General features: G+C 38.7%; 7 protein-coding genes across 9 annotated transcripts; 3 read left to right on the forward strand and 4 right to left on the reverse strand.

Annotated features, from left to right (window-relative positions):
* Positions 1–232: 232 nt before the first annotated feature.
* On the reverse strand, positions 233–50676 carry FNIP2 (folliculin interacting protein 2). Of its 3 annotated transcripts, none has more exons than XM_082282220.1 (18): positions 50411–50676; positions 28223–28349; positions 26097–26228; positions 24923–25023; positions 24769–24840; positions 24066–24166; positions 23787–23876; positions 22607–22678; positions 21872–21998; positions 18275–18476; positions 17614–17702; positions 16616–16762; positions 16307–16476; positions 11730–13047; positions 10800–10956; positions 8875–9075; positions 5099–5214; positions 233–3842 (listed from the first exon to the last, which is right to left on the reverse strand). In XM_082282220.1, the coding sequence occupies exons 1-18, from the start codon at positions 50503–50505 to the stop codon at positions 3764–3766; spliced, it is 3396 nt and encodes a 1131-aa protein (XP_082138346.1). In that variant the 5' UTR covers positions 50506–50676; the 3' UTR covers positions 233–3763. The 3 variants fall into 3 exon arrangements, with proteins under 3 accessions (XP_082138346.1, XP_082138345.1, XP_082138347.1); XM_082282219.1 differs by having other exon boundaries at positions 21869–21998; XM_082282221.1 differs by lacking the exon at positions 24769–24840 and having other exon boundaries at positions 21869–21998.
* Positions 50677–59615: 8939 nt separating this feature from the next.
* On the forward strand, positions 59616–75360 carry PPID (peptidylprolyl isomerase D). Its single transcript, XM_082281861.1, has 10 exons — positions 59616–59752; positions 61480–61620; positions 62063–62169; positions 65830–66018; positions 66774–66896; positions 69155–69261; positions 72062–72203; positions 74395–74481; positions 74558–74600; positions 75130–75360. The coding sequence occupies exons 1-10, from the start codon at positions 59668–59670 to the stop codon at positions 75216–75218; spliced, it is 1113 nt and encodes a 370-aa protein (XP_082137987.1). The 5' UTR covers positions 59616–59667; the 3' UTR covers positions 75219–75360.
* Positions 75361–75686: 326 nt separating this feature from the next.
* Positions 75687–95482, reverse strand: ETFDH (electron transfer flavoprotein dehydrogenase). Its single transcript, XM_082281860.1, has 13 exons — positions 95344–95482; positions 93253–93399; positions 92632–92861; positions 91667–91748; positions 91275–91393; positions 90900–90977; positions 88160–88306; positions 86250–86390; positions 84146–84289; positions 79099–79267; positions 77170–77352; positions 76601–76822; positions 75687–76293 (listed from the first exon to the last, which is right to left on the reverse strand). Exons 1-13 carry the CDS (start codon positions 95375–95377, stop codon positions 76130–76132), a joined length of 1860 nt encoding a protein of 619 aa, XP_082137986.1. The 5' UTR covers positions 95378–95482; the 3' UTR covers positions 75687–76129.
* A 159-nt stretch (positions 95483–95641) lies between these two features.
* On the forward strand, positions 95642–96941 carry LOC309572961 (uncharacterized protein C4orf46 homolog; the record flags this gene model as incomplete). Its single annotated transcript, XM_082281527.1, has 2 exons — positions 95642–95803; positions 95899–96941. 2 exons carry the CDS (start codon positions 95642–95644, stop codon positions 96052–96054), a joined length of 318 nt encoding a protein of 105 aa, XP_082137653.1. The 3' UTR covers positions 96055–96941.
* Positions 96942–99001: 2060 nt separating this feature from the next.
* Positions 99002–146287, reverse strand: RXFP1 (relaxin family peptide receptor 1; the record flags this gene model as incomplete). The annotated part of the gene is made up of 18 exons (XM_082281417.1): positions 99002–99303; positions 101355–101573; positions 102082–102492; positions 103801–104030; positions 104261–104332; positions 106316–106387; positions 107568–107639; positions 108387–108458; positions 109408–109479; positions 109794–109868; positions 110621–110692; positions 111511–111582; positions 112615–112686; positions 114230–114301; positions 115569–115674; positions 116470–116574; positions 128777–128932; positions 146239–146287. 18 exons carry the CDS (start codon positions 146285–146287, stop codon positions 99002–99004), a joined length of 2301 nt encoding a protein of 766 aa, XP_082137543.1.
* Positions 146288–206986: 60699 nt separating this feature from the next.
* Positions 206987–219010, reverse strand: TMEM144 (transmembrane protein 144; the record flags this gene model as incomplete). The annotated part of the gene is made up of 11 exons (XM_082281906.1): positions 206987–207070; positions 207968–208021; positions 209938–210035; positions 210514–210633; positions 211923–212041; positions 212942–213015; positions 213734–213815; positions 215808–215888; positions 216490–216589; positions 217588–217710; positions 218872–219010. The coding sequence occupies 11 exons, from the start codon at positions 219008–219010 to the stop codon at positions 206987–206989; spliced, it is 1074 nt and encodes a 357-aa protein (XP_082138032.1).
* Positions 219011–227746: 8736 nt separating this feature from the next.
* Positions 227747–240417, forward strand: GASK1B (golgi associated kinase 1B; the record flags this gene model as incomplete). Its single annotated transcript, XM_082281731.1, has 4 exons — positions 227747–228743; positions 235709–235923; positions 239672–239898; positions 240210–240417. 4 exons carry the CDS (start codon positions 227747–227749, stop codon positions 240415–240417), a joined length of 1647 nt encoding a protein of 548 aa, XP_082137857.1.
* Positions 240418–288358: the final 47941 nt, after the last annotated feature.

The raw sequence follows: 288358 nt of genomic DNA on the forward strand, positions 1-288358 counted from the left end.
CAAAGAAATCGACCAAAATGATAGCGTACATAAACAACTATAAGAAAAAAACCATGTAGTTTGACATTGGTATTCAGTCATTCCTAAAAAAGCCTATGTTCTCCAAACATGCAATAGCAACACACATTTTTCTACTATGGAAAACTTGCCATGTATGTCAAATTACCTCATTTGACCTCAAACCCCACCCCCCGCCCTCCCCAAAACCACCCACAAAATAAAAAATTTAAAAAAGGAAACAAAAGGAAAATGTCTAGCCTATATTCAGTAGTTCAGACTTAATTTTTATTTGGGTCCTTTTAATTGAAGTAGAAGTTACACTTGAAGGGTAAGCGATCATTTTGCATAAACCTTATATACAAGAGTTTGATGCATCTGAAAAAAGTTTTTGACTTTAAGAGTAAAGATGCTTATAATAGGGAGTGGGGAAAACCAATCTGTAATTCCGGAGGATGCCATCAGAAATGTGAATTACAGGATCAGTGTCTATTAGTTTTTTGAGGACAAAAGTTGTATAGATTAGTTCAGAGAGTACCTACTCAAATTAAAATGTTTAAATCTTGGTATTTTTTGGGGTTAAAGAATTAATTTTGATTAAATTCTACAATTTAGCGGTTCATTCCTCCCCTAGGTTTAGTCTTGCCTGAAAACAGCATACATTCTTTAAATTTCAGTGTGTAAACTGCATTTATGTGGGATTTTGGAAAGACTGTGCACTCCCACCTAACCAAGAAAGTATGTCTAAGTTTACAAAAAACCTACATAATACTGATAAAAATAACTTTGGAATATTTGAAAATTAAGCTACATTATCAATTTTCAACACAGCTGTACATTCATATCATTTTTCATCCTATTAAAATAAAACAGAAACATGCCCTAAAGATGTCTAAAAAACACATCTGTAAATACTTACTGCCCTGTCATGCCACACCAATTTACATAAACATCACGATGCTACCGAAAACAAGTTAAAGACTTCGAGTCAAAAAAAAGCCCTAGAAAGTGGAATCCTGTCAACTGAGGTAGTACATTTGGTGGAGGGGGAAATATGTAACTAGCTTTCATTAGTCTAAAGCCTTTGAAAGGTAATAAAGAGCTTTCATTTTGAATTTTCTTTCCCCCAAAACTAAAACTGTGAGATTAAAATAGTTCAATGTGTAATTTCCAAAGAGCAGCAAAATGTTAGAGAAAGCAGCAAGAACTATAAAGTTTTAGCCTGGGCTGAAGAAAAGACAAGTGCTTTTGACCATCGGCTCCCATGCCACCACAAAATTAACTGATGTCTTGCCCAAAGGCAGGTTTTTGGGTTTTTTTAAACAGTTGATGTGGTAAAATCAGGTATTATTATTGATTATGGTATTAATCTTGAAATTACTGAATGTTTGCTGACCTCTGTCCTCTTTAGTAAACTCTGTGATAACAAAAGCATCTTTATGTTACCATATATTTCTTTGCAGAACTGTCAGAGTCTGTTCAGATAAAAACCCCACTTATACTTTAAAAGAACTGGACTGACTTTTAATGATCTCAGCTACTATTTAAGAGTGACATGAAATAGAGAAAGTACATGAGGATTTCTATATACACTCAGAGAAGCAGTTTCATAGTCTTACACATGCACACACATTCTCCATCAAGAGGGTACTTCAGGAATACGTGACTTGCTCTAAGGTTCTTTGTCTTAACCTTGTGAAATAGAAAGTAGTATCTGCTAAAAGCCATATGCAGAGATAAATTTACTTTCCAGCAGATAGGATTCACAGACCAAAGGTATGAAAAGTTTGCTTAACTATAAAGCAGGAGGAGAAAACCTGAACCATAGAAAGATTTTAGCCTTTTTAGGCAGAATACTAGGGAGAAATATGAAAATGCAATAAAAGAAACATTTTGAATGTCAGGTCAGAAAACCAACATAGAAGGAATAGCTTTAGAAGTGTTGAATCAGAGTATCAAGTATCCCTCCACGTGGAAACAACCTCTTTTCACAGTAGGCCAGTCTACCTATTTCCCTCAAAAAGCAACACAAGGTTAATCAAGACCCCCATCACATTTAAACAATTCACAACAAGCACATTTCATTATTTCAAATCATTGGAAGTTTACTGTAGAAAAGTCCAAACATCAAGGTAGTAGGAAATAAAAACACTTTTAATAAAAGTGTGTCCCTTCAGTGTTAAAAATCTGTAACTACCAACAAGGAGAACTCACAACTGGTGACCAGGAGTTTCTTATTAGAATTCACTATTTTCAAGCAATTGTGTTGCCAGAAATTTGCTTGCAAGATGACAATTTCAGACACCGCATCCACAGCAGCTCACAACAGAACAGTCCAACACTGAGTTTTCCATTTAAGAATGTTTTGATCCTTTGTTCTCTCCTCAGTCTGGTCCATAGTTTCATATCCAGCTTAACAGTGCTTTATGCAAAAGAAGTATTTTTTACATTCATTTTAATCAACCACGTGAAAACAGTGAAGTACAAAATTTTATTTTGCTTTCTAGAAACACCAAAGGCCAATATCAACTAGTGGAGAAGTAGTTTCTGGTGTCAGAGTAGTTAACCTAGTAAGGAAAGGCACCTGGATGATAGTTCAAGACTTCTGTAGAATCAAAAAGGGTAATTGCAAACATTCAGAGTAATATCAAACATTGGGGGTTTTGGCCCCTACATTTCATTTTACTTCAAACAATGTTCCTCTTTTATTTCTACTCAGAGCAACAACTTGTAGCTGGAAAAAACGAATACTTTTGACTAAAGGTTTGGTGTGGGTTCTTTGTTGTCTTGTATTTCCCCAATACGATTGTCGTCAGTTTGTGCCAATTGTTTGGTGTATGTGCACACGGACACATGCTCACAGCACTGGCATCGTTCAGAAGTTTTCCAAATTCATACTCCTTGGAGATAGCAATATTTGATGACACCAAGACAAGTTTAGTTCCCAGGACCACAGTCATACAGCAAATCAACAGTTACTGAAGTTGCTTCAGCAACAAATGTAAACTTGTAGCAGAAGTTCTGTAAGGCTTTCCCACAAAATCCCTCTCTTGGAAGTCCATTCCATTCCACTTGTAGCCATGGGCCCACTTGAATGCCTCCACATTAAAACAGAAGCAGCCACAGCTCTCAACCTCTTGTCCTTAAAGGGAAAAGTCACATCACCCTCACGCACACATCCATTCCCACATGGCATTTGGCTGCTGAATCCAGGTTCCTTGTTCTGAGCCCATCACTTCTACTATACAAAATCACGCGTATGCTCTGCAAGAAAATCATGTCCCACCTAATACACTTGTGAATAGGAATGCTATATACAGAGTTTACAGCTCCTCCTCCTCCTCCCCAGCAAAGAAACATGCACCACACCACACTCACAAGCATAGTATTACGAAATCCATTCTAACCCACTTGTTCTTTTAACTGGTTCTTCACGGTTTTGAGCAGCGTTTTGGATGGCAGCACCTGGTCTGCCACATAGTGTTAACTTTTGTCCTTTGAATAAAAATAAAATGCAAGGATGCAGTCTCTTGCTTTAAGTCAGAAGTGAGATTGTAAGAAAAACCTGAATGCCTTTTGTGTTATGTAAACTGAAGTCCTCCGATAAAACATCCGGTTGAAATCAGAATTGGGAGGTGGTAGAGTACAGTCATCACCTGCTTTCATCAGTGCTCCCCTTTACCAGTGTTTGGCACCTCTGTTCTTCATTCAACATTCCCATTTTCATAATTGTACTTTAAGGGAATGACTATCCTGAGAATTTAATTTATAAGAGTATTTGAGCAACATATGGGGAATGAGTACTTGCTATAGCAGCCAACAAAGGCAAGTCATTAGATTCAATCCTAGAAATTAAAAAAAAGAGAGACAGACTTTAAAATAATATACAGTCACTTTTGCAAAAGAAACACAAGATGATACTTTTCATCCACTTTAAAGAAACTGAAAGTGTCTTGCTATTACTAAGTTCATTGTTTAATTATTATTTATTGTCAGTACTCATATAATACCAGTAAAGGTAGGTAAATAATGCTTTTAAATAATAAACCAAGAAGTATGCTAGCACTTAAGTCAAAAGAGAGCAGTATTACATTCTGTACTTTATAATCTTTTGTGGTTTAAAGAAAAGACCTTTTACTTATTTGCTAAAACATAAGTCTTAGCATGTTATGTAGTCTTACCAGTGAGCAGGCACCAATAAGCCCAGTTTAACAAAGTACTAGATATCAGCTTATGGAACATTATGCATTGCAGGTTTTGAATATAACTCAGTTCACTACATAGTAGCACTTTCTTACCAAAAATGACAAAAAGATAGCATTATTAATTATTATGCAATAACAGTTCAAGGAACATCTCTCAAGTGCAGTGATCAATTTCCAACCATTTCCAAATGTGAAGCTGCTCAGAGGCCAGAATGTATGTACATGTTTATATATATTTAACACATACACACACAGAGAAAAGTGCTTATTTCAGGGTTTCACTATTTACAGCTACATTTCTGAGTATGAAATCTTTAACAGCCTGGAAAAAGATAAATTAGATTTAATCTATAGTGCTAAAAAACATCTTGAGAAAATATATTTATTTCTTCCCCCTTTTCTGCTGTCAGTAGGCAGATCCCTAAAGGTTGTATGCCAATCAAGTACTATTATTAGAAGACAGCTGCTGATCAGGACACCTGTTTATTTTTCTACACCTGTTTTTTGAGACCCTCTATTCCCGTAAGATACAAATGCACCACCTGACCTTCCAAAAATTCTGAATTATTTGTTGGGATGAAGTTTTCATTAAGGAGGTCACAACAGAAGAGAGTGTGTATGAATGCACGGATAACTTTCTAATGCCCAAACCCCAAACTCTCTTAATTCTGAAGACTTAAGAATGGTAAGTATTTTGTTGTTGCAGTATAAATGTCTCCTCCTGATTTCTACGTAGCTCTGTAGAACCCATTTTTGCACCTAATATGGCACATGAAAGAGGAGTGTTAAATATGAAGCAAATCCTTGTGAGAACAAGCTGTCAACACTCAGATGAAAAGGAAAAATAACTGCCCCAGCTTTTGCCATTGCTTAAGACTGATACCTGCAATACTCACCCCAATACAATTCCTAGTTCTTTTACATGCACTCTTGTATGTCCTCGCAGATATTCTGACAGCATTTTGCTTTTGAGATACATCTCTTGCAGTCTATCCTCAAGATGCATTATGCACTGTAAACACAGATCAAAAACCTCAGAACAGCTTTTGCAATTGCATGCAAATAGTAGAGAAATGTAAGCTTATCGCTTTACCTTGGATCTTGGAAGATAAACTAAACCTCCACTCCAAAATCTAAAAGAGGCAATTGGATTTATTACAATTGTGCCATAAACATTAAAAAGTTTTACTACCCCACAAACAGGAAACCCCTCATAGAACTGGGGCATTCCAGCTCTCTTGGGCAGCAAGTTTGTAGCATAAACTGCACCTCTATTTCCACTCAAGTAAGTCACTGTGTTTCTGCCAACTTACACAGTTTTAATGAGGTTCAAAATTACTCAAGACTTCTTACTAAGAATCAAGCCAGAATTCTTGGATCAAGATGTCCTTGTTGTAAGTCAGTACCATTTTTCTGAAAGACTCAGTTTAGACAATAGTTTCTAAAATTACCATTCTAGCTCTAAGGCTCTAGTGCCATTCAAGAAACTAAGACTCAAGACGTGGAAGACACCAGTACCTTCTTCATCATAAAATTATAACTCTTTTGCTGACTGCTTTTCTGTAGCAACTAAGCTACAAATCCATTTTAGGCATTTGTTTTCATAATTCCTAGGTACTTCTAGTTTAAAATTGCTTAATCATTTGATGCTGGCTGCCAAAAGGTAATAGTTCAAGTTGAAACATCAATTTAATCATTCCTCTTTTCTTCCAGCAGTGGAATGCTAGAAATGCATATTATTTTTAAATACAGTCATGTGCTTCATGGCAATTTCTCATATACCAACTACCAAAGAGCAGATGAACCTTGGCTTCAAGGAGAGAGAAGGGATATTCTGGCAAGACAAGGTCAGTAGGCAACATGTCTTTGGAAGCTGGGTAGGTGGGAAGTCTTATCAGGTATTTTGTTCTAGGACAAAGGTACATTCAATTTGATATATTCCTTCTTTTCACAAGGATGACCGCTTCAAAAAAGCTAAATTAGTTCAGCTCTCTGAAATCAGGAGATGAAAGCAGGAAGCACATGCAGAACCTCACATTATCAAACATATAATCATCCAGCAGGCACAGACAGCAATTAGAAACAGTAGCAGCAAATAGCTTCAGGCCATCATCCCATGTACTGAGAGTTGAATGAAAACCCTAAGTATTAGAAGCAAGACCTGGTGAAACCAGTTTTGTTAATTAAAAAACCAATGAGTAAAAAAAACCAGACTCAGGCTTGTAGGTAGCCTAATATGTATTTTTCTGATCATCTGGAGCAAGATGAAGATGTTTAATTATTCTTTCAATGAACTAATATCAAGTCTTAATCATGGAAAATAAAGAGGCATTTTAAAAAATGTGCTACATGGTAGTAGAGTAAAATCACTGCCACCGGTGGAGGAAAGGCAGAAGCTTTTTGACAATTGTTTGACCAATTTGTTTCAAGTAAATTTTCACTCAAGTCATTATAATCATTACTCTTCTGATTCCAGCCAAAAGGGAAGCAAGTGCTCTTATCTTTTCCATTACAGGTAACCCTCGTGCAACAAGCCTATGAGCACTTTCTCAGTTGTTCAGGGGGGCATGCAGCTGAGTCTCAAAGTAGCAGTTCAATGTGTTTCAAGTCCATTATTTGTGTTAAGGATTATGGATTTTTTTTTTAACTTATGAGGGAGCAAGTAAGGAAGAATCACACATTATTTTAAAAGAGGGGTTGTTTACATCATATGATCTATTCCCTTCTGAATACCAGCAAAGAATCAAAAGACATTTCTCCCCACAAGCTTGGTACATGAATCCATTTTGTTCAGCATCCACAAGTCTTTTCTTTTTTTTTTTTTTTATATTAGCTTCCTCTGCAGTTTTTCTCACTGACCAAATGGAAAAAAAGTCAAGTAACTTCTAAAAATAGAAGAGTAGCTTAAACTGAGCTTAAAGGTGCACGTAAAACTTTTGACATATTGCTGAAATGCAGCAGTTGCAATCAGCACTTTCCTCTCACCAGGGCATACTGCAAAGCTCTCTGCAGCACAATTATCAGTCTGAAGCGGCACAAGATATCACCACTTACCTTGCATCTAGTCTCAAGTTGGGTTGTTTTTTGTAGGTGCCACTAAACCCCAAAAATACTTATTCATCTGAATAGTAACTGCATGTAAACAGATATGCACTCCTAAAGGAAACTTCGAACATACTGCATTGTGGTCATCTCTGAGTGATATTAGTACATCAGTACATATGTTTACATACATAAATACAAATTTAAAGCAATAGAAATACTACTAAAAGTCACATGTCTCCTAGAGTTTAGGAACACTTAGCTTCCATGCAGTGACATTTTAGCAGAGTTGCAAAATCCACTGACAGAAGGATCCAAGTGTCTCTAACATGGATTATGAAAAATTTTCAAACTACTAGCACTGTCACTTCACAGTTCCTTCTTGAAGGAAAAAGGAAATAAAAAGCCCTGAAAATCACTCTGCCTCCAGACCCCTCCCAAACCACACAAATCATATAGAAACTGCATACACAAATCCTAAGGTAACACTAGACAGAACACTTCAGTTACAAAATCAACTATTCCGTTTAAAAATGCCAGAATTTAAGGTGTGACTGTGCTAGTGTTAGGATACAATTTCAACCAGTTGACACCCAGAAGAATTCAGAGAAAACACTCAAAAATGTACCCACATATTTTGCCTAGCATTTGACTTGAAGACTTAGTGTAATCAATACCACCAGTTTAACCCAAAACAGTGCCAACCAATACTATTTACAGCTGTTAGAGTTTAGCTCGATCTTCCTCTTCCATCTGCTGGCACAGTCATTACAAAGTATTCCTACAAAGTTTCTCAAGGCTATCACTGAAGGACAAATCAATTCTGTTAATTAGAAAAGGGGTGACTGCTGAAAAAACCACTCCAGCTCCCCTCACCTACAATCACGTGATAAAAGCTGTATTACAGTTACTGCAGTGAGACTTGTGGGCAATTTTGTTATAATCAGCAAAACCAGCATTACTGATTTGCTCTGATGAGCTCCACTACAAATGAGGACAGGAAAGGATGCTGTGGGATAGGGAGTGTGCAACATGACAAAATAACATTCCCTGCTGCAACCCACCCATTCCCAGGCATCTCATCCCACCAATCCTATGGAGCCATCGGCAAAGCTACCCAACACAGCACTTGCTAAAATATGTACAAAACAGAAGGGTCAAATAAACAGAGGCACAGTTAGTTGGAGGGGAGACAGAAGAGGCATCCATTGCATGGGGTTGAATAGAAACCCCAAGAATAGAAAGTTGTATGCCAGAACCAGGATTGGGTAGATAGAGACTTCAACAACTTACAGCGTAGAGAAGAGTGGAACTTGCACAAAAAATATAAAAAACAAATATAAGACTCCTAAACATAAACACATGACACTAAAATTGCCTAAACAAATTAGGTTTTACCACATGTATTTTGGAGTTGTTAACTTTAATCTGACCTATTTAATGTAAATTACAGCCAAACCAGTATCCATTACTGGACTGTAGCATGGATTCTTTTCAATATGTTGTAACAGCTATGCATTATTTCAGGCATTAGTTCATTGATATTGCAACACAGTGTACAGGACTCTGTGTTTGCTATCTGAGCTAAACAATTTTCATTAGCTTCAGCCTTCAATAAAGAAATACTTACGAAGTCAGCTGGGACGTTGAGTTTGTAAAGCTGTAAAATAGACTGCAACAGACTGGATACTTGACTCGAAACCAGAACATCCTTGCCTAACTTCATACTGTCCATCATCTTTCTCTGGCTTGTAGCTACTTGTACGTTCCATTTATCTGTGTCTGCAATAATGCAGACAGCTTCTGCTATGGGCTCATCTAGCACTGGATGCTGCAACAGAAACAAAATACAATTATGTGATACTTTCACATACATTTCCACAGCTTAGTCTGAGGTTCTACTTTTATTAACACTGAGGTAGCGAATAAGAAAGTGATTCAGTGAATGTTTTTGTCCAATAGGGAACCAAAGGCATCTCAAAAAATGACAAGGAATACCAACTTCAGCGACAAGATTTACATTCAGCTACACTGGATCAGGTAAGTCTTAACTGCCAATTTGATCTAGACATTTAATTTTAATTAGTGCCTCAAAATCACTACTCCATTTTATTTTTCTTCATGTATTCAACCTACCCTGAAGAGATTAGTTACTTTCAAAATGAAGAGCATAATAATTACACTGATCCAGAGACGGTGGAAGCACATTAAATGTTTCAGAGATATGTGAGGGATTTTACTATGCACAATCAAGCAGGATGTAACAGAATAGTTAGGGTGGGAAGGGACCTCTGGAGATCCCCTAATTCAACCCCTTGCCAAGGCAGGGTCTCCTAGAGTAGGCGACACAGGAACAAGTCCAGGCAGGTTTTGAATGTCTCTAGAGAGGGAGACTCCATGGCCTCCCTGGGCAGCCTGTTCCAGTGCTCTGCCACCCTCAACATAAAGAAGTTCTTCCTCAGCAGCTGAGGTAGAATTTCTTGTGTCTTAGTTTATGGCCATTGCTCCTTGTCCTGTTGCTGAGCACCACTCTCTTAACACCTGCCTTTAGGATATTTATATGCATTAATGAGATCCCCTGAGTCTAGTCTCCTCTGAGAAATGTTCCAGTTCCCTAATTATCTTTGGGCCACTCCACTGGACTGTCTCCAGTAGCTCCTCATCCTTCTTGGCCTGTGGAGCCCAGGACTGGACACAGCACTCCAGATGTGGCCTCACTAGAGCTGAGTAGAGGGACAGGTTCACCTCTCTTGAGCTGCTGGAATGCTCTCCCTAATGCACCCCAGGATAGCATTGGCTATCCTGGCAGCAAGAGCTCTGTGGGCCCATGGTCCACTTATCCTCCACCAAAGAAGAGACAGCATCATACTAGACCAATCTGATGCTGCTTAAAGAAGTTACATACACACACATCACTGCTCTGGATAGCACATGCAGTCATGCCAGCAGGATGATTCTTAACTGCTTACTAGATAAGCATTTTAAATTGCATACTGAGGTCACACAGTTATTCCAGTGAAAGGTTAGTTATAAATTTTATAATTTAGGAGTACTTACAGTAGATAAAGAACACAACAAAGTTCTTATCTATAGACAATTACCTTCTGTAGTCAGTCATTTCTGCTACAGACTAGTATCATACAGGCCTCAACAAGACTTTACCTCCCTTGCAACACATGCCACTAAGTGGCAAAATAAGATGTTTCAACTTGCATATAATTTTTCTGAAATACAGGTAATTTTGTCTGCTATTGTGATGGAAACGAGAAGCAGCTCAAGGGTTTTCTTCCTTGTTTGTAACTTGAAGTTGCAAACAATCTTCCTTGTGTCTATCTTTGAAGAGAAGCCTTAAATGTAATAAAGGAAAGCACATGATTCTTGCATGAACAGGCTTTGTATATAATGAATTAAGGGCTTACATCTTCCAAGAAGGAAGACATGGCAGGTGTGGCTATTCAGAACCGGTAAGTAAAAAAAGTAACCTACTGAAATAACCTGCTTCTGTAGATTTCAGCAATATCACAACTCCTACTCTGACTCAGTACTTTAACTCACATGCATTGCATGAAGTAGATCTGCTAGTAGACACTGCTTGAGTTTTTCATCATTATTTATTCCATGCAGCACTAGATCAGGTATATATGTATGACAGTAACCGCCCAGAAGTGATCTTCCAAAGTTTTTGACACATTGACTGCTGATGGTATTTGACCTGAAATACAGAAATACAAACCAGATAAGATTCTTGCTTGACAAACTGCATTCAGATTTCACATGAATGCAAAGTCACGCCTGCTCCTACTGCAAATATTAATCACCAGTTGTAATCCAAGATTACATAAATGTTCACACCAGTAATCATCTACTGGTGGTCTCTGAAAAAAAATTTTAAAAGCTGACATGAACAATGCATTGATTTCTTCAAATTTGTAAATAAGCAAACTTTTATGCACTAGAGTTTGTGGGATGTATGAGCGCCCTGTTCTGCAGCTTACAATTTTGCTAAATTTGAGTTTTTTTCAATTCTCATGCTTCAGGTGAGTCTAGAAACTGACCTTAAGCATCAAACTCCATGTGCACCTGTAATGCTTAAAAATTTTCAAATAGCATGCCCATGTTTATTCCAAATCTGTATTTGACTTAATTATGCCAAATCTGAACAGTTATCTTTTTAATCAAAGTTTTGCTTGTCCTCAGCTGTTCTATCTACATTAAATGTTTCAGTCAGTTCACATAAAAAGTTTGATCCCCTTTTGTTAGCATTTGAAATATACCTTTGTCATAAAACTTCACTACCCTGAACCTGCTCTGTCTCTGTTTTCTTTTTGCCAAATCTGTTTACAAGAATTCTAACCACATCACTGTCTGTTACTGATTTGTTTTGCAAGGAACTTAGTCAAGATCCCAGATGATTTCAGACTTGAAACTCTAAACAACTCCAAAGTAGCTACAGCTTTTAACTCCATTTAGTTCAGACTACTTTACCTTGGCAAAGGAAGTTCCACTTCTGCAAATTCTTCAAGTCGTTTGCTGATGTTATCATGATGAACTTCATCAGGGATACAACAATCACCTTCTTCATCACTAGCTCCAAGAGCACTGTCTGAACTCTCATTCCTTGGAATGTCCCCTTCAACTCTGAAGGAGGTTTTCCTTCCAGAATCCCCATAGGGGACATCTTTAGCACCTACTTTAGGGGAATCCTGTTTGACAGCAGAATCTGCTTCTACGCAGTCAGAAGAATAGTTCTCCAGATTGCCAGAGCACAAAGTTCTATTTTCTTTCATGTTTGGCAATTTTACAGTTTCTATGTTATCCATGGGCAAAAGCAGTTCACTAGATACTGCGTCCATTAAATTCACTTCAGTTCCTTTACTTTCCATATGTTGGTTAGGTATACTTTCCTCCTCCTCACATGGTGGGATTTGTGCATAACAAACATCATGTTTACTGATGGATGTAAAGGCAGCTTCACAACTGTCTGCTTGATTCTGAGAAGCATCCACAGTCAGATTTGTGGAACTTGAGGCACAACGTATCACCTCTGGATTTTTAATTAATGCCTTCAGATTCTCTTCCATTTCTCTTCTATGAGTTTCTAAGTCTGACTCTGGTGATGCTGAACTTCCAATCTGAAAAGTGACCTTTTCTAAGTGTGAATTCCTGTGGCCAGACCTTTCAGGACAAGGTAGGGCAGACGACCTACTAGAAAACTGCTTTTCCACTTGTCTCTCATTCTGGTTCTTGTTCTTCTTTACATCCATTACATCCTCTAATTTAGATGACTCTTCAGAGTGGTAGGATACCATTCCTGTATCAGTGACAGTTCTTTTCCTACAATCAGCTCCTCCTTTACAGAAACTGCTAGTTAGACAGTCAACAGATGTTTCAGAGCTCTGACTGGCCTTCCCTATTGCTTCCCTCTTTTCTTTTGAAGGGACTGGGACAGCCTGAGTGCTTTCTGGTTCATGCACCTGCTCTGCAGTACTGTTGTTCTTACTTCCATCATTCTTTGGAGGTAGGATTGGAGGCACAAGAGCAGGTTCATTTTTAACAGTGACAACCACATAATCAGACTCCTCTACCTCTCCCTTTTCTAGTGCAGTTGTGATCTTGCTTCCATTTAGCACTTGCTCTCCTTCCCCAGCCTTCTCACTCCACGTCAGCTGATTTTCCTGCAGCTCAGAGCACCGGATGAAGTAAGTGAGAACATAGAGCAAGCGCTGCACCAGCTCCTTGCGTTTTCCAACAATAACAGTTCGAGTCAATCTAACCGGAGAGCCTATGGCACCGTAGAGATCACCTACACAGGAAAGGAAAAATTACACAGGTTTATGTTGTGCTGTAATATAACCTATACTGCCTAAATTCAATGCATTTTGAAACACCATTTACTATGGACACAAATTAGACAGTTAATTTCTTTCACAGTAAATTCATAAAAGTTTTAAACAAAGACTAACAAAGGAAGTCCCCTAATGCTTCTTACACCTGGCTTTTGTCCAGAAGTGTTTTGGTGTTCTTGTGAGGAATTAGCTGCTATTACTCATTTTCTTTCTGTTCAGAACCACTAAGTTTTTTATTTACACAATGTTTACAAGATACTATCATTTGGAAACTGACACAAGAGGAGGCGAAGAAGAATGTGGATCCAGCAAAACTCTGAAGCCAGCTATACTATTTTCTATTTTTCTACTAATTTTCTTTCACATCAAAATTATTCTGTTTTAGTGCAGTGACCTTTCTGTTAAACACAGGCATTTTTACCCAGATAAAATCTTAATTACATTTTTCAGGACTAAGATATCAAAAAAGAAAAACAGGAAAAAATATTAGCTTAAAAGAGGTTTAGCAAAAAGAGGCATGTAACTACTTTATTGAATAAGGCACGTGCTGTGTATGTCGGAGCCAACCTCACTCACATGGAGCATTTAACTCTGACAGGGGCAGTGGAGAAATAGAAAACCAAAACACAACTGCAATAGGAAAGGTAGGCACTACTACAACATCATCTGAGTCCCCCTAAGAACTACTTATTTGCTACTTATCCTGAAGAACTGCTCTTTTAACAGAACTAAGGTCATATGTATCCTACTCTCAACATATTTCTTTGGGAGAGTGGCAATTATCTTCCAGCTGCTTATAATCATCTATCAGCTAAAGGGTTTCCACTCCAGAGTTCTGGGAGAAGTAAACATAGATAGCTGTAAGGGAATGTTCACATGGCCTATTGGACAAAGATCAGCTAACTCAAAAAGTGTCTATTCCTGGGTTGAGTTAACCCAGTTGTGTTCACCTGACACCCATTAGAGAACACTAAATTGCCTTTGCTTAACCAAACTATGGCTGATCTCACCAGCACAGGGGAGACAGCCAGCAAAAGCTCAATTTTCTTCAGCCACTTTAAGGATGGAAAGCAGGCTTCTCTGCCTTGAGGCTTGATCAGATAGCTGTTAACCTACCAGACTGCTTTTAGGTACTAAATCCCTCCTCTGGGCTGCTCAAATTCTCTTCTGGACAGAGCTTGCCATCAGGATTTTTTACTAGACCTCAAGAAGCAACACTACATTAAGAGTTATAAACAGAGCTTCAGAAAGGTTTCTTTCAAGGGCAAGGGGGCCCCTGGTTTCAACACTAACACAGCAAAAAAACCCCAAAGAGCACATCTATGTCCAGCCTCCTCCTCACTATATAGAGCATGAAAGGAATAAGGCTCCCAGCTCCGTTCCTACAAAACAAGATCAATGAGACAGTAATTCCATGGCTCTCTTACTGTCTCCCCTGCTAAGATCTGCCATTTCCCATGATGCCAGTGATGCACTGGAGAGGCTCCTGGGTGGTGGCATCAGTGGTGTCATCTTCCCTCAGTTAGGAACACCCTTCCAACCAACCCCAGAGCCTAACAAGCCAGCCAATTCATTCCTCAAGAACCAAAAGTGGGCTTCAGACTACTCAATTAATCTCAAAGGCTGGTAGGCCACAAGGACAAGCAATTTGGAAATGAAATTGGAATATGCTGCTTTACTTTTGAGTTGAGCACAGTTGCTATGGAAATCAGATTCAGGCTTCAGGTTCATCTGCACAATTGGCTTTTGTATAAATGCTAATAAGACAATACAAAAAGTCAAAATTGTGATCTTCAAAACATACTAATACTTGTTGTTAATACCATTAGGTTGAAGCTGATGTTTAAGAGACAGTACATCTTCCTGACAGAGGGACTTACAATTGCATCAGTATGTAATTGCAATTGATATGTAATATTTAATGAAAGCACAGGTCTGAAGGTGAAAAGACAGGCACATCAAAATCCTTTGTCATTTCCTTTTTTAAGCACCAAGACTAGATTTTTTTGGTTTTCCTCCCTCTGCCTAAAGAAGACGACCAGCAGAGGGCAACATCTCACTTTCAACGACCAGTTTTTGCAACCACCCAGTAACAGCTTATCCAGCTTTGTAAGAATGAAACAAAATCAGAGCATTTTGAGTTCAGGCACCGAGAACTTGGCAAGACAAGAAGAGGAACAGACTCTTGACTAGTCACCAGTGGTGACTCCTGGGAGCCACCACAAGAGCTACTACCGAGCTTACGCCTCCAGTCCAGCTGGTTTTCATAACTCCAGGCCTGGCTCTGTCCTCAACACCACGAGAACACTTCTAATTTCCCCTTCAGTCTAACCTCTGCACAGCGTTTAAAAGACAGCTTAAACCAGGAAACAATTCACTACAACTACATGGCCAAAGTAGCAATCCTTACTTTCACAGAGGTTATTGAGAATAACAAGCCTAACTGAGACAATTAGCAAGAAACAGCACCAGCATCATGGAGTAAGTCACATCATTGCCATAGTGTGCACGTGTGTTATTTCACATGGCAATATAGTATATATCAGCTGAAGTGAAGGGCAGTCTGATGTCAGATTTGCATCTGCTGCCAAGAAGAGGAGGAATTGTCAAATACTTACCACTGACAGAATTATTTTCTCAGCTTTCATTCACCTACTCATTTGACATTAGTTATCTAGTTCCTTGTATCAAGATAATTTGCAACTATAAAATATTTGGCAGAGACCAGCCTGAGGCACAGAGCATAGAAAAAACTCTTGGTCCAAGCCCATTCATGTAACAGTAAGTGAATGGAGGTACTGCCAGTTGCCAGATTTCTAATCTATTGCCCTGCTGTCTATCCTAGCTATGTGAGAGCTAAACAAAAGGAGGTAGCCAATTTCAACTACAAAGGGCCTCCAAGGCCCAGAAAACTCCTCTCAATCCAGTCTACTTCATCTTGCTCTTTCCCAAACTGCTCAGACCATTCACAGCACTTGCACTGTCTTAATACTTCTGTAAGTTAACCAGACAGTGGAACAGAGGATGTCAACAAGTAACAAGGAGAATAAAAAACAGGATATGCAAAGAGGCTTCCAAATGCTGATTAACCAGGCAAAAGACACCTATTGGTAGCTGCCAATGTGACCTGGATCACAAGTAGCTCTTATCTAAAAGGAGTGGATGCACAAAGCTGCTTGTCATAGAAAAATCTGAAGCTTTCCAAATCATACTGACCCAGCTGTGCCCACAGAGGGTTATATGGGTGAGATTTTGCCAGCATGTTCACAGACTGGGATGTGCGCTTCTCAGAGAAGGCCTTGATGGGAGGATGGTCAACTGGCATCACTGTTGGGACCCAAGCCAGGTGATATGTCAGCACTGCAGTCAACAAAGCAGCAAAGAACCTAGGGCAAAAAAAAGTAAAAAAAGTATGTTCAAAGTAACACCAGCAAAAGAACATCCCTTTAAATGTTTTAACATATGCACATGCACAGGGAAGCACACAAGCTTTTTCTTAAGAAAAAGGGAGTGGGGGAAGCTTACTGATTTTTGTTGATCTGTTCTATCAGAAATGTAAATTCTTTAAGAAAACGCTGGCATAGCTGATTCTTTTCCAGGGTGCTGGACATCATGTTAAGCCACACAGGCTCTGCAATCCTTGGAACAGAATATAGGTTCCAGATGGTAACTCTGCTCAAAGAAAATTCCCAAAATGTAAGTGTTAACGTGCATATTTCAATTCGGCAAATAAATACAAGTAGCCCCTTTCCTCTTCTGTTGTCCACATTTTAATTTGTTTCTCATAAGATCTAGGAGACTAAACAAACTGGAAGAGTTTTTACTCTTCCATTAATTACTAGTGGCCAGAACACTAGTCTGTTTAATTCATACTATCAGAAACCTAGTGTCTTCATATGAATTACTTATTTGGCTTCCCTTTCTTGTATTCCCATGTGAATTTTATTCAGAGAAACCGTTCATAAAGAAATCTGAGGGGAAAAAGAACCCATTCTATTCATTGCACGGATTCAATTCCACATTCCAGATACCACAGAAACTCCATTCTACTAAAGCCTTCTCTCTCTCCTGGGCTGACTTTCTCAGCCTTTCACCATTCCTTCCTCTCTTAAAGTACGGAAAAGAGAGCTTTTTACTGCAACTTTCTTGCCAGTTACATTGTTCAGCATCTACGGCTAGGAGTAGACAACTCATCTGCCTGAGTACATCAATCCACCCAACCATATAGGCATCAGCAGGAGCCAGCTCTTGATGAGATGTTTAGACTTTAAGTGACAATCCCAGGAACACGTGAGTGCAACAGAACTACTTTCATTCTCATTTGGAAAACGGCTGAGCTGGTTTTGATGAAGTTTTCTGAAAACATTTACCCAATACCCAATGCAGAAAATTCATACACACCAACTTCAAGACTGTCTAAAATACAAGTCCTTACATTCAGTTGCTTATAACTGAAAGTGACAAATATCTTTCAAGGGGCATGAAAAGCGCTCTCCTTGTAATTCAGAATTCCATCAACTCACCTGAATTCTCCCAGGGCATCCATGACACGGCTGATATAAACCTGCACTCTCTGGCTGGATTCTGCTATTTTTCTACATGAGATCATGGCCTTGATTAAGAGTTAAAGACACAAAACAGCTGCTTAAAGGATTCACATTCTTCATCTTTTTAAGCTTCATTAACATGTCAAAAAGCTAACATTTAGCCCCAGTCCTATACAGCCACTCAGGACAGCAGTAAATGCCAGCCTCCCTCCACCTCATAGGAGACCAATCCCTAATACTGGACAACAGGGGAGATGAGAACACTTCTGAGAGTAAAAAGACAGCAAGAAATATTTTGTCTCTCTCTTTTAGACACTGCATGAAAGGATAGAGTACCATCATTTCCACAGCCTCTAGGGAAGTCAAGAAAAACCTCATAGTGAAATATGGCAAGAAGGAAAGAAAAACCACACATAGCATAAAACTCTCCATTCTAATTCTGTCTAGAAATGAAACTGCACCTCTTTCAGCAAATGCTGAGTTTCTACACTGGGCTCAAGCTCAAGACTGGATGTGTAAGGAGGGAGGCAAGCTTGAAACCACGCACCTTCTCCCACTCTTCATCTATCAGATTCTAGAATACCTCATTCTGATTGACATTTATTTTTCCACATTATGCCAAATTAGTATTCTGTACCTTTTCTATTGCATATTTCAGCTTGTTCATGTGAGACTCAAAAAGAGGAAAGTGAGAGAAAAAGAAATCCTGGAAGTTTCTCTGTGCTTCTTCTTTTTCAGGCAGAGAAAAGATTATGCTGATTGCAATTTTTTTCCTCCGAACCATTGCAGGATTGGAGCTGCAGCTTTCATCAGCCATACTAAACATTTCTTCAGTGGACCTGTAAGACAGATTTGTTAGGACAGTTACTTATATATTGAGAGATAATTCAGCTTCTGTCCATAGCTCTCTGTATAGTGGAAGGTAATTAATTTGTAGGGCTCCTTTGACAGCCTACATAAGGCTTTGCTGTCACATGTTTCTAAACAGAGGATACCTGACATTTTGATGGATAAGTCCTATCCTTGTTCAAATAGGAAAAAGACAATCCCCAGACAGGCCTGGTGTGAACACTTTCCTCTGAAACAGAACTATTAGATTCCCTCCTGGATTTATCTTTGAGGGAGATGAAGAAAAGGGAACAGATATATATCACACAACATCATAACCAAAAAAGGTTAAAGGTAACTTTGGGGCTGCGCATCCAGCACTCAAGCTCCTCTCTAGGTGCTCAGCAGCATATCTATGATGCTCTTGAATCTGGACTGTTGCTCATGAGGGAAGTTGGGAAATGTATACTCTATACTACCTATATAGCTCCACCATACAAAATAAACACTTTCTATTTTAACTGAAGACAAAATGTCACCACTTAGTAATTCCTGTGAAAACACAAACTTAATGCCTACAAATACATGTTTGCCCAGCTCAAAGTTGTGAAGACTTCTGCTCAGAAAGGTTTATTTCCTGCTTAAAACCATAAAAAAAAATACCAGAAAGGAAAAACCCACCCACCCAGTGGCTATTTTACAACCATTATTATTTCCCCAAGTTCTGTTTATTTCCTTGATAGCTATGCCACATTTCCTTCAACTATTATGTTCCTTCTCAATATTACACATGGGTTGCTACTAGGATCAATAATGCTCAATGTTTTGATTATCAGCCTGGCCTGTGGATCAAAACACACCTTCACGAAGTTTGCAGATAATGTCAGATGGGGAAAAAAATGGTCAGTCAAGGGGAAGGCACTGTCCAGAGAGGCTGTGGAATCTCCATCCTTGGAGATTTTTCAAGATTTAATCAGAGAAGTTCCATAGCCACCTGCTGTAAATTCCAAGCTAGTGCTTTGCACAGGCAACTGATTAGGATGATATCCACAAGTCTCAGCCCAGCGTAAGTTTTACTGTGATTATACAAAAAGCTGGCAATTCCCTCACCCTGTTCTTCTATAAATATTAGCCTAGTGGTGCTAGATATTGATACTGCTGGGTTTACAAAATTACTATTTTTTCCCTTGCTTAAAGCATCTTGATCAATTTCATGAAAAAACATATTATATATATCATTTATATACATAAGTAAAACAGTATGGACAAAATGTCTGTTGTAAGGAACTTCAACTGAATAATGGGTTTTAATCTACTGAGAAATTTAGGGGAAAAGGGTAAAAAAGACAAGAAAGCCATGGAGACATTCTGAGCAGCAGCTCATCTGGAAATAGCTTGGTTTTGGAGTTTCTTTGTAAGGTAAGACTGCAATACCAGTGAGTGGTAATTAAAAGTTTGAAGTCTTTTCATATCAGATTTATGTTGAAATGGAGTCTGTAGTATTTATAGAACACTATGAAGCAATTAACAAAAGGAAAGACTCAGGGCTAAGCATTCATTCTAAGTCCATTCTAAAAATAAGTGGTTTACAGTTTAATTGGTTTGGCAAAGTTAAATATACAAAAATTTCTCATCACAGAGGTATGAGTCCATGAACACAGGATAAAACACACAATAAAACCAGCTTGTGGGAAAACAGAGTTCAAGACAAAAACATAACCTCATTTGAACTTCAGAAGCTTGCATGCAGAGACAGAAATTCCCAAGGAAATCAGGAAAGGATGGTCAGTCAGCATCTAAGAAACATCACAAGCTTTTGTACTGCTTCCCAGGAACAGGAATTGAAGAATCTAGGTCTGAGAGAGAAGCCTTTTCAACAAAACTGCTAATCTAGCTTGCTTGCCAATCGACTATGTGGAGTTCCAACTAGACATCTTAATTTCTTTGAGCTATTGGCCTTTTAAAACATCAGTCACAGAGACTGTAGAATCTTGGCTGTACAAACTGGGGTGCAAACTCTGTGGCACTGAAGTGTTCAACCAGAAGCCTAGTGTTCCTCTAGCAAGTAACCAGAAAACAAGTATCTGAAGAGGCTTTTTGGCTTAGAAAGAATCCCAGCTCAAGAATAGTTCTAGACAGTGAAAATAATGATGTTCTGTTTCCAGTATCTTTCCCCAGCACAGGTTCTCCAGTGTGGAAAAAAAAACCAAAACAAACCTACTCCCTACAGTGAATAAGCAGCCCAAAGAGGCTACTTTTCTCTAAACAATTTGTAACTTTCAGAAAACTTCGCAGAAATTTGTATTTGGAAATTTTGGCTACTTCTTAAACTGGGGTGAAATGGTCTTATTTACCCAAGATGTTTTAATCTTTTTTTACAAGGGCTGCTCTCAGCCTTATTTCTTTAGGAAACTAGACTAAAAATTACTTCAGTTTACTCAAAGCAACTAGTTTATTCTAAACTGCAAGTGTGATTTAGAAGGCATGACTGCTACATTAGTACTGTGGCACAATTCTTCATGTTAAAAATGATTCACTAAGAATATCTAGAAAAAAGATGCAAGTATTGGTTGATACTAGGGGAAGAAGTCTTTTCAAAAGAGGCTTAATTTTTATTTTTTACTGAATATATATTTTAACTGGCAGCTTTTATGCTTCTCTTAACTGAAAAAGGAGAGGCCAAATAGCATGAATTTCTTTTAGGTCTCCACTAATTCTATGCTGTCTCTAGGTACAGGTGGATGAGCGCAGAGAGAGGATAATCAAGAACCATTTGCTATTTTGCAAATGACAAGGGAAGAATTTGCTTATTAGCTATGAAAAGTCTTCTGCATTCCATGCTTTGTTATGCCACCGAGCTACAAAAGCTAATAAAATTCCAAAACAGAAGCCAAGCTTTTTGATCACAGCTTTTTTTTCTTCCTGTTTTGGCAGAAGTCACATCAGGAACATCCTGTACCAGCCAAGAGAGTCGTCATGGACTATCACTCCAAAATTTCACTAACTGCTCACTAGTCAGACTTCATAGTAGTATAAAGTAATTATGGGAGCAGTGCTGTTACAGTCACTTTCATCTCAACAGGATGCTCTGCTCCTTCAGAAACAGTTTAGTTTGTTTTTCAGAACATGGCTTCATACACAGCCTATACATTCACACCATATTAATATACAGCCTAAGTATTCAATAAAAATAATTATATTTCAAATTGGGCTTTGAAGTTCACGTTCAACCAAAACTTAATCTTTCTTTATATTGGCAATCTTATGCAACACGCACAGAAGATAGACTGAGTCGAGAACATTTAACAGCAGGATTTGTACTTTTAAAGAAAACAGGCTTAAGCTCTGTTTAGCTTAAATGACTGCCAAACAGTGGTTGTAAGAAGAAAGGCGCTGCACTCACCACCTTGGAATAATTCCATTCTCTAAACTGGTTGTCTGACTTCGGAGCCAGCGACGTTGGTAGCTGCTAGAAGATGAGGATGAAGAGCTTGGAGATGGAAAAGGAGTAACCAGAAGACTGCTCAGAGATGCTATGACAAAAGCAAGAAACCCCACATACAATGAATCACAAAGAGTGCTGGTTACATATTTTTCTTCATATCCTAACAACAATTTCTCACAAATATTGCTCTTGCTTGCTGATATTTTTCCCACTTGCAACAGGAGAGAAAATTATTTTAAAAAAAGCTTGCTGCTTGAGGACATTCATTTGTTATAAAGTAAGAGATTGTCCCTAATAGAACATATTAAAATTTATCTTATTCTCATTAAAAGTGTTCTCTCCCAAGAGTTGTTGCCCTCCCATTACAATAGACAGGACTACTTCTGGTCTTCTGACATCATTTTCCTATTCAGTGTAAAAAAAATTTCTCTTCATTTGCTCTAGTAAAGGCTCCAACCAGTTCTTCCTCCAAATTATAAATTGGTTAAGAACCCAGAACATGGTGGCTGTAAATAAAGAACATAATGACAAATATTCTTGCATTAAGGCTTGGGGCAAATGCAGAGGGCAAACCACCTAGCAGATAAAAACAATTATGGATTTACAGGTCATGAGGTGTCTATATTTCAGGTGAATCACTGCACCAAGGACTTGTAACAATTATAAAAGCAGGCAAACAAGATAGACAGCAGATACCTGACCGAGCAATGCCGCTGTCTCTGTCCTCATTTTGTCCTCTGCTAGGCATATCAACAGGTGTGCTGTGTGCTAAAACAAACAGACCAGATCAATAGAAAATATAACATAATTCATCATACTATGTGTCAGCATTTAAAAAAATGTTTACGTTTCAAGGTCATACACCAAAAAAATTACATCCCATCCTGTTGCCCAAAATCAGCAGGATAGTGTGAAGAGAGGTGGCAGCAAACAGTAGCCTATGCTGAGTATCACGTTACTAGAGGAGGGTTATTCACCCCAATGGCAATGTAAAAACATCTCTAAGGAGCTTAAGAATATGAACACAGTCTGCATTATCAGAAATCAGATATGCTTTGAAAGTGAGGGCTTCTGGTACCCTCATCTGTCAACTCTTGATACACTTGGAGCGTGCAAGATTGTCATTTAACACAGGTAAAGATCATAATGAAATAGTCAAACACAAGGTCCATTAAAAGCTTCTGTTTCACTTGCCAAGCAGAGATTTACTGTCCCCAAAGCCTCACAGTAAGAAACATTCAGCCTATGTCACATTACATCGACGTGTTAGTAGTGCAGAGTCACTCAAATTGTAGAGCATGCAAGATTTGCAAAGGTTGTGAAGAAACTGCATCGTATTTGAGTTCACATTTTTGCAATTAACAGAAGTAATCAGGCCTAAGATCTACCCACCTGCATGGATCATCACTCTGCCTGTAAAAGGAGACTTTATGCAGCTTAAAGTTTTGAGAATTAAAGAAATTGATATTGCTAAAGAAAAAAACCCCTTAAAGCCCCCCCAGACTTAGATCAAGAATTTTGAATGTCTGCCCTCAAATTAAAATGTAGCAAGAGAAGAAAAAGCTGTACACCAGCAAGACACCTGCAATGTTAGCAAGAAACCAGCAATAAGCCAGGAAACATAAGTCCTCTAAGAAACATAAGGGCTAATTCACCTTTAAAAGCACTGCATAAAAATATCTTTAAAATTAAACACAGTAACTTAGCCATTTTGTCAGACAACATATTTTTAAGTATATGCCAGATACACCAGTTGTCACTATTTTAGCCCTCTGTTTCTAGAGACTAATTATGCATGTCCTGCAAAGATTCAGAAGGAGCTGGATTTGTGTGTGCATATGGATGGGTCACACTGTGGCTGGCATTCCACACAAACCTGCAAAGAAAGAAGCACTGCGGATGAGCCGGAGGGGACCTCCTTCAGACACACCCTGCAGCAGTTTGCTGCTACACAGCTGTAACACACCTAGGAAACAAAAGCAACGTAGAGAAAATGGAAAAAAATAAATAAAAAAAAAGGTTAAAAAAAAAACAAAACAAAACAAAACAAAAAAGCAAAAAACCCAAGGAGGCGGTGTACTGGGAAAAAAAGCCAAAACTGAATGAACAGATGGCCTTGTGCTGTCAGAAAGACACAGAACCTGGAAATATTTACCTAAATTACTTCCACTGCGACAGGTTCCCAAACCATTCTGATTCGAGCTCAGCTTTCCCAGGCTGGGATCTTGGTTGATGTATTCAAAGCTATCTTGCAAGCTAAAACAGGAGGAAAAGCCATTGTTCCTTAAGAATGTGATCAATAGGCACTAATATTAGCTTAAGAATTAGGTTCATTTTATAAAAAAAGAAGGCTGAACATTAACTTTACAACCAAATTCAAGAACAAGTACGTTTCTGAAACTGGAAGGAAACAGGCATTTGTTTTTTATATTTGAATTATTGGAAGCTTCTATGTGTCACATTTGGGATTCAGTTTATTCATATTTGCCCATTTTGTGGAGGAGGTAAAACAGAACAGCGTATTTGTTGAAGGAAACAGAAGTGGGATACAGGGACAAAGTATTCTCAGCATATCCCTTTCTCACCTTTCTGACAGCAGGAAGAGATGGAGGCTTTGATTGTCCAAAGCACCTAACCTCTGAACTTTATTGCTTGTCCTGGACAAATTAAAAAGTAGAAATTTGGAATTTTTTTTTTCCTTTTAATTAAAAACATGGCTGGTATAACAGCATCTCTTAAGAGAATTCTTCTCCACAGCTGCCTTCCCAATTTTCTACTAGAACTACAAAAGGAGAAAGAACAACAACTGCACTGGATGGGAAAGGAAAAAAATTATATATAAAAAACCATGTTCTTACTTATTGTTGCTTCCACTGAAGCTTCCTACCCTGGCTGAGAAGACTTTACTTATCATCAGCTGTGGGGGAGAGCTGAAAGGATAAACAGTCATTTCAGTGAGTCATCAATTCCAAGTGCCTGACAAGACAGTGCATCACAGAAAAGGACACTCACCGTATGTAGTGAATTTTCAAGGTGGAGCCTTTGTAACTCATTGCCACTGAGCCAAACATCATTTCTCCCAGCATATTGACATCAGAGGCTGGTCTGGTGTACTACACAGACAAGAACATGGGAACAGCAAAGTCAAAAATAACTTGGCATACTATTTCAACTTAACATAGTACCACAGTGATGCATTTGGAACAGAGAGTACAAAGAAGTTCATCTTTTCCGTGCAGAGTAAGATCAGTGCGCACTCAGTGGGGGTTTAACACTGTGGGTGTAGCAAGTACAGCAGGAAGAAATCCTGCATTTTGCTCACTAGATGAGCAGTGCTACCCTTGTTCCAGGGGGACTTCCAAGGGCAAGAAAGAGAAAAATAGATCTACTGCATTTCCAAAGAAATAGTCATGTCCAGCAACATTTTCATGTAACAGTGTTTGATAAAAGCTGCAAACGTTAACAGGACCTGGATTCTGTGGTCTGGATCCCCAAAAAATAAACTGCCTTCCTTATTCAAATACGTAAATTCAACTTTCCTGCCCTTGTAGAAAGCTTCTTGGAAACAGTTTTTTATTGGAAAATAATTTGTGATTATACTTAGACATGCAGTCTTCAGACCAGTTGCTTATTTTGTTTCAAAGACTGAACATCAATAGTAAATACAAAGAGAAGTTTGTTAATTCTGAAGAAAATCACCTTCCAGTTAAGTATAATTATTTTCTTTTTCCACCTTAATCTATCCATGCTTCAAATTTCATTTTTCTAGGTGAAATGCTAATGCTTTTACTGAGAAAGAGCCAGAGTACCTAAAAATGTAATGTTATAGTGAGACAGACAGAAGGGACTCTTAATATACCATGTTCAACAGCTTCTTCAGAACTGACCTGAACCATAAGTAGACAAGAACAGAGAACAGGATAGTGCTTCTTACAACCCTCTTATGACAAAATGCTATTAGATATATTTCACAACTCCTTGAAAGATAGGACCAAGATAGACCAAAAGGTTAAGATGCACCCACAAATGCTCTTATTCGACAACCCTTTGATAGTTATCTCAAGGTTCAGATTAAGCTATAATGTAACAGAAGCCTAAGTCATTCAATGCATCTAGGTGAAAGCTTTTATAAACTAACTTCTTCAGTAAAATAGATAAATAAAAGCAACAAAGTAACAGATATTACCTGATACTTCGGTATCTGTTCTTTGATATTTTGCATACAGCTGATGGAGGGACTGGGGGAAGAAACGTTGCTCCCATTGGTTGCTTGGCAGTTCTTGGCAGAAGTCTTTACAGAAGCCTCGTCTGCCATTTTCTATGTCAAAACAGAACAATGTGGTAAAAACTATTAAACTAAATATAAGAACTCCCATCTCTAAACATATAATGGCAAGAATTTTCTTAAACTACAGGAAAGCAACAGAAATAAAGAATACTCTTATTTGGTTAAAAAGTATGTATCAGTTTAAAAATATTTTTTTGAATGCCAGCATTAGAGCAGGTAGAAAACTACTCTCATATTTACACTGTCAGATAGGTTTTCATAGTACCACATAGAAACAGAGTGATTAGTCAGTTTCGTGGGAAGATCATTCCCAACTGTTATGAATTACTCTTTGTAATATTTGCCAAAATTTATGTAAACAAAATCTCAGGTTATGGGTTTCTTACAAACCAACTCCTGTAATAATTTGCAAAATTAATCACTCAAATTGCATGTAACTCTTGCTCCCCAAATGATTAACAGATATCTGAAACAGAAGAACAGCCAGCACAAACAAGGGATGAATAATCCATCATTTGGTATTAACAGGTTAAAGACATACAGTGTATTTCAATATTCAATGTGAATAAGCTTTACTGTATTTCAGAGAAATGCACAGTATATACACATGCTTTCTTGACTTTAATTTAAACAGGACTGAGTTTGAAAGTAATTCTGCCCTAATTTAAAATTAATCAAGTTTTAGTTTTGCTGTTTGATAACAGCCAAACACTCAAAATCATTTTTAACATCTCTGTGTTTGCATGGCATTCAAAGTGCTTTGGCTGTTTTAAAAGGGTATTTAGATTAGTGTCTGGCTAGAAAACAGATTACAGCCTGTATCATGTGTTATGAGGGAGGTTATAATCTGTTTTATGTCAGTATTGCATAAAGAGTTTCTGATAGGACATTTTGTAGTTAACTTTTAGCTAAAGTATTAAAGCAAGTGGAGTAATTTGAGTATTTAAATGAAGCCAGAAATGTAGTTTTTGCTAAGATGCTGTTTGTTTTAAAACAACTTTAAGATACAAAGTAATGACCTTGATTTTGGGAGGGAGGTGGGGGGGAGAGGGGAAGCAAGATTAACAACCAATCTGACCCATTTACGCTCTTAAGTAGATGATCAGACATCAGCTGATGATGCTCATCAGTCTTACTGATTCAGCACAACGGCATATTTACAGTGTGACTGAAATAGAGATTGTTGCTTTTGAAGCAACTTTGTAAGTAATTTCTACAAGTTGACTTCTTATATGGCTTATACAGGTATATATACAGATCTGCAATAAACCATGCTAGTCTAATAAGATGAAGCTGCTGGTTCTAAAAAAACTTCAGAACAAACAAAAATTTGAAATAATTCAATGTAGAAGAGAAACAGAGAGGCAGTAGAAAAAACCAAGCAAAACTACCAGAAGCCAGAAAACACTACTGGTTTACTATTCTTAAAGTGACCTAAGCAAGCTGAAAGCTTTACTCCCCAATTTGTGTGCTTGGAGAGAAGCAAAAAGAATTTGCATCTTGACAGCATCTGCTCTTGCTTCTATGTGTCATCAAACTTACATGGCCATATATATTGCCATGTGTCATGCTTACACAATACAACATGGTTAGCCAGTCAAGTTGTTTTAATTCACATAAAGACAACAACTTTACTAATCCAAATACCAACAGGAAAAAAAGCACCTTTAGACACATGGTAGACGTCACTGGAACAAAGGGATTGCACAGCTAGTGCTAACAACAAAAAGCAAACCCAGTCAAACATCAGAAAGGGTCAAGAAATACTCAGTCTAAAGGGAAATAGATTTCTTTGCCTGAAAGTACATCTCATCTAAGCTATTAAGTTTGAATACCATACTTATATTATAAATACCAAATAGCAGATATGTTCATAGGCTTTTTGTAATCTAACACATACTTGTTGCAGCTATCACAGTGAAAGATCACAAAATTAAGAAGTTGACACCGTCCTATTAAAATAACTACTTTTGGAAAGGAAAACAAAAGAGCAGTAGGACAACAGCAAAATTAACATTTCATACCTGAACCACAGCTTCATCGATTTTGCGGACTGCTTTGGAATCAAATAAGACCTGTCTGCCTCTCCTCTCACAGTCTTGGTAAACTATCAGGCGGATTTCATTCAAGTCAAACTCTGAAGAGGACCAGCTACGGAGTAGAAACACGAGATGTTAAAATAGTGTGTTTACTTTGCAGGTTCATTTAAGTGAAGAAACAGGTATTAGGCAAATACATCTTTTACTTAGCATTTACAGAATCCAGAGTGCAAATCACATAGCTCCGAGCAAAAAAGGAACTCCAAAGGCGTGTCTAAGCTCACTGTCACTGACAAAGGCAGGCACAGCCATACCAATTTTCATCCAATATTTTTCCAAAATTTTCCAGAAAGAGAACACAAAACTTTGTCTCAGCAATCTGCTCCAGGCCTTAACAACTCTTATTCTCTTCTCTGTACACAGCCCGGATCATCATTATTGTAAGGTAAGCATGCTATTTGATGCAATACTCCCAGTGGCAATAAAACAATGGATTATCATCCTCTCTACTACAGCTTTTCAAAGGCACAAGGCTTACACCCTCTCTCATCCCTCTCTAAACAACACAAACCTAATTCCTGGCAATGTAAGTTAAGATATTCCCAATGTTTAAGTCTTGCAACTGATAGATAAAGTTTATATTGTTCCATTCTTTTTCCCCCATTTCTGAGACATTTCAGGGTTTACAGAGCAGCCATCAATTACCGAGACTTGATCTCCAACTACAATGAAAATAATTTAGTACATTTAGCAAGATACCATTGAAATTCAACCTGAAGCAAAACAATTCTCTCAAGCCAGAATCTGCCCATTCTCCAGAGATACAATACAGCACACGACCTGCCTCATTGCACTACCACATGGGCTGAGGAGCCAAACTGAGCACCACAGCAATGACAAGAAACCTCACTTCCTAATTCCGAAGGGAGTCAGTCAGTCTGCACATCAGAGCATGGAGATTTGCTAGGTCTCAGCTTCAGCTACAGAAAATGCGTTTCAGGTTATGTAGCTGACAAACTGAAATCAATGGAAAAAAACCTACTACTGCATAAAGCAGTGCCACAGAACACTGATGCTCAGTCACATTGCCCCAGCCCTGACCTAGATGGTCTGCACCTGGGGGTGAGAGTACAACTGTTATTAATACTTGTTGGTTTAACAAATTGCATAACAGACTTCAGTCAAGGCCATACTGGTCTTCCACCCAAAAGGAGGTTTCATTTAGGAATTTCCCCAAACTGTGCCTTACAGAAATGAAAGGTAGAGCACAGAGAAGAGCATAAAACCCCTACACAGAAAAAAGACTAGAATTTATCAAGCTATTTCTTTCATTCCATGCTCTGTCAACATCCATAAATCAATAGTGAGGTAAACACTATCAAATCCTGCTAGAATCAGGATAACTGCTTTAGGAGTATACTTGCAGACTTGTGAATTTCAAATAATTTTAAGTAAAGCCAGCTTAATTTCTTCTTTGTGCTCTATGTAGCTAAAAAAAAAAAAAATAAGCCTAAATAGGCATCTTTTTCAAATCCAAAAGACCTCAATCTGGAAGGTTTTATTCTATTTTTAAACATCTTAGGACAGAATGAGCCAGAAACCTATCTTCACTGTAAGGTATTCTGATACAAGTATGCTGTATGTACATAATATGCAAGGTTCCCCATCATGGAACAATGCTAAAGGCTGTTTTGCCATCCACAGTGAGGAAACTTCTTGATGTGTATGTAACATGTTGCCTCCAGAACTGCCAGGAGTGCCAGGCAGATTTCTTTTCAACTCTTCCCTTTCAAAGGCAGTCACAGCATTACGTTAAACCTGCATGAGACCAGACCTGATATCATTGTTGATAGTTGCCCAACAAAGATCCTACACACCTCGCATGCACAGAGAGCTGCAACTACACCATCTGTTTAAGAAGTCTGTTACGAGTTTCTCAGCCCACTGCCTGTGCAATGCTATTACAAAATCCAGTTATACATAATGCAAGAGAAGTCAGAGCCATCAATACACTTCATCCTAGTCTGCCACATGAATCTGATACTCTTCAGTATCAGATATCCCAGTACCTCTTCAGTTACACAGCTACCTATTTACTCTTACACTTTCTTCAACAGACAACCTCAAGTAACGATGCTGTTTTCTTTAAAAGGCTGCGGGTCTTTCCTTCCTTTAACAACAAAGAAAAGGTACATCTCTATGGCTTTAGCTTAAATTCTATGCCAGAGCAAAGCCTTAGTTACCTCCATGACTGGCACAGCAGCATCCCTACTTCAGACCACAGGCCTGCAAGTCTAAACTGAGAAAGATTCATTTCAGACACAGAGTGAGCCAATCTAGCCCTGCACCTGCCCACTGATGCAAGGCTGCACGCAGGCTGGGTTGTGTGAATTCAGGTTTCCTTATGAACAAATGAACTCCCTCATTATGCACTAAAGCAAACACCATGTTGTTCATGCAGTGCTGGCTTCTGTATAAGCCATGAACTGGATTTTATGTTAAAGTAGAAGCCAATTTAACAGCGTTTTCCACACAACATGCTAGAACTAAAGATTGCTGCAATCTGTCAGAACTACAAACAGATTCTCTAGTACCAGACAGCAACAAGCTAAGAAATAACATAAAATCTATCATACAGAGCTTTATGTGACTAGCAAACCAAATCCAGATAAGTTATTTCAGATAATGCTTCTTATAGTTCTAACCAAATATCAAACTTACATTTTAATCATGCCACTGCTTACAGATGCAGTTCCTGTAGCAGTCCTACCCATTGCAGAAGAGATCCTCATTTGATAACATCAAGCATATCTATAGGCAATTTACACAGGCATACAAGTCCATGTAGTCCCACTACTTTCACATGGAATCCAGCAGCAGGCCCAAGACTAGTCAGATGACTGAGATGTTTATGCCTGTCACAAAAGCTGATGAGTACTGCTTACAGTACTTCCATCCTTTACTGTTTAACCAAGGTTATATAACATAGATCCCCTAAAACAGGGACAGTGGGAGCATTCAATCATCTCCTAAAAAGAATGTTGAAGAATACAGACAGTACACAGACTCATTGGTCAGCTCTGTTTTCACATGTGTAAAAACCAAAACCCTAAAATGTTTCTTCCTTATCTCTGTATCAGCTTCTTGCTTATTTAGCAATGCCAGGTCCGGCATATTCTTAAAAATTAGCTGAATTAATTAAATTAATATGAGCTTGTGTATATGTTCACATTTCAGGTTAAATGTGGCTATTCTGACTGAACATGTTTTCTTATTTAACCACAAAAGTAAGAGCTCCACATATCCTTTCACCCCTTTCTGTAACTACGTGACCCTTCCTGTTACTTGTGTCTGCTTTGGTAATTGTTGGACCCTTCTGTAAACTGAATTCTCTGCAGCAAGAGAAATCTGTCCAAGCACATGAAAGTGGATCAGAAACGTATCTGGAAAAGGAAGAAGGAGAAGGCAGTGGAACCTCCACCTCTTGGTGGCAGCATGAGTTACACTAACTCAGTTTGTCCATGAAACTACATAACTTTAGGAAAGGGCACAAAGAAAACGTTCCCGATACATTCCAAATAAGTATTGAGGCTAGTTAGAATGTTAATTGAGTTTTCTTGTTCCCCAGTCAGTTGTCTGTCTGCTTAGTGAGCTAACTGACTCCCTATGGGAAGCCAGTTCCAAAAGGACTTGAAAGGCCAAGGCCAGAACAAGGGGAAAAAGGACAAGAGCATGATGCCAGAAATCAAAGGAAGAAGTGGCTCCTTCAACATCATCAATCTGTTTGAGCAGGTCAGCTTACCTAGCCTCACCTTCAGATTGTATCTTTATTGTATGTGGAAGATGCTAGAACTAATAAACACTATCTTCAAGTCAAAATAAACCAAACCAAACCAAGCTGTCTGTGTTCATAGGACAGTAGAACCAGGTCTACTGGAGAAACTAAAATGTTAAGGAATTTTTTTATTTTTTGAAAGAAACCCACAAGTTTGGAACGGCTTACAGATACCCTGAAATGTTTTCTCCCCAGAGAAGCTTAAGCTTGCTTTATTTTCTCCTACACTTGCATATAAGCTACTTTCCTTTGGCTTGTTCAACATTTCTTCAATTGCAGTTATGAGACATGGAGGCAAGGAGATCTCTCTTACTTAGAGGAAAGAAGACGTACTTGTTTCTGGAAATAAGTCACAAAAATTTAGCCTCATTCTGCCCTGAATGAATACTTTCAGTTAATATAGATCTCCAAATGCTGATCTTTACAAAGAAAGCTTTTGCCTCACCTTTATAATTATCAGCATGCACGCAGTAACTGCAGAGTGACCTATTCAGTTATATTCAAAAACTACTTCAGTTGACCTTAAACTGTTTTTGAAAGTGACTAACCACTCACTACTTCAGTGCAACATCTACAGACTAGAGAAACAAACAGGCTGAAGCATCTCTATATATATCTATATTTTCCTGCTTCTTAGACGAGCAATCCTGAATGTAGAATACTAATTCTAACACCCTTCGGTGCTAGAACTTGGGAAAAGCCACCCTGAAACGTATTTTCAACACAGTTACATAGCTGTAAAGAGTCAGACATCGGAGACACGCTGGCACATGTCTGAAAAGGACAACACAAAAGTCAAATAAACACTACTCTCACTTCAGATTACTTTGATGTAATGTTCCAACTAGAGATAATTTACAAGTAAAGCAGAGGGTTCCCCTCTCCATTCTTCCCCCACTTCACAGCATTCTCTCCTGTCTGCTCCTTGACCCACTAACACAGGAGGTGGCAAAAAAAGTAAAAGAGGGGAAACTAATTAGGAAACTAGAAAGAGAAGGTAAGATTATTTAACCTTAATTGAAAAGAAAGGCAATTACCCTTTATGCCTCAGTTTGCATATACATAAATCTTACACATCAGAGTCAAGAATGTAGGTTCAGTTTCAAACAGGAAAGACTTTCTGGAGTTTCAGTCAGCACCATCATCAAGAATAAGCTTCTAACAGAACTTTTTCAACCATTTACAAAATAGCCTTTCAGGCACATGATTATAAATCTAGTGTCAAATAAAAATGTCCCTTCTTTGTCAAAAATCACGTACATCAAAAAAGTTACATGCATACCTGTTTTGCAGCAGTCTAGTCACTTTGTTCACACAGCTGACACTTTGGTCTCTCAAAGACTTTCTAATTCTTTCATCCAATTTGGTACAAGAGAGATTATTTCCAAGTGGTACATCGTTGTTTCTTGCTCTTTCTACTTGTCCCCCAGTGCCATTTGTAGTTTTTGGTGTACCCCCACACATTTTCTTAGCTACAAATCCTCTTGGTAAAGCTCCCTCAAAGAAACTAAATACCCGCTGAAGAGAAACAGCCTCAAGCAGGTTTCTTCGCTATCGATCAACCATTAACAATGGTAATTTACCATCAGCTTTCTTTGCTATAAAGGCAGACAGTCTGCTGAATTTCCAGTTGGGGGAAAAAAAGGCAAAGCAATCTTCATATATTCTATAAGCCATTAATACAAAAAGACAGCTGTAGCTAATGTACTCCTGCAATTATTCCAGACAGAACAGACATGACTTTCAGGTTTCAGAAGCCATTGTAGACTTGCTCTTGCTGCTGTCAGAGGTTTTCCTACCAAGCCTGGCACAAAGCTGTAGCAGATACAACAGCTAATATTGACTTTAGCTATGTTTGTTTCCTGGTATGTGATTTAGGTAGCTGGCAATTATGTAGTCACAAGACTGAACCATATGGCCTCTTTAAAAAAAAAAAAAAAAAAGAAAGCATAGTTGCTTTTGCAGTGACTCGCCCTTAGTTGCAAGGTTGTTCTAACACTGGCTACAACACCCTGTTAATGGCTCTCATGTGAGCAGGTGTCATCTGACAACCCCTAGCAACCTCATACAGCTTAGAAGCAAGTAAGAATCTGTCATCATTGCCATATGGTTATCGATTTAAAAAACCCAACCACCAACACCAAGAAACACACTAGATATTCTGCACTGTAATGCTTTTACTTCTAAGGACAAATACTGCTTATACTCGGACAAGAACTTGACACTACTACTTTGAAAAGCTTTTCTTAAAAAGTATGAAGGAAAACAGTGAGAAAAGGTTTGCTGCAGACTTCAAGTTGCTTGATGAGAATTTATAGTCATGTGCCTGTTAAAATAATCCAATGGCAATACTGATGACAAAAATATCTAATAAAATACTCCTGTTACCAAGTTAAGTTTTCGAACAGAACAAAGGAATCAGATCACAGAATACAGAATATCATCGAGCCCAACTCCTGGAGCATCCCCAAGAGTCACACATGTGCCCCAGAGTGTTGTCCAAACACTTCTTGAACTCTGTCAGGCTGGTGCTGTGACCACTTTTCTGGGGAGCTGTTCCAGTGCCCAAACACCCTCTGGGTGAAGAACTTTTTTCTAATACACAACCTACACCTCCCCTGGCACAACTTCAGACCATTCCCTTGGGTCCTGTGACTGATCACCACAGAGCAGAGATCAGTGCCTGCCCCTCCTCTTCTCCTCATGAGGAAGCTGTAGACTGCAATGAGGTCTCCTCTCAGTCTCCTCTTCTCCAGGCTCAACAAACCAAGTGGCCTCAGACATTACTCATACAGCTTCTCCCCAAGGCCCTTCCCCATCTTTGTTGTCCTCCTTCTTGTATTGCAGTGACCAAAGCTGCACACGGGATGTTCCATTAGGCTCTGGTAATTCTACTGCAGAACAAAGTTCTCTTCCCCATCTTTGCTTTAAAAAAAGTTATCCACACATATCTGCTCATAATTCACATCTCACATGAGCTTCGAATAGGCTTTCTCCCCATCAGTAAAATTTTAGACATTTTATAAGATGACAGCCCTACTGCAATTTCCCTTCCAGGTTAAAAAGGGAAAATAACTTCGTTAATGGTCAACCAGAAATACAGCAGTAGAGTTAGAAAACACAGCAAGATTTCAAAACCTAGTCCTACGTGCTACCTGCTAAATAGCACAGCACCCTTAAAATGGTTTTGTAATCTCAGTTAACCCCAACCTCTAAACACTGGACAGAAGTGAAGCAAAAAAATAGAGCAAGGTTAGGTTGAACAACTTGCTCTGTTGCTGAGGGAAACACATAGTAGTAAAAAAACCAGCTCTGCTTCAATCACCAGAGAAGTGACAAGCACTGGATCACAGTCACTCCTCCTCCCAAGTGTGGCAAACAAGTGAAATCTTCAGCCTGTTCTCAAGTGGTTCAAATGATTTAGGAGAGGACAACTACAGCCCTCACCTCATTGAGAAAGACTACTTTAAACACCAGTGTTCCCAGTTATCTTTTAAGTGTGAATGAAATAAGTGAAATAATACACTTTGACTAAGATCAGGAATTCACAGCCTTTGCTTCTGTCCTACCTTTTCCCCAAACAAACCAAAATTCTGGAACATTTATCAAACTATCAAATTCACATCAGACATCAGAACAAGGAACTCCTGTAAGCTCACTAAAGAGATGTGCTTCACAACATTACCTCATCTGTAAATGTAATCATTCATAGAATAATAAAAATCCTGAAGTACCTGGAGAATTAACACTGAAAATCCACAGAACAGTTTCTAAACAACAAAATAATACATAAATCCACACATGCAAAACAGCCAGAGTCCATAAAGTAGATAATACAGAAAATGGAAGAAAGTGTCCTGCTCTGCAGATGTAATCCTCTGTGAAGCAGGGTTTAATCACTCTTTTTCTAGGCTATGTGACAGCATGTCACCTGCTCTGTTTGTAGGTCATTTCCTGTCCTTCATCTTCACTGTGAGACAATTGCCTAAATTATTTCAACTCAAGGTAACACTTTACCCAGAAAGTTTGGGGTGGGGGAAAAAGGAAAGAAATATATGTAAGGTAGTTGAGAATAATTTTCTGTGTAAGTTACAGCTGTCCACTAAAACTTAAGTGCTGTTTTCAAATCTAAGAGAATATTTGCAGAGACCCCTGTATTTTCCAAACAGCTTTTAGAAGCAGCTACAGAAGCTTAGGAAAACAAAGTTTGAATTATACCTGCTGTTTCAGTGAGCATTTGTTTTTGCAAAACATACATTTAGCAAAATTGATACACAAAAAAATGCCTAGACCCAGCCATTCAGGATCAGTGCCAAAACACACGTTTAAAGATGAAGTGGAATCTCTTTTGGATTGCTTAATGATGATTTTCCCTCTTTTAGTCCACTGAATAGCTTTTGTGGAAGACATAGGTTCCCTTCTTCCCTCCTAATTTGAATCATTTACCCTGCATTGTTTCTTCTCTTTCTAAAACCTCAGATATGGAAGAGTTGTGCTGATGCCACACCACATTCCTTTTCCACAATGACTTAAAGTTGTCCTAATATGGTAAAGCTCTATTCACCTCAGATGAACTACCTTGTTCAAGCATGATACATAGTTACTAGTTTCACACAAGTTAGGCGGGATACATTGCAGATTAGTCACGCAACAAGTGAAGGAAGGTATTATTTGGAGCACTGCTCTCTCTCCGGATAGATTTTCCTGAAGAAAGAGTTCAGGTGGAGAAAAATAAAGTTCTCAGTATCAAATCACTGTACAGAAAGGTCACTTTTCTTTTTTTTAGCATAATTCTATATGTTCATCTATGAAATGAAAAACAATATTGGATATATTTGTTCACTGAAAAGTTAGAATGCCACACATTCCCTGCTCAGGAAAGGACAATATACTGGATTTTTGTAAGGCTGGAAGCATTTTTTCACCATCTATGTTGCTACAAAGCAAAATCATCACAGGTACGCACAAAAAACGACAAGACGCACACACACTGCTGATAGAGGCTAACAAAGAGATCTGCGCAAGTTAGAGTCACCATAAATTGCACACATCATCCTTCCACAAACAGAAAGAGCAGCCCATTAAACCAGTGCGTCACAACCCAACCTCTGCAACTTATCAGGAATCACTGCTCACTGGCTTATCGACAAATCTGAAGTTTGGGAGCTAGCTTTCATACAGTATCTCAGTAATAATGTAGAAATAAAAAAATAAAACCCACAACAAACCAAAACCCTAATCAAAGAAAACACCCAGCAAGTACAATGTGTTTGAAGTAAGACCACAAATAGCACAGAGACAGCGCTCTCAGTTGCTAGCTCCAGAAGTGGAATTCCTCATTAGCAAAGAAAAGAGCTAAATAATTGCATGAAAAAATGCATGCATTTGTGTTTTACCATTAAGAAAAGTGTGGTTTTGTAAACAAAGAAAGGCAAAGTCTGCAATAAGGTTAGCACCCTAGGTCCACCACCTAGTTCCTTCCTCCGCACAGAAAGCCATGATCAGTCTTAACCAACTTTCTCCCTTCCATCCCACTTTCTGCCCTCATCTCCGTAGCTTCTATTAGCCAGGAGAGCTCAGCTGACCCAAAGGAAGTCAAGAATTTTGCAGAAGTTGTTGCATAATGATGATCTTTATCATTTCAAAGAACCGAAGATTTGCTTGTAATTCAACACTCTTTAGGATTTGACTCCGCTTCTTTCCCTGTTTATTTTTTCAAGGCACCTGCAATAGCTGACTTCCAGCTTTCACTGGAGCCAAGCAGCTCAGGCCAAATGGCAGCAGCCATCCGGAAGCACGCCGTGCTGGGTCCGGCATCTCTGCAGAGCAGGCGGGCACAGGCGGCCGGGCCGGCCAGGCCACCCCACCTCCTCCGGCACGCAGCGCTGGGTCTCAGCTAATGCATCATTCCCATGTCACTTGTTCCAGCGGCGCCATGTGACTGGGCCAGCGGCCAGGAACACAGCTACTAAATACAGACACTGCCAAGGCACGTCTGGGAACTGCCTCTGCCAGAAAATGAGATTAAGAGAAAACTTTTATCCTGCCTCTGTCTTTCCCCACCTTCTCCTGAACACAAGGAAGAACTACACATTGTACCTCTGAAGGTGAATTTTGAGAAACAATGCAAACAAGGCAGAATCTGGTATTTATAACACTGTACAGGCTCTTACTGTGTTGCAGTGCTGTACTAAAGTACTGACAGATCTCAGACCTTTGTATATCCTACATAAGTGAGCAGGCCAAGACAGACATCACCACACCTTAGGGCTGGTATCCTGAGGCATGGGTTTGGTTGCCTACTCTTTCCTGTTCCTTCCGCCTCTTCTATGAAGCCCTATATTCTGTATTTTATTCTTTTTATTTAAGAAAGAATCTGTATACAGCTTTCAACCCCCTGTTCAAAGGAGTAATTTTAGAATATGAAAAAAAAAATTACTAAGAAAAAATGTTATTTATTAGACATGAGTAAATACATAGATACAGAGATATGAAAAATGCCTGGTGTTTAACATTCCCCTCCCAATATTTCCTAGCTAAATGAAAAATATTCTTTCGGCTATAACACACACAAACACCTTCACTCAAAGTAGCTAAAAACACCCGCAGGTTAACAGCATTTCTTTACAAATTTCCTCCACTTCTACTATGAAAAGGCTACATTCACAAGAGGACTTTGTGAACTCCAGAGGATGTGGCACTTTTTCAAGCTTTACAGACAGAAGTTTAGGGTACTCTCACCAGGGGCGCAGAAAGATTGCAAATCCCCATTTCTTGTCGTAGTTCTGAACATGCACTCCCACTGTACAAAAGAACACTCTCAAGGAGGGCTAGAGGCAAGTGCTATCCATGTTCCTCTTTCAAAGGAAACTGCTTCAGAAGGGGTCAGTTTCATCTAACCCAAAAGCACACACTCAGAAGTTATCACTTCACTTAAAAAAAAAAAATTACCTCCTAAATTCCTAATATATGAAAAGATATCAGATGCGGCTCTCTAACAGTGCTGAGAGCTGAAGCAGCCCAGCTTTTTTTGACCAGATAACATAATATTGGTGAGGCCTCTGTAAATGGTTATGTTAAACTGTTGTGAGAACAAGATGTGTTTTGATCCTTGTAAAACAGAGACTGCAACTGAAAAGTCAGTCTGCAATAATCAGGAAGGGAAGGGAAAAAACTAAGTTGAATATTTATGAGAGTGTAGTGATTTACCCAACTGGCAAGAATGTGGGAAAGAACACATCCACAAGAAGCCATGCTTGATCACCCAAAAGTTGCTATAGCATGAACAGCAAAGTCCATTGCCTAGGTCTAGATGAATGCCAGGAAATCCTGACTTAGATTGAATGAAATGATAACACGGACGGATATAACGTCAGCTCCGGCATTTTTCACCAGTTATAGCCAAAAATATGTTTTGCTCCTCTTGTTGTTATGACAATTTGTCTATTCCATCCAAAACACTTTCCTTAACCCTCTCTTGTAGACAGCACAGAAAGTAGCTTTCTAGTAACTAGAACTGAATCTTCAAGGCTTAGACATATTTGCTTTCAAGTTTCACTGGAAATGGAAGGAGGAATCATGTCTTGGGACCATGTGCAGAAGATCATGGTAATTAAATCACTCATACCATACACCTTCTCAATGAAAAAGACTACACACAAAACCAACCAACCAAACCACAGTCCTGCAGCTGACTGGCATGGGCAAACCTAACCTTGCTGCAAGCCACTATGCTAAAGACTTACGTTCTGTTTACCACCAATTGCGCAGGACTTTGAATGTATAAATAGTCATTAAGTTATGAAACAGTCTCCCCTCCTTAAAGCAGGCCAACCACTCTAAACTACTCACATAGGATCCCAAACATTTTCTCAAAAACACTGGTATTATAGTAGACTTAGAAGTTTATCCAGTCAGGTTTGTACCTAATTATGGCTGACCGCACTCAGTAATGTGCTAACATTGGGCTGCCAAGTATCAGTCCATCAATCCTAAAGTATTTGGGCAAAAAACTAAAAATCACACAGAAAATCCAGTTGCATCCTTGTCCTGCCATAAGAAAATGATCTGCACATTGATAGATGCAAACAAATTTCAGTCAGCAAGCTTATGCAGTAATTATTTAGACAAATTAGAAACCTTTCTCCTCATAAGAAGGTAAAAATTGGTCAAGCTCCTTTAGCGTTCCCCAGAAGAACAGTGTTCAAGAAAATCCTTTATAACAGACCTGATTTACTCTTGAGATGAAGCCTACCAGAGCAGACTCACTAGGAGCCATCCTAACAGCTACAGATTCAGGATAACTTCATTTAAATACAATTTAAATACAAACTCTCACTTTCTTTTCACTTTCTGTCAAAACAGGGCCCAAGGATACAACTCTAACGAAGACTATAGTCAACTTTTACTACTTCAGTAATGCAAACAAAAAGCCAAACTTAAATTGAATTTCAATCAAATTTCTAGTTCACATGCCAACACATTTCAATACAAATACAGAATTATTTCTTTAAGCAGTAAACAACGTTTAATTCAGAGGTTCAAGTCATCTTTGGTACTCCACACAGATGTGTTTTGCTTAAAAAGAAAGAAATTGGACAGATGCATTATCAGTGTGCACATAGGTTCATTGAGTTGATTGTTTCAAAAAACCAACATTCACTAAAAATACATTGTTCTGTTTGCATTTTTGTCTTCTTTGCATACCTACCCCTGCACCCATTATCCAGTCCAGCTACACATAAGCATTTTACAGCATTTTCACCAAGCGCTACCATAAAGTGACAAACAAACAGCTGTTTTCAAATATATGTTATTTCCCTCCTTCCATTTAAAAGCATTCCCAAATATATCCCTCTGTAAGACTGCTTATAGGAACTTTTGAACAGAAAAAATTTAGTACCTGAATTTTTTGAACTCACCTGTAACGTGATCTAGTCCACAGGGTGTGACTGACATATATCCCCACATCTCACAAGTACCAAACTCATCAGGTGTTACCCACTCCCAAACTTGGAATTGTATCTGAAATAATTTTAGTGCTTTGTAAGCATAATTTATATCCACGGCCAAATCTCACAAATACCTTTATAAGGAGAGAGGGTTAATTTTCCCAACTCTTTAACTCGATGTGATCTAGAAATGCTTTTAACAGTTAGAAGGGCAGAAGTTGCACTCGTGAAGCTGTTTTAAGTGGCTAACACTTGAGAGCAACCTTCCTCCAGGCTAAAAGCCAAGACCAAGTAGACCTCAGATGCATGTCGCTATGGTTGTCTGCTAAGTGAACTGAAGTGGCTACAGAATCCCTACTCTTTACTCCAGCCTTCTCAACACAGCTGAGGATTAGCCCTCCATAACCATTCCTGCACGGTGTGACAGCTTAACACAGACTACTGTAAGAAGAGCTGGTTCTATCACTGACCTTTACACAGACATGACTGAGAGGGCTTCAGCCCTATCCTATCAACACTACCGTGGAAGTGACAAATGTCCAGCCAATACCCGACCCCAGCACGGCACAAGAGAATGCAGTAGCATCTTGTAACATTGGAGCCATTCACCAAGACCAGAATCTTCACATGCATGGACTAACCCTGCTGCTGCACAGCTGAGAAAGCAGTTTCTGCACCAAATTTCTTATTCCTTGTGCCTGCACCTTCCTTCCCTGCAGCCTCATAGGTCTCTGCCCACCTCTAGGTTGTTTAACCCAGGCCTGTTAAACAAGCCGGGACACTTCAGAAACAAAAGGCCCATGAGCTTTCCCACAGTAGGATTAGTCCTAAAAAGTACAACCCATTTTAGAGTGCAAGTTAGAGAGCAGACTGTTAAATGGGAAGATTTGAAAAGGTCATTTTCAGGGAATGTGAAAGGAAAGACAAGGAAATATGACAGACACGAGCACTCAACTGCTCAGCAATAGTTGGACAAGCTCGTGTGCTCCCATAGAAAAGCAAAAGATACAACATTGTCTGAACATAAACTAATTTCTGTGAATTGCAGATTTAGAAAAGTTCTAATAACTGTCTTTTACAGCCCAGCGAGGGCTTTAACATTACAACATCATATTACATTCCGTAAAATTATCCACATTCAGTGAAATAATAATAATTTAAGAATAACTTGCTCAGAACTATGATTTCAACAGTTTGTAGAGCCTTCTCTCTGGGGTTTGAAAAACTTTACTGTACTCTGCTCAGATTTTCTGTACTCCTGGAGCTGTGCATTAACAAACCTAACCCTGAGAGCTGAGCAATTTCAGGTGTTGGATAACATCCAGATTCAGAATTCAGTGCAAATACTCTGCACAGAAATTCAGAGCACTGAGTTCATTCAAGCCTCTGTTTTCTTTCATAAAAATCAGTAAACACAATGAAAGCAAAAGCTAAGAGTTGTTATTGCAAAAAACTTCCCGATTCCATTACAAAAAATTAAGTACTACTGTGTTCAGATTTCTAGTTTGAGAGTGCTAATACCAAATGCAGACTGCTAGCACCTCTATTAGAAAAATAAATATTGTCAGATTGTTTACTTAATACGGTTGATTTCATTAGCACACCTAAAACTTCTCTGAGCACCTTGGAGGAGAAAAGTTGAGCTGTATTGCACTGAAGTGAGAGCATCCTGCAGAGAAAGCTCCATACTGATTCAGTAATTACATCACACACAGCTCAAGCTTCACTTCAGCACAGTCCATGGAAGCAAAATCATGACTCAGTTTTAACTCAGCAACAAGAGTGATGTAAAGCCCTCATGCCCATTTATCAGTACTATTCGAAGAACCCCAGCAATACCCAGAAGTGTGCTGACTGACCACAGACATTTCAGCTGCAGGTCAGGTAAACGCACCTGCCCTTGCCCTACTCGACATGGGGAAGACACGGGCACTGTTGACAGAGCTCCTAAGCTCGTCCTCTCAGTGCCTCAGAACACTTTGCCTTGTAGCCTGCACAGTAGCTTGTCTTGTGATCCCAGCCTTGCATACTAAAGCATGACATTACTAAGGTATTCGAGTGGCAAACCCAGACAAACAGGGCAAATGGAGAGACTTGAGAAAGGCACTGTTAAGGCGGGGAGAGAGCAGAACAGGGAAGAACCTGAGCATGAAGATTAAAAAGCAGCATAGGGGGAGCACACACAGAGGAGCTAATTCATAGCAGGCAAAGGTGACCTGCCGTGTCCACGCCTGTTAGTCAGATCAGCAGTAATCTGACACTATCACAGGAAGCACACTGAAAGAGTGCAGACAGATATTTACTGTCTTCACACAAGTACCCATTCAAAGTCCTCCTTTTCTTGCTTATTCTCTCTAGCAAGCCTGTTCACCACCACCCTACAGAACTGCATTCCTCATCTTTTGCCTAAGAAGTGTACCCATGGAAACCTTCACATAGCAAATACTGGTAATTAGGACAGCCTAAGAACATTCTTCTTACAACATTTCATCTAAGCTGCATACAAGACAACAGTGGGCTCTTAATCAAGGGTGCACTTAGAAGTAACTCTTAACAAATCATAAAGCACAACACATGGCTCCAGAACTGAATCTACTCTTCAGAAGCTTCTCCATGAACATCACTAAGGTGCAAAGTACAGGATGAAAGTACATGATTGTTAGTGTCAGAAGGAATTCTTAAAGGAACAGGTACATCACCAAGGTTTGTAGCACATGTAGTGAGCATTAGTATTTAAAGAATTTTCTTTGCAAAACAAGTCCTCAGCAATTTCAATAATACTGAAATGTCAGAACAAGGAATTACTTATATGAGAAAAATTACTCCATTTTCTGTCCCCCCTAACCCCAGCTACTTTGTCGCATCTACTCCCTCAGGGCATTTGCTCTGCTGTTACTCACTGCTCAGACCAAAGCAACAGCTAAAGGACATGCATTGGAAACACCTACATCCCACAACATGGAAGTGGGATGACATGATGACTAATGACTAAAACATTTTTGTCAAAACTCTTCCACCTTCCTTTCCCTTAAATTTTAATAAAGCTATTTTGCAACTTTGTTTACATAAGAAAAGCTACAAAGTTTATCTAAGTTTACGTGAAGCCAGCATCTGCTTGCAACAAAGCTCTGCATCAGTTTTAAAAATGTCTCTCTACAAATTCAGCTTTTATGAATGCTTGTCCACATTTTTCAGCCCCAAGCAGCTTTATTTGCTCATTCACATCAAGCCATTTATGTCAACAGGTATTCCCTTACAGCATTAGCATCACCATGTTAAATTGCAGTGTTTCCTGCTTTCAACAAGGAGAGACACCTCCAAGGCTTTCTGCTGCTACTATTCCCCAAAACACTTCCCACTGAGCATAGTATGTGGCACAGTACTCACTCACCCAGTTTTGGGCATGTCAACAGCAAAAGTGCCCTAAGTGTAAGGAATCAAGCACCTACTATCAAACTGCAGACCAGTTTAAGAATCAATGCATGGAACTCCATGGAAAAGTTACCTGTAAATCAGAAATAAGGTAACCTACAGGCAAAACTGATTTGACTGTCAGGCAATAATGCATCTTTTCATGGCATTAAATTAAATAACCAGGGTACATCCACCCCTCTCAGAATGCCAATAGGTTATGCATTTCCACACAATTTTTTAGTCATTTGTGGCAAAGAAAAAAAAAAAAAAACAACCAAGAAACAGGGTGCCTTCTTGCAACTTTAAGAGAGATTGAGCTAGTCTCAGAGCAAAGCTAGAGGAAACCAAGAGGTTGTTCAGTGACAGCAGCGTTTAGGGGAAGGGAAACCCAAACAACTAAAGAAGAATGGCCTTAGTTCCTGCAAAGCTCAAAACTAGAGGACTTGGGGCTTGTTTGTTTTCCTTCAAAAAAGCCCCAGGCTGGAAGTGTGGTTTCCATGTCAAAAGACCATACTTTCAATCACTTCTTCTCTAAGCTGCTTTCTTGAGTGAGACTGTAATAAACCTCTTTCTGCAGAACTTATTCTTTAGGTCATTTTACTGATGAAAGACTAATGCCAGCACAGAGGTGAAATACTGCATCTTAAGGCTCACCTTCAGCTGTCAGTGAAATGGTGTATGGTTTAGACTTGCTCTTTCACCTTTCTTGCCCCCATGCTCAGATACAGCCGTGGGCTGGATTGCCCTTTTACAGCATATAAAACAGTGATTTTCTTTCAAATGCTTTTTGAAGGGTTTACAGACAGATGTTTAAGGATATTTCCATGTACGAAGATGCACATGTGTGCTCAGTAGCGTTATTGATGTGTGGATCTCCACAAAACTGCAAGAAGCTCAAGAAAAAACCCAGTCAGGTCACAAGAACATTCCGAGGAGTGTTTCATTTAAACAAACTGACATGCAAGCAGACTCCAAGCTCACTGCTGCTTTCTTTCCTTTTTCAGAAGGTGGAACATTGCCAGGCTGGTAACAAATGCTGTGAAATAATGCTTAGCAAGTAGGATCTCACCAAGCATTTCAGCACTATGACCAAAGGAATCACTAGTACCAGCTGCCAAACAAATGATCTCATATACCAAAGCTAACAAACTGTTACCAGATAGATATCCTGCAGCTACAACATGACATCCGTTCCATTACAGACACCAGAAGGAGCAGCTGATACTTAAAGCTGAAGAAATAGACTGTATGCAGGTTTCAGACACAGCTGAAATAATACAACCTTTCTTTTTAAAAAAACACATAAAATGAGGTTATTCCCTACTTTACAATAGTCCTTCACTAAACACACCAATATCAAAGAAATTTCATATCAGGTTGCAATGCAGAAATTACACATTCAGCAGTGAAAGCAGCCTTCCAAAAACTCCAAGACATTTATTTTCATTTAAAAAAACCCCAAAACCAAATCAAAGACCAAAATTAAGGTGAAGTCTGAACCTGCAGCTTAAGGAAAACCTCAGATTTAATGCTGAAAAGTATAGAAAAGCACTGATGGGAAATTTCTTCTAAAATCAGGTAAATACAATTACAGAAAAACTGCTATCAGTTTAAGTAAAATCAAACTATCTGGAACGCACATCAATTTCCTTAAGAACACCCCCAATACCTTACTCAAATATATGCTTAGCACTTGAGACATTCTAGTCTTGAGATACTGTGTGCTTACATCCTATGTAATCCCTAAAACTTAATGGAGTGTTCAGTGGGTAAGGAATTGGTTGGACCATCACATCCAGAGGGCAGTGGTCAATGGCTAAGAGTCCTGATGGCCATCAGTGACAAGTGGTGTCCCTTGGGGAATACCAACAATGGAATTGAGTACGCCCTCAGCAAATTTGCAGACAACGCCAAGCTGTGCTTGTCTGCACACCTGAAGGATGGGATGCCAGTCCAAGGGACCTGGACAAGTTCAAGAAGTGGGCCCATGGGAATCTCATGAGGTTTAACAAGAAAAAGTGCCAGGTGCTGCACCTGGGTCAGGGCAAACCCTGGTATCAACCCAGGCTGGGGGATGAACAGATTCAGAGCAGCCCTGCCCAGAAGGACTCAGGGGTGCTGCTGGGTGAGAGGCTGGACACAACCCAGCAATGTGCACTTTCAGCCCAGAAAGCCAAATGTATCCTGGACTACATTAAAAGCAGCGTGGCCAGCAGGGCAAGGGAGACTATTTTGCCCTTCTTCTCTACACCTGTGAGATCCCACCTGCAGTGCTGCATCCCATTCTGAGGGTCCCCAGCACAGGAAGGACATGAACCTGATGGAGCAAGTCCAGAGGAGGGACACATGCTTAGCGGGATGGAGCATCTCTCCTATGAGGAAAGGCTAAGACAACTGAGGCTGCTCAGTCTGAAAAAGACAAGACTTCAGGATGACCTAGTTGCTGCCTTTCAGTACCTGAAAGGAGCCTGTAAGAAATATGCAGAGAGAATATTTTAAAAAGCATGTAGTAACAGGACAAGGAGGAACGACTTCAAACAAGGAAAATAGGTTTAGACTAGATATTAGGAAAAATTCTTTATTGTGAGGGCGGTGAGACACTGGAAGAGTTTGCCCAGAAAAGTGGTGGATGCCCCATCCCTGGAAATGTTGAAGGGCAGGCTGGATGGGGGTCTGATCAATCTGGTCTAGTGGAAGATATCCTTGTCCAAGGCAGCAGGGGTTGGAATTAGATGATCTCTAAGGTCTGTTCCAGCATGAGCTGTTCTATGATTCTGCTGGGCAGATGACCCTGGTAGCACTCCAAAAAATTGTACAAACTACACTAAACCAATCTTGTAAGGGAAGTAACATTTGATAAGGAAATAAGCAGTTTCAGGGGAATTTATCCACATAAATACACATTGCTCGCACACAAAGTAATTAGGGTTTCCCCAGAGCCTCAGAGTCTAAGGAGAAATATATTGAATTACAGCCACTTAAGTGTCTCTGTTGAAAGGGGTACGTGCATATGCACACATACATCTTTACATATGTATTACACATACACACACATATGTATATATTCAGTTAAGCGAGGCAAGAGGCAGCAGTAAAAAAACAGAAGCTCAAGTCTGTGTACAAAACTGCTTAGAACAAAATGTAATATCTCACTAATACACACCTTTTCTCCAGCTGGTTTATAATTTCTCTTTTTGTAAAAAAAGAGCTAAGCTACTCTTTAATTCTAACTACTACCCTTCCACCACTTCATACTTCCATTATCTTGAAGGGAGGCCTGGGCCAGTGGAAAGTCCTACTATCCTAATAGTTCTGTATTAGCATCTACACGTCATGTTTACATTCTCCTCACCCAGCAGGTAAGGGTTGTGCTCATGTGAACATGTAGTGCAGCCCAACCAGACTAGCTCCACAGAGTGCATTAATTGGTGCTAAGGATCTGACTGTCCGTGTTCTGGAGTTTTTTATTTTTGATCAGCTGTAGTACGGTCCCAGGGCCTGAATACCCATTAGTGGTTGGAATACACTTCCTAATTTCATTCATTCCAACAGGAATCCAGTTTACGTACCGAAGCCACTTGGCTTTGTGAGCCAAAGTGCAGTTAGTGGAGACAATTTAGAGGTTTTCTTTAAAAGAGCACTCCTGAGCCAAATTAATATGCTTATGTTCATGCACCCAGGAAATAATTTCCTGTGGCTCCACATTCATCTATAGGCACCATGTCTCTTCCTCTTTGACGCTGTGCCAGCTCATCATGGTAAGCAGCATGGACCTTGAAGCTCGATGTTTCCTTCAGAGCCAAAGAGACAAAACAGCGGGGACCTCTGGCCAAGATTTATCTGCCATCAAATGAGAGTGCAACAGAACCAGCACATACAGTACTTGTTACAGGTAAACCTCAAGCCTGGTTGATGGACCTCTTCAACAGAACTTTTCCTGGTGTTCCTGGGAAGACCAGGAAACACAAAGCGTCCCAACAATGCAGCTGAAAAACGTTGTCAAATTACATTAATTTGAGGAGGCATTATCTACTAAAGAGATTTCTGGTAATTCCTCTGTTGTTCAGGGTAAGGAGGGTGTGTGAATACACTTAAGCTTTCAAGGCTTTCATAACACTTGAAAGTCCAAGGATAGAGATTGTTACTGGTTTTACAGGGCTCCTTAACAAAGCTAAACACTGCAAGACATATTGAATGTGGACAGACCTCACTTAACAAAACCTGGAAAGAATAAAACTAACTAAAAATCCTTAGAAAGACAGTCTTGTCATTAGAAAATGATTCTGCCACTTTACATCTAACATTGACTGGCAGTATATGCTTAATACAGAAGCTACCAAAGGATTAAGTCTCCTGCTTTACTTAGGTCAAATCACATCTCTCCACTCAAACAGAGATTACTGTTCAACAGAAAGTCTATTAAAAGCATTGCAGCAGAGCTTCTAAGACCCTGTAAGTATGCTCCTGCAGATCATGAACAGATCACCAGGAAGAAAGAAAAAGCATTACAGCATATTTAAAAGTCGTAAGGAAGAATTTAATATTAACAAATAAAAAAAAAACCCATTCACACGTAAAATATTTCAAACAATTTTATTAACCATAGGTTTGTCAAAAGAAGTCAGATACAAAGGGAATGAGGGAAAATAGGGGATAAAAAGAGTGAAGGGTACTTACAGTAGTATTTTTATTATAACAGTTTTTATTTGAAGTGTCACATCATTTATATGTTACTCAAACTGAAAACCAAGTGTTGAATATCTTAGGGGAAAAAAATAACAGAAAACTGGTTTCTTCCATATTAGAGGAGATATTTAACCCATAAGGTAAGTGCTACAAGAAGTAAGTAGCAGTTACACAGAAGTAACCTGCAGTTACACGTACAACATATAGACTCAACAGCAACACAACATTCACCAGATTTGTTCTCTAATATGAACGCAGCTCCAATACTGTGACAAATCACTTTCAAAGGAATCACCTTGTAACCCAAATATATTGACATTTTCATCTTACACCATTTGTCTCCACGATCATGCAACTTTAGCCACACAAATGGTCCTGCATAGACCACCTTTGAAATTATAATGGCTCCACGACTGTGATCTTTCATACTTGGCACTATGGCATTTTGTGGGTCGAAATATTGTCCATCGCTCTCCCTCACCATCCTTAGTAGTTTCAGCAGTGAAAGCCCAGATTCCAATTCAACCCTGTGTACCATCTGATCACAAGACCAGTCAACTCATGCCGCACAGAAAAACAGGCACAGAGGTTACCGGGCATGCATGTGATTGTCACTGTGCTCACCGGGCCGCTCGGTCTTGTGAGCAGCACAGATGTCACACGAACAAAGCTCCAAAGCACCAGCCCGAGCAAAACACTGTCCCCGAAGGTTCAGAAAACACTAACAATTCAATGTTACACAGAAATTCAATATTACATAAAGGTTATACACATGAACCCTGAAGCAACGACAGCTACTGAACCTCACCTTTCAGCATGTGCGCTATCAAAAGCGGGGAGCAGTGAAAGGTGCCTAATGCTTAGCGGGTCACCAGACTGCGCACGTGTATTTAGGTCACAACAATTAAGCCGTTTCTTAATTTTCCTGTGCTGATGAGACCCGGGCACGAGTTATCACAGCAACTGCCCACAAACGCCAGACAGGGGGCCCGGCGGCTCTCCCCGACCGCTGCCGAGGGGCGAGCGCCCCAGGCTCCCGGGCGTGCCACGGCCAACTCGCGCAGAAAATGGCTGAGAGCTCCAACGACAGGGAAAGGCGGGAGAAGAGCCACCCCGGCGCGGCCGTGCTCCCGCCGCACCCCCTTCCCCCCGGCCGCTCCCCCGGAAACTCCGCGGCGGGGGACCCTGCGGGGGCTGCGGCACACCTGCGCCCCACGCCGGCCTCTCTGCCGCCCCGCGGGGGCAGCCCCCGGGGCCCACCGCCGCCCGCCCCGCCGCCGCACTCACCTGAAGGCGGGCCCCTCCCCCGGAGCCCGGCCGTGGGGGGCCGCCGCGCCGCCGCCCCTTTTGTTGAAGAGCTTCTGGAGCAAGGTGGGGGCCATGCCGCCGCCCCGCCCGGCGGCGGCCCCGCCGCGCCCCTTGCAGCGGCTCAGCGGGCGGCGAGCGGCGGCGGCCGCGGCAGCATCCCCGGAGCCGCTGCGGAGCCGCCCAGCATTCCGCGGAGGCGAGGCGAGGCGAGGCGAGGCGAAAGGAGCGCCGGCCCGCTCAGCCGCGCCGGTCCCGGCGGCCGCCCGTCACCTGACCGAGAGGCCGAGCGCTCCCGGCCGGCGGCACTGACCCCGGCCGCGCACCGGGCAGGACGCACCGGGCAGGGCAGCGCTCCCCACGCCGCCGGCAGACGGGAGACGGGGCCGGAGCCCGGTAGCGCCGCGCCCCTCGGGCGGCCCCCATTGGCTGCGCGGCGCCCCCGCCCCGCCCCCAGCACGTGGTAAGGCGCGGGGGCGGCCCTTAAAGGGACAGGGCCCGGCCGGGCCGCGTGTGCGGGATGTGCCGCGGTGTGCGCCGCCCCCGCGGTGAGCGCGGATACATGGAACCGGAGAGCACGTGGGAAGGGGCTGGAAAGGGCCTTAAAGGTAATCTAGTCACAAACTGCAGTGCCATGGGCAGGGACACCTCCCACTGGACCACGTTTACCAAGGTCTTATCCAACCTGGCTTTGAACATCTCCAGGGTTGGGGCATCCATAACCTCCCTGAACAACCTGTTCCAGCTCCCCACCACCCTCACAGTAAAGAATTTCTTTCTAATATCTAACCTAAATTGCCCTTGTTTCAGTTTGAACCCACTACTCCTAGTCCTATCACTACAGTTCCTGTTGAAGACGCTCTCCAGCTTCCATGTAGACCTCTTCAGATACTGGAAGGTTGCTATGAGGTCTCCACACAACCTTCTCATCTCCAGGATGAACAGCCCCAACTCTCTCAACCTGTCTCTGTAGGGGAGGTGCTCCAGTCCTCTTAACCTTGTGGCACTCCTCTGGACTTGTTCCAACAGTTCCAACTCCTTATGTTGGGGACACCAGAACTGCATGAAGTTCTCCAGGTGTGATCTCATGAGAGCAGAGCAGAGGGGGAAATTCACCTCCCTTGACCTGCTGGGGCCACACTGCTTTTGATGTAGCCCAGGATTTGCTTGGCTTTCTGGGCTGCAAGCACACAGCCGGCTTATGTTGAGTTTTTTGTCCACATCCACACACAGATAATGTGTCTTTTACAACACATTGCTCTGTATATAGAACTGTGTTTGCATACATATGTGTGCCCTGTGTGTGCACACATGTAAATCATGTGTTTGTGACTTACAACGATGTATTTGTGCAGTGAAGCAAGAACAAAGCATTGCCTGCATCAGAAGGGGCTGTTTCCTTGTTTGGGCTGACAGCAGAATGTGGCGTCCAAGTGGCCTCCCATCTTCCTCATACCAGCGAAACCCCCAGATTGACAAAAATCCATTGGGTTTCAGGAAGCTTACATCCCTCATTTTGCTCCATGCACCAATCATGGTGTCTGGTCCAGGAAGGTTTTCACCTGATTTTTTTCTGAGTCAGGGCTAGAATATCTGTAATGGAGAAATCCCTGGCATATAATTGTAGAAATACTGTGATTCCCTCAGGGAATCTGAACTTTTACTTTAGTCTTTGACCAGGCAAGCAGCAATATATTTGCAGGAAGGTAGGTCTGCTGGGATGATGGTGCCTATTTTCACTCAATTCTATTTAACAGATCGATTCCATTCACAAATAATTAGTTGAGGCTACAGTATTTAGGTATCACTTGAGACTTTATGTTTGTTTGTTTAATTTAAGGGAAAATTGTGTAGTTTTGCCCAGCAGCAGGATGACACCTTGATGTACCTACCAAGAGAACATGACTTCAAATGCTCCTTTTCAACCAGCTAAGTCACTGCATAGTGACAAAAACCAACCAAACAAACAAAACCCCCAAAACCCCAGGAAAAGCAGAATCACAGTAACTTCCTGCACTTTTTAGGAAACTGGAAGATGAGACACGGAGAATGGTGGTTATTATAATAGTTGTAATGAATCACTACAATAGTTGTCTGCAAACTCAACATCCAGTAGTGGTAGAAGAGGTGGTGGATGTATTTTGGAGTCAGCCTTTCACCATCTGGAGAAGCTGATTTCTCTTTAAAATAAGAGGTGACTGTCTAGTGGCCTGATAATCTGATCAGCTGAACCCTCGATAACACCAGATTGAATCTTGTAATGCTCAATTGATCCTGTACAGAGGTCCATTCTCAGAAGGGCTTTGACCACTTCATCTGTGAGACTGAATACCCAATGTAAATCTTTCAGCTGGGATGTTGTTACCGCTTTTGATTCTTTATTTCCACCATAATCACCAAATGCCCCCAGTCATTAGAGTCAATCCACTCAACCAAAGCTGAAGGACAGAAGAGAGAGGGTACAATGATGGCAGCACATGGAAAGGGAAGTGAATAGCAGGGTGTGGATGGACAAGATGAAAGACATCATAGTTGACACAGTAATCAACATAAATGAGAATTTAGGTGTCCAGCTCCAGAAATAATCACTGGACTGCATTTCTCTAAGAACAGTCCTGAGAAACTTAAATGTTGCAAACACCATGGCTGCCACTCTGTGGTCCATCAGTGTTAGCAAGGAGTGCTGACCAGTGGGGGCAGAGTCACAGAGTGACAACCAGTTGTCTCCCAATGTCCACACCACAAACATTTTACAGTGTTTTATTTCGGACCGGTTGCAGTCTGGTCCTGTCAGCAGAATGCATGTCAGTGGTTGGAGAATGCTGAATGTGTTTCTGAAAAATATCTGGTTTAGTTTCATCTGAAAATGATCCACCTTGTATGCCCGCATGCCACTCCAAAATGTGAAGCAAGACAAAGTCAGTAAAGACAATTGGGATACTGGCTTCACAAATAGCAGTGTAAATGCACCGTACATGTTGGCTGATGCTCAGTGCAAAATTACTTTCCAGTGTTTTCTCTTAATGTGTGTGACCATCACTACTGAAATTGATAACAACACATTAAGACACCTTTGTTCTGAAGGCTATTTCTGGAAAAAAAAAATAAAGAAGGGAAAACAGCAGAATCAGCAAAGGAGTACAAAATAATTTTCACAATAAGTACACACTGTCACACCCCAAAGAGAGTTTGGCTACAAAGAACACCTGGCAAAGCAAATGCAGTGATTTTTCACTAACCCCAGAGTGCAAAATATGAGCAGATGTAAAGAAAAAAGCCATACCAGCTGTCAAGAAACGATAATTTACAGCAAGATAGGGTGTCTACAGCCCTCACTCTTCTAGGAAATATAGGAAATAAAAATGGCATTTAAAAATCAAAAACTGATATTCTGCCTGAGGGTCAGACTCTTTCTGTGCAGAGAAAGACAAGTTAATTGTTTAAGGTTCAGTCAGAAAAGGAGCCAGATTCTCAATGCAGAAATAGATGTGACTTTGATAGGAAACTGTCAATACATAAAAAGGATCATTCATATCCTGGGATAGCTGAATGCTTAGAAAAGCAGATCAGTGTTTCATAGGGCATAAATTTCTCTATAGATTCTCTCCTGAAAAAGTATCCAGGTTTGATAGCCAGGACAGGCAGGATTAAAAGCCAAGTCTCCTAAGTCACACTTCACCTCCCCATCACTTATACCTGGACAAAATGTTGAGTTCCTTTATGGATGCTTTCCTTCCACTCTGCTCAGTCCTAAATGCACAAATCCAAAATTTCTGTTGTCAGAACTAGGCTTTGGAGGTACTGCAAAGAGAAGCCAGAGGCCAGAACAAGTAAACTCTGAAGATTTAACAAAAAGTTTGTTAATCCAAGATGGTTGTTAATGATTTACTGCTTGGTGTGGTAATTCATGCTGTTTAGGTTACGTGAACACAGATAAGTCTTGCTACCCTTTGCAATGCATCAGCAATATTTTTGATTCTGTAAAATAAATAAAATCAAGTTTTTAATGCCAATTCAAACATGCCAAGTAAAATGTGGTATTAGGAAATACCTAGAATTATTCTCCTTCCATATTGTTGTTATTACTATTTAGCACATTAAATCTAAATTGCTCTCCACAGAGGATTTAAAAACCTATTGTAAAATGTATCTCACTTCACAAGCAGAGACAGAAACTGAAAAAAGAAAGCTTGGGATTGCAGCCCCCTGCAAACCAGCTTACTCATCCTTCATTGAAGCATTACATAACTTGAGCTGTTGCTGCAGCAACTTTCCCCAGTCCCTGAACAGAGCCACAAAGGTGCTGCCATAATACAGATAAGCAGTTTCCCTGTCTTTTTACATGGAACACACAGTCAGTTAAAAACCAAAGACAGTTTGAAGGGAAATATTAATTTAATTGTTTTAACATTACTGGGAAATATTGATGTATGTAATGAAACGTTTAGTTTTCAATAGTCTTTGGTGTTAGAGGCAAAGGGAATGGCCAGATGAGGAATGTCTTCTTTTAATCACCACAATATAAATATCAAGTAATATGGAGAGAATTGGATTGTGTGAAGGTAATAAGTATTTACAATACTCTGAAATCATTACTGTACATATGTATCTTGCCAAATTTCCTAAAGCAAGGGTACACTACTTTTTCCTCCAGAAGAGCCTGAAAATGTACATACCTGTGAATGTTCAAACACGTGTTTGGAACCTGGTTTGGTTCCTCTTCTCAACAAAGTTCTTAACATTGGTAGATTGTATTTGTGACTCTCCTGCCTAGGACTCCATCCAAAGTCTAGCTGGAAATCCTCATGTCCCAGATTTTCAAAGGTGAAATCTGCCATGGGCCTTCCTATTTGCTGGTTGCACTCTTGTCTTTAAGTCCATGCAGGTGCAGTTCACCTTGGACTCCATCCTACCCACATTAGGTGCAGACCAAAAACATTTTCTACATAAGAAAGACTGCAGTCATCATAATTGGTATTTCAATACCTTTTGGTAGTAACTGTGATAAACATGCATTTACATGAAATTGCATTAATATCAGGACATACATTTGTATCAAAACTGAGGGCAGGATTTTAGCAACAAAACTGATATCCTGCAATGCTGCAGCAGTGACCAGCTGCTAGCTGACACTTTGGGCCTCTCCTTGCAAGCCATGGCTTCTACTGTTGTCAGAAGTCACAGGCACTCTCTTCCATGCCTCCTCACATCCTGAGGTCCTAAATACTACTCTGAATAGTTGCCTCTAAAACGTGTTTTAAGCAGACATAAGATACACAACCAAAAAGTCTGCTTATTCTCGCTTGGTTCTTAAGCATTTTTCAGGGATCAGCATATCTGAAAGGTAGTGACAAGTAAATGCATGACTTTATTTTCAGGTTTTGTCATGTCAGCTCTGTATGGAAAAATTTTCTTTTTAAAACATCCTCAGACAAGAACATGTGGTTCTTTCATTGTTTAATATTACATTTTAATTCAATTTAGAGGAATCTGCACGGGGTTAATAACTGCTCAGTATGAGTTTAATCTGGGATCTCTTTATTCAATTTTATGCAGAAAAAGACTTGATGCAGATGGGTAACAATAAACCTGATGGCAAAAAACCAGATTACTTTTTCTGTCTCGTGTGCTTCTCATGGAAGTGACATGCTTGATGTGCCAGGTCACATGGGAACAGCACATGATGCACCCTGTGTGTCACACGGCACAGGGAAGGCTGAGTGGCTGCTCTATTTCACAGCAAGCAGTGAAAGCATCCTTTCCAAGAATGTTTGCATGTTGGGAGCTTCTTGATAGCTGTTCTGAAAAGCTGATGAGATATGTGTTTCAATTGCCTGTCAGATGGATCCCATCAGTACTGCACCATATTCTGAAGCTGCAGTTCAGTCCAATGAAAACCCCACATATAATTACTTCTGTACAAAGCAAAATGGCTTTTAATATCCTTAGACAATGCAGTCATGCACTGAGCCAAAGCACTCACTTTCCAGTGAAATTAGCATATTTGAGCCTCTATTTTCTTCACAGTGTCAAACACAGATTTAAAGATGAAAACAAAGACAAGAAAAACAAAAAGAAAAAATCCTAGTCTGTATGTGTATATATTTGCCCATCTTAACACAATCTGCAACAACTACAAATAATCTTCATTTTGCAGTTTATTCTTTCGTGGATGCAATTTTACAGGCTAGAACAATTATGAAATAAATTTGCTTATTGTGTATTCCATCAGAGTACCAGTTTTAGAATGCGATATACATTTCTATGCATTTATCAATGATTGCTTATTTAGTCAGGGAGGGGAGAAGAGGTAAAACCAAATATTTTGTAACAGGCTGATCTTTGAGTTTAGTTAGGGTGGAGGGTCATAATCCAGCAAGTATGATGTACTTGGTGAAGGGGAGACCTGTACTTGAAGCCATTTGCTTCAGTATTTCAGCACTCACACTACATTTATCTATTAATAATACTCAAACTACTTTACTGGATAGCCAAAGCTGTATGTGTGGATAAATAAATAGCTGAATTAAAAAATTAACAGACAATTATTACATTATAGTGAGTATTTTCAACGTACTGCTTTACAGATATTTACTACATAAACTATTGGAAGTGTCAAAAGATAAGAGGTATTTTGGTGATAGGAAAGATTTCGAAATTACAATATCACAAAGCATTAGAGGATCAAAGGGGTGATTTTACTGCTTAAAAACAGATTTTAGAGGACTTTATAAAGTAAGTCTGACTTTGTAAGAAGTTACTTGTATATAAATTCAGTGTATAATTTAATATATGAATTTGAACATGAGATCACTCAGTAAATTCTTGACAGAAGTCACACTATGCTTGTTTTTTACAATCTGCCAATGACTATAAATTAATATGAAACTAATTATGCTACTGCAGTGCTTGGGAGATATTAATTCAACTCACATATTTTCCAGAATCTCCTACTGACACTGAGAAAATCACTTGATTTCTCTCTTGTTCAGCTCATGTCTCCAAATTATCACAGAGATGCCTCTTTCTTTGTACCTCTGAAGTACTTTGCACATAAGGACTTCCAAGCAACTAGTGTAAAAAAAATTACTCATCTAGAATCTAGACTATTCCAACTTCACCAGTAAAAAAACTGCAGGGACTGAATAAGTCTACTCCTGGAAGAATGAATCACTGCTTCTTCCTGAGAGGAAGCTGCCAACAGCTCTTGCGGGGGACACACACCAACAACACACACTTTACTCTGATGTCTGCTAAAGAAATCTCCTCTAGACTGTACTCACTTGGCTAGCAACTGACTCACTGAGATCATAGAATATTTTGGGTTGGGAGGGACTTTTAAAGGTCTTGCAGTCCAACCCCCCTGCAATGAGCAGGGACGTCTTCAACTAGATCAGGTAGTGCACACCCCTGTCCAACCTGGCCTTGAATGTTTCCAGGGATTATGCATCTCCCACCTCTCGGGGCAACCTGTTCCAGTGTTTCACCACCCTCATTGTAACAACCTTCTTTCTTTTATCTAATCCAAATTGACCCTTCCTCTGTTTAAAACCATTACCCCTTGTCATATCACAACAGGCCTTACTAAAAGGTTTGTCCCTGCCTTTCTTATAGGCCCCCTGAAGTACTGAAAGGCTGCATTAAGTTCTCCCTCAGAGCCCTCTCCTCTCCAGGCTGAACAATCTCAGCTCTCTCACCCTTTCCTCATAGAAGAGGTCCCGTAATCATCCCTCCATCCCTAACATGATCTTGGTGTCCCTCCTCTGCACTCGCTCTAACAGGTTCATGTCCTTCCTGTGCTGGGGACTCTCAGAGCTGGATGCAGCATTGCAGGTGGGGTCTCACAAGGGCAGAGTAGAAGGGTGGAATAGTCTCGCTTGTCCTGCTGGCCACGCTGCTTTTAACGTAGTCCAGGATACATTTGGCTTTCTGGGTGGCAAGTGCCCATTGCTGGTGAGACAACTTCTACACCACGGCACCTCATCTATGCTAAGTGTAATGATCAAAATATCCCAGCCAGTGACCGTGGCCAAATGCCTCGTGAATTACAGATGACTCAAAGCTTTGGTGGCCTCTGACATCGTGGAGCATGTGAAATCCCTGACACAGCTGCATGACCTGGCTCAGAAAGAGAAATGCCTTAGTGTGGTTCCACTGATTTCTCACTAAGTGTTCCCAGATGGTAGCAGATGGCTTTTCCTTCAGTTAAGGGTTCCCAGATGCAATGTGTAACAGCACTCCATGCCAACCACCTCTCCTACCCAACATCTGTGCAGATGTGTGGGAATGATTACAATGCAGTATATGGACTGCAGTTATTAATATCAATGCTACTTTATCTTTTCCTTCAGTCTAGGAACTACAACTGCCCTCTGACACATCTATTATTGAGAACATATTGAGATAGATGAAAACCAGCTTGAGGAAGTTCAAGTCCAAACATACAGACATGACTTAGAGGAGAAAGCCTTTGGAGGACACAGTGAATCAAAGAATGAATGTATGGGTTTCTGGGATAGATTGGAGGAGTCAATGAAATAAAGAAGCTCATTTTGATCAGCAGCATTCCCAGAACGACTATAAGTTTGCAGGAGTCAAACCCCAGCACTCTTCTGCCCCTTCTATTTTTGCCACATGTGCCTTGCCCCCATGATGCCATTGAGTATAGGATGTGGCCATGTTGAATCATTCCCCTGCTTGGGAATCCTACACCTTGAGAAGCCCCAACCGAGTGTATTGGTAGTACTCACATCCCTTGGTCAACACAAATGTCTGAAAGAGATTTGTCTTGGAGCAATTATTGTGATATTCTACCTTTGGGATGAAACATATTTTGTTGTCAGGCCTTAGGAAGACTGGAATTATTCAGCCTTTATGGGGTAACAGTCACTTTTGACAATTTGCCCATTTTACCATGGATCACCACTTTTCACAGAGCCTGCCATTTCTCTCATGAAACATAAACCCAGGCAAAACTTGAACCCTCGCTCCTTCCCCATCTTTCCAGGCCTTGTGTGTGTGTATAACCTCGAGAAAGAAATGCTCCTTCTCTACGGATTATCTCCGAGCCACTTAAGGCCGCTCGGAGGCAGGACGCAGCCATCAGCGGGTTCGGCTCCAGGGGCACCGGCCGCCCGCCCCCGCCGGTGGGAGGAGCGCCGAGCGGCCCCGACCCGCGGGCGGCCGGGATCGCGGGCGGCCGGGCGGGCGGAGCCACCGCGCCAGCGGCCAGCTGCGGGATGTCGCACGCGTCCCCTGTCGCCCGGCCCAGCAAGGCCAGCAACCCCCGCGCCTTCTTCGATGTGGACATCGGGGGCGAGCGAGGTGGGGAGGGGGCGCGACGGGACCCGGGCGAACTCCCCGGGCCGGGGCGCGCTGTGCGGACCGCGCGGGGCCCGGGCCGGGCTGCAGGAGCGGCGGGAGCGGCTCCGGGCCGGGCCGCAGCGTTCAGGACATGGGGGGACCCCGGGCCGGACCGGGCCGGGCGCTGCCCCCGCGGGCTGCGAGCGCACAGCCCCGGCACCGGGAGGAGGAGGAGGGCGGCCCCGCCGCGAACGGGCCTCCCCGCCCGAGCGAGCAGGCCCGAGGAGCACGGAGAGAAAGGCAACATGGCAGCACAGGCGCCCGGCCGGGGGTGCCGGGGGCGATGCCGGGGGCGATGCCGGGGGTCGGGGCGCACCCGCCGCCGCTGAGCCGGTGCCGCGCGTTCCCATGGCAGCCGCCCCCGCCCGTCCTCGCCTCCCGGAGCTGCCCGCGCGTGCGGCCGCTCCCGCGCCGCCTTCCACGTGCCGCGCTGTGCCGAGCGCGGCCTCGCTCGGAGCCAGCCCCCGAGCGCCGGCCCTGGGCCCCCGCCGTGGCCGGGACACCTGCCGCAGCACCGCGAGCCTTGCGTGGCTGCCCGCCCGGCCGCGGGGGGCTGCGGGGTGAGAGCTCGGGGAAGCTGGCAGCCCTGGTTCTCCTGGCAGCGCCAGTGCTGCCAGAGGTCATTCCAAAATCTGGGCAAACGGTCAAAATGGAAATAAGGAAACAACAGCAAGTTAGCTGGGGTACTGCTTGAAAGCGTAGGTTTAAAAAATTTGCGTGGATAGAGACTGCTTAAATCTTGTCAGGATATTGCCTTTCATTTATTCATTCTGTTACTCAGAAGAATAAAAGAAGAAAGTCTGTGAGATGATTTGCCTACTATTGACTTCAGTTGTCTAATTTGTTTTCATTCCTGTATTAATTAGAATCAATATATTTACATTTAGCTTCCGGTAGAGTGAAGTTATGTTAATTAATTGACTGTGAGGCTGATGAGAAAACAGGAGCATCAACTGATGGCGGCTGCTAGGAGTGAGAAATAACTCTGTGAGAAGCCAGTTTATGAAGGAGTGACAATTCGACACAGAATGCATTTATTGGCTATTACAGGATCTGCTAGCTACTCAGGTTTAATTTCCTTCACTTAAAACATGGACAGCTTTGGATTTAACAATTGCTTGTGCTGTCTCTAACTGTAAATAGCCATTATTCACGTGCATATTAAGTACCACTGTGTCTTAGTAAAATTCAGGTTTAAGAGAGTGAAGAGTCAGGTGTGTGTTTGGCATAAGCTTTTTTTTTGGATTAAAAGTCTCCACAAAGCAGTGGTTTTATATTGTATCTACTTTTGATTGAACAAACTACATCTATATTAAAATTGACATAAAATAAGTGTGCACATTAAAATACATAATTTGGGTTTAATATATGTGTGCGTGATTTTCCACACAGGTTTTTTTGGCAGAAAATGCGTTTGGCATTTTCATTAGGTTTTGGCGGAATCTGTCTTTATTCCCCCTACATTATTCTTGAGAGGGGAATTTGTTGTTGGAAATAACCTTGCTAAAAACCCAATGGAACTCTGCCAGCAATTGCCATGGAGCAACCCCAAAATGGAAATTGAGTAGTAATCTAAATAATAATAACCATAAAGCTTGAAACATTAATTTCTTTGGATATAAAATGCTCAGTACATCGCCATGCCAAGGACAAGACTTAAAAATGTCTCATTCTCTTTGTCATTTCAGTTGGACGTATTGTCTTTGAATTATTTGCTGACGTTGTACCTAAAACTGCTGAGAATTTCCGTGCGTTATGTACAGGAGAAAAAGGAATAGGGCCTACCACTGGAAAACCTCTGCATTACAAAGGATGTCCTTTCCACAGAAGTAAGTTCTATGAATTTCTCTGTTTTCCTATTGGTAACTAAAGTCGTCTGCCATGAGTATTTGAAATAATATTAAATAATATTTCAAGTACTTGTTAAATAACTTTACTGAAGGTGAGTTTTTGACTTTTTGATCCTCCTAATGACTTTGGTTCTTACCATGCATTGATAGTAGTAAATCATAAATTTACTAGTAATTTTGCAAAACTAGTTTACTCTGAGTTGTAAACAGGTTGAAATGAATTTCAGGTAAAGGTTTAAGTATCAAGTGATATCCACATAACTGAAAAGGAGTACTTAAGGGACACTTGGTAAATAAAAGATGGATTTTGGTCCCATTTAGGTGCTGGTGACAAGTATTACTCTTCATCTTGGAATTGTTTTTTTTTTTCTTGTGCCTTCTGTGCCTTGCTGATACATTTTATAACTATTTTATTTTACAGTTATTAAGCAATTTATGGTCCAGGGTGGAGACTTCTCAAACCAAAATGGCACAGGTGGAGAAAGTATATACGGTGAAAAATTTGAAGATGAAAACTTTCATTATAAGGTACTCTATTGTAAACACTAATTCTATTCAGTTTGTGAAGTTTCAGTGATGTTACTCCTGCTGCAGTAATAACAATTCTCAGCATTGGCACTAGCCATTTTCATATGTTACGTGTGATAGCATATGAGGGGACTCCTTAACAACACTGACTAAAAAACTTACAGACATCAACTATCCCATGGTTAAAGCAAAGCCCTGGTTGCAGTTGTACCTGCCCCCAAGAGTATTGTAGGAAAAAAAAAATACAGCAATCTCCACTAATCAGACATCAAAATCCTTTACCAAGTTCACAGAATCACAGAGTCAATTAGGGTGGAAAACACATTCAGCATCAATGAGTCCAACCCTTGACCAAGCACCACCTTGTCAACTGGAGTATACCACTAAGTGCCACATACAGTCATGTCTTGAACACCTCCAGGGATGATAACTCCACCGCTTCCCTGGGCAGCCCATTACAATGTTTAACAACCCTTTCTGTCAAGAAATTCCTCCCAACGTCCAACCTTAACCTTCCGTGGTGCAACTTGAGGCCATTTCCTCTTATTCTATTGCTGATTGCCTGGGAGAACAGGCCCGCCCCAGCCGTGCTTTCAGATAGTTGTAGAGAGTGATTAAGGTCACCCCCAAACCTCTTTTTTCCAGGCTAAACAACCCCAGCTCCCTCAGCCACTCCTCATAGGACTTAAGTTTGGAGCAATAGTTGGAAATACGACTCCAGTATTCATAATAAAGATAATTCCAGTTGTGTTCTCTGAAGTCTGACACTCTGGTGGTGCCCACAGCAGTGCCGCTAACAGTATCTCTTCATTGGTACTTGTCACAGGATCTCTACCTCCCTGAAGATGACTTAGTGTCACTAGTTTTTTTTGTTCTTTGAGATCTGGAGGTAATTATGAATATGATGCAAGTGATTCCCATTTCTGTACTTCTTTGACTTCTCAGCTATAACAAATGTTGCCAAAGTGCCAGAGATGAGTTGAAGAACCCATTTGGATCCCATACAGAGTCTGAGAGCTTGATTCCTGTTTGTTGCAGTGGGGATACTGCAACATGCATATATCAAACCAGGAGTCCTGTGGAAAGGAAATATATATAGACAGACAGATTCTTGGTAGATGTTTCAGAGATGTTTATTTCTCCAGCCGCATGGCCGGGGCTCTGCCCAGGAACTGTTCCAGTCTTGGACCAAGGGTCCTTCTGCCCGCGCAGGGAACACAAACCAACCAAAGGGAACGAGGCTGAGCAGGGGCAGGCAAACCCCGTGCCTGTGCCCTCAGGGCCCCTCTGCCAGGGCTACACGGCAGGGGAGGGACCCCAACACCTGTTACCTATTTGCCAAGTATGTTAGGATTTGACTGGGAGTTAAAATGCCTCTATTATGTAGAAATTCACTGGCTCTTGCACTTACTCCAGCAGCCCTGCAAAGCGTTCTCTGTCTTGTAAAACAAAGAGTTGTTTTTGTTGATGTTTGAGGACACTGGAACTGTTTGTTCTTCTATTGGTTGCATGGACTGTTGCAAATTGCAGTAAACTGCAAAACTTGTGTCAGTAGTCAGCTTATCTCAGATCAATCCCACTAGGCTTTTCTTGATGTCACTTCTCCAGCTCATGGCTCTGCTGTTGTGGAACACCCAACTTACACAATCCCCAAGCGCTGTTACTATGGCACAGTTTTGCAAGCCTTGGATCTATCAGAGAATCTGATTTTGTCCAGATTTGTTTGCTTGCTTTATAACCTTACAGAATGACAGCAGAAACCATCATGGGAAAGACACTCCATCTATCTGCAGTGTTTTCCAAAACACTCACAGCAAGAAAATGCATGAGTGACAACAGTTTTCTTTATAAAGAGAGACTTCCATAATTTGGGACTAATGTTGAGACTTGGTCCCAGACGAAAGGAGGTTGTGTATAAATGTGAAGACTGAAGGCACCAGACTGCTCTCTATAACTTTCCAACTTCTGTCCCCTCACATCTTTACAGACAAAAGTAAACCTGCAGGCAGGTTTATAAGGCAACACCAGAACTCACTGTTACTTATTTTTTTGTTTACAATCCATTGCTGCCTAGCATTTGCTGTAACTGGGGAGAGAGGGGGGCAAAAACGTAAGATTTACAGCCCTTGGGCAGTGAAGCAGTGACCAGCCTCAAATGGTATTTGCAAAAATCTGCTATGGGACAACCCTTCTGCTTAACTTGTTTGCCAGCAACTACAGTGCAAAATGTCAGTTACTTGTTTTGGAGGCTGCAATCCTACCAGCTGCCTTCTCTTGCTCTGGAACACAGGCTCCTCCATTATGTGCCATCTCTGACTCCCAGGGTGAGTTTCAAGGTTAGAACAGACAAAGCCAAGATTCCAGTAGCTTTCTGTTGGCTGGGTGTGATTCTGGGTCTCAGGTGTAGAACCTTTTCCCAGAGTTCCTAAACCAAATCCTGACTCAAAGATTCAGACTTACTGTGCCTTATGACCAGATGAACAGTTCAGGCATGGAGTTCTCCCTACCACCATGGAAATCCAAACACTGTGTGGGAAAACAATTTTCAAAACAGGTTCCTTGAACTGGTAGAGAACGTAGGGAAAAACCAGATGCTTAAAGATTGTCTCAGATTGTTATCTCAAACTAATCAACCTCCCATTGAGCTCTGAGATCTGTTTCTATGTCCTCTGTGCTATCATAATTTATTTCCCCCCTCCTCCCCACAGCATCAAGTTTCTTAGCAATACCACAGCATGAATGCTTTAGATATGTACCAGTGTCTTGGTATAACATCCTGACTTACATTAAATGGAGTTCCTTGCACTTAATAACCAGATCAGCTTGGGGAGAATAATACCTTCATGGCTGGGTCACACCAGTTAAACAAGACATTCACAATACATACAAAGACCAGATTTTTGCAGTACAGGTGAAAACAAAATAATCTATGTGATGGGACAAGAAAAGTCTTCATTCAAAAAAGGAAAAAGTACTTGCAAGAAACAAGATAAACAGTATCTTCTTACACTGAGCTGTTTTTTTTTTTTAGTCTGTGGCATAGTGGCTTAAGTGGCAAAATAATTAGGTGGTTAAAAATCCAAACAGATTGAAAACTGTGTCTCTAAGAAAGTGAAGAAGATAAAAAAAATGCCCAACCAAAACCACCAACCCATAGATAATAAAGGACCACAGTCCTCTAAACTCCACAGTTCTACACCATACTTTGTGTGAGTAGCCCTTATAAAATTAACGTAACATACCCATCTTAGCTGTATAACACTGAAGTTGGTTTCAGGGGTGGTTAGCCTCATTTCTTAAGGCTAGTGGTCTTAAATAATTCAGTGAGGAGTTTCACATGTTTCTCAGGTGATCTGCCTAAACTCAGCAGCTGTGCAGGGGATGGAGTGTAGAAGCAGCAGACAGGTGTTACAGCATTAAGTCACACATGTGGCTGTGTTTGCTGGATCGGTAGGGAGCAAGTAAAGACCCAGTGCTGAGCATTTGCCCTCTTCAGTCACAGGAGGTAATATTACTTGCCAGCTGTATGTACCTGTCTGGTTTACCAAGTTGTTATGGCTGTCCTGGCTATGTTTATGAACAGCCTTACAGAATCTTCCATATGATTTTATAACAGACGTTTTAAATGTTGATGGTGCTTTTCTTTTTCCCCCAATGCAGCATGATAAACCAGGTCTGCTGAGCATGGCAAATGCAGGACCTGGTACTAATGGCTCTCAGTTCTTTATTACAACGGTGCCTACTTCTCACCTGGATGGGAAACATGTGGTGTTTGGCCAAGTGATCAAAGGAATGGGTGTAGTTAAAATACTAGAAAACGTTGAAGTAAAAGGAGAAAATCCTGCTAAGGTAAGCAAAATGCAAAGCACTGAGACATGTTTATTATTTCATTATATGATGCATAATAATTTCTTTTAAATGCTTGGTGTAATATTTAGAACAATTAAGTGTTAGCCAGTTATTTTACTAACTGGTAATTTCCATTTTACTGTCCTTGTTAAGAGGCTTTTGTTCTTGCACTGTACATTTCTCTTGTACAAACCATTTATTGTTCAACACAGCTGCGAGGGTGGAAGCCTTTGCTAGAAGTGTAGGATGGGTGATGAAATTAAAAGGTGGAATTCACAATCCCACCTAAATGATACGTAATTCTTGTAATTTTTATGTCAGAAGTCATGTTTCTGAAAAAGCAGTTGGTGTGTAGGTCATACCAGTTTGTGGGTGTTTGACAAATTAATACCTCTGTAACTTTAAAAGACTTGGCAGTTGAAGAAAAACCATATTCTCTAATATAGTAGAACTTCCATGTCTTGTGTTTTGCTGCACTTCAGCTTGCTGCCAGTTCCTCTTCCAGCCTCTCTGGGAAGCGTGGGTATGGTGTTTTTGGAATGCTGCTCCTCTGAACGCGACACTTTGTGTGATAAAAACCTTTTGATGAGGACAGGCTAATGATGTGATGGGTTTCTGAAATAAATGCACCCAAACAACAGATGAAAAAGCCTTTTTATGGAATTTCAAAAATTTCAAAGAGCACTTGGAAGTTACGGGTTTTTTAAAAAATTGTCTTAATAAGCAATACTGCTATTTACACTTGATTTTTTCAGTTATGTGTCATCGCCGAATGTGGAGAGCTAAAGGAAGGAGATGATTGGGGAATTATTCCCCAGGATGGATCTGGAGATGCTCATCCAGATTTTCCTGAAGATTCAGATATAGACTTGAAAGATGTAAGTATTTTTCTTCTTAGGTTTTTTACAGATTGCAAAACCTGTAGGTAGTCTGAGTTAGATGGTGGCTGTGATGATGTTCATTAAACTTTTTTCTTAAGAATGGATCAAGGTCCTGATTAAATGGTGACATTCTATTTTAAGAAAGAGAAGGCTGTGGGAAGGGATTGTTATGTCTTTTTTTTCAGTGCTAATTGCAGTCAGTGTTTTTTCCCCAGTAACTAAAACCTCAATTACTTACAATTGTCACACTTATTTTCTGTTCTTGGCTTCTTTTTACTTTTGTTTGTGCTTTAGTGTCAAATTGCAATTACTAGAACTCCAACCTGCAGATGACTAACTTAATGTTGTTACCTACACACTTTTTCTGTGCCATTTTTTAAATATCCACTCTTTAACAAACTCTGCCCCACTGATTAGAAATAAAGGATCAGCCTTTTAAAAAGATTTTTACTACATCAGAGCTGCCTGTTCTCAATTCCCAGCAGCGTTTACTTTTTAGATTGTTCAAGCTGAAGGAAGATCTGTTGTTGGGAGTTAGGGAGAGGACTGGTGAAAGCAGCTCATCTGCAGGTTTTTACTTTCTCATGAAGGTGAACTAGAGAAACTCTGTAAATCAAACAGTGATTTGTGAGAGGGGGAAGAAAAGGGGGATGCATGTGTAGATTCCAAATAGAGAATTAGAATAGTAAAAATCCATTTGAGCTAGAAAATAAACTCCTTGGCTATTGAGAAGCACTTTGACTTACAAAATGTTTTTGGATAGCATTTCATGTGGTGCAGAATTGAAGTTGGCAGGTGCCTGTGTCCTTTAACTTAAAACTTGTTCATATAAACCAGCTGCAGAAACCATGGTGAGATTGGTCTCACGCTGATCAGTTTTTTTCAAGGTTACTAATTCTAGTAGGGTAGAAGGGTAAACGGATAGTATTACAAATGGCAACATATATATATTTGACAGAGCTTAACACAGCTGTGGTATAGACAGCAGTAATTATAAACTATTGCCACTGGAAAAGTAACTTGAAATGTATACGATTCTGGAAATGGAAATGATGGATTTGGTAAAGACAGGCACTTGTTCCTTTTCTCCTTCCATTTGTATTTTAAATGTTCAGAGAGAAGGACAATGGTGTTGATATGACTTCCAGTTTGAGAGTGTGCAGAGTTCACATGAGTGGTACTGTTTAGAGAAGCAGAAGACAACATTTAATCAGGAATAAGACAGTCTTGGTTTGTAGGAACCCAGAGTGCTGAGAATATTTCTCTGCCTGTTCTGAAGGGTTTTTACCCCCCTGAGCAACACTGTTTTAATCTCCAACCTTGGAAAAAACTGCCTATGATCAGACAAGGACTAGAAAATACAGTGGTGTGAATTAGGTGATAGACTACTATGTAAAATTGTCACAGGGTAAAAATTTAGAGGTTTTGGGCTTCTCTTTGTAGTAAATAGATAAGAGCAAAAAATATCAAAATGGAGGATTGCTGTTGTTCTCCAAACCTTCTTCTTCTACTACTCCATATTCTGCAGTAAAAGTAATTTGGGATGATTGGACAAAGAATTCCGCAGTTCCTAGTCGTGTTACTGAATAATTGGTAGGAAAGTGAAAATAATACGTTTTTAGTAACCATTGGTTAAATTATCTTTAAAAGGCTGTGTCAATCTTGATAATGGGACTTCTCTCCTGCTTTCTATGCTCTATGTTATGCCTGGGTCATGCTAGTGGCTCTGTTCCTCTGCTAAGACTTAATGAACAACTATCTGGCAGCACTGCAACTCCAGGAAAAGTCTAGGTTTATTCTTTGAAACTCCTTGCAAGGACTTTTGAAATATTCTCTCCCATCAGGAGGGATTTGATTTACAGCACGGTTCAGTGTCATTGGATGAATACTTTGATTGTTAACATATCTCCTTTTCTTTGAATAATGGTCAACACCTTTATATATAGCCCTGTGTGGGTAACAGCATTTAAGGGAAAGAGCTGGACTGCTATGTCTTCTCTAGTACTTTCTCACCTTTTATACTGTAGAAAACTCACTAGGAATTTCATCTTTCAGACATTTGTGTTACATAAAGTAGAGAATATCACAGAAGTGGTTTGAAGGTAGTATTTTGTCTAAAATTGGAGTATTTCTATTCTGAGATTTTATAAACCTTGAAGGAGTATGGACCTGGGATTGTACTGTTAAACATTAGTTAATTCAAGACTTCTTTCGAAAATACATTCATACTTTATATTTCCCATCTATTTTATTAGGTTGACAAGATTGTGGCCATAGCAGAAGACACAAAGAATATAGGAAATACTTTCTTCAAATCGCAAAATTGGGCAATGGCAGCTAAAAAATATAGTAAAAGTTTACGGTAAGGCTCTCATCACTCAATCAGGTAGTTCCTGTAACCCAAATTAATACTGCTATTAAGCAATGATTTCTGCATTTAAAAGGTGCCTGGTGCAGTGCTCTTTCCTTTTTTAAACAAAGAGCCTTCTGAATCTGGAAAACATCTGGTTGATTTTTAGCTACTTAATCAAGTAGGTCTTCTACTCATTGCTAGGTAAGAGCTATAGGCAGGAAGTACTGCTTAGAGCTGACTAAATGGTCTTTTTATAATACTCTTGCTGTGCTGCTGCATACCTGGGAAGAAAAGCACAGTAGTATCCAGGGTAGTTAATGAACAGCAAGGGAGGGAACTACTTTTTTTATAAAAAAGTTTTATAATTTACAAAAAGCAACTCAGCTGAGTTTTTTAGCAGACTGGGTTTCAAATAAATGACATCTTTCTGAGGCATAAAATGAATCCTTTAATTGTAGATCTTAACCCAAGATGCAATGTGTCAACCTGCCCTCAAAAAGCCCATCATAGAAACAGAAACCCCAAAGTAAAAAGGATTCCTATGCAAACCTGCTAAAAATCATACATAAAAAAGGCTGGATTGGATCTTTAAGAATCGTTGTGTTGTAGCTGTCCATTTTCTCTCCCTATTCTTAGGTAAATGCCAGGAAGAGTTACACTATCCCTTAAAATTAGGTGTCTTGCTCACTTCTAAGCACACCCAGTGAAGGGTCTTCCTGTCTGAGCTTCTTTGGTGTTTATTTGCCCTTGTAGGTGGAAAGCATAGTAATTCTTCTAGACTAAACAAATCTGATCTTTCCAGCTCTTCCCAGTAGGCCATACTTGTATGGATGTGCCGTGTTACTGTATCTCAGAATCTAACACTTCATGTAGGATGGTGACCTTTAGCTGCACTTCACCAGAACTGATAGGAACTGATTAGCTCTTACCAGGGTATCCCATGGCTTACATACAGTTCCACCTGGCACACCATCTGACAATGCTTTTTCTTTTCACCTACAGTAACTATTACAATTTCTGTTCTTTTTCTTGTTCTGTTGCTTCTTAGCCTTTTTTTTTAAAAATATTTTATATATTAGAATTGACCCCTTTTTTATGTAAGAAAAATATGTTACTTCTTGCTATCTCCTGTGATACTCACTTCACTGATTTCTTTGACTTGAAAGCTCTAATTTTATTTCCAAAATGGTTGCAGTCTTTCATGTTTTGGTGTGATTTATAAATATTATACATGTGTTCCATTTGTTTTGAACATAATATAGATTTGGGTTATAACTCCCCTTACCTTTTTACTCTTTTTTCTTTTTCTTCTGGTTCTCATCTTTTGCATGATGCCCAGCAACTGGAACAAGCACTGGGACTGCATCTAATTTACTTTTTAAGTGTTGCTTATTACTGTGATCCAAAGGTTGTATACAAACAACAAAAAAGGGCATGCAAAAATTGAACTTAAATAAGCATGGATCTGCAAAGACTGCATTAATTCATGGCATGCTTAAATTGTGCAAGCACAATTTTTGTTTTTTAAATAAAACCCACAAAGGTTCTGTCAAACAGGCCCTTAAGGAGTTAAAACTTTTGTATCCACAGCAGACCTTTACCACTTGAAATAAAAACCAGACAGCATTAGCACATTGAAAATGAAGAAATTTGCTTTTGAAACAGATGCAGTAACTGTTGTGGCTCAGTCCTGAACTAGTGTCAGTTTTGAAGTTCAGGAAAAGTCATGAAGGAAGACAGTGGGAAGAAGGTGGTGTTACTAATGCTCATAAACCACACTCCTTTACAAAGGAAAGTTAGCTTCAGATTTTAGCCACAAATGCCTAAGCTAATTAAAAAGTCATTGAGGGAACTGAAGAAGAGATGAAGCTTCCTGTGAACGTGGAAGGTGCAGTGGTGGTGTTGATTTTTTGGCACTGATGAGCAACGTGTCTTTTGAGAATAAACTAAAATAAACTCTGTGGGATATGCCCAGCCACTGCCCTGGAGGGATGTCTGCTGAGATAAGAGATTTTGCAATCGCCCAGCAGGACTCCCTGGAAAGGACTTTTGAGTCATGGTGAAGGAAAGTAGACCCACAATCCTTTGGGAGACCCTATGCAGATCTTTCTGTAACCCATTGGTCTGTCCCAGACCCTCTGTAACCCATTGGTCCCCTTGCTGATCCCCTGTATCCCTATAAAAGAAGACCAGTTCGCCTCTGTAGGAGGAGAGCTCGTCCCTGGCCTTCCCTTCGCCGGAGGGAACCACCAATAAAGCTCCCTTCGTGCAGAACCAGCCACACGGGTCTGCTCGTCTCTCTCTCTGGTCTGGTTTGCCCTAGAGGCAGCCCTGCAGAGCTGAGCTGAAATCACGAGCTGATAATCACTAAAGAGCTGACAGCTTCTGCAAGGGCTCCTCTGCCAACAGCTGAGAAGAAGACACCAGACCCCAGGCAGGCGATTCCTTTCGGGACCATCTCCCCGGACCGGTCATCTCTTCCTGGGTCGCAGCCACGGACCCCATCACCAGCTGTAAAACTCTACTATTTTCCTGCAGTAGAATAGTAGTTTTGTCTAAGAAAAAGAATGTGCTAGTACAGTGGAGGACTGAGAGTTACAGGAAAATATTTCTTGGTGAGTTGATTGGTTTTTGTTAGGGTGGGTTTTATGTATTTAGTTTAATAAAGATTTGTAATAGTTGAATTGAAGCTACTTTAGAAGTAGTGTGGATAGGCCAGTTCACACGTATCTGTGGAGAGATAGCTAAGGGCAGGACAAAATGGAAGTTGCATCACTAATACATTGTGTGTGAATCTGTTTTTCTGCAGGTATGTAGAAGCTTCTGAAGCAGTGGCAGAGGAGGCAGACAAACCAAAGTTAAAGACTGTTGCTTTGACCTGTGTTCTAAACATCGGTGCTTGCAAACTAAAACTGTCAGATTGGCAGGGAGCCATTGAGAGCTGTTCAGAGGTAAATGTAATGTTGAGTATTTTGATCAAGAATTGGCCTGTATAGGACTACAAAGCTTTTTTAAAAGAGTCTTCTGACAGGCTTATGAAAGTAAACAAGTATAAAGTAAACAAGTAGAAGCTCATGGTGAAGTTAGTACTAACTTTCCAATATGTGGCTTTTAAAAAAGATTTTGAAATTGGAATGAATCATTACAAAACAAACAAACAAAAGAGGCCTATTGCTTACTGCCAGAAAAATGCACATCGTTGTCAGTTTGGTTTGCAGAGCTGCTTCTTACATTACAAAGAGTTAAACTGTGTTCAGTGAAAGAGGAACACTTTTCTCTGGAAGACTAGTATGAGCATAATATTTTACCTGCTTCTAGATTTGATGGCTTTGTATTTTATTCATGGCAGTGACTTCTAACTAAATAACTAACCTTCCCGGTAGGCTTAGTGGTGAAATAAAATGACTGAATAGGAAGAAAAAACCCAAGGTAATGACAGATACGGAAAAAAAGAAACCAGTAGAATTAAAGAGAAAAAAAGGAACCATAATGTGGGCATAGTGCAAATTTAGTAAATTTGTATTCAATTAATTCAATAAAACTCTAGTATTTTGAAGGAAACAGAGGAAGGAATGCTCTTATCTGTTAGCAAAGGATACTGAGCAGCATCTCCTAGGGCTTCATGCTGAAAGCAGGAGTCTCAGCTAATCTGTGTGTGAGGTCATTAGAAAGCTGGCTTGCTGTCTAGCCTGCTGATGGGGGAAAACTTTCATAAACCTATATTCAGAAATGGGAAATGAGGAAAGAAGAAAATAGGAAAACTGTGTAATGTGATACCTCTCACCTAGAAAACAGTAAAAACAGAAACAGAAGTGTTACAGGTGGAAATTACTACTACCACTAATAGTACTTGCCATTTTTTTTTAAGATTAAAGAACTGTTAGATAAAGGCAACTCCATAGCTATAATAGACTTCTGGAAGGTATTTAGCTTATGTCTCATAACTGTGTCAGTGCTTTAATCAGAACACCAGTTTCCTAAAATTAGCTAATGAAGTTCTAGGTAATTGTTAATGAGAAACTATATACTTTCACTTTTATGATTTCACAAGGCCCAAAGCAATTTAAATTAACAACCTGGGTACATGCATTGTTTGCTGTAAATAAGGAATTATGAACAGCTGTACCTGTTCAAACAGACCTTGCTTTGAAGTAGCTGTACACACAGTGGTAAAGGTAAAACCAAAGAATGCTGCCTCTCTGTATACAATCCAGACAATTAATTCTTGACACAGAAGAGGCTGAAGGCTTTATAGTAGAGGAGCACCCACAGTAATACTTCCTTCATATTAACAGCCAATACCCAAGTGATTTAAAAAATAAGGATGTGTTGTCTATTAATGATTTAAAGTTAATAAATTAAATTAACAAAGCAACAAATTGCTGTGAAGACATTTCCTCTAAACACTAAGAAACTATATTCTTTCAAATAATAAAGACACACTATAGAACTAACTGCAATAAAAGTGTCACCTTTGCAGGCAAGATAAGGTAACTGCTAGCTGACCAAATTATTTTATATATTCTGAAAAAAATAATCAAAGTAATCCAATAGTGGAATCCAATAGTGCCCAGCCACTGTATTTTGATATTGTCATATTAGAGCTGGCATATACACATTATTGAAAACATTCAGCTCAGAAAAGGCGTAATGACTGGAACTTGGCAAAGTTCCTGAAGCAGGATGAGATGGATTCCTTGCATGTATCTTTCTAGCCCACAGTGAAAACAACCTGCACAGGAAATCTCTGTGTTTTATTTATGATGCCATTTGAGGAGGTTTTGGTGCAAAGGAAGGAGCTGCAATAGAGAGTTGCACTGTGAGACTCAGGGTTAGGATAATTTGAACTGCAGCAACTCCTTAGCTTTGACAGCTATCTATACACACACACAGCTGTTTCATTTGGGCCTCGTGCATGCTCATCCTTCACAAAGACCACTTTTGGTGCAGTGGTACTGAAGCTGATTACTTGCTATTCAGTGTGCTGCATTATAGCATTCCTTTTTACACAGTTAATGTTTTGACAGCTTACCCTCAAACCAACTGTGAAGATTGTCTGCTGGTGTGAATTGTGCCATTTGTGGAGATGGGAGGCTGTGAAGTATAAGAAATGTTAATGTGACAATTTTATTAAATTTGCAGGCTCTTAAAATAGATCCAGCAAATACTAAAGCTCTCTACAGACGGGCTCAAGGATGGCAGGGAATAAAAGATCTCGATCAAGCACTGGTAATGATCACTTTTTTTCTCCTTTTAAATTTAAAATTCCATCAGATCATTAATTGCTATTTTTCTTTTATTTAAGGCTGATCTTAAAAAGGCTCATGAAATAGCCCCTGAAGACAAAGGTAAAATAAGCTGTTTCTTTTTAAATTCCCTTAAGAATTTAACAAAGTATCCAGGGTAGTGTTCAGTTGGAATTCAAACCAGTGTGCTGCCTAAAATGCTGGCTTCTTAAACACTGATGTTCTGAGCACAGAACCCACTGAGGTGGAAAACCTGATTTTATACAGCAGTGATAATTCTGCTGCACTGGAAAACCTGCTTATGTAGGTCAGCAGCATTCCTCTTGAACTATGTCTGTATCTCACAGGGCTCCTATTAGCTTAATTTCCTGGTCTACTTGGGTGAGGCTTTTAGCTCCTAAGTTCTGTGTTGGCACCAATACTATGCTTGCTACACACTCCTCTACGTGGTTACCTTACCAGGTGAGACACAGCAAGGGATCAAGCTTTTTGCTGCTAGTATCTGACCTAATCAAAGATTAAATGCAGTTTTATTAAATAACCTAGGTGAGTTCCAGCAGTGAGGTGGTGTTAGCCTATGAGACCTAATGTAAAGAGATTACTGTAACTCTGTCGTTTTCTTTTTGAGCAGCTATCCAGACAGAAACACTCAAAATCAAGCAGAAGATAAAAGCCCAAAAGGAGAAAGAGAAAGCAGCTTATGCTAAAATGTTTGCTTGATTTTTTTCCCTAAACATTTAAATCTATGCACTAACTCATGCAAAAGGATAAATGGAGCTGCTTCTTTCATTTGCCCTCTGCTGCAGTTTTCAGTGTTTACAACACAAAAGTCTAATAATAAAGACAAACTGTTCAAAGGTGATGTGGTTTTCTTTTTTTTTTTTAAGCTGTAGTAACTTGTCTTGTGCAACTAAAGTATTTTTCTAATGTGTAAAGCCATGGTGGTTGTTTTCACAGCTTAATAGTGCTTCCTAAGTAGCTTGGTTTCACATGAAGACAATTTAGGCATCTTCATTGTTTCTATTAGAGCAGCCTGATTTCTTGGGAGGAATAAAAATGCTGGTAGACATAGAATGAAGATGCAAGTATTATTTTTTTTAAACCCACTTTACAGTAGGTATTTCCTATTATCATCAGAAAAAAAAAACCAACTGTAAATTTGATGTAAAATGTAACACTTAAAAGCAGTGAAAATTTTCTAAACTGATTTATTTCCCTGACTGCCAGGTAGGATTACATATAGTAAATCACTCCAGCTAGAGAGAGAAAATACATTTTTTTAAGGTGGGTACTAAGTTACTCCACCATACGCACAATTCTGGATATTGCTCTTTTTACCACTGAACTTCAGCAGTAGATCCAAGATCCAAGGCTCCTTTGTCAGTCCTGAGAAGAACTTCTGCCTGCCATACAGCTCCTGTAAAGAAGTCCTATTCAAATAAGGCTAGGGTTTAACCAGAAGGCACCAACTTTCTGTTTAATGCAACAGTCATAGGTAAAATTCAGAATGGCACATTAGTCTCAAACCCCTTAACAATCAAGTCAGTGCCGTACGTTAATTACGCTGCAGCATAAAATACTCCAACATAATTGTTGGTGATAAGAAGTCACTGAATAGATCTCCTGTCAGTTTACATTCCATTATAAGCTGGTCCTCCTCCACCTTCAGGTACTACCCAGTTAATGTTCTGACTTGGGTCTTTAATATCACATGTTTTGCAGTGGACACAGTTCTGAGCATTTATCTGCAGCCGTGATCCTTCTCCCGTTTCCAGAGGAACATACTCATAGACCCCTGCAAAGACAAGAAGGGAGCTATCACTTTGCTGAACAGCTTCCCCCTGCATGCATACTCTACTTACCAGCAACTGTAATGAGGGAAATATATTACTAATGTGTTTTAATTCCCTTCTTCCATGTTTAATAGTTATTTCATCACAAAACTACTGCTGGCATATTTTAAGACCTGCAACTGAACCCCCTTCTAGGAGGAAAATTAGGATAGAATGCGTGAAGTAAGTAGTAGGCCAGGTGGCCTCCTCCTGAAGTACTTAGTCTTTCATCTTGCAGAAGGAGCTGACACACACATTTTTGTTACCTACCTGCTGGACAAAATCTTTGCTCTGGTCCATCGAATACGGCCAGATTCCTGCTCACAGGGACGCTGTCATCTTTGAGAGTTAAATGAGCAGGCTGGTCATGTTCATGGTTTGTACCACTTAAAGCCACAGATGACAGGAGATCAAAACTGATTTTTCCATCAGGCTTTGGGTATTCAATAGGTGTGCACTCTTTGGCCGGCTTGAGCTGAGCAAAATCTGGTCCTAAATATATTTTTAATAAATTTCAGTATAGAATTATTGTAATTTGCAATTACTCAAGAACAATTTAACTAAGCTGTTTTAACTTCCCTTGTCATCAGAATGAAGTGCTTCATAAAAGGTAGCCTTTTTCACAAGACAGAAGACTATACTAAGTTGTACTAAGCACTGTTTTAATGTCTTCATTTACATTATATGGTAGCTAATACGACAAAGTCTGCTTCAATGCTTTATCAATTTCCTTGGCACACTTTAACACCTCACCACTGGACCAGATGTGCACCAGCTGAAACTAAGACCGGAAAAGACTGACCTATAAATTTAGAAGATTCAGGAGATAAAGAAATTACCTGGATGTTTTAATGTCCATGGTTCCATTCCTCTCAGTAGCCAATAAAATATACCTGTATATATCATCCCTCCATACACACCAAGTACACTATGGCAGGATGGTCGGATGTTTCTCACTGCATACAGCTCTTTCCAGACCCAGGACTTTTTCAGGTTCTCTTCATATTCTTGCACATCAAGTCCTAAGGCAGTACATTCATTACTTGTTAGGTACCTATAGTACATCAATACTATCCTTGAAATAAAAAGCAGATGCTGAATAAAAGCAACTGCTAGCAATGAAGTCAGCAAAATAAGAATTTCAGAACTGTAAGCTAGGAATATACATGTTTCAGCCTCTTGAATCAAGAGACCTGTTTTGTTGGTAGATACCTACTGCTCCTTTGTAGCCTCTATTGAATGAGCCACAAGCAGCATTAAATTGCCTCAAACCTCAGCAAAATATTAGACAGGTGGCTGCATTGGCACCTCAGTGGGAAAACAGCTACTTGCTCATAGAATCTGAGTGCTGACCAGGACAGTCTGCCTGTGATCCAAAGCCAGATTTGCAGTTCTAATGTCAAGTTCAAAAGCTTTTTCCATACAAGTTTTGCAACCACAGTCCCATTTCAGTTACTATGGCTATGGCTCAATGGATGATGCCAGTGCTAGATCATTTCTCCCTTTCATGAGATTTATTTATTTCATGAGCACATTCATGAGATTTATTTGACTGCAAACTTCTGATTTAAACTCTTTGATTGTATTCTTTGCAAATACTAGGTATTTTACACTTGACACATCTACTGCAGTGTAGTTAAAGTCAAGTAATTATCTCAAAAAAAAAAAGTTTCTTCAAATGAAAATTGTTTGAGAGCTTTTCCTTCATCATTCTCCATTACTACTATATGGGAATAAATGTTCTAAATAATCAGTTTTAAGCCTTTTCTATATATCAAAAGCATGCTTCAGTCTGTATTTCTCATAAAGCCCATTATCTCTGCAAAGAGAGGAAAGTGGCTGTAATAGTCCAGTCTTGACAAGACTGGAAGGAAACATAAAACCTGTCCATAGTCAAACGAGTGGCACACTACCCCACCAACACTGTTTATATCTTCAGATGGATTCTAAGAGTTTTAGCATGTCTAGCTGAAGTTTTAATTGTTCAGCACACCTTCTGTGGATGGCACATTTCAGCTGAATGGGAGCTCATTAGGCCTGAATCCAGCAGTACAGAGAGGAGATTTCTAAAGTGATCATCATGTGGCACCTGGCTATAGTGTCTATCTCCAGAGTGACTGGAATTCTAATTCTCTCTGTCTCTCCAGACCTTATTAACAGATTTAATGGGACAACTAAGGCTTAAACAGATCACTACAAGGTGGTCAGGAACAGGTGGTTACTTCAATGTGCTTGTATTACATATAAAATAAAATACACATAGTCTCAAACTGAGACGACTAAAAGATTAAAGGACATAAAAAATGGACTGAATGAAAACAGTATCCTAACAACAGTAAGAGCAAATCTGAAAAATCTCACCCTGTTTTGCTGACATTTAATCTATTCCTTTCTTTTTTCCTGTTTCGGCAGGCTTTCAGTAACACTTTCTGAATCATAAAGCACTACTTTTTAACATGTTTGTGGGAACAAAAGTATTCTGGTTTACTTATACAGTAATAATCTTACTTTTAAGATGGTCATTAGAGGTTCTAGCAGCAGGATCAATACTTGTGAATAAGTGAGCAATTTCTTTCTTAAATCATTTGACATTATCAATAGTAAATAAAATATATAAAATAAAAAATAAAATAAATTTTAAGCACACCCATTTCATTATTTATTCACATTTCCAACTAATTCCTTCAGCCAGATTAATTACTGCTGTTAGCTGGTGGTGGTTCTAATTGAACACAAGGTAATTACAACTCAAAGTACAGTGATCTTACCTATTGTCTTTGACTGGAGGTTTTCATTGATTAATTGACTAAAGATGGCTTCTGAAGCCAACATGCCACTTTTCATTGCAGTATGTGTTCCTTTGATCTTGGGAACATTCATGAGTCCAGGACTGCAACCAATTAATAATCCACCTGGGAAGGTGAGTTTGGGTATTGACTGAAGAGAAAACAGAAAGAAAGGTGGTTTTGTTGTTTTTTAAAGTGAAAATAACATTCTTGAAATTAAACTGGCATAAGGCTTGAGTGTCCTTTCCATTTTCAGACTTGCATGTGTGCTCTCTAAACATGCACCAGTGACTCCACTTAGTCAAGGAATTTTAGTGTAGTATGCATACAGGAACACAGACATGGCTGAGTATGAAAGTGGCAACACTTTCCTTATATCCTCTCTCCAGCTGCTTTATCTGCAACAAAACTCCAGCAGTGTCACCCACCAATAAGGTTTTCCTCCTTCAGCCTCAAGTGAATTCTTTAAAATAAAAACTCAACTCCCCATTTGTTTCCCTGATCTCCACACAGTAAGTTGTACTCATCTCATCTCACAGTGGTTTTTTCCACAACTTTTTTTCTGTGAAACTGCACAATGCCATCATGCCTGTCCCCCTCCCCCTTATTTTAGAAGTTGCTCAGCAGCCAACAAATATATTTTGGTGCAAAATCACCATCTTACTCCCGTTCTGTAAGCATAATGTCATAGAATATGGTCCACTCACAAACCTAACACAGCCAGACGATTTGCAAATATCAGGCCAATAATATTAATATACTATGTTATACACCTATATGAACGAAGGAATACCTCAGCTACCAAGGTGATGCAGATTTTAGACAGGGAACAGCTTCAAAATGCAGACTGACTGCAGAACTTTGAGCAGAAAGCTCTGATCGAAGCCTAACTCTAAAATTGCTGTAGGCAAGTTTTGAACATACCGTTCCTCCAAAGTCTTTAGTAATGAGCAGCACTTCTTAATCTAGCATCCTGCTTTTATTAAAACTGTCTGAAAGAATTCATTTTGCAGTAGCCTAAATAGCCTAAACAAGTAGCTTTACTTCATGAAAAATATATCCCTTGTACTTAAAGATAACCCAAACCAAAAGTTTTGTTTCTTCTGCTTGTTCAGGTGTTAGCTCTTTACTAGTAGTCACCAAGGACTGCTTACTTTTGAATAGTCATATAGCAATCACTAAAAAAAAGTATTACATAGCATTTCTTCTGTGTTCTGTGCAATTTCTTTAATCAGGGATGTAGTGATTTGGTTCATAGGAAAGGTAATTCAGGCTGAAAACACAACTACAACTTACTTTTCTGGGACCAGAAGTCTTAACGTTCAGCTACGTAACACTATTTCAAAGGAATTAAGTATATAGGATGTTCTCTCTTTTCACAGAAAACAGCTGCTCTGTTAGATCTATTAGGATGCAATGGTGCAGCACTGACATAAGCATAGAAAGATTTCTTGACTGGCTCTTTGAATTGCATAGAAAGATGGTGATCAAGTACTTTTCTTCTGCAACCACTGTTTCACATAATATGCAAATAGTGACCAACATACTGCTAAAGAATAAATGAGATTAAAGATTAGTCATGTAACACAAAAGGTTGCACATCCTGCAGCTTTGGCAGTAATTCTCATTACTAGTACTATGGCACTTGGTGCCTATTTTCACAGTTAGTTGAAGAAACACATCATGCCAGTATGGCACAAGCCCTCCCTGCCCCTGAGATACAGACACACAACAAGGCTGCTTTGGAGAAGGGGAGACACCTGCTCCCTGCAGAGTCTTTCCTGCCAGCAGATGGGAAACCTCATGTTCTTCCTCCCCTTACTCAGCTCAGGGCTTAAAATCTGTTAAGTGAGTCTAATATTTGACACTTAAATGGGTCATCAATATAAAGGTTTTTCCCCCTGGTATTCATAGCATACACTGTTCAACAACTGCAACACCTTTTATTTTTTCCACAAAACCCTTAAACCTTTCAAAGGTTTTTGATAAAATGGAGATGAAATAGAGGGTGCATGGGAATTTAAGTGCTTCATTTTGCAATTTTAATAAGATTAAGAAATAGTAGCTACAGAGATTAAGCTACTAAATTCTGATCCTGCCTTCCACATACCCTAAAAAACACGTGTACTCTTCTTCCGCCTTCACTCTGTGTCAAAGACTGAAGATCATGGCCATAAGGTTATCTATAACTCACAAAAAAGCTGAGGTTGATGGTAATTCTCTACACCTATTTGATGCAATACTGTTACCAAAATCAAAAACTGGAGCTACAGAATGACTTACATAAGAAAATATTCCTGGACTACAGTGATACAAATGAGTCAGACTGCTACAGTTATTAATCAAAGCAACACATGCAAAAGAAGAGCTAATCTTAAAACTCTTCCTAAGTGAATCATCAATAAAGCTTTTTTTCACTGAAGCCATGTATTAAAAACAGTATTTTAAAAGAGTGACTTCATGATCAACTAGACAAATCTATCTACAGGAAATGTGAAAAAACCACCAAAAACCAACAAAACAAAGCATGCTTTTATATTAGGAACAATGCAAAGTAAGGGACATGTTGGTTTAAATCCAGCAAACATGTCCAAAGATGAGGCAGAGATGTGCAAGAGTTCTAGTTCTACTGACTGTGTAACTTAGCACAGTGTCTGTAAGTGACTTTAAAAAATACTGTGTTCTTTCAGCTATACGTTTTCAGTATAAGGAGGATGCAACTAAAGTCACACTTTGGCTACTCCACCAAAGCCAGAAATTCAATGAGTATCTGTGATAGAGAAACCAGTGCACAGGGTGGAAAAAGAAGCCCCTCTTGCATAAAAGTCTAGATTAAAACATCTTGGTATTTTGCATCTTATCTGTGTTAATAATGGAATGGCAATGGTTTTTGAAATAAGCCAGTAACACAGCTATGTTACAGCATGATATGACATATTTCCACTGCAGAGTGGACAAAATCAACGCTCCGATTGATTAAATGTGCAGCATGGGTGTAATCAAGAAGTTGCTTCCTGAACCCACATGACTCACTCCCAGCAATGCACACTGGGGTCAAAGCCTCACTCCACACGACTGTGACAAGAGTGATGCTGCTGAAGAAATTCCACTTGTATTGCAGAAGCTGTGTGAAGCCACATTTATACTAAGAAGAAGAGGTTGAAAAAGGAAAGGCAAAGTAGTCAGAGGGCAGAGTGGAATGGCCCCACACACAGGCTGCAGATCACAAACACTCAGGCTAGTTTTAAGGTACAAACTGAAAGGAGCATCTAGAAAATAGATCTGGGAGTACAGAGAACACACTGCCATGACCTGTGTTTCAAGATGAGAAGCTAACAGGTTGAAAGTACTTTAAAACTGTTAAATACAAACTCCAGACCCTTTTTTTGGCAAGCTTTTCCAGCCCTTTCAACTGACTTTAAGTCTTGATGAATACTTAATAAAAATTTTACCTTTTACACTACTTAAGTCAACAAAATGAACAAAGTATTCCACCTCCCAAGAAAGCAGAAATTCAAAGTTGTGCATGAAAGAGACTCAAAGTATTTGTATGTGAAGAGGTAAAGATTTACCTGCCAAACTACATTACAAATTCAGCACCATCAGTGACTTAAGGCTCAAACACTGAAAAGGAGTTCCTTTTACTAGGATAAACAAGTAATCTGGAAGACCCCACAGGAACAGATCAGTGGTACTACCCTGTCTTCCCCAAGATTCCAGGCAAAACAAAAGATTGTCTGTGGGCTTTGCTGCTGAACATACTTGACTGCAATATAAATTCCACTTCACTGGCTGCTCATGGCTTGGACAAACACTCTTTGCTGGGTAAAAAACTGTCAGGATGTCTGGGCTCAGTGTTGGTGAATGGAGCTCCATCCAGCTGGCAGCCAGTCACTGGGGGGGTTCCCCAGGGCTTGGTACTGCGGCCAGCCCTGTTTAATATCTTTATCAATGACCTCGACAAGGGGATTGAGTGCACCCAGTCAGTCTACAGGCAACACTGAGCTGGGTGAGAGTGTTAATCTGCTGCAGAGGGATCTGGACAGGATGGATCTATGGACCAAGGCCAATTATACTGACATCCAGTGAGGGAAAAGTGCTCTGTCCTGTCCTTGGGTTACGCCAGCCCCATGCAGTGCCTTAGGCTTGGGGCAGAGTGACTGGAAAACTGCCTAGCAAAAAAGGACACGGGAGTCCTGCCAGATGAACATGAGCCAGCATGTGCCAGGTGGCCAAGAAGGCCAATGGCATCCTAGCTTAGATCAGAAATAGTGTGGCCAGCAGGACCAGGACAGTGATTATTTCCCTGTAGCTGTCACTGGTGATGCTGTATCTTGAATCCTTTGAACAGTTTTGGGCCCCTCACAAGACATGAAAGTGCTGGAGTGTGTCCAGAGAAGGGCAATGGAGTTCACAAAGCTCGGGTCTTATGAAGAGCAGCTGAGGGAGCTGAGGGTGTTTAGCCTGGAGAAAAGGAGGCTCAGGGGAGACCTTACCACTCTCTACAACCACCTGAAAGGAGGCTGTACTGAGGTGAGGGTCAGTCTCTTCTCCAAAGTAACATGTGACAGGAAGAGAGGAAAGGGCCTCAAGTTGTGCCAGAGGAGGTTTAGATTGGATATTAGGAAAAATATCTTCACAGGAAAGGTTGTCAGGCACTTGCACAAGCTGCCCAGGGAAGTGGTTGAGTCGCCATGCCCAGATAAGACCTACAGATGTGGCACTTAGGGATGTGGTTTAGTGGCAGACTTGGCAGTGGTGGACCAGTGATTGGAATCAACGATGTAAATGGTCTTTTCCAATCTAAACATTTCTATAATTCAGTATTTCATTTAGAAAGTAAAGTGAATATGTCAGATTTTCAGTATGACAGAGCCTACGTCAAGCAAATCTCAGCAGCCAACACTCAGCAAGACAAGAAAGTTCTTCTGTCCAGCAGAACATTTGGTATAGCATGTAATCCAAATCTACAGCACTAAATACGTGGCTATAGAGAACTCAAAGTTAAAAACTTTATGAAAAAAATTACCTGGATACCACCTTCATTTAATGCTCTGGCACCGTAGGCAATCCTTGTTCCACCCTCCAAAGTAGGCTGTACACTAGGATGGTGCTTCCACCTCTGAAATTCCCTAAATGGATTCAAATAGGGATTTTGATAATCTAAACCAACCTTAAAAAAAGAAAAAGTGCACATTAATAAAAATAAGGTATGCAATTTCAACAGAAATTTGAAAATAAAACAATTGCACATTACTGCATCAAGTCCTTAAATCAATTTTATACTAAAGCAACCTCAGGATCTTTCTACTTAAACTGCTAGCAAAAATACATTCTATTAATGGTACAGCAGAAGCAAATCTGAATATTTGCTGCTACAAGTCTGTTCTTGTCCCCACCTGAAACATGGAAAATATTTAATTGCATTGTAACCACCTTCCAGCTGTCTTTGGAATAAAATGGATTAAATTAAGCATGGTTTAATGGGTGGTATTAAGCATGAAAACTTGTTTTAAATTTGTATTTCAACCTCTGCCCTAAAAAAGCTGAAGGAAAACGTAAACAATTATTTTTTGATCGTTATATCCTTGTGCTCACATACTTTAAACAGTTCTTCAAATTGTTTAGTAGTCAATTATAATTTCCAATTAGGTGAGCCATTGTAATAAAGCACAGGGAAGCAATGATGAAAGCACAAAATAGGAGAAAAAAGATTGCCAGTGGGCTGGATGCCCAGAATTCTTATGCATTTGAGGATTTGCCCAAATATATATTCTGTATTTCCCATCTTTAAGATAAATTCTTAAAAAGAATTCTGTTGCTGAATTTTTCTCTTTTGAGAAAGGAATTATTTCTGGTTCCTGTAAGCTTTACTGGAGATAAATAATAATATATATCATGAGTCAGCAGCAATCAAGACTTTGATTTCTGTGGCAGCTCACTGCTTTTAGAGCAGTGCTTACATCTACTTTGCTGACAGGATAAAATTAATGAACAAGTTTCAAACTAAGGGTAAAATAACCCTACTGCAAGAATCATCTCAGACTGAAATAGGCATGAAGTTCAGAGACAAAAAGGTGATTGCGTGTTGACAGAGAAGTTGATTTTTTCCTCTCTGGAGAGATTATGAACATTACTGATTACCTCCCATTCTCTGTGAGAATTAGAGCTCTCTGCCCTTCTAAAACCAAACAGAATTTGAATATCTACTGCATGTACTAATTAATTCCAATACTGGAAATCTGTACAGGACAAGTACACGTGTCTGAAAAAAGCTAAAAAGTTTTTTTTCAATGTTTCTTACAAAACAGACAGAAATAGAGTTTTTCACACACACTGTAATCCTTCTGAAATCTAGGAGACAGAAGTGTCAGCTCAGTCCCATGCTGCTAAAAGTCCAGTTTGTGTGCTTGACTCTTACAACATCTGTGTTCAAGCACATGCACAGGGTAAATAGTGAATTTTTCATTTTGAACTATAGGTGATAGAGAATATTTCCAACTCTTGCTCCTTGCATCAACTGGCTGCCAGAATGACATCACGCTATCTCTAGTGATCTCACTGCTTCTGATAAAGAGGCAATAAGCAGGAAGAAGCTGCCTACCCAATTCAGAAAGGCAGTTGCTAAAGAGGGCAAGGCCAGCTGGGGTGGAGAATACCAAAAACAAAGTGAAGAGCTCAGAAATTAAAGGGATATTGCTTGTAGCACAGCAGTACTTCCACTTTATATGCCTCTCTCAAAAAATGGAGTTACACACAAGGTTGACACATGAATTAGGAAATGGAACTGTACAAAGTGCATGTGATTTAGATTTCCTAACTTGCAAAAATGTTTTGAGCACAGTTTTGATTAATCATTTGGTTTTGCCTTTACCAAAATTTGCTTGGTTTGCAAAGAAATTATTTGAAGGTTTTCTAGTTGGTCTCAATAAAAGACACTGGATTAAAGACAGATGAATATGACAAATTAGCCTTCCCTAATACAGGCATAAGAACAGTTAAGATTGAGAAAGGACTAAATTTGGTCTGTTGCTATTCTTGTATTTACATTTTCTCATTAAAACAGAGAAAAGAAACGGCATAAAAATGAAGATCAAACAACAAGCAAGCATGAAAAAACTAACTTCACTTACCACAAATCCAAGAGCAACTAAAGGTTCAGGCTCATTTAAGTGATAAAGAAAGGATCCTCCATATGTATGTCTGTCTAAAGGCCAGCCTACAGTATGTTCCACTCTTCCTGGTTTCCATTTCTTTTTATCAATAGTCCATAACTGAAATGACGATGACCAAAAAATTACTTCAGATTGCAAAGTAATGGCCTTTCAATAATATAATCAAAGACAAACACACAATTACATATAGGAGAAATTTTATTTACTCCTATGAGCAATGCAAAACTTCATACAGCAATATGCCAGCTGTTAAGTACAGTTTTTTTAGATTACCACTGAAGATTTTCACAATATCTCTCTTTCTTTAAATGTTGTGTATCAGAAAACGTGACTGAGACTGCAGTACTACACCCAAAATTTTCATTCAACCACAAGATTCCTAATATTAGTGACTTTGACAGATACTTCTGCTACAGAATGCAATGCTTATGTTGACTTTTTTCTTTAAGAGTATTTTTTTTCGTACAATTCTATGAATTATCTTGTAAGTTTTCAAGGTCAGGACAAAGCAATATGCCTGAGTTGATGTAAATATTTTCTGTCAAATTGTCCTGTCTCTGCTGTCTCCTACACATTTCCAGTGCTCCACTGACCCATGGTGAACTCAAAGAAGCATTTTCATGTTTTCAGGAGTGAGTCTATTTCCTGCTCATTTCACAAAACATCTTTTCACCATGGAGATACGTGCCAGGCACAGTCTAATGACAGAAGGGCACTAGAGCACCATAAGATCAGCTCAGGCATGGAGGGTACGTCTACATTAAAGTTCCAGTTTAGATTAAAGGACACATTTTTGAATGGGACTTCTGATTCCACCCACTTACTGTGCTTTGATTCCCATCATACAGCAGCCATGGAAGGCATGCACTGGATTCCTTCAATATGAAACTAAAAGACTGGGTCCTGAAAGTCCATCTAAAGCATTCCAGTCATGAAAGGGCACTCAGTCCATGGGACTAGATCACAGCTAGCCCAAAATAAAAATAAACCTGAGGAGTGCATAGTACAGATACCAGCTCACGAACACCAACTGCTCCACTTCAGATCCACTCCTACTGGACTGCACCATTTGCTAAAAAAGACACAGTCTCATCTGGAAGCAAGGGAACTCTACAGGAAAACCCTTCTTTACTGACAACCTCAGTATTAGAAACTGTAACCAAGATTCTGCTGTATACTTACAGAGTAGTTATTCTCCACAGAAGTGTAAACTCATCATTTAACAAATATTTTGTAGCTGTAAGCACGTACTTAAAGTAATAAATAAAGAATATGTCATGGTCAAAACTCTGAACATATTCTAAAATAATACAGCTCCTTTTCATGAGTGATATTTCCTGAGTATAGAATATTTTAAAAAGGAAACCTCATTCCTATCCCAATTTTATATGCCCAATGATGGGAGGTTTTTTTTAAAGAAAGGCTCATCCAGAAGGTGTTTCAGAGACCACGACTCATCATCTGGAACAGCTCTCTTCCCTCTCTTTCATTAATATACAGAAAGTCTTTTCCCTCCTCATGTACTAAACACCCCCAAAATTAGGCAGCACAAATCCCTCTCTCATTTAGTACAAGTATTGAAAACAGATTTCACAAATGAAACTAATTTGAAAATGTTAACAGAGCAGATTCACAGGTACCTCTAGTTGTAACAGATACAAGAGAAGCAGCAACTGAATCGGAACAGTCACAACATTCAGCAAGCATCAGCTCTGATCAGCTTCAGAACAGCAAAGATTCTGAAGTCTGAAAGTGTAACCCAAATTCTTTAATTCTCATGTCTTATACAAATTAGCTAGAAAGCAAACAGGAGCTACCTTAAAGTCTTATGGTATTTTCCTTAATTGTTAAAATTATGCAAGTGATACCTCTTTCAATCCAATGCCATAGCTCTGGGGTTGACAGTTCTCCCTTAGGTTGTATTTTTTGTACAGCTGTTTGGCTAGATGTCCATGACAACCTTCAGCAAAGACTGTGACTTTAGCATGGAGTTCCAAGCCTCTTTCAAAGGTAGCCTGCAAAAGGACAGCATTTCATCAGCAGTTAGGTCTGTGCCACACCAAACTGACAGCAAGAAAATGGAGAGTAATAAAGAGATTTTACACTACTTGGTAACACAGCTCAAAACCTACAAACCATTGCAAATTATGGCTCAAGTTCAGCTGTCCTTTCCACCTAACCATGATGCACCCCTGGCAAGTCTTGGAAGGGAATTCCAGTAAAGCAGCACTACAGTGAATTGCTATTCGTCACTGAAAAAAGAGAATCTTTTCCAGATCAGAGGATGCTTTTATCAGATCTGCTCATTCACATGGTGCAAAGGAACTCTGACAGACAAAGAATCTTTACCTGTAACCTCACACTTTAATCTTTGCTCATGAAGCCACGTTACAATAAAACATTGTGTGTGCCCCAACACATGACATAGACTGAACAGAATTACCATATCCAAAAAACCTGCATCAGCCCTGCTCCCAAAACAACCCACTGCTTCAGAATAAAGATACTATGACATTACTCCAACTTTGCATGTTAAAACATACAGTAAAATTAAACTAAATAAAATAGAATTATAAAAAAATTCTCATTAAAAATTCCAACAATGAGATTGAGAACCAGATAAGGGAAGCTGGCATACTGCTGTATGAGTACATCACCTGCATCTATGAGCACACTGGACAAGAATATAGATTATATTTGCAAATTTTTTATATAGAAAAAAGCTCGATTTCAGTCAGAAAGTTCAATGTTGAAAAAGACAAGGAAAACAGTCTTGGATGAAGACCTCCAGCAGCACCCAATTAAACCATCTCAGGGTAAGCCAGCACAGGTCCAAAAGAAGTTTACTGCTTTGGTTTTCAATTGTCTCTCAGGTGCAATCTGTTTGTAACTTACTGGCTGGAAACCTCTGAAGAAACCTAGCAAATGAAAATGTTCCCTCTAGCTGAGAATTACATTTGAACAGGAGTCATGAGATCTTGCCAAATTTTTATACTCTTTGAACTTCTGATTGTCAACGTGAACATGAATCAATTTTACAAAATACTAAAAAAAGAGTTACCTCCTGATCTAAAGATTAAAAATATCTAGTGTCCACTTTGAAGTAGATTTATATAAAACAAATTAACTACAACTCCACATGTAAATATTAGAAATTAGTGAATTTGAAACATTTCAGTAATGTGACAGAGTCGTATTTCATAGTTAACAACCTTCTCTAGTATCTACACAAGAATCAATGTGCAACTTTCTACCACTTTTACCACTGTCATTTTTGTTTGGTTGGTGCTGACTGCAAGGTGAAAATCTATTCATTAACCACTGTTTATTTGATTAGGCTCTGTATAAACACATTGAAGATATTCTTGCCTTGGAGGTTATACAAACTACATCTATTTACCTGAGCCTTTGTGCACTGGAGGCAGTACCAGCTAACTGACAGCTAGAACACTTGAACTGAGTGGCAGTGCAGTAAAAAAAGCTGCAGTAGCAGCACACTCATTATGTACATTCAAGAAGTTGAGAGACACCTTCTTCCAGAATAAATGGGAAAAAAACCCCAAAACTATGTTTTGAGGATGTTAAAAAATCCAGCTAAAATCGTTGCTTCCCATCTTAAAACAAACCCCCACAAAGCTTCACTGCCGCAGAAGCTGCACACGTTACTTGTGCCACCTTCTGGACAAAACATGCACTGGAAAACAAGAGCGTGTCTGTCCCCTACAGCAGATACACAATATTACACTGGAAAAATAAATTACTCCTCCACTGGCTATGTTCTCTCAAAACAAGAACGAGTCTTTTCTTCTCACTCCCTGCCTTAAATGGGGAAAAATAGCCCACACTCTATGTGAAAGTGAATACCCCTGAAACTATAGGAAACCAGAAAGAAACTTCATAAAAGAAAGTAAATGTTAAGAAAAATCTCGCACTCCTAATTTATGTAGTCAAATAACTCTGTGTGAAAGTTGTTCCGAGTAACTCTGAGGTGCTACATTCTCCCAACATATTATACAGGGAAACAGCACACTTAGGGCAGGTTCTGGATTCCAGAAAAAAACCCAAAAATCCAAGTCTGACACTTAGGGCAGGTAGTCAAGTCACCTTCTAGATGCAGAAACATGACCAACACCAGCATAAATGTATAACAACCCAGTATGTACCTTGCCCCAACAAGGTAGACACTCTCAGCAAGTGCAACTGCAGCTGTAAATATCAAGAAAACCAAACCAGCTAGAAGCACACTCTCTTACATGTTGCTAGTTACCAGCTGGACTAAGGCCTTCTATTTCACCTTTGGGCCTTTTTTCCAGGAGTTCCTGGAATTCTTTCCTTTGTTTCCTGATTTGACATATGCCAAACACCCTTACAGTATCTCCTTTGAGGTAACTTCTCTGAAAATGTTTTTTCTACTAATCTCAGAAGAATATTACAACGTCTGAGACCAGAACTTTCACAGGTAATTGATCCAGTTAAATACAGAGAGGGAAGACAGGTACTGAATTCTACAACTTTTCTCATGGTGCAAGACTACTGATGGCAGTAGAAGCAGATGTATCATGATTTCCATAATTAGACCCCTAGTTATGGGTAAGAATAGATACTTACTTTAGGTGCTCCATCCTTCTGAATGCCTACATCGTTAGTTGCTATCCCTTTCACGCTACCATCTTCATGAAAAAGTACCTTTGGAAATATTTAAACAAATACCATTGTAATGATCTGTACTTTGAATCTATTCATTAAAAGTTCTAAAGCAGAACTTTTAAGCACCATGGCTTTAATGGTCAAACATGAAGGTTACACATTCATTCACATACTGCATGATCCACTAGATCTGAGCCAGGGAATTTAGACACAGAAACACAGTTTTCACAATACATATCTGTTAAAAAGAAAGTTGCACATGTACAAATGATCATGACTGCACTGAGAGGGGTTCCAAAGCCACTTTTCATATACACACACTGATGTCATTAGTACCTCAGCTGCTGCATAGCCTGGATATATCTCAACACCCAAAGCTTCTGCTTGTTCACCTAGCCAACTCACAAAGTGGCCCAGACGTACTATGTAATTTCCATGATTAACCATCGGAAGTCCTAGGCAAAAAAAGACACACACACACATATAAAACATTGGACACTAAGCAAAATAACTGAGGCTGTACACAGCAGATGTCACATCTACAGCTGCTATCTTCAAGGTAGTGTCATCTGTTATCACAGCCATCACCAACACAGAGTGTATCACTGTAACCTATTACATTCTACATACACTTGCTGCACTACCCTGAATCAAACTTGTTTTGATTCACGGAGAAGTTGAAAAAGACACAGAGGAAGGTGACTCTCTTCTCCCTCACCAAACTTTACCGGGAAGAATTGGCACTGGAATTCTAGATTTCTCTGTTAAAATTCCAAACTTGTCTTCAGTTACAGGAGTATTAAGTGGAGCCTACAAAAATAAAATAGGAGAAGTAGAGAGTTATGTTTTCTTAGCCTATCCAACAGTAACAACAAAATCAAACAATCAAACTGGCTGTCAAGTGCAGGTTTAGTATAGCACTTCTATAGGAAGGTATCACGAAAGAGAAGATAAAGTACTTTATGAAGCAGTCATCGGGCAAGAATCAACACAACTACTGAGGTTAAAAATATAAAATATGGCTTTGCAAATAACATCTATTGTACATAGGCTTGTACTACATCAATATTCTACACCTTTCTAAAGAAGGCAGCTCAACTTGCACATTTATCACAGCAAGGCAAACCAAAGAGGTTGACTTCTTGCAGCTCTCAGGTGATAGCAGGCAGCTGGCTGCAAGTCAGATGGCTGTTCTGGGAGAGATGGCAGCTCATTTCCTGCTGTCGTCCCTCCTAAAATCATCTTAGGCCTTCGTTACACCACAGTGTCTGCACAGAAGTCAGTGTACTCAGTGCCATTTGCATGAAGAGCTACTGTACAGAAGCAGCAAGCCTGTCATTGGTAAGAACCAAACATCTTCCTACTTGTGCACAGGAGCTGGATTCCGCACAAAGGCAGCAAGTGCAGGGCACCCCAGGCTGCACCAGACATATTGTGTATATGAAGTAGGACTACTACAGGAAAGAGCAAAGGCCACACTAGACAGCAGTAGACAGAAAACCTTTAGCGCTGTTGAACTAGAGGAAACAGACTAAAAAGAAGGCACCTGCTTTTGTTTTGTTCCATTGATGTATTTTAAAATGGTACTAATTACTAATGGTACCAGGTACTAACTCATACCAGAATGAGTCAGAGATGAAGTTCATTACAAGTAATTAGTAATTAACTTCAGTATTTACATGCTTATACCTACCCCTCGCTCCTTCCAGTCTGGAAAGAGTTCTTCTAAGGACCTTGGCTCGAGACAAGCACCAGACAATGTATGTGCACCAATCTGAGAAGCCTTTTCCACCAGACAAACACGCACTTCTTTGCTGTGCTCAGCAGCCAACTGTTTGAGTCGAATGGCTGCAGAGAGGCCTGCAGGGCCTGCTCCCACAATGACAACATCAGCTTCCTCTGCAAATCTTTCCATGTTTACCCCTTCAACAGAAAAAAAAGATAATGACATAATCCAATCTCCAATTTCTTCCAACCCCTCTCTCACTAAACCTAAACCCTCACTGTAAGAACAACTGAAAAACCAAGCAGATACATACTGAACGAACTAAATCTTGTTGTGACAATCACTAAACCAAAAGCTGCTTGTATATTTTCTTTCTAAAAACAAGCATGAAGTTTCTTTTGATGCTATTGTATAGCACTGAAGACACTCATCATGAGATAACAACCAAAAATTTCATTTGAAATATCAGTACTGTATTTAATCATAGAGAATTTCCATAAAGAGAAAAAACCAGCAACACATTTTACTGTCTTTAAAATTCAGCAATAATAATAATAAAGCAGCTTTTAAAGAATGCAGTGTTTTTACCTTCCCATCGTTTGTCTTTGTCCCGAGGATGAATTGTGTAATGCGTAGTTATGCGAGGCACAGAGGCAGTAGAGGCACATCGTGAGACATGCAGTGATAGAAGGCAATCTTTCTTTATCAACTTTAGAGCACGAAAGCACTGACTTGCTGCAAAAACAAGAAGCAACTTCGTCAAATCAGTATTTTTCCAGATTTCTCAAAATTTCAGAGACACAAGTGGCACAACAAGTATGACAGCTTCCCCCTCCCAAAGGCTACCAGGTGATGTAAACATGAGGAACCATAAACATGGATTTTTAAATTTTCAAGTTAGGAGGATGCTGTGTAGTTTTTTATTGGGGGGGCGGGGGGGGAGGGGTTGGAGGGGAGGGGAGAAGCTTCCCCCTTTAAGCATTCTTCATGCAGTACACAGGCCACACAGCTGACACAGGATAACATGTGTCTATACAGGTGAAACACATTTTAAGTTCCAAATTAATTATTTAATTTTGAACTTCAAAAGGTTTATTTCAGACTGCATTAAACGTGACCAAACTGTAGAAATAGGACATGCAAGTTTAGCTCTTCTGACATCTCAACACACGTTGAGGCACACAGCTTGGGCTACTAATACAAGACAGTTCATCTGAAGTACATGCCACAGTCTACAATAAAAGCACAGACTTAAACCCAAGTATGCTTAGCCAAAGATAAAGTAGATACAAGTAACCTTTACCTTTGATGCAGATACAGTAATTGTTGCAAGAACAAATTAGATTTCTTAGTAAGCAAATAGACCAAAAACAAAGTTTCAAATTATCAAACCAGGACTCTTTTCAGAGGGCTATTATGTGCCATCATTTTCCTCTTTTAGAAACAAATAATAACTGTGTGTGAGATTTGTATCAAACTAACCTAGTATGGTTAGTATGAAAACTAGTTATAGTTAAAAGGTCTGTGAACCAAAGTGCCTTGACTAATAATTTTCCTTTCTTAAAGAATTCTCTATTTTCAGGGATGAAAAAGAATAATATCATATTTAACATGGAGTATTTCTACAAAACTACATAAGTAAAATCACCAGCATGCTATGACAAATGTTCACTTGAGAATGGTAATTGGCAAGGCCAGCACAAGCATCCTGTGTCATAACCCTGCCCGGTGACAGTCAGGGTACAGGTCCCTATATCCAAGTTAGCAAGTATTATCCATGTTGGTTCCTTAACAGGAAATCTGTACCTAACCAACATAACTTAAAAGCTATTATCACACCACCTCATGATTCTTAGTTATCCTTTACCTGTAACCAGGCAGCACCTGAGAACAAGTACTCCATAAGGCTGGTAACAACTACACCCATACGTATATTCAATGAAACTTTAATTTAACTTTCAGGATTTTCTTATTTGACCATAAGTGATGGTAGCAAGAATCACCCAGCATATTTTTAAAAATCAATCACTTCACATATGTAAAAGAAGTGAAACTCTGCTCTAAACACGTTTGGTAATAACAGAGGTGGGTGCAAACACTGGACGGTCAGAGCCTTCCCCAGTGAGCGCACCGAGCCCGTGCCACCACGCTGTCGAGAGCTCACGGACTCGGAAAGCGATGGGAAACGCCTGGAGGAGCCAGGCGATCCCCAAGGAGAAACTTAGCTCTGCGGCAGCCCTTGAGCAACAGCTGTCGGGATGCTGTCTCCGCAACTACTTCCCAAGGAAGTGCCCTCGTTCCACTGCTTTATTTTACCCTTTAAAGCAGGTGACACCTAGTGTCACTCAAAAAACCCGCCCATCCCTTTACGCACCCCGCTGCAGGTGGATAAACCACGTCAACATCACAGAGCTCGGGCGCGGGCAGCGCTCACGCACAGCCCTGTCCTCCCTCCTTCGGGCAGACAGAGGCCCCGGGCAGAGGGAGCCACGGGGTCCCAGCCCGCCGGCCCCGCTCCGGCCCCGCGTCCGCCCGGGCACCGGCGCGACCCAGCCGCGACCTTTGCTCTGCCTCGGCGCCGCGCCAGCCGCCGGCCCCACCCGCCCCGCCGAACGGCCGCCCCAGCCCAGCCCAGCCCAGGCCCCGGCCCCAGGCCCTCCAGCCGGCCCGGCGCGTTACCTCGGCGGGCGGCCGGGCAGCGGTAGAGCAGCATCGCAGCGGCCCCGGACACCCTCCGCTTCCCGCGACCGCCCTACGCACACCCGCCGGCCTCGGCCCCGCCGCGCCTGCGCGCCCGGCCGCGCGTCCCGTCCCGCCCCGCCCCGGCGGCAGGACTACAACTCCCAGAGCCCCCTGGGGGCGGTGACTGCGGCCGCTGCCAACCCACCGGCTCCCCGGGCGGCGGGAGCGGCACTGGGAGTGCTGTGGGCGGCGCTCGGGCGGGAGGCGCGCCCGGCGCGGGAGAGCCGAGCGGGACATGGCCGAGGCGGGGCCGCTGCCGCCGGCGGCGGTGCCCGAGGGGTCGCCCGGCGCTGAGCCCCGGAGGGTCCGCGGCGGGGGCGAGGGGTCGGGGCCGCCGGAGCTGCCCGGCGGAAACATACGGGAGCTGCTGGAGGAGGTGGAGATGCAGATCGGCGACGTGAGTGCGGCGCTCTGCCCTCGGGCGGGCTCCGGGACCCCCTCAGGGACGGGGCCGGGCACCGGCGACCCCCAACCCCTCTGCTGTCCCTCCAGGCCGCCTTCTCGCTGGCGAAGATCCTGGAGGCGACGTCGGCCGTGTCGGCCCAGGTGGAGGAGCTGGCCATCAAGTGCTCGGAGAACGCCCGGTTCCTCAGGACGTGGCGGGACCTGCTGAGGGAGGGCTACGAGTCCCTGAAGCCCAGCGGCTGACGCTGGCCCTGCCCGCCGAGCCGCCCGTGTCGGACGGCGGCGGGGCTCTTTTCGACCTCCTCTTTTAGGGAGCTCACGTGGAGTTCTGTTTTCCCCCAGAGTTCTTTCACAAATACTTGGGGGCTCTCGTATGGATGTTTTATGTAAGTCTTCCGAATAAAAAAACTTTGTTTAGGGGACCAGTTTTGACTTTCAGATTGTTCGTTGAAGCTCAAGCGACCTCATACTCTTTCTTCTGTGCGAACGTGATAGATACAAAGTTAATATGTGTGCTACGTTCAGAACTCATTACTGGTAGGAAAGTGGAGTCCTATGATGAAGAATTGTCAGCCCTCCTTTTTAAGAGCTGTTACCAGCAGAAACCCTGCCAACTCCAGAGAAATTTGAACTAACTTCAGTTTTTTGTTATGCACACCTTTTCTTCACGTTGAGTATGGGATAATGTGTCAAGTTGTGGCTTATTTATGAGCTTTAAGAAAAATCCTATATCCCAAACCTTACTATTTTTAGCAGTATTGTAATGTATGTCTGTAAAGCTGCAGATTTTTCGCAAGATGTTTTATTACTGCAAACAATTTTACCTTTTGTTGTAATAAAGTGCCTTATGATGGACCATATATCTCTGCAGGGTAGAAGTTTAACAGCATTGTTCACTGATAGGATGGATTATTTTGAACTATAAGTAAAAACTTCCATTAGTTAGAAAAGAATCTGTGACATGTATTCTCCTGTCACTGGGGAAGCACTTCAGAGCTTTTTCAGTATTTGGTCCTGTTTTTTATTTTTGCCTTATGCAATGACTAGTCCTATAGTCTAGAGCTTACTGTTAACAGAACCTTTTGGTCTGAAAGATTGCTGAACTGCAATAAATAGCTGTACTGACACTCCTGTACCTTTGTCAGGCACTGTGAAAAATAGTAATGCTGAAATGCAATGGCAGGCTGCAGGAGAACATGACTCTGCTGTGACTTATTAGTCGGCCTTATTTTTACTAGTAGGACTTTTAGAAAGACCAACTGTAGTTTGCTTATCAAAACAATAAAGATGTTGCAAAAATTCTGAAGTATTGACTATTATTGTGTTAATAAAGGAAACAAAGGTGATGTTGAATATAACTGTAATAAAGTTCAGTGAAAAACAAGTAATGGCAAGGTCAGGGATCCTTGCATATCTCATCAAAGGCAGTCACAGTCCTTGAGAGGGCTTGGCCCCTCAGAGTAAGGAAGTTCTATTGAAATGAGTTCTAATTGCTCTGGTTAAAGGCAATCCACTTGGCAGGATTTTGCTCAGCTGTTTTTAACCCCCATAACCCGAAATGTTGCTAAACAGCTTGGAAAAGAAGTCATTTTGTTCAGCAGATAATATTTTATTTCAGTAGAACATACAGTAGTGGAAACAAGATGCTAAACAATCTTCAGTTTCAAGATAATCCAAAGTTCTGTAAACAGCTGAAGTGTGAGTCACACTTTTTCAAAATTCTACTTCTTATACTGTTAAGAAGTTAAGTGCAAACATTGGAAGTATCTTTTAACTTAATTTTAAATAGTTTCAAATCAATGCAAAAGAAAGCATTTTTTTACCTTTTTGGGCTTCTAGGCCATCAGACTGAATACGGTACTGAAAGAAGAAGGGAAGTTGTAATAATTCATAATAGAAAAGATTATCTTCAGTACGAATGTGTGAAGGAACTGCCTCTAGGGGATTGTTTCAGATGGGATAGCTGTTTTTTACCCTTGTAATTCTGGGAAGTAAAATAATGCTTCAAAAAGTGCTGAATGGCTGTGGTTTTCAAATTACTTTAACTATAAAGCATCCAGTCAGATGTCCAAAGTGATTAAAATGTAGATGTCATGACACCTATTAAGACTGATAATTTTCTGTTTGACTGTCTCCCTGCTACACAGAGAGACATCTTAAGACTGGAACTTGTTGAAGTCTACAAGCTGTGGTGAGATACCTCTGGTAGCCCGTTAAGAAAAGTGAGGAAAAGAGCAGCAGCAAGATGATGGGATACTCAGTCCAGTCTTTCCAGAGTAAGATACTCTTCTAAAGGGGGAAACTTCCACCAGTTAAAGCTGGGGGACACTCAGTTGGGAAAAAAAAATCCCCAAACCACTCCTTTTTTATTTTTTTCTTCACCACAGTTCTGATTCTGCCTGAACTAGAATCTTAAAGATCAACTAGTCCCAGCCTCTCCCTGCCATGAGCAGGGATCCCTCCCAGTAGATCAGGCTCATCAAGGCCTTGTCCAACCTGGCAGCTGTATTAGAACTATCATTGCAATTTCACTATTGCTTTTACTTGAGTCAAATAGTAAATTTATAAAAGGAATACAGTTTTCACTTGTTTGTCTTTGAGAATATAGTTAACTGACCTAATTATGAAATTTAAATGTTTTTCTTACAGCTATTGCTCCTTAAAGCTTTTTAAGATGATGCAGCCTAAATAGAGCCAGTCAGAAACTTTGAGGAGGAAATACATTTCTTAATGAGGAAACCAATTAACTATTTTAATAAAAATCAGCTGTTGAAATGGGAAATTTAAAAAAGAAAAAGAAAATACACACGCACACACACACACACACACACACTTCTCCATACACAGATGATTTTGAAACAATCTGCTTTCAGGGTGAGATGTTTCAAATGACAATAATTTTTTTTTTTTTTTTTTTTTTTCCACACACTTGGCTTCTGGAAGAAAAAAGCCCCAAACAACTGATTTCTCATTCAGATCTAGGATAAATTGTCAAAATGTCAGATACTACTGTGAGATGGTAAAATGCCAGTTCTACCTGCAAACAGACACACGGTTCCCTCTTCTTCCTGCAGTGGTTCACGTGAGCCCTGATGTCACACCTCCCTCGTTTTCCTCGTGGCTGTAAAGCAGTAAGCCCACAGATGTGAAGCTAACAGTGCCGATGTCACCGTGAGGGTTCAAAATGGAATTACGTGTATGAATTTAGTCTGGTTGACTGTGTAGTCACTGAAGCATCCGAAGAGTCTGTACAAAGCACAGGCTTCGTAACCTTTGGTGGGATTTCATGCATTGGCCACATCTCTACCCAAATGAATGATGGACCATATGGTTTCTGGCTGCCTTTAGCTCTTTTGGATCTTCTTTGCCTGTAGTTGTACCAAACCTGGTGAATCATTTCTTTGAAAGGTCGTGTAGTCAAAGTGTAGAGAAGAGGATTCAAAGCACTATTTATTGGCAGTATAAAAATCACCACCCAAGAAGTTATGGTACCTTAGGGAGGGAAAAGAAAGGCAGCTGTAATATGCATTCCAGTGTTTGCACTCTTTAGTTAACATAAGCACTTGATGCCAACACAGCGTAGCTTCTTGGTGAGAGGGGGAGGTTGTATGTTCTTAGGCTGAGCTCCTGGCACAACAGGTGCTTTTCTTTTTCTTCTTGCTGTTACACTTGCATGGCCTCCTATCTCTATTTCCAGGACTCCCTGCAAAAGCTGACATTGTTCTCTCAGTAGTTCCAGTTATCTCTCTTCTCTATGCTGTAGCTTCCTATTTGCCCTGACAGACTTCTTGTTCTGGCTGAGCCCCTTTTTCTTGCCCCAAAACTTTTTGTCTCTGCTTTGCTCCCTGTCTCTTCCTGTGATGTCTGATCCCTATCCTCTTCCCATGATTGATGACATGCAGTCCTAATGACGCCCCTGATGTTCTGTCCTCCTTCAAAACAGTATCCTCCATTCCCTGTATCCCCTCAGAGCCTGGTTTTCTGTTCTGCACCAGGACTTCTCCATTCCTCCCCTGAAAAAGAGCATTGTATACATCCTCCTTATTCCTTCTTTTCCTGTTGGTAAGAGTTTCTGTGTTTGCTGTCCACCTATGTTAAGTCTGTGCATTTTTACAACATCCCCTTCTCATCCTTTATTGTTTGGGAGATAAGTTACCTGAGGGGCAGGTGGAGAAGGAACAGGATTAAAATGCTGAAAGATGTCAGTGGGTGCCCTCTGTTGCATTGTTTGACTTACAAAACTGTTAAAGAACTGTTCCAAGAGGCACGGAAAACTTCATTGACTCTCCTTGCCTGACACCCCTCCTTGCCCCTCTCCAGTTTTACAACTTTGTTGCACTATCAAGACATTCCTGTTGACTCTCATCATATTGGCTACAGTTTTGGAAACAAGCAGGTGCTAGGTTCTAAAGCTGTCACAATGTATCACCAACAAAAACCAAAAGCTATCAAAAGAGGTTTACAGCTTGCGTAAATGCAGGCAGCTAGCTGTCACGTGTAGTTTCATGAAACGAGTAATTACTGTTTAATCTGGTTTATCTATCACAGAACACTAATTTGCTGAATCCAAGATCACCCTGTGATTCAGCAAGATTTCTTCAAGGTTTCCTGACTTATAATCCACCTGCTTCTACCTGTGGCAATATTTTCTTTCAAATATCTTAGGCGGTTTGATAGCTTCTTGAAGTAGCATTTAAGATTTAAAATAACTGAATATTTGACATAACCAGTGTAACTTCCAGACCTTTGAAAAGGAAGTCCAGACTTTGAAAAGCTCCACTCCCAACCCTCTGGTCAGCACATAACGCAAAATCCTGTGAGCTAAAACATTTTCTTGCCAACATAATATTTTGACATACATCTGTACACTGAGTCTGAATCGGCTGTTGCTGATCTGTTCACACTCACATGTCCTCTCTAACAGGGTTTACAAGCCCCACACAAAGAGACTTTTTTTCTGGCATGTACTGGTATTGAAAAGTGAAGGAAAAAATTAAGGTGCAATATTAATCTCTTAGGTTACACTACTTTTACATGGGAATATACTCACAGCATGAAGAAGACAAGCAGAGCTTTATGTAACTTAATGATTTGAACTATAAATACCAGCTTGTAAAATAAAGTTATTTCAGAATAAGGTACATTATTAAATCAAGATAGGAAACACTATATTGTCCTGAGTTGTTTAGGCAATAGAACTAGCAAAAGTCATAAGATGAGAAAAGCCAGTGCAACTCAGCCTTGATTTTCAGGTGTATTTTCTATGCTTTATAGATACTGTATGCAGACAGACTTGAATGATTTGAACTTTGGAGTTTTTTATGTAAGTCAAAGGTGGCTAATCTTTGATGATTATAGTAATATAGTTCAATTAAAGAACAAAACTATATAGTTCATTGTATTGTTTGCACATAAATATAGATATGGAACATGAAGTTAATTTCAGCAATATAGTTCATTTCATTAAACTCTTTTTCTTCTGAAGTAGAAGAAACACTTCATGCTGGCACTGTTGAAACAGCCTCACAAAAGAAAGGACATACCTGGTATTTCTACTCGAAGTAAAGAAAGGAGTTTCAAGACAAAAATAGGTATCCAACATAGTGCATCAGTAAATACAATGAAGAAAAAACGTTTAGCAAGGATCATCTCTTTTTTAATATGATTCCGAATTTCAGTAGCCATAATAGCTGTCTGGTGAACACTGTAGAACATACTCCCATAGGAAAACACAATGATGATAAAAGCTGCCAAGTTTACACCTGTTTAAAAGTTAAAATTAATCATAATTTAAAAGCATAATGGCAATTCTACATCACCTATTTGCAGTCTGGGTAGAAGAATATTTCATCTAAACGTTTAGTCCCATGGAATTAAGTGGCCAGAAAATCTGAGTCTGTCCTCAACTGAAGACTGAATTTTTGCCTCTACTCAGGTATTGATTTTATTCACTGATAACTGGCAAATGACTGCTATCTGGTTAAAACCAAATATTTCTCTGGTCTTACTATTTCTCTACTTCCCTAACAAAGGCTGTTAATTCAAGAACATAATGGTCAATAATTTCTTTCTCCTTTCTCAGTCCTTCATGCATTTTAAGATAGGGGGGTACACATCTCATACAGTAAAATATTCATACTGGAAATAGTCTTTAAATGGTTGCTGGAGCATCTAAATCCAAGGAGGTGTGAACATCACAGCTATCTTATTTGTTTGGAATCTTGGTTCTTTTGCAGCTCTAATAGTATATAAAGAAGAAATGCAACTTACCTAAGAAAATTACAACAGAATATATCTGACTTCCTGAACTTTCCGATTGTTCTGAATGAAGAGGAAAACAGACGCCATTGGTGCCATAGTAGTTCCTGAAAAATTCCTTATTGCTCAGTGGGATAAAAGCAACAGCAAACCCGATTATCCAGATAAGAACCAAAATGGAAATTGTCCTGCATTTTCTGGGCTTCAAACACCTAAAAGGATAAACTATGCAGATGTATTTTTCCAAAGTCAGATAAGTCAACAGTAAGACTGACACCTCTGTAGACAGAATAGCCAGCGATCCAACCAACTGACAGTGAATACTGTCCATCCACAACTGAGCGTGCTTGTTGTATTCTCCACGATATTTAAGATCAAAAGCTCCAATCACAAATAAATATATTCCCATCAGACAGTCAGCACCTGTGGGCACAGTGCTTAACATCATTATTTACACATCTGAATTTCCCGTTCTCTCTGTATATGTATATTGGAAAACAGACACACACACACACACATGCACACACATGTATATATATGAGTACATACAAGTTAGCCAATACATAGATATTAAATCAATATTGCATCTCGAATGCTATTATGAATTACAATTAAGGCAGTAAAATTTTAGAGAACTTTTTTTGTTTTTTGGTTTTCCTTTTCATTTGGACTGACAGTCTATGTTTCATACCTGTTTCTATTTTTTAAAGCTCTGGTAAAATTGGTTTGCAAATAGAAAAAGATACAGCTGTATTTATAGAAATATTCTTGCAAACCTTTTTTATTAGGTCTTATTTCTTTATTTATTTCTATATTAACATTTGGCTTAAGATAATTTTCTTTGAATAGGTGTCTTGGGGTCCAAGACAAACCGGAACAATAAGCCATCCACTGGATTCAAAGTTTGTTTTTTCCACCTTATGCTAGTTCAAAACTCATGTGCAAAGGCTAGTCTAGTCTATGACAAGACTAAGACTAGTAAGGGAAGATGACCTGTCAACACAGAACTGAAGGCTTCCTGGCTATTTTGCTAAAAATTTTGCCTAGTGTTCAGATTGTTTCTATGGGAAAAATAAAGTTTCAAAATCAGTGACATGATGTATTTAGAAATGTTGCAATGATTTTATACAAGGTTGACAACTACCTTTCAAAATGCGTCTAATTGTGTTTGTGCAGTACTTATAGACTCTCCTGTATTGAGAGACTCTGGATTGTAGTGACTGTACTGCCAAGTAGTTCATCCATAAACTTGTCTTGCTTTCAGGACTAAAATGAAAAAAAACCACCCCAAGTCCTAGTATTGGGGAGCTAGGATAGATTAATTTTATATATTTGCATAAGCAACCTTTTGCTTGTGCAAAAAATAGACCTTTTGAACACAATAATTACATGCAGATATTGCTACTTACTGACAAATGCATGATACAATAGAGGTTTGTGGGAATTTGAAATATTGGAATTTTATTTCTTCTTGCTGAAGAAAGTGGGAATTTGACAGAATTCCCACAGCATGAAAATCAAACATGAAACCTTTGGAATACACCACCTGCCAAAGGCAGCATTTAATGACACCGCCTGGTATATAGGGCAGAGCATTTTTTATTGTCATTTGCAACATCAAGAAAGTACAGTTAATTCAATGCTGGAAATATGTCACTGTACTATAATAACAAATATCACACACACTACAAGCAGACTAAAAAGATATTTTTCTAGGCATGGAGTACTCACAGCAGAGAGACATTATGGAGATGGCGTGCAGCTTATTCTCCGATCTGATATAGGGCCTCATGCAGATAACAAAAATGTTTCCAAAGCAGGTGATGGCAGACACAACCCAGACAAACACTCTCTGTATGATGCTAGCTAAAAGATTCTCGAGGGAGGAAATTCCATCAGTGTTGGGTTTACAGCTGCGCACGTGAGGAGCATACCCACAGTACTGGAATTTCTTAAAATATCTGGTTGTGAGAAACAGGTAAGAGATCATTCTAGGTTAGTTGTCAGAATATCAAAACTCTCTAGTAACTACTCAGAAAACATATTCTGAAAGAAGAAAAATTAATTGAAAATTGTCAAAATTCCACAACTGCGTACATGCTGCTTTTCCCACACCTTTGTTTTCAATTATCCAGTATTCCATAATTGTAAAATTCAGACCAAAAAAAGCAAACTAGAGTAATCTACTTACATGTGGGAAAGGTTTCTCAGGGGTCTGAACATTCTCCTCTGGATGTTTGCAATTTCAATACCCTCCAAGCTGCTGTAAAAGTATATTCTCAGTAAAAGGCCACAGAAACTCAGCAGTAAAAAACCAAATTTTATGAGCATTTAGTTGTGATTTTATGGTTATAGGAAACTAGAGAAGAACTTTAATTGCATCTAATCTGTCATCCCTTTGAAACTCAGAAAGTCTGAGTAAAGTCTAAAGTGGAATGAAAGGAATTGCAAATAATTTTAATAAACTCACTGTTCATCCAGATTCATGACCAACTCTTTTAGTGCTGCTCTCAGTCATGAGAATTCACGAATCTCTGATTAATATGTCGCCCTTTCAAATTACTATTCTACTGATGTTCTTTCATCATCTCTGGGGAAATAATAACTTGTTCTAGTAGTAATATTTTTACATATCTCTTCTGTCTTTTATCCAAGGGAGTGCTTTACTAGACAAACAAACCAACCCAGGAACTCAGTCTTCATTACGTCAAGAGCAGCAGGAAGTTGAGACACAGAATACAGCATGTGAGAGAAAATGCTGGCTTTCTTTTGACACACAGGTGGGATTCCTTATTTTAAATTTATATATATATATATATATATATATATATAAAGCAGCAATATTGTTTTCCCTGCAGTGCTAGACCTATAAGGTTTAACTCTGTAAGATGTTCTTTTAGAACTTCAGGTTCTGTATCCTTCCAGTCCATCCCATTCACTGGTTGGAGGTGCAGCCGGTCAGAGGTCTTTGGTTCTGCTTGTGGGAAGCCTTATGATTGTTCAAAGCTTTGAATGTAATACTCATGTGAGTTCTGAACACATTTAGGGAAAAACGGAGAAAAGTACAGGCTTAGTGGTTAGTTGATGTGGGTTAGTGGGCAGTTTTGCTGGCAGACATGAAAAAGCCCCAACATGGAAATGTGCTAGTTTTATTTAAGTGCTGCAAGGAATCCTGGGGAATGCTTTCCCCAACTGTTTTCACTATTTCAGACATATGAAGAGGGAACTGGTGTTCTACAAACTGCCAACATACAGCTGCCTATAGATCTATCTCAAGATTTAACAGTTTTTTAAACTAAAAACATGGAAGTCCATGATCACTGAGTTCTATGAGTTCTTTGGTGTTAAATAATAGATAAATGGATAAAATCATGCTTTAGTTTGACTGTAAGGAGGTAATTGGTTATTATTTTCTGTTCTCAGCTGCTTATTTTCATGACAATTACACAGATTTAGTATTTTCAGTTCACTAGCCATTTACCAAATTCAGCTGAATTTGGCCAGGAGGCTAAATCACTGTAAGAAAGCTGGTATGATCAACAAAGGTGTGTGTACTGCTGGCTACAGCTCAGGGGTCAGATCATAAACTCCTAGTGCACTTCTGTCCAAGGAAACATCTGGTTTTTAATCTCCACAACCAGTTTTAGCGGGGCCTGTTGCTATAGGAGATGGGGTGATGGTTTAAAACGAAAAAATTGTAGATTTAGACTAGATATTAGGAAGAAATTTTTTATGATGAGGTGGTGAAACACTGGAATAAGTGGTCCAGAGAGGTGGTAGATACTTCATCCCTGGAAGCATTCCAGGTCAGGTTGGACAGAGCTCTGAGCAACATGATCTAGTTGAAGATGTCCCTGCTCATTGCAGGGGAGTTGAACTATATTTTAAAGTTCACTTCCAAAACAAACTATTCTATGATTTTGAAGTGATGTCTGACAAGAACCTACGCTGTGCTCTACACCAAGCTGGTTACCTCAGATGTGAAGTGACCAGTAAAGATGTACTTAAATCTACTGCTGGATAATTTCAGATTTGCAAGATTGTTGCTGCACTGTCTCACAGTTTTAGGAGGAGCTTTGCTGGCAGAATTCAAGTTAGAGCTGCTGTGTTAGTGCACCTGCAAAAACTCCCCATAAACTCTTCAGGAGCAATTTCTTAAAAAACAAATTCTGGACCATGTCCTACTGAGGGAGATGTGCATAATCAGAAAGAAAACATAGCTAAAATATAAAAACTTGATACTTACAGGGATTTGAGTTTAATTAGGAAATCAAACTGGTCTATTTGTATTTTCTTGATGGGGTTGTAAGAAAGGTTCCTGTAAATAAAACAAGTGACTTTGGCCACATTCCTTAAAGCTTGTTCCAAAACCAAAGGCAATCTACATAACCCATTTACTTTACTAGTACTGTAGGAGTGACTTGTACACCTGGCAGTTACAACTACAAATGGTAACAATCATTTAGTGTTTTTTAACTTCCTAAGCCAGTGGAAAGAATCATCAGATGCTTCACAAGTGTGCTATTGCCATGTACACACACACACACAACCGCCCCTCCCAGCCTGATGCCTAAAGGTTTTGACTACAGAAATATTTAGTTGTTAAACTCTCCAGACCTGTCTTATTAAGTAAAAGAACCTAGCTGAACTGCATGCATTTAGAAATAAATTACACTTGATTTTGGGTGTGAGTTCAAGCACAGAGACAAGTTAGAATGTAAAAATAGCATTATATGCTGCCACTCTGTGCAAGAGTGTTTCTAGGTACATCCCCTTTTACTTCTCCACATAACTTTTCTTTATTGTAATTAAAATGCACAAACTCAATAAATGCAGCTGTACACACTTCGCTTCCCCAATGTACGTGTTGGATCCCAATAATGCTGGAAAATCCACAAAATAAGTTATTCCTGTATTTGAGTACTACCTCCTCTCCTCCAGAGATCTTCAATGTTGTGACTAGTGTCTCCTTCAGATTATGCAAGAAAGACTGGGACTTTCCAACAGCAGCATTTGAAAATTTGCCTATGTATGTGTAATGGGAAAAAGAGAAACTGTCTGGTTTTATATTACCTTGTGCTTTTTTGGAACTCTTTCAGGAACAAAACAGTTGTAAACAAGGCATCTGTATGATGCTCTTATGAGTTTATGATCTGTTTTTAGAGTTCAATCCTGATATCACATTAAACATTCCCATCAAATTATTAATTTCTCATTATATATATCTAGCATAGCTCATTTTGTGTGTATTAACAAGATCTAGAAAAAGGTAGAATTTGAACATGCTGTCTTTTGGGACATGAAAATGCACATCTTTTACAAAATTACTCTGGACAAAATGCTATATAGAATTGCTTTTGGCATAAGTGTTTTTTAGGCAGAACTTAAATGATGCATACAAACAAATGTGCTCTTCTCTTTCCTGGCACATATGACTGAAAGCATCCTATGAAATGAGAAATATACAGTTATATATAATATTAACCAAGAATCCTTACAGTTGTGAAAGCTCCTTTAGTTCTTTAAATATGTATGGAGGAAGTGATTCAATCTTGTTGCTAGCCAAGTCTCTGCAGAAACAGATAGGATACAGTAAGTCCTTACTACACAGTAATTTTACTGAATAGTTTTGCAGTTTCAGTATACACAATTTTATTTGCCAAATAGGATATTATTTATTCTATATGTTATCAGAAACCTGAACTATAAAAGAATGATGTTAAAACAAGGTGAGAAGCTAGATCTAGCAGATCTCTCTTTGTCTCATTAGTTATACCATTAGATACATAATTTATTGCTATTTTATTTCCAACAAAAAGAAAGTAAAACACCATTATTTTGGCCGGTAGAAGCTTAGAAATTAATTAAACATATTGTTTCATGATGGGAATTCTTCCACATGGGCTAAACAGCACATCTTTGCCTTGGTTTTTTGCCTCTACCTTTCACCGTACTTTCAGTATGCATAAATCCTAACAACACAGGAGTAAAATTCTCAGTCCAACCAAAACTGCCAAACTAGTCTAAAAGACACTGAAGGCACACATGCACCTAACTGTGGTGATGCAAGGTTAAATAATATTATTCTATTCAGGGAACATAATGATCCTGTGAGCAGAAGCCCCATTATGACTGATACAGACTATGTCCTTTATTGACTATTTCTTCCGCATTCAATATATATTAAAAAAAACACCCTAAGGAAGGATGCCATCTCCTGAGCATGTTACATGAAACAGAATTAATGATGAATGATATTTCCAATATAAATCACAAAATTCTGTGACTTGTACAAATAAGAGAAGAGATCTACTCACAATTCATCTAACATCTGGAGAGAAGAAAAGCTGTTTTCATTTAGGGAGCTGATTTTATTTCGTCTCATCACCCTGAAAGAATAAAACAAACTTATGTTGCTTCTTCTTGATATCTATTTGATTTTGGAGAGAAGATTTTACATAAACTTTAAAAGTTCTCTGTTCTCTGAATCTTCAAATATTTGCCCAATTCCATTAACAAGTTAATTGCATCTAGAGGTTTGCCATTTTATTATTTGGTAAATAACTTTTTTTGCCTATACATCCTATACACACATGTACTTCTGCATATATATGTATATATATATTTATATACACACATAGACCCATGGTAGGCTGGTGTACAGTGACTGAGGGTCAATTAAAGGGAAGATTAAGTGGCCTGGAAGGCTTGTGACCTAACCATATCTCAGACACAGGCACATGGTTGTGCAACTTTTCATTCACCCTTATTGCACCTGCCACTGGGCTTATTCCTTAAATGAACAACCTGGATTTTAAGAACTATGAGAAAACCAAGAGTATGGGACCTGCAGAAGAGTTAAAAATTGAAAGTGACACACACCATGGAGCCTACTAATCTACCAAAAAGTAGAAGGGATTTTCTGAAGATGGTTACATCATCACTGAAGAAACTTTGGAGAAAATTCTAAAATTGATGAGCCAGCCAACCCACCAGCCAATCAAAATAAGCAACAAGCTATATGTTTTGTATGTTTGCTGGTTCTCATTATGAGATATTTGACTCCAAGAAGAAGGTTATAATGAAAATTTCTAAATCTTAGTATTAACCAAAATCTCTTCAGTCAAGTTTAGTTACATAATTCAATGTGGAACTTTGCTATAAAATGTAAACAGTGGTTATTCTGTGTGGTGCTCACTTCAAACATTTTAATTTAATATCCTCAAGAGATAAATAGCCATAATACTCAGGCAACTTTTATATTAGCTGTAATGAATCACTTGGCTGTTCAGTATAAGCACATCTCACTCTGGCTAGCTAGCATATCCAATTACTTACAGAACAGTTAGAGTGCTGCAGGAGATGAAAGTGGCATTTCTCACATGATGGATATGGTTGCCTTCAAGGTCTCTGAGATATAAAAGAACCCCATCAATCATTGAAAATAAACACAGGCACTTATTCTAAGGTAATTGAAGAAAAATAGGCACTTATTCTAAGGTAATTTAAGAAAAATACAACCAGAACTTCTTGCCTACACAGAAGAGAGTGGGAGGCAGACATGTAATACTTCTGCACACTTAACTGATGGCTTCAGACCACTAGCCCTGCAGTGACCCAGCAGGCACTCTGCAGGATCCAGCACCCCATTAGAAAAAGTGGCATGGAAGTGCCATTCAAAGACAAAAAGAAAATATTATTCTAGTGAAATAAGGTAGACTTACAGCCAGTTTAATCTTGGCATATATTGGCAAAGAGGTTTATCAGGCAAACGAGCAAGAGAATTATTCATCATCTCTCTGAAAAAAAAAAAAAGAGGAATAGTACAGCTGGTTATATTTGTACAGTTATAGAAAAAATTAACATCTCTTATGCACTTCTGAAAAAAAAAATTCAGATCTTGAAAGTAGTATTATTTTCTTCAACTTCCACATATTTTCCCTGTGGCATCCTGTGCAGCAGTATCTTATCCTTAGCTTGCTAATTATCAGGAAAGATGTTTACTCCACTTCACTGCTATTAAAATGAAATGTAGCAAGCCAATACAAATCTACTATTCAGTCAGAACATGTAACTTCTCTGGGTGATGGGTGAAGTGGGATGTGGAGGCAGGTTTCCCTCTGGGATGAGGGGGAAGAGGGTTCCTCATCTTTCGGGCTGGAGAGGGCAGTGGCAGACCATAGAGAGGTCTTGGGGATGGGGGCTGTGCTGCTGCCAGGGGCAGGGACTGTGGGACCCCCTCGTGTCACTCCACGGCTCTGGAGGACACCTGGAACCCAGTGCTGCTGCTGCTGCCTCGACACTGCCCTCCCAGCGACACCTTTTATCATTTCCCCCACCCTTCTCCCTATACTTTTCCAGTCACTGCATACCCACTGCTGCCAAAATCCTCCTACTCCAGCACATTTTGCCTGGCATAAGGAAAAGCTGCAGGTTTACTGCCAGCACTCTGGGGTGAGCAAGAAGAGTTGGTGTAAAAAGGTTTTTATATGCATATGCCCTTCCTATTCTGTTCTTTTAAGTAACACTTTTTATCTTGTTTCATACTTACAGAAGAATAAGGGATTTGAGTCCATAGAACGTTAATGGATAGATCCGATTTATCCTGTTGTTTTCAATTATCCTATAAATTACAGCAAAATATGTATCAGATTGATAATTGACTTCAGTCTTAAAGAGATAATAAAAAGTAACAAGCTTCGCAGTGAATTTCTTCAAAAGTCCAGTCAAACTCCTTAAAAAAATTAACACACTATTCCTTGACAGGTTAAGATATTAATTGAATTAATTTCTTTTCAGAAGAAGTTAATTTAAAAAAAGTAACTTAGAAAACATCATTACTTTCAACTTAGAAAAAGTGTTTTCCTTTGAGGATTTTAAATCCTTTGATCAAGACATTTTGAATGGATTCTCAGTAAAAACAAAGCAGCACAATCTAACAGTATTCTGTGGCAATCCAACAGTCTCAAACATGCAGAAGAACGTAAGGTGTTATTTGCTTATTTTTAATAACTTTACTTAGTCAAAATCTGTCTGAAAAGCAGTCATAAACCAATATTTCAGGTTTTGACAGTAATTTTGTCTGGACATTTTAAGCACTATTTACAGGAAAAGACCTGCCCCAAAAATATCTATCTACTGTTTTATAGTAGTTAGGTTATTTAATATATTCATTTGAAACAAGTAATTAATAATAAACATTATTTATTATTGTTATAAGTCATCAACCATTGAAGCCACTAAGGCTCAAGAACTATTTTCTGCTCTCATCAAAACCAATTGCATTTTTATCTAGCACAGCGTTACAGGAGTTCCGCAGTTATTAACACGTGTAAAGCAAAGCTATGCACAAAAATGAAAGCAATCGAAATATTTATGTATTACTTTTTAAATTAATTATTTATTGAGTAAATAAACATAAAAATAAGAAAAACAACATACAGCCATTCAAGTCTGTGGAGGTCTGCAAAGACAAAAGGCTCCAAATTTGTTATCTTGTTGTTACTCAGGTATCTAAAACAAAGATGAATGAATGGAATGATTAATTAATGGCAGACACATGAAAATGAGTTTTAAGACTATTTCTTCCTTGATAATTTATCAGAATACTCCTATTTTTTTAATAATCATTATTTTTGACTATGTAATTTTCATGCCATTGAGAGCAAGGCAGGACTCTCTAGTAAGAATTTTAAGAGCAATTATGTAGAGCACTTTGTCTTATCTATAAGAAAGCACAGCCAGCTAAATATTTTCACTGTGTCATATTTTAGTCTCTTTCCAGTTTCCTTCTGTGGAGTGATTTGTTCCATGAAAGTTCCCAGGATCCCATTCAGTCTTTGTTAAGGATATTAGTCATAAATGTAGATACCAGAATAATGGAAAAAGAAAGGCTGAAAAGGAATGGGGAGGGGTACTATAAATGGTCTGGGAAGATAACAACAGCAGCTGTAATAACAGATAATCAATGGCATTTGTGTGATGGGAAGAATAAGAGGTACAACTTTTAAAAATTTTCCTTTTGAAAACATTGCAGTGAAAATTCTGAACCAAACAGTGCAATTTATGTGTTGTCTCTTTCACTGAGCGTTTCCCTTAAAAGTTAGAAGCACCTTTCAAAAAGCTGCTGCACAAAAAAGAAAAAAAGTGTTCCTTTCATCACCTATACTGGTTACTTTGAATTGCTTTTGTAAACCAAAACACAGTCTTAAAGAGTCTTCATCCACCACAAGCTCTCACTTTCATTTTACTCCTTCTTCATTTTCTTTGGCTTTCTGCAGGGTACCATACTGTCTCCTTCTTCCATTCTGAGGATTTGGGCAATAGGACTCAAGTATGGAGCCAGCTTGTCTTTTCAAAGTACTGTCCTGCCAGATAAGCTTGCACATAGAGCTCATAATTTGTCTTTGCTTTCTCAATTCAACCACTGAATTAAAGTTTTGGAAGTTCATAATATGGAATCAAATAGAGAGACACATCCTTAGTGACTGTCAGAGCTCTGCCTGCTGCTACCGAATACTTCAGTATTCTAAAAGCAGTACTCACAGTTTTGTCAGGTTGTATAAACCTTTAAAAGCACGTTCAGATATGACTCTGATTTTATTATTCTGAAGATACCTAGGAAGATACAAACCCAAAACAATTTATTCTCTAAACAAGCAAAGTTAAAGCAAACATAAGTAACCAATTAAAATCTATCGGCTAAACTGAATGCACATTTGATACTTTAAAAGAAGCTGTCAAAGTTATTACACCTTGAATTTGACAACAACCATTTCACAGCTATAGCTGCAAAGACTGCAGTTGTGTTTAAAGGAATTCACACACAGAGCAAAATTACAGAAATCATTCAAGTGGATGCTTGCCTTGCCAGAGATGAACAATGGAGTAATTCTTTGTGACATCCTTGATTAGGTCCTAACCGTGCAGTTCTCACCTCTGTGACCTGATCTCTGTGTTTACCCAGATCTCTGCTACAAGCAAAATTTTGCACAGTAAATGTCAAATTAAAATAATTTTTGACTTTGCCATTTTTAATGTCAGAGAGTTCTCAAGATGCTACATTTTAAAGAAAATATAATAAAAAGGTTAAGGAAATCTTACTAAACATCTGTATCTATTTTTAAAATTATTTTAAAATCTATTTTGATGAAATAATGAGTTGAAAAAAATATTATCAACTGCAAATATTAAATCCTTTTCAAATAATTTTAAAGTGTTACAATGTAATTCTCTGAATAATATTTAAACTTAAGTCCTTTAATTAAATTACACTTAATGAAGCATCTAGGTGCATTCCTGACAAACAGCAATAAGAAATCTGACTTTGGCTTTTACAAAATGGGCTTCTGTCAAACACTGGTCAAGATCTTTTGGAAAATGTAAAGTTATCTCTCAGAAGGGTGTGAAGTTGATATTAGAAACAAACATTTTGTACAGATAGGTATGGATGTATTTCTTTTAGTGAACACTTACCTTTCAAGACTTTAAGGGACATAATGGGACTTAGCTTTCAGAACGCAAGATGGTGCTGCAGCGCAGCAATTTCCCATTAGAGAACATTTTAAATTGGTGACATAGAAGCCCTGCATACTTAATTTTTAATTTCACTACTTCTATATCAAGAAAACTTGTTAAAGGCTATGATTTTTGAGCAGCATATATGTTACACTCTGGAAAACATAAGACAGTATTGTATTGCCATAATAATTTGACCCATTGGGCATTATCAAATCAGTACCAGACATAATTAGGAGTAAAACCACGTGCCATGGGAGTGAGCTTCCCATGATAATGGGAAGTCTGTGTTTCCAAACTTTGTTTCCAGAATAAATTGATAAAGTTACTTAAATTTATTTTGGCATATTACTGTTTATTATAAATGCAACATCCTTCAGACAAAATTAAAGTTTAGCATTTTTCTGGTATAAACCAGTTTATAAACAAAACCCATTAAATATGCAGAAAGTATGGTTTTGCAAAAACACAGATGGCAAATCAAGGTACTTGAGCCAAACAGGGTACACACGAGGTAGCAAAGGGTGAGACAAACCAGACTTTTGTTACTTAAATGTTAACTCTGTGTGTGTACATATGGGAGAAGGAAAGGATGAATATTTAAGGCACTAGGTAGGTATTTTATGTTACAGCACTCCCTTACAGATTTTTAAGATCTTGGTATTTCTTGAAAACATCAGCAGAAAGTTTCCTTAGCAGATTCCTCTGAAGAGACCTGTAGGAATGAATGCACACAGTAAAACTACTGTCCAAGGTGCCTACAGTGCTTTTGTTATTAAATAAGGGCAGCTCTCACACTGCTAAGTAACAAAAACAGCATGAAACCACCTGAATGTGCTACTTTTGTTTGTCTGTGTATTTGTATCTATTCAAACAGTAAGAAAAATACATTATAGTAAGAAAAACCCCATGTCCCCAGAAAAATGGGCAAAATAATAGTTAAACCTAAAAATTAAAAAGGTCTGAGTATAAACTACAGACTTATTTCAAACCTCAAATGCAGATAGAGCTTATGTCCCAGTTCATGCATCCCTATGTCCCAACTCCATTGGGGACACTTGAGTGTCCTGTCAAGAACAAAATTCCTTCAGGACATGGTTTGATTAGAAGAGAATTTAGCCTGAAAGCCAGCTGAACTTACTCACTGCTTTTTCTACAGCTACAGCTGGGTCAGTTTTGTTGAACTCTTTGTTGACCCTGAGCCAGCAGCCAGTTTAAAGAGATATTTGACATTCCACATCACTTTTCATCATGAAGAGTTGCAGTAATTGACTGTGGACCCAGCAAGGGGAACTTCAGCTACGTGTGAGACTGGTACCATATGGAAAGATCCGTAACCCTGATCTACAGATGAGATCCTCAGGTAAGGACATGGGATGCTGCTCCCTGCTCACCACACCTAAAACTGCTTCTCAAACAGCAATGTGAAAATCAAGTACACATCAACCATATTCCGGTCTCTTAAAAAAAAGTTTGGCTTACTCATACCTATCTGCATGATGACTCAGCCCACATAAAGTCCCTTGAAATAACAGCATATTCAGAGACATCAAACGAGAACTAAATAGATTTGCTCCAGCAGGGCATCCCACTGAGTTCAAGGTTACTGGCTTTATAGACAAGGACACAGACTAGGAATATTGGCAGGATCATAGAATAAGAAACAGGTTCTAAGCATTGCGTCTTAAAAGGAAGCATTTCTTTTGTAGATTTCCTTAGGTATACTGAAAGTCCTTGTAGCTCAAGCCACTGTTACAAACATGAAATGATCAGTTCACAGAGATTTTGGTTTCTTAATTTCTTTTCTCCACTTTTATGTAAGGAAAATCTGTACTTAAGATGTTAAAGTACTTGTTAACAGAGAGACACAGTGCTTCCCAAGCATCAGCTGATCATAGTTATAAGGCTGTAGTTGTGAAAAGATTGGAGGATTGACAGTCAAACCCGAACAGAGCAAGAGACCGTGTTACTTCTCTACTTACATTATGGTTATGTTTGAAGAGACTGATGGGACAGCACGTAATTTGGCATCATCACAGAAGATCTCCAGCCCTTGGCAGGTACACTCTGCTGGCACATCACCAGCCACTGCAAGAGAACAAGCACTTGGGGCAAAAGGTGGAATGTGTGGTGTGATGGGACGTGGAGAAAAGAAATACGGTATAAAAGAACAACGAGCACAAAGACAGACATAGCAGGCTCTGTTAAACACAATTAAGGCACATGGTTTTACAAAAGTGATTTAGACCTGGGAGGAATCTAACAATAAATATAAAGGGACACAAAAAATCATATTACCTCAGTGAAAGAGCTTGTGAAAGCTATTGAACCTTAGGCATGATATACAGGAAACTGGCACGGGTTTTTGCAGCGCTTCCTTAGATTATTCAGCACTCTTATATTACTAGAAGGAGCACAATTCTATGGGTGAAAATGGGTCAAGAATGGGAGTCTTTGATCATCATAGTAGCCAGCAGAATCAAAAACTCTGTACAAAGACCTGCATAAGTGGAGGGGGTTTGTAAATTTCATTTGGTTTTTAAAGAAGTGAACCGGGAGGAATGTTACCTTCATTTCACCCTGAAATATATGCCAGTTCCATGTTCTTTCCAGCGGTATCAGCATATACAGATAAACATTTATATTACCCTCCTAACTGGCATATGCTAATTGCAGTATGTTTGACACTTCTCTTACAGAAAATGAATCATCCTTAATGGAATTGAAATTAACTTCAAAATAACATTTGTTAATTTGACATATTAATTCTGTTTTACTGCAAGGGAAACTGCACTAAATTTCCTGATAAACATATATTTGCTCTGTATTTCTTTCTAGGAATCATCATTAATAACCACTCAAATAATATCTGTAATTACTTACAGCACTCAGGTGTCTTTGTCTGAAATGCATACAGAGATTTCAGTTTATTGTATTTGTCCTTTGTATAATGTTTATCAAATTGCAGCGACCATCCATTGTTGTCTTCTAATAAAAAAAACAAAAAACACACAGCATAAACAGACCACAAATGGAAGATATTAAAATAGAAATAGAAGGTATAAATGTCTTCACTTAATTTATTTGCATCAATTTTTATCTAATTAATATAGGTTCTTATTCCAGAGCATTAGATAACTTTATCTTTATACAGCTTCTCAGTCGTACATATCTACAAACAGTATGAGCTGCAGAGTAGCAACAGCTTATTATACCTTCAACAACAACATTTTCTATGACAGTCACAGAAAAATATAATTGTGACTTCAGAAATTTTTATTTACATAGGAGTCTTAAAATGAGAGGGAACCATATTTTCTGACCTCCTTAAACATTCAGGTTTGCTACTTTGTCAGGAAAGTTGGAATGATTACTATGACTCTGACTATCACAGCCTGTAAGTTCTTTCCTGAAAATCTAGATGAAGACCAAAGGAACACTGCTTTTCAAGAGAAGGAGGGACTTGGTGTAACATATGCAAGTCAGAGTGTTCATGTTAAGCTTAATGTGCATCTTAAACAAAGCATGATTCCATATTACCAGTTTGGTCACTGTGCACAGATGTACTGGAACTGAATTGTTTATGGTTATAACAGCAAAAATTTAAGAGCAAATCTTTCAATTCCTTCCAACAAATGGATACTTCTAGATATAGTGGTGCTAGAAATAACTACAGATCTGTTAGTTATTTGTTTCTTGGAAGTCTATTGTATATCTGAGATCCATAAATTAACTGATCAGGTAGCCGCTTTCAAAACTGGCTGGAAAGAGAACGGGAACTCGCCTTTAAAAGCTGTGAGTGGATTTTAGTTTTATTGCTTTGACTCTGACTTTAGTTTTCTTAATTTGAATCTGACTTCTCTTCAGCTTTGACAAGGCCCACACGATTTTAGTTTAAAGCATCGCTTTTCACGAACATGCAGCAGTAGCAGAAATGCTCCTTGGGATGGCACTCACTAGCTGGTGAGCCAAAGCATCTGTGACAATTGAAAGCAGCACACTGCAAGGATACCTACTGCCAAACAACATTTGTATGAGAACTCTCAGGAGGGCTCTGCCTTGCTAGTCATTACAGTCTTAGATTCACCTTTATGATGTACTGGCAATAGTCTTACCCTTGCAATTTTACAGGTTAATAGTTTAGGTATATTTAAATACAATTCCTCATGGACATTTCTCTATAAATCTTTATATTTAACTAAGCATTATTACTATATTGGCTTCAAAATAGGCAAGGAGAAATAAAAAATATTTACTTCTTTGCAACTTTTCCCATTCTGAAATGGCTTGTAATTTTTCATGTCACTTTACACATCAGTTGTTTTCTCAGACAGGCAGGGAAACTACCTTGAAAGCATCTCCTGAAACCTGGCTACAGATGAAGCTGTTTTTGAGAGATGCTTGTCTCTTTGCTGTCTAAGCTGAAAAGATCTGTTATATGTGCTGATTAATGATATTATGAAAGATTAAGTAACTTCAGGCAAACTATCCTTTATCTAGTTATTTGTTTGTTATGCATACATTGGAAAGATGAAAGATTCAAAGCAATCATAAGTGCCTGTCTTCAGAAATTGCTCCAGTGAGAGAAAAGACAGACATGATATGGCATTTAAGAACATTTTACTAACTTCCTCAAGAGCACCTACTCTGATCCATTAGCAGTTTTGCCAGTCTAGATCATTAAACTAATATTCAGAAGCAGCCTAATGCATTTTGGACAAAATGAAAGGTACTTGGCAAACCTGCTCCTGCCTGTTTTAAATGCACCAAAGAAGCTCAGTTTTAGGACTGCTTGCAGCATGGAATGTGTAATTGCTGAAGTGATGAGAACAAATCCTTTGTCAAGTGTCAAGAGACTTAAAAACCTACTGCCCTGTAGATGGGACCACAATGAGGGTTTCTCTATCACTATTCCTGAATATTTAACCAGAGCACATCCATTGACTTTCATTTGTATGACTGGTCTCAGTGACATGTGGGAATACAGAATACATGGAGAAGGTAAGATTTTTAAAAAGAACATTGGAAAGATGGTTTAAAAATGACATTATTCTTGAAGTATGAATCACCTCAAATAAATGTTTTTCAGTCAGGAATATAGTATCAAAACACTCTTGGATTTTCTAATTCATAACTATGTTCATAGAAAGTTTTGGAAAACAAACAACTTGTCTGCAGATTCTGAATATACAGTTAGGAGTCATAAATTCTAATCTTCCTGTAAGCCAATGAACATAAAAAGTATAATTTTTCTGCGTTTCCCTGGTTCTGACACTAAGGAGTGGATACATGAGATTTTTATTCCACATTTTTGTACTTTTAAAATGCTTTGCCATGTGACAAAGCATGTACAAGAGGTGACCATCAATGCATTTCACATCTGCAGAGAAAAAGGATGAGCAGTGCCTCCCACACTAATGGAAATAAGCAGTTTGCTACAAAGGGGATGTTCATCAGCATTTTTGAGGAAGTAAAGAGGCAGTTGTGTATTTTTGGGTGGCCATAAAAATAAGGGAAAAATTCACAGAGAAGATGGATTATTTTGTGCTGGAATCATTCCAGCTGTTTGGTGTTTTAGTAAGTTCATTTTAAATAACGGGCTTTTCTCATGGCATGCTTTCTACTAGAACTAAAAAGGCATATCTGAATATAACAAAACAAATTATTGAACATCTTTTGACCTTCAGAAAGATACACTTTGGGCCAGATTTTGTGCCCAAGCATGGGACAGTCTCTATTTTATCCAAACCTTTGTCAAATCCTGAAAGAATGTATTGTGCAAATAAGTGTATTTAGTACAACCATTTGGTGAAGCACTCCATGGCAGAACTGTAAATCACTTTGTGGCCGTTTAGAGTTTACATGAAGGTTTGTGACCTGTTTACCTCTGTTGAGGCGAGGTTCTCCAAACACTTTAAGAAATGACTGGTAATAGTACTGGTCTTGAAATCCCAAATCTATCATTCGAGGGAGTACAGCTCAGATGAGAAATTACTTTTACCCTGAGCCTGTTCTAAAGTAGATTATGTTGGCTGTGCTTCAGTAAAAAAAAAAAGAGATCTGAGAAACCAAGGCATCATCAAATCTTCCTCTACATGGGATAAATGAAATAAGTGCTGGAAAACTGGATTTATCTGACTACAGATTAATCTGCTGTTTCTTGCTGAAATATGCCAATTACCACTTCTGATGGGAATGAGAAAGAGCATGCTAATCCTGAAAAACTACAGGTTTGAGTAATCATTTCAGTGACAGATCCAAGAAAGTATCTTCTTTCTCAATTAAAGACATATCTCTTAGTATGGAGCTTATGATGAGGACGCTATCCATGTGACTTCCCCCTTCTCTCCACCATGTGTTCATGGGTTATTATGCAGGGAAATGCTATCAGTTAAATGCACAAACACTCTAAAGAGACTCTGTGTCACCCTTTGATTTTGCATTGCTGTTGGTGGTCATAACCTGTGGACATATTTCTTTTTTGTCAGTTATTCAAATAAACTTTCTCTTGCTGTAAGGAATGATGTCAGGGTTTTCCCAGAGATATCTTTTAGTACAAGGAAAACCTGTGTCCTCCAGACAAGAAGCATTTCCTTTAAAAATATTTACAGATGAAGGAATAGAATTGCCCTTTTCCACAGTGTTGGAGCATCCCGATACAGCCTCATAACTTACTGCAAGACCAAAACCACACGGGGATTTTACAAAACCAAGGGCTGCGGTGCCTGGAGCATTCAAAACTGGCAGGGAATTTCACTGTCCCAGTTTAAATTTCCAAGCAGAAAAAATTAAGAACTTAGAGCTGGACACCTTATCAGTCAATTCAAAGACAATTTCCCCACACCAATCTGCATGTCACTGCACGTGACACTGCACATGTGTCCTGTACCTGCTGGTTAACTGAAATCACATGTAGGTTGTCTGTAGCTTATATGTTACAATGCTAGCATAGTAAATGAGACAGGAAACAAATCAATTTGCATAAGGTTTACAGTTCTCTGGATGAGCTAGATTACATATTTACACAAGTTTATTTTTGGTTTTAAAGCAACTTAATTAGGCTAGTGCAACTTTTAAGAAAACAGGCAGGTTCAAATTTCCAAAAGATAAACATCTCCTCAATGTTGCACCTTTATTCCTGTGAAATAAGTGCATAGAGTTTTCTAGTTTTATAACAATACTTTAAATCTATATAAATTATTCTGATTTTCCATTCTGTTTTTCTTGAAGTATTTTCAATTTTTAAAATTAAATAGCATGAATGCATCTATAGAACCTTTAGTTTCTTGAAAGTTCCCTTGGCAGTAAGCCACTACAGTGGAGACCAAGAGAGACGTAAGCGTAGTGAAATGTAAGTTCCTCTTATTTACCAACAGTATTTAAAAATCTCAGTAAAAAAATTGATTAAAAACCCCCAAAATTTCAGCAAAGCTATTCCATGTGCTGAAATTTGCACATCAGAGTAAACCTTATTATTTCAGTGCCCTATACTGTGGATGAATGGGAATGACAATAAAATTTGGCCATATATGAAAAAATTCCATGTGAAGCTTGAAAATCCTATCTTTTCCCAGGTATTTGATACATTTGGACTATACTATTGACTGTCAAGTATTTACTGTATGCTTCATAAACAGAATTTTCTATCTAGGGCTCAAAACTGAATAGCACCTCATACATTCAAATCTCATATTTTAAGTATGATGAGAAAAATTGCAATGCCAGGAAAACATGGCACCAACTATAACATCATTCATTATTAGTATTAATTTGAAATATAAACACATCAAGGTCTTCTGCAATGTGCTGAGACAAAAAGGTATTTTCTCATCCCTTATGAACAATCTTGTAATACTAAAACATATATCTTTTGTACAGATGTTTTGAAATACCCCATAGAAATTTAGATTTCTGCTACGGAAATCTAGGAGGTGATTTAATGAATCTACAGAACAGCAATAATTCTGTGTTAGTTTACAGACCTTCAAAGAAACACATATGAAAACAGCATCACATTATACAGATTGGTACTATGTTTATCCTGTTGAATTTTTATAGGTCCTTTTAGAAGGAGAGGTGGTCTGTTGTAACTTATTTAGCAAGCCAGTCACCTGGTGACTGTGTGGCACACGGTAACAGGTGAGGTCTGTGCTCTTAGAGGCAGACAGGTGCGAGACTTCAAACAGCCACGCCCTGGCCCAGTTCTTTTGGAAACCTTTGTGTGTGATTTCCAGCCTGGGAGCTCGACAGAGCTTAGTGAATGTCTGTAAGTGAACTTTACAACTGGGGAGTGGAACACTATCCTTTGTTCAGAGACCTCTCAGGGCTGAGAGCAACACAATGGTAAATACATTTAGCCAGCAAAAAACTCCTCTGGAGTCAGAAACAAATTAAATCTGCATGCCTGTTCTTGCTTCACTAGACTGGAAAAATGTGGCTATGACACTGTGATTAAAAAACAAATGCAGACACACTGCAACCATTGCCTAGCTGCCAAAAAAAGAGTTTTGCAGAACGATCAGCAAAATTGGCCAGAAACCAACTTTTTAAACACTCAGGAAACTCGTGCTCTCAAAATAGCCCAGGATACTTTGTTCCATTAACTGCTCTACGTAATTAAAGATACTGCTTACAAAAAAAAAAAAAAAAAAAAATTAAACCCTAGCACATTTTTTCTTCCATTCTCCATTTATTATTTCTTGTACGTAAAGTGTAGTCAAACATGTAACAGTAGTTGCTGTTTTTTAATGTCCCATTCATGGCAAAAGAGTCTGGTTTGTGGAAGTGCAAGGGATTAGGTCCAATGTGTGTGACTTTTGAAATTCGTAAGAATTCTGGTGCTTTCATTTTTTACAATTCTTATGTTAAAATACTTTTAATTCTAAATAGGACTTGCACCAGTGTTACTTGCACATAAACACTTCCTCTAGAGATTTATTAGTAACAAATGAAGAGCCTAGATTAACAACCAGTTCTGAGATAGAGCATAAGAGCTATTCAGTAGTGTGATAGGACAGTAACCCTAATTTTTAAAAAAGCATAAACTGTACCTACTCAACCAATTCAGTTTGAGATAAAAAAGATTGAGGAATTTATTTATAAAATTTATGTATCACAGACTGCATGGGAAGAGACAGCATATTATATCTGCTCTTTTTGTGACATGTTGCAGGAGACTACAACTTCATCTAAAGGAAAAAGCCCCCACAGCTAGCACAGTGCTTCCAGTCTTTTCCAGATCTATTGAGGAAGGCTGGTACATGAGTAACAAACATTGGGGTTTTGAAACATATGAGCTTTTTATTAGTTTCCTAACTCAGGTAAGTTATGATTCTTTGCTCACCGAAGACAGTGCGAGTCTCTCCATTGATTTTAGTGGAGTCAGTCCAGGTCAGTTCTCACTGAGCTTGGCTTTGGTTCATAAACCAGATGGTGTGACTGGAGATATCACATCAGTCATATTGTTTCCATTTTAAATTAGAACAGAACATGATAAATCCAATAACTGTATAGATTTTGACTGCATGTTTGTGTGCCATCAAACCCTAATGGAAGTTAGGAAAAACTTTTAAATCTGAAAGCAGGATTGTTGATAAAGAAATGAGTGCACCTCTACTTTACATACAAGAGATTTTCAGAACCTGCAGCTACAGGATGCTGACACACAGTGTTAGTTATATTAGCAACAGAGAAACAGGGATTAATCTCAGTCTTCCAGACATATAAAATATGTTTTCAATTTGGCCAGGTAGGATGCAAAGTCCAGAGGAAAGCCCAGTACCTTCTGAGGTCTGATTATGTTTCTATATTTTTTCCAAACAAAATTTGACAGTTGATGGTTTTGAAACAAGAAATTGGAGGTAAGCTTCACTGCAGTTTACTGGGAGGCTTCTCCCCAAAAACCGGCATCACATTAACATCACAGCTAATTTAGAGTTCTGATGAAGAAATCAGGCTGATGATCCAGCAGAATGTATGGAATATGAGGAACTATTGCAACAAAGGTCTTAGAACATCAGACAGGAAATAAATCTATTCAGTCTCTCAGTGGTTCAAAATTTAACTGCATTAAGGATTTTTGCAGCACTTTGTAATTAGTGTGTTATGACTACAAAATGGGAACTGACCCATTGTTGTATCCAGCAGAGATAATTACACAAAAGTTGTTCCACTGAGAACACTATGCTTTTATCATTGCATGTAACAGTAGGATAATTTTAGTCAGGGAAAGCTGAGCCTTATCTAGGACAAAAACTTGTTCATTCAGCCCTTTAAGTAGAAGGCATATGAGGGAATTCAAAAAAAAAGAAAAGAAAAGAAAGCATAATATTTTAAATTTAAATATTTAATTAGGAACAGATGAAAGAACTATTTTTGTGTGTTGCTAAAGCTCTTCAGAGAGTAGATATTTTGAAAACAAAAATAACCATGGATGATTACTGGCAGTGTTAGTTGTCTTCTTCCAAAGGAATGGAGAACATCATTTATGTTATGATATAATTTTCATATTTTTTTTCAATATTTCACGAGTCAAAATTTGTTCATCTAAACAAACACACACCTTGACAAGATAAAACACATGTAGGCTCAGTGAAAAGCTACATCATAAATATTGTTGTTCTTTGTGTTTGGCATTAATCAACTGTTGTTTTTATCTACTGTTACTAGTTCTATTTTTGTTTTATCATTAAACATCACTGTGAAGGCAGAGATCTCAAAACTCTTCTTTCCATGAATTTGTACTTGGGAATATGTACCTGGAACTTTTAGTATGCCACTGGACATCAGAGTTTGCCTAGGGATTGTTTAGACTGCATTAACAGAAACATTGCAGCAGTAATGTCTTCGATGTAAGAAATATTTGTTACTTATTTTAGGAACAATTCCCATGTCAACAGTGCCATAGCACTAGGTGAGCGGAATTTGTGGTTATGCCCATTTATCCTTGCTCATGTTTAAAAAGCACTGAAGTAAACAAATGTTCTAACCTCCCATCTATAAATGCCAAGTAGCTACAGAATCAAACCTTACAGCTGTAAATAAATGGGAAAAGCTCTTCCCTGGAAAATTAGGCTAAAGCCATTACCTTTGAAATCAAACAGTCTCAGTAGGACAAGACAGTATCAAACTTGCTTTGCCAACTTGATCTTTAAACAAGCTTGGGCACAGAAGCATGCTGGAATTGCTATATCTTATTTCCCTGCACATTTTGAATTTTGCAAGCAGATACAAAAGGAGCTCCAAGTGAAACGTGATAGAGGCTAAATTTCTTCACAATGCCCTCAGCCAAATTAAGAACTCGGTGCTTCAGCAAGGATGAGCATGGAACAGAACAGCAGAGTAAAATTTACTGCTCTCTCAAGTCTAAAAAAGGAAATTCCTCAAAACCATAATCTTTATGAAAAATTACAAAACTTTATTTTTATTTAAAAATATTATTTTCATGACAGATTTGCAGAGAGACATGCTTCTACTTGATGTTCTATATTTTCAGGTTCTAAAGGTAAGATTGCATTTTCCATGCACATTTAAGGTTATCTAGCCATAGTTCAAGCAGAGCCTCCCATCACTGCAGGCATGATAAATTGCCAGCTGCCTCCTCTTACTGCAGTTTACTATATTGCCTCAAGCTCTTCCCCATTAGGGTATCACACACAGGATTTTATTGATTTTGGGAAACAAACTAGGTGGCAAAGGCATGAGTTTTCAAAGATGAGTGGCTTCACTCTACTGTGAAATATCAGCTATAATTCACTCCTTTCCAGAAGTGGAAGAAATGCTGAAGCTGAGCTGGCAAGCAGGATGTCCACACCCTGAGGTTAAGCACTGACACAGCAGTCTGAGTCTGTTCCCAACTCTACCTGTGATCCTAATTTGAGATCTTCACTATTCTGAACCTTAGTTTTATGTTTATTATTTGGACATGGAGAGGAGGGTGGAAGTAAAAGAGGAAGCAGAATTGAAGAGGACACCGTAAAGCCAATCTTTATGTGCCTGGCTGGATATGAGCAGTGATTACAGCACATTTGAAAACACATCTCTCAGTGAGGATTTGGTTTAGCTTGAAATATTCATAGTCATGTTTTGCTGTTACCAGGCACACGGTGCCTGAAACAGGATTAATACTGCAAATAATCTCAGAGACTACAATAACAATTTCTTACAACAATAATTTCTTACAAATATAATCTTACAAAGATTACAGATATAATTTCTTTATAGAAATGAAGTGGGGAATGAGACAAATTTGTTCTTTGAAAAAGGAAGGAATCACGACAAGATAGTTGGAATGACACATCTAATGAGATATTTTGCTTTGTGTTTCCATGCTATACAGCTGGTTTTACTGTGGGCTTAAGACAGTGCTTTATCATTACTGACAAAATTAGTAGTGAGACAGTTGGTTTACCTAGGTTTGTTTGAGATATATGCATTTAAAAAAAAAGAAAAAAAATGGGTATGTCTGAACTCCTCTGAGGCTCTACATGGATTTTTTCTGTCCCCCACTTGTTGGGTTGAATCCTGTAGACTGGTCACCTCAAAGTTCCTCAAATTGATGCAAAAGTGTTCAGGAATTGAAAAGTTGAGCTATTTAATTAGAATACCCTGTGGATAAAATGAAAATTTCCAACTGCACTGCATGAAACAATTACTACAGTGGAATAATTTAATTTTTAATTTCTTTTGTGTAACCAGGGGCAATGACTTCAACTGAAAACTAGTTGTAAATTTTGAAAAAAATGGGGAGAAGGAGCCAGGTATAACTGCTGGCTGAGGCAGGCATACTGAACTGGTCTTAGGAACTGCAGCGTTAAAAGAAGACAGATGGTTTCTCTGTCTCAGGAATCAATCACTGAAGCCTCTTTTCTTGTATTTTAAGCAAGATGAATAGTCACAAAACAGAATTATCCCACAAAGATCTCCCCACTTACTACATGTGGAGTCATTGCAGAAAATCTCATCAGGATATTCCGTATCCTCAGACAAGGAAGTGACTCTTTAACTGTACCACAAAGTTTGACTGCAATACTAATTTTTGAGAAAACATCACTGCTGAATATTACATTAATAATGGATTTCTAAAAGAGAAGAGGGAGTCAAGATATGAGAAAACCACCAGTAGTATAGTTTTCCCAGCGAGTCAATACAAAGACTCTTCATCTTTTGTAATTTAGGTTTTCAAAATTCAAGGCTAACTCATTCTTGAATTACTATACATGGAAGAAGATTCAATAGCACAGCTGAATTGTTTTGTATGTTCATTTCTATAGAAGAACACCAAGGCATTACAAAGGACTTAAAGTTTGCTATTTGTTGCTTCAGGGCTCAATAATAAATCACTTCTTGCAGCACTCTCCCTGCTCACTGATAACCCATGTTAGTCCTAATTGAATTTTTTGAAATTGGTTAATCATAATCCAAGAATACCTCAGTTCTGTATCAGTAATGAGATGTGAATAGCTCTGTGATTAACGGTCTCAATGACCTTAAATTTCTTTTCCTATCTAAACAATTCTGTGATTCTATACTGTCTTGTACCTCCCATTACAAAACTGTGTATAACCTAATTAACATTATATTAAGCTGTATCTTTCATCAAGTCCTTGTAAGATGGACTTTGTGGTATTATACAGAAATGAAATATGGATAAAGCAACTGTTTATGGTCCTTGGACTTCTCAAACATAAGAAGACATCATCACCAGCAATTTCTGCAACTGTAGGTCAAGACGACTACAGAAAAAGAACAGAGCAAGCCATTTTTGTAAAGGATTTTGGTTATTTACAACAGAAAGTATGTTTACAACATCAATGAATGACACAAAACTACAAAATTGTGCAGGTCCATTAGATGGGATTAGAATTTAAAATCACTTTCATATGGAATAAGACACTGAAATTTCATCGGTATAATCAAAAGATACCTCACATAGGTGCACAAATCAGCTTCACATGCAGTGAGAAGAACTACTTTCAAGACCTTGTTGACTTTGCTGAGAGTGCTGGTGGAAAATACTTTTACCATATCTTGTTTGAAATTTCTTTCAGAAAATTTCTTTCAGTATACATAGCTTGGAAGTTTTACTTAATATTTTAATTCTTCCCACTCCTCCCACCCAGATGTGATGGCAATGTGCCTGTCTGGGACAGGCAAACAGTTCAGCTGCTTGGCTCTGGGGAGCTGGAGGCAGAGTGTGAGGCAGGGCACCGTGCATGTGGCTCTCCTCCATGGCTACAGGAAAACTACTAAGGAATAGGAAGCCTGCTTCCCCTATCTGCCAGGGATCAGCAGCTCTGGAGAGCACCTCTGAAAATATCCAGGCTGCATGTAAGGTGACAATAACAGTAAATAAAATGTGCTAGAGTCGATTTTCTCTCCCTGTGGTCTTAGCTCACAACCAAATGGCTAAGCTCTCTCCTCAGAGAATATAGGGGCCCCTTTCCAGACTATCCCAGGCCTGTGCCACCTCCGAGCTGTGTCCAAACTCTGAGTGAGAGATGTCAGGGCCATGCTCATAAATAAGCTGCATGAACAGGTAAGTGCCCTGGCAAACCCTGGCCCTACCCAGTTTGCAGTAGAGGTAAAGCCTACAAGCCAAGTCAAGGTCACAGCTACCATCCAGAGGGGCTAGGAGTGACAAGGACAAAACCACATGCAGAAGTGACCTGACTATGTGTACGCCCTGAGATTTTCACATTTTCAACCCCCAAAGCCTGCTGGTAGTGCAGCTTGCACAGTACACTCACAAAGGCACATGTTTGTCCCAAATTAGGGCATAATTGATTTCTGAAAAACCTTGAAAATTCTTCTAAATTATGTTTCCCACTTTAGGTCCCATTAAGCTTTTCATAAACTCTGTTGGAGCACACGTATCTCTCCTCAACAACAATCTTTGATAGATCACATACATCCATTTGTACACATCAAAATGACACATACAAAGAAGTTCAAAGCAGGGAAAAAATGGGATAAACTGATACCATACACAAAGAAAAATGTGGCTCATTATTCTTTCTCTAGCAAATAGTTTGTTGGGTGGCTTTGTTAGCTAAAGCAGACCTGCTGCATCCTCTGCAAAACATGTAGCTTTCTTATTCCTGACTCTCCACAGCCTTCTGTTTGGTGTGAGCACTGCCTGGGTTTCAGTGACTACAGGTGCTAGACACAAAGAGAAGTCTCAGCCACGTACCACAGTTGTCTTCGTCAGCCCGATTCCCACAGTCGTCCTCGCCATTGCAGTGCAGTTGTTGGGGCAAACACTTTGTGATATTGCCACAAGGAAAGTAGCCCAGGGGGCACCTGGTGCCAGCTCCAGAAACATGATCTTCCAAAGAGTCACAGATGACTAAATAGAACAGAAAAAATATGTTCACTTTATGATGTGTTTAAAGGTATTTGATATTATGCCTTTTTAATTATCCATTTACATTTGAGTGTGAATATCAAGCAACAAAAATGTATTAATTCACTGGACATTAAATGACAAATAGTATATGAAGAACTTGTTAAACTTGGCAAAAATCTTTTATATTGTTAGCTAATTAAAATTTCCTTTGATATAAAGCAAACAGGTAATTCCTCCCTATTCATCCTCATAATAAGATCAAAATGTTATACAAGACAAATGACTGAAGGCCACTATTTTAAAGGATTGTTTCCCTTTGCACTAGAATTTAATTTATGATAACAATATACCAGAGAAGCTATAGGTATTCCTGCCCCTGGGAGGGTGGTTGGAACTAGATGATCTTTAAGGTCCCTTCCAACCCAAACCATTCTATGACATTAATTTGTGCTGAAATTTGAGACCTTGATAGATAAGTCCTTCTATAAAAAGTCAGATTTGATTATGTTTGATTATATTCTAATTTAAAAGAAATTTCTTGGTGTAAATGTATCAAGGATCAAAGAACAGAGTTTTGCTGAAAATTGAGTAGGGCAACATGAAGGGGCCAATAATGAATCCTTCAGAAGAGTTGTCAGTCTGATCCAAAAGCTGTGGAGATATTGGTGAGAATATATCAGTGTGAAGTTTAGATATACAGATGTTCTACTGAGCCCATGCTTTATAGGAAATAATTTCAGAGAACACAGGACTTCATTCAAGCAGTGCTGAGGGGAAAGGTAGAGGGATGCTGAGGAGGGACAGCCAGGGCTGCTGGAGGACTCGGCCCGTCCTCTGTTCTTCAGTTCTCTGTGCTGCAGCACCTGCAATTACCCACATTTGCAGATGCACGATGCCTTACCAGTCCCACCAGTGCACCTGAGGGACAAATTCTGCCATCACTAATTTTCCAAAAAGCATGACAGATCTACTTTTTCTGTAATGGATTGCAGAGTGCCAAGGCAGATTTATTGTCTTATGAGATCATCTTCTTCCCAAGAGCATACTACGGAGACGGTTAAAAATTACTCTAGAATTAAATTTGTTCAGTCCACAATATATTGAAAATGGAGGAAATCATCATCAGGACAGAACACTACCCAGGGTTCTGCACTTCCAAATCTTCAGTAAGCCTACCTACTACCATTCTGCAAGAGTCTGCTAATTTAATTTTTGAAGCACTTTCAAAAAGGGGTATCACTTTCTTATTAGAGCTACCATTTGACTTAATGGATACCGTTATCAAAAAACCAAAAATCAAATAAAAATTCTATTTTAAATTTCATTGCTGTCCTAGAACAGTTCAAATAATCTCTACAAACTTTATTATGTGATGGTTGCTCAGATAGTAGACTGCTAATTCTGAAACATGCAACTATTTTTTCAGGCTATTTTCAAAGACAAAGTATAAATCTTTCACACAACTTTCCCAGATTAACAAGGAATATGTTCTTGGACAACATCTGATTTTTTTCACTCATTTTTCTCTTGGACTAAGAGAAATCACCTGAAATTCAATCGAGTAATTCAGATTCATAAAAAATCTCTTCTGGAAGAACTTTCTTCCAGTTAAGCCCTTGACAATGTTTACAACTCTGAAAAATTGAAATGTAAGAGCTGTAGCTGCAGAAAACTGAGATAAATATCCTGTATATGTGCAGAATTATCCTTGCTGTCGGAAGCATCCTGTGTAGAAACACATACATTCCAGTTAACAACCAGTGAATGATTTTTGAAAAGTTGATTTCCTTTTATCCACAACTGTATAACCTATGTAATTGCTAAAAGAACTTTAGTTCCTCAAGCCTTTTACATATAGGTACCAAAAATACAGCTACGTCCTAATCCCAGGGTGAATTCACACTTGCATATTGTTTGTAAATTTCTCTGCTGTTCTGTCCTTGTATTCAGAACATTATGATTAACTTGTTCCACCCAAAAAGAAGTAGTAAAAAAAAGCTTACGCAGGCATAGTGCTAAGCAAACAGAATATGTGTACTACTCAGTGTCTTAAGTCTTTTTCTTAGCAAAAGAGCTGAGCAGGCAGCTGAGGCTCCCTTTGGTGCAGTTACCTGTTACAATCTGAGGAACTACCAAACCATCTGGTAAGAGACACCAGTATGGAAAAAACCACCGTAAAAGAAAACATCCAAAACAAAACATCAAAAAACCTCTTACATTTTGTCAAGCTTTTTATCCTACAAACTAGAGATGTATTTAGACTGATCTGAACCTTGTGCTTAAAGGGGCTGATCTCCATGCACTTCAAATTTCAAATGAAAGCATTTATGTTCTCACAGTACCATTCAATGGAATTTCATAGCATGTTCCCAAAATTTTTATTAATTATTCAAATAATATTAATCCCTGAGCTAATGAATGAATTTGCTGCTGCATTTTAGATATCTGTACTCTGCCGCAAAGAATAAGTCCCTCATGATGTTTAATGTTTTGAATTCTCTGTACATTTATAGTCTTGATATCTATTCTGAATCTCTGCATTACTCATTTTGTGCTATGTTGGATTACCCAGCCATGTAAATATCTGCCTGGGAAAGGAGATAATAAGGCTTCAAAACTCAACAACTTCACCCTAGCTATAAAATCAGTGAAAGCACTGGTCTTTGTCCACTGACTTGTTAAGATCACTTTGTTTATGCAAAAAAGACAGAAGTTTGGACTCTGCATGTTGCATGAGATTTATGTATGGAAAAGCCCCCAACTCTCTGAGGAAATATTTGGCAGAGCTGACAAAGGTAGACAGAAGATAAGATGGTAAAAACTATTGTAAAATGCTAGATAATATTCAACAATTTTGGATTGAGGAAATAAAAATTCAGTCTTCTGTGTGAGGAAAATGAGTAAAGATAGCACTGTGACAACAGCAATTAAAAATTACGGTTATTGTTTTGCAAATACAGACTTTACTGACAGTGGAATTTACCATGTCAAGATAAGGATCTATCACTCCATCTTTGTGATGTCGCATTAGAGCTGTTGGCTTTTCTGCATCTGATTGATTTTCCACTATATGAAAAAATTGAACCACTCTTCTTGTATCTTGTTTGCCTTTTTTTTTAGCAGCTGAAAGAGGACGAAAGTGATAAACTTGTGACAGACTTGCTTACATCAGAAGGTTTGCTTTTACAGACACCAAGTAAAAAAGCCTCTTTGTATATCTCATACAGAAAATTGTCTCTTGCGTCCTGTGACATAGAGATAATTGCACACATTTCAGCTACTCTGTACCTGAAAATTTCTATTTCACATATTGTTCAGCATAAAGATTCAAATGTTTGCAATGCTTCAAGAACAAATAGAAAATATATAGGTGAGTTGGTATCAGTACAAACAGCAAAACCACAAAAAAACCTCTTTTTGACAAGATGCTTGTTGTCTCAATACAGAAAAATTTTCTACTTAGCAGGGCGTGTTCATGATACTGCAAATTAAATATTTCTGACTGTCATGTGCTTAGGGTCCCCCTGCAATTCCCCAAATTCATCTCAAATTTTCAAAAAGAAAACAAGAATTCCTGTTGTGCACCTTTTAAGCTTTTCCAGACCGGCTGCTTCGAGACGCTTATTGCTGTAACAGATGCCTGCGGTGAAGAGGAAAGGGGATAACTTTTCCTGCTTGTCTTTAAATATAAGACTAAGTTAACTCTGCTTTCCTTTGCTAAAGGAATAAACAGGAGTTGGGTTGTCATCTAGTATACACGGTAAGGCTTTTTCCTCTGGTACATGAATGCAGAATCACCGGGGAAAGAACATGACAGCCCCTCTTCTAGCTCTCATAAAATGAAATCGAAAGAAGGAACGCATTTGGGAAAGCCAAGAACAAGATGTTCCCAGGACAACATGGCTTGGCTTCCAACTAAATTGATTCATTAGGCTTGCTGGTTTTGTGCATTCTTTGAAATACAGAGATTGGGTCACAAGTGCTGTTTGAGAAACCAAATAAGGGACATGTGCACTATAAGAACGTAGACTTAACGCAGTTACTTGTAGGTTTCGTAAACCAAGCAAGTATGACTCTGTAATGGGACCGGTTCTGGGCTGATGGCACTGAGTCATAAGCACTTAAAATAATCAAAGGCATTACTCATTTCTTGATACCTACTAGTCACACCAGTCTCCACTGTGGCGCATATACATTCAAATAAAGGCATATTGTAATAGCAGGAAAACATTTTTTTGTTTTCAAGGATTTGACTAACATGAAATCCAGTGTTAATGAATCCAAAATGACTCATTAAATTCCATCAGCCAAATAAGCTAACATGTCTGTCCTCACTTTGAGTGAGTTAGCAGTTAGAAGTGGTTGAGGAAATCCAATTGCTTCTAAAAAAGGCTCCTTAGATGCCAAGGACCAAGGAATGATTATGGTACTGAAGAATCCACCCTTCATTTTTCTGATGGAAAGTTATTTTACCTACAAAAGCCCAAGTTCTTCAAAGAGGCTCCTGCAAAACTGGTGGTACTTTTCCCATCTCACATAACCTGTTTTAGTTGCTGTACTTCTAGACACAGTGGGAGATGGGCTGGAGAAACAGAAGACTGAAAATACTCTTGCTTTGATACAAAATGTTTTGTTCAAATAAAACAGTCAACACAGAAAGTATTGAAGTTAGAATCAATTTCACCCGTAATTTTTGTGCTATCTTGGGTACTTCAAGCTGACAGTTGATTAAAAAATATCCCCTTCTGATGGAAAGTATATTAAGAGCATGTGAAATGCCTTTGACAAACCTTTAACATAATATAGAACAGACCTTATAGGCCTATTACCTTCAATGATGAATCATCAGAACAAGGTTATAAAAGTTTATAACTATGAATTACTTCAACTTACAAGATGTTTAATTAATTATTAACAAAGAATAGTAGTGGCAAGTGACTGACCAACTTTGATCAGATGCATTTGAATCACCAAATAACAGAAAAAAAGAAGATATGACATCTTAAAAAGATCTTTTTAAAAACTAATTTGTTGTCTGAATTTGCCCATTACAACAATATGTAGAAGTAAGTGAAGAGATGAAGATCATTCTTAGATTAATTTTCCTGGTTTTGTTCAGAATTTTCAGCTTCTTCCCACTAAACAAGGGATTTTTGAGTAATATATGACTGAGACAAGGATGAAGTTAGTCCATTGTATTTCAGGATAGAAATAAAAAGTTAACTTTTGTATAATTTCATTAAACTTATTATAACTTTATCAGTGAGAATGCATTTTTTTTTTCACCATGTAATTTTATAAAGACTCTCCTAAAATTTTCTTTCTAGTGATATCTGGGAATATGTAACAGAAATCCCATATTATTTAAACGGCAATCAAACCAAATTTTAAACTGTCCATAAATAGCATATTAAAAATAGATTCCAGCTTGTACAAGAACAAAACAGAGTTTATAAACCTGTACTTTAGTGCTGTTAATGTACACACATTTGGAGTAATACCTTGGGCAAAACTTGCAGACTAAAATAGACCTTGGTCTAGCAGCAATAGATTCTTCAGCATTAGTCCTTGAGGCAAAGTGTCTGTGGCTTAAAGTATCTAAACATCTGTACAGGGTACTCACAGAAGCACAATTAAACTGTTATCACCACGCTGCCTTTTCTGTAATTTCTCCTCTGCTTTGGTAATTGTCCAGCCCTGATGTCTGTAACATCTTATAAATGTATATATTGCATATGGATTGTGTTTGTAATTTTAGATATGATTGGGTGCAAGTGACACAATATCGTTCATTCAGAATGACAGATTCATTTCTAAAGCAATAGCAATTTTTTTTATATTTAGCTGTTACTGTTGCAACCAGAAATACACTTCCAGTTTTATTGCATTACATTTATCTTTAGCAAACTATATTAGATGTCACTCTAGGAATATGTAGCACTTGAACTACACACCTGAGGTTATCTTTGCTTCCATTAAACACAATATAGTGCAATGGATTTTAGCAAACATGGTGCATATATTATCACTGTTGCATGCTAATCTGGTAATTATCTTGGATTTTAATTTCATAACGTACCTTTATATCTTGCTGTGGGTTAAACAATGCTTTCATTTCAGAAGCATTTTCTAAAGCAGAAAATTTGTACTATCTCTTTGAAAATATCACCTCCAATCTCATACCAACGTCTCTAGTTATCAGTTATGCCACAGATAATTCAGTCTAATCAATCTAGTTAAAGGGTTGGAAGATCCTTGTTGTCTAGCTGCCAGATAAAGCCACCCCAGGGCCAGAAACTGCCAGTAGAGCAACTCAGACTGGTGATATGGCACCTAGCCAGAGGGTTTGGCTTTTATACCTTTTATTAATTTGTTGTTTTGTTCTGCTTGCACAGAATTTAGAATAAAAAGATTCTGATGCACATAAAGAGCTGAAAGAGCTAATACTTCTAAAAGCCCCAATATGAAGTAAAAAAAGTTGCATCCAAACCCTCAAATTCTGTAGTACATTCCCAGAGGATGAGAGTTCAGCACAGTGTCTAACAAAGACACAAATTAATGAACAGAGTCAAACTCTTCTGTTGCTCCACTTCTCCTTCTCTTCCTCTCCCAAAATAAACATAATTTAAATGATATCTGACTATTATTTCTGTTTAGAAACAAGGTCTAGCTCCATATCCTGACAAGATTTCCAACAGAAAATACATCAAGGTAAGCTTTCCTTTGCCCCTATGTTTTTTTGCACCAGTGCAACTCCTCAATTTCACTAATTTCTTTTTCACAGCAGAGCAATCTCAAGTTGAAAGCTGGACATATGAAACACTAGGGTTTTGGTCAATGCTGATGTTAGATATTGAATAGAAATGAAGGCATCAATCCATAGGTGTTAAATACACTGTGCTAGTCGGTATCATCCCACCTGGAAGGCCTGGAAAGGGAATGGTTAGCCATCAAAATAAAGGAAACTCCTCTCCCAGAGTTGATTCTTTCTCACAACCACTACTGAATGTATTTGGCCTGGTTCTATGAGCCCCAAAAATAAAATAATTTTGTTGCAAGTAATGTTTTTTTCCCCCCTCATTTGAAACACACCATTTATGAGTTAATGATTTAAGAACATGAAATTAAAAAAATAATTTAAAAATATCTCTGAAGCTTCATACCTGGAATGGCATTTTTGAAGTTTTGTAACCCTAGGGAAAAAGGCTTCTTCTATTGCAGTATTTGCCATGTGTCTTACATTTATTTTTGTCTCATAACATACTCAGTAGTAAGCTAATGAAAGTTCCTTTTTTAAAAAAATCTGAGCAATCCAATAATTGAAAATTTACTTTAGCCAAAAGGATTAAGGACAGATGTTTATCAATAAATTAGTGTCCCTAAAGCATCAATCTTTCATCTCATCTAGATAACCAGCATTCTGAATTTAAATATATAAGGGCAGTAGTTAGAGATTACTGTAAAGAAGTTCATCTCGGACTTGCTGCTTTCAGCAAGTTAGTCCAGTCAGCCATGCATAAAGTAAGCAAAAGTGAAACACTGACTAGTGAAAACTAAATTATTTAAATTAACAAACAACAGACATTTGTAATATTTCTCTTAAGTTTCCATAAACAAAAGGCAGATTTAAGTGACTTCATGACACAATATCATATACAGGAGGAAGTTTGTGTACATGTGCATTCATGGATGGAGGTAAAAAGAAATCCAGCAGATGAGACAGAGAGTATTTGTAGCAAAGCCTTAACAGAAAGCTGCAATGAAAAAGGGAATGAAATTAGAAAGGCAATGAACATGGAAATTACTTGCTGATATTCGGATTGTAGGATATTCTGAGAATACATTATTTGCAAAGGAGCAGAACAGCAAAGAACTAACTGGGTATAATTAACCCCTCAAGGCAGAAACAACCGAAAAGATCGTAACCCACTGCCTAACTTTTCTTCTGTTGAAAAGGGCAAGCCTGTCTTCCATTTTTTTCCTGTTGAGTATCTACACTCTCACCCCCACCCCAAACAGAAGTTACAGCTAAGTTATGCAATTTATTCCAACTCTGGTATGCTCTTGTGATGGAGAAAAAATCCCCACAAAGCTGCAATGACCTGTTAGAATGAACATCTTGCAGCGCTGATGGTAGAAAAACAGCTTTGAGGACAGCCAGCCCAAACAGTCTGAGGAAAAGTCTGAAGGGTGGCAGTGGGAGATTCTATTATTTCTTTCTCCATCTTCTTTTGCTCTCTCGTCTCTTACTTTGCTACAGAGTCACTAGAACTAAGCTGCACATCAGGCACAATTTCAGATTCCGCTAGTTTTCCTCTCCTCCCAAGTAGCAAAATCTTAAGTAAGTCTTTTAAAAATAATCTCAGTTATGCTTTTTCTAAGACTCCAGACAGAGAAAAAAGTGTCTTGGGAGTCCTAACGAAGTATTTGAAATATGAAACCTAATCTGGGTTTTTTGTTTATTTTTCTTTTTTCTCCCTTTATTGTGGTTTTAGTAAAGACTAAAAGGATTGCAATGATAGTTCTTACAATGGAACTAAGCCAGCATAATTTGAAGTGAAGCTCTGGAGCACACTCAAGATTAATTTTGTAACAATGAAAATATATTATTTCTTGGTGAGCTGGAGACAGGATTATCTGATACATTTTATTTATTCACATACTTTTTTACTAAGAACAATTTATAACTATTAAGAATTTAAATTTAATACAGAACTACAAGTTCACGTTTGGGAGGTGGCTGTGCCCTGTGCCCTATAAATCTATGAGATTCCACCCTCCTGAAGTATTATAAAATATGGAGCCCCTTGTTGCTCTGTTTTGAAGTAAAATAATTTGAAAGTATTTTAGGGAATATGTTTTCTAAGTGCTCACAGAACTATTTTCTGAAAAATCAATTTGCAGACTGTGCTTAAATAAATGCATCATTATTGGATTCTGACTCATTAATCTTTGGTTTGATTCAAAAATCACAAGTTTTCCAATCTCTGCTGTATTCTAGTATGAGTACACATAACTCACCACTAAAAGTTGTGACACTCCAGTTAAAATGCATAAAACAGAAATTATCTCAAATTAATAGGATTTCTGACTTTAGGAAAGTGAATAATGTTAGCTGGTCAAACCACAGAACTGGGGAATCATTTAGGTTGGAAAAACCTCTCACATCACGTAGTCCAGATGTTTGGACCCCATGACCACAGACATCTGACTTATTTCCTCTTTTGCAGGTTGTATCAAAATGTCCATGCAGATTAAGAGCAATAGAGTTTTAAATTATAGCTTGCAGATTTTATACATTTATTAATGTACATAAAGAAATGTCACATTAGCAGCATATATTTGTAAGTTGTTTGGATAGCCCAACTAGAAAATACAACAAGAAACAGCATTCAGAAGTGTCCCTCCATTTTAGCCGCAGTTTGGCAAAGCAATGCTTTTGCACGGATTGCTGTGTATTTAACCTCCACATAGTCTATAGATCCTCCTTCTCTTCCTTTCCTGCCACTTCATCTAAGCTAAAGGAGATGTTGTCTGCTGCTGACACTGCATTCTCATTGCCAGCCCTGAGAGCCTGCTCTGTGGACACGGCTTCACTCAGAGCAGGGCTCTCCGGACACGAGGCAGGGCGCTGGGCTGGCACGACGAGAGCTCTGCCCCAAGGGTGACCTGCTGCATCCCCTTGGTCCTGTGACACCTTTCTGTGGGGTCCCTGTTCACCCCACCCCTGATTTGCTGACTCAGAGGGTTTTCCAGGGCAAAGCAGGAGAGTGCCTGGGAAAAGGCAGGCCTGGTCTCCTCAGGACTCGTGAGGGGCTGCTGTGACAGCTGCATGGTGACAGTGGGAAGGGGACTGAGCAGAGGAACAGTCAGAGCACAGCTTATCCCAAGGCTTTGAAAGCATCACAGCTAAATGCTTTGACAACTCAAATCACCCACAGTGGGATGCAGGAAGACATTTACGATCTAAAGTCAAGGTGCTGGTGAATTTTTAATGTCTATCATATTAAAGAGTGTACCTCTTTTTAAAAAAAAAAAAAATGAAAACCCAAACCTGTAAGGTCTTTACTTTATTTGACCTATACAATTACCTAAAGTTATTCGGTGAATGTCTATTAAATATTCTTAGCTCTTAATGCTTCCCTACATAAAATGTACAGGATGTTGCTAGACAGATCCATAATTTTTATTATGATACCTGATTTCAATACATTTTTATATGCTATCTGATGTCACAATCTAGACACATTTTAAGAGCTTGAATAAGAGAATTATATCACAATAAAATAATTATTACTTGATATCATATCCCAGTACTTAAAACAATGCAAACTATCTGTAAGAGTCTTCAAAGCTGCAAATCTGTAAATAAGAAAAATATTTATCTGGGCAAGAAACCAATCTAGGTAAATGATGATGTGAAAGCAGTGAATATGTAAATGAAAGATTAAAAAAAAAAAAAGAACAGAAATATGTACAAGGTGTTTTATTTTTGCTAAAAGATATTAAGAAAAAGAAAGACATGAGTGTGAGATATGAGTCTTAGGGGTGTAGAAAAGCCAGCTGTTCAATACCTGTTTCTGATATGTTTTTGGAAAAGTAGAAAGTGGCTATACTCTTTCTGCATGGTGCTGAGAACCCATACTGAAGATAAAGCAGGATTTATAAATTAATGTTTGCAGATTATTTGATTACTAGAAAGAATTCGTGTCTGAAACCAGTGTCTATAATTTCCAGGTAAGACTACATAACAGTTGATTCACATGTTTTAACATGTAATTGAATCCCAGAAAATGAGGACAAGGGGAGTATTTTTATGATAGTTGGGCCTTCTTGAATCAAACCTCTAAAAATGTAGATCATCTTTGTCAACTGTATTGCTATTAAATACTCCAGACCAATCAAGAAATTCAACCACGTGGCTTTTAAATTCATTAATGTAGTCCTTTTCTTCCCCCCTCCCCCCCAAATTTTGGCTTTAACTATGATGTGTGCAGAACTTAAGTTTCATTAAGGGCTGCTATTCTTAGCTTATTCCAAAGAAGAGCTGATCTATTCCTAGGTGGTTTTTTTTGAATTGTAACTGAAAACCAAAACAAAATAGGGCAAAAATATATTTCTAAGTTAAAAAAAATACCACTTCCACCCTTACAAGCACTATGCCTTCTTCCCTATGTTGAGCATAATCTAGACAGACAGGTCTGTGATGGGAAAAGTCTCTTCTCCCAGGTCAAGCCAGTTATTTCTTCTGCAGAACAGAAGAGAAAGAGGTGTGGACACTTCCTTTGACAGACCTGTGCATATCTTTGAGCCTCAGTGACTGTACAGTCTCTCCCACTCCTAGTGCCATATTGACACTTGCTCTTCTCTGGCAGAAACAAGTACTGGACTGAGAAAAAACATTTTAACCAAATAAAGCCTCAAGATTGATACAGAGCAGACGGGTGGAACACAACAACCTGTGCTATAGAGGACTGGGTGATTTAACATCCTCTCTGGATAAACTCTGCTAAGTGATCTCATGTGCACAGATCCCTCAGGATCCGTGTAACTGCTGCTGGGCTCTTCCTCCCACCGCCTGCTCACCCTCTTCCCTTGACATGAGGTCAGCTTGTCCTCCCAGGGCTGGATCTCCCCATCAGGCCACAGCTGGTGGCTCCTTAGACTTGTTCAAACCCCGGTTTTCCCATTTCTTCCTGATATATTTGTCTTGCCCTGTCACACCAGTCAGTCGCATGCTGGATCCCCCGTGAGCATTGGGGGAGACAGAGCAGGGAGTGAGCACAATACTGAGCATTACTTTGCTTATACACAGCCACTCTATGTGCAACATCAGTTATCAGCAACATATAATCTAAATCTGAATGCAAATAAAGATCTTTAAATTTCATGCATTTCTGATAACACACCTCTGTATGATACTAAAGGCATTTTTTTCTATGCTTTGATTAGTCTTCTGGTGTATTACTGGAATCTTGATGCTTAGTCTACAGTTTAACCACTTAGAAGTTATGATATTAGTTTCCTAATTAGTTCCTCATACAGCTACAATAATTAGACTTTACACTTTTAAGTCTTCAGAGATTGCTTCAATTACAGTTTAGAATATGATATTATTGCTCAGAATGGGAGCTGAGACATCAACATATGTATGGCAAGGGTTTCTGCTAATTTTAGGTTTTTACTTTCAGAATCAGTTTCACAGACTACTTAAGGCACAGCTTTTACAAATGTCAGTGGCAGCCATGCAATGAACATATCAGGATGATCAAGCCAAAAATGCTAGAAAATCTGCTATATAATTATTATCCATTTGTAAGGCATTTACAGCAAGAAACAGGAAGAGAAATATTTTCCACATCAAAGTTCAGTTGCCTTCATGAAATGGCCTTCATTTTGTAATTCCTAGCCTCATCCACATTTTATCCTAACCTTCTACAGCAAATGAAGAAGCAGTCACACAGGCAGCATAATTCACCATGACTTTTGATTCATTCTTTTAATGCAGGACACAAAGCATGCATTTTTGTGGAGTTACAACATGAAGAAAATTCAGTAGGGCCACATAGGACAAATTAAGATTGTGTCCTTTGCCTAAATTCCTAAGCACTGAGTTTACAAAATTAATAACTTTCTCTGACATAGATAACATTAACTATTAGAAGAGGAAATCAGTTTCCCTCCAGAATTTTATAGCAGGATACCATGTTGCATCACTAGTTCAGATCCTTTAGCTCTCCAGACCTTTGTTTTTTGAGAGGGTAGAGTGATCTGACAGTGCTAATTACCAGCCTCTGAGCAGAGGTGTTGCTCAGGAGGAGATGTTTTGAAAGGAGACAGTAAGTCACAGGACAATCTTGGGCTTTGTTCTGGCTTTGTAACACAGTGTTCACCGTGCCAAGCACAGCTCCTTTTTCTGCTCAGTCTCATCTTTGCCTCACCCCACTGCTTCACTTGCATCCTTTCTTGCCTGATCACTACCTGCTTCCCATCATCTCATCCCCTTACAGAATCCTAGTTCCCATCTCACCATCCTCTGAATTCATTCTTCAGATGCTCATTCCCCTCTTTGAGAGCTCCCTGTCATTCTCCTTTAATTAATTTACTGTCTTCTGCTGGCTCCCTCTCTCACGTCCCTTTCCTGAGTCTCTACTCTCCCAGACTAATAGTCCTCCTGATTTTCATTTTCCCTTTCTAAGTAGCATTAGTCTTTTCCCTCAGCTCTCTGTTCCATTGTTCCATCTACCTGTCCCTTTAGTTTCTGCTTTCATTCTCCTTTTTCAGTCCTTCCCAACACATTTTCACCTCCTCTGTGTTTCAGACACAATAATTATGACTTCCTGATTTTCTCATCTTCCTGTGCCTCCCAGCCTTGACCAGCCATATCAAAGTCTGATTTGATGGCTTCAAAGTCATGGCACCCAACAGAGAACCCATGCTGAGATGACTGGTGACAGCTCCTCTGAGTGTCACACTGATCTCTAGCAACAAGTAACATCTATTAGAAAAGGTAATTTTTACTTTACTGCAACCAGGCTTGAACAGCCTCATCAGCTCTAGGGGGATGGCCTGTCAGAGGATTGTCTCTCAGGCACAGTGATATTGTAGAGGAATACTTCAAAAGTACTTATTTGTTTAAGAAAAGGCTTTGCTTAATATGATATTATCCAAATTGATCAATGTAGGCAAAATACCAATTCCTCACATTCAGAAAAAATTTTGGTAAAGTTTTGCTTGTCCTCTTGCTCGAGGTCCACAGGCCGCACACAAAATTTTAGAGTAAATTGTTCAAGTCTGCTGGAGCTGCTCTAAAGAGTCAATATAGGTTTTCATCTCCTCACCAGGGTAGCTCCTGGTGCTGTTAACAAAGAGGTGAAAACATTTTTGCCCAAACAGCAGTTGCAGGATCTAACTTTCAAAGCTTCAGTTTAACATTGTGTAGATTTTTCACTTCCCTCTACCTGATATTAGAGTAAATTTTCCTCAGGAAATCTAGCCTGCATTCCTGATTTTCTGTAAATACACTGATTTTCATGTTATGTACGTATATATTCACACAAGATGCACATTGTTCTTCTAACTACAGGAAAACCAGTCAGATTAATGCCCAAGTTAAATGAAAGAAATAACCAAATATTATTATTACACAATGATTATTTGAGCTTGTGCAAAGGCTGAAGTAATTTCACTTTCCTATTTACAAATCTGGAAGGAATCTTAAAATATGTACAAACTATGTAAACAGGATCACAATCATAAACTCGCAGTTTTCCAAAGGATTCAGGATTGTCTCTTTCCCACATTTGACAGAAAGCATTTGATATAAAAGATCTTGGCCTTGAAAACAGCTGTCACCTGCATGAAGTACCAGAACAAGTAATGAGATTCGGATGGCTTAAAGAAAGTTTTCCTTGGCATTTTAAAGTGAGGGTAAAGGAAGGAAAAAAATATGAGGAGAGAACAGAAAGAGAAGGCAAAGGGAACTGCAGGTACAAGTGGAAACAAGATTGGAAACATCAGGTAGAGGCACAGAGCATAAAGGGTTAAAGTAGTGAGAGTTGTAATTGTTTTTCACAAGGAGCCTGCCAAATCCCTTTTGGAACTCCCTTTGAATACTTTTCAATACTAATGTTCTCCTGTTTTGCTTAATAATTGATAAATGAATTGTTTGAGATTCTGTCACTTAGCCAAAGTCCAGGAGGATAAAATAGCTTTTGCCTCAGAAAGGCAATCAAAGGGACGCTAAAGGCACAGCCGTGCACTACAGTGGTTGCAGCAATTCCAGCTGTTTGTTTTGCTAAGAGAAAAGATGCAGCAGCAGCAGCCAGTGCAATGCCACCCACACACATGAAGGGACCTGCTAGCTTTGCAAGGGGGGGGGGACCCACCCAGGCAGAAGTTCATCCTGGCTACACATCCAGCGCTGCCAGTTCCACAGCTGGAGTCTGAATTTACTTTTCTCCGTGTTATAACCACTGCTGCTGAGCTGACAAAAACCATGATATAGATACTGCTTTGTTTTCAAAGAAACACTTGGTATTCCACATGGGAAGATGGTCAGGCAGTTGCCAGTGCATAAAAAGCTTGATTGCTTGAATTACTTTGATTATTTAGATTTTGGAGGGAAAGGTTTTCATATATAAAAAAAAGATTTAATGAAGAATCTCAAGGAAGAGAGTAAAACAAGAAAGTGATTGAAGGTATTTTTGTACTGCTTTAGCTGTTGAATAGAGAACGAAAGAGACACAGCTTGGACGGATATGGGTAAAACAGACAAGAGTAGTGTTTGTATGATATATATTCCTTGTTTTACTTTTTAAAGAATTAGGACGATCTGTGCCATTGTAGAAATTAAAAAAAAACAACCAACACACAAAAAAAGCCAAACATAAAAACCTCCACAACAAAATGCAGCTGAACTTGTAGCAGTCCACTAAAAAAAAACCCAAACCAAACATCCAATTTCTAAGGACAGCTATACTTACTCCAGGAATGTTTAATATCAGCTAGCCTAAAGGCTTGAGCAGAGCTTAAGTCTATTGAGCAGATAAAATCAGCCAGCTTGTAGATGTGGTTACAATTCACATTGCTGGCTAAAACTCCAAAAGACAGTGGGGCTGTGAACTGTGCACTGAGCAAGGTGAGGAGATGTGACACTAAACAGGATCTAATTTTGGTGCAAAACAGAGCTCTAACAGGTGGCAGACACTCCAGGCATGACTGTGCTTAATCTATGAACTCACTGCTTCTCACTTTAACAAATCTAGACGAGCCATGTGGTTTTCTTAAGAGTATAATGCACTATATGTGATGAGCCAATGAACATCTAGAAAGGTAATGGCCATCATAACTAGTAGGCCTGTATTCATTCAGTGCTCATCTGCTATCCTGTTTTGCAGTATGCTTTAGTATATTTCAATAGGTTTTATAAATGCCATAGCAGAGATTTAACAGCAGAAATTATAACAACAATTTGCATATCTTTTATGAATGTTTCTGTGTTTTAATGTTTTGGCATAGAAAGCAGTAATGTAAAAAGGCTGGATTTGTTGAAAACAATTTTATTCTGCATAACTGGAAGTGCTACCTTTAAAGATTGAATTATAGCTCATGGAAAATGCAGGTGCATATGAAACCAGACCTTGCTCACAGGTTTGATATGATGTCATTATTGCTGCTTTCTGAATTCCAAATACATTAATATCACTGTTTTTTTCATGCATGCATCTCACAATTATGTATTCCTCTAAAACATAAAAGAACTGCTTTGAGTTTTTCCACTGATTTAACTGAGCTTTGCAGCTAGAAAAATAACTGTGTATGGAGCTCTATTTCCCAAACTTCTAGTGGGGGCAATGCCCCTTACAAATTTTATCTTAAGAAGCATCGTATGAACACATGAACCCAAAAAGGTTTCATTTAAAAGCAGGAGAGAGAACAAGCTGTTGCAAAATACAGAAGAAGGTGACAGAATCCAGCCTTTTGCTCCTATTAGTTTAACAAAACTGTTTGTATTATAGAGTATCTATTTTCAAATACACAATTAATGAAACACTATTTTAGTATTGACTAAATTGTGCAACAGAAAGCAATTTATTATAATTACAGCTAAAGAAAATGATAATCATGAGGAACGTTCAACATCAGCATCAGATGTATAGATCAGCATCAGCAGCTTCACAGGGACAGATTTACCAAGTCATAAGAAGCCCTTACAAAGAGGGTACTCAAATGAAATGAAGAAAACACTACTAAAGTAAGCAGAATGTCCAGTGTAACTCCCACCACACTGAAGTGATTTGCATCTGAAGGAAAACTGAAATTTAACTCAGTCTCCCTCTTGCATGCTATACTGCCTATCATGCTGAAAATTCCTATTACCTGAACACAATCTGCCCTTCGAGAGCTACCAATTCTAGTAGCACTTGCACAGTATCACTTCAAACTACTGAACTGAGTCTAAAATGCGGATTTCATGGCACCTGAGATGAGTCAGTTCTGTAGGTACCTTCAATAAATATTTACAGCAAGTATTTATGCAATGTTTGAACTGTTTCTCATTTTTAAATTTCAGCTCGTAACTATTAATAGTAACTCTTAAGGCATTAAGTGCAAAAACATCTGATCCTGACATGTAGCTAGTAACCTTGAGAGACTGCATTACACTCAGATTCTACTGAAAAAAAATTAACATGAAGAAATGTAAAATAACACTGAGGTATCATAGTTTTTAAAAGAAATCTGCTCCTGAAGTTTATCAGCTATTTACAATGTTGAAAACAAGAAAGCAAGCCAGGGACACTTACCCTTGGTACCAATAAGCAAGAACATATAGAAGCAGCAGTTGGGTGTCATATCTGTCCTTCAGCGATTCAATGAATAAAGTCAGTGAATGTTGTCCTTTGAATTGCACACCAGCCTGAGTGCTGCTCGTACAGTCTGCCTCTGAGAGCCTTCAGCAGTGTGTGAAGCAAGCTCCCTTCTCTCCCTGCCTTCCTCCCTACTCGCCTTTGCTCTAGGTCTCCCTCTCTCCCCCCTCTCTGGCACAGAGGCACATGAAAGTTTCCAGGATCACACTGTCTCCTCAGGCTCTGCCTTACAGAATGGGATTGCTCTGTGGCAGGCAAAGGCTGGGCTGTGTGCATGGACACAGCTCTGCCCCAGGGAAAGCTGCTGCTGCACAAAACACAGCCAGGTCCCAAGAACTGTCATCAATAGTCCAATCTTTCTTCCTTCTCTTTATTTTTCTTCCTAACATTGCAATGGTGCAAGAGGTCTGAGAAGCACAGTTTTATTTAGTCAAATCTGTTTGAAACCAAATGTTTTCTGAAGTTTAGATAAAAACTGGTGATTTTTCAACTAAGGGGAAGTGAAATTTATAAATACAGTTCCTTTGTAGCAATCCAGTGAATCACTGAAATACAGAAAAATGCACAATGTAATTTATTTCCAATATCAGCATGTCACTTCTTTTACACACTAACCACTCTTCATGATTAGTGCCAAGGAAAACAATCTGAAAGAACAAAAAGGAGTGTTTGAAACTACAATCTTAATGTGGAAAAGTTTTTTCACAGATTTTTGTCTTACTTGAATACTTTGAGACATTCCTGTCTGGCCCTTGATTTTACTGTCACAGTAGACCATGGCATTCCCCATCACATAAACAGTCACATGGGTAAAATCTGTTTTATGATGTAAAGGCTAACATTCAGCAGCACAGTAAGATATGTTTCAAAGCAAGTTGGTCAGCTGAGGTGAACTAGAGAGGAGTTAAATTTTATGTGGACTCAAAGATTTTCAGACTTTCAATTTTTTTTTTAAATTAAAAAAAAACTTGTTAGAGTCAACAGCTTGTCAGGATGCCAATAGTCAGAAAGCACTGGTAAGCTGTGAGCACCTATGTCAGGTACTGAAGGAAAAGAGCTTCCCAGACTAAGGAAATATGTGCCCATGTGAACATCCACAAAATGGTGAATTTAGAAAATGAGAAAAATCTCTGTCACAGTCAAAAGCTAAGTCCACATTGTTGCTATGGCAAAGTTGTCTACAAAATAGACGTTATGAACTGCCAGTCTCTTGATTTCCAATAGAAAAGAATACAAAACAGAGAGGGGTTTACAAAAAGGTTGTTGTCTATGGAAACCCCAAGAAGTGCTTTGACATCTACTACAACAGCACCAGTAACAGGCAACGTACAGGCAAAAATGGATCAAATGGATTAGACATCCATAAAATATTTCTTTTATAAGGTAAGGACTAGCTTTTGAGCATATCAAGTAAGATCACACTTGCTTCAAACAACTGTTTAAGAGTTAATCTAACTCCTACATACTCTAAGGCTAATGCCTGAGCTGAAAACCTCTTCCAAGGTGAGAAAATAGCAGAAGAAACTGAACCAAGAAAGTGAAAAATAAGTGAAATATTCTTTCAAGGAAAAGTAAAATAAAAGCTTTACCTCTTCAGTGCAGGGCGAGACAGAACTTACACTCTAAATAAATGATTTTCCTTCTTGTATAGTTTCCTCTGTGGCTTTCTGCTTCTGATCTAGTCATAACTACTTGAGATTTGTAGGAACCATACATGTGTTTGGAGTAGATCCTTTCACCTGATAATATAATAAATCAAGCAAGCTGCTTCTTCAGAAAGCAGTCTGACCCACTACAAAAGTTCAAGATATTCTACCTCAGAGTAAACAGGGAAAACCCCCAAATGTGGTACATACCACTCACACATATTTTCTGAAGCTCAGCCCCAGTGGGAGTTGTCACTTTTCAGACTTCCTCTTTTCCAAGTACCTTTAGCAAGGATACTCATTAAAGTTAATTTTGCTGCAAATAAACACTTGCTCTATGGAAAATCCACTGAGATCTTCCCTCTTCTAAACTTCTTACACATTCATAATAACACATAAAGAAGCAGCAGCAGTTTCCAGCCCATTCTTTTAGTATAATTATATTTAAATCAAGCAGCTAGAGTTACAAACACATGCACTGCTGAACTGTGGAATGCAGAGCAGAAAAAGGAGGAGAGACCAGCTTTTGAAAAATAGCTTTGGCTTTCCTTACTCTAATGCATTTTTACTTCTTATTAGAAGAAACATGTCTGTGTATTAGAAAGGCAGTAAGTGTTTCCCTCCTGACTAAAATGTAACAAGTTATGGCATGTTGGTGTTTAAGAACTCTTTTCAAGAGAACCATAGGCTTTATATGTTGATTCCTTACACAGCAAAGAAATAACTCATCAGAATTGCATTTTTTTTCAAACAGCTTTGAGAAGACATTGGATTTCATTGTGATCAGTATTTGCTTTTAGCTCTACTCACAGCAATTCTACAATTGAAATTCAGTCTAAAGAATATCTAAACTGAAGGAACTTAATTGTCAGATCTGTGGGGGACAACCCCCTCCAAACATTCAACAAACATTGTGCCACCAAACCACAAACTAAAAGAATACATTAATGCTTCATTAAATCCAAATAATTTCCGTTTGCTATCAAGAAGAGTCACCTCATGTTTCTATGACAAAGTGCTCAAATCAAATTTTGAACTTAGAATTAAATAACTGCAATTATTAGACACTTTCAAATAAGTTGTTAGTGAAGTTCCATCACCTTGTATTCTTTTTTCTATTGTTCACATTAGGTGCTAGGTAGAAGGAACTTCATATAAATAAGCAAACCATAGCTGCATGCACCACCATTGTAACTTTCATTATTAAAAATAAAGATACACTAAGCTATAGATCTGCTACTATGGAAATAAGTTAGAATTCCTTTTCAGCTTGAAGAAAAAGGTTTACTTATCCATAGGCTGCAGCTATTCTTTCAAAAATTAACAAATATTGTACACCAAACTGTGGCTCAATGGTACAACTGATAAGCTCCAAGCAAATGCTGTATAGGTAGGACAAAAGTTGTATCTCTAAGTTTTAGCCTACACGAGGCTGACACATTCAGTCACAGTCTACCTGTTGCCATGCTTCTCCAAGTACTGAGTAGTATGGATCTCAGATATACTTCTGCTCTTTCCTATTGCTGGAATTTTCCTTGGTTTAATTAGGAATGCTTTCAAGGGTGCTTTGTGTCATGCATCAAATTGAAGACCCACAAGACAATTGCTATGCCAATGATGATTTTATTACTAAGAGTTGCTCAAAGCAAATTTTCAGCTGAAAATGCTGACTAGATTGTCAGCTGTTTTGCTGTTCTAGTGAAATACAAAAAGTGCAGGATGAAGCACTGGAAGTAAAACTGGGCCCATGTTGCCATCTGCAGTCATGAAAGATTATGTAGTTCATATTTAGAAGTGACAGCCCAAGAAGTGACCCTCTTATTTTCCCAGCCATTTGATGACCAAACTCTAGGTTTTGAATTACAGCTATGTGAATAGCTAATAAGGCTTCAGAACACACCATTTAAAATCTAAATTCTTCATTATGTACATCAATCCTACAATCCAAAAGATTTAGCTGTGCAAATGAACATAATTGGCTTAATTATATTTAATTTACACTGCTTTCAAAGCTCTGTCAGTGTACTTTGCAGACAGTACAACTGAGAATAAGACACTCGTTGTCTTACAGGCCAACTCTTACCTTTAGAGGATATATTCCTCATTTAAAACCTACATCCAGGTTCCCTGAGTTCAGAGCAAAGCAAACTAAAGGACCTCTTAAGAGAAGCACAGGAATGTCTAAAGCACAGAAAGATAGAAAAAACCTCATTTACAGGAGCTCTTTCCAAATGTTAAACTGTACTACAGTACCTTTATCTATCTCTCTATCTCATATACTTGTGCCTCAAGCAGTACTGTAAAATTGGACTATTTTTTGATAAAGATTACTTTTCTCATTTCACAATTACAGAGATTTAATTGGATCTACCTCCCAAAACCTGAAGAGCCTGGGACACCTGACCTAATGGGCCAGGCTAACTGAGGAGGCACCTGTGCTGTGGGACCTCCTGACTTCTCACTTCCTTCTCCAGTCCCTTTTCATCAGCACAGCTGCAACTGAACTGGGATTACTGGTACTTGCATTTGGAGAAAGGGGAGAGCCATTCCTCTGTTGGAAAAACTACCTGAGCTAGATGTTCTCACCTGGAGGGTTTTACTACAGAAACACAGCAGAAACTTTTTTTTTTACTGCAAATGTGTATCCACCAAGAGTCTCAAAACAGATCAGTTCTGCCAAGTTATTTTAAGCTAAAGATATTTTACAAAATTTGGCTCTAGTGACAGCTCCCAGCTGCAGAGTGATCATAACTCCCCTGCTATGTCTCAGGCTGCAGCTTATGGAGGGGAGCACGGACAAAGAATTTCACTTTTCCACAAGAAAAGAGCAGACAGAAGAAGAGGGATTAGTGGATGACTATTTTTCCCTTACATGTCTTTTCTTTATAGATGGGACAGTAGATTAGCTGATGACAATGGTGTACAAGCAGCAGTAATTTAGCTCTGAGCTCACTGAAACACTTTCCTCTCATCTGCAAAAGTACCCTCTGCCAGTGGGTGCTTTGGTGACCCTGTCCAGCTGTCCTGCTACAGCTGGTGTGAAGGAAGGCCACAGTCAGAGCAAACTTGCTCATTGCTTCCCTCATTTTCCCCAGTTTTCTACAGCTGTTTGTTCCAGCTGGGTGTTTTGACTAAATCAAATAAAACCCCCACTGGTGTGCCTGACTCAAAGCTACTGCTGGAATGCAGAAAGGACATTTTTTTTAAAAACAACCAAACATATAAGCCTTGCTAATGGTATCTCTTCCTAGCCAGCCATTTCCAGTCTTTTGACTGATTAAAGATTGCAACAGCATTTTTATGACTGGGTATTATTACAGGCATGATGTTAATGGCTTTGATAGGTTATACCATTTGGGAATTATAGTTCTATATGCAGAAATATAGAACTATATGCATTTCCTATAACTATGCAGTTATAGGAACTGCATATGACACCCTGCTTTTTCAATATGACTCTTTCCTAGGTACCTCTGTCTTTCCTATTCGAGGCAGTGCAATTTTTGTTTTACAGCACCTAAGATTCTAGAAGAAAAAGCAGACCCTAGTATGAATAGCTGAATATCAAAAGTGCAAAGTTCATAAAATGTTCACTAGGAATTTATTTACATATTTGAACATGAGACGGTACCAAACATATAAACATTGACAATTAAATCATACTTTGATAGAAGGTACTCTAGAAAGATATAGTTTATAAAGCTTTGAGAAGGCAAGGTGTCTAAGTAACTCAGCTATGAAACCTCTGTGTTAGACAATTATCAAAGTCAACTTTAAAGTCAGAGAGAAATTCATGTGTGGTAGCAGAATGGCAATACATCTGGGCTGTCTACCACCTGGATTAAGAAATTACCCTCAGTGGACACCAAGAGACTTCCGAACTGTTTACAGTTTGCTTACTCATCAATGCAATGTAAACCCACAATGTTCCCTTCAAGGGAAAAGCTGAACTGAGGAAATATTTAACCCAAAATCAAGAAAAGGAACAGCTAATTAGACATGTAGGATAAACATATGTTAAAGTGAACAAAAAAAATCCCCCCCAAAGCAATAAATTGCCCAAAACTCCTAAGAAGTGAGGAGGAAGAGGATGAGAGTTACAGTATAAGGAAGCAGGGCTTATTAAAGGGCAAATATGTAATATAAGAAGACACTATCAAAAGTGGGAACCACTGAAATGAAGAATGCATTTCAGACATTATGTGTAGGACTATCCAAACCCAGAGTTTGCCACTGCACTGTTGTGAAGAAAGTAAATTCTCTAGAATGAACCCAGAATTTATGAAGTAGGTATGGTTTCCAATCCAGTGCCTTTATATAATGCCTTAATTTAGAAGTCTAATTTTGTATTTCTGAAACAGCCTACAAAAAACAGAACAGAGAGAGCTGTGAAATTCAGAAATCCCAAGGTCACTGCTATATAATTACAAGTGATCAGTGTTATAACATTCTCCTAATGCTGGTAAATATTCAGGAGCTAAATTCACTGGGGCATTAAGTTCATTGTTTGGGGTACTATTTAGATTGTTTTACACAGATACACATTGGATCAAACAGCTACTAAGTATAAGATTTATCTGTATCTAATACTGCAGCTTTTGAGAAGTATAAAATGAAAATTGCTTGACAGAACTAGCAAAGATGTTAGGTTTGGGGACAGCTGATAGCCTGTTGTGAAGGAGCTTATATTAGCAGAGTTTTTTTTTATTTAGGTGAGCTTTTCTTCCTTTTCTTCAACTAAACTGCGCATGAAAAAAAAAATCCATATTTCTAAGAGCAGCTTGAACCAAAATGAGAAATTGATTTCAATATTAAGCATACAGTTCTAAAGCCCTGGGAGTAATACAAATGGAGAAAACCTTTCCAAAGTAGCCATGCAGAATGTATGGTTAAACCATAGGAAGCTATGACCTCCAGGGATTTTTTTCTTACTCTGTTTTCCGATTTCGTTTTGAAACACAGCTGAAATTTACAGGTTTGCAAGACTAAGCAACAGTTTCACGTTTCAAGTAACAATATTTGGTGTTTTCCCCAAGTGTCTGGGTAACACTATAAAAGTAATTTTTCCCCTTGATGGTATTTATTTCCAATTATCTTGAATTTTTTAATATAATTGAGAATATAAAGTATAATCTTAATGAAGAGTAAGAAAATGTCAAAGAATGGATTTAGCCTGGTTTTGTATTTTATTCCAGGATGATTTCTATGTTAATTTTAGGAAATCTTTCTGTGATAGGGATAATACAACAAAAATTCTAGACAAGTGCTTGAGCAGCTAGAATTGTAGTGGCATACAGTGTTTTGTGCTCTCTTTCTGGCTGAGTCTGGGACTATTTTTTGTTCAGGAGTGTAGCTTCATTAAAAGAAACAGCTCTGTTACCCTTGATCCCTTGTGTACTCTTCACAAACATGAAAGCATTGAATGAAATTTTTCTCACCTGGCTCAAAAGCCTTAAACGTTGGGCTCTGACATGAAAGGAGGCAACACAATCAGTGCTGCTTGGTGCTGACATATGCTCATATTAAAGGAAACAGCAGGGGCCATCATTATGTTCTGTATGGAGTCTGACTCCATTTTGTCCTACAGGTGTGCTCTGAAATTAAGCCTTCAGAGGGCCCAGGCAGATGAATACCTAGTTTCTACATTCTGCTGAAGTAAAGTGAAATAAAAGTTGCAGATAATGAACTGTGTCTCCAGTGGCCCGAAAGCAGCAATTTAGCAATGAATTTTACTCCTATAGATGCTCTGGGATTTCAAAAAGCTGGTATAGTTTTTAGCTTCAGCCTTTATTTCTTGCTTAAAAGATGTGGTGCACATATAAAGGTTTTGATCTCACACAATTTAATGCTTGTGTTTTGATTATCTACATTTCTAGCCGTCAGCTTTAATTGTCAGATCTCTGAGGAAAAACAGATTATTAGTTATCATTCCTTTTCTGATTTTGTAATTGCCCAGAATGTTAAAACAAATAAATAGGAACTGATGGGTAGAATTCTAAGAAGAAACAATCGTTGTATTTCTCATGCTTTATCCAGGCATCATTTAGATGTCTAGTAGTATTGTCTTCCTCTAGGTCTCTCTTTCTCTATGAATAGATAAAGCCTTTGAATTTTCTGTTATAAAAGATGAATTAATAACTTGTGCTGAAGTAGCTTTAGCTTAAATAGTTGCATTCCAATAATAGAGAGTATAATCCAAAACCCCAAAGCAGAAAGCATTCTACATGCAGACCATCCACAGTGAGCACAGCTAGAGGTACTCTCGTGTCCTTCCAGAACAAGCTGGGAAATTTGTACCTTTTTAAAGAAGTATTTGTAACCTGCAATCTAAACCCATGGTGGGATCCACACAAATATCATCACCTGGTTTTGAAATCAGACAGCCAGATTTTAATACTGCTGCAACCAACAATAGTTACACTTTGAGCTATCTGCTCGTTCTCTTTCCGTAGAGTCCCTTTGACAAGTGTTGCAGATCAAATCCTTCTTAGGACATCTCATCATCAAGCAAGATACGTCTGAGTAATTTTTACTAAAATAAACAAGTCACAAGATTTTTCTCAGAGGTTTTCTTCGTGGCCCGATCATGGAAAGTCATGGAAAACCAAGGTGAGGCAGGCAATTCTCCAAAAACTTCTGATTTTTTTTTTTTAATTTGCTTTAAATGAATTTGATGTTTCTTTTGGCATAAGATTCCCGTTTTGGTCATGTGGTTTCAGCTGTGTGTATTACCATACGCACTTTAAAAATGTTGCATCTTGGCTGCAATGGTGCACAAATTTTTCCTTTGGGGAGAATTCTCCTCTCCTGTTTATTTCCTCCTGAGATGAAATAAAAAATATCACAAAGTCCATTGAAAAGCTGCCACCTCGAGGCAGTCATTATTCCCTGCATGCTTATTGCATGTACATGATTTTTATTTCTTCTTTATAGCATGTGGTTTAACAAACCCCAAAACGGTCTGAAACTTTTGACATGTTTGGACAAAATACAGCTGCAGGAAAGCTTTGGCTCAAAAAGCTGGTGCAGTATAAAAAACCCAAAAATAGCAGGCTTCAAAAAGCAGATTTCATAAATCAGAGGTTTCATAGGTGAAGTCTTCTGGGATACTGATCTAAAAAAACCCTGAGGAAATCTGGCAGCTCCTTAGCGGTGCAGTATTTAGAATAAAAGTGTAAACAGAACTATTCTGGGGGGAAGAAAGGCAGAGTAATGAAGAAAACAGATAGGTTTAACCAGTAGTTTTTAATTCCTAGTGCAGGAAAGAACCATACTGCAAATTCGAATTAAACCAGATCATTGAAGATAATCTATAACTATAAAGGTATAGATCAGGCATGCTGGCCAAAATCAAATAACCGAAGGACAAAACCAAGATGCAGCTAGAAAGGGACATCAAGAGGAACAACAAATTGTTGGACACATAACTTAAAAGAAAGGATAGAATTGGGCCTGTGCTTACCTTTACATATCTTGTGAAGGCTCTTTCCTGGAATTGCATTTAAGAGTTTTTAATACTCTTTGTCTGGATGTTTTCACTCAAAAGTTCAAGGTGATCATCTGGCCAACGTAAGAGCAACAAATAGAGGCAAGTAGGTAAAGAACATTTTGGGGTACATGTAAACAAGTTTAACATCTTTCTACTGCTTTGGCCCCAGGGTGCCTTGAACAGATATCTGGCTAGAGTTTAATGATTGTCTTTGCACACAGTCAGGTTCATGAACACTTGACCTACTTTCCTAACAGTTTCTATAAATTTAAATTAGTGAAAAGGGAAGTTAAAAACCAGGAAAAAATGCTGAGAACATGCTAAAATATAATATAAAATCTTTAGTGAGTTACTTGCTCTACTTTCTCAAAATAGAGTTCAAAAGGTAACTTGATTATAGTTCATAAGCACTTTCCTGCAGTTACTTCTGCTGAGTTCTAATGGGATATTTAATATAGCAGAGAAAGATGTAATATGAAACAGCAGTGAAGAGCTGAAAGTCAGATAAGCACAAACAAGAAATAATGCATGACTTCCTAATAGCGGGGGTAGTTAGTCAGTAGAATAAATGACCACAGGAAACACTATATAAACTATGCTTTACACATATATAGTTTGGGCTCATTTGGGGAAAATTTCTGCAGAAATATGTGTGCTATATTCCCTCTTTCCTACAGCTATTGCTTTCAGACTTAAAACTTGTAAAATGCTTCTCATTTATCCACATGGCCACAAATGACATAAGTACACTTTCCATTTGGAACCAGGATGGCACACAGAAGCCCTAGGTTACACTTCAGAACAGAGAATATGTATTTATTACTTATTGCCTGATCATAATTTGAGTACCTTACAGCTAAGACATGCATACTTTATTTGGATTATAATGAGTTTATAAAAGGCAGAAATGTCATTTGTCATGTAAACATACACAGTTTGTGGCATGACAAACACTGTAATGTAGAATCGCGTTCATCCACAGATGCTGTGTAGATGACACTGAGAGTTTGGGAAAACTCTGCTCCTTTATTTTAAAGATTGAAAACATCATAATACTCCCCCAAAACCATAATATTTTTTCAGTGTGAAATTTTAAAGTCCTTTTCATCAAAAGTCCCACTCAGTACATGAAACTGCAAGCTAAAGTTTAGCACAGCCCACATAGCAACTTAGTGGGTATTGCTACTCAATAGTTAAAAGTTGTCAATTAAAAGTGTGAACAAGAGATGAAGAAAAGATAGGGGCATCTTCAGGTGTGAATGTGTAATATATTTAGAACCAGCAGGCAAGGCTGGTGTAAAAATAGAACAAACAAGTTTAATCAAGTCACAATAGAGCTATTGAAAGTTTGCTTAGAAGCAGAATTTGCCACAATAAGAGCTCTGATAATGCCTATTAACCAGACCACTGAGGCAGCAAGAAGTCTTTTTTCCCTTGTATATACCTCAAAGACTTAAATATAAAGGTTGTGCTACGACAGCATGATGAAGGGGTTACTGAGCACTAGCAGAGGCAAAGCTTGTGATTTCATGGGAGTGGTTCCTTCCCTTGGAAACAGTCAACAAACCCTGTTTGTTTCAGCAAAGCTGAGGTGTATTGCAGCTTTTCCTAAGATGAACCAGTGGCAATGATCAGATCAGTCAGGTTTTGTTTTTCCTCTTCATTCAAAGTTTTGAGAATGAAGCCAAAGGAAGTCCAAGTCAGGCAGTACTTATTTCATTAGCTTTATGTTTTGGGTTTTTTTTTCTCCCCACTTTCACAGGTGCTCTTTGCAAAATATTTAATTCTTTCATAAGTTGGCAAGGCAATTTTTACTTGAATGCTGCACTAACAATTGTCAGCAGGTTTGAAAAACCCTTATGCAAATAAAAGAACTAATTTACTTGTATTTGGTGCTGTACAAATACCTTTACAAATGCTTAACTACCTACAAGGGATATTGCAGACTTCCATTCTAGTTGTGGTGCACTACTCTTATCCCTGTTTAAAACCATTAGTATTTCCTTGGGACACAGATCAAGAACTACATATAGAAGAAACATTAATGTTTTTCTGTCAACCTCCACATTTTAATTTTGTTTAAACTCCACTTTTGTGTATAGTTAAAAAAATCAAGGAAATGTTGGAGTTTTAGATGTACTTTTCATAAATCCATATATTGGTAAATGGAAAATTTGAATACAATTGCTAGTAGCAACCTCTCTTTCCATTTATTTGAAGGCTACAGTTTTGTCAAAACACTGCGTTACTCTAATAAGCAGTTTCAAATGATCAATGCAAGCCAATTAAATGTGACTCTACATTTCTAGACAACAAGCAGAGAGTTACATTTAAATTGAAATTTTATTCAGCAAGGACATAAGCCCCTCTTCCACATGGCCTATAAAATTAACTGGGTACAATATGCCCCATGCAGATTGGCAGTTCCCTCTCTGTAGGGGCACAAAAAAATACAATCAGCAGGTACTTTGAAAGCTCCAAAATGTGTTAGTACAATGTACTTTACCATATTTCAAGATTGGCAAAATTGCACGTGACATAGGAGCTGATCACTCAAAATCTCCCCATGTGGTGTGGCCAGTGATTATGTGCAGCATATCCCATTTCCTTTGCCACCCTGAGACTCACTTATGATTAGAACAAGGACACTGAGGAAGATGCAGCATGCCACAGGTACAGGGAAAACCTTTGCCACTACTCACATGCTGTTTCCTCAGGCTCCTGCTGCTGTGTGCTGTCCAGTGGTTTTCACAAGAGTATGTGGACTTTCCATGGCATCTGCACGAAGCTGCTCCCAAATGCATTACTTGGTCCTGTTAGAAGGGGTGTGTGAAGGGGTGCCACCTCCAACAGACCCAGGCCTTCCCCTCACAGCAGGCATGTAAATACAAGTGCAGCAGTGCAGCAGACCTGGGCATGATTCTGAGGCTGCTAATCCTCATGTGGTTTCCTAATGGGGTTTATGTTGTGGGCCACAGATGGTGAGCAACTACTCCTAACTTGTGAGATGATGGGGCAGCCATTAGCCATTGCCCTGATAAAGAAATGCCAGTTTATACATGGAGTTGAAGTAGAAATCCCTACTTTCAGCATTGCTTCATATATTTAATGTCAGCATCCTTGCTCTCTATTCAGTTGGTAAATTCCCCAAACAACAGTCATAAAAACCTGGGCTGCTCTCACACGACACTTCTAAAGAGATTTCAGGCTTTGTCACAAAAACTGTTGAACAGCAATGCCTATGAAGCTCATATGTGAGCCTCCCATAGCTTCTTGACTAAGGCCACCAAGGAATGCTCAGTTGCTCTGTAATGATTCAGAGAGCAATACCTAGAGTGGCTCCTTTCACTAGTGCAGAGACAAGAGGTGAAACCGAGTCACATAATCCTTACTGGCCTCTAAATCAATTTTTTTTTTCCTGAGAGTTAAGAGGTTGGATCAATTTAGATGTTTCATCCAGGCAATTTGATTAGACAACAAATATAGCTGAGCTAAAAAATGTGGGTATCAGGCTTCCTAGTGTCCCTGATTACTCATGAATAGAAACTATGAGAAGACTATTTCTTTGTACTGCCTTGTATCACCAGCTCCTTCTCTCTCAAAAAACCCCAACCCAACCAACCAAAAAAAAAAAAAAAAACAAACCAAAAACCCCAACAAACCCCACAAACCCCAAAAAAATCTCCCCAAAACCACCCCCCCCCAAAAAAATCAACCGAACAAAAAAAGCCAAGCAAAGCAAATTAATGAAATAGAAAAAGCTAATTCATATATTCCAGCTTTAGGCACCTAATCCAGATGTCTGTAATAAGAACTTAACGTTCCTGTGTTTCCAGTAAAATTTACGAGGATTATTCTAAATTTCTTCATTCTATTGGAAAGCAGTACTGACTATAGAGAGCTGTGATAGGATACTTGCAGTTAGCTTCTGTATATGCACTCCCAGAAGTTCTGAACTGCCATTATAAAATGCTGGAGACTGCTGAAGACTGATGTTTACATTTTTACTCACAGTCACCAAATATTCTTGATAAGATCATATTTTAAGTCTGCCAGACTGCTTTCAGTTTGGCTCGAATTAATCTGTTTGATGAAAACAACCATTTCAGCATTCCTGTGATGTTTCTTTTTTGTGTCTCTCCACTTATGGCCTCCTTTATTACATGCCACATGTATTCTCCTGAAGAAAGAACTGCAGTTTAGAAAGTATTTCAGTCTCCTTGTGTTGGAAATTACACACAGGTAGCCCAGAGCTACCTTTAATCAAGTATATTGCTTAAAAAAAGATCAACTGAGTTAACATTGGAGTTATTTTCTAAGTATATGTTGAGTAGTATAACTTATTCACGTTTAGGTTTTAAAATATTTGGATGCAAATGATTATTTTAACAGCAAGTAATAAAAGAATATAAGAGTAACAATGCATTAGTTTATATTTTCTTTTAAACACTGATTGGTTTCTGGGGGCATATAACTTCACCTGCTTCCAACTGAATCATTTTCTAATTGCACTTGTGTGTTTTCATCTCCACAGTGAGAAGTCTGAAGTAAGTACATTTTAAAAAAAAAGCATGATAAAGAATATTCAAGTTTATACAGTTCACTTAAGTACTACACTTTGATAACAGCAGCATGGAATTTTTATTTAATGTTGTTCCCCAGAATTGCTTGTATTTCAAATATCTGATTCTTCTTTAGACTCAGTAGCAGTTAAGAGTGAGAGAAGCACGTGCTTGTTTACCCTGCTATCCACAGCTATACATGATATATGGCATTGTATGCAATTATACTTCTTCCATTTTCCCACTTTTTCTATTGCATTCCTAGCTGTTAGCCATGGTAGCTACATTACAAATAAAACATGTTGGATAAAATTGCAGATATGTAATATAACTCATGGAGGAAAAATGCTATCCTCAGAGTATATCAACGTCAAGATACCACTTGCCAGTGCATTCATTAAGCTGTTGTAGTTACACTAGTCCTAGGGAATGTCAAGATAAATTTTTAGAGTGATCACATTGTGTTCTTATTTATTTCTTGCACAGGTTTATGTACACAGACTTATTGGAATGTTCATGGCTGATTACACACACAGACTAATGGTGAAACTTCCTTTCATTTTGCTGGGGGGATGAGGGGTGCACAGCAAACCCACAAGGCAAAATGAAAAGAGAAAGGGAAAGCTGCCCAGTGGCTATCTGGGGAGAGAAGCAGCAGAGCCTCCCTGGCAATGTCCCCATGGGGTGGCCTCTGCTGTTGTGACACATGTCACCACACTGTACTTGTCACACAGTAACTGCACAGTCTCTGCCAAGATCCATTCAAGGCAGGTGCAGGTGTTTCAGGCTAGTTTGTTGTTCAGTTTCTTGTTGGGTCCCTGTGTAGAAATTAAGAGTAGGAAATAGTAGGGAAAAAAAAAAAAGGAGTGACTCTCACTGGTGGCAATTGCTTCCCTAAGGACCCACCATAGAAATTATTATGGTTTTCTTGAAATTATATTGGGATCTGCAGGTGAAAAATATCCTGAGCTGCTCTGACTTAGCTGAAGAAATTTTTGAGTTAAACAGTTTCAGTGAGTTCCCTGGAGACCTGATTTATTTTAAAAATTTTTCTTTCTTTTGTAGAACACACAATTTCAGTACAAGGGATCGATGAATGAAGATCACATCTTGTGCAATACTTTTCCTGAGGGGGAAAGTTATACAATTATGACTTTGATCCTACAATCAGACTTGGCAGCATGAAATTCTGGCTAGCACACAGACAGGAAACAATAAAAAACTGTAGAACTGGAAAATAGATTTGTTTTGGACTCTTCTTTAAACAGCACAGCACTCTCCTGCATGGACATTTTCATCAGCCAATTCATTCTAAGACTGAAGAAAAACCATCAAGAAAAGTCACCCTGTCATCTGTCTTTCAGTATGCTGGACAGTCAGCACTGGTGGAGATGGACCATCAGTGTTTATTGATCATTCTTCCAGATTTAATAGACCAAGATTTAAATAGTTAAATATATTTTAGTTCTGGCAGAGGTGTGAGATACTTTGATTTTGTTTTGCTTCCTTTCTAGAAGATACCAATTCCAATATTAAAAGCAGTTAATGAAATTTCCTTTTGTTTAATATTCTTTTAAAATGTGACAATGTAAATTATCCTAAGGAAGCAAAAAAAAGACTCCTTGGTATAGGAATTTCAGATATCAGTTTTGTGAACTCAGGGAACACTGATTTTTACTGCATTATTTCAACAGTAAGATAGCAAGTGTGTTGCCATGATGTACAAGACTAACTGAAAATAGTGCCCACACCACTCTAATTTTATTACCATCTCAAGAAAGATATGGTGCTCTTATTCTTTCTTTTCCTTTTATTTTTACTTATATCTGGGTTTTCCACAGAATGTTCTTTTCTTACCTTTGCAAATTTTATAGATTTTCTTAGTGATCAAAATCAACTCACCATGACTCAATCTTGATGTCTTTGATTCAAATCCTTTACTGTGATCCAGCTGCTGGGTTTAGTGGTAGTAGCTTCAATTGTACCCCATGACTACTCTGTTCACCCTAACGAAAGTGAGAGGGGAAAAAAAGAAAGCATTTTAAGATTTCAGCATTTAAAGGATTTCAGCATTTAAAGGATTTCAGCATTTGTCTGCTGAAAATCTTCCTGTACTCATGCTGTTTTTAATAGGGAATGACAAAATATTTAGTTGTTTCATAAATGCAGAATACCATGTGTGTCAGCCTGTTATTACAACAAAATTGCTGACAATATGGTTAATGAAAAACTTTACTAAATTACTAACAGTAAAAAGATTCATCATCCATGCTGAATACTAATCACTTTTAAAATGTAAGCAATTTAATTTTCACAAGATAGCTGATATAAATATCTCTCTTACACCAATTGACAAACAATCTGAGGAAAATATAATTTACTGCAATTTATCATCCAAATGAATACAAAATGTTTTTTTCTTTGGCTTTACTTGAAATTCACTAATAATCCTATTCCTTTTTCATTCTTAAAATTTTCAATACTTGTGTAGTGGTTTGGTCCAAAATACTCATTACTGTTTATCTGCTGTGAGATAAGAATTAGGAGAAATGCAAAGCAGGCACCAAACTTGAAAGAATATAAAGAAGTTTATTAACAACTCTAAAAGAGGGAAGAAAAAAAAATTATACCACCTTCAGAACTCTCCTCCTCCCCCCACCTTCCTCCCTTCTCCCACTGACAATGTGAAAAAACAACCCTTAAGATGTTCAGTCTGTTTACCACTTCCATAATAACCTTGTTCAGTCCATTTAGAAAGAGAAGTCTCTTCTTGCTCATGCTATGAAAACATTATCACAACGAGACAGCCGCCCACTTCCAAATATTGTTCAGTCCATTTAGGAAGAGGAGTCTCTCTGCCTGCGTGTGAGTCCTTTCCCCCGACTTGCAGCTTTTCCCGCAACTGCTTTCGAGGGTCCACTCTTGAAGTTTCTTGGGGTACAATTTTAAGGTTGAGCCGTTCAGAAACAAAAACAGAGGCCCTTCTCCTTCCCTGGGAGCAAAGGGTCTTCATCATCTTCATCATTAAGACTATCTCTGGGAGCATCTCTAGGTACTGAGGTTTTCTCCTTTCCCGTTTGGAGCAAAAGTCCTCATCTGGTTCATCTCTCCTTGTTCAAACTTCTCATGAAATTACAGCTGCATCAGCATCTGCCTATCTCAGCGCAGGTGCTTTTGCTTACGAGTTGAACACTCCACCCCCCCATATCTTCATGGAATTACAACAGGATACTCTGATATATCATAGCTTCACAACAGAATTTCAGCTTTAAGCATCTCCTCTCTCTCTTCCCTCAGGTTTTCAGCTCTTCACAGCAGTAAAAGGGTTAATCTCACCTCGGCCTTGCAGCTTTGCAGCTGGAATGTTGAATTTTTCTTATCGCAGTGGAGAGGGGGGAGAGCCGAGCCGCTCCGGCTGCCCACGGCAAGGCAGTGGGGGGGGGTTCCACGGCTGGAACAGGTCCATGGCTCCAGGATGGCCGTGGCCCGGCCCGGCCTGGCCCAAGCAGGGCCTGGCCGGGCCCGCTGGCCCCCACACGGGGCCTGCAGCCACCTGTGCCAGCGCCGGAAACGAGAGAGAGCTTGGAGGGGGAGTTTGCCTATTCTTAAATGTGGATCACAGAGGTGTTCACAACTTTAAGTGGCTTAGAGAATTGTCCATATTCAAACTGGCCAGCTGATAGGTTCTATCAGTTCCCAGAGGAAACTGTAAGCACCCCTTAGCAAGGACGTCCCTTCCGGGACTATGCTTGCTAACCTATGACATTCTCCACCCCTCACCTCTGTGAAGACACATTTAAGAATTATTGTCAAAATTACATTCAACTTCTACTATATTCCACCCCTAGATAGTTCAATACAATTACAATATAAGTTTCTCACTATCATGCTACTTAACTTATGACTTAATACTTGCTTTGCCCGGTATTCCTCCTAATCAATCTTTATCTCACAGCTCTCATCAATTGCCCGCATTCTCCACCATTTGTCGCGGGTTCGGTTTGCTAACCGGGCGGAAACACCAATTTAGTGTAGTGGTTTGGTCCAAAATACTCATTACTGTTTATCTGCTGTGAGATAAGAATTAGGAGAAATGCAAAGCAGGCACCAAACTTGAAAGAATATAAAGAAGTTTATTAACAACTCTAAAAGAGGGAAGAAAAAAAAATTATACCACCTTCAGAACTCTCCTCCTCCCCCCACCTTCCTCCCTTCTCCCACTGACAATGTGAAAAAACAACCCTTAAGATGTTCAGTCTGTTTACCACTTCCATAATAACCTTGTTCAGTCCATTTAGAAAGAGAAGTCTCTTCTTGCTCATGCTATGAAAACATTATCACAACGAGACAGCCGCCCACTTCCAAATATTGTTCAGTCCATTTAGGAAGAGGAGTCTCTCTGCCTGCGTGTGAGTCCTTTCCCCCGACTTGCAGCTTTTCCCGCAACTGCTTTCGAGGGTCCACTCTTGAAGTTTCTTGGGGTACAATTTTAAGGTTGAGCCGTTCAGAAACAAAAACAGAGGCCCTTCTCCTTCCCTGGGAGCAAAGGGTCTTCATCATCTTCATCATTAAGACTATCTCTGGGAGCATCTCTAGGTACTGAGGTTTTCTCCTTTCCCGTTTGGAGCAAAAGTCCTCATCTGGTTCATCTCTCCTTGTTCAAACTTCTCATGAAATTACAGCTGCATCAGCATCTGCCTATCTCAGCGCAGGTGCTTTTGCTTACGAGTTGAACACTCCACCCCCCCATATCTTCATGGAATTACAACAGGATACTCTGATATATCATAGCTTCACAACAGAATTTCAGCTTTAAGCATCTCCTCTCTCTCTTCCCTCAGGTTTTCAGCTCTTCACAGCAGTAAAAGGGTTAATCTCACCTCGGCCTTGCAGCTTTGCAGCTGGAATGTTGAATTTTCCTTATCGCAGTGGAGAGGGGGGAGAGCCGAGCCGCTCCGGCTGCCCACGGCAAGGCAGTGGGGGGGTTCCATGGCTGGAACAGGTCCATGGCTCCAGGATGGCCGGGGCCCGGCCCAGCCTGGCCCAAGCAGGGCCTGGCCGGGCCCGCTGGCCCCCACACGGGGCCCGCAGCCACCTGTGCCAGCGCCGGAAACGAGAGAGAGCTTGGAGGGGGAGTTTGCCTATTCTTAAATGTGGATCACAGAGGTGTTCACAACTTTAAGTGGCTTAGAGAATTGTCCATATTCAAACTGGCCAGCTGATAGGTTCTATCAGTTCCCAGAGGAAACTGTAAGCACCCCTTAGCAAGGACGTCCCTTCCGGGACTATGCTTGCTAACCTATGACAACTTGCGATAAGGTGGAATGGGTATTAAAAACTCTTATCTCTTATTTGTATTATAAGTTTGAGTAGTGGTGCATGTCATTAGCCAAACTTAGCATTTCCTTAGTCTGGACAGTGAGGTTAACACCTAGAAAAAAACCCCTACCTCCATTAAGTGTTGTTTACGTATTTTTACTATTACTGAGATTTAAAATAAAGACAGTTTTCTTGTGCTTAGTTAAAAGTGAAAGTTAAATAGCACCAACTTGACATGCAAGTGAAGAAATTATCTCAGACCATGGAGGAAACATGAAACCAAGGGTAAAAATCCCAGATCCATGCGGTCTTCAATTCAAAGTTAAAGGACCATTAAAATGCAAAGCCTTTTTAAACCACTTCCTGCACAAATTTTTTGTACATGAACATGGAAAGCCATTGGAAAAGAATAATTGTATTTGCAACTCTTACAGGAAAACGTCTGAAGGAAACCATTTTCTGATCAGTATTTCCTTCAGTGTGGTCCTGGCGTTCTTTGCAATAAGATTTCCTTTGCCCTTTCTGGACAAATACTGCTTCAAGGCCCTGACAGTTCATATCACTTAGTGGCTATCTCGCAGTTTTAGATCTTTAATAACTGTTTAATGTACAGTGGCTGACATCAGAATGTACTTTAAACAGAATAACTTCCAGTAATAGAGGTAATTAAATTGAAAGATCATGAACCAGGAATATTGAACATCTGATAATTGCACACTTTGTCTGAATATTGTTAGATCTAAAGTAGTTATGTTAATTTTGATTAACTTTCCTTTGACTGATATGCAAATAAGGCCCGTTGCTTTGAAAAGTGTTTTATTTCACCTCTAGTAGACAGCTTCTGGTATCACCTAACATTTTAGGGAGTAATGCAAGTACTTCCTCTAGCAGTCTGTTCCTGTAACATTACTCAGCCACAATAGGTTGAAAATGGGGAGTACTCACGTGGGTCCTAAGTAAAACTGTGCTTGTTGCTCTCATGGTGGAAAGTAACAGTTATTTTTGATGAAGTTGAGATCAGTCTCCCATTCTCCTCCCTAAAACCTTTCATGATCTGCACAGAAGGAGAACAGGAGCTAACATACATTTTGCAGGACAGCCACTGGGATCAGTGAACAAAAATACCAGCCTCAAAGCCTTGTGCTTATGGCTGATAGCCACACCAACTGCTTTTCTACCAACTGCTTAGGGAAATAGAAATTCAAGCTCTGTGTGAGAATCCTGTTCAAAATTTATGTTTTGCTACCCAAATTTACCGAGTGTAGAACTTAAATCCTTCTGGCTATATGAGGCGCCTAATAACGTAACACAGTTTACGTGTAAATATTTAGAATAAAAGCATACATTTTCCAGAGGAATAATTTTTCACACACACCTACACAATAGCACAAACAGATGTTTGTGATAGCCCCAGAGGTAGCTATCAAATCCACATTTATTATTTATTTAGTTGAGGTGTTGCTGTTTCCTTCAGTTTACTGGTGAATAGCAGTGCTGACTATCCCTTCCAGAAGACAGCATTTTGGCCTATTAAAAGAATGGTCAGAATTATCCCAAATTAGTTATTTTTAAGGCAAGAATATGTATGTTCTATGCACGTAGACTGACTAATTTTGTTTGCAATCAACTTAGCTTAGTAGTGTATGAAACATTGGTAGGTAGAAAGGGCTTGTAACTCAGTACCTAAATATGTCTTCAGAGGGAAAGAAGAAAAGATTGATTCCCTATATTCTGACTCAGGCATGGGCCAGTATGCATACAGAAAGTATATGATCAAAGCTTGTTATGATAACTGATGCACAGAAAGAGTTCTGGTTTGAATATGTGAACTACCCATCTCTATGTTAGCCATGTCCTTGGCTTGCCAGATTTCACTTACAATTTCACATACATAAAGGCAAAGGAGGTGAAAGTCTCTGATTTACACAGGAATTTAAGTTTCAGATACTCCCTTAAATCACTTCATGGAAGTAGTGTATAAAAAATATACTGATCCCCAGTGCTATAGAATGTGTTAATATGTCATTAAAAGCAAAGGGAACAAAAATACAGTTCAACAATTTGGCAAGTCAGACGTGCAAAGCTCTTCTTGAATGGGTATTTTTTTTCCTTCCCATTATAACTTTTCCACTAAACCATTCATTGATTTTCAGTCCCCGAAGTTTATCTTATAATTAACATGAAGTTTTGCCAGGAGTAATAATGCTCCTTTCTCTTCCTCATCCAAGAAATTCCATTTAAAATCTCTGAAATTTTTCCAACTAAGTCAAGGGACTGAAATCAGAGAAGATAGAAACCTTGTCCTTTCCATTCTCTGAATTTCTAGCTACCTGCCAAAAGGTCCTTGCACTCAGGAACCTCATTTGGTGTTGCACATAAGTCTTCTCTTTTTTCTTTCTGGGACACACCATCATTTTCAGAGCATATTAACACCTCTTAATTACCTCAAACTTCCCCTTAGACAATGAAATCCCATTCCCAATTACTATAAGCATAGCTAATAAGATTAGCTTACACAGACACCTTTCCCTATTTTTTTGCAGCTTGCTCCATCTTTCTCTTTCCATAGTATTTCCTGTGATAACAGATTTGTTTTCTGTTTCCTTGTCACCTGCACAAAGTGGAGTGACATCTTGTGAGTCCTTAGCTGAACAGGACTCTGATTTCAGTGATGTCTCTGTCTATCACACCAGCCATGTAGAAAGTATCTTTCAGGCAAGGATGCTTCTCTATATACAATAAGCCTTGCAAAGCTTTAAATTTTCAAACCTGATATCTTCCCCTTCTCCTTTGTTCATAGAGCCAGAGAAAAAAGACAGAAAGTGCTCTAAAGCTGGGGTGATGCAGTTCATAGTCCAGCAACTGAAAGAGGCAAAAAATCCATTAAAAAAAGGCTTGTGCATTAAAATGACCAAAGACTCTCAGTTGTGGTAATTTATTATAATGATGGTCAGGTGTCTGTATGAGTCTGTGAACAAAGAAATCTTAGTGAGATATTCATCCTAATGGTCTCTGCAAGGTGTGCTGATAATAACTTGAATGTCATTTAGCAATTACAGCTTTTTCATTTTTTAATAAAATACAGACTGGTTGTAGGTGATGAAGACTTCTGGTATATGCAGATAGTTGTGCTTTATGCTTTATTTTGGTATAACAGGGAACAGAATAGCAAGAACCTCAGCTAGAAATATTCAAGCACTTTCAAGGCATTCTTGGAACAAAAGATTCATCTGAATGAACTCATCTGACTCCAGGGAAAATGTATAATCGTATTTTTCAGAATTAAATTATAACCTTACAGATTGCTACATTATGGTTAGGACATAAAAGTTATAACATTTTTCTCTCCCAGTACTCAATTTCTTTCAGACTCTGAATCTAGCCTGACTGACTGCACTTAACAGCATGTCTCTGCTAACAAAGATGAAGAGTTGCAACAAACATTTATCTGAAAATATTTTTACATAATGCATATTCTAATGTTTACTTGGTTCTTTATGTCCTGAGTTCTTCAAATAATATAGAACTGTTCACATGTTTCAAGCCAGACAGATACTCCAATATGCAGGGCTGTGCATAATAGTATAGTTTGAGGTCATAAAACAATGTTATGAAAATGCACTTATTGCACCATCTGTCTGCTTACCCAATGCTAATATAATATTCTTTATTAGCATATATTTAATTATGTAATTCATTAAACTTTATTATAGTAAATAATATAAGCAACTCTCATCCTTTTTTACTCATCAACTCCCCCAAAGCAGGCTTCAGGTCACATATTGGCTCTATGCAAGGTGGGCTTTGAAGATAACTATTTAATTTTCTCTTCCTTTTCTCTTGACCCCATTGAAATATGGGAAAGCTTAGCCTTAAAAACTGTGTAGCTCAGCAGCTGCATGTTAACACAATGTTTTGAAATATGGTATCACACCAGTACAGTAAGAATAAATGTATTTAGAATCTATACTTTTTGACACTCCTGCCCCCCAAATATGGAATGTTAAATGGGGGATTTATGCATGTAAAAACAAATACTCCAAAATTCATCCTAGTTTTCAAGGTGAAATATAAAAACACTCTCTAACAAATTGTCTTGCTGTTTTGTGGGTGTCTAGGGGTACAGGACACTTAGCAGAGTGGCCAGAATATTATTGAACTATTCTCAGAAGATATTGACCTTCTGTAACACCTACTTTGTATTCTCAGAAGGAATGGAAACTAATGAGGAGGTATGAAATTGTGGTCTCCGTAAATAAATCCTTCTGCTGTGTCTGTTTGCTGTGCAATTGCTAACCTTAAAAAGCACGAGGAGAAGGGAGGGAGTAAGCAAAAAGAGCAGGCATGGCTGCCATTTGGCTAGCTTGCAATTTATAATGTCAGCAGCTAAGCTTTGAACAGACCATTGGCACTGACACGGTACATAAGACTTGTCTCCTATTCCCTTCTTAATATTATCTCTCAGAGCCCAACAGCCAGAAGTTAATAATAGGTTAACAAAATGGTTTATAGATAAAGACTTGTGCCTGCCTTGCATGCACAAGGTATCTAGTGAGCAATGTGGCTATTTATTATAATTCTATGCTTTGAATAAAGTATTCGTTTCTCATGAGCGATTAATTCTCCCTTTATTCTGCTCTGACTCCCAAACACCAGATCACAGACTGTTCTTCTTACTTCTCTTATAGTTCTCAGAGTATTTATAGCAGTGGTACACTTTACCATTGAAACTTGAAACCTGTTTTTCCTTCCCATCTCCTTTTTTCCTGATTCCACTCCCTTACATTTTAATCCCTTTTTCTTCTTCCTGTAGCCCTCCCCCAGATTTTTACCAGTGCCTACATATTCTTCTCTGTTTCCCCTTTTCCCATGCTGTCTTGCTTTTATGTGCCTGCCTTTCTTATATTTTTCTTCCCCTTGTTTCCCTTTATTCTGTGGAGGGGTTTGTATTATCACACAGAAAACAAAGCTGCCAGAACCATCCCAAAGTCTGCAAGATCTTGGGCTCTGAACTGTCTCAGAAAAGCTTCACAGCCTGTGTTCTCCCCTCCTCTGGGACATATCCCCAGAGTTATATGAGATGAATAGTCAATTTATAAGTGGATATAAGCTGCATGTTAAATTATAATGGGATTTTAAGATGAAGATGAGAGTAAAAAAAGTAAAGAAGCAAATAAAATATCTGGAAGTTCCTAAAAGCAACTTTAGCCTGGAGTTTTAAAAGAAAATCAACTACAAATTTAGTACTGAACAAACTAGTAGTTGCCATTTCCAGTATGAAACTCCCAGGTTTTATGTTGCTTTTATGAAAGGATTTTCTGTCAGAAAACTACATTACATACCATCACTAGATTTTTTTTTGAATAGCACTGACAACTTATTTTGTACCAAGGCTTTGTATGAAAAAAGTCACAGCAGAGAGCAGCTCCCATCAGCTTCAGATCTCTGCTTTTTTTTTTTTCAAGTCTTTCCTTCTAGGTTTTCTTTTGATCTGTAGTATTATAGCAGTATTTCAAGGGAAAATTAGTGAAAAACCACTACCTTATACAAGACATAAGGCTGGAGGGGACATGGAGTTTTGCGCAGTTGATTTTTTTTGGTTGTTACCACTTAACAGTGCCCTCTTTGGATTGCTTATACAGGATGACAATATATAATGGAATAGTTAACAGAGAGAAATGGTATGCATATGCAAATAACATTATTAAAAGGAATGCAGGAGCAGTAGCCAGTTGGCAATAGCCACATTCAAACATTAAGCACTACAGACTGCTTCTTAGTATTGTCAGAAGAAATACAATAGCAAAATATTTTAAAATGGTATAAAAAAACAGAAGTGATTTTTCTAAAGTTGGTCTTTAACTGCAGAACATGATTTTTTCTTTCCTTCAGTGTCTCAGTGGAAGGGGTTGATCCTTAATGTCCATTCCAAGTCAAACCATACTATAACTTTATGATACTCCTGACTTTCATGAGATTTTGAGATAATGAACAGAGGCTGACTGACTTTAATTTGCTTTTGGCATTCCTTACCTATGAATGAAAATACTTGCCCGAGAATCCTCTCATGAATTTTTGCCAAAACCTGAAATTGAAGGGAAGCTGCCCTCACGACTCAGTTCCCAAAGTAGCTGTATTGTTACAGACACTGTTGAAATAGGCATGTGCTAAAAATTCTGTAGATGTGAACTCTTTGGGAGCTGTTCTATTCAGAGTAGGAGAATGCTATTCTGACTGGCAGAGAAGACGTACCATTTGGCATCTGACTACAAAATGAAAAGGCATTGAATGCGACAAAACAGAAGGCAGAGTCTTGGTGACAGCAAAAATAAGCTATTAGTCCCTTATTACATCAAAGTTCTTTAAAGGTACTTTTGATAAATGAATGATTTTTCATTCTCAGGTTTTCTAGAACATGTATATATCTAGAACCTTATATATGACCTCATTTTTAAAAAGTAGCACTTAGGTGCAAAGAATGTTTCTTACATTACTGCAATGCAGATGCATTTGTAGGATTGCCAGGAACCCGCAGGTCTAGTCTTAGAAGGAGTTCTGACTGAACCAGGTCAGCTAGCCTCTTTGTGACATCCCAGAATAAAGTGAATTTGAAAAGTTAAGGTGAGTATGGCAGAGGGATCTGTTTGATATATTTTTAAAGTGTAACCTGAATATTCAGATATAATCAAGATCATACATAATCTATTGCATGAAGTTCTGACAAAGATTTTCCAAACACGCTTTCCTGGATGAGCATATGGAAATAAAGGATGCTTTATCTTCTCTTTTCGAAGTCCAATATTAACCTACATGTTGCAAAAGCACAAAAATGTCCCTCCACACCCACTAAATTATGCTGCTAACACTGTTTAAAGTGTTGTGCTAAAGTTGAGTTATTCAGGTACTGACTTTAGATAGTGAGATACTGAAATTACTTTCTATTAATAGATGTGGCACAATATTTCATGATAATAGCCCAGAGCTGAATCCATTTTCCTTGTGCATATTTAAACCTATTTAAGAATGTAAATTCATACACACAGACTAACAGAATATTTGAAAGGGTTTTTTTATCTAGACCTTGTGAACCTCTGCTACTTGATGTGCCTTTGCTTTGATGGATTTGGAGCTAGACTGATTAGCACATTTATATCTACCCATTAAAGACTGTAGACATGATTTTAATATCTTTTCTCATTTACTTCTGCAGGGACTTAGAACTGCTGATTGTCTCTTCTAAGATAACTCACTGTAAAATCAGGTTAAACATTCAATAAAATCAAATTACACGTTTTTTCTTTTCCTCATGATAACAAAATACTATTTAAAAAATGACTGAAAAGTTAGCATACAGGGGTTGTTAGCTAAAAAGAATCACCTGTGTGCACCTTATTAGTTATGGTTGACGATATTAAATTGTTAGATTACTGAATACATTATTTATTAATACAATCAGGCAAACCCTTGGCTGTCACCTCTCTTTCAGCATTGGAAACCAGGCAAAGAGAAAGGTCACCAAAATTCTGGCACTTGTCAGAAGGATATATATGAACAATGGAATGGTAGGGATTAGGGAAAACTACACAGCCTACTTCAGCTTTAGAAAATGGTGGTATTTCCTTGGAAACAGAACAAAGGGAACACCTGCCAAATCAGGACTTCAGGACTTCTTATTTCAAGGCTCTCAATTTTTGAGATAGCTGGGAAGGTGTTTGTCTCCAGCACCCAAGGAGGGAGTGAAAGAGTGAGGCATGTTTCATAACAGAAGGCTGTAAAACCAGGCAAGGGACTGAGACAACTGCAGAAAGAGACAGGATTTTCTGTGGGCTCACAGAGGGAAGAGGAGCCTCTTGATGACTGATCTGTCTGAAATGATCACAACTGATAAGGGAAATGACATGGGGACTATATACAGATATTTTGCATTTCTTTCGGGTCTTTTCCTTGTGAGTAAGGAACTATTGTCTCAAGAGTTAATAATATAAATTTCAGAAAAAAAATTATCCTCAAAACCTTGAATGATTTGACTTGTCCTGTAGAACTGATTTATGAACCCCAAGTGACCATAGGGTGGTAGAAGTGAAAAATGCTGCACTTTTAATCCTGTCAGCAGTGAACCTTAGGATGAACAGGAGCAGTCTTGGGAAGCAGTAATGTCCAGAAATAGAAAGAAATTTATGCTGAGACTACACATCTAAATAGAAAAAGTCATGGTGCGGGAGCTCAACTTGAATTTGTAGCAGTGTTATCACCTTCTTTTAAAGCCAGTGGCAAACTGAGATTAAGTGTAGCCTGATTAGTTTTTTGTTTAATTTCCACTTGGTGTCATCTAAAATCATCCTCACTTTATATTTCACACCTTTCACTCAGTGCTTACAAGACTCATGGTAAAAGGCAAGACAGTCAACAAAAGTTATCAACAAAAGAGTTGGTGTCCCTTAGTTGAAAAAAATTGCAGCGACAGAACAGCTGAGACAGAAAACCTTTTACGTACCATAAAAGATTTGAGCTTCAGTAGCGTTTGTCTTATGACAGATTGGAACTGGAAAGAAGGGCAAAAGCATATTCTTGTGATAATATACATGTAAAAGAAAAATGAGTTTCAGTCACAAAGAAAATAAGAATGAAGCAGGATGATGGCTGTACTTTCCTCATGCCAACCTACAGAAAAAGCCAACAGCACTCAGAGAAGTAGGCTGGTGTCTTCCAAAGAACAGAGAAACTTGTGGAACCTCATAATTACAAGGAAGTTTGAGTGCATTTTTCTTGAGATAGTTCTCTGCACAACACATGATGCAGATTTCCACCCCTCCCTTGGCCCCCCCCAAAAAAAGAAAAATTGCTTGGGAACTCTTCCCTCACAATATGGAAAAAATTAGCTAGCAGGTAAAAAATAAAAAAAAAATCAGCAAAATTATATTCAGAGCTGTGATCTTCAAATTAATCTGAGACCTATGCAAAAAAAATTTCCTTTAATACTAAATTGTATGGCAAGAGAAATGAGAGACTGACAAGAGTGTAGTGGTCATTCCCATTGTGCAGCAGCACAATGTTTTCTTAGTGAGAGTACATGGCATGTGAAATGCATTCTCATTTCTCATAAGATAAAGAACTTCTTGGTATGATTTCCAGTTGAGTGGAAGTGGAACCCCAAGTCTGGAGAAAGCAATTTAGATTATTCTTACTGAGAGGAAAGAAGATGGGATAAGCATTGGCCAAAACCCAAAAAATTAGAAGGGAAAGGAAAAGAAAGGAAACACATTAAATCCAAGAGTGTTGTGTAGATTATTGAAAGCAGTTGAAGAGACAAATTTGAACAAAAACTTCCCCAAGACTTGTTGTTCTACAATATCTCTTCCAGTACTTTTAATATGGAAGTAACTAGATGGTCTGCAGCAACAAATTAAAAGATTATGATGCTCTGACAGAAACTTAAGAGAGATCCCCAGTAAATCTGCCTTTACTTAGGACTGGTATTACTTTTTGGGTATTGTTTTGGGGATGTCACATTTAAAACAGAAAAGACATTTGAGGCAAATGGCTAAACCACATAGACTAATCTTTGCATATGAAGAGGTTAACACCAGATAGCAAGTCCGTAACTGAGCAGGGAGTCATTTGGCACTGTGCCCGGTGAGCAGGATGGCTTTACTCTGTTGGAGGTGCTGACTATCCTCATTGCTGTAGAAATATCACTTTTGACACTGACTCATGCTTGCCTGGCTGATTTTGTAACAGAACCATCCCTACAGTCTCTAGCTATTAACGATTTTTATTAGTTTTACTGAAAAGACACTGCCCTCCTGTACAGCTTGGGATCAAGCTGTCTTCTTGAGCCATACCATTTGGTGAGGAATTGCTTGAGAAGAATTTCATCTTCATACAACATCCTCATTCGGTTGTTTACCCAAAGTCATGACAAAACAAGCTTGGCAGAGTGTGATTTGCTAGGAAGAACAAATCCTTCAGAAGGTTTTTTCCAGTGAACTCTTTCAGATCCTTGAATAATTACTGAAATAAGCAAAAATGGCATAATATTTCCTCCATTTCAAGCATAAGAGACCTATACAAATGGAATTACGCAGCATGTTCGTTTGGCAGAAGCTGTGCTAAAGCGAGTACTGCATTGTTTAAAAGTGCATAATGTTCTGTAGAAACTCTGTTGCTACCAATTAATCCCAGTGGAATGAAATTCCTTGTTTTACTTAATGAAACAGGATAGGCAAGGGATTCAAGAACTACATTCTCAGTCTTAAACAAGTGAGCTATGCAATATGTCAGAATGCAGTAAAATTCTGAACATCATTCACAGAAGTGGGATCAAATTTCTGTCAGAGGTAATAGAAAACCATCACCATTAACCATAATGTAGTTCAAACTAGATTTTGACGTTCACAGGGCAAGCCAGCCTAAAACTGCATATTCATTTTCCCAGGAAACTGTCCTCTGTGCTAAAACCCCATAAAATGATGTTGATACAAAGCAGACGACAGCACTGTCATGGTTTAAGACTCTTGAAGTTGTAGTGGTGTTGCTCTGAGATGTTTGACAAAGTACAAGAAAACACACAGCCCTATTAGTCCATAAAAAATGGAAAGTTTTCAAGCTGGGACATTAAGTGCAAGAATTCTGATGGGGTTATTTTAGTTTTAAAATCCCCAACAACAAAAAATTGATAAAGATCATTAAATTGCCTGGATATAATTCATTATCAGATTCAGCATATTGAGCATGAAGCTTAAAATTAAGGATCTTGAGGAAAAAAATACTCCTACATGACTGATGGTTAGGAAACAAGTTGAACTAAGAACTCTTGCTTATTAGTTCAACTGAGGGAGGACTACAATTTCCAGAAAGATGGAAATATCATTAACCTTAAAGTAGAAATGGAGGAGAAGTTTAAAGTATGTGAGCTGGTTTAAAATAAAAACTGGATTAGGTAAAAAATTACACCAACTTTTGTTTGAAGGACTTTGAGCAGTTGAGAATGAGTATTTGAAATTACTTGAGTAATTGTAGTTTTTTATCCCAATAAAATTCAACATGATCCTTCACACTTTGGTGAAATATAAGTTTTAGCTTTTGATTTCAGTCACAATCACTCCAAAGAGATAAAATCAAAACTACATTTTTTCCTTAACTAGAATCCCAAAAATTGTAGCTGATCTAGTACGAGCTCCTATAGAAAAATAATAAAAAAATTACATTATTAGGAGACTTACAGAAGGTCACCTTAACCCCATTCACAATGGCAGTGAATATTGTTAATGTCAGCTATTGCAGGACCAGAACAAAACAGCCTTTGGTGCCCAGCTGATGGACCCCATTATAAACTCAGTAAGGTCCCCTCCCCAGAGTAGTAGGAACCTGTTCAGATAAGAAGTTGCAGTAAAGCACTGTAGAATTCCTTTTTATATCTCTAACCACAAAATAAGTGTAATGTCCAGGAGAAATTCCTTGAAAAGTGATTCCTATAGAGACAACAAGAAGCATTGCTTGTTTAAACCTCTGTGCTGCAAACATGTCCTTATGTACTACCATTATTCACAGACTTTACTGGTAAATCTAGAAAAACAGGACATATTTAATACTGAACTACTAACAGGTTTGCATAGAGAGTTACAAAAAGTAAGTTATCCACAATAATCTGATTTTCTTCCATGATTTCTTCATTACTTGAAGCATCACATATCTTAACTCTTAAAGAAACCAACCAACAAAAAACCACAACAAAAAAAAGGCAGCTGTAAAGACAAAGTTTGATTGACTGTTGATACCCCCACACTATGCATTTGGTTAACTGCTACCAGAGTTTATTTCTATTTCTGTAATTTTTATGCCTTAACAAAGACTTATACCTTCCTCCTTAAAAGGATGTATCTCAAACTCAGAATGATCAGTGCAACTTCTGCTACACTCTGTGTGTAGAGAGACTTGGTAACAATGCTGTGGAGAATTGTATAAGCAAATAGAAATATTTGCACAAAGTCACTGTATGTGTCTCATCCTAAAGGAAAACAAACAAACATCCCTTAGATATTCCATGGGAGCAAGACAGGTTCACATGTGTACCATTATTTACTATTTTAAATAATGAAAGAGATGCACATTTAGCGGGCAAATGGGCAAGGTTTGTGTAGTAGCTTTAAAGACTTTCGACATGGTGTTGACATCTAGGACAAATTCTGGTGTTACAGTGAACCAAAAACTTCAAAGCATATAGATTGCTGCAGCCCCCCCCCCCCCCCAATCTCAAGGTGACACCAATGGATATTAATAAGCATATGAGGAAAGGGTTGTTATTTTATTTCAGTTGATACCAGTGGGGTCTCACTGGGCCAAGACTGGGTGTGCTTGAAACATGTTCTCAAAGAAAATGGCCAATAGAGAAGAAAAAGAATGAGAATAATGAGAGGTTTATAAAGTAAGAAAACAGCTTATTTTCTTTGGAAAAAAAGAAGACAGATTCTTGGAAAAGAAGTATTTAGATGAGAGAAGAAGCATTTGTTTGCTCTTCAGAAATGAAAAGGAAAAAAGGTCAAAATACTAATGTTAGTGTTCTCAGATCCCAAACAGCAGTGTGGGTAGAGAAGAATCAGGAGCCAACAGTATCCCAAAGGTACGCATCAGAAAATAATGCCTGATGCCTACTCCACAGTGACACTCCGTATGAACTGATTTTTGGTTGATGGTTTGCTTTTTTCTTTTTTTCTACTTTTATAGCTCTGGGAGCTGAGACTGTCAGGCACACACTATGTCCAATGCTGTCAGAGAGGAGGAGCTGGCATTCCACAGATGCCTGCATGGCTCATGGGCAGGTCCAGCAGCTGCCAGAATTCAGCCAACACAATGTCTGAGCTACACTTTCATTCTGTTTCCTTCCTGGCTTACACAGACATTACCCTGCTGTAATTTGCTCTTAAACTCTCAGACTGCAAGTAACTAATTTCATGCTATATCTATCTAGAATGCCTTTGCAGAACTCCAAAGCTGCACCTTCAACTGAGGTGCCAGGAAATTCTAAATCTGAAGATCTCCTGTCAGGGGAGGGGCGAAGTGGCTAGATGAGAGAAAGAGGCACAGAATTAGCCACTGATAAGCTTATTTCCTGATACTCCACCCAGTTTCTATCCATTTTTTTTCTCTTGTGAGGACTAAAAATTTGCCTCCATGAATTCCTTTTCAGTTACAATTATTTTTTGCTCCAGATAACAAAACTCCCATAAGTTAACTTAGGAGAGCTAAGTTAAGATGAAGGCCCAGCTATGTCAGTTTGCCTTATAAAAGGCCAAGAAAGTTCAGTATAATTTCCATGAATTGGGAGTTGTTAATTATGAATTCAGGTCAGTACACACAGCTTTTGCTTCTTTTTATTACAAGAGTTGAAAGAATGCTGTCTCTTATTAGGCTATCCTGAATAAAAACACAAGTACACAGAGCTGGATTTTGTCTCCGTTGGAACTCCAGATCCCATTTGAAGCAGTCAAAAGATTCAGTTTACAAGCAGCAGCTCTGACAACTAAGACAACTAGTTGCTTCTGCTACAAATGCTATGTAGCATTCTTTTCAGAGTTATTCTTAAGGAAAGTATTTGGAACATATTTTGGCCTCTTAAAAGAGACGACCAAATAAATATTTACATTCAGTTTATCTTCCCCACCAAGCATCCTCCAACATATGTCATTTTGAATGAACTTAAATTTTAAAAAATATGTTAAACATCAAAAAGCTGCTTTGCCTGGCTATTTTGATCATGTGTTCTGTGCCTCAACAGCCTTTCTAGACTCATTCCTTCACTTCAGATGCTATTAGAGGGTCATCTTTTCTGGGATCATGGCTCAGCTCTGAAAAAACCTCAAACCAGAAAGTGACCTTGGTTCAGTTTTCTGGCTCTGCTTCAGGTCACTTAGCTGCCTTCTCTCTCAGACTGATGTCCCCATCCTTTTCCCTTCAGGGCAGATTCTTTCCAGGATCACAGTTTAGGAGAAAGCTCCACTGCCTTTGCTGAGTTACAGCCTTACGAAAACAAAGTGCCTTGAAACAGTATCTGTTTCTTCCTTACTCAGCTTCTAGAGAGCTGCTCTGTCTGCCCCTCAACCTCTCTTAGGTCTGACACCTTGTTCAGAGTAATGAGTCTGGTTTAGGATTGCTCCTCCTTTGTAGTCCACTTCTCAGTTCACACACCCCACCAAAAATTCACTTACATCATGAACACAGAACTAAAATATTAACCAGAGTCTGTCTTTCTGTGCAATAGTTTTTAAAGCAATGTCAGTGCAAACTGGGAAGGGCTACTAGGGCACCTGTCAGAAGGGATCCACGTGTTTTCTTATGATAGGACAGAAAAGAAAGTGGTGTAATTTAGCATAGAAAAAAATAAGGCCAAGGGGAATCAACTTAATCCCTCTAGGTATATCTGCTGGATTAAATACTAATGAAGGAAACGGGCTACGAAACAGTATTGCCTTCAGAATAAATGAGCATATGGTGGTCACGTGCAAAACCGGGACAGGTATAAGGAGAAATTTTCTACCCATGAAGGGTAAAAGGAGTGGAACCCTCTATCTGTTAAAAATGGCAGAGGTGAGAAAACTAATTATGGACAAGATGTACTCGGTACTTCCCTGGATGTGCTAGTATGACGTTATTTTGTGTGACAAGAGAGCAGTGGAAAATGCCTGTCCAAACCTACAAAGCTGCTTTATTACTAATAGTGCTTGAAAGAGAAATGAAGTCTGTTGTGAAGTGTAACCCACACAACAGATCCAAAAAGTATTCAGTGCTCTAAAAATGTAGATACCCTATGCATCTTTGGCAAACTGAATCAATTTCACTTTATCCATCATAAACCTCTGCAGCACATTTGAATTCTTGCACCAAAAAGATGGTGTCCTTTGGTCCAAAGGAACGAATAATTTATTTGTATGCTTAAGTGGAGATTTGTAACATTATCCTCACAATAAAATCTAGAAATGTCATGCATATCTCGAAAGCAAGAAGTACCATTTGCTGGTTTGAAATGAAAGCTATTTGGATATTCTTCATAATATGGTCTTAAAATTCAAGGATATGGCTCTTTCAGTGGGCACTTTCACTGAATTAATCCTAGAGACTGTATTTGGACTGCTTCAAAAATATCTTGGTCCTCATTATAGAGCCCTTGCCTCTAATTTCTTCACCAACTTGTTTGAAGTCAGCTCCCTAGAGCCCATTGCACTTGCCCATAGGAGAATGAAAGGAATCATCTCCATGACTAGTTTCTTAACTGTACAAAAACTAACTTGTCAGATAGACTTTCATAGCCAGAACAGGGATAAAGATATCCATAGCAAGATGCCATCAAAACTGATGGGACGAGGAGAGAACATTTTTCTAGATAAGAAAGATACAAGAAGGACATACATATATTTTTAAGAATATAATGAACAAACCATTATCTCACTTGCAGGTGGTAGATCAGGTTAATAAAGAAAAACTGACACTATTATAGTTTATGCATTTTCTGCCATGTGGGTAAGTAAAGAAGACTATCATGTCCAGGTCTGCCAATATTAAACAATTTAAATGCATTTTAATTTTAAACAGGAATAAATTACTGTGGAGTGCCCATATCTGCTCTGGAAGCAGAACATATGCCTTAGGAGGATGAATAACATCTGATGAAAAACACCAGCCCAAAACTGCAGAACATCAAAGCTTAAAATGGTTTCAGTAAGTTTAATAAAAAGAAACAGCTACACAGTGTAAAGAGAAAATAACTTGGTTAGTGTAGATAATTTCCTCGGGAGCCAGGATTTGCTTCAGTGCTGTTGTTACATTATACAGAATGTATGTATTTTAATTAACTCTGGCTCTGATACATCTAAAATGTAGGACAGATCATTTAGTGTATCCACAGAACATACTGCCCTGGGAGATAAAATCCTTCACAAAATTAACCAAATTGTGCCCAACTGTGAAAAAGGTCAGGTCATTTAAGCAATAAATCTGTTTCAATCACAAAGTGTACTATGTGAAAAAACTTTCTGTTTAAATGCCTTCATTGTCAACCACAGAGAAGCCTGCAGCCAAAGCCCCATTCTCTTTCTGCCTCCTTTGGGACTGCCTTGGATTGCAGGAACATCATTAACCTGTCTGTAGAAAGCAAATGAACGAAAGCAGGCTACAACCTGGAGCAGGAGCACGCCTTACGAAACAGATTGGAGTGTACAATCAGAACATGATTTAGAAGGTCTTTCATTCAAATGGTATTTACCACTAGGGCAATCTCTTCCAATCACTTAATTGCAGATGATAAAGTGATAAAAGTTAGGAGAATGCAGAGGTCAAATTTACACTTCTGCAAACCAGCTTCTACAAATCTGCATGAACTTTTGGGCATGGCAGTCATGAAGACTGAGAGCAACACAAAACAAATTAGCAAATAGAAAATAGTTAAGAAGCAAGATTTTCTTTTTTAATAATAATCTCCAGATTTTTCAAAACCAAAAGCATGTACATGTTGCAAATAAGTGCTTTTTTTTTTTTTCTTTTTTTTTTCCTTTTGGCTACAGCAACTAGAGAATCAACTTTCTGAAATAACCATTCAGCTTTAAAATACGGTTCCATTCTTAGACCCTAAATCCAAAATGTAAAATCAGTAAAATACATATTGATTCTCGCTCTGCAGCAGTAGGACAAGATTAAGGAACTACAGTAATCTACTGAAAAGGGTAATGAGAGACTATATCCCAGGAATTTTATAAACCTTGAAAAATTCTTCATTTGCCCCTTGCCCCTAAGTTACAGGTGAAATATTACATCTTGAATGTCTGTAGCTGATACACTTGCAGTGTTCAGATGCAAACCCACCTCAGAAATAGGGATTTCTGAGTACGTTTTGTAAACCACTCCTTTTAATATCTTGAGAAAGACCCAGAAAAAACTTCTGTAGAGAAAAGCAGAATTTTTTGAAAACAGATTTCTATGTGCAATGATCCAATTACTTTTCCTTGCTCGGTGAGATGATTAGGAAAGGGGTGGTATAATACCCTTTGAATACACTCTACCATTAACTTTGAGTGTCTTCTCCTACAGAATCCAGTCTCATGGCTTGGCAGGTCTGAAAAGAATTCAGCTGGTGCTTGCCTGTTGCTGGGCATGCAGGGGAGTGTGCTTTCCAACAGCAGAGCAGCTCCCTGCCTCCTGTACTTTACTGGTGCACTCAAAAGGGAATACTAGCCAGTCTTTCACCTCTTCCAAACTGATTTTTTTTGCTTTGCAACCATTGACAATTCCCCTTATGCAAAAGGTAGTGTTTTATTTAAAATAATATCCTTCCTTGTGTTAAAAAAAATCACAATAGCCAGTGATTTGAAAAACACAGAAATATTTGCTTTATCCCCAGGCACCTGACATTTTTAGCTCTTATTACTTAGATATTCTTCACATCCTTATTTTCCTGCAAGTGATTAACCTTTCGGAGCTCTAGAGAATAAATTGTTTGTTTCTGCTTAGAAGGAGGGGTATAAATAAAAAATAACTTAAAGAGAAATCTACTGCTCATTGCTTTATTCCTTTTTTCTTGCCTTATTTCTCAAGAGGTGAATATTGCAATATTTTCAAACTTTCAGACTACTTTTTTTTACAAACTGCTCTGCCATAGTTGTTCAAAATAGTGTATTTGTTTGCATATCTATGCACAAATCACATGCTGCAAAGCAATGCCTGCTTAAATTGAGGACAGAAACATTTTCTATAGATTGCCCCTTCCCTGCATCACAAAATCTTTCCATGGAAGCATTCAACAGTTTTTGATTTGTGGAATGCTAACTAATGAAACTGTAAGTAATTCACAGCAAATTTAAGCCTACAGTCAAGCAGTAACCTTTCACATTTGTCTTTAAAGGGGTCTGTAGACTGAAAGCATTTCTTCACATCATGTATTTCAGATCACAAACCACTTTTTTTTTTTTTAAATCCCAAAATTAATTCTTTTTACACTGACAGGTGGAAAACAGAAGATTGTTTATTCTGTTTCCTGAGTTTTTCCACAATTTAGATGACTACTAAGGAAGCTGGCAATCAGCACACTCAGCGTGGTCTTTCAGTTCTGGCTTGTGGAGACCCTCTGATGTGACTGTATCACTGAACTGTAGCTGCCCTCAGTTTTAGAGCAGCCTTTCTGAAGCTTGCCATTGAATGGGATCAGAGCAGCCTTGAGCCAGTCCTCGTATCAACTAAATGAAAATAACATTGGTAATTTCTCTCCTGTGTGAATCTGACCGGTGGCTATTTATCTACCAAAAATGAAAATTCACTTGCAAAGAGTAAAATTATATAGTCACATAAAGACCCCAAACATCATGCTGTTTTCTAGGTACTGCAAGGCTCCCTTCAGGAGATATGCATTTTACTGCTGTGTTTGCAAAAAATAATTTGTCCTCTGCAGCCAAGGCCTTGAAATCAATAATGCCACATAATTTTTTGTTGACGGCCACAGAATTTGGGAATCAAGCCTAGCACAGTTTATTTTACATTTCTCATCAGATTAAAAAGCAATAAAAAACCCTTGCAGAAGGATTTCCTGTAATTTTGATGCCTTCTCCTCCTTTACTTATTAAGGCACATGTCCTTGGAATCTCAGTCTAAGACAATCACTGTGTTTTCCTTCCATTAAATGGTACATATCAAAAGCTGTTGAAAGCAGTCTTAGAAAGCACATTCTGGAAAACTCTGACCCAACAGGAGCCAAAGCCACTCTCAACCCACATTTTAGATTTCATACTATGGAGTGAGCTGAACTGGTCCAGCACTGTTGCAGATAATGAAGATATCACAGAATCATTGAATATCCTGAGTTGTGAGGGACTCACACAAGGATCACCAAGTCCAAATCTTGGTCCTGAACAGGACAGCCCCAAAAACCAGACCATGTGCTGAGAGTATTGTCCAAACACTTCTGGAACTCTGTCAGGCTGGTGCTGTGACCACTTCCCTGTGGAGCCTGCTCAGTACCCAACCACCCTCTGGGTGAGGAACCTTTTCCTAATACCCAACCTAAACCTCCCCTGACACAGCCTCAGGCCATTCCCTCAGGTCCTGTCACTGGTCACCAGAGAGAAGAGACCAGTGTCTGCCCCTCCTCATCCACTCATGAGGAAGTTATAACTCCAATGAGGTCTCCCCTCAGTCTCCTCCAGGCTGAACAGAGCAAGTGACCTCAGCTGCTCCTCATACGGCTTCCCCTCAAGGCCCTTCACCATGGAGGCCTGAGGAACCTCACTGGTGATTACTCACTAGCTTGATGTAACCCCTGTTAGCAGTCATACAGAATTAGTATTCCCCACTTCTTCAAAATTATGAAAGAGAAATCTGCAAAAAAAGATGTTGCATGACAAGGAGCACAAATGGAAAGGGCCTTTGATAATGTCTGTTTAATTCATTCTTCTCACAGACAGTCCGCTTTGAGATAAGGTTTTTTCCATTATATCTTTCTCAGGATTTAAATTCAGCAGAATCATAAGATTCAAGATTTAGAGTTGCTTTATAATTAATTATTATTAACTGAATTCTCTTTTACTAAAATAGAAGGGGATTTTTTTGTTTGTTTTGTTTCTGTTTGTAAGGAAACATCACACCTATCCAGTGGCAGTTTGTTTCCCAACTTAAGCAGCTTTCATACTAAAAGCATTCTCAGCTTGTACCCTGAAATATCTGATTTCTTCTTGAAGGAACAGTAGAAAGCTAATCATGCCATTCAATACATTTTTTCTTTATTGTAGGTGCACATCAAACAGTTTTCAAATTCTTTGTACTATGTGTGTAAAATGTGGAAGGTTCCTAGCTGAATTTTAGGCATGGTATTACAACTGAAATACCTCAGCCTTCCAACTAAGCGAAAGTAACAGTACAGTATAACCCAAATCATTGGTATGATACTCTAAATAATACCTACCGATCATCAGATGGCTTGTGAAACCTCCAAGAGCTGAAACTAAGAAACCTGTTTGAAGGGGTATTTGTGAAAAACAATCTTCCTAAGTACAGCATTAATCAAATACAATTAATACAAATAATGTCTTGGCAAGGCACAGGTGAGGAGAAAAAGCCTCATGTCTGTCAGGTGCCTTATTAATAGCTAATAGCCTAATTGTCTCTACACCTGGATGAGAATCTAATTAACTCTTTTCCAGCTGACAATGGACAGAAATAATTTCTTCCATATGTTAAAGGAACAGCTGTCTTAAGAAATAATCAATTTAAATAATTCCATGTCAGAATGAGCATATCTTCCACCAACATCATACATTTGTAGTACAATGCCTATTAAAGGAAAACTTGCACACAGAAAAAATTTTGCAAGAGACTATTTATACAAAGAAAATATGCTTAGCTATTACTTCACTTTGCTTGTTAGTCTTTTCTTGTTCATAGCATCTTGCAGTGATCATAATTCAGCAGCAATTACATCATAGCATCTTGCTATGGAAAATGTTATGAGGTTATTTCACTAAAATGCAGAGTAGCTGAAAGCTGACTTTTTATAAAGGAGGAGGTCACCAACCTCAAAGTCGAAAATTCCTGTTATTGAGTTGAAAGTGTCAGAGAAAATTGTTACACTGGAAAAAAAGATGGCAAAGGGAAAGAAAGTACTTTGTAAGAGACATTTTAAAACTGAGACATGGTCTTAGCAGTTGTTCTAGCTAAATCCAGAGTTCAGAAATTGCTTCTTTTAAAAATAATATACTGACAGCATCTGTTTGAAATAGTTGAAAGATCATAAGAAACAACAAAAAAACCAAGCATTAGTAGAAATGTCCCTTTTTAGAGCAAATTAATTTAGTTAATGGATCTATTGGTAATGGACATCAGATTGAATGTACTTTGTTAAAGGGATTTGAAGAGAGATACTTGAGAGTTTTCAAAGTTCCTTGAAAAGATTTCAGTGAAAATTTTCAAAAAATTTCCAAGTAATTACCTCTGAAAGAGAAAATGTATCCCAGGGAAAGGCAGCACACATTATCCTGCCAATGAGTCTTGCCTCTCTGCTATTAGTTTGAGCCTTGTCCTGTAGCCCCACTGCCCAGGTAAACCAGGGGTTTGTGGCACTCGGTGGTAATGACTACGCAGGGCCTTGTCAGCTGGCTGAGAACTGTAACCAGTAGCTCATTACAGCTGATGCAGAACAGCTGTCAAGTAATAATGTTCAGCAACACTGATCTGAAACAAACCCAGTCATCTGGAGGCTAAGCCTTGTGGATCCCAAATTATATGCTTTTAACATATTTTTGATTAAAATTCCTAGTTCTCAAATGTTATATGTTGTTCATTTTACTTTTTACTGAAAAGTAATGTCTCATGTACTTAATGCTTGAGCTATGCTGAAATGCATAGGATGTGTGATTAAATACACATTTGAAGGTTAATTAATTTTCTTTGAGGAATCAAATTGTGATTTAACAGTCTGCAACATTATCTTTAGTGCAGTGATAAGACCTTCAAAGCCAACTTTCTTTCAAAGGATGAAGAAAAAAGAAGCTAATCCTTCTGTTGATAAAATCTCTTTCACAGACATCTCCTTTAGAGAAACAAATTTGTCTTAAAAAATATAAATATCAACAAGCCCAATAATAATAAAGTTGGAAGGGAACTATCACAAATAAGGAAAATTGTAAGCTAAGCTGAGGACAGCAAATAGAAATAGAAAAATTATATGGGGAAACATGCTTCTTGCTTAACTTGCTCATGACAGAATGTATTGTTCTGCCTGCACAGGGGATTTTAAGGTTGAGAAAGAGCATGCATTTGTATTCTTAAATGTTTTCAATTTAGTTGTGCTTTACCATGCCAGCATAGTCAGGTATGGAAGAAGCAAAACACTCTTGGTATAAATGAGGGTGTATTAAAGAGGTCACACTGTACCAATGTGGTAAATGAGTTACGTGAGCTCTGCTGAGAAAAACGCAGTTTTGCTGGTACAGCCTCTCAACTTTAAGGACTTCTGCAGGTGTATTTCAATTGAACAAGCACCACAACATTTTGAACCCCACAGTAGTCTAATGCTGCTGTATTAACTTAGCTGTCAATAAAGGAGAATATTAAACTAATGCAGGTTGCAGTGACTTGGACAAGTACCTCTGCCAACACTTGCTTTTTCCTTGTAAAAATACAAAAAGAAAGAATGAAAAAGGACATGAAACAATCCCAAAGACTCAGTATGCTACGGAAATCACTAGTTTCAGAGATTTTTGCTGAATAAATATGAAGATATCATTCAGAAGTCTTCTTCCCCCATTCTTATTTTCATTTCAGAATTTTTTTTACCTAACTACTGTACACTAAGCAACATTAGCCGCAAAAAGCAGAAGAGACATCATATACTGGTAAAAGACGTGACCACTCCTTTGTTTCCCCATGACTGCAATTTGAAATCAGATTGGTTTTTTGGTTATAAATATTTAACTATATAATGCCAAATGTAAATCCAATCAATGAGACTTATAATATGTCTTAAAATATTATTTGAGCTCCTCTTGCCTGAGTGGACAACCAACACGCTGTTGGCACACTGCCTCGCCCTTCCAGGTAAGAAAGGGTGGAGGCATTTAGAGCTTTATGACACTTCTGAACTTGCAAGGCTAAGAATTAAGAGCTGATATAATAGAAAACAAAGGACTCAAAAGATTATTAAAAAGGAGAGATGGGAAAGGTGCAGTGGTAGAATGAAATTTCATCTGCAAGACATATTACTAACAGAAAGAGAACAAGCCTCAATTTTGCCTTATAAAAATCTGAAAATGAACCCATTATAATTCTGAGTTTTGAATTTCCCTCATGTTCTGGAAAAGTAATCCAAAGTTGTTGTTTGATATACATTTTTTGGGGTTCTTTCTTTCTGTATTCCTTAGCACAATTAAGTCAAAATGTTAATGAAATATTTATTTCCTCAATTTAATTTTAAACAAACAAAGGAAAGCGATAACAACACAGAAACTAACACAAGGTGAATAATTGGGATCAAGAACAAGTCACTTCTTTCCCTAGTAAACCACAACAAAACAATGATGTCACTGTGGTAACCATGGAGAAACATTGAAACCGACCACCAGGAAACACAGGGCCCACTGAGGCTTGAGCTTTTCTCAGTGGATGCTCTGTGTTCACAGCTGCCCATTCCAGGCCAGTGTCTCTTTCTGTCCCAATCCACAGAAATAATCTTATCCTAATTAAATAATGTGAGACCTGTGAAGACAGGCTTCTGGTATGTTTCTTTGGCATTTTTCTACTTTTTTTATTCCCTTGCATAGACTGCTGCAGAGAGTGAACATAAAAGGTTTTGGAGGCCCCAGACCTCACACATTGGGAATGTCTAGTAGCACTGGGTGGTACAAGGGCTGGCCAGAGCAAACACTTGCATCCAGAGCTCTGCATATGATTTCCCATGTACTCTAACTTATTTCTCCCATTTTGACAACCTCTAAAATATTTAAGTGGACCAACCCTACAAGTAAAGCGTGTCAATAACTTCATTTTATCCTTGTTGTCAAACACCCCTGCATGTGTGCACTGTTCTATTGCATTTTGCCCAAACTGAGCAAAGCCATTCTGAATTCACGACAGCTTCATACTCTCAGTTTCCTGGTGACTGGAGCAGAAAGCTCAGAAACCAGAGGAGGATTTAGGGTAATCTTGGTTGGATCTAGAGGGTTAAAAAGACATGGTAACGTAAGAAAATTGCATAAGGAGTTTAGTTTACAAGAGGACAGTCAGGAGAACGTTTTGAGAAGAATGTAGGGCTTCTGACAAGAAAGGATCTAGAAACAAGGTTGCTCAAGTTGCCAAAACATTTTAGTTTAATTTACGAAGAAAAAGAATATCCATAAACATGCAGATTTCCCTACACCTGGCAAAATGCAGCAGTAGTCTGCTAATGTTATTAACTATTTCCAAATTTAATGCTAACACATGTTTTTGTTAATTTCCATTTTTAACAACTTAAGAGATTATCACAAATAAAATGATCTGCTGTTACAAAGATATTTGGTCACACTCCTTTTTCTCTCTGAGAAGGCCTTAGTTTTCAAGATCAACAAAGGGATATTTGAAGAAGGTTGGAGTATAAATTCAAGTTTAATCACCTGTTTGTTTAGGGTCTTCTTGTCAGTCCTCTGTTATGTTTAGATTTATTCAGCTTGCTTAGCACTTCATGTCCATATTAAAGGTCTCTGTTCACTATCTCTTCCCTAGTGTTGTTCCTCTTCTCCTGTATGGTCCCATTATGCCTGCTAGATAAAAGCAGAGCTTCTGGTCCTGTTCTGCTTATTCATAGTGCATTAACTTACAGAAATAAATTAGTAAACTGCCAGGGAATAGACTCATAGTTGCCATACAGAATTTATACAAAGTTTTCTCTGAAAAACCTACAATCTGTATCTATAGACTCAAGCATTACATTTTCACAGAACTGCAGTTAAGTCTCTAACAGCTCTTACAAGCTTACCTTCCTAGCAGGCTACACTTTCTGGGGCAATGACTAAATAAAGCATTTTTCTGTCTCACAGAGTGAAATTAGATAAAACTAAATTCTTTAGTCTAGTAAGTTGCACAGACATTTCATTAAGCTGCCAATTCTACCAGCAGCATTTGAAACTAAATCATACATGCTTCCTAACTACACCTTATTTACAACAATAGTGGAAAATCTCTCTTTTTTTCGTGTTTGAGAGGGTAGGATGGGTCTATTTAGTCTCCTGAAAATGTGCCACGTGTCTACATAGTGAAAGAAGAGATCCTCAAATTTCGATCCCGAAATGTAGCAATTTAGGAATTTCCTACTATGCCAATTTGGGCTCAATTCCACATCATTTCAGTATGATACAGCAAAGAGAGTAAAAGAAGAATTATTTTGAGAGGATTCACTATCGCTCCCTGAACATAAAATTCGTAGCTATTTAGAGTGAACAACTTTTCATATCTCAAATATTCACCCAGTGAAATAACACTTACAGGCATAGGTTTTGCCAGTAGAAATAAACAAGTCAGTAACATGCTGAAGAAAAAAAGTTCTCCAGAAAGGGTCAAATAACCTGCTGAGAAAGTTTTCTCCATTGCTGGCTCCTGACTGAAGAACCACAGGGCCCCCTTACAAGCCCTGCTCCAGAGAGGGAACAGTTTAGAGCCCATCATGCTGCTCTTTGTACATCCTAATGCAGCACCATAAATAACCTTGTCTGCAAAATATTTTGTGTGACACAATATGGTATTTAAAGAGATAGGAATCAGACTGTGGATTTACAATTAAAAGTCTAGGCTTGAATTACTTTCCACATTAGTTTTGTGAGGAATTTGTTTTCCTTTAACATGAGGGGAAGCTGCCCTATTTTTTTCATTAGAAATTATTTTAGAGACCTGTGGAAAAAAAATAGAAAGACATTTCTGTAACTCCAGTTTATGAACTTTTTAATAAAACTTCATCTTAGCATCTGACAGTTTTGTCAGAATACCTTCTAATAGAAGAGTAAAATCTAAGAAATTCCATCTATCAGAAAGGGAGTTTTCTAAAACTCTCAAAACCAATTAAGAATATTCTACTGTATTTATGATACAAACATATTAAAAGCAGGAAAAAGAATTTTTTTAAACTTAAATTAAAAATCTACTCTAATAATTGTTATACCATCTCCCATCTTAGGAACTCTCTTCTTTTTTCTTTTCTTTTTTTTTTTTCGATTGTCTGATGATCCAAGGTACATTTTGAACACTATTTGTACAACAGGTGCAAACATGTTGTGAGACAGACACACATAATGGGCAAGGAGAAAAAGATTATTAGTTCATTCCTTACCTAGCATAATGGAGACATAATTATTTTCCTGTTAACTTCCTGATGATATTAACACTTTCTTTAATAAATTCAATTGCATAAGCATATGAGCATTTCTAATTATACATGGATTCAAATAAATGCCTAAAACCTCATCTCCCTGTGTTTGTACTGCAGTAACCTTAAAGTTTCGAGTTTCAAATTACAATTATCTCAGCAGTTCTACTTACTGCAAGGCACACTTTAACAATATGCAGCTTTCCCAGAAGTAACTGTGATTTGCAGCTTGTAATGAATCACTCTGTAGATCAACAAACAAACATTGTTCAGATGTTAATTTGCCTGAGCACAAGGTGTAACAGAATCCCAGTCAGTGAGCTGAATTCAAACAGCCACAAACAAAAATTCATGGCATCCATTTCTGAAATAAATGTCTAAATAAAGTGCAGCTCAGAGACTGATGCATTGTGAAAGGTGATAGGGTAGAATGCTAAAGCTTGTGCAGCTGGGAGACCTTAGAGTCTATTCAAAGGACTATGCAGTAATGATGTCTGTGAATTCATTTTTAGATTTGAAGCCAAAGGCAATAAAAATATCCAGCTATATAAATAACTTTGGCAATTTAAGCACAGCAATCAAACATTGTTAAATGGCACGTTAGAAAAGAATGTGATGTGCCAGGAATTTCTTTTTTGTGCTGGGTTTAAGTAATCCTCCCCCCAAAATTCTATGTTAATGAATAATCTGTACAAAATATTTTGGAATTATTAATCCCTTCAAAATAAACACTTCCAAAGTACAAAACTGCATAAAAGGAATAAAACACTTGGCTACCTGGCTTTCTGTGTCACTTCTATCTTCCCAGCCCACAAGTAAGGTAGATTTGCATTAATATAAAATATTAGAGTTATATTGCAAGTTCTATTTGCCTCAGAGGATCTGTAACCATTTACTTCAGAGGGGTCGTGGGTAGTAAAATTAAAAAGATTATATTAGATCTTGAATAAGGCTAAAATGTGCACAAAGAGCATACCTTTATTATTTTGTTGTTGTTTTATATTGCAGATGATGTCTTATTTACTTCTTATTGGTAGTTTTAGTGACAACAAAATCACCAAATATTCCCCAGTGTGCCCTTATTTTCATGTTTAAGAACATGATGCTCAGCCATCAGCAGAAAGAGGACTCTTTGAAAAGTGTGTTTAACATCACAAAGTTGTTTTCCCATTTCTTTTACTTGAAATGTTACCACTTTTACCATTATTTGCTAATACATAGGTCAAGGTGTTATACACCTAGAGAGAGCTAAATATTGAGGTAGTTGTTCAGATTTACTGTTTTGATTTTATTAATTAAAATCAAAGAAGAAGAGGGATTAGATAAGAAGTTTGATTTTTAGACAGACTTGTCCCCGACTTGCAAAAATTTAGAATTTTGAATCTATATATGCAATTTTAGACCTTTTTTTCCAAGCCTTATAGCATAGTTGTTCTGTACCACAGCCAAAAATTCAAGCATTCCTTTAAAAAGAAATGAGTGAGACACATACTGTAGTTCTCTTTGTAATAATCATTAGATAAATTATTCTATGCAAATAATATTACGGATAGTGATCTTTATTCTCTTACCATAAAGGCACAAGTAATTGCATATTTTGCTATAAAGGAACTTCTCATATAAGAAACATCTGAAAACTAGAGAAAAATAAGCAACTTTTGAATTTTGAATGTGTATATAAGGATGTCTTCTACGATACTCTAAAAATGGAACTTCGTGTACTGTGTACATGAGAATATGAGGTATCGCCTGAAGTAAAATAAAAACTGAAGGGAATGTCATCGAAGAGGGGAGATTTATTTGAAGTCTTTGAAAGAGAGTAAGGAAATGAAGTTTCTGAAACATAGCCCTATGCCCATTCATTTTATATCCCTTCAATTAATTGATTTAAACCATGAGAGGGGAGGAAAGTCACCGCTTCTCAAAGATTACATCCCAAATTGCCTTGGCCTCTGAGCCTTTAAATTTCCCCAGGAAATGTCTCCTTCCTCCTGAATCATATAAGAAGGCCTAGTTCACACATTTTCCTCTTTGTTAAGACTTGCATTATGAGCTTTCACCTTTAAAACGCTGCTTCCTCAACAGATGATTTTGCAATGCTTTCCAACCAAATATTTAGTTAGAAGCTCAACAAACAACACTGTGCTTTAAAAGTCCTATTTCCACCTAGGCATTGTTTCGTCCTCCTAAACTCCTACACTTTCTTAAAAGATCTTAATCTGAACTCCATGCGTAGAAATCAAACCAAGCAAACAAAAAGATTAGCTCATGATATAACTGAATTTTGGGTGAAGATGAATGGAGGTGAAAATCAGAAATATGGCTGTTTAAAGCAGACTCTCAGAAAGAACGCTGTTGTCCTGATAATGGCTCATGTTCCATTCATGAGAATCTGCTGAAGTAAATGTTTTTCACTGTAAGAGCACTTCTAATTTACACATATTTAAAATTCACGTTTTATATGGAACTAAACAATTTGAAAGCTATTAAACTGGAAAATCCTGCAGAGGAATACATCTGGGAATCTATGACTTGAAAAGGTTTAGAAGCAAGAGCCAGCAGCTTAACATATACATTTCTTGGGACATTTTTTGAGTGAGAAAGGGCATGTTAAAGTTTAATAGACACCCTTCTTTTAATGGAATTTTGAGTTTTAGTTCAGATTTTACCAGGGAATGCCTTTTCTTTTGCAGGTGCACTTCTGTTCTAAAGAAAATGTGTGAACAGTGTTCTCTTTCACGTGTTACCTTTCATTTGTGTCAGTTTCTTAGACAGCCAATAGCAGCAATAATTTTTCTATTGGTTTTCAATATGCCCTGTCTAAAAAATTAGGAAGGTGGGGTTTTCCTTTTTTTTTTTCCTCCCTGTGTTTTCTAGAAGAAAAAGAGGTCAAAATCTTCAGATCCTACCAAGCCATCAGTGTGGACTGAACTCTCCTAGACTCCAAGGCCCACGGCAATGAACAGTTCTTCAGAGCAACAGACTTTTTTTCCCCACTAAGGTTTGTCAAGATTTCCCTAAAGTACATAATGGTAGATTTCTCAGCTTTCTTACTGCCAGACCTATTTCTGTGTGCTCTGACACTTGATCCTTTTGCACTGCTGAGAAAACTCTAACCCTATTTTTGTGGGAATTTAAGGAAACTAAAGAACTATTCCTGTCCTGCGTGAGCATAGCTCGTTCGTATCACAGGCAGAGATTCCACAGTGCCTTCTCTCTCTGGATAAAGATTTTATTCTGCTTTTTGTCTATAGGCATTGTGATTATCTTATTAAGTCTGAATCAGCATTGGCATCTGCAGGATTTTCTCTGTTACAGACAAGAGTGCAGTTAACTGATGGTAAACCAGTTTTCCTCCAGGAAAAACATCCAAGAAGCAGGATTATTAGTCAGTGGTGGGAGTCCTACATCCCTAAAATCATAAATACATATTATTTATAAACCTATAATAATATGGAAATATTGTACTCATCTACAGCCTCTGTTATGCTTTGATGTAAGAATAGTATTTGAATTTTCTGTGCTACAGTAACATTTTCCCCCTATCACCATGGCACTTTCCAAGTTGCCACAGTATTTTGGAATAAGTTAGCACAAAAATTTTTGTATCTCAATAAACTGGGGTTTTATTTGACATATAATGAAAACAACTCTCTATATCTGCATTGAAGTTCAGGCATTTTAGTAGTTTTAGCAAATCTTTGTAGCACATGAGTTTTCTCCCTACTTCTTCCTTTATTTTGATTCTTTGCTGTAAGGAGGTATTCTGTTATGAAAAAAAAAATGAAAATGATACACAAGTAATTTAAATTGGGGATTTCTTTATGGGCTAGAAGAGGTTTTATTCATATATACACACCTCCCAATGATACCAAATGCAAAGAATTCCCAACCCAAACCCTTATAACTGTGTTTAAAATGAAGTTTCCTAGAATGTTTTTCTTTCCCAACATTTTGCAGGTGTCACAAACCCATTACAAGGCAGTGATACCTCGATTCACTCTGACTGAAAAGCAAAACTACCCATAAACAACACTGCTTTCTCTATTTGTTTGACTTGCTTATTGATCACACTGCTGAAGAGGAGAAAGTACCTCAGATTAAACATGTCTTCTGGTGCAGTATATAAAACTCTTCTGCAGAAGCATTTTAAAAATGCATTCCTGCATACTTTGCTTTGGACAGTGCCCAAAGTTCTCCTCTCCCTAGCACTGAACAGTCCAAGCATAACTTCTTCAGGTTGGTTTTCTATCTTACTAGGAAAGCCAGAATAATTTTCCCTCCTCAGAGTGGTAAGGCAACCCAGGATGTAAATCTGCAATGGTTATTTGACATAAGACAACTTTGATTTTACTTTTAGTGAAAAAATTGCATTAGAAATCTCTGCTCATGACAACTGACAGTCTTGAATTTGTAATGCTGCTATGCAGATTTTCACTGCTGTGAATTTTACTGTAGCAAAATAAGTTAATCTTCTATATATATATGTATATTTATGCTTCTGTACAAGTCTACATATACATCTATATTTTTTCTCAGATCTTACTCCATAGGAAGATAAATAAAAATGGGAAATGTAAAAAAATGCAAAACCCCCCAAAACCCAAAACCCAAAAAACATGCTAGTGTTTTGAATCACTCATATTAAACCATTTGACAGCTCAGTGCAGGTGATGACAATTTCTTTGAATCTTCAGTATTTGCAACTGATTGGAAAATGTGTGTATTAAAAATATAGAATAAATGTTGCAGCAGATAACCACATTGACTTGCTCTTCCACAATGTAGAAGTATAGAAGAAATAAAGGGGGGAGGTATAAAAAAGCAATACTGATGATACTGCTATGTAATCAGTGGGTTGTATTCCTATCCATGTTTAAAAGGGAAAACCTGGTCTCTTCTGATACCTGCTGCAATATGATAAAAAAAAAAATCTCTTTAATATTTATCTCAGAAACAGGCCATGATTCTAGGAGTAAGATTTTCTTTCCTCTCTTCTGTACAAGTCACTGTTGCGTAAGGGTGTGCTTACAGGGAGAGACAGATCTCCCACCCCTTCTGTTCTGCAGCTGCCCATGTTTACAGACACCAGTACGGCCAAAATAAGAATATTTTACTGAATAGTTCAAAGCATCCTAGCTATTGAGAGACAATTTTTATCATTTCCTGACCAAAGCACATTGTTACTCCTTAACATTACCCTGCCCTTGGTTGTTGTCAGTGAAGTTGCTTTTGAGAACATCTTTTCTTAGGAAATTACTTTTCTTTCTCTCACACTCCAATTCACAATGCAGGAACAGTTGGGCACACACATTTTGTCCACCTGACTCACTCTCCTGTCAAGACTGGCACATCATAGCCACCCTTATTAATGGGTCTGTGGGCACACCATTGGACAACTGCAATTCCACCCACTGCTGAGCTTCTCACACAGCTCATTCCGACCCTCTTGTGAAACTTCTCCAGCTGAAGGACGTGCTCTCAAATCTCATTTTGAAGTGGAAGACAAGATTCTGGAAAACAAGATAATCCCTTCCAACTGGCATCAATAGATGCATACTTCCTGTTTCCATGTACTGGCTCTGGGCCTAGGCTTAAATATTTAAAAATATGAAAACCAGCAGAGTTTACATCACAACACCAGCAGCAGTATTTTCTTCCTTGAAGCTATCTTTTTTTTAAAAAATGATAATATTAGGAGAACTAAATGAGACACTGCCTTATCAATAAAATGATAGCATGAGGCTCAGTTCAGTACTATTTGTAAGAACTGTACTTTAAACTGGAAGATTATTTTCCTGGTAAAGTAGTACAGCATTTATGTCCCTTACGAAACTGACAGAAACATGACCTTAACTATGGACTCATATTTTTAGTTGCATACAAGGACACTTTTTCGAAATGAATTTGCATCCAATAGTCATTCAAGTAGTCATAAGAGGAATAAACCCCTATTTTTCCTTTCTACAATGTCATTTCTCTAATAGGCTCAAACATTATTAGCCAGCTTTTGTGTCTACAGGTTTCAAAATGAAGACACAATGGAAACTTTTGCCAAGTCATGTTTATTTTGGGAACAAACACACAGAGAAATAACGGAATTACCACTTGAGTAACTAGGAAAATAAGTTATGCTGCTCACACATTGCAGTGGTTGAGGAGAAATACTGGAAGAATTCTCACATAAAATTTTACAAAGACTGCTCTTTTCAGCCTCCTTTACTTCACTGTGTAAGGCTGGAAGACAGAGATTCCAAGATGTTATCTGAGCAAAGTTATGCTAAAACATGCCACAGACCCTAAATTAGAAGCATAATCAGTTCAATATGCCAAAGTGCATTGCTGGAAGTCCCCTTAACTCAGATAATCAAAAACTGTTATTCTAACTTAATTGCTTCTTCATTTTATTACTGCAAGGGAAAGACAATCATCTTCCTCTTGGTTTGATCTGTCATCTGTATCTCTTGAATTTCTGCCTGTCTGCCACATCTTAATTAAAAGCTCATTGTCCTTATAGTGGAAGTCCTACATAAATGTTCTGCTTATATTTTTCATCACTTTAATTTCTACTAGCTTGTTCCTTTTGCTTTTCTCAATCATCTCTCTTCAACATTTTCTGTTTTATTATTTTCTGGAGTTTTGCCTTTTGACTTCCTTGTGCTTGTCATCACAATTAACACAAACCATGGTGAAAAATTTGGACAGAAGTTGAAGAAAAAATACAATCACCCCTAATCAAAAGTGGTCCCCACGTGTACTATGAGATCACATGTTGATTCCATGGAGAAATTTCTGTGCAAAGTTCTGTGTTAGAAGGAATATTTCAGAGTTTTCACTAAAGTTTTGACTTTTAGTTTAATGCTCTTGGTCAGTGTAAACAGATTATAAAGTTTAGGTTCTAGTTTAAGCATTGGGTGTCAGTACCACCCACGACATTTGCACTGCTAGGGAACATCCCAGTAATGAGAGTTGAAAAATTACACTGAAAAGGTGCTTATGTGCTTAACCTGGCCATGGAATTTATATGACCATCTTAATGAAATGAGTATCATAGGCTCTCTATATATAGTAGAACAACTGAAGTCTGCAAATATTGGTCTTTGACTGATTATGTCTGGAACTAAAAAGTTTCTATCATGAAATAGTTCTTTCTGGAAGTCAGGTGGCTTAAGGGCTTGAGCCAGAGGTTCTGTTTAGATCAGCTGTAGGGACTGATAGAAATGGCCTTATCTTTCACTAATTGCCTCAGAACCCATTTATAATACTAATGGGTATTATTCTTCTGAGAATAAGTTTCAAAACACTGATTACGCTTTCTTTGAAAAAGTCACTCTCTTTTGTCTTTCAAACCTCATTTCTAATAATTTTGTTGTGAGTTCAGTTTTTCTTGCATAACCCATAGTGACTAATCACTCTTTATTAACATGATTCTTATTATTAATGTGTGGACATGTTACTATCACATTTTGATTCTATAATTCACGCTGGGTCCTGTGTTACTTAAATTAGGAATCATTCTGTAAAAAGGAAGATTATATTGTTTCTCTTTGACTTTAAAAAATCCATTATACATGTATTTCAGGGATCAGTGAATTGAAACTATACACTGGCATAGTGATATTTGCCCAACTACTGTTTAATAATTTTAAAAATGCTAGCATTTTTCAACTGCTGTTAATCACTGAATTGACATTTTCAGGTAGCTACTTGCAAAAACTTCCAGATCTTTTTTTTAAATAAAAGGACCTAATTTAGAGTGTAGCTTTACATGTCTACACACACATATAGATATTTACACCTTTAGGTATTTGCAGATACACATAACTTGGTCACTTGAATCTGTGATATTCTTTGCAATATTTTGATGGTAGCCCTAAAATTTGATATTCTGACTAATTTTCCATCAGCAACTTGCCATTAATCTGAAAGCAAACGTTTCTAGCAATAGATACACAGATATAACAAACTAATATAAGACAGAAGGGAACAGTTTTGCTGAAGTGCTATATTCTTTTAAATTTTCAGAAGCAATTTCATGGCATCACAGCTCTTTGTGCCTTGTAGCTATTCAGAAATCCATTTGCTGGATTCTAACCATGCCATTTTGGATCTTCCTCATGAAAGAAATGCAAGAGGTCTCCAAATCCCTATCAAGGCATATTTCATGGTGGCCCAGTAAACAAGATACTTTCTTGTGTTTTAAGTTGCAGCTATCACAGTGACACTTTATGAAGACTTAAAACTGAAAGAGACTACAACACTTCACACATCTCATCCTTAAACAGCCCCATTCATGGACAGCAAACAATATTTAATATGCAATGTATAACGCATAGCTGATAAAGAACAAATCATATGCAAAACTGTGTTTAGAGCAGCCACAATTCTGACTTTCTACTAAACTCAAGATTTTATCTGTAAAGGCATGGAAATTATACTAAATAGGATAAGCCGCAAATAAATTTGCAGGGCTAGCAGGGCATAGTAAATTTACAGATGTTTGCAAAGTGCTCAGCTTCAGGTAAAAAAAATTAAGCTAAATCTTCTCACCAAAGTAAAACAAAGAGGGAAAAAAAGGTTTTAGGAAGGAGCAGTTCTGTCCCAACAATCAGATTAAAAGTAGCAGGAACATACTCTTAATGTGCTAGGTTAAAGTGCTATTCCCCATCCCCAGAATTTCCTTAGGTGACCTCTTCACAGTGAAGAAAGTTAATGTAGCTGATTTTTTGCCTGTAAATTCACAACTGCCCTCATAATCCTATCCATTGGTGCTGCTGCAAGGTGTCTGTTAGCAAACAGTTGGGTAGTGGCATAATCTTTAATCAACTTGACCCACATAATGAACCACGAGTGAAATCCTGATTCAGTAGCAGAAGTTTATTAATTGGATCAGTCTAACTGGATTACCACTATTTCCCATTAAAAAAGGAAATGTTGGGGATGCCAAATAAAAGTAAGAGAAGGTGTGATTTTCTAAAGAACAGAATGGCTTGATACCACCAAACCCATATAGGAGTACATCTTCAAAGTTCAGCTTATCTTCCTTTCTTGCAAAATTCTCTATTGCTTCATTGAATGAACTGTTGCCTACTAACTTAAGAAAAGGAATCTATCTGGCTCTAAACTATAATCAGTGTAATCAATGAAGAAGAAAAAAAGACAAGCATTTTACTTCCATGTCTGCAAAGTTAGAAGAGTCCAGGCAGAAACTGTGGTGACTAGCCTCTCGAAAGTCAAGAAAACACAATGTGTGTTGCAAGTCACAAGTTGCAAGTGCTTAATTTATTTGTAATAAATATCTCGTTGATCACATTACCGACATCACGTAATGTGATATGCTGCCAACTTCTAGAAACATCCAAACAAGGCCATTTTTTAATCACATAAAACTTTAGTTAGCTAGAAATGCTAGCTTTTGGATTTATGGACTAAATTTCAACTACTTCACTCAAAAATGCTAGACACAAACATGTGAAGCAGAAATTGATGATGAGGTCATGCATGCTCACTGCAAGTACATCTGGAAGCAAGACAAGCCAACAGTTGAACCATTTCCTCTGACCATGATGAGCACAGTATGCTTCAAGGAACACAAGCCATGAGGTGCTTTTATACAAGTTCCGACCTTTCAATTGCGCACAAAGTCAACTGGAAAATAAACTGCGGAGTCAGGGCATCACCTGATGTGAAATATTGCTATCCAGGTATGGACTAGATCAGCCCTTCTCCTAAGATGGATCTGCGAAGAGCCTGTGGCCTTTGTATTCCCTGGGCTCTTCCTTAGCTGGGATCAGAGCTCAGATGTACAAACACAGGTGGGGAGCAGTTACCATTCTGCAGCTCCTGAACAAGTGCTGCTCTCCCCAGCCTCTATCCACAAATAACATTTTTATTCTGGTCCCTGAATGATAACAATAAACTGTGTCCTTGGAGGTTTGCCTACAGGCTCAGGGAGACTAGCTCAGAGTGCTGTGACAGTTTCCCTCACTGCAGCAAACCCAGGGGCACAGAAAAATTGCTGCCTCCGGTTCTCTCATTTTATTAAGCAGTGACGTGAAAAACTTCTCCCTCCCCACCTCTTCCCTGCTTTGGCCCTGGGAGATGTGTGGTTTGTTTCCCAGTTCTGTGGGAAATGTTTTTAGAAGATCTGCAGCATGAAAAATGCAAAGACGTAGGAAATAACTAATGTACCTCTAGGTGTGATTTAAGTCAGTACCAGTGAATTTGTTTCTATATGAATACCAAAACCTGAGATCATTCCAAGTTACTTGCACAATGACTACCTGAATCACTGACAGCAGCAGGACTAATGCAGGTCCTGTTTCCTTTATTTCCTCTCTCAGGTTAGACTCTCAAACAGGCCCTTCGATGCAGTAAGAGACCCAAGAACTATTTGGTATGTACGCTAAAAATAAAATATATTTTAGATTTTTAAAAATGTTCTATGATAAGCATGAAGAATGTAAGAAATCACCACTTCAACAGTAACAATTAAAATAAGATGCTCCATAGTCACTATTTATCAGCATTACACATAGCTAAAGGAAAGTGGAATCCATTAGTCATTTAGTAATTATGGAATAGGGCATTAAACATCAGTTTTCTATTTGAAAACAAGGTCAAAATGAAAAGAAAACAGACACTAATTGCTAGCATACAGCATCTTAATTTACATTTTATTTTCAGGCCAGATGCAAGAAAGACCAATGATCAGGTCAGACAGTTGAAATAGTATTTAATTTACCTTGAATATCAGTTGAAAAAGAAAATTATGATATAAATAAAATATAAAATTTATATAGGAATAAAAAAGCACCAGTTTTCACTGTTTACATTTGAAGACAGGAACAACTGTATTTAAATAATTTTTCCAGGTAAAATCATTTTTACTAAGAGTATGAAGAAATAAAACTGTGAAAGGGCAGTGAGCCTCAAAATACCCATTGACAATAAACACAGGGGAAGGAATAAGCAGGTAAGGTAACTCTAAAAAAAGATGACACTGATTCCCCTGGTTCACAAGACTGCACAAAAATCTTTTGAAACTCCCAGTTTACCTATATTTTACAGGCTTCTTTACCTCTAAGTATTACCAGAGAAAAATGCTTAAAGCTCAAACACATTCTTAAAATCTGTTTAAGCAAACATTTGAAAGTTTAATTTTCTCCAAGAAATGGGATTCTTCCATTTATACAAAAATATGTTGATATAAACAGAACCATGATAATTTATATTAGCTGTAGAATTTTCTCTTACTAAACTCGGTTACTGCCAGACTGTTTTGTACAAATAGCTCTATAAACATGCTGTTAATCCAGCACCCTTGCATGAAAGAAGTAACAGTGTTATTTCTAACTAGAAACGTCAAGACCAAGAAAATCTCAGAAATGAGTGGAATATTTATACAACATATTCCAAGTGAACATCACAAAAACTATTTTGGAAAACCACATGGGATTTTTTACAGAAAAGTGCTGGAAGAGGTGGGATTTTTTTCTTGCAGTCAACAAGTCAAATCCAATAGGATAGCTGGTAAAAAGCATTTTAATAAAGGTCACACTTGAGCTGTCACAAGCAAGAATTTTAATTAACACCCTAGCAGTCAGCAATTAAGTCTGCACATCTGATAGCTTTAAACATAGACTGAAGAACTGCATCAAACTACAAACATTTATTTACATGGCAATTACTTCGGACAGGAGCTCAGGTTTTTGTCTTTTTTTTTTCAGAAAGCCAGTGATCTTGTACAAAAACTAGGACATGTAAAGGTGCTCCTGCCCTGGAGGATTTAACTGTTCCTGTAATCACATCCAGTACATGGATGCTGTGCCCAACTTAAGAGCATCCCTCAAGAGAGACAGTAGAGCCTCTAATATCATCTATCCCAGGGAATAGGTAGAGGTGGGCAGGAAGGGAAAGCAGAAGAGAAGGAAGCTCTTCTGTAGAACTGTCTCTCATGACCAGGGAAATAACGGCAGCCACAGAACCCTGTACCTTCCACATAGCTGAGCTGGATCCATGTCTAGTTGTGAAGAAGAAAACCCCTCTGGTTACTGGTTTGGTTAAGATTTTTTCCTGTAGTAAATCATATCCCTAGCCTTTAAAATCATGGCTGTTATAGAGATGATGAACAGAATATAAGGTTTATGACATCTCCCATATGCCACTTCAGCATGGAATATTGCATCCGAGTTTATCTTCAGGTGACATTTCTTTATCTAAAGTGATCACAATTCTAGACACCACGAAGCCCTTGAGTTTCAACACTCTGGTAGTGCGCCTGCATCCATGCTGCTCCCAAGATGGACCAGGCACAGGCAAGCGTGGCTGGAAAATCAGCATCCTCTGGCCATCCTCCATGCAGGGGCACTGGAACAGCCTGCGCCGGGCCCGGAGGGCCCTCTGAAACAGGAGGGACGTTTCTTGTAGAGTTGACTGCTCACTGAGAGCACAGCTTCCTGCTGGCCAGGAGAGGGGCTGTGCAGGGCAGGGACCTGCCTCTCTGCCCCTGCTGCTGTCACCTGCTTGCCCAAGGCTGGTTGTCCTGCTGCTGCCTTTGCACCTCCTAGGGAGCAGGACTGAGACATTAATGAATTACTATACATAGATGTTGAGCTTGGATGGGTTACTCTTCTTTCTCGGACTAGGGTAAGAGAACAGAGCAGACTGCTGGTCTGCTAAGTTCTGTATTTCATAGTCTCATAGCTTTCTTGAAGGCAGAGTTTGAAGGGGGTTACATGATAAAGCTAAGCAGAAACAGCAAACAGCAGGAAGAAAACAGCTGCTTCTTCTATATGCTCTATATTTTTTCTCATAGAAGTGTAAATTGTATTTGTTAATTGACCAATAAAGATTAACACACGATTCTAGTTTTTCTTTTCTTAACGTATCCTGGTCTAATGCTAACAGTCATAAGCCTTACACAAGTGTTACATAGGTACTATGTAACAGATTTGTGTATACAGTTTCTATCAGCTCTTGTTGTTTATGTGAACACTACCTAAAAAATGTGAACAGTATAGTTCCATCTGTATTTTGTCTAAAGTAAAGAATTCTGTGAAAAGGCAACACTGCTGCAGTAAGAACTGTGTTTAAGGTCTCTGCTGCAGCTTTTTAATGTTTAAGGCACCTAGCAAATATTTCTACTAAAAGTTAAAAATCTATATTTCTATTTCACTTTAGTGTGACTTCATGTATCTCAGCTTGTCCAAAGGTTTTAATTCAACCCCTGTGCTTTGGCTTCCCTCTGGGCCTGAGTCCAGAGAAGCTTTCACTCCAACACACAGACTAGTGAGGAGTATGCGCCTCACTGACCAGAGTGTACTTGCAGACTTTAGCCAAACGTGACAGGTGATCTAACAGGTGGTGGTAAACTAAACAGATGATCCTGCCTGAGCAGCTGCATTGGTGCCTCAAAGTGCACTAGTGCTGCAACCACACCACCTTTAGAAATATCGTACTGCATTTTTAATATTTTAGCACAATAGTGAGTTAAAAGTTTAGTATTTTTGTCAGTACCTGTGTGGAAATAAGAGATAATTCGCCCCTATTCAGCAATGACACTGTAAACAGAAATGAACAGCACCCTTGTTCTTTCAGTCATAAACAGATCATGGCCACTGTCAACACAACTGTGAACAGGGACACTGGAATAAAAACTGATGGGGAAGAACTGCCATATTAAAGCATATCTGTAAATCTGAGGAGCCTGAGGATATTGCGTTTTGGTTTTGCCAATTCCTTGTCTATCACCAACTTTCTGGCACAGACTATATTCCTGGAATATTTAAGATGGGAACCCTTAAGACTGTGATCTTTAAGAAATTAAGTAGAAACAAGGAAATTAACAAATGTCCAAATTAATTCAAGTTATTTCAGAAACACAGTGAATAGATTACTTTTCCTTGCCTGAGTCAATACAATAGTGGCTAGGTAAGTAACAGTCAAGCGTCTGTCAAGGAGAAATTGTGCCTGACCGGGGTACTGGACAGAAAAAATTCCCAGTTTTCTCTCCAGTATCAGGTATTAGGGTGGAGCACATCATGTACCTTGATTTGAACAGTTCCATCACATGTTATGTAAAAGCTCCGAGAACACAGTCTAAATAAAAGCACTGTAGGACACAGGAAAATTGTATTCAAAGGTTAATCAACCGTTCCCTGAAAAGTAAGCAGTATTAGATACCAAAATGCAAGTAAAGGCTAGTATCACACAGCATTTTCATTAATTATTTACAGCAATTAGAGAGTACATTTATTAAATTTGCAGACGACATCTGGCTGAAAAATGCTGCCACCTTGTTGGAGGACAGGCTTAACATAGAGCCCAAAACCAGAGAAATGCCTTAGAGGGGAAAAACCTCTCTGACACCAAGTTCTGACACCCAGGTAGGAATAAACAACACAAGATGGGAAAAAGCAGGTTGAGTAACAGTTCTAAGATCAAATCTGGTGAAGAGCAGACAAAGAAAGGTGGAAGGGAGAAAGGAGGAATTATGGTTGCAATTTGAACATGTTAACAATATCAAGCCATGATGGCAAAAAGCTGTGATGTGTAACTGTGAGCAGAGCGTGCAAACTGGAATCTTACTGCTGCACTTCTTGGTTTCTGAAAGACTGTAGCCTGACTGCCATGTCTTGGTGTTCTACACAGATGTAGTCCACTTAGTGAGACCAGCATGGAGAATGCTTCAGGGAAACCTCATTGCAGCCTTCCAGAAGCTTAAAGTGGTACATAAAAAGGAGGGAGAAGGACTTTTCATACAGGCAGACAGTGACGAGGCAAGGGGCAATGGTTTTGCACTGAAAGAGGTTGGGTTTAGATTAGATTTTGGAATGAAATTCTTTACTCAGATGATGGTGAAAGATTGGAATAGCCTGTCCAGAGAAGCTGCCAATGCCTCATCTCTGGAAGTGTTCAAGGTCAGGTCGGATGGGGCCCTGAGCAACCTGGTCTAATGAATTGCATCCCTGTCCTTGGCAGAGGGGTTGGACATAGATGATTTTTAAGGTCCCTTGCAGCCAAACTATTTTATTATCAGGAAAGATAAAGAGAAATTACAAGCAAGTTACAAGCAAGGGAAGACTGCAGGAGCTGGAGTTGTCTAATGTACTGAAGAAAAGGCTAAGGGGAGATTCAGACAACATGCTCTGCATATATAAAGGTTAGCTGCCACAAGTAGGAAAACAGTGTTGGTGGTGGTTATGGAAAACGTTGTGAAACAAAAGTAATTTATTTTCCAGCACCCTTTTAACTCTATTTCCTTCACAAGTCTGAAGTGACTGGAAGATAACATTTTTATGTAAAGTAATGATTTTAAAGAATAATGCTTCTAAATAAAAGAAAAGCTTTGTTACCTTCATGTGTATCAGTTTCATACGCAATATTTCAAGACGTATCTTATATTTGCCAGTAAGACAAAATGTTTTAATAAAACAAATCAGCTTGCAAACACATACAGTATTACAGACTAAGAACGAAAATCACTATCCACCATCACAACAGTAAACTGCAATTTATGATGACATCAAGTTTAGCACCTGAATGAAAAAACTAATAATTAGTAACAATAAAATAATTTAGCTTTGATTAATAAAGTCCTTTGATTTTCTTACTATTCCACGAAATGCAGAAACAAACATTCCCATATTTTCTTTCATGCCAAATGTTTTCATTTTCCACTTGTCTATAGCAAGTTAGGGTAAATGTTGGACATACATTTGGAAAAATATTATGTATTGTGACCTACCAACATCGTCTTTCTATTTGTGTTAAACATTAGCACCATCTACTGGTCCAGAAGGTCCTTTCAGACTTTAGAAAAAGCTGTGGAAAGTGAACCACCCAAAATGATGCAAAATGATACTGACAGTAACACGTAGTTTTTCAGTCCCTGTATAGGCAACAGAAGAGAAAAATGAAAATATCATCTTGTCATTATTGATACCACTTTAAAAAAAAGTAAAACAAAGTACTAGGTTTCATTTAGGCAGAGATTATTCTAAAATGTATAAAAACAATGAAAGGCTTAGAGAGTTAGAAAGATAAGGATAACGAACATGATGATCTTCTACTGTGGTGCAACACTAATCTGTAGTATGAGACACAGAACTTCTAGTTCTAGATCCAAGGATGCCTGACACACAGTCACCAAAAATACTGGGAAAGATCATCTCTAATAGCAAGTTAGGTACCTCTGGATCCTGGACAGATTGGCAAAGAGAACCTGGTATTACGCTGCTAGCATTCAGTCCTTCAGATTCCACTAGACAACTAACTTCTGCCCTATAAAATCCAGTAAATTAGCTTGTTGTAGACAATCACTGCTGTATCAGTTTAGGATCTTTACATTACACTGTAATTACAAAGGCAAATTAACCTCTGTTGGATTTTTGCATCCTTTGTTGAACCTGACCTTAAAAATGTAATCTACTTGTTGATGTGATTACTGGGACAACTGCTCGTTCCCCTGCCTCCACTGAAAGAACTGGCTCAAATGAAAACTGTTTTCAGGCTGCGCCTGGCATCCTGCCTCCTGGCTGTGCTACAGTCTTCATCTACATCCACTGCTCCTCATACAGTTATGGAACTAAAATCTTCATTCCTGTAAAAATTGTTCGCAGTTCTTCATGTTTCTTGGAAAATTTTAAATTGCATGATATCACTTTCAGTTTCATAATGCAATACTTGCAAGGAGGAGAAATCTGAGATACAGCTGTATACCAAGTCATGCTGTTTCTAGAGCTAGAGACAAGCAAGAGATATTAGGTAAGAGACCTAATAACATTACCTTGATTTCCTTAAATACAAGGACTCCCCACATTGCAGCAACAAGGCCAGGACCCTAAAGAATAACATTAATTTGTACATTACACAACTTCATTAAAATTCACTCCTTCTCATTACTGCTCTCAGGATGGTTGAATTTTGTCTGGATAACACATTTAGGTCTTTCCATTCAGTATAAGTAAAGCACTCATGACAAAAGCATAAGCATCAGTGAAATATTTACTAAGTAAGATACAATAAAATCTTCAGGAAGGGCTAAAGAGTCAAGAAACTGCTTTTTTTTTGCAGTAGGCACAACTTCTTTCTAAATTACACTGTGGAGTCTGCTCCAGCTGTTACATGTTCTTTCAGTAGACTCCAAATGACATGCCTTACTTTAGTCCAAATTAGAGCGCACAATGTTTCCTAACATTTCCTTTATTAGCATGACTAACTAGTTGGACAAAGTTTGATTTTATCGCTCAGTATGTTATCAAGAGACTGGAACATAGATGTATTTCCTGTATAGCTGGCATCTGGACAAAGCACAGAGCCAGCCAGGGAGACAGGTCAGGGAAACTCTTGATTATCTGTGTTGTTGTTGTACAGGTTTCCTGGCTAACAGCAAACAGTGATACACAACAGCAACTTCCAGGCACTCTTGAAAATACAGTTTTTCCCCTGAGGGAGCAATGATCTGAATTTTCATCTCTGATGAGAAAATATCTAAATATGAAACAAAAACTGGCTCTGTGAATGCTTCCCATTAGAGCTGTTCTGAGAAACACTTGACAGATGTTTGGCCAGTGACCTTCCTCTCTTCATCCTCAATGCAGCTGATGGGACACAGATATAGACAGGAAAAAGTGTCTCATGCTGAATATATGTGTGGGTGCTGTTTCCTAGTAACATTGCCAACTATTATTTGAGGGGTTATTTCACTTTCTAGATAATGCGCGCTGAGAGAGGAATGCACTTTTAAAAGTGAAACAAAGTGTTAAAGGGATGTGATGAATACCTCTCCGAAAATCTTCTCCACAGTGAAATAAAGCAGCAGTTCTGAACCTGCAGTCCAGACAGGCAGTTTCTCATCACTGCTGTCCTTACATTTTTCCTTTTGTTATTTTATATCCTTGCCCTTTAGGCATACCAATAACTAAGTTACTAAAGCAGCTTTCCATTAATCCTTCCATTTCTAATTAGAATGATCCCAAGTTTTGTTGGGTTGTTTTTTTTTTTTTGATGGCATACTGCAGAGTTTATTTTGACTTACTGCATCTTGAGGCAAAGCTTAATCCCTATTAAAGTTGTTTCATTAGTTTGCTTCCAAAATACAGCTGTTAAGCAAAACTTCGGTTTTAATATTTATTAACTCTCATTTGCCACCTTTGCGTCACCAATTAGTACAGTGTCAAGAGAGTAAATGCAAAGCTTACTTTTACCTAGTGATTGGAATTTATGCTTTAAAGGTACACCATGAACAGCAATAACACAGAGACAGAACAGGCCAACCTATTTTCTACACATTTGCATAAGAACATTCTTTTCAGTAGTGCATAATCTGTTCTGTTTGTTCAAGAAATGTAAAAAGAAAAAAATCCTGACTTAATTAAGGAAAACGACTACTAGGGGATAAAATTCACAAATTCAAAAACATCCAGACCAAAATATACTGCCTGGGATGAAAGCATAAAATAATTCTTCTTTTAATCACTTCAATTAAATAGTTAATATTGATATAATTCCATTTACAAAGCTTTGGCTTTTACATAACCTAAAGACTCACACTCTCAATTCTTCTGGTTTTTCTTATGCTTGACATTGACCAAGATGGTGCTTGTCACAGGCACTCATGCTCCTAAAAATCCAAAAACTATCACAGACAAGCAGAGGAGGCACTGTATACTCTTGACTAAAAATTTCACCATAATTTCAACTCAATTCCAAAAAACATTTTTAATTCTAGTTAGAAATTTTACTTTATATACTTACTGCAGTAATTATTGGAAAGCTGACGACAGCACTAAGATAGTGATTGGCCAGGAACCAGCAGCAATTGGCTATTGCCCAAAGCACACCAGACACAAACCCTAGAAAAATAAATCCCAATCAAAAACATGCACAGCAAGGTCCAGGCAGCAATTTGTGGAAGTTTTACACTTATAGCATAATACAGAAATTGTATCTATGTATTTTAGTATGTTAACTACTTTAACAAGCTGGCTCTGGCAATCTAAATCAATGCTCAATGGATGAAAATCAGGTACTCCAATTAAAGTAGCAAATTAATAAAAGTTCACAATTTTCTGGGCAACATGTTCTCCACTCTGGCAGTTAGTTTTTGAAAATCTGCAATGTCATTTTGTTCTAGTTTCAGAATAGAACAAAAATTATCACTGTCTCCCAACTTTAATTAATTAACCTAATAGAAGTGCCCCTTCAAAAGAGACAAAAAGTCAAATGAAGATACTTGAAAGGTGAACTACAATTCCAACACACAACTTGAACTAATCACTGCAAAATGGTCCGAAGAAGTAACTGAAATGAAGTACTAATTTAAAAACATACCTGGCAATATGGCTTGGGGATAAACATAAGGTTTATTTTTTCTGACTGCACAGTAGATCAAAAAGTAGATGGTACTTGTAAGAAATATTCCACTGAAGTGTGCAAAAACATAATCTAAATCTGAAAGAGAAATTATAAAATGATGCTAGCAAAAATACCAGTTATTAATCTTAACAAAATTATTTTCACTGATAGCATTCATATGGACAAAAATTCATAAAGGTGCTACTCCTAAGAATTCAAATTCAAATCTCATTGTGTCTAACTCAGTTGCCAGTTTAACTGTGGATGGATACAATCAGTAACACCTATTAAACATGAATTAAATTCTGTGTTGACTCCACCATTTAGTACAGGCTTCTAAGCATTTCTATGAGTTATTTTTAGAACTCTATTACATTACTCAATTAATTTAATAAAAACTTCAGAAAATCCTCAGCTGAGGCTACAAAACTGGGGTGGGGATTTTACATAATTATGACCTCTCTTGACCATCTACAATTATGTTCCTGTATTCCTGTATCCTTGTTTTGTTCTTTACATTTATAGGCAAGACAACTGCACAGACTATGTAAGCAAAACATGGCTCAGTTTTGCCCTTTTTTGATCTTGAAGGATGTATCGTAATTTTGATCACTGTAATTATGAATAACAACAAATCCTTTATGGACTTCGTATGGGCTGAAGAGAGTATTTCCAACATGGTAAAGCAGAAGCATGCAGCAAAGTGATCCTTGTCTCCTTGGAGCTGTAAATTCTCAACAGGAAAGGCAGCTATGGTAATGACAACATCTGTTTTGCCTGGCTGGGGAATATATACATTGCAGTATTCAAGAGAAATTGTATATGACAATGGCAACATTATGTGTTCTCAGCAGTACTTTACTCTTAAGCAGCTGCAGGCATTACCTGACAAGGTATAACCTAAACCTTAAGGAAAACATTTCTGGGGGAATGTAGTTTGAAATTGGCAATTAGGCTTATGTTAAACAGGTTCAATTTAAAAAACGACATGGTTTTAATTACTTATATTGTCATATATCTGTTCTCCTCATCAGTTATGACCAATATTCTCTTCCTTTATTGCTGTTGGAAATTGGCAAGCTTGTGCCCTTGTTTAACTCCTTCTCCACTCACACAAACTCTGTATTTTGGGAGTGCTAATATTTAATGCCTTCAGAAACATACCTGTGAGTTATGTATGGTAGTCTTTGGGATGTTTCTCAAGTCTTTTTAATTGTGTAATTCACCTCTAAGAAAAAAGGAGTGCTAGGGCTATCATTATGACAACATCTAAAGTAGTACAGAACTGATAAATTGTCATGGTATATTTTCAGGCATATCAAGGTTTTCACCCTATGCCTTCAAAAAATGATGAAATAAAGTAGAAGTAGTCTATTAGCCTTTACCAAACTGACTTGCTCCTGTGTATATAGTTTCATTTCTTCTTCCATGATCCTTGATGTAAAGTACTGGTATAAAACTGGAACCGTAGAGTATTCCAGCTACTACAGCCAGGCTACAGCCTCTTTAAAAAGAACAAAAATTGGAGAAAACAGCCTAGCATGAATTAAAGAAGTAGACAACACATGTAAGCCCAGTACTGCAGGTAAAAACAGCACATCATAAAAAAATTGCTAGCTATAAAAATAATACATTTTAGCACATTTAAATTTTCTAGTAGAGAAATGGTTCACTTAATTTCACTGCACTTTGTGGCCAAGCAACACAGACAATTCCTGCACCAAAAGCCAGCAATCTAGATTAATGACATGGGAAATTAACTATGATTTCCTAAAAGCAGAGCTAGGGGACAACAAACAAAAATTCAATTTAAAATGCTTCCACCCTCACCTTTGCTGTTGCAATCTACATAATCTTTATAACTTCCCAGGTTAATTGCCTCTTCAGTCCCCTTCTCCATCTCCAGACTGCTGTGCTCTTGGTAGGCTCCACTCCCCACACCATCTCCTTGCTTCAGCTTTGGAGCACTTCTACTGTCTCCTTACCATACTGCCAGGCCTTCTCCAGATGTGCTCACTTGGAAACCACACCTAGAAGCATGTCATTAGCACAGGCTTCTTCTATGCTGGAGTGCTAATCAACCAGCTGATAAAACCCAGCTCTGTAATTACTGAGCTGATACTGTTATTTACTTTGCCAAAAGGTATTTTTTCACAGGAGTACCTGATACCTAATTGGTAAGGTTAGACACACTCAATATTGAAATAATCCAGCCAATGAAATAATCTAAATAACTGCAACTATTCATATATAGATTTGCACGCTACACTACTATGTAAAAACCTGTTATTTATTAGTGTGTGACTTTGCTAGGAAACCACAGGACAAATTCTTCTCTAACACTGTTTAACTACTTTCTCTGGCTACTTGCTCTGTACCAGTAAAAAAACTGTTAGCAACTTACATGAGTCTCTTTTTTACTGGAGAAAGTTTGTTCACCCATGAGTCTTCAGTGGTATCTTCAGAATCATTAATAGACTGCAAAAAACCAAGAGTTTTCATGCAAGTTTAGTTTAGTTTGATTTCTTAAAATGTGCGATCAAATTGTTTTCTGTGCTTTAGTCTGGTAGACTGGTTCCTCTAGTGAGTATTGAGCACAGCTAGAAAACTCTCAGGGCTCTCTGTTCAGGTAGCCACTGAGCATGACCTCTAACAGTAAGGTACAATGGTAGGAGGAGCCTGTGGTTCTCCAGCTGTCTTTGCATACTCTGCTATTGCCTCCCAAAGGAGTGACAGCCAATCTGGTACCCCCCACTGGCCTCCAACCTGTGCCACAGCTGATGATGACAGTCAGCAACTCTTGACAGTCTCCTGGCTCAGCAACCTGGCAAAAATCCAGCCTTTCACCTAAGCACCTTCACAGCTTTATAGCTAATGTTTAATTGAAATTGCTTCCTCTTCTCACATACTCTCTGAAAGTAATACTCTTTGTCTTTTATGTAATCTCCATAACGAAAATGCACTTTCTAAGCCATCTAAAACTGACAAACAAGAAAGAACTCTTGGGAATACCTCTTCTGTTGCTAATATTCAAAATGATATCAAAGATCCACAGATTAAGATACAATCAATATGTATTTATGTTGTTTTATGTAGTCTACCATAAATCTACCAAACCTGACTAACAAACACATTTTTTGTTTTAAAATGGATATGTACTTTCACTGCTGTAAAGTAACAACTGCAGAGTACTTACACTTTCTCTCAGTAAAGGTGTGCTTTCTAATGAAGCTGAAGAACTCTGGACTTCAGTTTTTATAAAAAGAAATATGACAGCACTCAGAAGAGAAAAATACACCAAATAAATACCATGTCAGTTCATAAGGGCATAACATTTAGTGTCCAGAGACAAAAGTTTTATCTGGAGGCATATTCCTTTGTTTTCATTATAACCCTAGAGTCACTTCAGTATATTTAAAAAATGCAATTGCTTTAAGTTATATATGTAATCGTAATAAGTTATGAAAGATATAAATATAATAATTTTAAGTTATTAATTTAACTTAGCTAACAGACAACCTAAGTGAAAATAAGGAAATAAATCAGTTTTTGTATCACTTTATAGATCTCTCTTCTCAGGTAATGTGATTGAAACACCTTCTTTTAACAGCATGTAGTTACAACCACATTAACAATAGATGCTGTAGCTAACAGTGCCATTTCATACTAAATCACACATAAATGGAACACATGCTTGAAAATTCTATAAGGAACAGCTCAAACCTGCACAGAATTGCCTCTATGCTCACGGAAAAATGTTAATTTTTACCCTTCTATCATACGTGAGGGATGGAATACTGCTGCTACAGGGCCTTGTGAGCATGCAGAAAGAGAAGGGATATTGCTCAGTGCTGCTCAGTGCATTAAGTGAATAAAATGGAGAAGAAAGGGTAATATTGCTACTCTTAATCCTGCCTACAGGAGATCAGGTAAATACCTGCAATCAGAACTAGAAGGATCTGTTTTTCACTTTTATGAAAAACATTTTAATGATCTAGGAATTTCTTCCTCTAACTGTAAATGTTTCCATTTGAAGAAGGATTCATCTCTTACTGACAGAGTAAGCATAGGTATAAAAGGATGTCAGTTTCCTCCAGAGGAAACATACAGATTCCACACAGGAGGTGAAAACGAAAAGTCTGCTTCTGAGCTTCACAGAGCAACATGCACAGCCTTTATGCAGTTTGCCAGGAACACATGTTTGGGCACAATCTTTTTCCCTGTTGGTCACTCCTCCATGATATCTCAGAAACAGGAAGCAGGTGATGAGCTGCATGAATTTATCAGGCAGGAATAGCAGTACTGCTTCTATTTTCTCAGTACCTCCCAAACTAATGTGCCACGTATAACGGGAACGGGTACAAAGCTGCAGACTCTTAGGAAAGAAGAAAAGCAGAACCAAAAATCATGACTCTAAGGCAGCAGCTCTCTCCTACCAATCAGAAACAGCTTCATTATCTTCATGTTCCTCCTTTTCTGAAAGGCATTATCTTCATAACCTCCTTTTCTGAAAGGCACTTCATGTATCTTCTGTCAGCACACTTACAGTAAAGCCCCTAGGATTTAGGGCCATCTTCCCAGCCACCCAGTTGGAAAGCAAGAACACTGCTACACAACCAAAGATCCTCTTTCCTCTGTGTTAGGACCAAAATGTTTGCACTTGTACAAATAAAAACCAAGCAAAAAGAAAGAATAAAGTCCTTCCAAAGACTGTGAAGGAAGACACTGTGTGGGAACTTGAAGTGTGACCTAAGACTTACAAGACATGGAGCTATTACATGGAAAACATGGAAAGCCTCTGGCTTCTCATGGACCCCAAAGTATCAGGGAAGGGGTTCTGTGGCATCTTCTATAGTTATGAGATTAAGATCTGTACCTCTAACTGAGGGAAGTGACATCAGAAATCGGAGGTTTTCTCAACAAGATTCTTCTAGTCAGTCTGTCCTCTCACAGCACTTGGGGAAAGTGAACCATTTGAATAACCTAGCTAGGGAGGTAATCCATGCATCTCTGCTTTGCCTTGAACATGCCTACCAGCATAAAAATATATTTCTGTGTTTATGGATTACCATTTCATCCCTGTACGGGATAACATGTCTGCTTCTACATGAACACTGACCAGCTAGCTGTGGATAGCTCATGAATTTCATAGTAAATTGATTTGCCAAAAATTCTCCAATATATTCATTCTCTTGTTAAATCATCCTGGTGGTTGGTTATTAAATATATATTTTACATAACAGAAATGCATTATAAGGATCAATTTCTACCTTATAAGTGAAAGTCCAGCTCCAATATAATTTAAGATTGGTCTTGATACCTCTTCTGGGTCAATTCCAAACCAACCAAACCTGGAACATTTAACCAGTTTCACTTAGTTGCACAGACTTTATATAAATAGTTAAATTATAACCTAGCCTTGGAAGTCTTGACTCATGTAAATAATTCTGCTTAAGTATATATATTTTCAGTATTAGACCAGTGCTTCAGTTGGCTTGCAAAAAGCTATGTCTACTTTACAAAAACAATTAATTTAATGTGTGTTGTTTTCTAATATGTATATTTAAAAACTGAAGTTAAATTATTTTATCAGATCACATTGCAGAAGAAAAAATACAAATATGTACTAGTTTTACATTAAGAAATACATTATTTATCGACTCAATAACATCACTGGGTGTTCTTCTTTCTATTAAAACAGAGGAAATACAAAAAGCTAAAATAGTTAACTTGCGTACTCTCCACTGAGAAGGAGAAAGTTTTAATACATAGGATAAATCTTCTTTAATGGTAGACTTGGCAGTGTTACGTTAATGGCTGGAGGTGATGATCTTAAAGGTCTTTTCCAAACTGAATGACTCTATGATTCTACAGGTGAGTTTTCACTGCAGTTATTAATGAAGAATTGGTAACATTAGTTATGTAATGACTTAAGATTTAAAACCTACTTACCTTGAACTTGCCCAACCTGTCAGCAAATTAAAAGAAGCCCATATCAAAAGACCAAGAGCTAAGCCAATAGTTTTAATAATAGTGACAACTGTAACATTGCCTGAAATACAAAAACCAAAATTGAAATCAGTTAAAAAATAGAATGTGATCTTGTCTATATTTGATTTAGATTCTGTGCCTGGTCAGAAGGCAAAGAAATTTAGGAAGCTACAAAGTGATAAGAAACAGGGATTTAAAAAAAATAAATACAATGAACACAGACTTTTCCTCCATCTAATTTTAAACATTATTTTTGGTGTGAATTTGCCTCTTACAAAATAAGCATAATAAACCAGTATTTACTATAAGGGTACAGTTCCATTAACAGTGAGACATTAAAGAACTGCATAACTACTTGTACCAGTTTGGCCAAATTTAGAAATATATCCTCTGAAAGAAGGCAGGTCACCCCCCTCCCCCACCAGGTTCGGGAAAAAATAAATTTTCCTCAAAGGAAAGTGAAAGAGATAAAAACTATTTGTTTAACAAACACACAGGAAAAGGAAAATAATGCTAAATAATAAAATCTTTCCCTGTGGAGAAAAAACCTGGGAAAGCGTTAGAGTCCTCCCTTTGGTCTCCTCAGAGCTGGGGCTTGGCCCAGGGCCAGGCCCTCTGTGCCCAGTGGAAAGTCCTCCTGATGTGCTCTGATACTGAAGCAGTCCAGTAGAAAAGGAGAAAATCTGAAATTCCAGGGAAGGAAAAGAAGTTCAACTCTCAGTCTCTCTCTGGAGAAAAAGAAACTGAACTACTGGCCAAAAGCTGACTGGAAAGCAGCAAGCCGGGTGCTTCCTCGCTCCCCTGCCGCAGCTGGGAAAAAAAAAACCTGCTATCTCTGTGTGACCTTGAACAAGCTGCAAACTGCTTTGAAAAAGTTTTGCTCAGTTTTTCCTTCCCCCTCTCAGGCTCAGTTTAAAGGCATAAAAAGGCATAAAAATTAATTCCTGGGCATAGGGCAGCGATATGGGATACACATCATAAAGTCACCCCAAGACACTTGTAAATAACCATATCTTATATATGGAAAAGTTTCAAGAATTGGAATCTCTTATTCCTTACCTGTAGCCCACACAAAACCTCCAACCATAGCCAGAGGCCAAAACCGGGGGCAATTCTGGATCAAATTGACCACTAAAGAAACAATCCATATGGAGGCACAGAGAATCCACTGGAAGAACATGCCTGTGGAAAAATCAAAGGCACACAACAGAGAATTTGTAGAATACTGCATGTGTGAATCTCTTACCAGAATATGTTTACCTTAGATACAGTAGTACAGAAAAAAAATCAAAAAGGTGGCCACCTCCTTTGTGAATTTCAGGGAACCACATTACAATTTATTCAAAGGATGTATTTGTAGGGTGGCTTATAATTCAGTCAGTCTTTTCCTTACCATGCATTCTTCCTACAGAGCTGCAAAAGACACTTTGCTAGACAAAGTTTACACAAGCTCTGATTCTTAAACACATGAAAATTTTGATGGACTTCTGACAAAGATGACATTCAGTTGCTGCAAACTTCTCCCACCACCCCAGTAGCTGCTAACACAGATGCATGCACAGGATGAAACTTCTTCAAAGCTGAAGCCTTTCCACCAATCCTGGACACTGAGGATGGGCAGTGACAGATCTCTTCTACCTCTGTAGATTCCTGAAGGGTCAGTTAGGCAGACTAGTTAATTTTATGCCAGCTGTGCTAGACTTTCCCTTGAAAGTCTAAGTTTGTCTTGTTAGGGTCATATTTGGCACAAAGAGCAGAGGTTATATCCAGACTGCAATGCAGGTACTATACTGCAATAACATAATGGCAGATTTATTCATCTAGGGATCTGGTAATTGGGTTATGCTTCACGTAAACATGGAAATCGAACACAAACCTAGTAAAGTGATAATATTCCAAGTAGGAAATAGGAATAATTGTTTCCTCTTACCAAGTCACCATATAAAATTATTAGACTTTCAGTTTTTGTTTTTATGGTAGGGTTGCAATTGAAAGGCAATGCTGCAAAGTCCAACAAGTTCTACCTTATTTATAAAAACACCGTATGTATCCGAGAATCCCCACAAGGGTAGAACAAAGGACATTTCACTTTCCATTGTGGAATTCTCATAAAATGTACATCATCACTGTCGACGTGCACAACATATAAAAAGGCTCTTCAAAGATATGCCGCATCCTGAAGCTCTATTATTGCTTTATACCCTAACAACAGCAGACAAAACTAAACACACTCTCTGGATTAAGGCTGTGATGACAGCCTTGAAACTCTAGTAATTTGCTGGTAAAATATTATTCCTATTAGCAAAAATAGCAAACCAAAGAAAGGAATATAATTAAGTTTACCATCACCAGTATCAAATTTCTTGACAGGCACAAAGTTTGTCCCAAATAGAAGAACAGCTACTGCAGAAGAGGTAAAGCCAATAGCTAGATCTGTTCCATTGCTGATGTTAACAGCACTGTAAGCTTTCCCGATATTCATCTTTGTTCTGAAGGTGCTTCTTTTTGTGGAGTTGTTTTGCTGCAGGTCCTTACAGAATCTGAAATCAAAGAGTGGAATTAAGTATGTGGACTATTAATAACACCAACCTAGTTCAGAAATCTGAAACTTAGAGGACCCTACTTATCAATCTCTTAAAAGCTGAAATAAACCACAAAGTGTACTGTAGAACTGCATGAAAACCTGCCATAAAACATGAATAAAGTGACTTAAGAACAGATGCATAATAATCCCCAAACAATATTGTATGATTCGTCTGAAGACACAGAAAGTGAATGTAGAGGTGCACTCAAAGGTTTTGAGGACTTGAACCTGCAAGGGCTATGGGGAGAACTGATCTTTAGTGAGATGCTCTATCAGAATATTCCTTATTCCTGTAGCCAAGGCAGGGGGGTAACAATGGGGTGTGCAAAAAAACCCAGGGTTAGACAAAATCTTAATTGGCAGAAGCAGGTACAGCAGACCCACAGTTGAGCAGTCTGGAACAGGTGCAGAGATTCTATAGGTGCCACACTGGGATCAATACGGAATCATAAGGTAACCACAGGGATTGCTCTAGCTAATACAAAATATGAAGAAAGGTTCATTTTTCTGTGGGGAGCAAAGGGAGCCTCTAAAATTTCTTTGTCCATTCCACATAAATATAATAATAAAGGCAAAGATAGTTTTAGTCCCAGAATACCTCTGACTTTTCTGAAAGTGGGAGAGTCATCTTGAGGTTATACTCAACAGATGTGCCACACATATACTTTTGATAGGAGTTATAACTTTGATAGAAAAGGTGTCTCTGAGGACAAGCACCATAACATGAACTTTGTGTACATAATCTTCATACCACACTTGAAAGACTAAATATAAGAAAAACATTTGGAAACTTAACTTCAAATGGCAACAGGATACTTAATATAGTTATAGTAATACACATGCAATCCTCTTGTCAAAGTAATGCTATTTACACTGAATCCAAAAGCATCCCAGTGCAGTTTGCCCTTTCCCATTGTAGGTGGACTAGGTACTGCCTGGAGAAAAAAAGCTGAAATAGGATGGTGGAAATTTTGCCACGACTTGTAAAAGGTGTTGTGACCACACTCTCTGCACAAGAACTGAGCTGATGAACATTCTTTCATCTTACTTTACCTAGTCTTACCTTCTTCACAGTCCTTATGACACTGAGAACTGTATCTGCTGATCTGCTTTCATCCACAGCTTCAGCAGGGCCACCAGTGACTGCTGAAATTATTTGCATTAGCAGATGAAAAGTTTGATTCCACAACTAATATAGCAATTTAATTTCTATAATTTTCCCCTTGAAAGACATCAATGTATTTCTAACTTGAGCATTTAAGAGAAATAGCGATGACATTTAAAAGACACATCATTACAATGGCACAGCTGCTTCCACTTATATTATTTTTTTCTCCCTCACTCTTCATCCTTCCTTCCTACTTGGAGGATAAGCTTCCCCAAGAACTGTATTTAATACTCTTCTACAAAGTGTGTTTTACCCAGGACCTGTAGACACTGAGCAGTGCAAGCAATAATGCTTCGATTTCTTCAGAGACTTGACTTCACAGGATACACTAAGACATGCTGTGAACAGATTAAGACACATAAACGCTGACATCAGCTTTCTTCATTCCATCAAACTTGAATCTCTGAGTGAAAACATTTAACTCATCTAGTGGACAAGTAAGGCACAAGAATTGGGTTTTGCCCAGAAAACCTTCCTGCTGTTAAAGGTGTAGAAATAAAGCGGATTACACTGCAGCTCTGTGACTGCTGGAATCACCACTTCTGCCTTCAAATTTAAAAGGTTGTTAGTATCTTATCTACATAATGACTTATTTATTTAAAGTGGTTTGCCAGTCGTTTTAGTTTTGCATAGAGAAATGTTACTTTAAAAATATTTCAGTTTTGTATCTACTAAGAGAACTGTGCTGCAGGACAATGTATCTTCCAAAAATCTCTGCATTGTGCACAGTGAAGACTTTTGCACAATCGGAGAACCAGAATCCTCACCCCAAAAATGGAGAGGAAACACAGCTTCCACTTAACTAAGCAAGAGTATGCTTCATTCACACTGTTTAGAACTCTGTAACTTTCCAAAGCTTGCGACACTTTCTTCCAAATTTGGCTAAATTTCAGACCCAGCTTTCAACTCCATTTCAAATCCTTCAAGAAAAAACTTAATCAGACAAGGCCTGAAGCAACCTGCTCTAACTTTGATGACAGCACTGCTTTAAGCAGGGAGTTGAGCCGATGACCTCCAGAGGTCCCTTCCAAGTTAAATAATTTTGCTATTGTATGTCAAGAACAAATAATAAACTGGCACACAGCTTTAAGTTGACTATACTTTTTCTACATACATTCCACATCAGAGAGCTCCTGAAAGTTCACTAAAAGCCTGTTCTCTTCAATCCTATGTTATTGCCAGATGTACTTCCATATGTGCCTCCAAAGACTTAGAGGCAACAAATGCCAAACCAGAACATTTGCTGAAGCTGCTATGATCTTAAAGCATAGTGGTTGTATCTGAAACTCAAGCAGAGGCAATTGGAATTGATATTGTTATTGAAGGCTTTTTTCCCGCTAAGTTGCCGTTACCGGGAACGGCACTTCAGGGTTCCCACGCAGCAGAAGAAATACAGTTTTGTTGGATGTTGGAATTTTGTTGGCACACACAGCTCTTAGCCTACTAAGTTCACTGGTTACCCCCACTGAGTGTTGTGGGCTGCATTTTCACGCTTCCCTCAGAAATATGACACCATTTTCTACCCACAACAAATCATGTTGCTCACTTATTGCAACACCAACACATCCCTGTGGTCTCTGCAGACAGGGACGAAATCAAGAGGCTTGTCTTTGAGAGCTTTCACCTCAATGGTGATCCAAATTGCTCCCAAGATTCCAAAGAACCTCTTTGCTAATTGAGTGGGTGTTTTCAAATGTTGCATGTCACACTGACTGTTTATTTGCACATTTCTCCTATCATCCATTTGCCATTAAGGGTGGATACTTTCACTTTTAATTTAGGACACTGCTATCAGTCCCGAGGTGCCTCAGAGAAACGTCCCCAAAGTGATACCATAACCCTTGACGGGGCCCTTGCTCAAGAAATGTATCTTTGCTTCCCTAAGGTGAAGTCTTTGAAAAGACATTCTTCGGGCACTGTTTTCACTAAGTGCTATCACGCAACAAGGAAAACGCTGAGCTGAGAGCTCCACAAGAGCCGCTGTGGCTTCACTGGCGCTACCGCACCGGGGCAGGCCCGGGCTACGCGCGGGACACGGCCCGGCCCTCGGCCCGGCAGGGCAGCCCGGCTGCTCGGCACCGCATCCCGGGGGGATACGCGAGACCCCGTTCCAGCCGAACGCCTTCCTTCCCACAGTGCCCTGTGCCCGGCTCACCACCGCGGCCAGTTTTAGGGCGCCCCGCTCCGGGGCGGAAGGCGGCCGGGACAGGCCCGTACCGACAGATCCCCGGTCCCGTCCTTCCGTGCGGCCGCGGCCCCGCCGCCCGCGCCCCTCCGCGCCCTCTCCCGCCGCGCTCCTGCCGGGCCCGCGCACAGGCCCCGCAGCCGCTCACCGCGGCCTCCCGCCCGCGCCTGCGCCGCCCCGCGGCTCGGCCCGCCTCCCGCTGCCTGTTCTCATCCGCCTCTGCCCACTGGCCTCCTCCTTCCTCCCTGTCCGGGAGCGGGGTGGAGCCGAGTGCGGGGCCGTGTTCGACTGCCTTTCTCTCGCCGCCGTGGCAGAGGGGATGTCCCGGGCTGCTGGCTTCCCGTCTGGCGGGGAGGAATCATTAAGAGAAACCTTATGTTAATGCGCTCATGTCGTGATAAAAGCACCTTTGCCCTTCTCGGCCGTAAGCGCGCGGATGAGACAGTTCCCTCCCCAGTGGAATTGCGGCTGTGGCCTCAACAGGCCGGTGCTGTGACCGTAACTGAAGAATCACAGAATGGTTGGAAAAGACCTTTGAGGTGTTCGAGTCCAACCTGTGAACCAACACCACCATGTCAACTAAACCACAGAGGGCACTAAGTGCCACATTCCCGTCTTAAGCACCCCCAGGAACAGTGACTCCAGCACCTGCCAGACAGTCCATCACCTGTTGTGTGCTACGTCCAGTCTTAAACACCTCCAGGGACGGTGACTCCACCATCTCCCTGGGTAGTATATTGCAATATTTTCTGTGAAGAAATTCTTCTTAATGTCCAACCTAAACCTCCCCAGCTTGAGGTTATGTCCTCTCATCCTGACCCTGGTTGCCTGGAAGAAGAGGCCGACCCCCACCTGGCTACACCCTCCTTTCAGGCAGTTGTAGAGAGTGATAAGGTTTCCCCTGAGCTTCCTCCAGGCTAAACACCCCCAGCTCCCTCAGCTGCTCCTCATAGGACTTGTGCTCCAGAAAAGGCACCCAAATTTTGGCAACACTTGTGCAGGAACACGTAGTTCAAAGATGAGGCTGCTCTCAGAGGGGATAGCATGGCCTCCTTGCAGCTCCTCTCGCTCCTGAGGTCTCGCTGGCTGCTGGAGGCTGTCCCAGGGCTGGGGGCTGAAGGCACCTGCAGGGGGGGAGGGCATCCCGGGCAAGGCAGGGACATTTTGAGGCCATGCAACAGCTGCTGCCCCTGTGGTGCGCAGCAAGGCAAGAAAAACCCCCGAGCCCAGTCAAGGCATCCAGGTTTTTTTCTTAAGCACAAAAAATACCACCTGTTGGTCTGGAAACCCCTGTGTTGTTTGGCAACCAAAATCAAGTAGGAAAAGAAATCTTTCACATGATGTCAAGAAGAGATCTTTGCAGATTTCCCTGTAAGGATTTGATCCAGACCAGTTAAAGCACAGACTATTAGTCAGCATGTTTAGTCACGATGCAAACATTTCTCTCTGTACTCTTGAAGTACAGTTTCCAGATGGCAGCCCAAATTGATGTCCTTACAAACACAGCATGAGCCTTCTAAAGTAATGCTTCATATTTTGCAAATCAAATTTGCATCATCTGTAATAAGGGCTTACTTTGTTTCTCTAAAGAATAAGATGTCAGTAGTATGGATTTGGTAAAGCTGGGAATGCACCATTTATCAATCATTTTAACATAAATGTCTGTTCATATGTCATTGAGATGAACAGCAGAACGTCTCTATGGAAACAGTACAGCTATAATGCAGCCAAGAGGAATAATGTGCTGTATGATAATCACAAATGTAGCCTGCAAAAAAAAAGAATTCTAAAGTGCAAGTATATGTGTTGTGTTATTTTATTCAGAAAAAAAAGTGTTAGGAAAAATGTTAACCTTTTACACTGAACTGCCTGCACATAGAAAGCAAGAGCGCATGCATTAAGGAGCCTAGCCTGTAACCACATCCTTTCAGGTGTCCAGGGATCTTTAGCTTGACACAAGTCAAGACATGGGACCTTGTGATTGCTGGGCATTGGCACATTCCACCTGTCTCTGCAAATTGGCCAGAGACTGCCTGATGGGAAGACTGGCAGCAGTACAGGCCACCAGCTGCTTCAGAGTCTGCAGCTTGTCCAGCACCAGCAGAAAACCTCTACAAATGCAGGTATAGGTGGAGGTGATCTTCAAAGCTAAACAAAAAAACCCCCATGAAAAACAAGCAAAAAATTGCAAATAGTTAGTCCAGCTATTCATTCACATTTACACATTGTACTTACAACTGTGAAGGACTAGAAAATACTTCTTAAATTCCCCTCTTCCATTCATTGCTATTTACCTATATTAGTTTTTATATTCCTGTATTCCTAACCTTAGGAAGGTACAACACTGACCATGAAATATGGGTATATGAAGAAATTACATGAAAAGCTGAGTTTAATGGATGCTGATGGCAATATCACAGGTACAGTTTAGAGCAAGGAACAAATACAAAATCTAACAGACATTACAGGCTAGCTGTAGGTAGCAAAGTGAAGTAATGTAGGCCTGAATTTGGTCAGACAACAACCGCTGTTCAGTCTGTTTGTTCTGAAAGTTTGTCTTAAGTATTTTATGACCACGGAAGAAGTACTGTTTCTGCTCAGTAGTGCCCTTTAGTGCTTTGCAGTAGCTTTGGGTTAGAATGATTCCAGAAAGAAGAATAGTACCTACCTGAACAAAATGCATTTTCTTTGTTTCTTGTGAAACAGGATGAAATGGGTTTTTTTCCAGACAACTCCATAGTCATTTCAGCCTTCATTATTTTGTGGTATCTGCTGGGACACTGGAGCTGTGTACCACAAGGGCTGAAATAAAAAAAAAGTCACTGGATATTCTGCTTTTTAAAATTCCAAAATTAGAGGCAAACATCTGTTAAGCTAATAAGATACTGTATTCTATTTAGTTGATTTTCTACCACCATCCATTCCAAAGAACATACCAATACATGAGTTCTCTCTTCTGAACATGAGAAATAAAGGAAATACTATTGCTATAGAAAGCCTCAAAAAACCCCAGCAGTCAACACTGTACATCAGTGTGTACACCACCTTATGATTTCAAGGCTACAAATGAAATGAGGAGTGAAGAACAATTCTCCATATCCTTTTATAATTTCCTCCAGATAATCTTTAAAGAGTAACAGTAGAAAGATTACATAGATTACAGAGAATTTCAGAGAACTGTTATAGTAGGGGAGAGCTGTTAGTAACTGGAATGTACTGTGCTTTGGTTCTGCTTGGTTGTAATAGACAGGTGCTGTGTACATACAGGAACTGGGTATTTGAAAACAGTGTGATACATTTCCAACTCAAGCAGCTTGTCTGGAGCTTTTTGAATAAATTCTCTTTGTTTGGGATATGTCCCATCAGTTAGATTTTAATTAAAAAAAAGAGAGAAGAACTGAAGTGGATGGAGATATTTCATACAATCACAATTCCTCTAAAAAACTCAGATTTGGAAAAAACAGATGATAGGAAGGCTCTTTTACTGGTAATGGGCACGGATACTGAAATTTTAACTTGACAGTATATATTTAGACAAAAAGTAAAGGTAAGTGATGGCTTGTTTAAAAAAATTCACCTACAAAGCTTTATAAATTCAGATTGGACTAATATGAAACACAAACTAACTTCTTAACTGTCTATTCTCCTTTAGTGTTACCTATGAAGAGGAGAATATTTCCATTACTTTGAATTGCAGTGAACATATCCATTTTATTATTTTATACTTAGACTAGGAAAGGAGTCCGATGTCAGAGCTTTCCCCTTAACTTCTGTCATCCTCAACTTTTCCAGCTGTACAGGGACTATACTATGCCTCACTTCAGAAGGCACAAATATGGGCATACACAAATAGGAGACACTCATGAGCTCCTGAGCTGTTTAGTAGCAGATTAATAGCATTTTAAAAGTCGCTATCTGCTTTTTCAGTTCTCATCACAACAATATATGATTCCCAAAAGTTCTTAAGTCCAGGGGGTGGGCGGTATTTTAAAATAAAAGAAACTAAAAAACTAAATGCAGAAAAGGGAATTTCTTCGGTACATTTGCATGCAGTGCACTAGGGGGCTCTCAGGAGTTAGAAATAGATGGAATGCACTTTTGAAAGGCACATACTTCACAGGACTTTTCATTACAGAATTTAAAATAGAAGTTGCTGTGGTTTTGTGTGTGGGGTTGTTTGGTTTGGGGTATTTTTTATAACGTGAGGTTCATGTAAGTTTGTAGCAGTTCATATGCAACAACCTCTCAGTAAAGTTAGCTTCCCAACAGTTCTTAGCTTGCAATGAAATACCTAAATGTGAACCATACTTAAAAGTGAAATATGTTCTAGATGCCAGCTTTTGCTCAGTTACTTTTATTAACCTAAGGAGTTTACCAGAACAAAGGATGTGTCAAGCTGAATAGGTAAGAAATTTTATTTTTATAGCATTATATATACAGTACGCACTTATTCTTTGTTTCTTGGAAAGGGTATATAAGCCACTGTCATTTTATTTTAAAAACTATAGCTAGATTCTTTTTATGGCTTCACAAGAGTGAAGAAAATTAACCATCTTTCAACTTTAGTGTGTGTTTATGAATTATGGGAACTATATTCATAGTCAACCAGGGAAATTGGCACTCTAATATATTTTTATATTAGTGAATATGTGCATATTTAACTACTACAGTCACTGGTTCGTATTTGGATCATTTACAGCATTTCCATAACATGAGGTTTAGTTAAGACTTTGTCTCGTAAGAAAAAGATAATGATCTGGGTTTGACCGGCTTTTTTTCTAATGCTGGAATATATCCAGCTGAGATTGCAAATTGAGCCTGTATTTAATTGTTTTGGTGTTTAATTTATACTGTACTGAGAAAGTAAAAGATGTATCCTGAAAAATTTCTACATGCATACTGTCTCATCTAGAACCTCTTTTCTCTGAAAAATACAGAGGCACAGATGCTATTTGTGAGTAACAAAAGGAAATGCTACTATTTTCTTTTTGCAGTTTGCAAAGAAGATACATAGATCTTTTAGACTACAAGTCAGTAAACTTTGCTTACGCAGCTGGCTCCATTCATTCTCTGAAGCCAATCACTTCCCCTGTGATGGCTGATAAGAATTCAACAGTTTGAGAAGGTGGAGTGTCAGCATCCTTAGTGCTGACCACTTTCCCAGGCATATCAGTAGCCTCTGTCCATCACCCATGCTGGAAGGTTCTTCGAAAAGGAGAAACAGAAATTGGGGAAGGGAAATCATGCATCATCATCCTGGCTGGAATGTACAGAAGACTTTATGCTGTTTTCATCATGTGGATTCACTAGAGAAATGACCCCTTTTGATCAGCCAAGTAAAGTCAAAAACTTGTTTATTTGCTGCCTGTGGCCCTCACGGGTACTGAGGCTCTGGACTTGCAGACGCCCAAGGACAAGGAGGAATCTGCTAGTGGGTGCTGCCTGTGTGATCTACCTGGGATTCCTTGTCAGCCAAGTGGGTCATGTTTTACCACAGCACAAAGGAGGACATCAAAAGATCAATTCCAGGAGTCTCCAAGATGCAGCTCAAACTCCTTTTCTGGGCATCCCACTGGATGGCACCCTGTCACCACCCAATTTCCAGGAACCCCAGCTTGGTAGCAATGGGACCTTGCTGCCACCCAATGTAGTTTATATCACCCTGCGGTCCAAGCGCAGCAAGCCTGCCAACATCAGAGGCACAGTGAAGCCAAAGCGCAGGAAGAAAAATGCAACGCCTTTGTTCTACGGGCAACACTTTTCAAAAGCCACTTTTATGGGCTGGGAAGAGGCCTTTGCCCAACAGCCAGGGCGGGCCACACATGCTGCAGGCACAATGGGAGCAGCAATCGCTCTGGAGGCAAGAAAGTACCAACTGGATGAACACAGACATAAAGGAATGGCTATCAAGGAGAGAGGTCACCAGAGACCTGGGAGGATTTCTGGAGCTGTAAAGGCACAGCTCCAGCCTGAGGAAAGCAATATCAGGATTTACAGTGAGAGCTCTCCCTCCTGGATGAGCAAAGATGACATCCTAAGCATGCGCATGCTGGCAGATTCTCCCATTGAGAGCATTCAAGAAGTACCTTCGCACAAAGCAGTCCTGGTAGTATTTGCAAGAGGTCCCAGCACTATGGGAACTGCTTGTAATCAAGGACGCTGTGGAATTGTCAAAAGACCTCTCGACATGAGTGAGGTGTTTGCCTTTCATTTGGACCGGATCTTGGGGCTAAACAGGAGCTTACCTTCTGTAAGCAGGAGATCAGAGTTCTTCCAAGGTAACACGTTCCTATGGTTTTCAGCTTGCAGGTGGGGTGCAGAGGTTTCCTTCCCACTCCATGTTAGCCGTGGGGCAGCAGCAGCCACCCCCTTTAACTCCTGTGAGCCCGAGAACTAACCCCATTGTTACAGGGAAATAAATCCAGTGTCTGTGTGTAACTTCTACAGTGGCGTTATCCTGTCCAAAGGATGAATACCCCAAAGTTTGCATCAAATATCATAGAGTTGCTGAGGGCAGTAACAGTTTCCTCACACTAGTCTGGAACAAGGAAAAAGAGAAAGAGCAGTCTGTAGATTGCATGACATTGTGCGGACTGCCTGAAGTGAAACTGGTGAAAGAGATTCCAGAATCTCTGTGATTCAATGAGCATTTCTGATTTTTTAAAATAAAGTTCTCATCTTCTAGAATTGACTTTAATAAAATACTGTTGAAACTTGGCAAAAAATTCATCTCTCAGGTGGTAGGAAAGGGGTTGGATAATCTACTTGGAGGGGTAGGGAACCTTCCTGCAGAAGCTTGAGTCTTCTTTTGTGGTACTAATTGCCTTGGGAACTGAAAATTTTTTAAAAAGTGCTTCCCTTTCCTCTGGTAGTAAAACCCAAACAAACTACATTTCAGTGAATCCTGCTGTACATTTTGAGGTTTGTTACACACATCTATATATTATCCAAAGAAACACACGGAGTAAATCTCTCAATATGCCTGTTACATGATTACTATAGAGTTTTCAATTCAAAATTTGATTTTTAACCTTTAGTGAAATTAAAGGTAGAATTCAGACATGTGATTTGAATTAGAAGGCTACTTTAAACATTGCTACCTTCTTAAATATGTCTCCAGTGTAACTCCTATTTTTGTACAGTCACAAATTACAATCCAACAGGACTATGTAGCATTTTAATTTTAATGAATCATTGCAAAAGTAGCTAGCTGTGTTTTTGCTGTTCATTTCTTGCTTTGAAATCAGCTTGTACTAAATACTTTAATATCAGTCTGTGTTTCTTAAAAAGAAAAGTAATGCTAGAATGATTTTGTAAAGTTTGACAGCAGGAAGACAACCTCGTGATCTCCAGTGTCTTCCTGTTTGTAAACCTTCCCTTTGGCAGCCTGTACAACAATGGGAATGAATCTCTAGGAACAACAGTTTGGAGGCTTCTGAATATTATTCATACTTGCAGAGCATGGAAGATACATTATGCCTATTTTATTTTTAGGAGCAAGATCTATTGCTATAGAGCTGTCATGAGGCATTAAGGCAGCTCGGTTGGGGGAACTCTGCACAGTGTGGCTGCAGAGATGACAGATTGCAAACCTTGGAAAACTGCTATTAGGCTAATTGTGCATTGTGTTGCTCAGTGTCTGTCACCTTACAGTATGCTTTGGACTGTCTGGGACAGAGTGTGTCATTCTGCCCTCTAATTTCCTTTTCCTCATAACTGGCTAAGTTCCTATTGCAAGAGGAGTGTTGCTAGGTGATGAGAAGAGAAATAACACTATTTTGGTCTCACTTCATTTTTTCCAGCTAAAGGCTGAACAGAGCATTTGGAACAGTGACTGTACCTTGTCCCTCATTATTTCTTTATCTGGGAAATATGCTGGAACTCAGATGCCTAATAACTACTTGAACTCTTTACTATTTACATGCGTGTGTTTGGCATAATGTGAAAATACCTGTGTTTAGAAAATGAACAAAAATATATTCTTAAAAATATAATGAGCAATTAGCTCATTTCAATGACCTATATGTGTTTAAGTTACGGTAGGTGGGCACTGTAAAGGTTTTTACAGAGTGGCGTGTGTGAATCAGTTATTCACATGGGAAAGCAAGCAATGCAGGATTAGAGACTGTGCATGTGTGTATGAATGTTCACTATTTCTGGGCTGACATATCTCTCTCCCCGACACATCCCTTTAGCTTGCCTCAGTTGTGATGTGATCCAACAAGACATGTTTGATGTAGCATTAAAATCTTAAAAAATGGGCTTTTCAAAACTGTCATTCATTTTGTCAAAAGCAGTTTCAAAGAACTGCTTAGTAAATCCCTGTACAGGTTCTATTTCCCTTATTCCCACAGATCTGACACTGACTTTTTTAAAGTCTAGCAAAATACTGTATTCAGGTTCTCTGTCTGCTGCCCTCACCTTCCCTAGTTAATTGTAAACCCCTTTAAGTGTTTAAGTTGAATTTCTTTGTGGTTTGTCTAATCTTTCCATCATCCATCATGGATGGAAAAATTAGATATGGTAACTCTTTCTCTCATACTTTCACAATGAATTGACTGAATGTAAAAAACCTGGGTAGTATAGGTAGGAAAAGTCCTTTTGAGCTGAGCATAGCAGTCTAAAAGAGCATGATTTTGTGCATACACAAGCAGTTGTTACTTCCATTGCTACCTACAAGATGTGAAAAATGTCTCCAAACACCTATAAAAAAAGAAGGACAAACTTGTAAAACACCAAGAAATAACCATAAAATATTGTCTTTTGTGGAATAAATGGAGCGTGACCCTTATGTGTCTGAGTTTTGGGATGGTCACATTAACACCACAGCACTAAGAAACTTCATTATTTCATAACCCTAACCTGAGGAATAGAAGAGACATAAGTGACCTTGCTTGGTGTCACAGCCCTTCCTTAATGACCCTTGCACAGAAGTTAAGTCAAATGACTGCATGCATGGCCTCCAGCTCAGCAATTGCACTTGCTGGGTGGGATGATGGCAGTGTTTGTTAGGCTTGAGCTGCAGCTGGAGTTCTGTGGGCTGGGGCAGGCTGGCTTCTCTGTCTCAGCTGGCAGCTGTAAGAATAGCACCCTGGCTTCTTGGGTAGTAGCAGCAGGGCTGGGCTCTTTATTCAGATTTTGGTACAATAGCTGTTGCTATGCAATTTTGTTGCACCACTTGCTGAGGGACTGATCTTACTGCGTGCTGATGGCTACCTCTCTTCCCCTCTGGTTTTCTGATATCCTGAGTCTGACTAAATATGTTTCATCCTGTGCTGAGAATTGAGAATAATAAGCATTGGTGTACTCCATTCACCTTTTCTATTTTTGTTATAGCTCAAGATTGAGCCCACTATTTGTCCAGAACCTCCTTTTTCCCCCAAACATGCAAGAAGCTCTTCCTTTGAGTAAGACCTTTTGTGGTTGGTTTAGTGCAAATAGATGAATGACATGATATCTCCACTGGTTGCACTTGTTGTTTTGCTTTACTGGCCTCTGCATGATCATAAATGGTGTCCTAGTTTTTCTGTGTTATGCCCTGTGCTATCAGCCTGCTCTTGCCATCCCATCAAAAGTTATGCAATATGAATCACTAATGTCAGGGCAAAGAATAAAAATCTATCACTCCTTTATGCATTCAGAGTACTCTAAAATGCTTCCATATAGTGTTGTACCTCTCAAAGGGGTATGACAGACATATTTCTAATATTCTGTTGGGTAGAGAAGTTCATGTATAAGCAATAATACAGTCCACAGTCTAGAGAGCAACTGATGCACATTTCATGCATTCCTTAATACTGACATCCATATGAGCACAGGACAGAACATTGCCATGAGGTGCATAGGGAAGAAGGAAAAACAAATGGCCTAACTTCTCTCTGCTTTCTGCTTCTGGTCCGCATATTTTCCCTGAAAACTTAAACTCTAAAAATCATGCTCTGTATGCCATTTTCCACACTGAATTATCCTTTCCTGCTAATACTTGGACAACTACACTGCCTCTTGCAAATGTGGCAGTGGTGAGATGTACTGCCTTACAGTGGACAATGGTGAGTTGGAGAAAGGGTTTAACTACCTCATGAAAGTTTTCTGGTTTTCGTGTTGATCTTCTGGGCCAGTTTGAAAATATTTTCTTTCGAGGAAGTTAGAAAAAATGCTGTAGCTATAAGTCAGAGCACAAGATGAGAGAGTAATGTTTGCAAGAGCAAAATGTGGTTCTTAACCACATGTAGTTTAGAAGCATGCAGTTTATTTTCGAAGTGGTGTGGGGTGTGGAAATCTAAGATGATGCCTGTGTTGAAGAAGCCACGCAGTGATACATCACATAGAAGCACATGAAGCAGTTTGAGTACCTTGAGGTGGTCTAGTCTCAACAGCCTGAGGTTTCATCTGTGTTAGCTTATTCAACTTAGCTAAGACATTTTTAGAAATATTTTGATATTCAAAAATATGTGTGAATTACTAGGAAGATGGTTTCAATATGAGTTTTGAAAAATCCTTCCCGTACAATTTTGAAGATCGCCTTTGGATAGTTAAGTAGATATATAGATCTAAAATGGTGTATAAAAATAAAATGAAGCCAATCAGCTCTGGGTGAGATTCAGTGCAGTGCAGCTGCAGCCAGAGAAAAGCAGTAGCCCTCTGTGTTAATATATAAAGCTGACTAGGAATGAAACACAGAATACACTGGACTTTTTCTGAAATTTACTCAACCTTCCCAGCTGTGGCTGTAGGTCTCTTCACTGTTCAGGTACTTTCAGCCCCATCCTCATGAAGTTTGAATCAGAAAAGCTCTGCTGATTTCATTGGGGTCATGCAGCTGTGAATCAGACCCCTTATCTGCTTTAATTCAACATCTTCATGTTTTTTGTGCAAGTATCAAAAATTTGAGTCACAGCTCTTTACTGAAGCTGCTGTTTCATATTCTTGTAATCCAATTTATATTACAGAGTTGAAAGATTTTTTTTTGGCTCATCTTTTCTGCTCCCATTTCCTCTGAATGCAAACATTTCCTGTATTTGACTAGTCTTTAAAAATGGTTTTGTATCTTAATGGAAACTGGCATGGTATTATTCTTAGTTTTCAAGTATTTATATTACTATTGTTTATCATGTCCTTTTTGGGTAGACAGGAGATGTTTGTTTTCTTAGCAAACTGTTTATGTATTTAATTCGTGGCAGAATTCATGAATAGTTACATAAGTTGTTACTGGAGATACAGAAATAATAGACCAGATTTGGTCCTGAAGAAAGCTGTCCTTTTTTTTTTGGTGACGATTTCCAATGCTTTTATAGACTTTCTCCAACTGTCTTGAAAAAGGAGCCTAGCCCATAGCTGACCTAGTTTGGCTAAAGTCATCTACAATGTAGATGATAAAGCCAGAGTGAGAGAACTGGAGAAATGGGTAGGATTTCCCAAATGAATTACCTAAATACTTAGGCACCTCAGCAGAGGAGAAGCCTGATTTTCAGGAGTGCTCAGAACATTTTTTCAGTGGAGGCAAGTGTGGAGCATGGTGCTGATAAAGGTAATACTGACCATAAAGAAAGAGAGATTGATGCTCCTAATGGAAGGACATTCAGTGTTTCTAGGAAACATTGGACAACTGGGAAGGAAGTTAAAGAGGTGGTGGGTTGTTGGATTGGCTTGGCTTTGGAAGGACTACCTTGTATGTTCAAGCCATGGCAGAGACAAGATCAGGTACATTCTGGTTTGGAAAGGAGTTGGCTTTTCTCTTGGGCTGGATTGCATGCAGGGCCTGTCATGCTTGTTTGACGAGTAGGGGATGGAACTTTGGATGTTTCAGTGCTAGGAATAGGCAAAGATAATTTCTTACCTGTTGTTTTACAACGGTCAGCATCCTTTGAACAAGTTGCTTTTTGATTCAGCTGTATGGAGATTGTTTTTCACAGTCCTGGCTGCTTACAAATGGAGCATTGACATTGGCAGCTTTCACCTCGCTGTTGGCACTGATACCTGTTTTCCATGTGCTATTTTCTGTCTGGTTTGCTTCTGAAGAAGGTGACCTGGACCTCTTGTCTTCATCTGTTTTTAAAAGCTTTTTTTCAGATCTGTCTCTGTCTCCGTCTCCATGGGCATGTGGAAGACAAAGAGACAATTTAGGCTGCACTTAACTATGCAATAAATTGTGCAATAATGTAGACTCAGTTCTTTGAACTTCAAGATGAATATGAATAATTTTTTAAAGCTTTATACATGTTCCAACACTTTTTAGTAAACAGCAGTTAAACTTTGCAGTTAAATGGTTCTTCCTCTCTGTACCAAGACATATTTTGATCTTCTGTCTACAAACCCTAAAATATAAAGTATTTCTTTGTTTTAGTGTGTACAAGCCACGGTCAGTCATGGGTCCTTGGCAGTTTAAGCAGCAGTAGCATTGCATCAGGAATAAAAGGACAGTTTCCTAATAAGATAGATATGTCTGTTACTTGATGTCGTGTGAAATATATTTATCAGTTCTTATACTGGAAAAGCTCATTTTAAATTCTTTGATGAGGTTTATTCTCATGGTGAAGCTGAGCACTAGAATTCACCAAAGAGAAGTCTTCTGTCAGTTTCAGGGAAGAGAAGAATATTTTTTACACAGAAGAACTAAAGCATTTGGCTAAAATATCTGCTATACAAAACAGATCTCATATCTAGGTAAAAAACCTCAAACTTGTCAAGTTGTTTATTCATGCTAAGCTCACACTCCCTAGTGTTCTCATATATCCTTTCAGAGCTGTGGAGTCATACATGATAGGTTTTAAAAAATAATAAAATAAATCCACTTTGAGTATAGGATTTGTGGTGTCTCTATATCCATTATGCAAAGAAAACCCCTTTGACGTAAGTTTCCAGCTCTTGAAAATCAGCAGTTCACTGGAATCAGAGGGAAAATACATCGTTGATTCACAGGGGCATTGTAGACTTTTAACCTACCTAGAAACTTTTTAGTAGTTTGGTTTAGTGTATGATTTTGTACATTAATCTCTTGCTTCAAACAAAGAAAGTCTTTCATACATCAAAGGCATTTATGCCTATGCTTCCATTCCTGTGGTGCCTGGTTATGGATGTAGGATAAGACCACATTAACCGAAGGCTGTCAAGATACTAGTCCCTGGCTGGTAGTCCTGCCAGATCTGTAAAATGGTATAATTACTAATGCTTAGGCAATGTCTAAAGAACAATCAAAACTGGCAGTATTGCACTATACTAATGATATTTTTTCCTTTTTTTTCAGGCGGTCAAGCCTGTCCTGTTATTCTCTGGGATTCCTCACTGAGTCCAACAGATAATAGTACCCATTCTTCAGTGAGGTTAACATGGGGACAATATCAGCAGCTATTGAAGAAGAAATGCTGGCAGAATGGTAAAGTTCCCAAAGCTGAGTGGGGCTGTACTGAAATCCATCATCATGAGTGGTCCAAGATGGCACTCTTTGATTTTCTATTGCAGGTAAAATGTTTACTGAACACAACTATTTGCCTCAAAAGTCATGTGGGCAAATATAGGATTTTTAGAAGAAGTAATTTTAATGTATTTCATTTTTTTTTAAATGGGGAAGAGAGGCATTTGCATAGCTTGAAATTATTTCTGGTTATTTCTTATGATTAAAATATCCAAAATGCAGTTTATAATCAGGCAGGAACCTAACTGACTCATTTCTTTTTAAAGAGGAAGCAAAGGCTTTTGCCTTGATTTATTTCACCTTGAGGCAGGCATACTGTTTCTCCTTCACTCCTTGTTTCTCCAAACAGAGATCTTGACTGTGTTCAGAACTGTAAATCTCTATTTACTGTATGGTCCTTCCTGCACCTCCCCAGCCCCAAGAGGTGACTGAAGTGGCTTTGGTGAGCTGCAATCTGGAGCAAGGTAACAGTTGTAGTGGATAATTCTCTTTTTTTTTAAAATAAAAAAACCAAAAACCTAGCCAATGACTTAGTAAAGAAAGAGTAGAGCAGCAACTGATGAATGATAAATCTGCTGTTCTTTGAGCAAGTACTGTGCATCATCATTAGCTCTCCAAATAACACCAACCTGGGGTGCTGCCCAGTGCTATTGTGTGTGGCCACAGTTACAGCAGTTCTGTAGTAGAGTATTAATACATTCCCTGCGTTATCAAGGCCTGAACTGAGCCACCCATCTGGAAGATAATTTTATGGTTTCCTGAGGTGTGGCAGTACTTTAAGCTGTCCTTACCTGCCAGACAGGTCCAGATGCCTGAGCTTCCTGCAGCAATTGCAGGTTTATTTGAAACTGCAGCAAGCATTAATTTTATGCATCATGTTTGGTTGTTCATATAATTCAGTTTTTAATAGAGTCACATTTCTTGTCAAAATCATGTCTTGGCTTATGCTTAGCCTATCCCTCCTCTTCTCAATCCTGTTCTAGAGTGAATGAATGTCTTAAATTTTGCTTTTACTTAGATTTTTGCACATTTTTTATGTTGAACAGAATATTCAATTGTTTTCTAAAAATAGATTGCCACTTGTTTAATGACTCCATCTTTAGTCCCATTATGAGCAAGTAATGCTTAGAAATGGGTATAAAGTCATACATGGATTAATCTGTTGATAAACATAGTAGCACCCCTATAGGAACAGTACAGATTATGTCAGAGTTAATGTTTTTATGCTATCGTTGTCTTCTCATTCAACAGTTAAAAAATTCTCGTGAGTTCTATGTTGATATCTAATTTCAAGGTCTTCTAAAGCAAGTTTTTAATATTCATAATAGAACTATTATCCAGAAGGAGTGATTGGTTAAAGTAAGATACAACAGGATTGAACTTCGCATGACAAGAAACAAATTACTCTTGTACTAGTAGCTGGTATCAGAGTGATTTATATCTCCAGTTGCCTACCAGACAAGAACATGCATACCAGAAAGTGTGTGAAAGTGAGTCTCATAGTTCTTAAAGACTACAATTTTATCTGGGTGCTCTCAAAGTTTATCAGCAGCAAAATATAAAAACTTGAAAACAATAAAAATGCCAAGAAGGGGTTCTTTATTAAGAAAAAGAAAATCTATGCTCCATGTGTCATTCAGAAATAAAGAATAATGGGGAAAAATATTCTCTATTAAATGTAATTCCCTCAGAAGAACAGGTTTGGTACCTCCGATAGGTCTTCCTAATCCCTGGTTGCAAATGCTGCAAAATCGTAGGAGCAGGATATAAAATGCTTAGTTGACCTTTACTTGCCTTCTGCAAATACTCAAGCAAAATGGATTCTTTAATTTTGGGGGTTTGGACCTCTTATGTATGCGTATGACAAAAAATTATGCTAAACTATACGCATCAATTCCAGAGTGGTCCATCATTATGTCTTAGCACTGAAGTGTTGCAGGATGTTATGAAGAGGCTGTAAGAACATGATCTCCTTGTCTATTTAATGCATATAGTAAATGTGGTGCGAAGGAATTGGGTCTATACACTAAAGGAGTCTTCCTAGGAGGACTCTGCTTTACTACTTTACTTTTTTACCTTTGGATGCGTTGAATAAAAGAACCCAGGAGCTAGAACGCTGGAAGCAAGAGGGGCTCTATAGCCTTCAGATAATGAATGCTGCTCATGAAAGGAGAAAGAGAAATCTGTTCCTGTCCTCAGGATTTTGATGTTTGGAAATGAACACTGTCAGCAATACTACTAGTAATAGAGCTACATATAAAAAAAAAAACCCAAACAAAATCAAAACAAACCCAATTCTCAGACTTTCATTTGATGAAAGAGGTGGCCTTTTCATTTAAACATGCAAAAAGTTCTACATCAGGTGGAGTCCTAACAGTTCATTTTGCTGGGATGTTACAAAAATAAAATTGTAATTTTAGAAGGCTGATGTGAACAGTAATGGTTTCGTGCTTAGAGCAGTTTGAAGAGTTATCAGTAAACAACAAAGGACAGAAAAAATGATTGACCTTTGATCAGCTACTCATTAAGTCTTATATGCACCGGACCAGACTTCCACTCTCTAAACATCTGTTGGCAGGAGCAGGTCTGCTCTCTGGGAAGATGAGCTGGAGCAAAAGGCAGCTCTAGGACAGGCAGAGCCAGCAGCAGGAGAGGCAGCCCAGCAGGAAGGATGGTGAAAGCCACAAGCCCCATTTGTAGCCCAGTGAACGTGAGGCATAGACAAAGCAGCTCCAAGGCCTCCAGGCAGGAACCTCAAGCAACAACGCAGGAACATCCATGTAGCAGAACAAGAAGCAGAAAACCAGCCCCACACACCCCCTCCTCTGAAGGGCTCAGAGGAGGCCTGAACTGCCTGACCTTAAAGGGGGCTCCTGTGCCCAGGGGCAAAGGTGTGGCACGTGGAAGTCCCAGCTGATACTTCTAAGGGCAATCCAGGCCTATTTGTGTGCTCAAGGCTGTAGCAAGGTTGAATATTTACTCTCATCGAGTCAACAGCAGTAGAAACACTTTCAAGGAGTGATTTATCCTTCCTGTATTAGATGGTTATCCTAAAATGGCATCAGTTGCTCTGGATGTGCCTTGTTCTTGTCATTGTTTATGAAAGGGAATAGAAATGACCAAGTCGAAAGATTTGCGTAACTTTTACTCCACTGAAGTTAGGCCAGATGTATGTATTCCTTCCAGCTAAGTGCTGTGTGATGAATAATTGAGGTTTTGCATGGGAAAAAATAGTCTAGACCATCATGTCATAAAAATATATACCACAGGGAGGCTGCTTTGTGATTAGAAATATACTGTTCTTACATTTTTTAGCTTTTGATGGTCTTAGACCATCTTAGACTTTATTGGTATTTCCAGTTATTTTGCATAGTTAGTCTAATAGATCCCACAAAATGAAGACTGTCTGTGTGTGTCAGACTGTGCTATTTCTATTGTTCTCCAGCAGAGAGAATATAAAAAGAGAAACTTCTGAGAAAGAAAATAGAATTGTATTCACCATCCCGTTATTCCAGTTACACAGTGGTATTGTTCCATTGTTTTAAAAAAATTTCTACTGACATAACAAATCATGGCTATAAAGCAGATAAAATACACAGTCTAAGAAATTGCTTCTAGCAATACCTGAGGTCTGGGGACCAGGTCTTCGATACCATTTCACTGCTGTCTTTAATTATACTTGTCCTGAGCTTGCTTTCCTGTCAGCTGTGTTAGAGAGCGATGTCTTACACTGACACTTTGCCCCAAGTACTTCAGTATTGTTTCCACTTGGCACTCTGCTCTACTTTGTTTTAGATCTATAATCGACTAGACAGAAACTGTTGTGGATTCAAGCCTCTCAAGGAGGATTCCTGCATGCAGCAAGGACTGAAGCTGAAATGTGATGATCAGGATGCTGTTGACCTGACACACATCGTTCAGAGAAGGCATGACCAAAGGCACTTGGCCTTTATAGACAATAAGGGTTTCTTTGACAGAAACGAGGACAATCTTGACTTCAAAATCCTACAAGGAATCGATGAGTAAGTTTTAAATTATTAATTTTGTAAAAAAGATTGGTAATTTCTTCCTAGTTTGAGTATGACACTAAGATATGACACTAAGCTACTGCAATAAATATCATTGGCCCACGACATTGACAGGATGTATCTAAAAATGTATGAGTAATCCCACAGCTGTAAAAGATACAATTAACATACATATGATTAGGCATGCATAGACTTCCTTTGCTGACTTGCAGCCTATATTTGTACAATTGATTGCTAAACCACAACATAAATACTGCAATTCAGAGTAATGGCAAAAACTGATTAATTTCTTCGTGCTTTTCCAGATTCCCTGCATCTGCAGTTTCAGTGCTGAAGAGCCACCGTTTACGTGAGAAGTTGCTCCAGTCTTTGTTCCTTGACAAAATATACTGGGAGAGCCAAGGAGGCAGAAAAGGAATTGAAAAGCTTATTGATGTAATAGAAAGGAGGTCCAAAATTCTTCTTACTTATATAAATGCACATGGAGCCAAAGTATTGCCCATGAATGAATGAAACAGTCTTGTTTCCGTCTGAAAGAAAGTCTTTAAAAAATGTTTTATGGGGCAAAATCTGACAGTAAAATTTATTTAATTCATAGCATTATTTTTTCCCCAAACTTTCAAGTTTTCTTTTAAATAAGAAATCTTACATGGTTTAAAATCAACATTTAAATGTCAGCTGCAACTCAACACAGTGTAGTCTCTTCTATGTCACCAGTGAAATGAAAAATAACCAAATGATACAATAAATAATATCCTGTAATATGTAGGCACCATGAACACTCTTTCAGTTAAACTGTTTGGAAATTAGCAAAAGGATTTTCAGTACATTAGGCTGGATTCCTCTTACTTTCCTAGTTGAAGTCAGTAGAAGTTTTTATTGCAAATTTAAATGGGAAAACAGATGTGTAAGCACTTGATACACTGATGACACTTGATGAAATATGTATAGTACAGGAATTTGTCTTTTTATTGGATATACTAAAATGCCAACATTTCCAAAGGCTTGTTTTACTTTATTTTATTTTGATCTTTTGAAATCTGACAACTAAACTCTTTTAAATGCAGGAGTGTTTGCGCTGCACATGAGGGAATTTTAAAAACAGAGCAAGGAGAACATGGCTTTAACAATAATAATTATTTTGACAAATACAGTTTTTACTGTCCAGTATGGAATACAGTTAGTCATGAGTCACTCATTACAATGTACTATTTTCAATGTAAGTTGTTCTGATGTGTGGGTGGATGATCTGAGATTTTCTTGATTAACTGGGTATTTTTTAAAAAAAATGGCTTTAGCTTTGTGTGAATATGCTGCTAAGTAAGTGTATGTTTTGTTTTTGCAAAATTCTTGACAATATTTTTTGAGAATATTATAGAAAAGCAGACCTCCTAATGACATGAGTGTTAAACTCAGCAGAGGAAATGTTTATTTTGTATGCTCAGCTCTAGCCAGCAGTTCAGACTTGGGTTCCTGTTAAGACTGACCAGTGTGGGGTGATGATTCTAGCTGATGACTTGCCCCAAGTGTTCCCACAGGTAACGTTGTTAGGGAAGGTTGGATAAGCACTTCAGATTTTTACCCTTGAAATGCTCCAGAAATAAAATATCAATTGATATAGCCTATCATGACATATACCTTCTACCTGTCTGTTTGGAAAGACTCTTACCATTTTTCTAGAGAAATACCATCTTTTTGCCATGAGGTAATGGTAGAAGTTGGATACTTTCATAGCTACTCTTGTCTTTATGTGTTGTAAAAATATATAGGGTGTGGAAGATTTTTGAAAGTGCTTGTGTAATGTTATAAATGACAAACTAAAATGTCTCATGTCACTGTTGATGTGAATGGGTGAATTTAATGTTTTAAATAACTACAATTCCACTGCAGCTAAAATCAGTTTCCTTTCTTAGTATCAGAAAAACCATTAACAATAATTACATTACTGGAAGAAATAGATCTCATTATAGGCAGAGATAAAAACACTTACTAAAATTTTAAGACCTTAGTCAGCTAAATAATCTTTTATTTTATTTTGTCAGCAAAGGAAAGATCAATTTGTTAAAATTTCTTAGAACTTAACTATTGCCTCGAGAGGATTTTAGTGTTTTAGAGTGCCTTGGACTTTTTAACAGCACCAAGGTAAAATTTTATAGGATTTTCATTTTAGCCCTTTCTTAAAAATATTGTAACTTATTAGCCAGATAATTTTCATCATGGAAACAAAAGTATTACTTTGGCTTGCACTGTGAACAGAGTCTAGAGAAAAAAATAATCCTCAGTATCCATTTCACATGCAATTCCTGTTGCAGTAGATTTCACTGTATGATGGCCATCATTTTCTAGCCTATCTCACAGGTGTCTTCCTGCTAGATACCTGTTCAAATGCATTATCCCTCACTGCTGGGAGTGAGAGAAAGGCACGACTCTCAGCTGTACTGAACTTAGCAGAGGGCCCAGCAGAGTTATGAATGTGGCTGATTATGACAAGGTCCCATGAGAACTTTTCTATCTTTAGACTGCACATCCTGATGCTGAGTCACTGCCTCACTTTGCCCAGTTGTAGTTTTTTTCCAGAATTGGCTCATTGCCAAAGAAGACAAGAAAATCCATTATCTTTTCAGGCTGGGTCATTTATTTTTATGGTGATAACTTGATGCATTCTTCTCCATTTCTTCTGGACATGGACTAGTGTTTCCTTGAGCATGATACATGCTTTTTATTTGCCTGGCAGTTCAGTGCCAGCTCTTAAAGCAGCAATGTCATTGCCTACGAGTATGAAATTGCCCTGAAGCTGACCTGAACCAATGCCTCTCAGTAGTCCTGGATTTAAGAGTAGCCATAATGCTGTGCAGTACTTAAAAATTTGACCAAGCATCAAAAGCATAACTGTAAAAAGCAAAATTTCTGGATATGTTCAAAGGGCAAAGGAATACTCCCTATGCTGTGTTAGCATGCCATATTTCTTTTGTGTATGAACACTCTCATAGTCTTCAGGTAAATCAGGAGAGTCTTTGTGATATTGGACAGTGAGACAGTATTGCAAATTGCTTCTAGTTCTCTAATGTTGATAACAAACTCCAGAAAGGGCTTCTTGTGTGTAATATTTATCCTGCTGCTGAGGAGCTTGGTACTTAATCCAATATTGTTAATAATGCAAAATATGCTTGCAATAGCTCTTACGAATGCATACTAGCCAAGTTCCAGCATTTTTTAAAATGCAAATGAAGAATTCTGTATTTTTTGAGTGCATAAATTTGCATAAATGCTATAGTAAAAAATTCAGAAGGAACACTGCTACTACATTTAAGAGAACCTGCTTCAGTAGCAGGGGTAAAGTTTATTGGGAAATTGGTTCACATCCTTTGGAAGTAGCATGACTTTGGACTGACAGGAACTGCACTATAGCTAAAGTAATATTAACTGAGAGGAAAAATCCCAAAGAAGCCTTACTCAACCTATTGAGATTGATAGAAAGCCAAGAAACTCTGCTTTTAGTCCTCTTTGCTGGGCTCTCTTCCATTTCTGGGCATGTGGGATCAGACAAAGATTCATGTTGCATATTACGTGGAAGGGTGTAACCAACAGCAACAGTGCAAAACCTGTGGGTGGGAAAAGGCGATTATGTCATTCTTGAATCTGCCTGAAAGCCAGAACCACATGAAATGGAATTACTGAGAAAGTCAAAAGAGTTTGCTGATTTCATAGCATTGGAAGACAGAGCTTAAAATAAGTAGCACAGGCACAGATGCCTTAAAATTCCTTGGGAGCCTGCCAGCAAGTTAATAGTCTTAAATGTTTCAGAAGCTGAGGATATGAAAACTGTGGAGCACTGTGAGAGCAGTTTCCTTCTTTTCTTGTGCGGGTATTCTATAATACACGATATTGAATACATTTTTAAAAAAGATTAATTCCATGGTTTCAAACTTACAAATACAGATTTAGGGTACATTAAAGGACAAGGTTTCCAGAGCAGTTCTGGGAACGCTCTCATGCATGTGTGTGTGTATGCAGACACAAAAATACATGTATATGTATTTATACTTTGGCTTGTTTCTATAAAGTGGTCAATTTGGCTAATAAAGAGTGAACTGTTTATACAATTTACTGTTTACATGTAGAATTGTATCTGTGAGCATAAGTCCAACTTTGGGTATACACAAGTGGAGTTTAAACAAAACATTATAATAGATGAATCTTTTGTTCTCAGAGGATTGATTCTTCTTTTGCTAGCACATTTATATAATCTTTTGTAGAGAAAAACAACAATATGTTTGTATCTGTGCTAAACTTCCAGAGTGATATCAACTCAGATTTTTTTTTAAGTTTTATAATAGATATTGAATTTCCATTTTATTTTGGAATTTTTGAATTTTAAAAGTCTATTTGTCCTTTAATTAGTAATAGTAACAATGTTTTCACGAGTAATGACTCATTTGAATCTCTGCTGCTATTGTCATGTAATATGTAGGAATATACAAAATAAAGAAATATCTTTATCAGATTTTTAGTTCAGATCTCTATGTTGTAGTAACAAAACCATAATGCATGTTGTTGTAATATGTGGATCATTAGTTACTGTTTAGAAAGAACTATGGCCTTGAAACTGCTTCTCATAGAAACAATCCAAAACAGATCATAGGGATCTTTCTGTAGAAATATTTTCTAGCTATTTATTTATGAGACTTGCAACTCTTTCTCACTGAGCTGATTCAGTGTAGCTGTGAATCTTCTGGTTACTGCAGCACTGGTATTTACTACCTTCTTTAGCCATTCTGGCAATGCTACTTACACAAACATTGAGCAGAAAAGGCCATGCCCATTTATAATGCCAGAACAGAAGTATTGGTCAATGACTTGCAAACTTTGTAGCATGCCATGAGCAAATACAGGAATAGCAGAGAGACACTGAACTCCACGTGGAATAGAGACTCACACAGAGTTAAATTAGCCTAAAAACTTTTGGCCTCTGAAGTTTACAGTTTTTGCTATGATCCAAGAGAGACGAATGGGAAACAGAAAGATGCTGAAACATTTTTAAACATTCTCTTTCCCACACAAAGTAGTTTGTTCTGTTTTAATAAAAATATTATGTATTTTTTCACATTACTGCATGCTTCAGGCTAAATTCTATCAGACACATTTGTGGGAATTAATTGCAATTTCACTGGATTATCCCATTTCCAGGATAAAACAATTTAAGTCAGTTAGGTTAATCTGTATTCTCAGAGGTTGGAGAACTGAACCCTCAGGTCAAAGGGAGACCTTAGGAGAATGACATATTAACAAGGAGAGTTTCCTGAAATGTAGTGTGAATATAGAACTTAGAATGTAAGTCCTCTAAACAATATATGTGGGATCCAAGAAGGATCTACAAGTGTTTTTCAGCAGGATCTACAAGTGTTCTTTGAAGACTTTCGGCCCATTTCACCTATATTTCTGTGTGTCAGGACATTCAAAGAGGATTAGACAAATTCAAGCATAGCAAGTTTATATATGGACTTTGTAAGAATTAGGCAAGCTTTTATCCTCTAACTTTCCTAATACAACAATTCTGGGTGCTGGGGAATATAGGGGAAAGGGGCCACAGATAATGCCTCAAGCTCATGTGCTCACCTCAGAGTGTCACAGTGTGAGATGTACTGCCGGGCTGGGTGGGACCCAGCAGGGAACTCCATGTATTTTTGTATTTGAAGGCTATTCAGCCACATGCAATGTTGTAAGCTCTTCAGGCTTCCCCTTATTTATAAGAATATACATAGAGAATTCTCTTTATCTGCAAGTATGGGGATGCTTGGTTTGTTGTGAGTCTGCTCAGTCTTTGATGAAAGAAGAGAAAGAAAGCAGATGGCAACCTTCTAATGCCTAAGGATAGTTTTCCAAAAGCAGTTCCATGGATTTTGTTCTTTTGGAAAAGACTAAATGAACAAAAATGCAGAAACTTTTTTTTCCCTCTGTCATGCCTTGTCCTATCTATATTTGGCACTGGGTATACCAGTGCCATTATTTGACTGAAATAAGTGTCTTTCTCTAAAAATTAATTCAGTTTCAGTAGTTATTTCCTTTTTAGTCTTCTGCAGTACATTTACTTGTTATTTAATCATTTGGTTTCAGCATTCACTGTTCAGGAGCATTATCTCTATTTCCTTCAATGGAAAAGCTGGCATGGCATTCCATGGAGGTCTGCTAAGCTGTACAAGCATGCCTTATCAGAGGTATTCTTCAGCTGGCTGTGTGAAAAACTTTGAGATTTGGATGGAATTTATTAACTGTGTGAAAGCCAGCCTTCTGAGAATGAATGTCTGACAGATGGTGCAAGCTGGCAGTCCAGCGTGCTCCTGTGCTCTGGGAAATCGGAAACAACTCCAGGTCACACATCTTAATTTTCAGATATAGGTGAATGTACCCCATACTTAAGACAGGGTCTTTCTGGTCACCTGGATTTTTTTTTTCCTATGCAGGTCTCCTGAAATAGAAATATGCAGTCAAAAATAAAAGCGAGAACTGGCTGAAGCATTCTCTGAATACAGCTGTGGCATAGTTGCAGTAAAAAGGTGACACCCAAACAAAAGCTAGACATGCCTTACAGAAATATCATCCTGAAGGAAGATGAAAGGATTCATCCTGTTGTATATGACAAGATCTGACTTTAAAAACCCTCATTATGTGAGGAAAATATCTGAGGATTTTATGTGAGATATGATTAGGCCCACATGACTGTAACAGCTCTCTCCCCAAACTCCCATTCACTCACTCTACTACTTTTAATGATCACATGGACAATTTTTCCATAACAGCTCACTGGCCTATAACATGAAGGTTTTTGAACTCAGACAGCTCTGTATGTTTGAATACCCAGTATACTCCTAAATTTTGCTGACTCTTTCAATGTAATAGGTTTAACTCTTTCTCCCTCTTTTTCTCCTCTGGGACTGAATCACTTACATGGAAAAGTCTGAACACTACACCTGCAGTTTTTATGTTGCATCTGATCCCTACAAAATGTGAATCTCTTCTGCAGCTGATCAATAACCAGGAATTTTTCTCTTGGTGATCTCTAAAAATGTGAAGTGTCATTGTGATACCTAGTCATTTCTCAGATTTCAACGACAAACATGACATCTTTTTCCCTTACTCAGATGTTTTTCTTCCATATAATATTCCTGTTATAGCAGATATCACTGCTACTATCCAGAATTTCAATTTCAGCCTGGATGGAAAAATGCTTGGAAAGAATCTCCCAATTTATTTCCTTTGGTATATTATTAGAGTGTTCCCAGCTGAATTTTTGCAAAGAGGGCTCATGTGAGAGATAGATTGTTATGAGAAATCTGAGAGGCCTAGTTGTTGGGTTTTTTTTTTCTTTTCTCTAATAGTTCAGTGAAAGAATGTTAGACCTCTTATCACACAGGTAATCCACAAAGTACTGTTGGCTTCATCTTGACTGATCACTGTTGTGACCCTCATTTCTCCTGCTGTGGGTTCTTTTTCTCCTGTGGGTTCCTCTTGTAGTTCAGTTCCTGCTGCACTTTTGACTAGAGACTTCCATTACAGGGTTGCTAGTTGCTTTGTGGCTTAGAAGGGAAGGGGAAATAAACGGCCCTATTATATACATTAAAATGCAGCATGCTGTTTTCTTAATAATCAGACTTTTGTGTTATAGTCAGAGAAAATTGTGTTATAGTCCTGTTTCAGTGCTGTTCTGCCTTTTTCTGACCTTCTGCAGGAAAGATACTCAGCTGGCTTGGCGGTTCCCCCAGACTCAGTGCACTGCCAGCTGCCTGAGCCACTCCTTCTAAAGTTACTTTCTGACTGAGCTCTGAGGCTCTTTCTGTCCAGCTGCAGGAGTCACTGCGCTTGGGCTCGCAGCTGGGCCTGGGCCGATTCACAGGATTTGTACCCCATTGGGTAATGCTGCTAGCACTCTTGTACTTGCTGTTGGAAACAGTGCCATGTACCATCAAACCCTACACTTGCACTTGCACTTGAATGCTTGCTTGGCTGTATCAGCATGAACTAAGCCAATAAGGCAACTCATGCGACAGAAGCGTTGATGTATTCTGAGAGCCGCAAAAGGTCAAAGAACAAAAGAGATTAAATCCCCATTAAAATCACAGCTTTCCACTTCATTTTGCTTTGCGTGCTCGTATGTCCAAACTTGAACTTGAAATGCTAGTTTGCAAGTAGCTCTAATGTGCAAACACAGCTTTTGTCAATTTGTTAGTGTTTGTGTTGCGAAGCAAGAGATCCGAAAGCCAAAGAACAACAGATTAAAGCTTATGCAGTGTCAACACCATACTGGGAAAGAATTCTTACCCTCTATCACAGTCTTATCAGAGTGATAATCTGCATGGCCATGAAGAGCTGACTCCTATTTTTTGTTACACTGTTGGCTTAGTGCTAAGATTTCTTTGATTTTCTGCTGTTAGCTTTACCACCCAGTGTAGATATCCCCAGGCTTTCACAATTGCTCTCTTTCCTGCTAAGAAAACAAAACTTACATGTGTTTCAGTACTTCTTGGCAGCCTGCCTCCCACATATAGTTTATGGTCAAATTTTCAACCTATTTGCTTTCCCTGATTTTAAGCATAGGTAATAGTGTAATTAGCAAAGAAAAATAAGTAATTTTTTCTCTTGGTTTGGGGATAAGTCCTACCAAAAACTGTGTAAATATGCCTTGTAAGAAGGGACTGCAGATCATCAGAGAAAAGTGTACTTCAGAAGTGTAGATCTGAAAATGTGGTCTGATACTCATTCAGTTTTTAAAAACAGCTTGTGGAGCTCAATATTGTGACTATTCTACTTTTTAAGGACTGGGTGAATGTTTAAGAAAATTTAGAGAACTTCCTTGACCAAATTTCTTTATAAACTGCCACCCTCCCTGTCACTATATGTTGACTAAAGCCTGGAAAAGTCGTGCACTTTGGATGACTTTCACTGTGGGATCCAGATAAAGGGAGGCCATAGTTTCTCACGTAGCTGTCTGTAATCTGCTTTCCTCCAGCCCCCATCCCTGGGGGCCACTCTTACAACCTCTTGAAGCCACAGTAGGCTTGTGTTGCAACCCAGTGTATGGTCAGCTTTGCTAGATTCCTTCCTTCTCATGCATATGTTTCAAGTCCTTAATTAAGTCCTTACTTGCATTAGTGAAAGCAAAGGCTGCATTCTTTAAGTGTCAACTCTGAACTTCCAGTTCCAGGGAAACTTCTGCCATTGTTTCTCATGTCACCAAGATCCATTCAATTATTCTGGAGTGAAATGAATATGGATTATGCAATTTTTGTATTTTTCAGTGGAGAAAAACCACCAGGGTCCTCCAGAAAAGGATCCTTTTGGCCCAAGTTTGCAGCTGTTAATTCCCAATGAAAATAGGTGATCTCCTCCAGCCTACATATACACATCCAGCTTTCACCATATTCTTCTGGCTAGATTAGGAGATGGCCCAGTCAGACATCTGTGTTTTGTGATATGTCTCTCACATCATGAGTCACAGGCAATAAAGGGGCTAGCAAGATAATTTGGAAAGAAGATAGCTAATGGAAGATTAGGTAATGGTAGGTTGTATCTAGGTTCTGTCTCAGTTTACCCAGCTCCTCCCTAAACATTAGCAATGTTTAAATACACCCCTGGGCATGATTTCCCAAAAATGGAAACTAAATTATCCACGTTAGTTCTTTATGTGTTCCTAATGGGGTTCTGATTCTCATTTGTGCTGGTGGCTTTTTAAAAGAGAATTCTTTACAGTAACTGTAGTGTAAGGTGCTTCAGCATGTTAAATGATCCCAAGATATATTCTATACTTGCTAAAATAAGTACTATCATCTCAGAAGCACAGTAGGTAACACTGAATTTCTAGATTAGGCATGGTGTGACATATCTTTCCATTAACTCCAGATCTGGAGTTAATGGAAAGATGTGTCACAGAGATATCCTGTGAATGCTCTCCAAGGGTCTTACAAGAACATATGAAAAATGAATATATTCTTATCCACACATGAAGTTTTCACCTGTGAAGGATTTCTTACAAAAAATATGTAGTGATAAAACAATGGAAAATGGCTTTAAACTGAAAAAGAGTAGATTTAGATTAGATACTAGGAAGAAATTCTTCACTGTCGATGTGGCGAGACACTGGAACAGGTTTCCCAGAAGAATTGTGGATGCCCCAGCCCTGGAAGCATTCAAGGCCAGGTTGGATGGGGCTTTGATCAACTTGGTCTAGAAGAAAGTGTCCCTGCCTATGGCAGGAGGGCTGGAACTGGATGGTATTTAAGGTCCTTTCCAACTCAAGGATGTATGATTCTGTGGATCCAAGTATTATTCTACATATTTTGCAAATAGAGTTCAGAGTGGTTTTTCATTTAAACCAATTTAACAGCCTCCTATGTAAAAGGATATGATAAATTAGAATTTGCAAATGTGGTTCATGAGGAAGGACATTAGTGCTGTCAGACACATCTTTCACCTTTCAATTAATAAAAAAATGCAGTGTCATGTATTTTTGTCAGTTTAAAGCTCTCTACTTGTTCAGGTTTCGTAATCCATTCAAAAGCTGCTAACCTGTGTGTTACATTTTACATAATGCTGCAGTTTCCCATTGCAAAGTAATAGGGATCAAGTATAGCAGAATATTTACATCAGAAAAAAAATCTTTAATTTCAGCTCAACATCCATTTCCAGCTAAAACAGGATGTCTAAACTGTTTAAATGCAGCCATTTTATCTAGAGGTCATTCCTCATTTAAAATCCGGTAGAACATTGCCTGGGGACCAAATAGCAGGAGTCCCAGGGAATATGGTAACCTTTGGCTCAGGCTTCTGATAATGATGGTACACACTCAGTTGAGAGTCAGGCTAATCTGTTCTTCCCGGCATGGTGTGTTAGAACTATGATTTCCAAAATAGAAGGCCATCAAGCAGTTTGCTGCAAGGAGACAATCAAAGTCAAAACCCAAAGAAGTAAAATAAAGCAGCAAACTAAGTCTAAATAGAATGGAAAAGATGAATAAATGAAACAGGCTTAGATACTAGAAAGTTTTCTTGGAGAAAGCTCAGTTTTGTGTGGGTGAGTTTTCTTACAATATGCAGATGCTGGAAAACTGAAAATTTAACATTTTTCAGCATAGCCATCTGAAAAACTATTTTTCTGCTTGTTACAAAATGTCTGCTGGCAAGTGTGTGCGAGCATTACAATGAATTCTGAGACAAAAACTTCTTTTAATCACAAAATGGGAGTCATTTCTGCCTGGCATCACAGAGGAAAAACTATCTAAGGATAGAACTGTGCATTGATTTTGATGCTGCCTGCTCATAATACCTTTTTCTGGGCTCATTCATATAATTTGTTTGATTTCTAATTCATTAAAGACATAGTCTTAGATGCCACATCAGATTAATTAATTAGTTACAAAATGATGCAATCAAACAGTTCCTAAAATGGACATTCATTAGTTACCATTTTAGATATACTCTAGTAAAAGTATGACACACTGAAACAGTTGGCTTCCCTTTCAGTTCTCACTTTGATGATGTGATGCGTGTTTTTAAGCTCTAGTCAGAAAATTTCACATGAAGCTGATACTATTGAAAAATATTTCCTAAAATGCTGTGAGTTACAGCTGACTTAGGATCTGATAGCAGCTTTGGAAGACAGTCAATTGAGTGATTGACAATGATTGAAAATACAGCTTCAAATCAGCTTTGAAGCTATCATAAGAGGATGTCCCGGTGAGTACCTGCAGTTCCTGAAGCTGCAATCCAATTAGGTGGTTTTAATTTTCTTATAGAAGTATGAAAATATTTTTATGAATCCTCTGAAGCATGAGAAGCAGTTACTAGTTTTTGTCAGAGAGCATTAATCTTTAATTAGGCCATTCTGATTCAGAGCCAAGTCCTGGAAGGGGTGACACTTGCCAGCTGGTTGGCTCAGACAGGGCATGTTGGGTTGTGAAGCAAAGTCCCCAAGAGACCAGAAGGCTTGTAATGAAGCCCTGTGTGCTTCCACTGGCTCTTGTTAACACATATTTCCCTTTTATCTCCTACATTTCTGTGGGTTTCTTCTGTATCTCTACAGGCAGCTGCTTTCCTGTAGCGATAGTTTTTTGTTGTAGCTCTGAGAGCAGACGAAAGTGTGTTTCAGTAGTTAGCAATTTCAGTGTTAGAGCCTAGCATCAGAGCTGAAGGCGTTTTGTCTGTCAGGTAGTTTATCTACACCTACACAGATCTACCTCCTGTTAAATGGGCCTGTTTCATGAAGCTTGGATATAGTTCAGAACTTCAAATGTATGAAACTTTTCACACATCCACGTCAGTTACATATAAAAAAGCATTTAGGAAATATTACGGACTGAAAAAAGCAGAGCACTCTAAAAATTACATGCATTCAGATGGTTTTTATTGGAGTCTTGGAAACACTTGTTAACTTAGAAGGATTCAAATTCAGATTTAGTTTGCATGCAGAGTTTGTCTGAGGTCTAGCTTCAGGTTTTACACAGATACTGTTCTGTGTCATTTTCTTTCTGCCTGAAGGTAGGATGCAAGTTGTTAAAAAACTGTGTGCATATACAAAGCATTGGCAGAAAGAAAAAGTTATATTGTGTGGGAATGGGTGTGCAGTTCAGGTACAAGCTGTCAGGTCTCTTGCACTTCAGGGTGCCCTGCATGTCTCTCTGCAAACAGAGCACAGATTTGTAAGCGTAGTTGAGTGTCTAATTGAATATAATTTGGATAGCACTTTGATTTGCCTGGGGAAATGGTGATTCTTCCCTGGTGTACTGACCTGTGATAATAACTACATTAGAAATGGAAACAGAGCTATCATGTTATTACAATTGATTAGGGTACTGCACCTGAAAATTTGAATATTTTTTCCAAGTGTATCAAATAATGTCTCAAGAACTATCACCTATTTCTTTAAATTGCTTTTCTCAAAATGAAGATGCCTAGTACAATAAAGGGAGGCATACATCAGATACATAGACTTCTTCCTACATTCTAGTTGAATGTTTCCTTAGCCTCAGTCCCTTAATCCAGGCTTGATCAGACTTTCAACAAATAAGGAGAGATCTGGTGAGGGGTTGAAATACATGTAATGTTGAGAATGACATTAGTGATGGCCTTAAAAATCACGTTTTATAGACATATTTGAAATTAAGTTGTTTAAAAGCAAGAGGTAAGATCCAAAATAGAGCAATACTTTGAAGACAGGCTTCAAAAAAGGAAAAAAGAATCCCAGAAAACAAAACCCCATAGAAAATTAAAAATCCAAAGGGACATCTAGATAATTATGGTATTAGAATTATAGTTTTGTTTATTTTTGTATTTTAATTCAGTCATGCAGAACTCACTATTTGAGCTTTTCAATCTTGCTTTATAAACATTTTAAAGCTGACCTGACTGAAAACAAGAAACAGGATGAAAGCATTAATTAAAAATTGAATAAATCCTTAAATGTCTTTTGACTACTCAACGTAGGATGATTATTTGAAAGATATTTCTTGTTGTAGAAAACCATTCATGCAAGATGAGGATCTCTGTTTAGGGCACAGCCTTGCTTGTGTTCTAGCATTTGCAAAAGCAATATGATGATGCTGGAAACCTAACCTTGCATCCCAGAAAGCCATACAAATAGTTGTTTTTAATAGTTCTCCAGCATGAAACTGAAGTATATTAGGAAATTCTGTGTCTGGTTTGGATACTATTGTGCAATTGTTGCACACAGAAAACTTCTAGAGCACTCCCCAGGAATCAGAATGGGTGACAGCCACAAAGCAGATGGTAATTAACAGCATGTTTGAGGCACTCTTTGCTTTCCCAAATAGTTTTCAACAAAGCTTTTGTGAAGAACTTTGAGAGCATAAATTAAATAGGTTTCATAACTAAATCAACTTTTTTATGTTTCCTCCAGATCAGGTCAGGGAAAGCTCAATTGCTTCTATTTTCGTGATAATACAGGCAATTTTTACAGACAGGGACAAAACTTCACCAGAATCTATTAAAGAAAAAAAGGCTGCTTTGTGCAAATCCAGCTGCTTGGAACTGTGCCAGCACATATCCTGTAGGAATTAATCTTGGTTTTTTGGGGGGATGGCGTCTAATTTACCGTAAGACACAATTTTCCATTTCTGAGGCATGCTTAGTACACAAGGCTGTCTTAATGGAGCATGGCAAGTCAAGTCAGCCACTGGAAAATGAATACCATAAAGCATCTCCTTGAAAACTTTTGCTCACTTTGGTAGAAGTGATCAGTAAAGTTTCTCCTGAGCCTCTTGCTCTTCTGGGATGTGAATGCAAGACTTTGTAAATCCTCTGAACAACTCAGTGTTAATCAAGGAGACATTGTGAGGCAAGGGAGCCTTCCGTTGTGAGACAGACAATGCCAGAGCCAAAATCATGCAGAAGGATGTTGACACCTTCCAAGCCACACAGGAAGTGGGAAACAATTGTCTTTTTTAAGTTGAGGTATGGGATTGTTTATCTAGGCTGGGCTGCATTACAGTTAGCTGGAAAATGGAACCAAGCAGAGAAGACAAGAGCAAGAGTAAGTGTAAGCTGAAAGCTGTGCATTGAAAGGCAGGTTCCCAGCACTAGCCACAGAGAAAGAATTGCACTTCTGGGGATGGGGAGAGCAAGGAGGAGAACACTGGAAGATGAGCTTGTCCCCATGCATTTATCTCAGGGACCTACAGGAGTGGAGGCAGACTGGCAGCTCAGGCTGGCAGGGACAAATGCTGTCCCCCTTCCCCAGCCAGAGGGACAGAGTAGGTCCAGTGAAACCAAGCCAGCAGCATGGTGACCACCAGGCAAATCCATGCAGTCACCAGCAGGTGCGAGGCCAGGCACAGCATGTATGCAGTGTGGCAAATATAATATACAGTATAGCTCAGACAAGGTCAGATTTTCTCCAGTGGAAGGCAGAACATGAACATATGAAAGTTTCTGTTGGGAGATGACAGTGAAATGGACAGCTGCTAAGGATCACTTAGGAGGAGTGGAGGTGAGTTTGCACCAAATATATTTATTAATCCTATATCCTTTGCCATTCTTTGAAAATGCAGAAATGGAGGAATTTTTTACCTTTTGCATGCCATTTTCCACACCAAGATAGTGTTCTTTTGGGAAAAATTCAAGACAAACTATAAAAGTAATTTGAAAATTCATCACTGTTTCAAACAGTTCCTCATTGTCTCTATTTTTTAAACTGGCTTGAAATATCAAACCTCCATTTTTTTTTGACTGGCCTCTGCCTGATATCATCTTATGGGATTCTTGCCAGCTCCTAAAGTCGAATGAAGATATTAATCTTTTTCCTCAAATCCTCTTAGACATGTCCCCTGTCACTGTGGGCAACATCAACAGCCAGCTTGTCACTCAGACTTGCAACTTTGCTGTCAGATTCAGCTTTGAAGTTCTGAGCAGTTTCTACAGGACACAGTCTTCTCTCTTCCACTCACAGCTGAGAGTTTCGTACAAGCTCTCATGTCATGCCTGGAGTCATGTCTTGTATCTGGGCTGTGCTTGCTGATTGCAATATTTCCATACATGCAACCATTCATAATATCGGACTGGGGAATGAGAGGCTGGAGACCAGCGCTGCAGAAAGAGAGCTGGGGGCCCTGGTCGATGGCAAGTTGAATGTGAGTCATTGTGCCCTGGCAGCCAGGAGGGCCAGCCATGTCCTGGGGGCATCAGGCACAGCATCGCCAGCAGGGCAAGGGAGGGGATTGTCCCGCTCTGCTCTGCCTCACCTTGAGTGCTGGGGGCAGGTCTGGGTGCCACAATAAAAAAAAGATATAAAGCTACTAGAAAGTGTCCAAAAGAGAGGTGTGAACATGGGGGAAGAGGGGAAGCCTTGTGAGGAGCTGCTGAAGTCACTTGGTCAGTTAAGCCTGCGAGAGACTGCGGGGAGACCTCACTGCAGCCTGCAGCTTCCTCATGAGGGGAAGAGAAGGCACAGGCACTGATCTCTTCTCTGTGGTTACCAACCATGGGACCTGAGGGAATGGCATAAAGCTGTGTCGGGAGGGGTTTAGGTTAGATTTTACAACAAGGTTCCTCACCCAGAGGGTGGTTGGGCTCTGGAACATCTCCCCAGGGAAGTGGTCACAGCACCAGCCTGACAGAGTTTGAGAAGCATTTGGACAATGCTCTCAGGCATCACATCCCAGAGTGATTCTTGGGGCTGTCCTGTGCAAGGGCAGGGGTTGGACTCAGTGACTCAGGATATTCTATGACTCTATGAAGCTAGCAAAGGTTATGGCCACAGCAGCTCTCTTTCTGGTAGCTTTCAATACCTGAACACACCAAATGCAAACATTGTCTTTCCTTTCAAGAACTTTATGACATGTCTCTATGGCAAATCCTTCCTACGTTGGTGCCAAAACCAACAGGCCCTGAGCTGTGCAGTGCCAGATTTGAAACGGTGTCACTACCACTGTGCTATTGTTTTCCCAGAGGATTGCCTCTTTTACAGGTCCATAGATAGCCCTAATTTTGTATTATTAAAAAAGGAAAATATATTTGACACTTAGCAGGAGGTACAGAAAGAACAAGGCCCAGTGTTGCAAAAAAAGAAGGTGGGTAAGTGGATTCAGGATTCCTACTGGTCAGAAGGGATTGCACACCCAATTCTTCGCAGGATGTAACAGAATGACAGTAATATTTTGCTATAAGGCTAATTTAGAAATGTTTTTCCATTACCAGTGGAAATGGAAGTTAACTTTTTGAGTAATATGTAATTTCTTTAGTATGATTAAAAGGATACGAAGGAGTGTACAACTGCCAGCTTCTGGTTTAGTTTTTTTTTAACTCTAATTCTACAAATGGTATCAAGCAGAGGCCAGTCAAAACAAAAAAGCCAGTTTGAAAACTGAGTTAAAATAGGAAAGACCCACAAGGTGGGTGGAATCCAGTCCATAATCTGCATTAAAACCTGCATGGAAAGTGAAAATATAAATCAATTTTTGTGATTAATGAATGCTAATTATAACTTGCTAGAATATTCCCACAGTTTATGATAAATGTTCAGCTAAATCTCTAAGATATGGTTGTCCGTCTTTTGCTCTGTACTCAGTTTTGAGACAACTACTTATAGATTTGCTCCTTATATTTTTAAAGTAGCCCCCAGATACAAGATTTCTTAGACAAAAAGAAAAAAATGTTTTGAGTTTGCAAGATTAATTGCTTAAGTGAAAGTTAGTATCTCTGTGGCAGTGCAGTGATATCTTGGGACTAAAGATCATTATATCCCAAGTGGAATTTTACAAATAACCAAATAGCAGCATTGTTTCAAGGAAAGCGAAAAGGTGACTGAGATTTATAAAGTTAATTTGTTCTTGTGATGCCTTGGTATTTTGCTGCATGTGTAGGAGGATTTGCAAATTCAGTCAACAACAGCGCATATGGCAGAGCCTTGCCCAGAGCTGAATGAACCATTGAGAACATTCCTTTGAATAATAGCTTTTTAATACAACATGAAAGTCAGTAAACATATTATTTGCTGAGTGCATTTAACAGACTGTCTGGTTCTAGAGGGGGTAAAATCTGAAACGCAGCTACAGCGCAACCAGTAATTTTAAAGGAATGTGCCAGAAAGGTTATCCTACACATATGAATCAACAAGGTCTCAGATGGATGCTGATGTCAGATGGAGGCTGAGTGCTTTGGCAAGCACCAATGGAGTATTATTTTCTGGAATAAAACCCCCATAATCTTTACATACTGCAGGTACTGCTTCATGCATTTCCTGCTTACTAGGTCAAATTCTCTGTAGCGTCTTCATGTCCTTGTGCATGTCAGTGTTTGAATTTTCCCATATGCATTAATCATCTTCTTGATGTGTTTTAAGCTCTGTAGCATAATGGCAATGAGTTTCAGGGTTACCGGTTCGTGGCAATTTTTAAGTGTGAAGCCTTTTAAAGAACAATGTTTCCTCAGTGTTCTGTGAGCTCCAAGTAGGAATTTGTACCTGACAGGCACCACTCATTGTATTTTCCTTTGCAACATGTTTTTCTCCTCTTTGAATAAACAGTTCAGATCTTCTTGCTGCCCTTTCTTGTTATCTTGTTTTTGGTCATGGTAAGATCAGAGCAGCTACACTGTTCCTGTCAAGCAGCCATGAAGGCTGGGAGCTCAAAGATGGAAATGTGACAGCTTTAAGCATGCGGAGGGTCTGCAAGGAACCTTTACAGTTTCAATAACTCGGGTGTCTGAACTCCAAGATTTTGTCTGTGAAAATGAGTTCAGAGGTAAAATACTGATTTAAAAAATATGACAATTAAGTATTAGCTTCTTTGCTGTGGCCTCCTGTCTTCTGTGCCCAACAAATGTGTCTATTTCATTTTTTTCCAAGACTTTTCTTACCCCCTAACTGAAAGATCTGGAAATATGCTTTAAAACAAGTTTAAAAAGGCATCTCCATTCCCTGAGATTCTGTTGTTGTAAGTTGGGAAATACCACCCAAAAAGGCAAAACTAAAACCGTCAGCTTTGGCAACATCATTGCTGCATGTGACTGGTAAATTTGCTTTTTCTTCTGAAATGTGGTGTACTGAGATGGCAGCGTTCTCATGGCACTTGTTGTGGGGCCAGGGAGGGAGCACCAGCCCAGGGCTTTTAATGGCAATATTGCGACAGCCAGTGCAGCTGTTGGACTGCACAGTGAGGAGAAAAATTTCCATCAAATTTCTGCTGTGTGGGGTGCGAGTGGGAACGCTTAAACCTCGTGTTTAGCTCCCAGATGCACAAACCACGTCTGAGCTGACACACAGGGAAGCATTGTTCGTCAGTCAAAAATTGGCATCTATTACTTCCTCCCTTTGGGCCAAAATGGGAACCATATTGTGGCCCCTTGGGTGCTCTGGCAACAAAATTACATATTGCCCTACTCTGAAGACTTAGTTATTAGTGCACAGGGAAGAACTATGCCATGCAACAGAGATCTGTAATACAAACTGCAATGGGATGGGACAGGTGACAGAAGACACACACAGATGTATGGCTTTGGACTGGTCTGATTAAGTAACCAGCGGGTGTACCACTGCACAACGCGCTGCCAGACACACTGGTGGCTTTTAATTTTTTTTCTTTTCCCTGATATTTAATAAATATTAGGAAAAAATGCGGAACAAAATGAAAACCGCAGAGATCTGTCAATGTTTACAAGACCTCAGCTGGACTGTGGTCAGAGCACTTGGTTTTGCTGGTATTATTTCCCAGAATGACTTTCCCATGTAAACCACAGCTGTGTGCAGGTGGCAGTGCATGTTCATGTGTTCTTCATGTAGGGGAACGGCCCTTCTTTGTATCTTGTGCATTTTTTTCTCATGCTCAGCTGAAAACACAATTTACCATGGCAGACAGATATAAACAAGAATTTCACAAGATGAAAGCATAATACCTAGTCCAAAACCCTGAGTGTTTTGGCTTCTTTTCATAGTCATAGTTGATATTTAAGTGTACTTTACAATGAAATACATGTTTAGAAAAGAGGTCAGTCTGGGTGAATACATAAGCTAATTTCTTTTTCTTCAGATGAAAGTGGATTTCTTTTTTTTTTTTTAATTTGGAAAAAGATCAGGCCTCTCTCCTATTGCTACATTTTTTTCCATGGAGAATAGACTTGATTGTTCTCCAAACATTGTTTCCTGTTCTTCACAGAGGGGAAATGTTTATTCCTTGTTCCTAATAATCAGACATACTGTAATGACTTGCTCACAGGGAAGACAAAAAATACAGGAAAGTTAAGACTAATGATTAATGTTTTATTTATGCTGAAATTTTAAAAGCAGTAGAGCAGAGGCTGTTATAGTGAAATATGTGTGATACATTGGAAAGCCTGGATAAGCTGAAGGATGTATATCACGTGCAAAAGAAGACAACAGAGAGACATTTTTCTGCCAGAGAAAATGGAAAGAAGCATTTTTTCTGTCACTGCTCATCCAAGCAGGCACAATCCTTTTGGTGCCTGTAAGAAGGGTACAAATGCAAAATTGGAAGGCCGTCAGACCAGTGCTATTCAGTTAATTGCTTTAGTTGGATTTGGTTGAGAAGATCACAGTGCGTCACCCAAATGGTAGTTCAGTATGTCCCAGCAGATATTTTAAACTGCTGTTTAGGCAAGATCTGTTGGGGTGAATGTTTCAGGAAGTTCCTGAAGCCATAGCTATTCCCCATGCATCAGACCTCAGAGAACCAGGGGTTTGCCTGCAAGAGAGACTGTCAGTTATACCAGCATAATTACCCCTGGAGCCAAGGTGCACAGCTGTGCATACAAAAACTCCTCTTGGAGTGATATAGGGTAAGCCAAAGCAAAATACAGCAGTTAAAGCTACAAGCCACATGGTTTTCTTGCCTCAATTTTTTGACATAATGTCATGTACCGAAAAAACTTTCCCACACAGTCAAGACTAAATCTTTTATCGTAACTTTTCCACCTCTACAGATCCTGCTCGAATAAGCAACCTATTAGTTGTTTTCTGAATAAAATATATGTGTTAGCATTTATAAATTCCTTCAGTGACCTACAGTTTTTCACAATATGTTCACTTCAGCAGAGATTAATTTTTGTAGTGTAAATGGTGGGGTGCTGATATCCCAGAATCAGTTCCCAATCTCTGAATGTCCTTTTGAGTCAGGGAAACAATATATATATATGTGAATCTCCACCATTTTTATTCTACTCAACTCCTTATTTCTATGGAGCAGTGCTTATATGGAGCAGTGCTTCTCGCAAGATAAAAAAAGTCTCTTTTTCTGAATCTCATTCTCCTTCTAGCTGCTCATCTGGAACATTCACTTCCCTTTTCTGCAATGGGTTTAGAGTAAGTGTTGTCAGTATCCTGAAAAGCAGCTCATGAGGTGCTATTGAGGGCATAGGAAAAGAGTGACAATTCTGTTGTTTAAACTTCAGGATTTTTTTTTCACAGATCCTAAATATCTCAAGAGTAAATTCAGAGATTATGCATTTAGAGTGAAGTTTAATCCTGTTCTTCAAAGTCTGTGTTTTGAGAATTTCTCCCTCACCTTTTCCCTTTGGAAAACTGTCAGGCAAATTAGGAGATAATTTATATGTGCTTTATATTCTTCCCAGATGTTTCTATTCCATTCTATTAATTTAATGCTAATTCTCAAAAGTAATGGATTTTTAATGAGTGATCTAAATTAAGATATAAAATAAAACTAATTAATTAAAATGTAAATGAGTATTGAAGCAATGAAAACAGCAATGAAGATACACAGAGAATCTAAGACTAAAAAGCATCAACAGAAAACAATGATACTATGTGGCAAAGAATTAGGCTGATATATTTCTAAGAGTTATGAATTTTTAAAATCACATCTCTGGAGAAAAGGGGAGTTTTGTAAGCATTTTGTCTGTATAAATAGGAGGAAAATAGTTATGTCAGTGACAAGTGAATAGAAGAACCTAAATCTGAGGGAGAACACCAAAATTGAACTGAGTTTGAAGAACACTATGGCTGCTACAAAATATAGCTGCAAATCTTTTCTGAGGTGCTGTATCAGAATTCCAGCTGATAAAACAAGATGGGGCCTGTGTTTCTTCATGTTGATTTCACTCCACTTAACTTAAAGAACCACACTGAGTTCAGTGCACTATGTTATATGGAAGGCATTGATAAGCTGGAAAGGCTGCAGAAAAAAAGCAGCGCAAGTGAGTGCAGAGCTAGGGTGTGAAGTAAGAGAAAGAAAAAATAAATGAAACAAGCCCAGAGCAGCATTCCTTCGTTAGGCATAATGAGAACAAAGTAAGTGGTCTCAGCCTGTGATGTCTGGGAGACAGTGAACCTCTAGGCTACTAAGAATGTAACCGGGAAGAACAGGATGGCACCAGTGATGGTTGTGGAGCAAGTAATAAAAAAACACCTGACGGTGAAAGTCAGAACTTCTCAAGTCATGGCACACCTACCACATTAGCTTGGTATGTGACAAAAACTAGTCACTGGTCCCAGTTTCTGCCCCCACCTAACCCAAGCTGAGGTAGGAGCCAGCGCTGGCCTCTTCCAAGTACCAAAACTATGGCTGGCAGCTAATTCACAATATTTCCAAGCTCCATCAGACCTGACTTTTGGGTCCCAAGAGTGCATATCCAGGTGGAGGCAGGCAGCCCTGTGGCACACGTGCCCAATGCCAACCTCCTTCCTGCCTTTTTCCAGCACAGGGTCCTCAGGCAGGAAACATGTTTAGAGCAAGAATTTCAGTAGAGGAGGACATGGAGCTGCAACTCTAATCAGTGAGTGGTTATTACATATTTCAGTATTGGATCCTATCTCTAGATTCTAAAGAAGAGGAGGGGAAAATAGACACCATTTTCCTTCCTCCACAAGGGCATGGTTAGGCACAGAGTCAGAAGGGGCTTAGATGCTCCTGTAGCTATGGACACCATTTCTGGCAACAGCTGTAGATCATGTGAGCAGAAGGTAAACCCTAAATTTTAATAAAACAGATCTAAATCTGTTACAGAGACAATAGATGAACTATGTATATATTTAATCTCTAACTGCTATAACTCTATAATATGAACACTCAGGATTTTACACATCAATATTTGCTATTATTTCGTATTTTGGGATTACGTCACGTTTGGTAGTAAAAGAAAAGCTGATTGTAATCAGAGACATCCAAGAAATGCACTGAGCATGGAGTTGGATGTGTTTTGAACCTTAGGGAGAACACCAACATAAATTATAAAAGTAGTGGATAGGATGAGGACAGGAACACATGAGTTAAGTGAATTGCAAGTATGTGACCAGTCTTAAACCAGCAACATTTCAGCCTGAGCTGAAATAATCATGTGAAATTTTAGTACCATGTTTTCTCATACTAAAAAGGTGATGCTTTGTGTAAGCAGCTGTTAATGTCTGAAATCCCTTCTAAGCCATGAGAAATAATTAGATCAGTTGACTCAGATACAACAGTGCTATTATTCACTGACTGGGCTTACTTGTGACACTGGAAAGGTCTGAATTTTTATAGGTTTATGGGGCTGAAAAAGAGACTGTCTCAGAAGATGCCACAGCCCTGAAAATTACAAGTAATGGGTCAGAATCTGGTGATAAAATGTAATGTGAGGATTTGACGATCAACTAGCACCCGCATCCTATTCCTTTAGGATTTTGCTTCCTGCGTACTTCCATCTGGCCTGAATGCAGCTCAGCAGGGAGCCCTAAATCCTGCTGGTTTTGTGTTTATAGCAGCATAACCCTTGATTCAGAGCCTTTGATAGCTCCCCTCTGGCTGCCACACACCGCACATGTGCAGGAGATACACACCAGCTGTGAAGTCAAGCTGGCAGGGACTAAAGGCTAATGAGACTTTGTGTAGCTCCCAGTTCTCCCATCGGTGAAGTGCTCCAGCAGCTCCTGCCAGGTTCAGCTGTGTCTCGCTGTGAAGCAGGCTTTTACTGCACTCACCTTCCCTTCCAGTGTCCTCTGCCTCCTTTTCTGTGCCCAGCTTGGCGAGACAAGTGTCTGAAGGGTTTGGTGCACTTACACAGGGTGGGCTCTTTGGGGAACTGTGGTGTGGATGTGGCTTCTCATTCAAGAAGCTGGTAAATCACTGGTGTTTGGAAAACAGAAGGGTATACAAGATTGTTTTAGATACAACTGGTTTCTATCTTTTACCCTAAGGATCAAGTACAGGCAAGTGAACTTACGGAATTGCATTAAGTGGATATATTTTAAGGCAGTTTTTAAAGGGAATAAATTTTAAAGAACTTCCAAAATGGTAGCAACTCCCTCTAATTTCTTAGAATACTTGATTGAAAAATGTAATTATCTTCTAAAGAAGTTTGTAAGGGATTATCACTATAGGACTGAGTTTGGCAAACATACGCTATATCTCTGCATAATCTCAGCTCAGAAATCTGTTTCATATTTTGCATGTGTTATTTATGGCTGATGGATGTTTTTTCACTTTCTCTGATAATGAATTATCTCCCTTATATTGAATAAGTGGGCTTTGTAGTAAATGTGCTATGTAGTATTGTAGCCACTTCACATTTATCTAATGAAAGAAATTTTTTGTGATTCATTGCAAGGTGCTCTGAGAAGTTGGAATAAAACTGCTTTTCTTGGCAATAAGGACAATTGTACAATTCATATAGAAGTATAAATTTCAGCCTGTAGGTGTAGGTGGTTGCTGATACCTGCCTGTCTGCTCATCATGTGTTTTGTAGGCATGCAATACAAATGACAGCTTTCCCCAGAGTCTGCTGGGTGCTAAAGAACAGAAAATAATGAAGTGTCTGTTGTGCATGCCAAAGAAAACTACAGGAATACTAGTAGCTGCAGGAAGAGGTGAAAGAGGCAGAAGTGACACACAAGTGTTGTCACTGTTATCATTTGCTTCTGATTAAAGACCTATTTGTCATGACCAATCATTTACTAGATGTTCAAACAAGTGGCTGTCAGAGAATGCTTCACAAGAACAGCAGCAATGACGTTTTGAAGATAAATGTATGTGCAACCCATCCTTCCACAGCTGCTGGAAAATTAATGTCAGTGCTAATGAAGAAAAAGTCTCTTGGGATAACAGGAAGCTGCAGAGTTAGAAATGTGGGGTTTGTTTACTCTCTGTAGAGAAAAGATCTCTCAATGTTTTTTCTGTCACTGCAGTTTTTAAGATACTTGGATTTATAAGTCCCTAAGTTCTGAATACCACATACCTAAAATAACTCCCAATCATTAAGAGAAAAATTGTCATGTAAAAAAGAGCTGGAATCAATTTGCTCATGATTTATTCTACTACATGTACAAGACCTCAGTCTAGTTCAGTTTTCTTTCTAGGTAGGTTTTCATAACCTCCTGCAATGGTTGTTTACATAGTTTAAAGTCCATTGTCTTAGAATTGAAATGACTGATGGGAATGTATCATAAAAAGTCACTTAAAGCAACAATGATAAGCTCAAAAAGGCAATAATTGTAACTCATCAACACTGAATGGGGATTAAAAAGATAATTTCAAAATAGAAATTACTTAATGAATTATGTTCTTGGTGTAAGACTGGATGTTTGGGAAATACTTTGCATGATTGTTTTTTATCATAGTTCTAGATACAATTTTTTTTTTAAAAAAAGAAGGAGCCTAAAATAAACTTCAAAAAATAGAGGGGTCTAAATTAACTTCCTAAATGATTTTCAGACACCTAGCTCCATGGCTTCTGTCTCGTTTTACCAAAGCACTCTACAGCTCCCACTGACACTCTTTTATTTGTTCCCCGGAATGTAAAAGTTTCTGTATCTTTCAATGTTTCAAAAATATGACTTCTTAAATTAGAATACTAAATATAGAGTTATGATTTCAGTCATAACTGGACATTAAATACTAAGAAAAATGGAAAGCTGGCTCAACTTCATATCCACACCCAGAAGTAATCATTATATATTAATTATTACAGAGGAGCATTTGAAGCTATATTGAGAGGGATTTATCATTTTTTGATAGCAAGTGTTCAAATACTCTTAACACTTTACAACTATGAAGACACAGGATTTATTAATAAATGTTGGAAATGTGCAGAAATCATAAGGAATCTTCATAACTTCAGAACTGTTTCAAAAGTCATGGTATCAAGTGAACTTTTCCAGAACTGAAATGTCTCCTGCTCAAACTATGAACTGGGTGGCTGCATAGAAAACACAAAACCTTTGTTAGTTGCTGTAATTAAAATAGCTGGGGTACTACAATAGAAGCATTTGTGTTTAGCAATGTTTTTCAAAGCTGTTAACTAAAAGCTTGCTGCAGTCTTCTGGCATAGACAGAAATGAGACTATTATGTCAGTATGTCAACTTCCATTTCAATTCTAGATCCTTTCATGGAAAATGCTAGTGCTTGCTGAATTCCTCAGCTAACGGCAAATAAGAATTCCATTTTCTAAATACTTATTTTTAAATTTACTGCTGTAAACACTAGACAAAGGTCGTCTTTTCAAGTGAACCAAGTGTTATCATATTCTAGCAAAGACATTTTGAAATTTAAGTGTATTGAACGACGAAATCGTACATTTGATTAAGAAAAGCTATAAAGTGAGATGGATTGAAGGATCTGCTGCCAGACTGGATGGAGGATGCTGGATTTGGGGCTCTGTCTGCCAGACAGCTCTGGCTGCAGTGGGAACAGCCCTAAGCAGAGAAGTCCTAGGACAAAGTGAGAAGAACCACCTGTTACCTCGAAATCTATAACCACCTGTGGAGAAGGACTGACGAGATGGGGGAAAACAGAGCTAACAGGGTTTTCCAAAACATTAGGGTATTTAGTACCCCTTGGCTTTTATATGAGAAGACATTTCTCCCCCATTCAGTTCTTCATATAACTGAACAAAGTATCTACTTCCCCTGCTCTGCTCCTATGAATAGCAAGTTATTTTTGTTAGCCTGAGCTGTTCCTTTACAAAAGTGGAAATAGCTTTTAATGTTAGTAAATATTTTTAGAGCAGGTCAAGTGAGGATCCAGTGACTTTATAAACATTTATTAGTGGTTTCTTATCTAGATCCACTCTTCCAGTATCCTTCCTATTTTTCTTACTTGCTTTCTAAAACCCACTTAGACATTCTGTTATCATCCTGATGTAACCTCCAGGTAATCTGCAGGAGGAGCAGCAAATTTTTGAGGAATGACTAAAGAGTACCAATTTCAAGTTGAAAAAAATCTTTTGTTTTCTAGGTTTTGACCATAACAAAGAATTCAGTGTATGAGATGAAAACGTGTAATGCTTTCAGAGGGCAACTGGATGTCACTCTTCATTGGCCTTTTCCAGGCTATTTTAGCATTGCACTGGTTGCAGCATGTGAAATGAATGATCCATGCACAAAGCACACTTTAGAGTATCATTTATATCTATGAGAAAATGAAGACAGAGGGAGGACTAGGAATTAACCTTGTAGCTTAAATCCGTACTGAATTCAGTAAGGCAGTTTTAGAGTTACATCTGTTCAAGTGAGCCTGGAAGTAAATGAACTGACCATTTCTCATCCTTCTCTCTCTCTGTCTTGCAAAGTACAGTACCCAGCTGCAGATGGCTGGCTAAATAAAGCACTTTTTTTTGTTTTTACTTCTTTGTGCATTTCATTTGCTACATGTGCTATGTTTCTTAATTTACCATAATGATTTTGAAGATCACTTCCACCTAAACAAGGAGTACTTAGACTTCCCTGAGAGTCAGGACACATAATAAGGTAGGATTACTTCAATTTTGCTTAAATTTCCATAACTAAAGATAGATCAAGTCAGGAAAAACCCAGAAAATTCCAGGCATTAAATTATTATCTCTGACACATAAATTAGAAATAATTTTGTTGAATTAGTGGTAGTTATGTCATTTTCATCATGTCTCAGATTCTGTAGGAGTGGACAATTTGGAATATGATTTATCAGCAGATATGCCCCCTCATGAAGGTTTAAAACTCCCTTTGACAGGGGTAAATTTAAGGAGTGGGTCCTTTTCCCTGAAAGTCATGTAAGAATGTGCCAAAATAGAAGGATAGAACAGACAATTCCAATGTAGAAAAAAATAAATAAACACCTGAAAGAAGCTGTGAAATTTAATATGAATGTCATTTTCAGACCTGTGTTGCATGAAAATGAAATTTTTCAAACATCTATCAAAGGTTCACCTTGAAAATACAGATCAGACACAAGTATTATTAGTCAATTCTGTTCTCATTTCATTGCTATTTTTCCTGTGAATGAGCCTATCAGATTGACTCCTTGGTTTTGATTTTGTCTGAATAGGTGCTAAATTCTCTGATCTCGGAAGAAAGCTTCAGAACTCCTGTCACAAGAAGATGAAAACATTGGAGAGACAGAAACGTGTGTTTCTGCTTTACTTTTTGTTCCCCCCATTTGATTATCTGGGACCTTGTGTCTAAAGAATAAATAGTATAGGGTAGCATGACACCATGTAAAATGAAAAATGGTGGCCAGTATTCATATTCACTGTTAGAAGTATGAAATTATTTCATTGTGTGCTGAAGAAAAATGTTTTATCTACTACTTTAACTGTACCATTATGGTTCACAGTGCACCTTGCTATTAAAGCTGTTTGGTTCAGCCACAGCCATGAAAATTTTTGAGCAGAACCCCTTTTGCACTTGTACCATCATCCTTGTTGCTTCTGTCATTTCTTAGGTATTCACCTTCCACACCAGTGACTTGCTCCTGCTCCATAATGCTCCTGTTCTTCTCACCCAGGAAAGCTGCTGAGCATGGGAGATTCTTTTCTAATGGTCTCCAGATCCGTGCAGGGACCCTATGACAGCTGGAAGGATTTCTTCCTGCATTAAATGCCCTGGGCTTCAGGTCTCATGCAGTGTAGGACTCTGGTCTAGTCACTGCTGTGTGTTTCCATCCCCACCACAAGATTAAGGCTTTTGTGACTTCACCTTTGCGCTTTACTTATTATTCAATGTTTGCTAAAACCTGGTATCCATTTTTTGCACTCTATTTCTACCTTCAAATAGCTGGTTTAAAGAAAAACACAGAAGAGAAATTTATAGCATTGGAAAATAACTGCTGTGTGTGCTGCTGATTGTGCTGAGGTCAGGTTGGGGTAAGTACTCAGTATACTGAGTAATTCTGAAAAGATGACATCATGTAAAATATCTGCACTTCTCTGACCCTGCCACCATTATTGCAGGTAAAGTTTTGGGACTGAAAAGTCATTACAGTCATGCTGAATAATCTTGCTAGAGGGCTGCCTTAGGCCTGTTCCATCTCGATTGTTTCTGACGTGTGTGTTAACAGAACTTTCTATTCTCTACATTGTCATGGATTACTTGTAAGACTTCTGCAGGTACAAACCTACAGTTACAAACCTAATTCCTTCATTTCAAGGTTGAATTAAGCATAAAAATGGCTCTTCATCAGAGCAAACATAACACAGAAATGTTTTATTAGTTTCCTGATCTGACACATTTAAGTTCCAGTTGGTGAACAAGTTCAACTTTGAGTGATGTTCCCCAAGTGTATCTCTGTCATTTATATGAGTGAAGGTCTTCTAAAGATGCCCAATTAGAAGCCTTTTAGATATTTAGCTACTTTAGCAACCATTTGGTAAATGTCAAAGGGTGAAGGCAGCAACCCGGTCAGCAGGGCAGAGAGCCAACAGGGCAGAACAGAAAACAATGTAAAACTTGTAACTTGTAACCCCTGAGTACCCTCTCCAATAGACATTTTTCCCTTTGAAATGTCTGCATCAAATCCAGGAATTCCTTTGGTGTTTTGTATTCTACCAAAATGTGTAATGGCTTGTGGTGTTGACAACTGCAGTCAAAACTGCATTTAAAAGAAAAATATGAACAATTCTTCATACACAGGTCACACTCTGTATGTAAAAATATGGAACATTAAGTAAAGTTCAAAATACAAATATGTTTCACAAGTCAAACTTCTCTGTGTGGCTGGACACATCTGTTATGAATAAGAAGTTTCATAAATCATTGAAGATAGGGAAAAAAAAAAGAGCATTCTCAGTTCTCTCAGAAAATGCATTTAGTCTCTTTGCATTCAGTGAATGATCTAAATTTTCAAAATTCTGTGTCTTTATTGCTGCATTGATACATACAAAAAGCTACAGTGGTGTCTTGTGTTTGTTTGTCTCAAATCTCTGTTTAAGTCCTGGCATTTCTATTTAAAAGAAAAATTTGAACAAGAGGGAGTGCTAAGAATGAGACAAAACACTACAGAACTGACACAGAGGAGTGTTTCTGGCTTTCATTTCTTCTTCAGTGTCATTTTCTTATACCTTTTATTTTTAAGAAGTGGAAAACAAATTTGCCAACGAAAAGCCTGTCAACAGAAAGAGATGGGGATTCAACAAGTTCTGATGAGGGCCACAGAGGGTACACAAAATCTCCTCTTCTTGCTTTTGCTTTGAGCAATTCTGCAGAATGTGACCTGGCCTGTGAAAAAGGTCTGGCCTTTCTGCAGGACATCAGGCAGTATATCCATTCAGGCTGCTGACAGCACTGCAGGGGCTTCACAAGTGGTGTCCATAAAAAGCATTGCTGATGTTCTCAGTCTGTTTGGTGAAAACAAGCCTATCTAAAAATGAGAATTTCTTCTTCCTGCTTATTCACTAGTTCATTCAATAAGTGTTAGAGAAATCATCCATCTCTTTCTAAAAGAACATCATTTCATTGACTCCTCCCATAACTGAGCAGAAGAATAAAGCCCTAACATATTTGGTTAAATTATGATGTGCTGTAGAATTCACAAACAATAACCCTACCTCGTAACAGTCTGTTTATCCTGGGATATTACTGACTTACAAAGATAATGCTAAAATAAAAATCCTGGGTGGAATTCCTTGCTTGAAACTCACTTCTAAAAGTGAACTGATCTTTATCTTTTTAAATGTAGCTCTGTTAAAGAAACAATGGACAAAGAAGGAAACATTTGGAAAAGTTCATTATACCAAATATTGGCATAATAGAAATATTGATATGTTTTATTGTAACAATTCTGTGCATACAGTCCACAGAGTAGGCTTCAAAAGTTGCTAGCAATCACGTTTTTTTCAGGCATTGGAACATCACTGTAGAGGTATTACCTGGATGCATTTATCCACGCTCAACAGTTCACATGCTGTGCAGGACTCCAGTCCCATAGGACCTAAAAATAACATACACTTGGTGCAATCAGTACTGTCAAGAGATTTGTAAAAAGAAAGTCTCAGAGCTTGGTGACAAAAACAGGTGCTTAGGGCAAAGCTGTTATAAAAATGGTGGAGGAGAAATTAGGAGGAATTTACTTGTTTACTTGGATGTTGAAGGCAAGCAATACTATACTCTGTCAGTCATGATTCCAAAGGACTAGCAGTCATCACTGAAACAATTCCTGAGTATCTTCAGGCTGCCTACAAAGTGTGCAGTGAACTTCACATTCAGTATTTTCATATCTTCTAGTAGCTAGAAAGGATTTTAAAAAATGTATATTGATCCTGAACTAAATATTTCCAAAAGACATATTGTCTCAGAATAAATTCCACCTGGACATTGACCATGTCATCAACCAGTCCACGTGGAGCCTTTGGCTGGAGGACAGAGATGGGTTCCAGAAAAAGGGTGAATGCAGTAAACTTTCAACACTGAACACTATTCAAAAGTTGTAAATATTTGAAAATATTTTATAACTGCTTCAAAATAAAACTTTTAAAATGCACTCTTTTTAGAGAAATGTGAAAATACAGAAAATTAGAAGGTGGCCTCTAAAGAAGCAATCAAAGCATACCAATGTTATCTACAGGTAATTTAAAGGTAATTTTAAAGTACATGTTTTTATTTCCCAAAGTTCCTTAAATGACTTGATACATCTTGTTTGGGACTGGGATTTGTGTAATGCCAATAATGTGCTAGTTTATTTCTCAGCTGAAGAAACCAAAATTGGCAGCTAAAGGTGTTTTGCTCTGTAGCCACAGGCGCCTTTAATCAAAGATGTATCAAAATGTTTCTCAGCTTCCTGAGTGCACAACAGAGAATGGAAACATCTATTATTCTGAAGACAGCAGTGAAGGTACAGTAGCAACATTTGAAAATTTTAGGAAGAGAGCTACACTGCATTGTTTGAATTCTCAAATGTGAGCTCTTGGGCACCAATTAATTTACTAATGAATAGAAAATTAAGGTGCCTACCTGTCCCTACTAATTATGTACTGCATTTTCAATTGCCCATGTTGAAGAATACAAAAATAAGATATTATAGACTGTGAAATAAATTTTTCCACCTCAAAGAGATGCAGAATTCTGGCACTATAATTATATTAAATTTTAACTCAGATACTTAATATTTGTATACTTCTTCCCATTACAGTTTTTTACACCAAGAATCAGTCCTGTGAAAACTGTACTTAGAAAGAGCCAACTGTTTTTTTAACATTTTGATGATAGAAAAAAAGAGTTTCTAGACCTTGAATGTAAGAATAGAGATAACTATGAACTTCAATAAAAGACAAGTCACATGGTTCTCATTACTAGAGTGAAAGAGCCATTAATCTTACATTTATGTTCTGCAGTGTTTGCAAAATAGAAAAGAAGGGAGCTTTATCATATCTCTTCATAGGAATTTGGTGAGGTTAGATTCCTCAGCAGTGTCTGGGAACTGGCAGAAATCAGGCATGTGGTCAATGTCAGGCCTGTGTTAACCAGGACTTTGATCAAAGTGCTGTTACTGCAGAGCAGAACTCTGTCAGTTCTTGACCAGCAGAGCTGCTTGGAAAGTGAGCGGGAAGGTAATGTTATAAAGCCAATAATTAACTACAACTTGCAAGGATTTTTTTTGAGGCATAGCCAATCAGCTGCTAAATTAATTGGGACCACTGATGGTTGCTAACTACTGCCCTAATTTTAAGCAGCATTGTAGCATTTCCTAGCTGTGTGTGGCTGGTGAGATCAGGAAGAGGAAGGAGGCATGATCCAGTACTAACACCCATACAAAAATCAGAGCCACACATGCACACACACTCTGGCTTTTCTATTTCGTTACTACTGTTCCATGATCACTGGTCATTTAATAGACACTGAGAAAACACTCTGAAAGCCCTTCAGACTATGGAAATAGACACCTGTGAAAGACAATATAGAAATTTAATATGAAATTGAGCTAGTTTCATTCACTCCTCTGCCCCCTTCACTGCCATCCCCAGATCAGAACTGCTTAAGCTTTTACCTGTTTTGGGAAGAAGAATTGAAAAAATAAGGTGTGTTTTGTTTAGAAGTCTCGTTGTTATTTATAGCCACTCATCACCGGAGTATTTAAAATAATATAAATGTTCTTTTCCCTTCAGCTAGCACATAAGAGCTTTAAGAAATTTCCTCCAGTTACCATTGTCAGGCTCGGTGGGAGTCTGAGTTGCTGAGCAACCATTTTTCTTATTTGATGTAATTCATCTTTTAACTAATAGAAAGCACTACTGATGGATTGACCAGAGAAGAAAAAGCAAAAGAGCAGAAATTACTAGATACTGACTTGAGCATCTATAATATTAACCAATTTTGACATATAAGTAAAGAAAATTCATGAGCAAAAATAACTCATCCTCGTGAATTTATCTTAAATCTTACCTGCCTTTGAAAACAGTGTGTTGTTCTGTCAGTGTGCTTGTGAAGCTTTCATAAGCAGGCTTTTCTGCCTTGTCGAGTCAGAACACTGCCTGACAAACAAACCATAATGGGGTAAATCATGTAGGCATTTACAGATGTTGAACTTGCATACAAGTTGTTAGTAAATGCAGAATATTACTGATATTTGCTAACTATATTACAAATGCTTTTAGAGGGCTCCTCAAACCCTGGTAAGGGACCGTCGAGGAGAGGAATGAGGAAACTCCAATGCTGTGTGATCTCTGCTTTGGATCAATTCCAGGTATTTGCAGGGGCAAACTGAGCATTTGCCCAGAGAAATTAGCTGCTGTAGCCCTCCTGACTGCTCTGCCTTCTTGAAACTATGGGAAATCATGAGGCTGGAGGATCATGGATTTTGGGGTGTTTGCACTGTGATGGATAACCTTCTCGTCCAAGGCATTCACAAAAGCTATGACTTTGCAAAAAGGGAAAAACTGTTTTGATAGGGTCCTGCTCTGGGAAAAACTATACCAAGAACGAAATGCTAAAAATTAATGTATCAGGAAAGCTTTTTTTGTTGTTGTTTATTCAGCACATATGCCCTGTTGAGCTGAATCCATGACCCTGCCTCCCAGAGACACATAAATTTATGCAGCCACCAACAGTTTGCTGTTTTTCTGTCAGCCAGTTCCCAGGGTGGAACACAACCTTAATACAGGGCGCAGATTTGGATCTCAGCTCTGTGGGCTGATGTAGCCCCTTTGGGCATGCATAAGAGAGAGAAGATTTAGTTTTGCAAGATCCCAAGACCATCTATCTTTAGTTGCTGAGTCATGGTTGTTGTCACACAACTTAATCATTGACTGTGAGCGATGACTTACGTGTGGAAACACAGAATCAGCTTCTAAAGAAGGTATTCTGGTGTAGTGATGGCAATTTAAGCTTTCATTGTACTCAGTGGTGGCCAGAACAAGTCACACACCGTCACATATGGAAGGCAATTTACAAACCAACTGTGGTAGTTCTTCTGTTGGTGTAGCAGCTCAATAAACGCTTCTGGCCTTTACTGTTCCTCTCTGTGTGTGTATGTACAGAAATTGTTAATAGTCACTGAACAACCATCTGAAGAGATGTTCTGGATCTGTAATAGGGTTGTTATTCTATCCAAAATAGTTTAATTTGTATTTCTGGTGGCAATCCATCAATTCGCATTCATTTCCTCTGAGGGCAAGGGAATTTTCAATCAGCTTTTTTTTTTTTTTTTTTTTTATTTTCTGATTGCTAGCACAGAAAAGAACTTCAGGGGTTTTTTTTTTGTTTGTTTGTTTTTGTTTTTTAAACTAAACACAAGCCATTTTAGGTAAAAATTTTGCACGTAGAAATTTGTGGTTTCTAGTGAGTGTAAATTACCAGAATAAGAGTAAAGGAGGACTGTTCCATGAGCTTTATTACCTAGGATTTTTTACTGGGAACAGAGGCTGAGGCTAAGAAATTATAAAATATATTTTTTTTCTGAAAAATGGATTAAGATATTTGATCATTTGGTTATCCATATTTATCAGATTAATTTAGCTATTAGAAGCCAGGCTTCAGGACAGACATGAAAGTTGCTGAAAGGGATATTTTTTCTTATGTGTGTTTAGCAGTTATTACTTGGATAACTTGTGCTAAGTCATAACTGCTTTACTTATTATCACTGAAGACTTAATCTTGAAACTGTTATATGGACTTAGAGCAGCATGAATTGAATTTTAATTTTTACTTGCCAAGGTAGTAAGCAGGAATGGAAATCAGCTTGTCATATAGACACAGAAATTGTGGGCAAATCCACTTACTCAACAAATAGTAATTATTAAGAAAGCAAAGAGCTTACTCCTGTCACCTGTGGTGACACATATTTTTCATGAAATTAAGTATGTGGGCTAAAGAGGAAAAATGCACAACTTCTCTAATAGCTAAAAATATCATGTCCTTAACATATACAAAAATACCATGACACTGAAGAGAACATTCATCTTAAGGCCAAGGAAACCATGTTCATCATTCACATCCCTCCTAAGGAAGCTCTGCTGTAATTGCAGTTCACACTGAAGTTGAGCCCAAAATAGTACCAACAATGGAAGTGGACACCAGTGTCACTTTTTCCCTTGAGCATACAAAGGATCTGAATGCCACATAAAGCAGGGCACTGAAAATGTAAACTATAACCATGGGATTTTGCGAGCTTTCATCTATTCTTGTTCAGCTCTTGGCAAAGCTTTAAAGAAAGGTTAACTTATATCTGCATTTATGTGTGGGTAAATAGGAAAAATGTGCAGTGATGTTGATAGCATAATTTGAAATAAAGTGCATCTTATCAGTAAAATGCCCTTGTTTTTGCTTATTTTGGAGTGGCAAAGGTACAGGGACTTCCTGCTGGTGCTTTAATCTTTTCCAATAGCCAGTATGAAGTCCTGTTTGAAAAGGGCTAAACACCTGTTAAAGCGTTGTGTATGCACATTTCTATCATCATGCATTGCAGTATCTATTCACTGTACAGAACGCATAGGTAAGAAAGTTCAGCTTTAAAGGAAAATGTGATGTGATCCACAGGAATTTAATGGTCACAAGCACTTCTCAGATCGTCCTTTCTTGGGACAGCAAAACTATAAACAGTCCCCAAGAGTTCTCGAATGTATTGTTGGAAGCTCCTTCCCTGGATGTGTTCTTACAGCTGCCCTGAGAGCAAACTGTAGCCTACAATCCATCAAACCATTCTCTTTATTCTCCAAATATTACTATGCTAAGAATTATTGGTACCCCAGTGGTACCAATGAATGAAACTGAAATTTCAAGGGCACTTGAAAGTGTATTTTCTTTCTGATGTAGGCTCTCAGGTCTTGGAAAACAGGGATGATACTGAAGAGTCACAAGCAACTGAGTGTTATGGAAGTAGTCTATGAGCCAGTACAGGTTTTCATTTGTCCTTCAGCCTTATCTCAAATATACTTTGATGCCAGCAAGACAGCAGAAGGATACTGAGGTTAGGAATATCCCACTTAGATGGAAATTTGTTGTGTGTGTGGTCCCCCCACCAAGCAAACAGCAACAGGCTGGAGAAAGCACAAGTGCATTAGTGCTGAGAACTAATCTGAATTAGGTAACAAAAAGGAGTTTCTAACATCTAAAGTTGAACTGATGTTTTATGATGTATGATGAAAGTTGGAGAACTATAAAGGAACTTGTGTTTTACTAAAAAGTGTGTTGCCCAAGAAAACAATAGATTGTCAAAATGCTCATGTGGATTTAAACCATGTTTTTACTGGATAGTATCAAGGAATAAAAAGGTCTCCAAGCAGAAATCACACTTTTCATAATAAATGTAAATTCCCAAGAAAGATTCATTTAAGAATATTAATAACTGAAAACCCCTTTAATTACAAAAGTATCCCACTAATAAAACAGTTACCTTGAAAATCAGAAAAGAAAGATGGGTATCTGATATAAATTTTCTCATGTGTATTTTAAAAGCTCTTGTGAAAGCAGGGAGTGCTAAAGGAGAAATATCTTTAAAATTCTTGTTAAAGAATAATATTTTCATTTAAATAAAAAGGAAAAAGGTTTTGTTTTGAATTTTGAATGCGTTCCTTGCTCACACTGAAAAGTTTGGCCAGCATGGGAATCACCTACAGAAATGCCTGCTTAAAAATAATGTTACCAACATTAAAATATTTCAATAAGAATAAATTTTATTAACTACTTTAAATCCATGTAAAGTTTGGCTTTTCATTAAGTCTGTAGAGCAGAAAAATTTGTAGTCAATAAATCTCAGCTTGTGTCATTTTTTATTATTGAATAAGAGTAGACAGTAGCTTTAAACCAGTAGAAACTAAATATATAACTAGGCAATGCATTTCTTAGCTGTTTGAGGCCTTCTTGCACATTTCCATGACACAATGTCTGCAAGTACAATGGCATAATGCCCACTGGGGAAAAGACTGGAATGCTATTTGTTCCCAAAACTGCATTTCCTTGTAAGGGAAAAAGCTCCAACTTGGCAACCAGTTTCCTACCTTTCACTGCATTTTCAGATAAAATCAAGGTTGTCTTTTTAATTTTTTTTTATTCCTTTTTTTTTTTTTTTTTTTTTTTTGTGTGTCAGAGGATTAGGGAAGGAGAAGTAAACGTCTCTGTGTCTGGTAATACTGAACACAAAGGAGATTCTTCCTTCCACGAATCTGAAGAAGTTCATTCCTAATGGTTAATAAACAAGCCATGTCAAGAGTTATTTCTTAATTTATATAAAGATTCATATAAAATTTATTTAAACCTAACAATTACTTCAAGGCCTCCTAATAAAATGCTTCCTGAAGCTGCATTAGTACAGTGTAACACAGAGCTTCAATGATAAGAGAAAGCATACAGACTACTGCTGGGTGCTGCTCTATAAATGTTTACAGGATAATAAACACCAGACTTAATTGCATGGTCTGACAAAATATTTATTAAATTCACTGCAGCTGACTAGTATTGCTTCCAGCAATTCCAGAAATGGCCTTGTAGGAAAGAGCTGAAAAATTTTATACTACGTTGATTGATACTGCCTCTGAATTTAGATCCAAAGTAACTCTTCAAGCATTTGTTAAATGCTTGACATTATGCTCCTTGCAGGAGCTATTCCTAAGGCCTAGGATAAAGCCAGAACATAACATGAAACATCATCTAGTTTGTTTGTAGGTCAGGATTTTCAGTAATGTTACTTGAGCAAAAAATAATTTAGCTAGACTTCTTTTAAAACAGCCTCCCCCTTTCCATAACTCCTCTTTTTATGGCAAAGGGAAGATTTTAGAGATCGATAAGATTCCAGTGAAGAGGAAAGAAAAATGATGAAAATGGTTCATGTTTTAAGAGCAACAGCAGGTCCAAAAAAAAAAAAAAAAAAAAGAAGCAGGGGGAGATTAACCCAATGGAGCAGTTCTATGAACCAGAACTGAAAACCAATAAAAAAAATATCTGTGACTGGAAGGCTGGAAAATAAATTTAGGAGAAAGGGTTCTGACCATTAATTAAAAGGTAAGGTCTGAGCTGCATTATGATATTCCTGTGAAGCAAGAAAATAAGCCACTGGGCTCACACCTCACCTCCTGCCTCAGGTGTTACCCTTGCTGTACACTCTTTCCTCCTGTGTAGTCATGCAGTATCTTCAGACTTTGTAAGTCAGCTAAATGGTCTCCATTTTTGCATGAAGAGAAGACATTCAACATATGACTGAGCTGAAATAAGAATCAGCCAGACACAGAAGCCTGTAAAATCTGGTTCTTCCTTAGATTTACCTGTTATTATTGTGAAAAGCTGGCCTGAGTCCTCTCCTGGGCTCACCTTGGGCAGTGTAGTGCTGCAGTGGGCTGCAGAGGGTGTGTGTTGTACATCTGAAGTTAATCTGTACAGAGTGGGAAGCTTTTTGTGGAAATTAGGAGTGTGCACGATGTTTCAGAGCTGCTTCGATATCTGCCTGTACACTACCACACAGAATCCATCCTCATGAAGCAAGCAAACAGAAAGTTCTCAAACATCTCAAGGTCTACAAACGCTCAGTCCTATACCTTACATGTCCTTAGTTTACAGCTGCATGATATAAAAATAGCCCTTGAAAAGTCTGCCTAATGAATTGGTTCAGTGAACAAGCACTTTACAAAGGGGCATACAAAACTTTTATTATCCATTTTTCCCTAATAAAGGAAAAACAAATCTTTAGGAAACATCTGGCTTCCCAGAATCTGTAGGAAGTCTATGGTTAACTCCCTCTACAGCAGCATAAGAGGTATTTGTTAGATTGAATAGCAGTATGTTAACAAAGCAGTAGACATCATCTTGCTCAGGGAAATTGCACTGGCAGATAAGACACTCATGAAAAACGGACATGTTTATTCAGTGTGCCTAAAGCTGCTGCAGATGGGAAAATAGGGTGTTAAATAAGTGTGATGACACTGAGCAGTGTGAGCTGATACTAAGTACAGCACAGCTGAACCCCAACATAACAAACAGCCCAAGTTACCTCCTCTGTTTACAGCTAAGCCTTTGCAAAGACAACATCTGAACTCAGCCCTACGCAATTACACATAATTAATACAAAATTAAGAAGAGGTGGGGGGGGGGGGGGGTGGGGAAAGGAGGGGTGGGATGCTGAAAAAGGGCATTTTCTCTTTTTCATCCAGAAAGTGACACCAGAAAAGCTCTGACTTTAAATTACATTTCAGAAGCTTGAGAGAACGCCGACTTTTTGGCAAGGCAGCCTTTTTTAACAGCTGAACCATGGAAGAAGTTCCAAAAGGCATTTCACAGCTGGAAGTCTAACTACATCTGTTTGATTCTAGCCAGACTTCAGGAAGAATCCGGTTTTAAGATGTTTGCTGCCATCTAGTGCCTTTATTTCTGTCTTCAACCCTTGGAAAAATGGCCGTCATCATTCACAAATAACTTCAGAGGATAAAGTGGGTATCAGTACACTATTCTTCAGCTACCACTGCACAGAAACACAAAATAAATTATGCTTTCCATAATTCAGGGCTCGCTTGGTGTAGAATCAGGATGGAAGGTCGTTTTAAGTGATAACAGCAGGGCCCTTCTAATGAGTCGTGGTTTATTTCAGCACAGAAATATAATTTCATGTGCCGTGGAAAGGGGTATTAGAACTTAAGGTTCATTTTCAATTTTTAATGTGGGTATGGGAAAAAACCTCCTATAAACAAACACCTAAAACCAATGCCTATCAGCTGAATTGAAATGAGGGTGTCTTGCCACAAAATATTGTTTCAATGTCACCCCTTATCATTGCTATTTTAGTCATAAACTTGCCATACAGCTGAAATTTAGGGTACAAGTAATATTTCACCTAAAGAGCAATAATAATTTTCCAGTTATGTAATAAAATATTTTGTAAAAGCATTGTCAGATAGGTTCCTTGCTACAAATGGCACATGTATTCATGACTTTGTCCAATGTTTGCACCACTTACGAACACATCCTTTAAAACAGTTTATATTCTCCAGAAATATTTTCATTTGTACTGACTGGTGGGGAAATGCAAACATCTTAGTAAGAGCTAATAGACTACTCTCAAGGTATTTATTAGCTTAGAAATCAATGATCAGGAGTTTGTGAGCAGGGGGAAGTTAGATCTGTATGTAAGCATGTAGCTTTTTTAGCACTCAAGTCGAATAAGGCAAATAGTGACTCTAAACTCAAATGGTTTGTGTGTGCACATCAGTTTTGCCTCTCTGGGGCCAGTTTTGCAAAGCCAACATAACTCACAACATCCAACATAAGGGCTCTGTAAGTTCAGCATCCAGGACAAAAAGGTGGGCATGTTGTCAAACTTTCTCCCCTTCCTGGCCACTTCTCCTGATTTCCTGCTGTCAAGGGCCCCCATTTACCCTCACGCACTCCTGAATCTCGTGCTTCTATCCCTTACTGTTAATTTTTCCCATTTTTCAGCCTCATCTCATTCATCACTGTGCAGCAAAGCAAGAATTTTCCCTACACTGCAGTGTGAGGCAGTCCCGAGCTTTCTTTTCTCTTCCAAACCTGCTGCTCATGGTGGACTTGAGAAAAAACTAAGTACAGTAAGGTGGGGAAAATTTGGCCCCATCCTTGCTGTTCCAGACTGCAGTGTGCTATCTCTGACTGCTGAGTGAGCACAAGCTACCCAGTCCCACCATGGACCTTTGGGGGGATGGAAGATCCCCTGACAGTTTTCCCTGTGTTCCCCTGGTTCAGTATTTGGCAGCTACCAAGTCTTTTCTGAACATGTATCAATAGCCATTTCTGGAGAGTGAAAAAAGTCAAATGTGTGGAAGAGAACACTTTCAAACTCTGGACATATGTTTGTCTTGGGTCTCTACTTCAGAGGATGCAGCTGACACATTTACTGAAATAATACAAAACCACTGGTTTTGTTAGGTGAAAGAAATATATCTGACCTCATTTTTAGGAGCACTGGACTGTCTTTGCACATGTGAGTCCTATGAATATAATTTTACAGTTACTGCAACAGTAAAAATTCAGTAACAGCTTTCCTGTTACACTGTAAGATCAGAATCTATGGCTGTAATTTATAATTCAACTTTTTAAAAGAAGTGAATTAGAATTCCTGAATCTTTCAAAGCCTTGAGGATTTTTATTTAAAAGTCTTACTATGGCAGCTCTTAAATCTAATCTGAAAACACATCAGACTTTTGTAAATTTAGTAATACATGTTATCACTATCAACAGTGCAAAGGTGTAAAATACTTGGGCTAAGAACCTTTCTGTAAGTATTTTTAGTATCTAATAAAATGATTGATAATACAAGACAGGCAGGTTTTCTGAAGAATAACTGAAATAATCTCCGCTTATATTGGGTGTTTATGAAGTGAGCACAAGAGTCTCTCTCTACCATGGTGCCCAAGTATGTATGTAATTATAATAAACATAAGAAATCAGAATTGAGCCTGCAAGGATCAGTCTGGGACATAAAGTGCTTGAAAAGGATGGTATTCAAAAAGAATGTTTGCAAGAGGAAAATAACTGTCCCCAGGTGTCTATTTGTGACACAGGATGGTGTCCATGGACCCTGGAGTGCTGTGGTTAATGGGTGCTACTACTTCAGCATTGCTCTTCAACTGAGACAGTCAACAAATGTAATAAGTAATAAGGTGTGCAGTCACATTACTTTATACAGAAGAGCCATGCAAACAGTTCTGTTGACCATATTAGACTCACATAGCTAGGGCAAACCGAGCAATAAAAGCAATCTTGCTGAATAGGAGTAATTTGTCCTAAATCAAATGATTGCTGTTACATTGCATTATTAATGCAATTAGTGTCTGTTCTTACTTAGTTCATGCTAATGTGGATTTACAATTAGAGATTAATTGTTCATATTATGGATTTCTATTTTTGCAAGTCAAAGCTGTTCTAGAGCAATGACACATGCAGAAATACAAATCACATTAATTGGCATTCATTTGCCAATGATAAGGGTTTTTAAAATGGTAGTCCTTTTCCATGCACTTAACTGATCAGCTAACTGATCAGATAACAATTTATGCACAAACTTTATGGTTTGGTTAAGGTCATTAACTATGGAGAGTAATATTCACAAATGTAGTTGCAGCCTAATTTCCCCTTAAGAAGCACTTCTAAGGCTTGCACATGCTTCATGTATGCTTCTGAAGCTTTGTTGCCCATGGCTTTGGGAAATGTTTTAGCTTGTCAATTTAACCTCAAAATTTTGAGAGAATACCCTTGCACTGGGCCAGCCCAGGTAGCCCATGGATTTTATCTTACACAATATGCTACTGAGAGAATGAGAATACCCTTTATTAGTACTCCTATTCAAGCTCATTTGAAACATTTGGAATAATATTGCATTTTTGGGTCAGTCTTTCCTACTGAGATCTGTACAGCTTCTATTTGTGCCTCACCTAGAGTTTTGAACGAGGGCCTGGAGTGCTAGGTATATGCTATATATATCTAAACCTATCCTTGCAGATTTGGGTTAGAGCAGGCTTTGCTTTAAGTTGGTCAGGAACTTTGCTGCTTCACAGAGTGTGTGCAGATAAAGTCATGTGGATGATAACAGTACTTCAAAACCATAGCCAGAGCAGATTCTGTAAACTTCTGTCAAGTCTGTCAAGATTAGGCATCGCTGTACACGGAATCATCGTGGTGAGGACACACCCATGGGAGAGGGTAATATTTTGGGGAAAGTAAGCAGATCCAGATGGTCCCATTAAAGGTCAGGTTCTACAGCTTTTCTTGATTTATAAACAAGAAAAAGATGAAGCACTAGTGTAACTACGAGCTAAATACTGTCTGTTCTGATTCTCAAGTGTCTGCTCCTAATCAGATATGAACACCAACATGCCCCTTTTTGTTAGGATCTCTGCTAGTGTGTTTAGAAAGTCTTCTGAAAAAAGATCTTTGAAAGTACAAGTACTTCTTCCTAGGATGAGATTCATACTTAAATGCTGGGGAAAAGGGTCTCTCAATTCCAAAACCTACCACAATTTGTTATCAATAACCAACTTCACATTTTTGCTTTCAATTTCTGTGGCAGATCATTTGCAGAGAGAGAAGTAATTTTAAATCTTTCCCTGAAAGGCTATGCTATTACACTAGCTGGTCATAATACTACAAAATTGCCAATCCAAAAGGTAGAGGGAGATTGAAGATCATAACTTGAAAGCTCAAGGCATTTGAGGGGCTCCTTTATCCTTTCTCTCTTTCCCATGAGAACAAGTACTTATTTTCATCTCTGACCTCCTTCTTTCTTCTGTCTTTATGTATACTTCTTTCTCTGCACACAACCCACCCCCAGCCCTTTTTCCTTATTTGACTGATCTCATTTACCAGATTGCTGCATATTTGACCTGCAAGTGTTTGAATTGATCGAGGTTTGTCAGCTTTGCAGTGGTCAGTCAGGTATTCACATCTGGAAGAGAATGAAAAAATGTGGGAGGGATATTGCTCTCTCTGTACTATTTATACAACCCTTAGTTCACCTGGCAACTTCTCTAAAAAATGCCTTCTTGACTGAAAAATGCATAGATAAGAGAGTGCTGGGATGATTCCCTCCGTTAAACACAATTTATCAGAGTATGTATATATATTTTCTTTGTTATTGTTGTATTGTTGTTGTTGTTTGTTATCAGATCAGCTCTCATGGTAATTTGTTGGAAGCCTGAAACCAAATTACTTTAGTCTGTTGAAAACACCACCCTAAACTTTTTTGAATCTAACCAGGTGTTTGTTTTGAGCTGTTCTGGATGTGCGGATTCTCTCATTTGTATTTAGGAAAGCACTTGGTGTAATTTCTTAGACCTTTGCACTAGAGATCCACAATGGCAAAAATGTAACTCACACATAAAAAAAGTGACTTAGAGTCACTCTGTGCCTTAAACAAGGCTATTTCATTAAAATAGCCTGCATCATTAAGTGTTTGGGAAAACTTACTGCTTCAAAAATCACTCTTGAAAAACAGAAATCACCTGCTAGTACTTTTGTGAAGAGGAGAATTCTAACCCATTTCAGAATAGGACTCACTGAGCTGATAATCGTTCACCTCAAGCATCTTGATTATTGTGGAAAGTGTTTCAAGCAGCAAAAGAGATACCCTGGAGAAGAAAATCCATTGCAAGCTGGGGATCACAGCCCTGCAGCAGCCATATGCCCAGGTACAGAGACAGTCACAGCCTGCTTTTGTGGCTGTGGTGCAGGTGGATTCACAGACCCATCTTCTGGTGGAGGTTTCTAACCAAGAGGCAGCTTTCTGACAGTAGCTCCTCTGGCTGGATCAGGGTGACAGAGGGCATTGGAAAGAGGCAGCTAGGTGTAGCTACTGCCTTTACACTTTGGAAACCAAACAAAAGAGTCATCTGAAATACCATGAAGTCTTACAATTAGATATAAAATGGTGACTGTATTTTGGATTCCTGATGATGGAAGCAAAAACATTTTCTCTAAGCACTGGAGGGCACTGCAGCACTGAGGAAAAAATATGCTTCAAAAGGACATTCCAGAAAATAATGACTGTTTGCAGAAATGAGGAGGGGCTGGGGGGATCTGAAGGTAGCCGAGCACCAATCATTCATTACCGATCTGGCACGCTCCGTTTCCTTTCAGCTGGAAGTGTTACAACTTCATAGAGCCCTGCAAAGGGCTGGGCAAACCTCTACATAGGCAGGCTCTGTGGACTCAGATATGTGCCTAACGTCCCCTTTTAAAATATGCCCATTTTCCTTCAGTACTTGAATTGATTTTTAAAATGTGTTACAGAATGTCTGAGATGTTATTGAATGAAATATACAGTTAACTCTGCCCACCCAAAATACCCAGCCAGGTAGGCAAGAACAGGGTTCTCAGTTTTGGACTTTCAGTGTGTTAATCTGTCCACAATATAAACCTCAATTAGGTCATTCTTTGATTAGCTCAAAAATGTTTTCCTAAGCTCCAGGATCAGGTGTCACACTACATTTTTATTACTTTTCCAGACAAGTCTTTCAGCTCTTTATGAGCAGCTCCATCTGTCTGCATTTAGGGGAAGGAAGTGATGGTTCTTCTCATTAGGAAGTGATGGTTCTGTCCTATTTAAGAAAGCCAACAAAGACACAGAAAACAAAAAAATATTCTTTCTAGTAGGAAAAGGGTTGATTAAGGGCATATTTAAGATTTTTTTAAGAGAAATTCTTGCCCTTAATCTCAAAAGCAAATCAGACACACAGTGCATAGGTGTGATGAATCTAAACAGTCAGAGCATGTATCAAAAATGTAGTTCCTTACTGTTTTGCTTTTCCTCCCACTCTCAGCATTTACACTCCTTTTCAACTCCAGTTGACAATTATCTTCCACTCCATTATTTTGATATATTGACATTCTGTAACTTGGTCTGTAAGTCTTGGTAGCATCTTAATTCTCTCACATTATGGTTCGGTCCTTTCATCCTCCATTTTGTTGGAAGACCTCCTGATCCTTGTGCTTGCCAGTCTCCTACTCCATGTCTCACCTTCCATTCCTGATCCTTCTGGCACATCTCAAGCCACTTTGTTTGGTTTAATTTTTGATTACCTCCTCTCTTTCAGACACACTCTTTGCTATAGGTTTCCCCACGGTCAGAACCTTCTTCCTGTGAGTTTAGGAGACGCCTGGCTGCAGTCCCTTCCTCAGTAGCTCTGCTGAGGTCTCTCATCTGTTAATAAGGAAGAGAATGTTGGCAGCAAGAGAAGTAACCATCGTGAGAGGAGTTAGGCTGTGGTGTGAAACAGGCAGATAGATCTCCCAGGGTTTCTGAGAAGTTGCTCCCACACTCCAATTTCACCCAAAGTAGCAAGACCAGCGTTTACCTCCCAGGTTGCAACAACCTCAGGGCATGCACATCACCGATTCCTAGGTCTCTGTCTTGGGGTGGCAAGCAATGATTTTACTGAGCAGAATCCTTTGCCACCTTGTGAAGATAAAAAGATGGCAAATACAATTATTTAGAGCAGGCAGTGTTAGATTCCAGAGCCTGGAATGAGGTATCAGGAAAGAAATGCATTTGTCTTATAAGCCTGTGATCTTCACTCCCATCCATGCTGGGCTAGGCACCAAGTTAAGAAAGTAGCGTTACGTGTGTTTTAAGCTGGTAACAAAGACCAAACCAAAGTCTTTCTCTGGCTATAAATCCCATTCTGTACCAGGTTTCAGCAATATAAGCTGGTTAGACAGAACTGAACATGAAAAGAAAGAGAAATGGCTATTTTGATTCAGTTATATTTATATCAATGTGAATTAAAAATTTGTATTTTAAGCTGCATAGATTTTTTTATCAGTATAAGTAAAGCTTTCAAAAATATCAGCAGGAATTCTCTATTTGAACCTCATCCTAACAGGGTTTAGCATCTCTGTTTCTTACAGTTGGTTACTTTTATTATAGAATTAGGTATCTTTCCAGCCAATAATTAATTAAAAAAAAAAAAGTACCCAAGCTTATAAATGGAAGTAAAAATGGATTTCTTGCTGTCTGTCTACTAATGTCTGTGCTAATCAGTGGTGAGAGGAGAGAAACAGGAGAAAAAGCCAGAGCTATTTTTGTGCTTGGCACCACCAATTCTGCCTTGTGATAACATTATGCTGGAACCGTTCATTCACTCATTGCCCAGTCAAACTTGTTTAGATTAAAAAGGTCAATTAAAAGTGCAAAATAAAGATTTCCTTGTTCTGAAGTGAAGAGATGTAGCAGCTGGAAAATATAAAGTTCTGCTCACACAAAACACAGCTTTCAAGAAGATGGCAAGTCTGTACCTTGTACTACAAACTGAAGAATTTATTCTGACATAATTTTGATATAAAATTAAGCAGATTTTCGTGCTCTAACTTGTTTAACTGTTCTTTTAAAAAATACCCATGCCACCCTTCTTCATACTAGGGTGAATAACCTACTGCTGCAAGAGATGGAAAAAGCAGGAGATCTGTCCTTCAGGATGGTGCTGCTCCTCACATGCATGTAAGCATGACAGGAGAGGGAGAAGGCTGTGCCTTGCTTCCACCCCTGAAATATGTTGTGGTAAATGCAATTTGACAGTGCAAGTTTCCCCTTTAGAGCAAGACAGATCTAAGGATTATAGATGGTGCTATGGACCGTTTTTTTGTAGGTAGCTGCTCAATTTTTATGACATGGGCTCATTTCCTGCCTGGGAGAATGTCATGTCTGTACCACAAGGCAGTTCTCCCTCTGTCACATACGTAAGGTAGCTCCAAATTGTCTGGTTATCTGTGCTGGTGAGTACAAATGCTCAGGTAGGGTGTTTGTCATCTCTTTAGTCTCCTTGAGGGGTCAGGTTAATCAATCCTTTCAGTCTGACTATTGTACCCGATTCTGGAGATGGTTTACTTGCTATTAAGCAGAACGTTTCTTTCTCACTTCGTGGATATAGACTTCTTTTGAAGGATCTGAAAAATGTTTCCAATTCAAAATAATGCAAATGTACATGAAATATTTGTAATTGTTTTCAACTCATAGTGTTAATGCTGCAGATAGCATAGGAAGCTGATTTGATTATGCCCAGTGTTATTCAGCAAGGGAAGTGCATTCACTCAATGTTGCTAGGCTACCAGCCTTATTTACAGATAGTCAGAACCTTCCAGGGCACAGAGAGCTGAAAAGCTTCAAGAGCAGATGTAAGAAGGGGAAATAATAAATGGCACTGATGATGCATTAGAATTCATTTTAATGTGTGTTTTACTGCGGGGGCCCAGTGAGGGAACATGCAAGGAGCAAACACCTCTGCACTTAACTAACCCATCACACTGCAGGCAGGGAGAGCAAGAGGGAAAGAAACCACTGGCACTGCACAGTAGTTAAATCAGTCGTCAAATTTAAGGTAGGTTTTTGATTTCGGAAGTCAGCAGTTGAAAAGCCACCAAGAATGTATACACAAACAGGAAGGTGCACTTGGAGAGCAGTCTAAAAATTCACTGGTAATAAATGCTTAGTTCATCTAGCCTAATGAAATTGGGTCTTTGCATTTTGTTGTCACTGCTTCAGTTAGACACAGACCTGTCCTGGGGCACCCCTTGTTTAGCAATGTGGCTACCCAAAAAGAGAAGCCTTGCCTCCAACAAGCCTCACTCAGCTCATTTTGGAGGCTTGACAAGCGATGGCAGTGCTACAGCTACAAAGCAAACCTACCTTATCAGCACCTTACAGCACCTTATCACTTGTCCCTAGGGTCCTTCACCAGCTTTGCCTCTGCCTTCTTAGGGACAGTGACCCAGCTGAGTTCCCTGTGAGGGCTTCTCAGTACCATCTGGGCCTGGACACTTTTTACCCATTTCATAGGTTTCCCAACAAATAAAAGAAGGATATTCAGGGGAGGACTAGTT

Source organism: Coloeus monedula (genome assembly GCF_965178545.1).
Source record: "Coloeus monedula genome assembly, chromosome: 5".
Lineage (NCBI taxonomy): Eukaryota > Metazoa > Chordata > Aves > Passeriformes > Corvidae > Coloeus > Coloeus monedula.

Excerpts from the sequence above, each read along its gene's own strand:
- FNIP2 (XM_082282219.1), bottom strand. The coding sequence starts at position 50,505 with ATGGCCCCCACCTTGCTCCAGAAGCTCTTCAACAAAAGGGGCGGCGGC. Across the intron at positions 24,841-24,922 it reads TTGAAAATTCACTACATACG|CTCTCCCCCACAGCTGATGA; the intron begins GTGAGTGTCCTT and ends TTATCCTTTCAG. Across the intron at positions 10,957-11,729 it reads GTGGAACTTCCTTTGCCAAG|GTCAAATACCATCAGCAGTC; the intron begins GTAAAGTAGTCT and ends TCTGTATTTCAG.
- ETFDH (XM_082281860.1), bottom strand. The coding sequence starts at position 95,377 with ATGCTGCTCTACCGCTGCCCGGCCGCCCGCCGAG. Across the intron at positions 93,400-95,343 it reads CTGCCCGGCCGCCCGCCGAG|CAAGTCAGTGCTTTCGTGCT; the intron begins GTAACGCGCCGG and ends TTGTTTTTGCAG. Across the intron at positions 88,307-90,899 it reads AGAAGGATGGAGCACCTAAA|GCTACCTTTGAAAGAGGCTT; the intron begins GTAAGTATCTAT and ends GTCCTTTTGCAG.
- PPID (XM_082281861.1), top strand. The coding sequence starts at position 59,668 with ATGTCGCACGCGTCCCCTGTCGCCCGGCCCAGCAAGGCCAGCAACCCC. Across the intron at positions 66,897-69,154 it reads CAGATATAGACTTGAAAGAT|GTTGACAAGATTGTGGCCAT; the intron begins GTAAGTATTTTT and ends CTATTTTATTAG. Across the intron at positions 69,262-72,061 it reads AAATATAGTAAAAGTTTACG|GTATGTAGAAGCTTCTGAAG; the intron begins GTAAGGCTCTCA and ends GTTTTTCTGCAG.